Source organism: Leopardus geoffroyi, chromosome B1 (genome assembly GCF_018350155.1).
Source record: "Leopardus geoffroyi isolate Oge1 chromosome B1, O.geoffroyi_Oge1_pat1.0, whole genome shotgun sequence".
Classification (NCBI taxonomy): domain Eukaryota; kingdom Metazoa; phylum Chordata; class Mammalia; order Carnivora; family Felidae; genus Leopardus; species Leopardus geoffroyi.
The window spans coordinates 100,573,634-100,861,991 of NC_059327.1; the positions used below are offsets into that span (position 1 = coordinate 100,573,634).

The following is a 288,358-nucleotide window of genomic DNA, read 5'->3' on the forward strand; positions in this document are numbered from 1 at the left end:
TGAGCTGTCAGCACAGAGCCCGATGCGGGGCTGGAACTCACGGACCGCGAGATCATGACCTGAGCCGAAGTCGGCCGCCGAACCAACTGAGCCACCCAGGCGCCCCAATTGTCAATTTTTTTATAAGCAACAATAAAGACAACAATTTATTTGACCGTTAAATGTGTTCCAGCTACATATAGTATTGATATCATGGGTAGAAAATATCTGTACAAAAGTAAGCCAGACAGCAAGATATGGAGTGTATTTAAAACTCCATAATATGAAATGTTATGGGAATACTTTTCTTGGACATTGATTTTTATATAAATATTTTCAAACGTTTATGTCAAGTATATTTCTATTATCTACATTACTTGAAAGAAGTCCTATATTAACCTCTGCAAATTTTTGAAAAAGATTAAAAAGTTCCTAAGTGACTATGAAAATTAACATAACTTCTGCTGTCTCCAATTTTAACAGCCAGATTCACAAACCTCATCTGATTTTTAACAACGGATTTCCTAGGTTTCAAAAGAAATAGTCCTTATTGTAGCAAAGGTTTCCAATAAGCCGGTCTTTAGAGGTCTGGTTTGATAATTACCCCAGGCTCCATAAGTGCGATATTTCCGGGGCGCCCGGGTGGTTCAGCCAGTGGGGCGTAGGACACTTGGTTTCAGCTCAGGTCATGTTATCTCCGTTTGTGGAATCAAGCCCCGAGTGGGGCTCCTCACTGACAGAGTGGGGCCTGCTTGGGATTCTCCCTCTCCCTCTGTCTCTGCCCTTCCTCCCCTCAAAGTAATAAATTCAAAAAAAAAAAAAAAAAAAGAAAAGAAAAAGAAACGCAATATTTCCAAGACACATCAAATAGCACACCGCTATCCTCTGCACAGCCTGGCCTCCTGTATTCTCCATGTGAGTGTTTCCAACCCTGTTGTATCTTTTGCTTCTCCTCCATTCATAGAAGGACACAAATGGAAACGTTTTGATGTATGTTAATTGATGTTTGTCCAAGCATTATGAAGTAATAATCCACAGGAGCCACAGAAGCTTTTACAAGGCAAAGTCAAGGGAACAAAGTTTTGAGTGGATTATTGCAAGTCCTCACCCAGGCAGAGCTGAGTTGTAGCTTTTCATCCTTCTACAATGATACTATAAATAAAGCAAAGAAATTTTTGTTCTCATCTAATCCCCTCTATTATGTGGTCTTGTATGCCGTCTCACGCAATTGGTGCAGTCTACACTGCAGGCTTGCATTGAGTCGGGGGTGGGTGACGTGGCTGTCTCCAGGCCTCACAACGTAACCCGATGGGACCTTGAAGGCCTGGCATCTCTCTGGTAGACAAATCTCTGAAGTATAAGAAAAGAACTCATAAATCCAAAGGGAAAAAAAAGGGTTTGGAAAGTTGAAGTTAAAAATGCATTCTCAGGAAAAACAGAAACAACTAAATTTAAGCTGTTGCTCAGTGCAGCACTCCGGGTTTTGCTTCCATTTAACAAAAATAAAAATAAAAAGCGCTCATGTATATAACATGGTATCCTATGCTTCTCCTTCAAACTGTACAAAGAACAGGCTTCAGCTGTCAATAGATAAGGAATGAACAGACTTTAATCATCAGCACGACTGGTGTCAATTGTATAATCATTTTAGCTGCAGCGATCAGTGCTTTTGCTGAGAAAACGCATAAACTGGCTCCCTACCATGTGGTCCTTTGTTTACACACAAGGCCTCAAGGCATTAACAACTTTGTGTCTTCACTTAGTTTCTTGGAATTACATAAATATACATATGATGTGGGGAAAATATATTAAACAATACCTCCAGGCTATGCTCATTTCAACTGCCTTCAATCATTACTATTTTGTCCTTTGAAAAGATCAGAGTGTGAGTGCACGCGTGTGTGACTGTGTTTTTGTTTTTTTTGTGTTTTTTTTTAATATATGAGATTTATTGTCAAATTGGTTTCCATACAACACCCAGTGCTCATGCCAACAGGTGCCCTCCTCAATACCCATCACCCACCCTCCCCTCCCTCCCAGCCCCCATCAGCCCTCAGGGTGTGTTGTATACAGGCCTTCTACCTGGCAGGAAGCCCACCTCATCATTTATTCGGTCATGATACAAAGCTAACAAATCATGCTTGGTTTAAGATAGACAATAAGGAATCAACATATTAATAAATGGCAAATAAAAGTTGATATGGGAAGTATTTAGCCCGTTCCCATGCCACCACCCTGGAAGAATGGGAGATATTTTATAAAGGTGGTTTAGAAATTGCTCACACCAGGGGTACCTGGGTGGCTCAGTAGGTTAAGCTTCCACTTTGACTTGGGTAATGATCTCATGTGTTTCACGAGTTTGAGCCCCCACATCGGGCTGAAGCAGAGCCCACCCTCTTTGTCCCCCCTCTCTCTCTGCCCCTCCCCTGATTGCTCTTTCTCTCTATTGCTTGCTCAAAAATAAATAAACATTAAAAAAAAAAAAAGAAATTACTCACACCATGCCATAGAGGATTAGGGTTTATGACAATAAAGTTAGCACTAGGCACACTGGAAATATAAAATAACTGTTAAATTAATAAATAGACATCAGAGAGACACAACGGGGTGTGTGTGTGTGTGTCTGTGTGTGTGTGTGTGTTCTCACTCACCTGAGTCTAAAAGAGCTAGGATGGAAGACGTTTTAAAAAGATTATTCCAGTGTAAGAATAGATAGGAAGAATCAATGTTTAAATTTCTGTCTACAGACTGTAGCTCTCCTAATTTTAAAAACAATCTGGAAAAAGAGATTTTGCTTTATCACTGATCGGCAAAGGGATTGGTTGTCCTAGGGTCAGATGTGCATCCCGTGACTGGGAAGTTGGGAGAGGTCATGGGGTCATGTGGCTTTCCCAGGACTGTGGTATGACAAGCTTTCCCAAAAAAGATATGAGAAGGGCAGGCAGTGAAATGGATTTACAAAAACATTATCAAGATCAAGTTTGAAAAAAAAAATGGCAGAAATGTTTGCTCATAAGTTTGGAAAGAAAATGACCAACCTTTGCAGGAAATGTACAAAGCTTCTTAGTAGGAGCAGCTTAATACCCAGACAGACATTTGATGATTTGGATTATCCCAACAGTTCAAACACACACAAAGTGGACTGTATTTATATGTCACCTAGAGAGGCCCTCACTTAGAAAAAGTCTTTAGTTAATAAGCACTCATCTTCACCGAACCAGTACTGCATGAATGAGAGTCATACTGATTCTAAAACTATGCAGTAAAATTGGTAGAAAAACTCATCCTGCCTGACAAATGTTGCCAAAACCAATACCGGTTTATTTGGCAAAGGCTGAGGATTTTTCTAATGTCAAAAGGGAATCAAATTTTCTCTTAAAATCAGAAGCTGCCTTGGCTGCTGAGCCTGCCCACCTTCAACTCCCAATTTTATTCCCGAGCAGGAGTTAAAGAAGGATCTGGGAGAGGTGAAGGTATTAGTACAAAGACTGAACCTGGAAAAAGGGGGTCCCTACTGTCTACAGACTTAAACCCAAACTCTTCAGCATGGCATATAAAGCTAGTAAATAATCACTTCCTTCCCTTCTTCTGCATATATTCTGGTCTTTAAATCTATCAGAAATCCATTTTTCCTCCAATGTACCATGTACATTCACAACTCCATGCATTTTTTTAATATAATCCACTCTGCCTGGTTTGCCCTTTGCTTCTTTTTCCAACCAATGAATTCCTGCTCATCTCCCAAAGCCTCAGATCAAGTATGTCCTTTCTCTATCTCTTCCTTTTTCCCCGGGTACTTTTAACATTCTTTTAGCATTGCACTTTCCATGTTGTACCTGTTATCCATTTGTGTGCATCTGTCCTCTGAGACACTGAACACCCAAAGATCAGGATGTTTTCTTACTTATCCTTATGTTACTAGCATGGTGCCCACCATATTAGTAGGAGCTCAATGGATGTTGGTATGATGAGGAGAAGATAGGATAAAATATAGAGAATTGGGAAAATATTCATAATAAAAATTTACATGGAGAGAGGATTTTAGGCAATTTTAAATGTTTGTCAAATCCCTCCACCTCCCAACAGAACATGTCTACGTTTCTCAACAGATAAAGGAAAGTATCTGTTTTAAAACATAATAGTGTGGGTGTGGTTAAAAATTTGTGAAGGGGGGAAAAAAGCAAAAGCATCATAACACTATAAGAGAGGACACTCCCTCATACCTGTAAGAGTGTTGACCAAAGAAAGGAGTCCTGAAGATAGGCGGTGCCACTGAATGAAGGAAGTCAAAGTTAAACATCATTTTAAAAAGATGAGTGTCAAGATGACGATAGGCGTGACAGCAGAAATAGCCTCATAAGACTTCCAAGAGACAGAGAAAGTAAGAGCAACAGCAACAGACAGTGGCAAGGAGACTGAAGCAAAACAGATCCAGTATTGCAGTGTGATTTGCATGGCCATCACCTTACAGGGTTTGAGTTAAAAACACGGAGTCTAAAGGCACCTGAGTGACTCAGTCAGTTAAGTGTCAGACTCATGATTTTGGCTCAGGTCATGAGATCAAGCCTCGTGTCAGACTCCACACTCAGCATGGATTTGGATTCTCTCTCTCCACCCCTCCCCTTCTCTCTCTCTCTCTCTCTCTCTCTCTCTCTCTCAAAATAAATAAACATTTTTTTTAATGTGGATGGGGCACCTGGGTGGCTCAGTAGGTTGAGCATGCAACTTTTGACTTCAGCCCAGGTCATGATCTCACAGTGAGTGAGGTCGAGCACCACATAGGGCTCTGCACTGACACTGCAAAGGCTGCTTGGTAGTCTCTCTCTCTCTCTGCCCCTACGTCACCCATGCGCTCTCTCTCTCTCTCTCTCTCTCTCTCTCAAAATAAATAAATAAACTTAAAAAAATAAAAAATAAGGGGAATCTGTGTGGCTCAGTCAGTTAAGCCTCCGACTTCGGCTAGGTCATAATCTCAAGGTTCATGGGTACACGTCCCACATTGGACTCTGTGCTGACAGCTCAGAGCCTGGAACCTGTTTTGGATTTTGTGTCTCCCTCTCTCTCTGCCCCTTTCCCTCTCATGCTCTGTCTCTCTCTCTCTCTCAAAAATAAATAAACATTAAAAAAATAAAAATAAGTAAAAATAAAAATACGGAGTCTAAAGTCTGACTTGAGTTCTATCATTTGTTAAATGTGTGAACTTAGGAAAATTACTTAGATTTTTAAAGTGAGGGTAACTGATAGTATTATCTCATTAACCCTCATCCCATTGCTGTGAGGATAAATGAGGATGTATATGTCAGGACTTAGAACAGTGCCCATCAAAAGTTATTCGGATCATCTTCCTTTAGGAAGACTTGTCCCACCAAAGTATAGATTGCACATGTTATAACACCATAGTCTTAGGAATATAAGACAAAGATGCACATCCATAGAGTAACCTCTGCTTTAAACAAACCAACCAGGGATTTGATACCCAGTGAATCCCTTAAAACATGCACTGATTTTCTTTTGTATGGAGGACTTAGAAAAAGTAAGTTAAGTCACAGGGGCACTTTGATGCCCAAGTTATGAAGCAAAAAAAGTCAAGTTCTTCAGTAGACCTGGATAGGAAATATTAGCAGGCAATGGTGTTCTAATAGCTTTACCATTCTTCCATCAGTACACAAAATCAACGGTCAGGTATAGAGGGAAAATTTGGGCTTTGAAACAAAGTAGACCTGGATTTAAACACCGGGTCTACCAGTTACTGTGTTTAATAATGGACTTTGAGGGATGCCTGGGTGGCTTAGTGGGTTAAGCGACTAGCTCAGGTCATGATCTCACAGTCTTGGGGTCAAGCCCCTCATCAGGCTCTTCACTACCTGTGCAGAGCCTGCTTGGGATTCTCTCTCTCCCCTCTCTCTGCCCCTCCCTTTATCTCTCTCTCTCTCTCTCTCTCTCTCTCTCTCTCTCTCATTCTCTCTCAAAATAAATAAACTTTAAAAAAATAATGGACTTCAGTTCAGTAGGCTTATAGCCTGAACTGTCTATAAGATATTATTCTTGGAAGAGTAACCTTTGATTCACCTGGTTCCACAATAAGCACTCAAAAATCTGCTGGGGTTATTTAGTAACAGTGATTTCCAGATTATCACATAGATTTTTTAGAAAGAAAGAAAGAAAGAAAGAAAGAAAGAAAGAAAGAAAGAGGAAGGAAGGAAGGAAGGAAGGAAGGAAGGAAGGAAGGAAGGAAGGAAGGAAGGGAGAGAAAAGAAACTCATCTGGCAGAATCATCACACTGTGTAGCATGTATTGCCTGCACCTGTACCTCCATCTGGGTGTGCACTGTGTTACCTCCTGCTTTGTGTAAATTGGTACCATAAGCTTCTACATCCTTTGTGATTAAAGGAACTTCATATCCTTTCACTTACGTCTTTAGTGTTTCTCCATCAATCATTTCAATACAGTGTGATTGCACTATTGTGACAACCACATATTATCTATATGACCCTAGACAAATTACTTAAACTTCAGAGTCCCAGTCTTTCATCTGCACTACCTGGCATGTAATAGCAGCTTGACAAATAATAGCAATGATTATACAATGATTTTTTTACGATCTCTCAACTTTAACATCTTTTATCTTTGTTTGCACTCTTTCTTACTTCACATATTTAATCAGTCACAGAGTTGCATCAATTTATCCTTCAAGATATGTATTCTATGAGCCTTCTTTTCCACTTCCACAGGTTTATAAAACACTATATACTACATTCGTCACTTTCTTGGAAATTTACAATGCATATGAATATATTAAAGATTAATACTTCCTAAAGGAAAAAACTTCATTTAGCTCAATATTCGCCAAATGAAATTGCCTCTGGAAATATTTTTTTTTAATCTCCAATGATACATCTCCTCAAAGCTTTCAAAATTTATGTTCCTGGGACACAATTTGGGGGAAAAAAACAAAAAACAAAACAAAACAGTTGTACTTATTGAAGCCAAAAGTACCTAAGCTGTAACCCAGTGTCCTTTACCTTGACCCTCTAATCTGACCAAACTATCCTTTAGAGCACCATCTTATCTACTTTCCTCCATAAAATCTCTACCAAACTTATTTTTTCTGAATAGACTCTACATATCCTACAGCCTTTGCAACTCATTCTACAAAACCCTCAGCCCCTCCCCACCCAATCCTGGAAAGCCAACACTCCTCTCCCCACCCATTCAAATCCTGCCCAGTCCCTGAGGGTCTGCTAAACCTGACTTCCCTCAAACACTAGAGTCTGAAGGATCTTCTCCTTCTATGCTTGTAGAACATTTGACTCTTGAGTAATTAATCCTTTGTTATTTACAACATGAGCAATTTGACATAGTCTATCTCTTCACCCAAATTATTAACTCCTTGATCACATCTTCATCTTTTGTATACCTTACAGTATCTGACACTATACCTAATACACAATATTAACTTAAAAATTATCTGCTCATCTGCTTTAAGGAAATTGTCTTCTCTCTTATAATGCAAACAGGTGTGTAAGAGCATTTGCTACTGCGTGAAATAACATATTTTTAGCACTCGGTGGTAGCTATAGTAAGACAACAGAAGATTCGAAAGCTGGGTTGGAAAGCTTTGAGAAGATATTGAATTATTCTGAAGGTTTAGGTTCTTTCATTATCAACTAAGAGCAACTAATGATGCTTCATTATCAATAATAAGCTATGAAAAATTTTGACTGAAAGAAAAGATTCAGGATAAATGAAGGTGGTTTTTTATTTAACTTTTCAACGATAAATAATAATACCAAATATTGATGGTAGTGAGAGTAGTAACAATATATTCCTAAATGATTTTATTTCCTAAAATTCGATTAATTTTTATCTTGATTTAGGTTATAAAATGAAGTACTATACTTAAAATTTATACTTTCATTTATACTGTAAATTTTAAAACTCTGCCTCTGTAGAATAGAAATACTACTATCAGTGTCATTCTTGCTTTTCTCCCGAAACATGGCAAAATTCCAGAATTTTAGATCTAGCCAGGAATTCCAACCAATGATTTTAATGTAAGCTATTTGGTCACCAAGACAAACGCAGATCTGTGGCTCCATGATCTATGGAGTGGCTTCTCACTCCACTATGTGTGGAAAATCAATATAAACCTAGGAAAAGTCAAGATAGCATATTGTCTTTATGTAGTTGCATGTTAAATACGGAGCAGTTATAAAAGTAGATATTATGGGGGCGCCTGAGTGGCTCAGTCGGTTGAGCGTCTGACTTCGGCCAAGGTCATGATCCCACACTTCGTGGGTGTGAGCCTCGCGTCAGGCTCTGTGCTGACCGGCTCAGAGCCTGGTGCCTGCTTTCAATGCTGTGTCTCCCTCTCTCTCTGCCCCTCCCTCACTCTGTCTCTCGATCTCCCAAAAATAAATAAACGTTTAAAATTTTTTTTTAAAAAAAGTAGATATTATGTGTGTGGGAAAGTATGATGAGTCGACAATGGAAATGAAGGTTGTTACCATTCAGAGATTTGGGAGAAAAGTCAAAGATAAAAAAAGGTGAAGTAGCAGTTAACTATAAATTAATGGTTAATATATTTGTAGGAAAAGTTAAATAGTTGCAGTTTTTGTGGGATTAAGAATTTGTTTTTGTTTTAATTCTCACCGTTAGCTTATAAGCAGGAAATTTCTGCTGGTTTTTTTTTTAGCTAAATTTGCCCTTCTAAATGTGTTGCCTCACCATATAACTAGTTTAAATGTTTCACTACAGATTGGTACACAAAGTTGAAAAAGCAAAATCAGTTCAGTAGTACACTAACAAAGAAAGACTGAACAACAAATAAAGGTTGAATATTACCTTACCTTACCCTATATGTGGTACTTGGATATAATCTACACAATACATTACTTAAAATAACTTTCCTCTCATATGTTTGGGAGTGATTCATTTATATAATCAACTTTTACTGAATATATTCTTTATGAGAGCTATTGTTTTGGGGTTACATGGTCTTAGTAAGTATGGTAGAGAACCTCAATTTAGCGGCAACTGTGGCCAACAGAAAAAGTTGGTTAAAGCAGGGAATCATAAAAAATGATGCATACATACCTTAAATATTTTGTTCTAACTCAAAACATATCATATAAATGTATATTCATTTGCCAATCTTTTCATGTTGGGCCAATTTCTTTTTTCTTTTTTCTTTTTTTTTTTTTTTACTTTAAATCCATCCTTTTTCTTTCCTGCGTGAACCACACTCAAAATGCATCATCCAAGATTTCCATTTGTGCTTTTTAAAGTGAAAACTTAAAAATATTTGAGAAGCAGTATAAGTATATATCTTCCCTAGATGTTTACAACATCTTCCAATATTTTACAGTTGTCTTGGTTACAACTAGTTTGGCAGCAATTTTTTAGTATCTGTCTTCATTGTATCTTTCAAAGCAAAACTTTTTTCTTTGTTTTACATTCATATCCCATTAATTTCTTTAATCTCTAATTAAATTACAAATGAAAATATAACTGAGAAAGGTTGATCTTCAAAGACACTATCAAAGCTGGCATTAGACATGTAGAATGTCATTATAAAGCAGAAACAAGATCCTTTCACGTGTCTGCAAAGCTTTTATGTAGGGAGCAACCCTATCTCGCATTTCATCTTTCTTCCTTCCATAACTATAAAATTTCCAGAACACTGGTATTTAGTAAATAACTATTGACCTAATAAAGACACACAAGTATTAGTTACTGCACATGCATGAAACTAATGTGTCTACAGCTGATCCTTTTAGCAGGCAACATGGTATACTAAAAAGAGCACAGATATTGTAGTTGAATGTGGATGCCAATGTGTATGACTTCTGGCTAGTTATTTAACCTAAGTCTTAATCTCTCACCTCTATAGAGCTAATAATACCAACTTAAGGGAGTTATTATGAAAATTAATGTACTGAGAAGGTGGGTTTTCCAAGAAGCTGACCCTGAGATGGAGTTAGAATGTAGAACATTTATTAGAATGCTCTTAGATCAGCACCTATGGGAGGGTAGGAAAAACAGCAGGATTGGGCACAGGGAAAATTGAGCTTTGATGTGGGCCTGATGACAGCTTTAGCTGACCCTATAGAGAGCTTTAGAGTTGAAACAGGACATCAGAATTTCTCCAGTTAAGGCCAAAATGGCTAGATTTTTATACCTGCCCCTTGATCAGTCATTGAGTGTGGGTCTCCCTGGAAGGGTGTGTCTGTGAGCAAGGTGGCTCTGTGCAGCCAAACTTGAAGGGACTGACAGCAGGAGGCTGCCTGTGGACAGCTTTCCCACAGGCTGGGCAACAGACTTTCATCTGCAGAGGATCTAAGCACCCAAGTCCATATTCATCCCAGTGGGCTTGCCAAATGGTAACAGAAAAACCAAAGGTAGTTCTCTTTCTTTCACTTCTCTCTAGTCATCAATCCCCCCCTAAATCTAGACAAAGTACCTATTCTTCTGAGCCTTCTCCCAAGTCACATTCCATGCCTCTGTGCCCTCCACTCTCAGAGAAATTTATCTACTTCTCAGTTTTTTAGCATTGGAAGCATCCCCTCCCTGAACATTTACTACTTTCCCTATCTCAGTTAAAAACATGCACTTTCTCCCTCTCCACTGAACACCTTACTGAAAGCACTTATATATTTTCTCAGATGTAATGTCAATTGTTTTACAAACATATTTACAAACATATTTATATTTTTGCTCCTCTGAATGATCTTCATTTCTCTATTTGTATTGCCCAAGGGGATCTTAAAGGGCAATATTTTCTCTAATACGGGGTAACATTTAAAAATCTTAGCATATGCATCAAGAGGCTGGTACTACTACTCCAGCCCTCATCAAACATCTGGTACACACTCCTTGAAGACCTAAGAGAAGTCCATACCTGAGCCAACAACTTCCAACCAGAATTCACACTGCAATCAATTTCAGAAAAAGGAATATAAATTGAGCTCTTCTGAACTACACATTTTTCTAATAACTGAATATCTGAGTTTTTGAGTTCAGAATGTATCAGGGATTTTAAGAGTCCTGCAGAAGTTAAGGTTGCATAGTCCTAAGGTGCTTGGGATCTACTGCAGTTTCAGACATGGGTCAGCTGGTCACCTCATCAATGACAACCCTGTACAATAGTCCTCTCCTGTTCTATCCATGGGGCTTTCTCCTCTTATGGCCTTACACTAAGTCTGTAATCCCCCTTACATTTTAGTTTTGGGGGTTGAAAAGGAGGGATGAAATGAAGACCATGGAAGCCTTCAGAATAATCAGAGGATAAGAATATTTCAGAAAACTTTCCCCATTCCCCTACAATTGAGATTATGACACCCTTATTTATGTGGGAAAATAAAAATTAAAACCGGTTCAAAGTAATCAACTACCATACTATTTCTGAAAATAGTCCAGCATATGGCCGAACAAGAGGTGGTTTGGGGCCTTTCCACAGGTAGTAATGACATGACATTATCCTCCTTTGAATGGCTACTTTGGTTGTAAGGGAGGAGAGTTCTATTTGCTTTTGAGTTACTTATAGTCAGTGGGCTGCTTTAGGACTATGTTTGCTTCTAATGAGGCACGAGACGGCTTTTATTGTGAAAGAAAGATCTAGAATTTTCAATAATGCAGTTAAACATTAATTTTTAATCCTGGTTGCCTTTGTGTGTGTGAACATTCCCCATCCTGTCCTGGGAAGAGGAATGGGGGGAAGAAGGGAAGAGGAGGGTAGGAAGGAGAAGGAAAGTGTCAGGGAGGAGAAACAGGGGAGAGGAAGAGAAAGGTAGGAGGAGAGAAAGAAGGTATTGGCAAAGGGAGGAGTAAGGAAGTAGGAGGAAGAGAAGAGGGAAAATGGTCTCAGAGAAAATCACAAGTAGAATGGAAACGCCATACATGGCCAAAGCCTTGGAATTGGCTACATGTGCCCACACCTGTGTTTGTCTACACATGAAATCTTCTGGATTCCGTATATAATAGAGAACTAGAAGAGGGTGGAGAGAATGAATATGTAATGGGCTCTCCTGGGTTCTCATTATGTGCCATGTGCTGGACTTGGCACTTTATTCTCAGCCCACAAAACAATCCGATGAAATAGGCATTGTTGTTATCTCCAATTTACAAGCAAGGAAACCAGGGCTCAGATAAGTAACTTGCCAAGGTCATCGAGATCGCAAATGGCAGAGATAAGATAAAAATCCAGTTCTTTTTGACTCAAAAATCTTTGCTCATAATGAAGAATGACTAATGCTAATTATATAGATTTTATAATTTCTCTTGTCAGTTCATTCTAGTTTATATTCTTAGTCATGAAATAGAACATGTGGCAGTAAAGATTAGACACATGTAGCTGTATTGAGTCAAATTCCTAACACAATGACAGTTGCACCCAGGATAGTCTTGTTGTAGAATACCCCTTCTCTTAGATATTGGCTATGTTATGGTTGGTTATGTCTGAGGCTATTAGGGGTTTTCCTATCTTTTTGTGTCTAGTCACAACTCTTCACATGGTGGGAAAAGATTTCTCTCTTGTGGACAAAAACCAGAGCTCAGTCTCTCTGTACCTGTCACGCAGTATTTCCGTCAGAGGCTGGAGTGAGAGAAGCAGAGCAGACCCTGCCTTAGGGCTCTGCTCTAAGGCCCTCGAAATTTCCTTCACCAAAATGTGTATCCGACTCACCTGATAGTTAAAATCTGAAGTTCCATAATTAGCATCTTGAGCCAAGCGAGAAACAAATTGTTTGTAAGAGAACACAATAAAATTATGAATTCCAATTTACATGGTTCCAAAACTTCCTAACCTCTCAGTGTGTACCAGTGATGTGGATGCTAAAAGGACATCCCTAAACTTGGTAATACTGTCAATCACTAGGAACCCCATTTACTAATGTTCTTCCTCTAGAAACTATGTTTTTACACATTTTAAATATTGTCTAAAATTTCCTCCCTATATAACTCATATCTTAAACTTTTTACCTATTCTTGGTATTGAGTTCTTTACCATATTTTTGGAGGAGTTTGGAATGTCACGCAGAAGAAAACTAGAGTAAAGAAACCCAAATGTTTAGCTGGCATAATCAAGGTTTGAGGTAAAAACCTTAATCAGTATTTCTACAAGACTTTGTCATTACATCCTTATAAGCTACTCCTATATTTAATTTGTGTGATTGGTAAATAGTCTTTACTAATGAATGACAGAAAAACTGTGAAATAATTCATTGTGAAATAACTGTGAAAACTGTGAAATAATAACATTCTAAAGATGTTTATATTGTGTTCAAAACACCTAATAACATTTTTATTTTTTATTTTGAAGATAAAAGACATATTATTTTTTGGCTGGGTTTTTAAAAAATATTTTATTTTATTTTATTTATTTTATTTTGGAATAATTCTAGACTTCCAGGAAAGTAGCAAAGAGACTACAGAAAATTCCTTTATAGCCTTCACCCAGTTTCCCTTTATGTTAGTATTGACAGAACCGTGTTATATTTGTCAAAACTAAGAAACAAGACACTGGTACAGTGCTATTAATTAAACTACAGACTATTTGAATCACCAGTTTTTCCACTAATGCCCTTTTAGTATTCCAAGATCTCCAGGATACCATCTACAATTTAGTACAATTTTTATTAAAGCAGAATCTGGTTCTTTTCAACCCATGAAATACATGGTGGACAGATAATTGGTTTAACTGGCACCAGATTATTAGCCTGCCAGGATGTGTGTGATTCTTGGTCTTGTCCTCACGAGGAAAAACCTATAGGAAAAAAATTGAAAGAGGAGCTTCAGACATTTCACAAAGACAGAGAGAGCACATAAGCAGTGCTAACCCCACTTTTATGTGGGAAAGTAGAACTCACAGCACTTAGCCTCCAGTTATACTCTCAGGTGGGACCCAGGCTTCTAGCACCAACATCGTGACCAGCTTCACACAGAATTGTCATCCAGCTGCCTTCCTGTTCGATCTATTCTGATTTTCCCTGCTGGATTGTGAATTGTCTAATAACTCATTATCTTCTATGAATATTTGAGTTGTTTCCAGTTTTGATCTATTATAAATAGCACTGGTATGAACTCTTACACATGTCTTTTAGTGAGTACATATTTCCATTTAATATATACCTGTGAGTGGAATTGCTGGTTCATAAGTTAATGCTGGTATATAAATTATTTATATATGAAAATAAGTTTCATATATAAAACTTCAAGAGATCTGACAAAATATTTTTTCAAAGGATTATACCAACTCACATTCTCACTAATAATACATGAGAGTTCCACCTGTTCCGTATTTAACCAATATTTGACATTGTCTTTTAATTTTAGTCATTCTAATGGACATGTAGTAGCACAGCACTGTGGTTTATAATATAAATTCCTTAAAGAACAACGATGTTGAGTACACTTATATGATCTATTAGTTATATAGATACTCGCTTTTATTAATTATCTGTTCAAGTCTTTTGCATGTTGGACGGATCCATTGAACTTTCCATTTAAATTTTTAGCAGATCTCTACACATTCTGGAATAAGGTCCTTTGTCAGAAAGATGCATGGCAAAGATTTTCTCCTAGTCTGTAGCTTGTCTTCATTTTCGTAATAGTGTTTTTGAAAGAATGGGTTGTAATTTTCGTGGGATCTAATTAACTAATTTTTTCCTTTAAATCTGGCTTAATAGATTTACCTAGCCTAAAGTCAAAAAGATATTATCCTGCTTTATTCTAAAGCATTATTGTCTTATTGTCTTTATTGTCTTTTATTGGCACAAAAACAGACACATAGATCAATGACAGAATAGAAAACCCAGAAATGGACCCACAACTATACAGTCAACTAATCTTCAACAAAGCAGGAAAATTATATCCAGCAGAAAAAAGTCTCTTCAACAGATGATGTTGGGGAAACTGTACAGCAACATGCAGAAGAATGAAATTGGACTTCATTATACCATACACAGAAATAAATTCAAAATGGATGAAAGATCTGAGTGTGATACAGGAAACCATCAAAATCCTACAGGAGAACATAGGCAGTAACCTCTTTGACCTCAACCGCAACTTCTTACTAGACATGTCGCCAGAGGCAAGGGAAACAAAAACAAAAATAAACCATTGGGGCTTCATCGAGATAAAAAAGCTTCTGTACAGCAAAGGAAACAATCAACACAAGTAAAAGGCAGCCGACAGAATGGGAAAAGATATTAACAAATGAGATATCTGATAAAGGGTTAGCACCTAAAATCTATAAAGAACTTATTAAGCTCAATACCTAAAAATAATAATAATAATAATCCAGTTAAGAAATGGGCAGAGGACACGAATAGACATTTTTCAAAAGAAGACATCCAGATGGATAACAGACACAGGAAAAGATACTCAACATCACTCATCATTAGGGAAATACAAATTAAAATCATGATGAGCTACCACCTCACACCTGTCAGAATGGCTAAAATTAACAAAACGAGAAACAGGTGTTGGTGAGGATGTGGAGAAAGGAGAACCCTCTTGGACTGTTGGTAGGAATGCAAACTGGTGCAGTCACTCTGGAAAAACATGGGGGTTCCTCAAAAAGTTAAAAATAGAACTGCCCTACAATCTAGCAATTGCACTACTAAGTATTTACCCAAAGGATATAAAAATACAGATTTTAAGAGGTACATGCACTCCAATGTTTATAGCAGCATTATCAACAATAGCCAGACTATGGAAAGAGCCCAAATGTCCAACAACTGATGGATGAATAAAGAAGATGTGGTATATTTATACACTAGAATATTACTTAGCCATCAAAAAGAATGAAATCTTGTCATTTGCAATGATGTGGATGGAGCTCGAGTGTATTACACTAAGCGAAATAAGTCATTAAGAGAAAGACAAATACCATGTAATTTCACTTATATGTGGAATTTAAGAAACACAACAGATAGACATATGGGATGGAGACATAGACATATGTGAGACATATGAAGAAAAAAGAGAGAGGGAAACAAACCATAAGAGACTCTTAAAGGGGCGCCTGGATGGCTCAGTTGGTTAAGCATCTGACTTCAGCTCAGGTCACGATCTCAAGGTCTGTGAGTTCGAGCCCTGTGTTGGGCTCTGTGCTGACAGCTCAGAGCCTGGAGCCTGCTTCAGATTCTGTGTCTCCCTCTCTCACTGCCCCTCCCCCGCTCACGCTCTCTCTCCCTCTCAAAAATAGACATTTAAAGAGACTCTTAAAGACAGAGAACAAACTGAGATTTGATGAAGGGAGGTGGGTGGGAGATGGGCTAGATGGGCAATAGGTATTATGAAGGGCATTTATGTTGAGCACTGGGTGTTGTAGTTAAATGATGAATCACTAAATTCTACTCCTGAAACCAATACTACACTGTATGTTAACTAACTAGAACTTAAATAAAAATTTGAAAAGGAAAAAATAAGTAAATAAAACTTTCCTGTCTTATCTTTCATTCTTAGATCTACAATCCATCTGAGTCCATCCTTGTGAAGTAGGGCTTAAATTTTCCTCCCCCTTTTAAAAATACAGTATCAAATCGATCAATATCATTTGTTGAAAAGACCATTCTTTTGCCCATTGAACTCCAGTGTTCTTTGTAATAAATCATGTGATCATATACATGGGAGTCTGTTCTGAGTGCTTACTCTTGTCCTGTCCTATGTGTCAATCCTTGAGCCAATACTATATTCTTTTAATTATTCTAGCTTTATAACAAACCTTGACACCTAATAATATAAGTCCTTCATTTTTGTTCTTTTTTTAAAATATGATTTTGGCTATTCTTGGATATTGGTATTTCTATTTAAATTTTAGAGTTAGCTTGCCAATTTATACTATCCTCCACCACCGTCACCATTCTGGGATTTTAATTAGGATTAAACTCTATCAAGACGCCACTGCAGGAAAAAAATGATATTTATAATATTGGATTTCCCAATCCACTAATATAGCATATCACTTCTTATATCTTGTTCTGTTTCTGCTTAAGATATAATTTAAATATAATAAATTTCATACTTAATTGATGGTTCTATGAGTTTTGACAAATGTAGATAGTCATGGTAGCAGCAGTTTACATAACACATGGAATATTTTCATCATCCAAAACCTCCCTTTGTTGCACCTTTTTGGTAAATGCCTCTCCCTTGTGATCTGAAAACCACTGATTGTTGTTCTGTCTCTGGTTTTGCCTATTCAGAAATGTCATATAAATGGTATCATACAGTATATAGCCTTTTCAGTCTGGCTTCTTTCCCTTAAAATAATACATCTGAGATTCATCCATGTTGATATATTTTCTCCCTTTTACTTTTGGGTAGTATTCCACTGCCTGGATATACCACAGTTTATCCTTTAGCTAGTTAAAAGACATTGGGCTATTTCCAGGTTTTTGGCATTTATACATAATGCTACCATAAACATTCCAGTAAAAATTTTTCTGTGAAAATAGTTTTTGTTTCACTTAAAATACCTAAAAGTATAATTACAGGGTTATGTGTCAAGTGTGCATTTAACCTCATAAGAAACTGACAAACTGGTTTCCGAAGTGGTCATAGCACTAAGTTTATTTATTTATTTATTTTTTCAACGTTTATTTATTTTGGGGACAGAGAGAGACAGAGCATGAACGGGGGAGGGGCAGAGAGAGAGGGAGACACAGAATCGGAAACAGGCTCCAGGCTCCGAGCCATCAGCCCAGAGCCTGACGCAGAGCTCGAACTCCCGGACCGCGAGATCGTGACCTGGCTGAAGTCGGACGCTTAACCGACTGCGCCACCCAGGTGCCCCTAAGTTTATTTTGAGAGAGAGCGAGCACATACAAACAGGGGAGGGGCAGAGAGAGAGCGGGAGAGAGAGAGAGAGTCCCAAGCAAGCGCCACACTGTCAACACAGAGCCTGATGAAGGGCTTGAACTCACGAACCGTGAGATCATGACCTATAACAAAATCGAGAGTCAGACACTTAACCGACTGAGCCATCCAGTCGTCCCCATTTTTGCATTCTTACCAGCAATATATAAGTATGATTGTGGTTTTGTGGTTTCATACCCTAACACTTGATATTGTCTTTTGCATTTTTCTCATGACTAATGTTATTAAGTACCTTTTAATGTGCTTACTTGCCATCTATATCTTCTTTGGTGTTTAAGTATCTTTTCTGTTTAAGTATTTTACCTATTTTGGAAGATGTGAGCAGATATTTCTCCAAAGAAGACATACAGAGGGTCTACAGACACATGAAAAGGTGCTCAACTCATCATCAGATAAATGCAAATCAAAACTTCAATAAGATGTTACCTCACACCTGTCAGAATGGCTAAAATTAAAAACACAAGAAACAACAGGTATTGATGAGGATATGGAGGAAAAAGAATCCTCGTATGCTGTTAGTGGGAATGCAAACTCTGCAGCCACTGTGGAAAACAGTTTGGAGGTTCCTCAAAAAATTAAAAATGGAACCACCCTCTGATCCAGTAGTTGCACTAGTGGGTATTTGCCCAAAGAATATGAGAACACTAATTTGAAAAGATATATGCACCCTTATGTCCATTGCATCATTATTTACAATAGCCAAATTATGGAAGCAGTCTAAGTGTCCACTGAGAGATGAATGGATAAAGAAGATGTGGTATACACACATGCACACACACACACACACACACAGGAATATTATTCAGCCATAAAAAAGAATGAAATATTGCCATTTGCAACAGTATGGATGGATTTAGATTAATGCTAAATGAAATGAATTCAGAAAAGTAAATACCGTATGATTTCACCCACATGTAAAATTTAAGAACCAAAACAAATGAACAAAGGGGAAAAAAAGACAAACCAGAAAACAGACTCTTAACTATAGAGAACAGATGGTACCAGAGGAAAGGTGTATGGGAAGATGGGTGAAATAGGTGAAATGGATTAAGAATACACTTACCATGTTGAACACTGAGTAATACACATAATTGTTGAATCACTACAATGTACACCTGAAACTAATGTAACACTGTATGTTAACTACACTGAAATTAAAATAAAATATGAAGAAATAAATAAATATTTTGCCCTCTTTATTTAGTTGGATTGTTTATTTCCTTATTATTGAGTTAGAGAATTCTTTATGTACGAATTCTTTGTATCTTCTGGATAAAAGTTCTTTATCAGATATGCATTTTTTTTTCAACGTTTATTTATTTTTGGGACAGAGAGAGACAGAGCATGAACGGGGGAGGGGCAGAGAGAGAGGGAGACACAGAATCGGAAACAGGCTCCAGGCTCTGAGCCATCAGCCCAGAGCCCGACGCGGGGCTCGAACTCATGGACCGCGAGATCGTGACCTGGCTGAAGTCGGACGCTTAACCGACTGCGCCACCCAGGCGCCCTCAGATATGCATTTTGTAAATATTTTTCTCATTATTTATTTTCATTATTTTAAAAGCTTTTTTTGAAGATCAGAAGTATTTAATTTTAATGAAGCTGATTATCAATATTTTTTCAAGTATTATGCTTTTGATGTTGCATCTAAGAAATCTTTGTGTAACTCAAGGTCACAAAGATTTTCTTCTACCTTCTTCAACATTTTTATAGTTTTTTATTTCACTTTATGTTCTATGATCCATTTTTATTTAATTTTTTATGTGGTACAAAGCATGGATCAAGATTAATTTCTACATATGAAAGCACAATTGTTCCAGCACATACAGATATACATATACCTATTTATTTACCTACTATATCCACTTGCTCTACATGGAACTGCTTTTACACCTTTGTCAACTCAATTGATTACTTACATGTGTGTCTGTTCGTGGACCCTCTATTCTGTCCCACTGATCTACACATCTACACTTTCACCAATCTTTGGTCTGTTTTTTAAAAAATCTTTCACTAGATATGTAAATTACTACCCCATTTTTGTGGTGGTCCTGAGCATGGACTAGGTGAGAACAGAAACAATTTTCTAAAGAATGTATTCTCTGAGCCTTAGCTCTCCATTACTATCAAACAATGTCCCTCCAACATATAGGCTCTTTCTTTGGGATCTTTTTTCACTTTTTTTATTCAGGTCCTTCCTATTGTTTTGCTCCAGAAAAGGCATTAGGATAAAGTTATCCATTTGAAGAGGAAAATAAAAAAGAAATTCCCTTAAGCAAGCTAACCATGGGTCCAAGAGATGCTCTACCATTTTTCTGTATGTCCGGTGACCCTCAACCACTGCCAGATACATAGACACACAGACACATACACATACATTGTTGGTTGATCACAAATTCCACTCCCCACCTTTATTCTGGTATTCTTCTTTCAAGTTTCTTTTCTATAAAATCCTTCTCATATTAAAAATTCCCTATGTCCAAGGCACCTGGGTGGCTCAGTCAATTGAGCATCCAACTTCGCGAAGTTCAGGTCATAATCTCACAGTTCATGAGTTCGAGCCCAGCATCGGGTTCTGTGCTGACAGCTTTGAGCCTGAAGTCCGCTTCAGATTCTGTCTCCCTCTCTCTCTGCCCCTCCCCCGCATATGCTCTGTCTCTCTCTCAAAAATAAATAAACATTAAAAAAATATTTTAAAAAATTCCTTATGTCCTATCTTTATTCCCTAGCTCCATTCTTAGTTCACCTATCTTTTCTATTAATATACATAAAAGGAATAAAAGACACTGAAATTAAATATATAAGCATACATTAATTTTTCAGATTTGTTGTTAAGTGACATTGATGGAGAATAAAATATAATACAAAGTAGATGTCATAATACTTTAGAAACAAAAAATAAAACTAAAAACTCTTCTAAGAAAGATGCACCTCTCTAAAAAACGAGAATCAAAGGTACAAGGGCAGTGAGAAGCACAGAGTTGAACTGAAGACCAAATGTCATCACAGGTGTAAAGGGACCACTTGGCTTCTCATTTTAAAATCACACGATAATGAAAGGATCCCACAGTGTGATCCCACTGAGGTTCCTGGAAAGGCCACTCCCTAAGATAGCCCCAAGGGAGGTAACAGACAGGAATTTGGGTGGAATCTTGAGTAAGAACAGAGGAAGGAATGTTTTATGGTTATTCACAAATATGTAAATTAAACCATCAAAATCCATGCATGTCTGAGAACTTCTGGGACACCTTAGAACTCTTGTTTTTCCTGCAGTCCCTGACTGAGTCAGCATGGCAATATATCATGCAGCTGCCTATCCAAATTGCCTTGTCTATTGTAATAAGTGGTTGGCATTAAAGAAACTATGGACCAGGAATGCTGGTACACGCTTACCCAGTGCCCTGTTCAAGTTGGCCTGTTAAAGAAGAAATAAGAACACCATTGTGTGCATTTTGAGTTGTCTTCCTTGCCTTTGTGGCTCTCTGGAAACCTCCAATGGGCCAAGGGGCGGGGGGGAATACCAATGTTGTTACTTTCCTCTTCACATCACCATAATAGTATCCACCTTGTTTTGTATCGGAGAAAATAAAGTTTAAGAAAATATAACATCATGAATGATATTAATCACCATGAACGCAGGAGCATTTCTCTTCTTTGATTCCTACCCATACCTAAACATTGTCTATGCAGGCAGTATAAATTGATTACTCATTTAATATTCTAATAAAAATGGTTATATTTTCTTGTTACAAATAGAAAAATAGGCAGAATGGTTTAGTAAAGGAGATACCTTTATTCTGAGGGATCCTATCCTAGGATGATGGGGTACACAGGTAATAAAAAATACACCTTAGAGTTGAAAAAAATAGGACAAGTCAAATCCTACTTGAAAACCATCTGGTTCGATATATCTTTAAAAATAATTTTAATGACTAAGCAGATGGCCCTAGGAAACAACTTTGCCAACATGATTACAGATAATTTTATTAAATTCTCAATAACAGATATCTAGCAGGCCTACTTAAGTGAAACATTCTACCATTAATCATCTCAGTTGTAACTGCATTTGTCTTCAGCATTAGAAGAGTTTTTAAAGGCTGGCCAAAGTCACTGTTAAGACTAAGTAAACCACCAGAATGTCTAAACCAACATGACTTAATCAAATTTAAAAAGACAAAATGAAAGGACAAAGTACAATGTGGAAGGGAAAGACTTAAGTCTATAAGCAAAATAGAAATGGGAAAAATGTTCACGGAAACTGTAGCACCAGGTTTGTACAGCCAATGCTGTTGATGAGAATCTTCAGGCCAGTGGCCCCACACTGACACCTCTGTCTCACTCTTTACAGTTGGAACTTGAGAGAAAAGAAAGATAATGCTCTCTTCACATTCTCTCTACCCCACAAATAAGGAAGATTTCATTCACAGTCACAATACTCCATGACATCCCAGCAAAATCTTGTTTCAAGAAATTAGAATTAATAAAGAACTGGGGCGCCTGGGTGGCTCAGTCAGTTGAGCGTCTGACTTCGGCCAGGTAATGATCTCACAGTTTGTGAGTTCAAGCCCCACGTCGGGCTCTGTGCTGAGAGCTCGGAGCCTGAAGCCTGCTTCGGATTCTGTGTCTCCTCTCTGCCCCTCCCCCACTCATGTTCTGTCTCTCAAAAATAAATAAATGTAAAAAAAAATTTTTTTTAAATAAAGAACTGAATAGGTTAATGAAAAAATATATAGAATATGCTTTGTAAATATAAAGGACTATAGACATATGGGGTATAACAAGTGACCATTATTATAATCGGTTTATAGGGGAAAGGCTATTTAGAAAGTCATTAATGAGTTAAGATTGTAATTAAGCATATAGTTTATCTTCAATAAATGGTAAGTGTTACTATTGAATCATTATTATTAAAACACAGTTACCAGGGATCATGGACCACATTCACCAAACATTAGATAAAGTTTGTGATATATCTGATGTAATAAAATGGTAGAAATTCAAATAGTGATCAGGGCCCTGATTTCCTAATTCTTATTTCATTATATTACTTGGTCTTTAATCCTAAGAAAGTTGGGTACTAATGTAATTTTGATTAAACATAATAAGTTATGATAAATAAGCACATCTCACCTACAATTTTGCCACTGCCCTTTCAAAATTTCTCATTCTCACAATTTACTGTTTAAAAAATCAACTTATTTGAAATGAAAGAACATGGTTCAGTTGGAACAGTTCAATGCCCATTAAGTGCACCAGATCCATTGATGCAGAAAATCCCAGCCATTCAATGGTCAACTTTTATTTTAATGCTTTTCTTCTAAAAGTTTCTAGGAAACTGCATCCTTTTCAAGAATTCAAGTCACCCTGGTACCAATGAAGTAAAACTGGTATAAATGTACAAAGTCTAAGAACTGATCTCTGTTTTTCAAAAGAGGGTGCTGCATCCCAGATTTGTAAAGAAAACTGGTCTGGACACTGTGAGATTTCTGGAATTCCCAATTTTCCAGCAGGTGTAAACACTGAAATAAATCTTTTCTTGGCTGCCAAACCAGGAGGAATCCACCTGAAAAGAAAGGGGAAGAATGTCTTATCAGAGTGTGTTTTTTTTATTACATTGTTTCTTAAAAAAGAAGATGATACAGTTAGTTCATGATCAATGAAATATGCATTTTGAGTTGGTCATTAGTGATGTCATCTCAGTCTCCATCAGGCCAATCAGCACAGACTCCTATTGTCTCCTGGACTGTCCATTGCCTCTTGCAGATCAATTATTCTCTGAAATGCCACATACCCCAAAATTACCTTTCTTCATTGTTTCCAGTTCTGTGAAATAATAGGAAAAATGTTTATATCCCTAGTTACTGGCACAGAGCTCCTAAAATTTTTATAATTTCCTAAGTGACAAGAGCACTAAGAGCATTTTGTTGTTGTCGTTAGTCTATTTGTCTTGGGCCCTGGTTCCTGACCCAGAGCTCCTAAATCTCTTGTAATTTGCTGGGTGATGGCCATGTCTTTTGTGCTAATGAGGCGACTCTTGGTGGGCTCCTGGATATCTTCAAGTCAGGGACTAGTCATCAGAAAGACCAAGCCATTATTATTAGAAACCTAGAAATTTCATCCACTTCCCATCCTCCAGGAGAGGGTAAGGGACTAGAGATTAATTTGCAGATTGATCATGCTTATATGATGAAGCCTTTATAAAAATCCCCAAAGTACTGGGTTCAGAGAGCTTCCAGGTTGCTGAACACATGGAGGACTGGGATGGTGGTTTGCCTGTTGAGGATACAAAACCTCCTCATCCTTTCTCTGTGCCTTGCCCTAAGCATCTCTTCCATCTGGATGTTCATCTGTGTCCTTTATCATAACCTTTTATAATAAACCAGTAAGTGTGTTTCCCTGAGTTCTGTGAGTCATTCTCACAAATTATCAAACGCAAAGAGAAAAAATCAGGGAACCGTGACTTATAGCTGGTCAATCAGAAGTACAAGTGATAACTTGGGACTTGGGATTAGCACCTGAAAGGGGGGGGGGGGTAGTCAGTCTTATGGGACCAGCTCTGAACCTGTGGGATCTGACACCATCTCCGGGTAAATGATGTCAGAATTGAGCTGAATTGTAGGACTCTCAGCTGGTCTAAGAGAATTGCTGGTGTCAGGGGGAAACACACATTTGGTAACTGGAAGTGTCAGAAGTCAGATGTGGTAGTAGCGTGACAGTAAAGGAAACACACAAGATTGTTTTTCCTATAGAAGTCCCCAAACTCTTATTCTTATCTCAGGCTTCCCTTAGTAACCCAACTCCCAGTTAGGAGTAGACCAGCTAATGAAACTAATTTAAACTAAGATCTAACATATGAAAGGGACGGTTTGTTAATACAAATAGCTCTCTAACCAGTAGGGCCTACAGAATTATGGGAGTCTGAAGGCTATCCCATACTCTGAGACCTTTCCATATACCCTCTAGCCCTCTATACCCTCTATCAACACCAGTTCCTTCTCTTGATCAACAACAAATACTTAAAAGGAGGTAAACTAAGATTCAGAATGCAGTCAATCCCACAGATCAGAAATAAGCTTGCTGATATTGCCATTAGACCTGACAGCTAGGCCACTTCAGCATCATGCCCTATTTCATGTTACCCAGGTGTGGTCCACAAACCGGCAATATCACCATCTCCCGGGAGCTTGTTAAACGTGTAGATTATCTGGGCTCCCTCCACCTTGGATACACTAAATCTCCAAGGATTTGCAGACACAGTAAAGTTTGGGAAGCTGCTATAATCTAGAGAGCTGAACATCACCAGCAAGTATTTAACAGGTGATCCATGGTTGCACTGTGTAAGCTGATCCCCTACTCTTTTTATTAGCAGGAATCATGGGGATATCTGCAGAGCACCTTAGTTCCTATCTGGTCCATATGAAGTAATGGGAGAAGAATGTCCTGGCAGTAGAAATAGCCAAGGCTGGAAGCAAGCTTTGCTCTGTTACCCTCATCTGTTCTCAGCTGCTTTCAGACTTCAAAAATGAACTTTCTGGTTTCAACATTCACACCATGTTATAGTCATTATGGCAGAATGATATCTGGACTCCACATAGGCACTGTATTGACACCTTGGCTATGTGTTACGTTACAAAACCAAAACCAAAGCTAAGGGACATTCAACATAACTGCTCCAAGTGACAAAAATACCTGGACAAAATTCTTTGATGAGCCTTTCTATTGCAAAGATAAATAGAATATTGTTGCCTATAGCAACTGTCACATAATTTTGTCATGTTCATTTTATATTTTGGGAGAGAAGTGAGGATGAGAGCTCACTCGTAAAATGAATGTATTGGCAATGCATCTGAGCCAGCCACATCACCTAGAATGAAAAAAACTGTCAAGTGGTCCCCAAATAAGGAATAAAACTAAATCTCATGTTTGACTCATGTGACTGCAAAAATGTATTTCTTTCATTTCTAAGAACTAGGCAAGCCATGAAAGCTGGTGACATGCCAACAGTCAGGGCTCTAGCCTCTAGACCCACATTTGGGGACAAGGAAAAATACTTTCTCTGATTTAACACAGCTAAGCCTAGTGGAAGAATTGCATGTGTTCTCCCTAAAACTCTCCAAGCTAGCCTAATGTGAATATAGAATAGCATGTACTATGTATTTCTGCATAATTTTTCAATGAGTAGGAAAGAGCCCATAATGGAGAACGTGCAAGGGAGATCAAAAAATTATTTAAAAAGTATAACAAAACACATTCTATCCCAGAAGAAATGGTAACCTGATCAAAACCACATCCTAGTAAAATATTTTGCCAGCATCTTCTGTGTATCAAGTACCTTTTTTCCCTTTGGGTTTTCTCATTAGAAATGAAAATATTAGATGTGGGATTTTTCCCCCAAGAATTTCCTCATTGGCCTTTTCTCACTAGTTTTGGTGTCCTTGTGAAATGAAGAGAAAACAACAGTGGTGAAGATATAAGTATGTATATCAACCACAAGAGCATACACTAAGCCATGCCTATGTCCCTAAGACTTGCAATAATATCAGGAAAGGCGCATTCAAAAAAAAATCAGGCACCAGAGTCCATGAAAACTTAGTCTGTATAATGTTTCGTTCTCATGAAAACTTGTCTTTCTAACTTCCCTAACTTTAGCTCTGCTGTAATTACTTCTTCCACAGCTCTTAAACTACTATACAGACCTTGATGTGATTGTATGTGTAAGGACATTCACTGGACAAGGATCGTGTCTTAAATTCTTCCTACTGCCACAGTTCAGTGTTTGGTATAATGCACACAGAAGCAATCAATGAGTACTTGTTTTTTAAAAATAAATGAAACTCATGATTTTTGAAGCAAAAAAGGAAAGTTAAATGGCTCTTTGGTGGAAGCAGAGGGTTAAGTATGGTGAAGCAATAAAAATACTGCTGTCCAATGAACAGCATGCTCAGTCCATACAATTTGAATATATGCATGTCCGTGAGACATACTGAGAGGAAATCCTTGGCCCAAGCTTTCAAAGCCCTGACCCCTACTGACAGCCATTGCGAGGGGGTGGCCTCAGCCCTTACTCTTGTTGGCTTTCACTTACTCATAAGAGATGCTAAAAGTCAGGCCTGGATTGCTAATCCTTTCCTCGGGCCCCCCAGAACCACAGGACAAGCTTCCTCTCATATCCATTATATTCATTTGTCAACAACCCTGAAAATTTTGGATAAAGACAGTGGGAGTAAGGAAAAGATGAGATAGAAAGAGAGACAGATGGGGGCGCCTGGGTGGCGCAGTCAGTTAAGCGTCCGACTTCAGCCAGGTCACGATCTCGTGGTCCGTGAGTTCGAGCCCCGCGTCGGGCTCTGGGCTGATGACTCAGAGCCTGGAGCCTGTTTCCGATTCTGTGTCTCCCTCTCTCTCTGCCCCTCCCCCGTTCATGCTCTGTCTCTCTCTGTCCCAAAAATAAATAAACGTTGAAAAAAAAATAAAAAAAATTAAAAAAAGAAAGAGAGACAGAGACATAGAGACAGAGAGATAGAGAGAGAGTAGGGACTGCACCCCATCTGCCAACACACATACAACATAGCCCAGATCTACCAATTTGGTTAAAAGATCTACCTGAAGCTACACTGTCCTCATTAATGCCATCAAGAAATGTCAGCCTTAGGTACCCTTTATCTTCATGACTCTTTCCTTCACTATGTCTTGTTACTATTTTGTTTTACCTGCCAATTGTGCATGATCTACTTAGCTGTCTCATGAAAATGCTATGTAACAATACCACAGAAGACATTAAACTTAATAGAAAGTCCTCTAATATTTTGGTCTTTCATTTTCAATATTAAGCTTTCTTATTCAATCACGAAAGAAGCAGTGGGTAAGGTAACAATGTTTAATTTAATGACTTCTTTGAATTTTGAAAATGATTTAAAATTATCTCCTGCTTATACTGGGAGAAAAATTTAAATAAAGTTCTCAAGTAACTTCATTTGGCAGTGAATTTTCAAAATAAGTGATGATCATAGAGCCATGACCAATTTTAGGTAGATATGTGTGTTGTTCCCAGAAGGTTGACTACCTCTGGCATTGCTAAGTCAGGAGGGGACAGCCCATGAGTTCTCCCTTTGGCAATGAGCACCCATATGTAGTCAGAAGTACATATATGGAAAACATAAAAACATCCTCTGTTTTGCCAAAAGCCTGTCTCAGTGTCTCCTCTGTGTGGGCTCCACCATGTCTTCCAGAGCCTAGAAGCCCCACATCCATGTCTTCTAGAGCCCCACATCTTTTGATGTCTCAGGAATGAAAATTTCTTGCTCTTGATGCTTATTGTCTAGACTTCATCATTTTGCATGCTAACCCATGACATCCAGGACTACCTTACTGTATGAAATCAAAATCCTTCCCTTAGTCTGTCTGAAACTAAAGCAAACCAGGCCCCTCCTGCCAATTCATATTCTTTGTCCTGTTCACTTTCATTATTCCTGATCTTCTGCTGCCCCAGAGTGACAATTTGGCATGAGTTTGCATCCTTTACAAGTCCCTATATATGCACTCCATTATTAATGAAAATATGGCATCACTGCTAAAATTTCTCCAAAGAGGAATTTGTGGTGAAAAGCCTTAGAAGGCAGGAAAGAAAAGGGCATGGCCTTTCACTACATTAGGAACATCCACGTGACCAGAGAGAGGTTGAAATTAGCCATGCAACAGGCTTAGGGGTAGTGAATTCTCCACTTTATGCTCAGCTCCATCTCTGTGACCACCAACGACCAGTGTGATTCCTTGAGAGACTAACCCCCGTCAGCAGTTGAGCTTGGCACAGAGCCCATTTTCTGCTCCACTTGCAAATACCTTCTTAAACCACCTTATATGAACAGTTCAGTTCTCAGGCTACTCTAGCACAGCTGTGGCCAGCTGCACTCAGCCTCCAGCCCAGTCATGGATTATGTACCAGATGATTCTTGTCCACTGAAAATACTAGAAACAACAAGGAATACATCATACTGCTGAGAAACTGGATCCACCAAGAGAGACCAAAGGAAAGCTATGACATCTGAGGAACAGGCAAACACTTCTGCAAGTATTTGCTGAAACAGGTATATTATGAGGAAATTAATCCCTGGATTCCCAGACGCACATTTATTTTCTGGTTGCTTTGTTTTTAATTTTGTTTCTTTCTGGTGGGAGGAAGTTTAGGAGAAAGAGAAACTCTCTCATACTTTACCCAATACGTTTTCTTTTCTTCTCTGTCAGACTGTAAAAACAACTTTGGATACTCTACTGGAATGTTGTCACAGTGCTGAATTTGGAAGCCGATATAACTATGGCCGGAAAGGACAAAGAACGGAGGCTCCACGTGGTGTAATGAGTAACACCTTTTAAAACCCAGAAAACTGACCAACATTTGAGAACTTGGTCCAACCAAATATTTCTATATATAACAGTAGGCAATTAAAATTTGAATTGCTGTGGGCGCCTGGGTGGCGCAGTCGGTTAAGCGCCGACTTCAGCCAGGTCACGATCTCGCGGTCCGTGAGTTCGAGCCCCGCGTCGGGCTCTGGGCTGATGGCTCAGAGCCTGGAGCCTGTTTCTGATTCTGTGTCTCCCTCTCTCTCTGCCCCTCCCCCGTTCATGCTCTGTCTCTCTCTGTCCCAAAAATAAATATAAATGTTGAAAAAAAAAATTAAAAAAAAAAATTTTTAATTTGAATTGCTGCTATTAGGTAGATAATTTAAACTCCACACAGTAGCTGGATGTTTTCAAGGTAAAGGCAACTTAAAAGCATTATTATTTGAGCATTATTAACCTCTTCAAAATGCTTCTTGGCAGAGGTTCCCAATGGCCTTCACTGAGTTTCTGTTGTTCTTTCCCTCCTGCTGCTCTGTGTCTTCCCACACTCAGTGAGTGGAACATTTGGATCATTTTTAAAGTGGGTGAGGGAAGAGACTGAGAAAAAGAAATAATTGAAGAACAGTGTTACTCTCTAGTAGGAATAAATATTTGACTTGAAAAGTGCCTAACAATAAATCTCAGCTACACGGACAGACACACAACTGCAACACTGCTATTGTGTTCACATATAAGACCTTTGAAAAATACTCTCAGTATTCAAGCATGAAAAGTTAAATATGCCTTGATTTGATTCACTCTTTCCCAGTGTGCCCAAGTCTAATAAAGTTCTCCTTTTCAAAGAGCTAAGTGAATTCCTACCTCTTGTCTCTCCACTTGCTAATTATTTAAAGAGATGGTTTCATGCCATGGTTGAAAATGTATGAAGTTTTTATTACTGAGGGTCAATATTCAGTCCATGGCAAAACAGTTTACTTCATGATACTTCTTAAAATTCTTTTCCCACTGACAAATTTGGCCCTTTCACAGAGGCAGGATCAGTGAGCTTCTGGAGGGAGAAAGCCTCAGGTTTGCCAAGAGACTCCCCTACTAGGCTGATGACACCTATTAAAACTCCAGAAAGGAAAATCCTCCGGAGGTCAGGCAGCAGGATTTGCAGTCCCAGGTCCCAACTGTTTCTCAATTTAAAGTGAGTCAGGCAATGGCGCAAGAACATTCCAGGTGCCTGAAGGAGCCTGAATTGTTTTGCAACTTTAAAGGCATCCTTATGAAGCGAACAGGTCATGCAGAGATGATGCTACTGTTTCTGTGAAATTTTAGTGGGACCCAGAGCAAACTGCAAACCCATTTCGCATTCATCTTTTTTTAAAACCAGCTTCTGCCCACCATATATCTCAGGGCATTAAAAGGTGTTTTTCCATCTCAGAAACAAGTTGGAAAGAACAGATTTCACTGAAGGCATGCTCATTCTGGATTTAAAATCATTGACATGTGGGACTTGGGGCAGAGAACAGAGTGAGAGTCATCTGTGGCAGAAACTGCCATAGTTGTCCCTCACTATCTTTTTTACTTATATTTTATTTTATTTTATTTTATTTTATTTTATTTTATTTTGCTTCCTATGGTCATAGAATTCCTAAGCTAGTTAGGTATTTGACCACCTGAAATAAAGACTTTTTTCCCAGTCTCTTTTCATTTAGGTATAGCCATTTTCTAAATTCTGGCCCGAGGGGTATAAATAGAAGTGATATGTGTGAGCAAATTATGGTAAATAATCTTAAAGGGAGAGGATAGATATATCTTCTTCCTTCTTCTTCCTGCTACTTGAAAAGGAACATGATGGCTGGAGCTGAAGCAGCCTTCTTGGATCATAGGGTGACCTTAAAAAAAGATGTCATATGTGGCAAAACACCAAGCGAAGAGGCACTAGATCCCTGAGGGCTTTGTGGAGAACAACCTTGTTAATGGCAGTGAATTTTTTTTTCTCCAGACATACAACAGAGACATAAACAATCTCATTTTGAATTTTAGTGTTACTTTAAACCAACTCTTTTCCCAATATATAATCTGACACATTTTTATAATGCCCTAGCTCAAAATGCTTCCAGATGCAGTTTGTGTTTATTTTTGTTTGTTTTTTAATGCATCCATAGCTTTAAAAAGGAAAAAGGAAAGGAAAGGAAAGGAAAGGAAAGGTAAGAGGAGAGGAGAGGAGAGGAGAGGAGAGGGAGGGGAGGGGAGGAGAGAGGGGAAGAGAGGGAAGGGAAGGGAAGGGAAGGGAAGGGAAGGGAAGAGAGGGAAAGGGGAGAGAAGGGAAGGAAAGGGAGGAGAGAGGAGAGGAAAGGGAGGGGAGGGGAGGGAAGAGGGAGGGGAGAGAAGGGGAGAGAAGAGAAGAGAAGAGAAGAGAAGAGAAGAGAAGAGAAGAGAAGAGGAGGAGAGGAGAGGAGAGGGGAGGGGAAGGGAGGGGAGGGGAGGGGAAGGGAAGGGAAGGGAAGGAAAGAGAAGAGAAGTGAAGAGACGAGAAGAGAAGAGAAAGAAGAGAAGAGAAAAAAAGAAAAGAAAAAGGCTGCCATTGTAAGAGTTTCCTGTATATTTATTTCCAAGCAGAAGATAAATAGAGAGTATTTTCCTCTCCCTTATTTGACCATCTACTCTCATACCATATCCTATTTCACTTTTCTCACCCAGTCTGGAGATTTTAAGCCATCTACAGGATGAATTCTTCAGCAGACAGTTATAACATGTACAAAAATGAAGTGTTTATAGAGCTTTAGAGATCTTTGAAAACATTTTTATGAAAACAGCCATTTTAGTAATACAAGGCCTTTGATCAATCTTCTGGGATCAAATTCTCAGTCTCTGAATTTAGTAGGAACTTATTGAATTTAAAAAAAACATCTAAATAGTAATCCGTATTCTCCAAATGTGTTCATTCATGTAAGAAGCTACTGCTGTGGAAAGTTATTTATGGTCAAATAAAGCTCTTTATTTATGCGCATCCTACTGCACACACGCACGTGCACACACACACACACACACACACACACAAGAACATGAGCTTTATGAAGTCAGGAATAATTTACTCAATAACTATTTCCAAATCAGGACAAAAATATTTTTTTTAATCAGTGCAAAGCTTCCTGGGTTATTTTTATTCATTTACATATCTCTCCCAACTTCCTTCTAAATCTGGGTTGATGGCAGGAAGGAAAAGGAGAAAGATTCTTTGGACAAGCATTGGGATAATTAGAGAGGTCCACTTATGAGATCTACATTCTCCATTCAAAGGAACTCCACCAGATATGAAATAGTCTTTTACCTACTAGAATCACACACCTGGTTTTATTATCCCACCAAAACTTCTGCATTGATCTTGTCACAGACTTGCTTTAAACCTTCCACATTTGACAACTGGTTTACCATGGCACCATTGTTTAATGGTAAAACAGCTGAAAAGAGACTTTGGGTTTTGAAGTCAGGGAGATGTGGGGTCAGAGTTCTTTTATCACTTAGCTGAAAAGTGAATTCCCCCTCGAATTCCCCCTCTCTTCTTTTCCCGTTCAACGGGGATGCAAAAGTAACTCATTAAACTATTGCAAGGATTAAATAAAACACTAGGACACTGTGTAGCACACACACCAACGTAGCAATGATGATGGTAGTTGTGGTTATGAGTCCTTGTGGCAGCTATCACAGGGCTTCTCTGCGATATGCCTGGCTGATGCCACTAGTTGGATGAATGAATAGGCACATATCAGGTCTTCCTCCTTCATCTGAAACGGAAAGACTTGGACCAGGTAATTTTCTAGGAACTGTCTAACTCTAATATGTGATTAGTATGCTACTATGACTCTATGTTAAAATAATTGAGAAAATATTAAACACATATTTCTTTTTTCTTAATCTGAATTTAAGGGAATAGCATATTTGTATTGGATATTTCTCACTGTGACTCACTTGTTGGATAACTTTTGTCAAGTCTAAATATATTAAACTTCATACTCGACATTTATCAAATAATTGGGAATCCTATGATTCACATAGCCAACAGGGGTATTGAGAAAACAATTTAACAAATGCAGATGGAATTCATGCAAAAAACATTGAGCTTATTGTCAAAACTATATTATTCCCTGAAATAGTTTTATAAATTTAACCTGTAATATAATTCTCTTGTGAAAATTATTTTTGACCTAAGATTGTTCACTGTCTATCTCACACAATTGAATCCAGGGGGCTGTATGAAGTAAGTGTGAGATAATAGAAAATATATATGCTCATCTTTGTCCCCATTCATGGCACAGAGCTACTAAAACCCTTGTAATTTCCTAAATGGCAAGGAGCATATTTTGTTCTAATATTTGATCTTTAACCCTTGTTCCTGGTCCTGAAACCCAAGTAATTTCCTGGGAGACAGAAATATCTGTGGCTCTAATGAGGCATCTCTGGGTGGGCTCCTGGTTACAGGAAAGACCAAGCCATGATAAGAAGTTTAGAACTTTCAGCCCCACCCCGCATTCTCTTGAGAAGGGAGAAGAACTGAAAATGGAGTTAATTACGTGATGAAGGCTCTATAAAACCCAGAAGTACCAGGTTCAGAGAGCTTCCAGGTTGGCAGACACATCCACACCAAGAAAGTGTCACATCCCCACTCCACAGGGACAGAAGCTCTCTGCACTTGGGTCCCTTCCAGACTCCACCCTATGTACCTCTTCGTCTGGCTATTCATTTATACCTGTTGTCATATCCTTTAATAGACTGGTAAATGTAAGTCTTTCCCTGAGTTCTGTAAGCTACTCTAGCAAATTAATCAAGCCCACCGAGGGGATCACTGGAACCTTTGATTTATAGCTGGTTGGTCAGAAGCACAGGTGATAACCTAGGCTTGTAACTAACATCTGAAAGTGAGGGGGTAGGGGCAGCCTTGTGGGACTGAGCCCCTGACCTATGAAATCTCACACTATCTCCACATAGATAGTGTTAGAATTGTGTTAAATTGTAGGACACCCAGGTGGAGTCACAGAAAACTGCTCATTGGTGTGGGGGAAAAAATTTTCCCATTCGGTGACCAGAAGGATCAGAAGTGAAGTTTTCTGTATGAGTAATAAAGGAAACACATAGGGAAGAGAATAACAATGGGGAAGAACTGGGTTGGGTTTTTTTTTATTTCAATAAATATATAACCTGAGATTCTAAAAGCATTATGTTCTTGAGCAAAGCATAGAATACGCTAAAGACTTTTACATTAAAGACATGAGATTATGTCTTCAGAGCTACTAAAACCCTTGTAATTTCCTAAATGACAAGGAGCATATTTTGTTCTAGTAGAACAAAAGCATAGACAGTAAACAGGAAACATTTTGGTTAAACTATGACATATAGAAACTTAAGTGATTTTTCTATCACCTGTGTCAGAAAACAAATTACACTGTATATGGTTCCAACTTGCCACCACTAAAACCACCTAAAATAGCATGGCTTGCTTCTTAACTATAAAAGTCATGAGTCAAACCCAAATCCCTGGGGTGCCTGTTGTCCCTGAAATACATGAAGGCTGAATGCTCAGAGTAAGGGCAAAAAAAAATTAGTTCTGAAACTTTTGGACAAATAAGGAAAATCATTCTGAACAGAGACTAAATTGGATTGGAACATATGTTTGGTTTATGCAGCCAAAGTACATAATCAAGTATAACAAAACAAAACGCTTGATACCAAACTTGCCAGGGAAACTTGTTTTGTCATTCTGAAATCTGCTCCACTTTAAGCAAATCTTCCTAAACCGAAACAAATATCTAATCAAACACTATGTTATTCACTGCACTGATTGTAAAGAATCAGTCCACTATTAAGAGAAAATCTTGATGAATTAAACTTAGTTTTGTATCTTACTAAAGTACATATCTACAATATCCTATAAGATGTATTTGTCAAATTAGTGGAAATCAATCAGTGAGTCAATCTTTTTACATACTCAACAGTGAGGCAGCCATATTGAAAGACATAAAAACACAAGGCTTCTGTCCTCATGACTGCTGCCTAATTAATTGAGCAGTTATTAATATTTGCAAAACCCAAGTCAAAAAACTTAGGAAGAATGCAATAATTGAATACCATTGACTGTCAATTTCAGGTCTCAAGTTCAATTGATTCAAATAATATATTATTATAAAATAATAATTTATATGCTTACAAATACTCCCAGATTAATTGTCACCACTCAAAATTTCTCTCTACATGTAGAACAATTTTTTTCTGTTCCTAGAACCACTTCTTCCAGGAAGTGGCTTCCATTTACAATTTAAAGCTGAATCTTTATCTTCAGCTCACTTTTTTAGTCCCCATCTTGGTCCAACTCTTGTGCTTCCCACTTTCCCAAACTTCTAGCCCATTTTTAATCCTTCCTCCTCTCTCCACCAAAGGTCAGACACTTGTATCAAGGCCACATTTCTAACATTAGCAGTAGACACCAACATTACAAAGTTTCTATGCAAATAGGTTCTATAAAATCTATGCAAATTTATATACACTTCTTTTTTTTCTAATTTTTTTGAATGTTTATTTATTTTTGAGAGAGACACGCACACAGAGTGCTAGTTGGGGAAGGACAGAGAGAGACAGAGACACAGAATCCTAAGCAGGCTCCAGGCTCTGAGCTGCCAGCACAGAGCCTGATGTGGGACGGGAACACACAAGTTCTGAAGTTGGATACTCAACCAACTGAGCCATCCAGGTGCCCCTACATATATTTGTTTTAAATATAAATGTATAAACCTTTCAAAATGCTAGACTTTTAAGAAAGTTACATATTTTACACTTAGAGAAGAAAAACAACAAGGTGTATGGTTTCCTCGTCTTAGCTGGAAAACACGCTAAAGGAACTTATAGGTACTTCTTTCAAAAAATACCTTTTCAGAATTTGTCTACAGGAAAGCACATGAAATAGAAGATCTTCACTCTTTTGGCCCAACCTGCCTCTCCAGACTTCCTTTTTCAGCAATCCTACACCCTTTCCCCACTCTCCCAACCCCAATCCCAAAATCTGCCTGAGGACTAACTATATATGTTCTAAAGCCAAGCTTAGGTATCACCTTTTCCCTATAAGAGTCAACTGATTCTCCCAAGTGGAGTAAGCCCCATTTTATGCCCTCACTGATATCTGTCCAGACTTTTATCATGCCACGTATCATAGCAGAATATATATAGTTTGGCAGTCCAGACCTCTTCAGAATTGCTCTTCCAATCTCTACCCATGTAGCTGTTTCAAGAGGAGCCAAATTCTTACATGACCCTCTCCCAACAGCCACACTTGACCGATCTAGAATTGGACTCCTGGTCTAGGCCAAGATGATTGGAGAACATCTCAAGAAATTTTTAAATGGAAGCTTTGAAAGTTAATGAATCCCTCTCCTTTGCAGAAATCATAGACTTGGTAGCTAAGAGTTTCAATAGTGAATTCACCACTACAGAGAATAAACCTGATCTGTAATGAGGGATGATGAAGGTGTTACTCTAAAGAAACCACAGAGGTGAAGGAGACAAACTCACTCTTAGGATAAATTATTGCTGCCAGTTGTCCTCAAGGCTTGGCTGCATCCCTATCTTTTCATGCTTTGCTATTAACTTCACTGGATTCTGAATAAATTTCCCATTTTTCTTAAACTAGTTTAAGTTGGGTCTCTGTCACATTCAACCCAAACAGTTTAGCTATACATTTGCCTTTCTTTTTTTTTTTTTTTTTTTTTTCATATGCCTGTTTCCCTTCAACAGATTGCAAACTTCTGGAAGGCATGCAACATGTGTTATTCATCCCAGTGCTAAGCATGACTCATGGTACAGAGTAGCCACCAAATGAATAAGTGAAAGAATGAATGAGTTATATGAGTATACCCTGAATTAATGAATCTAGTAGCTAATTACTCTATTCAAAAGCAACCTATATTTTTACTCTGGGCACAATTTTTGTATTGTCTCTGTTTTAGGTTCTAAGGTAATTAATTTAAGCACATAATCTAAAAAGGAAGATGGAGTAGAAAATATACAAAGATAAACACATAAACATAATTAGCCATGGAAATAACTACTTATCTTGTTTACTACTGGTTAAATAACAATTTATATTAGGTACAAGAAAAAAAATCAACATCCTTTCTAAGCTTACCACAATTTTAAACTTAGGAACCATCATCATATGAAGCATATATTAAGTAAAAATTTCTCTCTCTTTTTTCCTGTTCTGACTTTAATATCTATGTCAATACATTTTCACAGAGCTCTTTATAGTCACAATAATTATAATACCAATGAAAACTTTAAAATATAATTCAAATGCCTTTGTAAAGACATTTCAAGAAATCATTCCTTTCAAAAGTAACAGAATGTTTCCTACACAAAGAAAAATTTTTAACAGAATAAAACGGAGTTTGAATGAAGATAGTATGGTTGGCTTATATTCTTTACACACACACACACACACACACACACACACATAATTGGTGGTAGGAGTGGCCTGGGTCTCACAATGCTGCAAGATGACTAATAATATATAAACCACACAAACCACCCACAATGAGCTGTTCATCCATTCAGTTTAATGTGAGAGAAAAATAAAGAGGGTTTTAGGCCTCCAAACTTCACACGGACATATAGTGCTCTGAGATTTTCACTTTGCTTCTGCTTTTGTCGTACATTCCTGAATTCTAGACTCAGCCAACGCCAGATGGATTTTTCAAGTTTACTGAGGTCTAAACTCGAAGCCCACAGGAAATACTGTGAGCAGCTCTGGGGTTTGAGATGCCGAAAGAGCTCTCAGGGGCTTACAAACAACCACTTTGTGTCAAATCAGCTTGATTTAGTTGGCAGGAGACTCACCACGCAGCTGTAGGGAGGTACACGGACAGTCCCTTAGCTACTGTAGCCATTGGCCAACTATTCTCTCTCAGAAAGGATTAATCAAATTCACCAATGTTTACTCTTCAAGGCCTTATTTCAAAACTATTAATGTTAACTTTCTGAGACCTCGAAGAAGAGATTTTATAGCAACTTCTGCAACCTGCTTGAACCATCACAGTGTCAGGAAATTTTGATTTCTAGATTAAATCCCTCATGTTTCAACCAAAGTCCTTTTTCACTTTCTCTTTCCAGGGGAGATAAAGTACAAATAGTCAACCTCTTCTGAGTAACAGCACTCCTTATGCTTGAGATAGTTCTCCCACTTAATATCTTCAAAGGCTTACTTTCTGATCAAATAACCATCTGGTGATTCTCCTCAAAACCATTTTCAAATTCTTATTCATAAATTGTGAAGTCTTAATCGGGATGTAATAGTCAACAGAAGCACTTCATAATATCCTTAACCAAGGTTATGTGAGTCACAATTTAGCTGTGAAAACTCTGAAGAGTCTTTTGTCCTCAATGTATATATGTATCTCCTGACACTACGCATTCACAATTCCTATTAGAGCACAAAGATGTGTCCAGAAAAAAGCCATACATGCTCACCATTTCCTCTCCCTCCCTTACATCTCAACCCAGGATAATCTGGCCTTGCTCACAAAATTAAAATTGTTCTTCCCAAGATCTTAGTTCACAAATCTAATGAAAATTTTTTGGTTCATATCTTAGACTTCTTGGCAGTATTTGACTACATGCTTCCTTCTGCCATGGTAACATCACTTTTTGTTCTACTTCTTAATGAGCACCTAAGTTTCCTTCAGGGTGCCTCTTGTCTTTCTTTTAAATTTCAATTATCCTCATGGTTCTGGTCCAGGCACCCCATCTTCTTTTCACCATACCTGCTCTCTCTGAGCCAGCTCTCTTTATTCCCACAACTTCAGCAATGCTTACATACCAGTGGGTGTTAGCTCAATGTCTTCAGCTTAGCTCTCCTTCATAAGTTTCAGTTCCTTCTACACAATGTCTGCTAGAAACTCACACACAAATACTTCAAACTCACCGTGTTCAAACTTCCACTTCTCATAAGCCTGTAAGTCGTCCTCTACTATCTATGAAGTGAATGGCACAGATTCTCAAGCTAGAAATCTAATTGTCAATCTTGCCTCTTTTGAATTCATTCATTATTCACTCAACAACCCTTTCTTCTTTTGCATCTCTTCTATTTCAGTACTGAACAACACATTTGGGATATAATAGTGAGCAATCAAATAACTCTACCCTTGTAGAGTTACAGATTATTGGCAGAACAGAGGTTAAATAAACTACCATATAAATGGATTAGTGCTACAGACTATTATAAATTTGATGAAGTATAAGTATAGTATGCCATAAGAGGGCAAACACAAGCATCTACTGTAGGCTTTGAGGATGTCTCTTCAACTAAGTCCAAGGATGAGCAGTATAAGTCCTCCTGGTTCTGCCCATCTCCTTCATCTTCTCTATGACACATGGGTATTCATTTATATCATCACAATTCCTTCTGGGCTAAGCAATAACATAAATATTTCTTTCTCACCAATCACAACACCCATTCCCCTAATATGTAAATCTGATCCCTGTCAGCCCCACACTAAATGTCCCTGAGTATCTTCCCTTCACCATGAGGTTATAATCAAAACTCACTCAATATGGCATATAAGGACCTTCATGATCTGACCAGGGTTTTCCTCATCTGTGGAAAGCTTTGTGTTTGCAAAATCCCTCAAGTGGCTTGTCTTTCTACTCTCTCTAATCCCCTCATCTGATTTTTTTCCATCCATTTTTTAGTACTCATTTTGTGCTCATTCTAAGATTAATTTCAGTCCAGGTCATCTAATTACCCAACTCTAGAGAGCAATATTCACACAGGCTACATGAGGTGCCATCGGCAGAGAATTCAGGGTGAATAGTGCACACCCAGAACTGTGTAGGGATTCATCCCTGTCCCCAGTCATGGTGTAGACTCTCTACAGTAGTGCTTCCATGTGGCCTGAATACACATCTACAGTGCTTACATCACTAGTGTTCCTGCTTATTTTCTGTGACCTGCCTAGATGAATTCCCTATAGGCAGGACCATGTATTTATCTACATGTGGAAGCATATAGCAACACTCCTGGTACCTAGTATGTGTTTAAAGACCATTTTTGGAAATTGGAAGCAAAATTAAATACTATAAAATAAAAAGGAAAGAAAATTAAACAATGGACAAGGATTTTGCTATTCTTATACAAGTTTGTACAAGAGATTGTACCTTGGATTGGTGGGCATTTTTCATGAGTGCCTTAGGGTGTTTTCCTCTTTTCATTCTTTTGCCACAAAGAAACTATTTTGTTAATAATCTGTTTCCAATGCTACATGGTCTTGCCTCTCTAGAGCTAATTGGGAGAAAGAATCACAACTAAACAACGTTAAGAATGAAAGTGGACAACATTACTACATAGAAACGAAAGTAAAGAGAATACTAAAAAACAAGCCTATAATTTAGACAAAATAAGCAACTTCACAGAAAATTATACTTTATCAAGACTGTCTTATATCTATTTATTTTTTTAAATATGAAATTTATTGTCAAATTGGTTTCCATACAACGCCCAGTGTTCATTCCAACAGGTGCCCTCCTCAATACTCATCACCCACCCTCCTCTCCCTCCCAGCCCCCATCAACCCTCAGTTTGTTCTCAGTTTTTAAGAGTCTCTTAAGACTGTCTTATATTTAAAAAGAAGTCTGAATAGTCCCGTATCATTAAATAAATTGAGCAAAAACTTAAAAAAGTAAATAAAAATTTACCATAAAGGAAAAATAGAACAACTGGGATCAAATTGTTTTATAATTAGGTTCTACTAAAACATTCAAGAAACAGGGGCGCCTGGGTGGCGCAGTCGGTTAAGCGTCCGACTTCAGCCAGGTCACGATCTCGCGGTCCGTGAGTTTGAGCCCTGCGTCGGGCTCTGGGCTGATGGCTCAGAGCCTGGAGCCTGTTTCCGATTCTGTGTCTCCCTCTCTCTCTGCGCCTCCCCCGTTCATGCTCTGTCTCTCTCTGTCCCAAAAACAAATAAACGTTGAAAAAAAAAATTTTTTTTTAAAAACATTCAAGAAACAGATAATGCCAGGACACCCTGGGTGGCTCAGTCAGTTAAGCGGCCGACTTTGGCTCAGGTCATGATCTCTCGGTTCGTGAGTTAGAGCCCTGCATCAAGCTCTGTACTGACAGTTCAGAGCCTGGAACCTCCTTTGGATTCTGTGTCTCCCTCTCTCTCTGCCTCTCCCCTGCTTGCTTGAGTGCTGTTTCTCCCTCTCTTTCTCTCAAAAATGAATAAACACTTTTAAAAAAGAAACAGAAAATGCTAGTATTATACAAACATTTTCAGAAAATATAAAAAAAACAGAAGTATTCAACTCATTTTATGACAGTTACACTCTTGATTCCAAAACTAAAGAAAGACATAAAGAAGGAACAGTATAGGCTAATCTGATGTCTGAATATTGATGCAAAATGCTGAAACAACTATTAGCAAGCTAAATTCAGTAATTAATGAAAATGATGTGTTATACCAAATTGGTTTACCCCAGAAGTGCTGGAATGATTTGTCATTAGAAATTCTATCATTAAAACTCATTACTTTAATAGATTCAAGGGGGGGGGGGGGGTGGAAAGTGTGACAATCACAATAGATACAGGAAAAGCATTCAATAAAATGCAAATTTGATTCATAATAGAAACTAAGAATGGAAGGATAGGGGCGCCTGGGTGGCGCAGTCGGTTAAGCGTCCGACTTCAGCCAGGTCACGATCTCGTGGTCCGTGAGTTCGAGCCCCGCGTCAGGCTCTGGGCTGATGGCCCAGAGCCTGGAGCCTGTTTCCGATTCTGTGTCTCCCTCTCTCTCTGCCCCTCCCCCGTTCATGCTCTGTCTCTCTCTGTCCCAAAAATAAATAAACGTTGAAAAAAAAATTAAAAAAAAAAGAATGGAAGGATATTCCTTAAAAAGATGGTGATTACTAGACAGACAGATAGAAAAAGAAAAGAAAATTTCAGCAAAAATTATTATTGAATAATGAAGCATTAGAAGTATTCCCATTCAAATCAGGAACAAGTAAAAAGGAAAAAAAAAGGAAAGGTTATTTCCTAAAAGAGGAATAACTGAGCCATAGGGAATGAATATTTTTAATTTTAATAGATACTACTGGGGTGTCTGGGTGGCTCAGCTGGTTAAGTGTCCAACTCTTGGTTTTGGCTCAGGTCATGATTTCACAGTTAGTGAGTTCAAGCCCTGCATTGGGCTCTGATCTGGTAGTGCAGAGCCTGCTTGGGATTCTCTCTATGTCTCTGCCCCTCCCCTGTTCGTGCTTTCTCTCTCAAAAATAAATTTTAAAAAAATAGTACTAAGTAACCCTCCCAAAGGTCTTGCTATTATAACCCCCACTATTAATATATACATTCCCATGCCCCACACTTCTATCAGCATTGAGTGTTATTGCTGATAAAAAAGAAAACCTTCATTTCAGCTTTGTAAAGTGCCTATCCATCTCCTTTGTAGAGCTTTACTTATACCGTAAGTTATTTTAGCATTCTATTATCACCAAATTAGTGTGTGCTGGAGGCATGGGGGGCGCAGGATAACTGAGAGAAGTTGCTAGTAGTCTTAACTGAGCCAAATTCTTTTAGTCAAAAAGGGAAAGTATCTTGGTAAAAACTTGACCAAAGGAGAAAACAAGTCTGTGCAGTATGACAATGTTATCTGTGTCAGAAATTGAACCAGAAAATCCTTATCTCTGACTGACGCCCTATTCCAGCCACCAAACACTTTCACAGACTTCACTGTAGGAAACACAGTGGGATGGTTCTGCTGTTCCCAACCACAGAATTCTCACAACCACAAGGGAAGCCCTCTAAGATCTCGACCTGAGATGCTGCCCTCCAGCAATGGGCCTCAGGTGAATGTGGTAGTACACCTTCTAATGTCTCAAGTCTAGAATTTACTCACTAACATATATAGTCTGCATGCTGCCAGAATCTATGAGAACCCAATGATAAGAAAATCAGAGTCAAATTCTCTTAGGTTGTTGTTCTGAGTCTTTCTCCCAGCAAAGACCCCTTTTCTGGATGGATAATGTTCCACTGAAACCCATTCTGTAACCACAGATTCAGCATGAAAGTTCCATAGCCTAAACCTTTTGCTCAAATCACCAGAAAGAGGAGGGGCTAAAAAACATTTCAGAGTTGTATGAATTTTGAAACCTTTCCCAGCATCTAGGCTGCTCTTTTTTGTTGCTCTCTTTCAGGGATAACCTCAGTCCTCCCTCATAGAGCATACCAGGGTTAAGTTTTAAGAACGGAAGTGAAGAGGTCTTTAGATTCAGATAGTCCTGGATTAAAAACCAGCTCCTCCACACAGAGGCAGAGGCTGTAGGACCATGGGCAAGTTCCTCTAAGTCTCCATTTCCTCATCTGTTGAAGATAATAATAAAGCTCTTCATTAAGTGGAGTGTAAGAATTCAAGGACATAAATGCACTTAAATCATACCCGCCTCTTAGTAAGTGCTCAATAAATGGTAGCTGTTATCACTATTATTTCTCTCAAAGAACTTTCCCTTTTAGGTTCCCCAGTCATCCTGTTTTTCAGTAGTTCTCTCACTTCCTCAGAAAGCTTCCAAATTCAGCCTTTGATTACCTAAGAATCAGTCTCATCTCCTAAGTGCAATTCATAGTTATGTCCATACTGCGCCCTCTAGTGGCATCTCAGGGACCATCTGACATTTTAGAGGTGCTTGCTCATGGCCTCTGGGGTGACACTAGGACTGTGGGTCTATCTTATGATGTCAGGTACATACTCTCCAGTCCCAACTTCACCTACCCCACAGCTTGGCTGTGGTGATGCTCACAGGTCACTGATACATCCTGAGGTGTGAATGGGGCTCACACTCCTTAAGGCAGGACAGAAATCACCAGTCACTTCTGCCAGGCATCTTTCAAGTTCCGGTAACCCGGAGACTCAGCTACACCACACATTCATCTTCATATGCCCACCTTGGACTACTGGGTACATAGATGTAAATTTTATTTTGAGCTAGCCCTCAGTATTTCATAATTCTACAACAGATAACAGATGATTAATAAAAGCCTATTAAAAAATAATGTTTTAATGTTTATTCATTTTTGAGAGGGAGTGTGAGTGGGGAAGAATCTGAAGCAGGCTCCAGGCTCTGAACTGTCAGCACAGAGCCTGAAGATGGGCTCAAACCCATGAGCTGTGAGATCGCGACTTGCGCCAAAGTCAGATGCTTAACCGACTAAGCCATCCAGGCGCCCCAGGGAGAGTAGTATTTAAAATAAAATACTGGGCTCCTGTAGATGTCCTGATGTAATTTTTACTATGTTGTAAATGGTAAAGAGAGAGCGAGAGCGAGAGAGGGAGAGAGAGAGAGACTAACCCAAATCTTTCTACTAAGAAAATTCTCCTTTATAGACAAAATTTTAAAAGAGAAGTAGTATATATTATAAAAGATAGATTTTAGTTTTATGGTCAGGCACACTGGACCAGTCAGCTGCTCCCTGAAATTCAGATGGTGCTCACATCTGAGCTGAAGAACCACTCTAAACTCCTCTTGCTCTGGGTCACACTTTCTAAACCCAAGCCACATCTCCTAACCTAAGATTCTAAACCATACCTTCCACTAGGAAATAGAAGAAATGTAGCAGCTCTCCTGAAGGGCCTTCTTCATCCATTCACACAGGTGAAAACATGGACAGTTAATCATGCTTTGAGAAGGTCCTAGGATGAGATGCTTATTGAGAAGTGATTCAAACAGGCTAAGAGGCTAACCCTGAAATATGCCCTTGAGTAGAGCTGATTCTACACTGCAAGCCACAATAGTTACCCAGTTTATGTGTCTCTGGATCCTCCATTATCAAATTATTTATTCTTGGCTTGTTATGGGAGCAGTGGCAGAGGACCATTGGCTGGGTACTAAAAGTGTGGTTTTCAACTCCCATCCCCAAAGGAATCTGCATCAGTGAAACTTTCCTTGGCTTTTCCAATTTATAGGAAGTGGGATATGCCTCCTTTTTGAAGTATAGTCCCTAATAATCCCATTCTCAGAGGGGGGGACCCTCAAGCAACCTCAAATACTCTAATAGAGCCCTGCAGCATCCAAGGCCACTAATATTTGCCAGGCCACTCACACTGCCTCATCAGCTCTCCTCAACAGGAGGTTTTATAGCATAGACACTCTTGACCTACTTAAAGAACTCTAAGCTCCTGTAGCAAAAATACATGCATAAATATGTACCAGATGCACAGATCAAATTTAAGAGGAATAGATTATGGACATGGAACTGTCAACATGACCCTCACAATCACATTTTTTTCATCCTCCCATGTGGTGTCCACCTGCAGTGCATTGTCAGTGGGTTAGGTTGAAACTCAGTAGGTTCCCACTTTTGAAACTGGCTTTATGCCTGTGGATTTTTTTTTTAGCTTTGCTTTCAGCAGTGTGCCTGACCATAAAACTAAAATCTATCTTTTATAATATATACTACTTCTCTTTTAAAATTTTGTCTATAAAGGAGAATTTTCTTAGTAGAAAGATTTGGGTTAGTCTCTCTCTCTCTCCCTCTCTCGCTCTCGCTCTCTCTTTACCATTTACAACATAGTAAAAATTACATCAGGACATCTACAGGAGCCCAGTATTTTATTTTAAATACTACTCTCCCTGGGGCGCCTGGATGGCTTAGTCGGTTAAGCATCTGACTTTGGCGCAAGTCGCGATCTCACAGCTCATGGGTTTGAGCCCATCTTCAGGCTCTGTGCTGACAGCTCAGAGCCTGGAGCCTGCTTCAGGTTCTTCCCCACTCACACTCTCTCTCAAAAATGAATAAACATTAAAAAATTATTTTTTAAAAGTAAATACTTCTCTCCCTGATAAAAATGCTTCCTATAAAATTCATACTAAACTTTTCTGAATAGAGCCTCAAAAACATTTTTAATACAGATAAAACAGAACAAAGTAGAGGTATTGAGCTAAGCAGTAAGAGCCTGGGTCAATTCCCAGGTTCACCTTGGGCAAGTGAATAAATGCTCCTTATACTAATCAAGCAGCCTGCCTCTTCACCATCCCAAAAAGCTGAGAAGCAGGTTCAGTGCTTCTCAAAGACAAATTCTGTTCTTGCATTTACTCATATAAAGAGTTTCATAAAACAGAATCTGGATTCTCTGAAGTTCTTAAAACCAGACAATCTCCTGCTGCAGTTGACTGGAAATGGTATTATTCCCAAAGAAAGTCAACCATGTGATAAGAATATTGGAATCTTCTACCCCTTCAGCTTTAGAGCTAACATTCACAAAACAGTATACCAAGATATGCGCGAGGCTCTTTTTTAAAAAAAAATTTTTTTTTCAACTTTTATTTATTTTTTTGGGACAGAGAGAGACAGAGCATGAACGGGGGGAGGGGCAGAGAGAGAGGGAGACACAGAATCAGAAACAGGCTCCAGGCTCTGAGCCATCAGCCCAGAGCCTGACGCGGGGCTCGAACTCACGGACCGCGAGATCGTGACCTGGCTGAAGTCGGACGCTTAACCGACTGCGCCACCCAGGCGCCCCAAAGGCTCTTTTTAACTACATTGCTATTAGTGACTGAGAACCTGAATCTTATGTTATGTAACCAAGAATGAAAGCAGAAACAAAATGGCCACTCTGAACTCATCAAACAAATGGAAAAATTCCTTTGTTAATAATAATCAGTCACTAGAGCTCCTCTATTCTGCCTAAATAATGTAATATCTATCCTCTTCCCTCTATTCCCAAGTGGTGCAGCCTTAGTTCAAGCCCTCAATACTTCTTGTCTGGATAATTACAATGGCCTCGTACTTATCCTTCCTGCCATCAGACTGGACCCCTGCAATCCATCCCTCCTACAATGATCTTTATGTAGCATAAATATAAAAATGTCTCTCTTGGAACTGAAATACTTCAGTCGCTCCCAGAACCTTGTAGATAAACTTGAAACACCTTATCACCGTATCTAAGGGACTTTATGAACCACGTGGTCATTGCTGCTTCAGCCTCTTGGGTGCCTATGCATGGAACTTAGGACATATTGGGGAATGAAGAAATTAGGTTAAAAATAGAAAGCAGACTCAATTATGCATAATTAACAAGGTCTGAAAATCTGAAGCACAGCATATCCTTATAATTAACAATACTGTAGTGTACACTTAAAATTTTATTGAGAAAATAGACCTCATGTTACGTGTTCCTACCACAACAAAATATATTTAAAAAGCAATAATAATGAAGAGCAGAAGGACAATAAATCTGAGAGACAGTCTACTTTTCCCGCCCAAGGCCACGGTTGTTTCCTTTAACTAAAGCGCTCTCCTTCCTCTCTGCCCTTCCCTTCACCTGGTTAACTTCAAGACTCATTACATATATAAAGGTCTCTGATAACAATTTCCCAGACTCTTAGCTGAGTTGGACCACCTCATGTGCTCCCTTAACACACTCTTTCTCTTTATTTCAATACCTCTTTCCTCATTGTATTTGTCAATGTGACCTCCCACTACCCTTGGAGAGCAACATAGCATTACTACACGTCAGCCATAACTTCACCTCTGAGCCATGTGTGATATTAGAGAATTAGAATCAATAATACTTGCAGAATATTTTTTTTAATTCTACAAACATATTACTACCTTTTTACATGCAAGTTGACATGAGACAATGTGAACAAAACTGATACTAAAATCAATCATTATAAAACCAAGACTGCTTGAATAAATTGTGAGTACTATATACTACAAGTAAACCCTTCTGTTCTCTGCATGAGACGATATGATCGCAGACCTTTCCAAAGATTCCCACTGTGTCCTAAAGTTGATAATTTTAGAGACTGAGACAATTAATTTTTTTAGGAGTTCTAAATCCTGAAATTACCAAGACAGCTTTACAAATCAGTCCTTTTCCTGATGGATGTAGAAATCTCAGCTGGGTTAACTACCCAAATTCTTCCAAAAAAAAAAAGTAAAGAATCACCTCTTCTTATCCCAATTTGCAACTTTTTAAAACTAACTCCACAATTTTACAAACATTTGGTTTTATTTTGTCAACATCATCATACTGTACCTTTTAAATAGGTAGAGATTTTTTACTGATTTAGAGATAAGAGTACAGCTGAAAAAGACTTAGAAACTTGTTCAACATTATCAAACTTGTTCGACATTATCTGGCCACTTTGAGACAAGAAAAAAAAACAAAGTTAGGCAAAAAGAAAACAAAGATTATTTATTTCTTAATACCAATTAGAAAAATAAGAATCTTTCCTATAGTTGAACTTGAGTGTTTATAATCTTGCATTCTTCTGAACTTCACATCCCACCCTCTTTTACTCTGAACTTGGACTGTACTCAATGAACTAACATTCCACAATTAGACTGGGAACCTATGATGTTTTCCAACTAGTGAATCAGCCAGTGTACAAAACACTCTGACTGTAAGAAATGAAATAAAAGCTAATACAAAAGCAAACAGGATATTGGAAATATCAAGGAATGTACAGCAAGCAAAGAAAAAATAACATATAACCTGAGACAGAATTATCTAGAGTCGAGTACCTATCAATAATTTTTATAAGATATATAAATATATAAGATTTACAAGATTAAATGCAAATGAGCATCTTAATAGATTTATTTTCTGCTTCTAGTTTCTAGTGTTTTATAAAAGTGCTTGAAATTCAAGGTCAAAATTGACTCACGTGTGTATACTCAAGTGTAAAGTGGAGCATATTTTTAAAATAAAAACAATATACTTTCTTGCTTTGAGAGTGTGGCATAAAAAAAAAGCTGATGTAGGGCTTAATATATTTTTGACTGATAATAGTAACATAATTTAAACTTAAAAAAAGAAATATTTTGTCTTTAAAAAATACTTCATTTTCTTCATTTATTTTTTAAATTGAGATAAAATTTACATGGAATGAAATGCACATATTTTGACTGTACAATTCAAAGAACGTATAGAAATATTACACCAAATAGACCACCCAAATCAAGATATTAGATATTTCCCTAAGCCCAGGAAATGTTCTCATACTCTCTTCCGATCAGTCTATATCCCATAGATGTAGATCCCAAATCCTACTCTGATTTGATCACCATAGGTTAGACTTGCCTGGTCAGGAACTTCATATCAGTGGAATCTAAACATAAATAAATCTATATGCTGTATGTATCCATAGTTTATTATTTTATATTACTGAATGATACTCCATTGTGTGACTATGCCACAATTTGTATATTATAAAGAAAGCTGCTATAAAGATTCTTGTTGACATACTTTGTGAACAAAATATTTTCATTTCTCTTGCACACACGTAACCAATACCTTTTTGCTATGTCTTAGGCAGATGTTTAACTTTTGGTTATGTTTATGTATGTTTAAATTCATAAGAAATTGCAAGGCAGTTTTACAAAGTTATTGTACAATTTTACACACCTACCAGTAGTATGGAAGAGTTCCAGTCACATCCTTGCAAATAAGTTGGTTTTGTTTTAAATTTTATTCTACAGAAAGTAAAATGCCATGTCATTTTGTAATTTCATTATGATTTTATTTGGATTTTCCTACTGATTATTGATGTTGAGCACCATTTTGGACATACATATATCTTTTACAAAGTTTCTCTTCAAGTCTTGTAGCCATTTTTAATGGAACTGTCTATTTACTATTACTATTTACTATATTATTTTTGTGATGATTTCATAAATACTGGTTGTAAATCCTTTGTAAGATATATGTAAATCCTTTGTAAGATAGAGCTTGCTTGGGATTCTCTCTCTTTCTCCCTCTCTCTCTGCCTTTTTTCCAGTTGCTCTCTCTCTCTCTCAAAATAAATAAATAAACTCAAATAAATAAATAAATAAATAAATAGCAACCTTGACAAATTTCCTTTTTACTTCTGGTAGTGATTTTGTAGATGTCTTCGAATTTCCTGTGTAAATGACTGGTTACCTGCAAATAAGCATAGTTGTATTTCTTCCTTTGCCATCAGTTTGCCATTTTTTTCTTGCATTTTTGCAATCTAGACTTCTAGAGAAATATTAAATAGAATTCTTTGCCCTATTCTCACTCTAAGGAAAGAAGCATTCCAAGTGAGCATATGATGTTAAGTAAGATACTGCCTATAGGCTTTTTATAGATGTTCATTATCAAATTGTGGAATTTCCCTTCTATTGCTAGTTCTTAAAAGATTTTATCATAAACGGAGGTTGAACTTTTACAAATCCTTTTGCTATATTTATTGAGGTGGTCATTTTTTTCTCCTTTGTTTTGTCCATTTAGTGACTTACATTGATTTTTTTTTCAAATGTTAAACCAAACTTCTATTACTAGGATAAACCCCAACTGATCATGATGCCTTAAACTTTTTATCTATTGCTGGAATTAATTTGCTAATATTTTATAGAGAATATTTTTATTTATGGTCAAGAGATATATTGGCCTGTAGTTTTGTTGTTAGTCTTTTTCTATTTTCTTTATCAGGCTAATATTGGCCTCATAAAATGAGTTGGAGAATCTTTCTCTTTTCTGAAAGTTTTCATAAATTGGTACTATGTTTTTTTTTCTTACATGTTTGAGTGAATTTATCAGTGAAGAAGTTTTGATCTTATTTTTATTGGTAAGAAGATTTTAAATGAATATTTCAATTCCTACAATAAATATAGGGCTACTCAGCTTTTCCATTTCTCTTTCTAAAATCAGTTTTGAAATTTGTAATTTTCAAGAAATTTGTCATTTCATCTTACTTAAATTATTTAAAATACCCCTTTATTCTTCTTTCAATGTCCAAAGAATCTGCAGTTATATACCCTTTTTAATTTTTTTTACTCGTAATTTAAGTGTTCTTTCTTTTTTTTCTTTCTGTCTTAATCAGTCTTGCTAGGGGGTTGTGTTAGTTCCCATTACTGCCGTAACAAATTGCCACAAATGCAATGGCTTAAGCAACAGAAAGTTATCCTCTAATGTCTGGAAACCATGATATTTGAGTCCTACAAGGCTAAAATCAGTGTGTCAGTGGGATAGCTGTTTCTGGAAGCTCCAGAGGGGTATCCATTCTTTGCCTCTTCCAGTTTCTGCCAGGTACTGGCATTCTTCAGTTTATGGTCACATCACTACAGTTCCTGCTTTGCTGTCACGTTCTCCTCTTCTGTAGTCAAACGCCTTCTGCTTCCTTCTTATAAAGGCACTTGTGATTACATTCAGAATCCATCCAGATAATCCAGGATAGTCTCCCCCCATCCCAAAACCCTTAATTTAAGCACATCTGCCAAATTTCTCTGCTATTATTGTGTTCTATATTTTTACTAGTCCCTAGGCTTATCCTCATTGTTTCCTTTCTTCTAAGTACTTTGGCTTTAATTTGATCTTTTTTTGAGCTTAAAGTGGAAACATGGATCATTGATTTTAACCTTTTTTCCCTTTCTAATGTAAGCATAAGAACTATCACATTCCCTCTATACAATATTTATCTCTATCCCCAAATATTTTGACATATATTCATTAGCTGAACACACTCTCTAGTTTACCTTGTGACTTCTTCTATAACCCTTGAGTTATTTAGAAGTGTTTTGTTTATTTTTAAGTGTTGAGTATTCAGAAATTTTTCTGGTATATTATTGTTATTGATTGTAGTTTAATTCTACTGTGGTGAGAGAACTGTCAAGGACTGTAGAAAGCCTGAGAATTCACCCCACTTGAAAGCAAACAAGTTAACCTACCACAAATTTATGGATGTTAGTAAAACACCAAGACTCCTAAGTCAGGGAAGAAGGACTTCATTAGTCACAACAATAACAGTAGCCAGAGTTCAGAGTTCATTACAGTAGTTACCTGAGCCTTTATTCCCATAGAGTAATATAAAGAGAGTGAGGTGATACCTACACATGCAGCAGGTTGTGACATGGGAGAGAAACCCCAAACTTAGGGAATTTGAATCTTTTACAAATAGCAGGAAACCTACCTGATCCTTATCCCATAAGTCATAAGACCCATCCATTTATTTTTCAGCACTTTTTCCTGTGTTCTTCAAAATGAATTGTTTCGAGGGGCGCCTGGGTGGCGCAGTTGGTTAAGCGTCCGACTTCAGCCAGGTCACGATCTCGCCGTCCGTGGGTTCGAGCCCCGCGTCGGGCTCTGGGCTGATGGCTCAGAGCCTGGAGCCTGTTTCCGATTCTGTGTCTCCCTCTCTCTCTGCCCCTCCCCCCGTTCATGCTCTGTCTCTCTCTGTCCCAAAAATAAATAAATGTTGAAAAAAAAAATTTAAAAAAAATGAATTGTTTCGATTGATCTGTGTCCAACCCATTGGCGCAACCCTTTTTTCTCCCGTCTTCAATCTACTGTTCAGTCCAATCACTAAACATTCCTTTTCAGTTATTATATTTCTCCATTTGATTCTTTTTTATAGGTTCCATTTCTCTGCTGAGACTTTCCATTTGTTCCCTCATTATGAACATAATTTCCATTAGATCCTTAAACATATATGGCTGCTTCAAAGTCTTTGTCTACTAATTTCAAAATTTATGTTAACTCAATCCATTTGTATTAGCTGCCTTTTCCCATGACTAAAGGTCATATTTTCTTGTTTGTTCACATGTATAAAAAATATTTATTGCATATGATACATTGTGAATGATACATTCAAGAGACACTGGATTCTATTATATTCCTCTAAAGAGTATTGATTTTTGTTCTAGCTTGCAGTTAAATTACTGGTTGACCAACTTAAATTTGAGGAGGCTTCTTTTATGGAACTTCCATAAATGTGGAGACTTTGTTGGGGCATGTCTTTTTAAAGTTAGCCCTTTGTACCAAGACAAATTGGTTAAAGAACTTAGTCTTTGCTGCTAAAGTGTGGCCCTTTATGGGTTTTAATCAAAAGCCCAAGGTATTTACCAATCCTTTCTAAATAAGCAGGGCTCAAACCCCAAACTCTGTCTCCCCTCTGGTGGGCATCTTTTGAAATAATCTGTTCAGACTTACAGCCTTTCAACTGTTGCTTTCTACTAGACTTCTTGAAGTCCACGCACATTAAGATCAAGGATCAGACAAGGATTTGATGAGACACTTTATACATAGAGTTTAGTGCTCCCACCTTTACAAGATTTACCCCCTAAATTTCCAGTTACTTTTATAGTCCCAAGTTCTATCCTCCTTATACTTCAAACCAATAAGACTGCAGCTTTGTGCTAGTGCTAGTTGCCCAGACAATAGTCTGTAGTCTGGGTGGTGTACTTAGGAAAAACAATAAAAGACACAAAAATGTGTATCTTACCCAGAGAATTGTCTGCTTTCAGTGGATAAATTCCCTTCAGTCCCTGCTTTCTCTCCAGTATTTGAAAATAATAAGAGGGGTTTTTTTTCTTCTATATTTTTTTTGCAGAATTTACTATTATTATCTGTGGGAGAGTAAATCTGATACAAGCTACTCTACCATCACTGGATTGAAACTCAATTCCACTAGTATTTACAACACCAAAAGTAAAGAATTTGTATCATAAATAAATCAAAATAAAAGGTGATCCAAGGAAGAAAAAATTTTCCCATCTGCCCTCTATAAAATAGGTGAAGCAACCAACACAATATAATCAACATTGCAAGAGATGAGATTAATATTATAACTAGAGCTATAATACGTATTTTATTAGAAATCTTCCAGAGAACAAGAAAAAGGGGAAGATAAAATCATTGACACTGGGGCTAGCTAAATCTCATTTGCAGATCAAGAACATTATTTAATCCTGCTTTAGCTTGGTGCTGAGAATCTTTTCTTATAGGCACAATAAAGCCAATATTCTGTTTTGTATGTGTGCATGTGTGTGTATATTCTCATACATACGTGCAAACAGAATACATAGTCAATTCTGGTGATGGAAGGAACTTTAACCATCTTCAATTTGGCTGACAATCCTAAGTGAAAAAAAAAAGTTTTTTACATATCACTGTCAACCAAATGGAAGCAGAAAACTAAAATGTATTTGAAAACTAATACTGCAGCTACTAAAACCAATAGTAAAGTCAGGGAAAAGGAAAACAAAAAAACAAAAACTGGTAAATGGAGATTTCCAAAGCTAGAAGTATTTCATTCTGAAGAGTAGTCTATCATCTGAAGTTTTTGTTTTGATGACGATCATATATGAATCCATAGTAAAATATGCAAACATTCTAAACTCTTTGGACCTCCCTTCCATCACAATTGCTACTTCCCAAAAAGGATCACTGGTGTCCATACACCCAAGATATTCCCTGAGGCAGTAACATCTATCACAATGACAATTGTCTAGAGCTGTACTTTTCAGAATATAACATGTATAAGAATGACCACAGATCTGGGGTGCCTGGGTGGCAGAGTCGGTTAAGCATCTGACTTTGGCTCAGGTCATGATCTCACGGTTCATGGGTTTGAGCCCCACGTCAGACTCTGTGCTGACAGCTCAGAGCCTGGAGCCTGCTTCAGATTCTGTGTCTCCCTCTCTCTCTGCCCTTCCCCTGTTCATGTTCTGTCTCTCTCTGTCTTAAAAATAAATAAACATTAAAAAAAAAATTTAAGAATGACTACAGATCTTTCTAGAATGCAGGTATTTATTCTGTAAGTTTGCAATGGGGCTCCAGATTTTGTGTTTCTAACAAGCTCTCAGATGGTAATACTAGTCCACAATCTACACGCATAGCAGCAACACTAACAGTCAATCACTCATGGTCAGGCTAACACCATGCCCCGCTTCCAAAGAATTTCATTTCTCTAAACAGGGGAGATCATAGGAAGAGAGGTACCTAAAGTACAAATTTTAAGGAAGCACTCAGTCTCAGGTGTTGACCCTGCACTTGCACAACTCTGAGAGTGAATACCTCCTTAAATTGTGCACCCTAGGCACCTCTGTCTGGCCCATCTCTAGTCCTGACCCTGGGTGACAGTTAAGACAAGAATCATAATGAATTAGGGTATTGAGATTTCAAAAAGAAAAAAATACCAAACAGGAGAAGGAAGATTACTGGAAATGTGACATGACTTTCACCTATTCAGAATTATAATGGTTATAATTCTTTCTTAACCCCTGCAGTTCCTGGGACCACATGAAAGGAAAGAGGAGTTAGTCTGGTCACTCAGAATAGTAAGAACATCATAGTGGAGTTTTGCAAAAAGTGCCCAGTATTTCTTTTCTTTTCCTCTTTTTTTTTTTTTAGTAGCACATATTTATAATTAAGCCATTAAATATTTCACATAGATTGAAGAATTTTTTCATTGTTATTCTGAATGAAAATTTGCTAGTTTTGTAAGTAATTGAAATCAAGCAATTTAATCAAAATCAACAAATTCAAGAAAAGACAATAAGAAAGAACCTTGTTTAATTCTCTTGAGGTTATGCGTTTTGCTATTTAAAAATTATATTTATATTATTTATATTTATAACAGTATAGTATGGGAAAGAGTCATATGTAATATTAAGTGAAAAATACGTATGATATAAAAATTGTATCTGCAATATGATTACAACTATTTTTGGAAATTTTAGCATAGAAAAAATAACATTTAAATTTTAACCAATGGTTTCCTCTGAGCAGCAGACTACAGTTAATTCATTTTTCTTCTTTCATGTCCCCTTTTTAATAACCATGTGTGTCTTTTTTTAGTGAAATCCTTATGTATTATCAAGATGAATCACATCCAGGTTTTATTCAAAATGAGATTTGATCAACAGAGAATCTAACAACTCATTTGTCAGTCATCAAGAATGTTACAAAGTCAGTTCTTATGTTAAATTTATAGAGTTAAGCATCAACTAGAACAGTCACTATTCTAGAAAAAAACTCTTATCAACAATGGAAAATTTTAGACAAAGTTAAAGTGGAAACTTGTCACCGTCAGAGTTCATGAAAGTCAAGGAAAAGAAACATAAGACATATGCAGGTGACTAGACTTCAAAAAAGCAGATGTTTTAAAGTTTCTTAAAAATTAAAACTTAAAAATATACATGATTCTACAACATCACATTCTGAAATATGAAGGCAAATCAAGTGGATTAGGAATGGTCAAAATAATTCTGGTAACTAGAAGCAGAGTCCAAGCCATGATGAGATTAAACACTGGGTAGGATGCAAGATATAACTCAATCTTAAAGACTGTCAAAGTAAAATTTTCAAAAAGCAAAAAAAAAAAAAAAAAAAAAAACCCAGGATTCTCATATAGTTATAGAATAAATAGGTGTCAATGTCTTATTCAATGCATTAGTGAGGGGACCAGTAAGAAGAAAAGCTGGTTGAAAGAGCATGTGAAGAATTAGATGCTCACAAACATTTTGTAAAAGAACTTTAGACCTGTCGAATGACTAAAATCAAAAATATAAGAAACAATAAATGTTGACAAGGATGTAGAGAAAAAGGCACATTTGTGCACTATTGGTGGGAATAGAAACTGGTGCAGCCACTGTAAAAAATAGTGTAGAGGCTCCTCAAAAAATTAAAAATAGAATTACCATATGATCCAATAATGCCACTACTGGATATTTATCTAAAGAATATGAAAACACTAATTTGAAAAGATATATGCACCCTTATATTCATTGCAGCATTATTTATAATAGCCAAATTATAGAAGCAACTTAAGTGTCCATTGATAGATGAATGGATAAAGAAGATATATAGATAATGAAATCTTGCCCCTTGCAACATGAATGGACCTAGAGAATATCATAATGCTAACTGAAATAAGTTAGAGAGAGACAAATACCATATTCGTTCACTCATTTGTGGAATTTAAGAAACAAAACATATTAGCAAAGAAAAAAAAAGACAAACTAGAAAATAAACTCTTAACTATAGAGAACAAACCGATGGTTACCAGATGGGAGGTGGGTAGGAAGATGGGTGAAATAGGGGAAGGGGATTAAGAGTATACTTATCATGATGAGCACTGAGTAATGTATAGAATTGCTGAATCACTATATTGTACACCTGAAAGTAGAATAACACTGTATGTTAACTATACTGGAAAGGAAGGAAGGAAGGAAGGAAGGAAGGAAGGAAGGAAGGAAGGAAAGGGGGGATGGAGGGAAGGAAAGTAGGAAGGAAGGATTTAGAATAGGATTGCTAGTTAGGTAAAAAAAAAAAAAAAAAACTGGTTAATGTCTAGAGGGCAATAAGACCATAGTCTTCGGGTTATGATTTCTATTACAGACACCTCCATCTTATGATGGTTCAATTTTATGATTTTTTGACTCTATAATGGTATGAAAATAATATGCATTCAGAAGAAATTGTACTTCATTCAGATTTTGAATTTTGATCTTTTCCTAGCCACATGAGATACCAAAAACTCTGTCATGATGCTGGGCAGTGGCAGGGAGCCACGGCTCCCAGTCAGCCATGCCACCATGAAAGTAAACAACTGATAGACTTACAACCTTTCTGTACCCATACCACCATTCTGGTTTTTACTTTCAGTGTAGTATTTGATAATTACATGAGCTATTGAACACTTTCTTAGAGCTTTGTGTTAGATGATTTTAGCCAATTGTAGGCTAATGCCAGTGTTCTGAGCATGTTTAAGGTAGGCTAGGTAGGCTAAGCTATGATGTTTGGTAGGTTAGGTGTATTAAATGCATTTTTAACCTACTCTATTTTAAACTTATGATGGGTTTATCTGGATGGAATCCTGTCATAAATTGAGAAAGATCTATACACAGAAATATACAAATTAATACTTACTTTAACAGTGTCTGAGCTTTAACCAAATAATAATAAAATTGACACAAGTGTATTGTTCTAGAGAATTAAATCATCCTTTGGTGAACAGCTAAACAATGCCATTGATGGATGTTGCCCTCTTTTGCCTTATTTCTATGTTTTGGATAATTTTCTTAGAGGGGGTAAGAAAAGTTTCCCAAAGAAGGTAATGTTTAAACTGTGATTAGATGACAAATAGTAATTTGTTATACAAAAGAGCATGCTGGAAGCATTCCAAGCTGAGGGAAATGCATTTTCAAAGTCACAAAAGGAAAAGAAAAGGGACTCATAAGTAAGGACACACATAAGGATGCAAAAACTTGCAAAATAGTGCTAGGAAGGCTAATTAAAGTCTTATCTACCTGCAAGCTGTTTTGTCCCTTCTGGTTTTCTCTAGACTGCGGTCAGTGTGATCTTTCCAATGAGCTCACTGTGAGTCTGATCATTTTACCCATCAGCTTATAAAACTCCAATATGTCCCCTTTATTTACTGAAGAAGATCCAACTTCCATAAGCTGGTTTCTAAGTCCTTTATTTGGACCCTTCTTAACCATCTCTGCTACCTCCCCCCTTGGATCCAGTGATACAGCCTTGCTAAATCATTTAGTTCCCTGCCACTGTATCTCATTCCTCTCTTTTCTTCTGTACTATCTTTCTCACATTGTCTGTCTATGTCAGAAATTCTCAGCCTAGGTTGCACGTTAAAATAATTTGAAAACTGAAGAAATACCGATGCCCAGGTTACAACTCCATATCAATTAGAATCAGAATTCCTGGGGACAGATTTCTATCATTGATTTTTGTTAAGTTGCCCAGATAATCTTAATGTGCAGCATAGGTTAAAAGTTAATGATATCAACGGGCAAAGTAGAAAAGGTACCAGGTTCTAAGAAATTCTTATCCCTCAAAGCTCTTCTCAAACATTGTATCCTCCATGAAGTGGTTCCTAACTCCCTGCTCCCACCTCTGTGCAGTTATCCCACTTTCGATACCCCCAAAGCCCTTGTAACATATCTCTTTGCAGTTTGCAATGATTTATATGTACATATACTTCAGTGACAAGGAATTAAAAACTCCATTATGTCAGAGACCATATGTATTAATTTTTTAATTTCCACCGACTAGTACCATTTCTTACATATGGAAAGAATTATGTTAATGAAGAATAAATGAATATATAAGTGATAAACAAAAGAAGGAGGCGTAAGCCTGTTTTTAACTTTTCATTGAAGAAAAAACATATAGGAGAAAAAGTTCACGTATCATATATGTACAGCTTTCCGCATTCTCACAAATTAAACACAACCATACAAGTGTCTTCAAATCATTACCAACATCACAAAATCTCCCCCACCCCCCTGCTTCCTTTCCAGTGCTTACTCCAATGCCCATTCATCCCCAAAGCACCACTATCCTGACTCCTAACACCACAGATTGGTTTTACCTGTTTTCCTACTTTACAAAAGGAACCATCAAGTATGATTCTTCTATGTATTCTTTTACATTCAGCATGTGACACTCATCTTTATTGCTGAATATCATGTAGACCATTCATCATTATTGCTATATAGTAACACATTATTTGAGTAACAATAAAAGATACTTATTCCTTGTTGGTGGACATTAATTGTTGTTTTTTTTTAAGTCTATTTATTTAGTTTGAGAGTGTGTGTGTTTGTGTGTGCCACAGGAGGAGAGGCAGAGAGAAGGAAAGAGAGAGAATCCCAAGCAGGCTTCATTCTGTCAGCACAAGGCTCAATGTGGGGCTCAATCTCATGAACCATGAGATGATGACCTGGCTGAAATCAAGAGTCAGATGCTTAACCACACCACCCAGTAGCTCCAGACATTGATTATTTTCTAACTGTTGCCTATGTGAATAGACTACAATGCTATTCTAGCACATATCTTTTGGTGATCATATGAATGCATATTTTCAGGGTATACACCTAGGATTAGAATGACCAGATCATGGGATACACATGTGCTCACCTTTAATAGATACTGTTAAGCAGTTTGTACCAAATTTATTCTTCAAATTGCAGTATATGAGAGATCCAATCCCCTCATCAACACTTGACATTTTCCATAATTTTTCATTTAGCCATCTTGATGGTATCTCTTGTGAGTTGTTTACATTATATTGTTTTATTTTTATTTTTTTATTTTATTTAAATCCAAGTTAGTTAACATATAGTGTAATAATGGTTTCAGTAGTAAACTTTAGTGATTCATCACTTATATATAACACCCAGTGCTCACTCCAACAAGTGCGCATCACCCATTTAGCCCATCTCCCCTACCCAACACCCCTCCAGCAACCTTCAGTTTGTTCTCTACATTTAAGAGTCTTTTATGGTTTCCTTCCCTTTATCTTATTTTCCCTTCCCTTCCACTATGTTCATCTGTTTTGTTTCTTGAATTCCACATTGAATGAAATCATACAGTATTTGTCTTTCTCTAACTGACATTTCATTAGCATAATACATTCTAGTTCCATCCACATTATTGCAAATGGCAAGATTTCATTCTTTTTGATCACCAAGTAATATTCCAGTGTGTGTGTGTGTGTGTGTGTGTGTGTGTGTGTGTGTGTATCTCACATCTTCTTTATCCATTCATCAGTCAATGGACATTGGGCTTTTTCCATAATTTGGCTATTATTGTTAATAGTGCTGCTATGAATATTGGGGTGCATGTGCAAATCAGCATTTTTGCATCCTTTGGATAAATACCTAGTAGTGCATTTCCTGGGTTGTAGGATAGCTCTATTTTTAATTTCTTGAGGAACCTCCATACTGTTTTCCAGAGTGGCTGCACCAGTTTGCATTCCCACCAACAGTGCAAAAGGGTTCCACTTTCTCTGCATCCTTGCCAACATCTGTTGTTTCCTGAGTTGTTACTTTTAGCCATTCTGACAGGAATGAGGTGGTATATCAATGTGGTTTTGATTTGTATTTCCCTGATGATGAGTGATGTTGAGCATCTTTTCATCTGTCTGTTAGCCTTCTGTACATCTTCTTTGGAAAAGTGTCTGTTCATGTCTTCTACCCATTTCTTCACTGGATTTTTTGTTTTGGGGTGTTGAGCTTGGGAAGTTCTTTATAGATTTTGGATACTAACCATTTATCTGATATATCATTTGCAAATATCTTCTCCCATTCTGTCAGTTGCCTTTTAGTTCCGTGGATTGTTTCCTTCACTGTGCAGAAGTTTTTTGTTTTGTTTTGTTTTGTTTTGTTTTGTTTTGTTTTTTTATCTTGATAATGTCCTAATAGTTCATTTTTTCTTGTTTCCTTTGCCTCTGGAGATGTGTCTAGTAAAAATTTGTGTGGCCACGGTCAAAGAGATAGTTGCCTATTTTCTACAATCGAGCACTTTTCTTTTGCTTACTACATGTTTATATATTCTCTTTTGTAAAGTTTTTGCCCACTCTGTCATTGGGTTGTTATAGTTTTCTTGCTAATTTGTGTTATTTCTTTATATATTAAAATATAAGTCCTTTGTTAGATACATGTACTACACATGGTTTTTCAGTGTCTAATCATGTCTTTGGATAAACAGTTCTCACTTTTATTATACTATTGCATCACCATTTTCTTCCATGTTATGGTATTTGATTGCTGTTTCAACTGGTTTACCTACTCCAAAGTCAGAAAGATATTCAGCTATATTTTTCTCTAAATATTTTATTTTATCTTTTACATTTAGACCTGCAGTCTACCTAGAATGTATACATATATATATATATATATATATATATATATATATATGGTGTGTGATGCATTTTTTTCATGTGGATATCCAATTAATGCAGCACCTATTATCAAAGAAAACACTACATTCCAGTGTTACCTTTGTCATAGATCATTTGGCTATATAAATGTGTAGGTCTGTTCTGGACTCTATCCATTCCAATCGTCAGTCTGTCTATTCTTATACTAATATCATACTATCTCAATTACTTATTATGTCTTTATAATAAACCTTACATCAGACAATATAAATGTTTTAGCTTTATTCCATTGAAGTTTACCCTAGCCATTCTTAGGTTTTTGTCTTTTCATGTGAATTTTATAATTAGCTTATGAGATTTAACCTCGCAAAAAGAATCTACTAGCATTTTTTTGATAGTACGTTGACTTTATAGATTAATTTGGGAAGAATTAAAGTATTAACAGTATTGAATCTTCTAACCTATGAACATGTCATTTATTTAGACCTTTTTGTTCCCAATATTTTTAAGTTTTTGATGTAGAGATATTACATATATTTTATCATACGTGTTCCCAGCAATAAGTTTGACCATTCAGGCAAAAAGCTGTCTACCAGGAAAGCTTATTAAAGACCTAGTGTCCACTATATCAAAATCCCAGATTCCCAGATGGAAAGCAGATATTCAGACTAAACCACATTATTTGCACAGTTTAGGCATAGTGAATAATTCTTATTATGGTCATTGGAACCCTCCTGAAATCCAAGTTCCCTGGCAATAGCTAAAGACCAAACTTGTTAAATCTTTTCTGCACATATCTTTTAGAATTTTATTTATTGTTTGGTTTTGGCTGGTATATAGGAATATAGTTGATTTTTACATATTGGCATTATATCCAATGACCTTGTTAAATTCACTTATAATAAAGTATGTGTAAATTCTTCCATATTTTCTAATTACAGAATCATATATCTATTGACTTTCTTCTTAATAGAAATATTGAACTCCTTCCCCCAGGATAGACAATTAATATGGTGATTTCATTGAGTTATAATTTTCTATTATTACATAAATACAGTGTGAAATATAACACAAAAAAGAGCCAAATCTTACTTCTTTTAAACTTACAAAAATGGAGGGGTGCCTAGGTGGCTCAGTTGGTTAAGTGTCTGCCTTCGGCTCAGGTCATGATCTCACGGTCCGTGAGTTCGGGGCTCGCATCACGCTCTGTGCTGACAGCTTGGAGCCTGGAGCCTGCTTCAGATTCTGTGTCTCCCTCTCTCTGACCCTCCCCCATTCATGCTCTGTCTCTCTCTGTCTCAAAAATAAACATTAAATTTTTTTTTTAATTTACAAAAATGGCGAAGAAAGAGAGGTATAGACATTCACAAGTTTCAGAAAAACAAGCAGGCCTGTTACAATATAGGATAATAGTATAAGAATATAGTATAATATAATGGTGTAGTACAGTACAGTATGATATATATTATAATACAGGTATACACACCCATCTAGTATTCCCAAACAGAAACATTTGGGGGGACAATCCTATAGGTAGGGGTGTATGGTTTTCGAATTTGGTTTGCAATTAGTGATAAAATTATCTCATCCCAGAACAGGTTGAGAAACTCTGCTCTAGGCAAGAGTGGAATGATGAGCTATTTTTCCTATATCCTCTTATTAGTCTCCTCTTATATAATCACTTTATCCTTTCTGTGTAGCTTTTTCTTTACAAAAAGTGTTGGCTTAATATATATTAATTCTGATTCCTTTATGCAAGTGTCATAAGTGTATGTAGCTTAAGCAAAAAGGAAATCTTATTATAAGGAAAATGGTGTCCCACAAAACCTATGAATAAAATTGAAGCTGTGGTTCAGGAAGCCCTCATACCTCTCTGGCCAGCTTCTTAATCTGTCTCTGTAATTTGCTTTCTTCCCTCTCGCACTCCACAAAATGTTCTCTCTAGCTCTCTGATGCACATAGCTAAAAACCTGGCCCCCAAAACTTGAGTTGTAGTATTTTACATCTTAAGTCATCAAAGGGATATTCACTTCCTTGGTCTCCCAAATCAGAAAAGATTACAAACAATATATATCTTTATGTAGCACAGACTTTATCTTATAGGTAGCCGTGATGATGATGATAATGATGATGATGATGGTGATGATAATGAGGATGATAACCGAAGTGGTTAGAATACGAGGCTACAGCCCATAGTTATTCATGAATCTCAAAGGCCAAATTCAATTGCTTGCACTCTGATCATAAGTATAGGACCAGGTCCCACCTCTTCATCATCCTAATCATTGATGGAAAAAGAAGATCTTTCACGTGATCAAGGTGAGCTCCATTGGTTTAAGAGCTAAGCCTGGTTGATCCTAGACATGGTAGATGTCCAGATCTACACCTTGGTGCATGCTAGGTACTGAAGTATCCCCACAACTACCACCAAATTCATATGTTAAAGCCCTAACTTCCAATGTGACTGTTTTTGAAATAAGGTCATAGGGTGTGGCCCAAATCTGATAGGATTAGTGGTTTCGAAGAAAAGGAGGAGAGAGAGAGATCTCTCTTTCTCACTTTCTCTCCATGTACACATGCCAGGGAAAGTCCATATGAGGACATAATGAGAAAGCAGCCATCCATGATCCAGGAGAAGAGCTCTCACCAAAAACCAATTTGACTGGAATCTTGAACTTAAACTTCTCCAGAACTGTAAAAAATTTAATTTCTGTTGTGTAAGTCACTTGGTATGTGGTAATGTTATAGCCTGAACTGACTAACACAGTGGACATAGACAAAGACCAACAAACCTTCCTTGCAAATCTGTCCAACCATATAGTCTAACCCTGTTCCGGTTTCTATTCATTGCCTCTTCCTAGTCTGAGTCTGCTGATTTCATAGTGACCCTATAAGAAGGGCTTACTGTGGCTTAGCCTCCCTCCTCTTAGCCCACTCCTTGTGACCACAGACATTGAACCACTCTGAAAACCCATTCTTTTCATAAACTTTTGTTAGTCATCACCAAATTGCTTTGTCTCCTGAGTCCTCCCATTTGGGGAATCATTAAATTCCTGAGGCCTCTACCTTTTCTCCAGTTTATCATTCCAAGTCTCCAGGCCTACATCTGCATATCTGTCCACATCTGCTAGACTTCAAACCCCTGCCTCTGCAAGACCAACATGATCTGTGCATGTAAACAGTATGCCTCACAATAACCAGTCATGAAGGGCGGATGGAGCACCAGCTCTTCTGTTGAGGTCAAAAGGATCAGGACAGGAAGAAAGAGGTCAGTTTCCAGACAAGTCAACCATTACAGAGCCTGGAAAATTTATGAAGTCTGGTCTGCCACTAGCTTACTGTAGTTTATTTTTTCCCCTTTTCTGCCTACCTAAGACCCTTAAACTCCTCACTTTTCACATATCTGGAGGCTAATCCCATGTAAGAAACACTTAGAAAAACAAGTGTGACAGCTCTGCTTGAGGCCCAGAAAGAAGGCTCTTTCTAAAAGGGGCCCTTTGGTTGTTTTCCCAGGTAAGATGTTTAAGACTTGATCCCTGTTGCCTGAATTCCTTTCTCACCACACCCAAGGTCATTTTAATGAAAATTCCAAAGTCCAAGCCAAGAGGATAGAATTGCTCTTAATCCTTCAGCAGTGCCGTCATTTGATCCCTAGACCCACTGGGGTGATTATTGTGTGTCTGCAGAGTACAGCTAAGCAGACAGAAGAAGGAAGTGGCCACTACTGCACGAGGCCAGTTTCCAACCTGTATTTCTGTGTTGGTGTGCTATTGTTACTCCTCTAGTTCCAATGCCTTATAGCCCTCCCACCAGCCTTTCTCCCTATCGCCTCAAGATAATGCTGTCATAACTGTTCTTCACCTTTTGGAGAAGTTCACAAATTCACTGATATTTTTAAAATAGTATTCATTTTATTAAGAAAGTTGAATCAAAATGTAATTTATTTCCCGGTTTTCTCATACTCAGAGGAGGATAAGCTTTGTGTGAAATTATACTTCTTGACATCCTTAGGTCTATGACTTAGCCTTTCATTAGAATGTTGAAAAATCATGTTGTATAAGGAAATGGAAAATGAAAGAAACAACTCAGATGCTTTTTTTTATTTTTTTAATTTGTTTTCATTTTCTTTCTCACTTCCTGAGTGATGGGGGAATGAAAGGGCTGACGACCAAATGTCTGGGATGTTCTGGGACCTCTCTGTCCCCTGAGCCAGATATGCATACATTCTCCAGTGCTGCAAGGACTAATCATCAATCTCAGTAGTTCCTAACTAATGACCAGACTGAGTGGCAGCCCCCAACTTCCTGTCATGCTGAACTTTGGAAGCCACTGATCATTGGCCTGGCCAACCTGCCGCCAGCCCCTAGCAAACCAGCCTAAGTCATCTGTTTCGGTATTTTTTTTGTCTCTGTGATTAAGGGGGTAGATCCTTCCCTACAACTGGCTGAACAGAAGGGAGCCAGAGGAGCTCTGCTTCAGAGTGTAAAATGGACTCCTTTCTTTCCAGGCCTTAGAGGCAAACATGTCCAGGGAGTATCCTTCTCACAGAAGGAAATTTCCTTCTACTAAAAACTCAGGCTAAAATGGTTAGAAGCTTTAAGAGAGTATTGGACACTGAAAAGCTAAGTGAAGGTAAATTTGAAGATTGATCATATAAGTAATGTCTTAAACTTTCTCATTTTTTCCCACCACATACAAAAGTGCTTCAGGAAGATAAAAGTGAAGCTAATTAGAATGACCTAATCTCTTCCTCCTTCCCCCAGCCCTCAGAATTTTCTTCCCCCAAGTATTGTTCAGGGAGGCAAGGGGAGGTTAGGCAGTAAGTGGCTATAACAGCCCTAACAGCCTAGGAGAATGCTGAGCCCCTACTATTCCTCATGACTCATCTACCAAGAGTCCTCTGGAGTTTTGACTTTCAAAAGGCACAGTTAGGGGTGCCTGGGTGGCGCAGTCGGTTAAGCGTCCGACTTCAGCCAGGTCACGATCTCGCGGTCCGTGAGTTCGAGCCCCGCGTCTGGCTCTGGGTTGATGGCTCAGAGCCTGGAGCCTGTTTCCGATTCTGTGTCTCCCTCTCTCTCTGACCCTCCCCTGTTCATGCTCTGTCTCTCTCTGTCCCAAAAATAAAATAAAAACATTGAAAAAAAAAATTTAACAAAAGGCACAGTTAAACATAACAGGAGTTTACTTCAAGCTGCTATGGATGGTGTGTTTGAACTTCTTGATTTACTAAGAGATATCCCTGACTTCCTTAAGGGAAAATGAGAATTTTTTTTATTCCATTCTAATTCTTTCAGGAAAAAAATAATAAAACAAAAACAGTTTCATTTAGAAGGCCTATCAAGAACACAAAAGATGACTATTCCAGAAGTCACTCTATAAACTTCATTACCTGTCCCCTTGCCTCAATCTGTGCCTGTGTATGCACAAGGGACAGTGAGGTCACATGAATTATACTCCTGTCACAGCTTTTCACAAAAGTCAAAATAATCCTCTCCATATAATTGTTGACATCATAAATAACCTCTTAAATAAACCAATAAAATGTGTTAACATTCCTTGACAGTTTTCAAATCCTACATTAACTTATCTGGCCCTCCAAACACCCTCTGAGATAGAATTTTACTTTCCTCCTTTTACCAGAGAGGGAACTGATGTTCAAGAGGGCAAGAAAGATTAGAAAATGGGGTAGCAACCAGAACCAGAGCTTCTGATTCTGAAATCACTGTCAGATTCTGGTCATAGATCCGTGTCCACTCACAAGCCATTTGGCCCTGGGTACATTGGACAATGATCTAGGTTAAGATTCCTTTACTGCAAAAAAGGGGGGAGAAGGAGAAAGAGATCAAGGAAGATTGGCCCACTTGATGTTTACAATTTCTTTGTGTCCACAGTTCAATAAATCTAAGAAACCTTCTCAGGATACTTCACTGGCCGTGGCCTCATCTCAAGTTTTTCTAGAACAACCAGTAATGACTGTTCACTTTTTTTGTGTAAGCAAGAAGTCAACTGAAGTCAGCATAACCTTTGAGATTTCCATCAAGTTGGCAGATTCACACCAAGCGGGCAGGCTGTTACCCTTTCCAAGATCTCTGCAGGTCTGTGGGGTTTATACCTCATGGTCTACATCAATTTTCTCATCCCCACTCAATCTAGAATACACTGTGACCTCTAGCAGCTGTTATTTCCATTTTTTCCAATGGAGATTCAGATGTAAGCCACTGACCCCTCTCTGCAATTCCTCTCCCTACAGACACCACTCACAGAAGGATAGTCACTGGAGGACCTATCTATCCAGCAGAGTTCAACAAAGGAGGTGGCATCACAGCACTTCACATTAATATCCATGGTGACATAAGTACTTCTTAGAAGTACTCTGCTACTTTACCCCACATAGCATTCTGAAGAGACCAGCCATCTTGCTGCTCAGAACTTCTCAGACCACCACAGGCAGGGGAGGGGAATGAGGGGCTGGCCTTTTCATTCAAAGGGCCCAGCAAGAAGTTTTCTAAGCAAAAAGCCATCGCCTCCAGTCAGCAAGTGCTCCCCTCCTATTGGAGCAGATGCAGCTGTAATCAGTTGTGTTTTTACATAGCAGTTTTCCCCTTCGCCACACTGATGTCAACTAGTGTGGTAGAGCAGAGAGAACATTTGGGCTGCAGTCCAGTTCTGCTTTTGCACCTGGATCTTAGTTTCCCTGTCTGAAGAAGAAGGGGCTCAGAAGAGAATGGATTATTATTTTTTCTAAATGTTTTCTTTATTTTTTTTTCAACGTTTATTTATTTTCGGGACAGAGAGAGACAGAGCATGAACGGGGGAGGGTCAGAGAGAGAGGGAGACACAGAATCTGAAGCAGGCTCCAGGCTCTGAGCCATCAGCCCAGAGCCTGACGCGGGGCTCGAACTCACGGACCGCGAGATCGTGACCTGGCTGAAGTCGGACGCTTAACCGACTGCGCCACCCAGGCGCCCCAAAATGTTTTCTTTATTTTTGAGAGAGAGAGAGAGAGCGCGCGAGCACAAGGGGGGAGGGGCAGAGAGAAAGAAGGGGACAGAGGATCCAAAGCAGGCTCCTCTCCGTGCTGACAGCAGCAAGCCCGATGTGGGGCTCAAACCCACAAACCGAACAGTGAAATCATGACCCAGTCGAAGTCAGACGCTCAACTGACTGAGCCACCCAGGAGCCCCCAGAAAAGAATGGATTCTTAACTTTGTTTATAAAGACTTCTTATTATTCCCCACCAAACTTGAGACCACTGGAGAAGGATGCAATGCTGGCCACGGGCTGCAGGTGACAGCACAGCTACTGAGAGAGCAAGAACAGGAGAGCACAGTTGCTCAGCAAAAGGAAGCCAGGAATGGCAGTGCGCCTGACTGGAGTCAGAGAGCCCTGCCCTACTCTTAACTCTACAGCCCTCGCAGAAGTGTTGATTTTAGTCAAGTTGCCTACTCTGTTTAGATCTCATTTTATTCATGTGTATAAAAATCTCTAATTTCTGTCCCATCTATCTCACAGGGTTAAATGTGACTGAAATGAGGTGATGTGTGTGAAATCAAATAAAACGTTACGTAAAATGTATAACATTTACTATCAGCTGGCAGGCACTCCCACTTCACTGGCCAGCAACATCAAGGAGCCATTCAGTGTAAACAGTTCATCCAGTGTAGATTTTGTTGCACGGGTCACAGATCCTGCTGACCAGCATTGCTTTGTGTCAGTTTTCTAAAACATGAACATCTAAGAAAAGGCAGGTGATCCTGTATAATGGCTGTGGGTAAAATTTGATTGCAACTGTCTTTTGTGTTGAAATATTGGCACCGGGAGGCTGTGTCAGCATCATACTTCATATATATTTTTTGTGAAACACATATGAGGGGGTGGAGAAGGAACATAGTATTCCCCCCCCCTATATTTTATTTTCAAAGAACACAGAATTTATAGCATTATTATTATTATTATTATGGTATTGGTACCAATTTTTTTTATCATGCTTGTCATTATTATTGTGATAAACAGTTTATTTGCCTTTCTGGCCATTAGCCTAGATACTCTAAAGCCTCATCCTCTGAGATCAAAAGAAGACTTATGAGATATTAAAAATTGTTGTAATTAATTATATTAATTTGGGCTGCCAGTTGCATCATTCCGAAGTTGTATAAATTAAGCCCACAAATATCATAGCTTTGGAAAATAAAGAAATAGAAATTAGATTTTGAACACAGGGATTTCAGAGAAAAGAATAATGGGATTAAGGCTCAAACCTACAGCCAAATTAGGAAATAAGCACTCTCCGCCTAACAATTTACTTTCTGGAGGTCCAAAGGAACATAAATATTTTGAATTATATACATCCTGTTACATTTTAGCAATTTTTTTTGCTTTTCTTTTTAAATATAGACTATGTGGAATTTTTACTGGAATTATAAAATTTCTACATGCTTATTTCTATAAAAGATAGATAAAGAGAATAAAATCTATCCCTGAGAGGTAATCACAGTACAACTACATGGAGTGAAGAAAAGGCTCTTGAACACTCAGAGCAAGCAACACTCAAAACTGCCTTTGAGGAAAATGGCTTCAGCCAGGATTCTGTGCTTCCTTGTTCCCTTTGGGTTACTCTGGATTTGAGAGCCTGCCCTGTGGAAGGGGTGTTGAGTCTGACACTGCGCTCACCCAGAGGGTGGAAACAAGACCCACTGCAGTGACTGAAAGCACAGATACAGGAAGTGTGACCCTTCCTGGGATCTGTGCTGCGCAAAGCGCCCTCTCACGCTGCGCGGCACCAAACGCACCCAGGCAGACGCTCATTTTCTGAAACCCAAATGCAGAGTGAGCATGAATGTTGCACATCACTCCACTTGGATAAGTGCTGCCCCGGCAACTCTGAGCACTGTTCATGAAGCCTGCTCTGCATTCCAGAAAACCCAAAAATTAGAGCCCTGATAAGATAACCAGGTAATTAATGAGGCAATTGCCCCTTCCTGCTACATGCAGTATTTATTTTTTAATATAAATTTCTCATCATCTTAAGCAATAGCACACTTTCTTCCTGTAATCCTTAATAACTTGGCCAAATGAAGCAGTACAAACATATGATTCACATTTTTGTGTGTTTAATTTTTTTTTTTTTTTTTCAGTTTTTAGATTACACAAAACGATCTGGTAAATATATTCAGCCTTTTGGGGTTTTGGTTTTTCTTTGCTTTGTTTTGCTCCCCTCTCCCCACCTTTTTTTAAAGAACGGATTTTATCTTCTAGTTTTCTAATCAGCTTTTTTTTTTCAGGTTATAGTAAGTGAACATTTTTCATGTTATCGAATATTAATTTACTATCGTGAATGTATAAACAATCTTACTGCAGGATTATTTTTTCTTTTTTTTTTTTTTTTATTTATTTTTTTTTTTCAACGTTTATTTATTTTTGGGACAGAGAGAGACAGAGCATGAATGGGGGAGGGGCAGAGAGAGAGGGAGACACAGAATCGGAAACAGGCTCCAGGCTCTGAGCTGTCAGCCCAGAGCCTGACGCGGGGCTCGAACTCCCGGACCGCGAGATCGTGACCTGGCTGAAGCCGGACGCTCAACCGACTGCGCCACCCAGGCGCCCCTGCAGGATTATTTTTCAATAAAATTGCATGTGGAGGTCAATATATAAAAAATAAATAAGAGGTACCCGGGTGGCTCAGTTGGTTAAGCATCCGACTTCAGCCAGGTCATGATCTCATGCTTTGTGAGTTCCAGCCCCACATCAGGCTCTGGCTGACAGTGTGGAGCAGGCTTCAGATCCTCTGTCTCCCTTGCTGTCTGCCCCTCCCTCCCCCCCCCCCCCCACTCTCTCTCTTTCTCTCTCTCTCTTTCAAATAAATAAACATTAAAAAAATCTCTTAAAAAATAGATAAAACCTGGGGTGCCTGGGTGGCTCAGTGGTTAAGCATCCAACTTCGGGTCAGGTCATGATCTCCTAAGTTTGAGCCCTGCATCAGGCTCTGTGCTGACAGCTGGGAGCCTGGAGCCTGCTTCAGATTCTGTGTCTCCCTCTCTCTCTGCCCCTCCCCTGCTCATGCTGTGTCTCTCTCTGTCTCTCAAAAATAAATAAACATTAAAAAATGTTTTAAAAAGATAACAGTTAAGCTATATTAATATATCATTATAGGGGTGGCCTATAACCTACCCATGGGTCCCACCCCTTCCTCTTAACTCATAAATTGCCCAAGGGAGACAATAGAACATAAGTCCAAAAAGAGCCACTTCTGCTGCATCATTTCTTGTGAACATATGGCATTATATATTGCTTACTATTCTATCAAAATACGTTCTTATACATTTTTTAGCCTCGTTGGGTAATTATTTAGATGGCCAGAAGGGAAATCGTTAAGCTGAGAATTTCATATTAGGCAAAATCATTAATGACCAACTAGCAATGGGCAGGCACAATGTACAAACACTTATTCTTACAATTTGAGATTCTGAACCTTGTCAGAGAGTTCATGTATGCCAAATTGTTATGTAATCATTGAAATAACAAAGTTTGGAAGCACTGAGAAGATAAATAAAGCAATTTGAGATTATTTTGTTTTTGTCTGATCAGGGCAATCCATCTTTGAATTACCTATATGGCCACTCAAAGCATAATTTCCCAATGAAACTGTTTCTCAGCATATTATCTCCAATGGCACCCTGGCCTTCATCCTGATCACTGTTCCATTCGAAAATAATGAGCATCCTAAAGGACCATGGTTTCCCTACAGAACATCTTAGTTAAAAAGTCTATGCAATTGATTATAACCAAGTTCCACCAGCACTCCAAATTGTATAGACAGTGCCATGTTCTGAAAGAGAATTTTCTGAAAGACTATCATTTCAGCAGGCTAAGAATTCAGAAGATTTCTGCCATAGTAGATATCAGGGATTCACGCAAGTAGGTGGAAAAGAACATGAAATGTTTGTGCTCTAATAGACATTTGACTTGTGGTGGGAAGAATTTTCTAGGCTTCAAATCCAGTGCGACCAAACTTGCTGCCCACCTTTTATGGGCAGAAGCTCTATCATTTGTTTTCCAGGAAAAACCATGTGTGTGCATATGCATGTAGTGCTAAACAATAAATCTCTTATTCTTTCATAACCTTTCTGCCCCTTTTACGAAAAAGAATGATGTCAGGCCTCTGTTGATATGTACCTCAATTTCTAATCAAACAAAATATATGTATCTAGCACATTCATATCTATATCAGACCGTAAAAGTGTTATCTATCATCCATGCATTTGATTAAGAATACAACAGCAACAGAAGTATTCAGCGAACTCTCTGTGAAACAAGAAAATCCATGGCAGACCACGGATGTGCTATGAGAAAGTGAAAGAGGGATTAAGAAATCAAGAGAGAAAATTAGGCAATGGGAATGAGAGGAGAAAAAAGAAATGAAAGTAGGTAAAAGTATGGAAATCAAGAAAGAAGTAAAAATGTTCTTCAGAAGACTTGAGTAGAAGTTTCAAGCATGGACACTAAGGTTGATTATGGAAAAGCTGCTTTACCTTTGTCCCGATTTCTTCGTCCATAAAATGTATCTCACATTTAACCCTATTCCCAGGCGTAAATGAGGAAATGCAGGTACAGCACTTAGCAAGGTAGTCAATGAAGCAAATGTTCAATACATGTTAGCTATTAGCATGAGTTAGTGTAACTGGCAGTGTGGTAATAACATTTATAGAACTTATCTTACTATTTTAACATTATTTCATCTTTCATCTTCTAAAAATCAATTACTCAAAGTGCCAAACCTTGTGATTCTTCCTTTTAAAAAAAATGTTTAAGGCTGGTCATAAGGTTTATGTTTCATATTGGTCATAAGGAAAATATTTTAATATAAGGAATACTAGAAAAGATTAGTAACAGTCAAACCAGTTCATAAAGTATAATAGTTAGTGATCTGTAACCAAAATCTTTAAATCAAATTGTTCTTGTATAAATAAAGCTGAGATCAGTTTCTTATTTTTTTAATCCCCTGTCCAAACATGGTTTGAATGTCCCAGAATTCTAGGAAAATTCTAAATCTTTCCACAAAGTTTATACTCCTCCCCAACTCTTCTTCTTCTCCTTCCTACTTTTAGTATCCTAAAAATCATTCACAAAATCTCATTGTACACAAGTGTTTATCTTAAAAGGGAACAACTTAATCATTCTTTCAGAGAAGTTACCATCTTTAAATTGAAATTTACGTCTATATTTTAACCTGATATTTTTAGTAACAGTGAGCTCTGAGGACAGAAGCTATATTTATTACTTTTATATCCATCACAATAACCATTTCAAACCTGTCCATGGAGCAGAAAATCAATTAATATGAATTAATGAATAATGTGTTTACCAAAGAGAAGAGGACGAGAAGCAGAGGTTAATTTCAAAGGTCAACCAATTTCAGATTCCTAATGAGAATTCAGTCTTTTGGGCTTCACCTTTTACACTATGATTAAAATGCCAAGTACAAGCTGAACAGTCTGTTAACCATCTGAAAAGAAAATATATTACCATGATTGTACAGGGAAACTGGAAGCGATTTTCTCTTGGGTTGGAGGTTTAAGCAAACAGGAAGCCCTGTTTAGGATTTGTCTTCATCATCTTTCATCACAAGTCAGCCTGACTTCCTGATAAAGAAATGTGCTTTCAGATACTTAACCAAACTGGACAGAAATGCCAACCCAACGATCCAACTTCAAATTCAAACTTGCAACTTCTGAACACCCCATCTCCATCAGATCACAAGTCTCTAAGTAAAGTTTTGCCTCTTAATTTCTATGAGAAGTGGGCAGAAAATGAGTCTTTGTTGGTATCTAACCTCATAATTAAAGGATTTCATTTTTTTTCTGCCACAGAACATCAGGAGGGTATGAGAAACAAACCACGTAATAGGGAAGAATAATAATCACAGACCCCTTAAAGTGTTTTCTTCATAACATTAATAGGGCAGTTCCTATAGCTGCTTAAAAAACTATTACTTAGGAAATGAAACTTTAAACACTTTCTATCTAAATCTTATAGTAATTTCCAGATGGAAAATGCATAATACCTCACAATTTGTCTCTAATACATACACCTAAAATATACTTGTCGAAGCTATTAATTTCTCTTCAAACTTCAAGTTTCATGAAACTTTTTAGGTTAAACTACCATTGCTAAAACAACAAACACATCAGTTTTCAGTGAAAACTTAAAGATTTTTAATTCAAATAAATAGTTTTCTACAAAAAGCTCAACATGAATTGATAATTCTACATGAAGAAGCTAATGCCAAAAATTTGAGTCTGAAGTTCCAGGGGATACAAACTATAAAATGACTAGTATTTTGTCTAATATGAAGTAAAGAAAAATGCAAAATTAGAACTCTTGTTACTCTAAAAATTATATTGAATTATCAATTCACACAGTAGATTTTTATCCATTGGGACTAAATATATCTATTGTTTCACTTGATGAAAAATATTTTAAAATAGATTGTAAAATATATTCTCAGTAATATTTCCAAAAATTATTTATTCCAAAATTCCATTCTCACAGTATTTTTGAAAACTTTAAATTAATATGAGAAAGGGAGAGGTAATTGTAAGGCAGAGACAAAAACCAAGAGCAGATTCATCAAATATGATTTCTACTGGACTTATACCAATAAACATCTGTGATTTAAATATATCTTCAATTAAATTCTAGAAATCACTGATTAATGTTGAAGCCCAGAAGAAGACAATGTAGACAACTACCACATCACAAACATTCCAGATGTTTCTTGAGCCCAGTTTGCTCCGCAGTCACCAGCCTACAACAACCACCATTCAATCTTTTTTACTGCCTTTCAGAATCGCATATTTAATATTCATGTCTAAAAAACAAAAGAGGCAAAGTAGAAAGAGGAAAATAAACTTGAACAAAGACATATAGCTTGTTTTCTGTCCAAGAAAATAAAATGTGCATTTGTTGAGAAACACATGAATGAATTTCCTTAGAATGATGCAACCCCTCCAAAAAACTCACAGGAGTCATCACCATGGGTGGTAGGATGCTGAATTTCCCATCGGAAGCAGACTCAGGTAATTACTTGTTTGTTTTGTACTAAGAGCATTCTGTTATGTGCCTACGGGTTTCTTCTATGAGGAAGTCTGCTGCATGGCTCATTTTATTTCAGGCATTACATACGCATTTGCCTCCCGTGTTTAGAAAGTCCATCATCTTAATAAGTTATGTAGAACAAATGACTAAACAGTAAATACATGCTGTTGGCAAACAAGCTATATTACAACATAAGAAAAAAGTACACAAATAATGTAAAGATATGAATCCAAGTTAGAAAGCATAGTCACTTCTGGAGTAAGACCACAAATCGGAGAAGGGTTAGATTATCCGGCTGGTTAAGTTGTCTGGAAGGAATTTCAATGCTGAGGCCACTATTAGACAAGCCCCATGAAAGGAAGTAAGAATTACTTCATCACTGTCTCCATCTCCACAGATCCCAGTGAGGTCAGTTTAAGAGTTCTGTAAATGATCCCAACTTATATACACTGCATCACACACCATGCTCCATGCTGGGGGTACAGAATTGAATACTATCTCGTCCTTGCTGTCAAAGAATTTAGTTCAGCAGAAAAAAGCATACCCATAAACAGATCACTCCAAATTAAGAAAAGACATCATGACAAAGCTAGTCACAGCATACAGTGGCATCCTAGGGAAAGAAGGGCATTTGGTCCAGTATAAAGAAGTGAAAGGCTGTCCTGGAAGGCTTCCCAGCAGAGACAGTCCCTGACCTGAGCTTTGAAAGATGGGTGGGGTCTTGTATTCAGCAAGGTGAAGATGGGCAGAGGAACATTCCAAATTACAACAGGTGTGAGCAAAGACACATATGTTCAAAGCAGAGTGGGATGTACCAGCAATTGCAAGCCATTTAGTATTACCATGGTATAAATTTTTAATTATACCAGGGTATACATTTTAAAAGCTAAGGCTGAAGAGGCTACAAGGACCCAGGCCTTGGAAAACACATCCACCGTGTTGAGGAGCTTAGATATTATCCAGTGAGTACTGGGAAGTACCTGAAAAGCAAAACTTCTCCAATCCCTTTGCTGTCCTTCTCTTGTCACCAGCACACAAGATAGTCATGAGCCCATCACTTCAGAAACCAGTCGGGAACTGGAGGGGTGAGGAAAAGTATCAGCCTGCTCTTTCCCTTCCTGCTGCTATCCCTGAATAACTGTTAACTCTGCTCCTTTGTCAACCTCATTGGATTGCATATAGGATATCTGCAATACAGAATAGAAGGCTAATGAGTATCACCTAGAAGCAATATTAGAAGAAATATCCATTCTAATACAGGGCAGGGGGAAATATATCAATAGCTAGAAACCAGAGGAAGAAGACTATGCAGGAATAAAGGAGCAGACATGTGTAGTATACATACATGTGGTATACATAAAATTCACAAATATGAGGTAATGAATATCCAGGAACACATAGAAGAACATAGAAATCATTGTTAAGAGGGATCATTGTAAGAGTAGGTCCATTCACATGTAAAATGTTGTTTGGATGCTTTAAAAAGTGAGTTCTATGCATACTGTAGGAGGTATAATAATACTGAGTTCTATTCCAAAAATTTCTCATGGGAACCAATTCCATTATTTTTTAAAATTTTTTTAAATGTTTATTTATTTCTGGGGGGGAGGGGCAGAGAGAGAGGGAGCACAGGTTCTGAAGCAAGCTCTAGCCTCCTTTGTCAGCACAAAGTCCGATGTGGGGTTCAAATTCACAAACCGCAAGATCATGACCTGAGCCAAAGTTCAACGCTTAATTGACTAAGCCACCCAGATGCCCCCCCCCACAATCCCATTATTTTATAAGCTCTGCTGTATATCCACATATATAAAATAAATTAACCAAAAGAGGGAAAACAAATATATTGGGGAAAATTGAGTGAAAGAGTTGATCTGAGAAGAAGAAAAACATAAGAAGAAAGAAACTAAACAAAGGAGAAGAAATACGAACTCCTGCTGTAATAATCAACAACCTAGTGAATGCTTACAATGTTCTACTCTAAGTACCATGCTAAGGGCCTTAACTCTATCTCATTCAATCCTCCAACAGCCCTACTATTATTTTTCCCATTTTACAAGTAAGAAAACTGAGGCTTAGTGAGGTTGAATAGCAGAGCTGCTAAACTGAAGCCACGCAGGTAATAAATGGAACAACAGGAGCTGGAATCCAGGGGGTCAGAACCAGTCCCTCTGAGTGAGAAAATGTTGCTCTACTAAAGAGAACAAATCTGGGTTGAAAGCATGCATTAAATGAAGCAGTCCAACCCCCCCCAAAAAAAAAGAGCCCCAAAAGGCTTCCCTGAACACAAATGCCATGACAAAAGGAAAAAAAATCATTTTAATTCTCTTAGAAGGTGTATGTTAAAAACATTGACATCTGCTATTTTCCACCATGTTCCAAAGGGCAGTACCATCAACTATGAAGCATAAGTAACTTGTTACTAATAACAAAGCATCTTGGTTTGTAAATGAAAATTCTATAGGGAAAAAGTAATTTTGCACATCTAGAAGGAAGCTATAATCAACATAGATTACTTTATGTGCATACGTATATCCTCCCATCAAAAAAAAAAATAATAACTGACATGCACATAGGGCTGGGCTACAAAGGAAAAGAATTTTCCTAAAGTTATGACGGAGCAAGTGGAAAAATCACTTTAGAAAAGGCCTCTTGTCAGTAAAAAAATTTCAACCTCGCTGTATCTTTTAATTAGTTAAATAAAGAGAGCAACCAATTGCTCCGACCGGAAGTTTAGTCAACACTTTTTATTCAGAGCTAATAACCTCTACAGCTTCATGGTTCTGAATGTTTATTCATATTTGGGCAGTTAATCTGGGCTATTGGTCTCATTTCTCTATAAAAGGACACTGTTCTGAATATTGTTACATTACACAAACTACAGTTTAATTTTGTTACTTTTTAAATTTTTTTTAAAGCTTATTTATTTATTTTGAGAGAGAGAGAGAGAGATAGCGTGAGGGGGGAATAGCAGAGACAAGGGGAGAGAGAGAATCCCAAGCAGGCTCCACACCATCAGCACAGAGCCCCATGCGAGGCTCGAACTCATGAAACCATGAGATCATGACCTGAGCCAAAACCAAGAGTTGGACACTTAATGGACTAAGCCACCGAGGTGCCCCAACAAACTACACTTTAACTAAACCATAGAATAATGTTGGCTTTAAAATGACCAGCCTTGGGGCGCCTGGGTGGCTCAGTTGGTTGAGTGTCCGACTTCGGCTCAGGTCATGATCTCACAGTTCGTGGGTTCGAGCCCCGCATCAGGCTCTGTGCTGACTGTTTGCTCAGAGCCTGGAGCCTGGAGCCTGCTTCAGATTCTGTGTCTCCTACTCTCTCTGCCCCTCCCCCGTTCACGCTTTGTCTCACTCTGTTTCTCAAAAATAAATAAATGTAAAAAAAAAGAAAAAATTTAAATGACCAGCCTAGGAGACGCTTGGGTGGCTCAGTCGGTTAAGCATCTGACTCTTGATTTCAGCTCAGGTCATGATCTCACTGGTTGGTGAGTTCATGCCCTGCCTTGGGTCTGCAGTGATAGTACAGAACCTGCTTAGGATTCTCTCCCCCTCTCTCTGTCGCTCCCAGTTAGTTCTCCCTCTCCCTCTCTCAAAATAAATAAATAAACTTAAAAAAAATAAAAATAAAAAGACCAGTCTATAAGTCATCGTTTTTATACTTCCAATGTCTATACTAATCCAATTAATGAATAATGCCTTTGTTATCATTATTAGTGCTTATTGGTAGCTGATAGTATCATTAAATAATTAATGCACACTTACACTCCAAACATCTTAAAATTCATTCATTCAGCACATCTTTATCAAATGTTTATTTGAACTGAAAGGATGTTTTAGTGATAAATAAAGCACTGAGCTGGAAATCAAGAACCTTACAATGTAGTCAACACCTCTTTTTATCTACTAACTCCTATAATTAAAATGTAAATATTTAAATAAACCAGCAAGCTAATCTTTCAGAATATCTCTAAGCAAAGTTTGTGTCCTAAGGGACAACCTCTCTTCTGTTTTCGGTATATCTTAACCATATTAAGAAACCCAGCCCACATAATAAGATTTCTATTTCTAAGACAGTAGTGAATGCTTGATATTTTTACTTTATATTTCTAAATTCAGCTAAGTTCTAAGTGTTCCTGTGGAGGAAAGAAAACCTACAACAGAAATCACTTGCTTTTTTTAATTTAAAATGTTACATCCTCAAGTCATACTTTCCACAATGAAAACATGTCTACTTGTTGACATGTTCTACTCTAGCTGAAATGACATAATCATTTCAACCCCCTGAATTTAAAATTGAAATGCCTTTTCTTTCTTTCAGAAAAAAAAAAAAAAGAACCACCCTATGATTAAAACTTCCCACAGTTGCTTTTAAAGTGCTTGAACTTAAAAAAAGAAAAAGAAAAAGAAAGAAAGAAAAAGAAAGAAAGAAAAGAAAGTTGTCCTCTATTTTTATCAGAAATTACTCTCCCCACACAGACACTGTGGCTAGCTCAATGAGTGGTTGGCAAGTTAAGTTATTTACAACAGTAGACTTCCCCTCCCTCAATTCCCCCACTCTTTCCAGGAGCACCAGTGGACAGCTGCCTTTGAGGATTTCCTGTCTTGTTCCCCTGCCCCCTTCAAGAACTCATTTCTTTCCCCTTTCCAGCTGTGGCTTCCCTCAAACTGCTGAACTGCACAGAATGTCCTCTTAACCCCACATTAGTTGTCATAAGAAATTGAGTCTACACATGATATAATGTCCAAACAATATCACCTACTCAAATCTTCTCAAAGAAGAGTATCTCCAAATTGCTTTTGAGGTCATTATTTGTCCATCTCTGCAGCCTTTATTAGGCCATTGCCATTATTAAGTTATATATTCACTCAATACTTACTGAACATCTATATTATGCAAGTCACTTTGCTAGGCCTTGCAGGAAAAAATTTAATGCAAGGACACCATGACTGTCCTCTGGGAACTCATGGTCTAGAGGAGGTCAATGTAAGCCTCATAGATCTACTACAGAAACACTACTGAAGTACTAGAACAGAGGCTAGGGCTTCGGAGTGGGGGATGGCAGAGGAAATGGGAGGGTCAGGAAGAGAGTAGGAGGGTAGGAGTTGTTGACACTGCCAAAGAAAGATTTCAGCGATATTTTGAGATCCAGCTAACTGAAAAATCAAAAAGCACAAAAAAATACTGAAATAAAGTTAATAGAGACCACAATTCCAAACAACTATAATACAAATTGGCATTCTTTTTTGGAATAAGTATCAGTCTAACAATATCTGTGTTTATAGTTCTGGGGGAGATCCCTGAGAAAGGCAATAAAAATTCATATGAATCAAGTTTTAAATCATCATCATTGAAAGACATCAAGTATGTTCTCCAGGGACCTAGATGAGCCTGGAGTTTCTCTCTAGCTTATTTATAGTCTAATTGCAACAATCTACACTAATTGGTGCCACTCTCCTTTCAGACAAAGCTCCTTTGGTGGTCTGGATGGCTCAGGTTTAATGAAGCCAGAATGAGGCCTTCACCATATTCTTACAAAGCTCTGCCACTTTCAACAAACATTTGCTGAGCACCCACTACAGGCAAGTATCCGGGCTAAATAAATAAATAAATATGAACAAAATACAGTCCTTATCTTTAAGGAGCTCACAGTGGGGAAAGCCCACCTGTAAACAGTTATCTGAAACCAAACGGGAGAGGCATTGAAAGAGTAAGTAAGGAAAGGAACTTTGGACAAACACAGGAGGAGCCTTTAAATGGAGGAGGGAGAAAAAGGAATATTCCAGAGAGAGCTCACAAGAAGGTGATCTCTGAGGAGCAACAGCAAGTATGCTTGCCTTTTGCTTACAGAGCAGTAACCAAATTTCTAGGAATGAAGTCAAGAACCAAAGTTTAAAGGGGGAAGGGTCAAATTAAAAGAGTTAAATATGCTCTATGAAGGGATTTATACTTTATCCTCTAGGCATTAGGAAGAATTTTAAGTTACTGAAGAGTTTTAAATAAAAATAATTTTAAACAAAACAAAATATATAACAAATGCATAATTTGTTATCTATAATCTAATATTATACTGATATATTGTTATAATTAATATATTAATTACATATGTATGTAATTACTCAGGCAAATTGGTACAAGATAAATGGGAGAAATAAAGCTAAAAGCAGGAAGATGAATTAAGAAACTACTCTAATAGTTCAAATAAGAGATGAGGAGGATTTGAACTTAGTGAAAATTGAAAATGAGAGAAAGAGACAGAAAAATGCTTCAAATGTATAATTGATAAATCTTGATTTTCAGTTACACATGTGAGGCTGAGAAACTAAAAATCTTGGAAGATCTGCAGGTTTCTGACTTGGAGAAGGGTTAGGTACAGAATTACCAGTAAAATATATCAAGCATAATAAAAGTAGAACTGTCTGTGGTGGAAACTTGTTAACTATGAGGTACTCATGGATGATTTAAAAGGATAACTCCAGGGGCGCCTGGGTGGCGCAGTCGGTTAAGCGTCCGACTTCAGCCAGGTCACGATCTTGCAGTCTGTGAGTTCGAGCCCCGCGTCGGGCTCTGGGCTGATGGCTCAGAGCCTGGAGCCTGTTTCCGATTCTGTGTCTCCCTCTCTCTCTGCCCCTCCCCCGTTCATGCTCTGTCTCTCTCTGTCCCAAAAAAAAATAAATAAACGTTGAAAAAAAAAATTAAAAGGATAACTCCAGAAGATACTGGAAAAATTTGTGACAACACCCTTCTCCCTATACAAAGGTACATGGAGGAAGTGGAGAAAGAAATGCAGATTGATTCTTGGACTAAAAATAAACGTAGTTGGAAAATTAAAAGGTATTTGGAGATTAAACAACACACTTTTAAACAACTTTAAACAACACATGAGTCAAAAAAGAAATCTCAGGAGAAATTGAAAAATACAACTTAGCAAAATTGTGGGATGCAGTGAAAACAGTGCTTGGAGGGAAAGTGAGGAAAAGTAAAAAAATCTAAAAATCAATAAACCAAATTTCAACTTCAGGAAACTAGGAAAAGAAAATAAAATTTAATCCAGAGTAGAAGAAAAGAAGTAATAACAATTAGAACAGAAATCAATGAAATTGAAAACAGGAAATAGAGAAAATCAATGAGACCAAAAGTTGGTTCTTTGAAACGATCAGTAAAATTGATAAGCCTTTAGTCAATATAACCAAGAAAAAAAGAGAGAAAACCAAAACTACTGATAACAAAAATGAAAAAGGGGACATCACTACAGATCTCATGGATATTAAAAGAATAATAAAGGAATATTATGAACAACTCTATACCCAGAAATTTGAAAACCTATATAAAATTGACCAAACTTAAAAAACACAATCTGCCAAAACTCACATAAGAAATACGCCATCAAAATATGTCTATATCTATTAAAGAAATTGAATCAATAATGAATAACTTTCAAAAGAGAAGTACCTAGCCCAGATGGTTTCACTGGTGAATTCTACCAAATAGTTAAAGAAGAAATTTTACCAATTGTCTATAATCCCTTCTAGAAAGTAGAAGCAAAGGGATAATTTCCTAAGTCATTCTATGAGAATAGTACTGCCCTAATACCAAAAACAAAGACATTACAAACACCACACACCATATGTCTTATGAACATAGATACAAAAATCCTCCAACAAAATCTAGCAAGTTGAATCCAAGACTGTAGAAAAAGAATTATATACTATGATTAAGTGGAATTCATCCCAGGCATCCAAGGCTGATTCAACATTCAAAAATCAATTAAGGCAATCTATCACATCAGCAGGCAAAAAAATGAAAGAAATCACATAATAATATCAATAGAAGCAGAAAAAGCATTTGACAAAATCCAACACCCATTCATGATAAAAACTCTTAGTGAACTAGGAACAGAAGGGAATATCCTCAACTTGATATAAAGAACATCTACAAAAAATCTCCAGCTAACACAATTTTCAATGGTGAGAAGCTAAAAGCTTTCCCACTATGATCGTGAACAAGGCAAAGATATCCCCTCTTGCCACTCCTTTTCATCATCATACCAGAAGTGTAACTAATGCAATAAGACAAGAAGAGGCTTAAAGGTATACTGATTAGGAAACAAGGAGCAAACTGTCTTTGTTCTCAGATGACATGACTTGTTTATGTAGAAAGTCTAAAAGAACTGACAAAACAAAAACAAAGCAAAAATAATAACAAAAACAAAAACAAAAAAAGAAAAAAAAAACAAAGAATACCTGAAACTATTAAACCATGATAGCAAGGTTGCAGAATACAAAGTTAATGTAGTAAAGTCAATTGTTTTCTTATATACTAGCATAAACAATTAAAAAATTTAAAAAAATTTAAAAAAATACCATTTACCCAAAGGAAATAAAATACTATACTTAGTTATAAACCTAACAAAAGATGTACAAGATCTAAACACTTAAAGGTTAGAAAGTATTGTCCTATTTATGGCTTTCTGCTAAGTTGAGAACTTTTTAGTTTTAAGAATCATGTAGTAGAACATCTTCAGGGTTTTAGTCCATGTAATGAAGCAATTCATTCATGTGAATTAATATAGATTGAGTACTCAAGGTATACAAACCATTGTGCTGGAAACTGAGGATAAGAAGACCAATAAGGGACAGTTCTGATCATATTTAATTAGGGTATTGAAGAGGGAAAAGGAGAGTGAGGAAAAGTCAAAGACGAGAAAAGTTTACAGTGGGATTTGGGCTTATATACCCCTGGTTTGGCCTTCTTTATATTTTATATTTCTTCTGGGGGTGAAGTATAAGAAAATCACCTAAGCCAGTTTACAATTAAAGGTTTCCTATATGAGGAAATCCAACCAGGGATCTGTAAGACAGGAAAAGTGCTTATCTTCCCATTAGAAGCACACTCCAAAGGATTAGGCACATACTTCAAAGAGTGTTTACCCTCCTGTCTCTTGGATGCCGTGGTCTAGTAGCCAGTACTAACACCCCATTAGCACCTCATTAGCCTAGGCTCAAGAATGCTGGAAAAGAGTCCTGGACCTAGGAAGCATCCCTACACTGAAACTAAGAGATTCCTCCATTTTTCTTACCTCTTTTGTAAATGCTCCAATAGTCATCCACCCCCCAAAATAATACATATCTGAGTTCTAGAGTTGGTGTCAGCTAGACATGTATAACAAGGTAGGGCAAATTTTATTTTTAAAAATTTTTTTAATGTTTTTTTATTTTTGAGACAGAGAGAGACAGAGCATGAATGGGGGAGGGTCAGAGAGAGGGAGACACAGAATCTGAAACAGGCTCCAGGCTCTGAGTTGTCAGCAGAGAGCCCGACGCGGGGCTCGAACTCACGGACCGTGAGATCATGACCTGAGCCGAAGTTGGACGCCTAACCGACTGAGCCACCCAGGCGCCCCGAGGTAGGGCAAATTTTAATATGAGGTATCACATATTCACATCTTCCTTTAAAAATACACCAAAAATAAGCATCATGTCCAGGGGTACTTCGGCAAACATGTGTCTCCAAAATCCTTAACTAATAATGAAATTTGCCCTCAACTCCAGATTTTTACAATAATTTCTTGATCTTTTCTGTTTTCTGTATACTACAATTCCTGCTGCCTGTAGACCATTAAACCCAACAATTCACAGCACGACATCTGGGATGTTGCGGACACTGAAATTCCCATACAGCAGTTCAAAACATTCTTTCCCCACAAAAAGCAAAATCATCTCCCTGAAGATTCTATTATTAGCACATGGAATCTGCTTCCACAGCATCCCGTAAGAGAACTGGACCCCCTCTATAAATTTTCCCAGATGCATTTCACATAGTGCCCATCAGACTGAAGAGCCAAACACTCCAACCTAACATAAACTGTACAGTTGCCAGGTAACTGAGATTTTCAGAAACTTTGTGTTATTTGAATGTTAAAGAAAGATCAAGAATTCTATTCTTAAGGGGTAAAAAGAGTGCCACCTCTTGGTGCGTTGTTCAAAAGTATAGTATAGCACTTACTCTCTATAAGTAGCTAAAAAGAAAACTGGAAATATATGATGAAAATGAAACGACTATTATCCCTTTAAATTAATGGACATTACTGATAACAGTGGGTCAGTGCACTTCAAATCTCATCATCCGATTGAAAGGTTAAGATTTCCATAGAGTATTGAGCTGTGATTCTACTTGAGAATTCCAACTAACAAAGAGTGAGAGAAAAAAAATCTTCTTTGATATGCTATCTTTTAAAACACATTCATCAAATAAATATGCTGTCTGCAATTCTAGGCCAGTTGTGTAATCTAAGAGTAGTAGCTGGGGCAATTTACTGAGTATGTAAATTCTATTTTGTGGCTAAGAATCTGATGAGTGATTTAATGAAAATAATACAAATATAATAAAGAAAGGAATAAAAATACAAAAGAGAGACACAATGAAAACTGATAGTTTGTCCCAGCCCTAATGTCAATTACTACATCAACAGTTTCTTCACCGAATGCTCCATTTGAAATAAGTCACGAGAAAGTAATATATGCATAGAGAACGTATAGTCAATAATATTGTAATAACTTTGTATGGTGACAGATGGTAATGAGACTTATCATGGGGATCATTTTGTATGATATAAAATATCAAATCACTATGATGCACAGTTGAAACTAATAGGATAGCTGGTCAATTATACCTCAATAAAAAATGCTCCATTCATAAATCTATGCATTTTTACTCAAATGGACACATATACATTGTTCTGCACCTTCTTTTTTTATTTAAATAGTATATTTCAAGATATTTCCATATCCAAATTGGGATAGATCTACATTTTCTTTTTTATTGCTACATATTATTTCATTATCATTTAACTTTGCTTTGGGTAAATTCTAGTTCAGTAAGCTAGGTATGAAATTTCCATTTTTTCAGAATCTGGCTTTAATGCTGTGGTAGTTTTGTAAAAATAAAGTGGAAGGTTTTTTCTATTCAGTTTCAGAGAAGTGTATAAGGAGCTTTGAAAGATTCACATTTAAAATACCATGAGCTTTGACATTTTTCAAAGGGACAACACTTTAATATCTTTCAACACCATTTGAGTTTTCCCTGTTATGTGGTATCAATTTTAGTCACATGTACTTTCCTAGAAAATCATCCATGTATACAGGTTTTTAAATATTTGTGAAAAAAACTTAAACATATCTTATAATTTCCTCTGTATCTGGTTATTTTTCCTTTGTTTTCTAATTTTGTGTTGTTTGCGTCATCTCCTTTTTCTCTTTAATTATGTTAGTTAGTGATTTATCTGTGTTACTGGGAGATTGATTTATGTATTAGCACTATTGTTTTTCTATATTCTAATATATTAATTTTTGGCATTACTTTTATTAAAACCTTATTTCCTCTTTCTTAAAAACCTTTTTAAAATTAGTTTTGCTGTTTTTTTTTTCTAACTTACTCTGTTACAAGATCATTTCATTCGTCCTTAAGGCCATGACTCTTCTCTTGAGCATGGCTTCAGCTTTAGAGTCTAGGTTTTTGTAATAGTGTTTTATTGTTATTTTCTACATGCTCTATAACTTCAGTGCTGAATTTTCTCTTTAACCTAAAAATTGTTTGAGAATTTGTTCTTCTTGTTACTTTTAATTCTAGATGATTGGGATTTTGTATTTTATTTCTATAATAAATTAGTTTCAGTGTATGACCTGCTACTACATTATGTCCTCTTTTTCTAGTTTGTCCAATTTAGTAAATTCTGAGGTTTTCTTCGTGCCCACACGTAAGTTTGTCTGTTTGTTTTTAATATTCCAAGAGCATTAGAAGTGAGACCATGTTCTCTGATTTCAAGTCAAGGAATTTATATATACATATATATCTTTATGTATATATAGTTTAGGTTTCATCACCATGTACCTTTATAAAGAAAGACACATGAGTATCCTGTTCCTCCATTCTTTCATGTCTATGATGATCTGTGTCCTGTATACTCAAACAGCTCAGCTGGGCCCAAACTTCTCAGATTGTCTGGCAACACTTCCCTTACTTCACGACTTTCCCTTCTTTATTTTTCTTAAATGTTTATTTTGGGAGAGAAAGCACGTGTGTGCATGTGTGCCCACACAAGTGGGGCAGGAGCAGAGAGAGAGAGAGAAGGAAAGAGAGAATCCTAAGCAGGCTCCACACTGTCAAGCCGAGTCTGATGCAGGGCTCTGTCTCACAAACCATGAGGTCATGACCAGAACTGAAATCAAGAGTCAGACACAACGGACTGAACCACCCAGGTGCCTCAACTTTCACTTCTTTGATTTGTTGTTTCCCTTCTGTGGTGACTCATTTCACAAAAGTAATATTGTCTTTAATCTATTTGATAATGTGGAGAACTGTATGTTTGAAATTTTTTTCTAATTGTTATTCTGATGTGAGTTAGTCATCTGTCTTATACAATAAAAATAATAATAATAACTTGATCACTTTCTACATGCTACTTTCTTTTGTCTTCAATACCTGTATATAGATCCCACGCTCATTCTTTTCAGAAAATGATATCTCTGAATGGGGATAGTTCTTTCAGGACCAGTCAAGACTGGTGTGGGAGGAGCCTGGGAAAAAAACTGGGACTGTGAGTATCTTGAATTCAAATATATTGTCTCAAAGTACCTTCTCACTGATTCTACGGCATAAATATGTCTCCTGCATTCAAGTTGCTAAACCTCTATTTTTCTGTCCCCATGCCCAGAACAGAGTGAGGACACTATCTTGCTGCGGCATTGCAAACATCTATGGGTATTGATAACTCCTTAACAGACTATCTTAAAAAATAACGTACGCATTTTTACATGCACATACACTTTTACATTTCCTCATTTTACATACACATAATAAGTGTACTGTAAGTTTTACTGATATAAAGAATGCACAGCATACAATTTAAAAAATAATCACAGAAAGATCCTTGTAAAGTCTCTCTATAGCCAGTTGATTTTCCCAGAATGCTTTTACTGAGTTTTACCAAATTCACACACAACCTGTGGTCATGACTGACAAGGAAATGTGATTCTGACACAACCGTTGGATGATACTTTGTTAGTTAATAAGTAAGACGAAAGCGAAACAGCAAAGACACACATCTGCGAACTTCACTCTCTCATTGGTGACTAGAGCAGCTTACTCACTGAACCAGATAATAGATTCAAACACTAACAGGATATTTCCTCCACATTTTGTGCTGCAGACATGACACTGGTCATTTTAATCAGCATGATTAACATTTTCTCTATCACTTTAAGTCCAAATAATAAACAAACAACAAACCAAGTGCTGATCTTCTGGCATTTACAGATTTTCATGGAATAATACTCCCACCATGGCTAATCTCAAACTACTGAAGTGACATCACTAATCACAGGGTTGGGAGGAAATGCACGGAAGGGCACTTTCATATAACATTTTCACCAATTAGGTGCAATCGATGTAAATTCCTCAAGAACATAGGTAAAAATAAAATATGGTAATTAAGGAGTGATGAGTTTTGAGTACCTATTACCTTTGTTTTTAACATTATTGTAAGTTTATAATTTAATTTTTAATGATTGTATTTAACAATCAACTTGCAAAATTTCAAACATTTATGAATCGGCTCTAAAGAGCTGGCTCAATATACCACGTAAGTCCTCAGCTGCCTGTGAGTCCCTAACAAATCTGTTTGCCTTCTAACATCTTCCCTCTTCCTAGTGGTCAGCCTGCTTATGATCAAAAGGGATATCTGCGTAATTCTGACTCTGCTTCTCTTCGGCCACGTAAACCTGAATTCGGTGACCTTCCTACAGCCAATCCAAACCCCCAGACCCTGTCATTCCAGAAAGTGATCCTCAGTTAGCCTTTCAGGACAGGACACCCAATGAGCGCTCTACTCATTACCAGGGATCAGAGATGTATATGCCAGCAGACTAAGGCTATCTCAGGTTGGTCCTAATTTCATTATTTTTGGCACCTACACTTTGTTGTCATGGCTTGCATGTGCCTGGTTTCATTGAAGACGGCCTTTCTTATTTGCTTTTACATCATTGTTATTTTTTTATTATTTCAAGGAATAAACTGGGATGCAAACACATTTCCTCTGCCATCTTTAGCCAAAAATCTGCACTCGGTCTTTAAATTTAAACATGTTCACTTGAGAGTCAAGTTCCCCTTTATCATGCCCTTGAGATACATAATCTAAAAGAGGTACCATAAGAAAATTAAGTATGTCAGTACCAAAACAAATGTACCTCACAAAAGAAAGTGCTGAGTGTATAGAGAATGATTACAACAGCGAAAAAAACATCTATATGTTAGGACACTTGCCGATCGTATACAAATGTTTAAAGAACCAGATCTTTCTAATCCCAGCTGAAATGCATTACATACGTTGTTTAATGATAAGAAAGGAGGAACTATCTACATGTGTTTCCCATATAAATGGAAGAGACAATTTTTGAGCAGGGAAAACAAGGACACTGACTCACAATCAAGTCATTCCAAAGTGGTGGAGTCTGTGGTATTTATTCTCTGTGTGTGGAACATTTACAATTAAAAAAATAAAAAATAAAAAAGATAGCCCACATCATTCCCACAAAGTCTATTTGCTGAAAGGAAACATGTCATTGGACCGAAGAGCACCAGAAGAAAAACAGAGGTATGTGATTAACATTCTCAGTGTTTCTTTCTTTTTAAAATACCGATTTGTCTCAGAACATTTTGAGATATATCCTAATATTTAACATGGAAATATTTGAACAAATGCCTATTTGGGTGTATATTTGTTCTTCAAAATATGCTTCCAAGTGAGAAAAAAAAAACAAAAAAACTATGACCTAGAGCAAGATAGAAAAATTTGTTTCTGGGAAGGACGTGAAAGGATCCATGAGACAGTAACAAGGCATTCAGTGTGAAGTTAGTTATCAGGCCAAAAGTCGTCTATCTTCCCATAGGAAGGTGTAGGAGGGGAGCCCTGGCAAATCTTATCTTCGAAGGGAGATAGATGGTCCCTAGAGTAACAATGACTCCATCAAGTTTTCACTGAAGAGTTTCCAGATAAATAACATCTTTCCACAAATACTTTGCTCTCGAAAGGCAGCCCCCAGACATGGGAAGCAGAAGGAATGGCTAAGGGCTGCGGAATTTTCTGCACATGAACAGTAAAGAATGTCAGTCTTTGTAATTGAGAAATGAGATCACTTTGAAAAAAATAAATGTCTAGAACCGGGGCTATTGCACAAGTAAGGCACGTTTTTGGAGCCTCAGAAAAATGCATTCTCAAGATTAATCTTTACATCTGTTTCCAGAGGCTTCATTCAAAAGTTGACACTTTGGTACAAAGAACAGCCTAGCGCCAACTGTGACAAGCAAGCAGCCCTGCCAGCAATGTCTTGGTGACTCATAAATCTGTGGGAGATAGGGCATCTATAACGCAGCCACCTTCACTAAACCCCTGCAACCTCTCCTTGCCCCCGAAATTGGGAGGCTTGGAGTAAAAAGAGAAAATAAAAGCAATATAGAGTGTGAGAAGAAAGTAGCCTAATATATAAAATGAAAGACAAAGGCAGACTGGATTATGCCAGCGAGCCATCTGCACAGCTGAAGGCTTCTTCCAGCAAAAAAGGCTCCACTGTTCCTGAATCAATTGCTTCCTATTCACAGGCTCGCTGTATAGGGCTAAATTCAAAATGGCTCTCGGGAAATTCTTGCCAATCCTGTGGTCTGATTTTAGGCTCTATTTTTCTCTTTCTTTTTAAGACCCGAGGATGTAAGTATGTATCAGTGCTGTAACCTTGCCAGCGTTCACTGGAATGAGTCAAAGGGACCTGGCATTAAATCACAGGGATTTGAGCTGCTAATAAATACAGCAGGCCCCATCCATTGTTGATTAATTCTGACTGAAATCTAAACACCAAACAACAAACACTCTTCTGAACTGCACTGGTACCCATTAGTTTGATGTGTTTATTAGACAGGGCTGTGTTCTTTCAAGTTTATTAACAACAGATTAAAAAAACTGCAAACAAATCTAGGTTTCTTTTTATGATTTAAAAGTGCGGGTACCATTTGCTAATGTTTTTAGGGTTTCACAGCAAATCCAAACAAAGCTAAAACATACGATCATGTCAAATTAAGATCTTGGTACAAAGTATGAATAGTTATTGTCAATGTGCAGCTTCCGTTGTTCAACAAATAATCAAAATTTCTACTTAGGTTTATAACTTTAAGAATTGTCGTGTTTTTAAATCTGTCTTTAAATAGAGATTTAAGCAATATGATAGGACAAGATATAAAAATCTTTACAAGTGAAACAATTTATTGCATACTTTTAAAGATTATAGAGGATATTTCGTGGTATTTGATTATAATTCTCGTACAGCAGAGTTCCTATAGGTTAATTCTGAATTGTACTAACACATGGTCATGAATATGCTGTATATTATTTATTAACAGTGAAAAAATTTACAAGCAAATATAGTGTGTAAAGATAATCAATGGTGTCTCAGTATCAAGAATTCAAGAGATCAAAGACCACAAGTACAAATTTTCAGACTTTTAATATTAACTCTGACTATTAATGCCTGGGTAGATCCTTGAAAATGTCCAAGGTATATACTGTTAACAACATGGTAGGAGACACTAAAGTCCCAGAGACTCTCCAGAAGACCCAATTACTGCTACTCCAAGTTCATCAGTGGAAACAAAGACATAGAGACACATAAGCCATATTTATAGGACAGAAAAATTTCCATAAAGGATATTTACCTTAATTTAAGCTGTCTAAAGACCATAGATTTTACTCACAAAGTACACACACACACACACACACACACACACACAGAAAGAGAAAGATGAGACAGAATGGGAGAGAAAGATATATATATATAGTATATATATATTATATATATACCCTATTAATAGTTTCTGCAAACCATGTAATTTAAAGATATGTAAAGATAACTCTTTATGTGTGAAGGGAAATGATTTTCAACTTTTGGCTAAACGGAAAACTCGGTAAATCCAGAGCCTTGGGAGAGTCACCATATCCTAAGGTCATGTGAGGCAACATCTTGATTTGAAAAGCTTTCCATAAGTGCATCTGCTATTGCATGCACAAAATATTCCAACCCAAATATGTCATTGCAATATCTGGATTTTCCCCCGAGCTTCCCAGACCACCAGAGCTCAGCTCAGCAACTCCAAAATTAAATCATTACCTCCTTTAATCCTAAATCATGTCCTTTTAATTTTTACAGCATGTAAACTACTAAGCTTTTATTCTCTACTTTTTTTCATGAATACATAAAACCCGCGATAGTGAAGATCAGAAGACAACTACAACAGATTATAAAATTGATTTGTCTATTCAACCCAAAGGTTACTGTTATTGTGGTGGTATTGGTGGTGATTAGGATTATGTGAGTCAAGAGTAATGTTTGATTGTATGACATGTATAAACAAATCCTTTTTACCAAAAGGAAGCATTGTAAACATTTCAAAGACCATATGGTATGAAAAATACTGCATTGTGTCTAAAATGGTAAAGATCCAGGCACCTCATTAAAAAAAAGAACTATGTTTCATCTAGTATATACCCCCATGATTGCTTGATAATTAACTGAGTGGAGAGAAGAAAAGATGAGGGAAGAGGTATAGGGAAGAGGGGACAGGAGGGGTGAAGCAGGGAAAGGAATGAAGGGGAAGCATCTATTGAAGCATATCATAACATAAATCAAATAACATTTTCAATAAATGATAGATAATCATGAAAAGAGAATAAAAAGATAAAAGACACTGATTACCAACAAATAATGACTAAATATTCTGCCTCTATCAATTAGAAAGTTATCACTTTATAAAACTAAACCTTGTATCGTCAGTTTTTTGAGAAATACATTGATACAATTAGCGTCTTGTTATCTTCCAACATAAAGGCGGAAAATGGTGAATTTTATGAAAAATTCGTGGTTTTTTTAAATTCAATTTGAACCAAAATTCCTCTATCCAAAAAGTAAGTGGTATTTTGGGTTGGCATCCTAGACCCTCAATAATGTACCCTTACACAAAATTTCCAGACTTATTTCCTATGGTTTTGCATCCATGTGCTTGTGTTCCTGTCCTTTGTTTTATGTAAAATGATCTCCCTTCTCTATTCATCTGTCAACAGTAGACCCATTCTCCAAAGTCTACCTCAAAGGCAGCAGAGCAAATGAAAAGAGTGTAAGTTTTGAGACAGATAACCTGATCCAGAAAGAAATCCAGATAAAGAGTGAACAATAATTCCTTAAACTAGAATATCCTAAAATTGTTAGCTTATGTACAGCTTCCTCCTAAAATTGCACCATGAGCAGAATTATTGTCCATCTCTGTTGTCTTGCTTGAAAATGAATCTTCTGGATCCATTATTTCTTGGGTTCCTACCATATTCTGAGTACTGTGCTCCCAACCGTGTTGTTAAAGTGTTGTTAACTGCCACCCTTTCCTGATCTTCACATTTGCTCTAAACCACCACTTCAAACTTCTGCTTTGATACTTAATACATTCTGTCTTTTTTGGTGTTTGGGTTTTTTGTTTGTTTGTTTGTTATTTTTCATGTCCCATTTTATTAAAAAGCCCTCCAAAACAAGGTATTTTTTCTTTAGAGTTCCCAAATGTCCAATACCTAGCACATAGCAAATGCTTGGTGGCCACTAGTTAAATTAAGACACAAAGCTGACTTTTAGAGAACGAGATTCAAAATGCAAAATCCACTGGCAGCTCTCTAAAGCCTGAATCACAAAATTTGTGAAAGAATTTCCAAAAGCAGTGAGGGCGCAGCAAAAGAAAACTGAGAAGAACCTGCCATGGGTGCAGAAAAAGCCAGCCAAGTAGTCATCTCAGAGGCAAGGAGCACACTGAAGTGCAAAACCTAAATCCCATTTTTGCAAGATTTGGAAGCGGGTGTTCTGTTTGGTCTCAGGAATTTCCTCGTGCCCACTTTCAAAAAGCAAAGGAGAAGGAGACCAATGAGAAGCTATACAAACAGGCCATCTTTGCAGAGAGCGAGGCAGGAAGAAGGAAAACTGCACCGGAAAGGGACAAACATCCACATACACAAAGGCCCACCCCAGACAGCTGCCCATCTCCATAAGCAAAGTAAAGGCTAACCAAAGTTATGCAAAAGCCCGAGTTTTAATACAAATTCCACTTAGCCTGAAACCAGCCCTGATCACTGCCTTATGCAAGCCTCCCACAGAGAGCTGGCCCCAGAACAACTCACCACATCCAAAGGCAGGTTACCAAAAAAGAACATTCACAACATCAACTCAAAGACACTTGACAGTGGGGCACCCTGTCAGCTTTGGCTCAGGTCATGATCTCACCGTTTGTGGGTTCGAGCCCCACATCACGCTCTGTGCTGACAGTTCAGAGCCTGGAGCCTGCTTCAGATTCTGTGTCTCCCTCTTTCTCTGCTCCTCCCCTGCTGGTGCTCTGTCTCTCTCTCTCTCTCTCTCTCTCTCAAAAATAAATAAGAACATTAAAAAAAGATACTTGACAGAAAAGGAGTACTGGAGCAGGAAATACAAATTACAAACACAGACTCTTTTCCAGAACAATTTTGTCACTGAGGAGATGAATAGCACGACTAGACATTTTCACCATTAATTTGAAAACCTAAAGAAGGATAACAGCTTCTTTTATGCCAGAGCACAAAGCTGTAGATACAAAATGCAAGAACTCAAGGAACAGTGAAACTACTGGAAGAAATGAAACATGAACTTACAGCTCAAGGAAGGAATAGAGGGAAAAATGAGATTATCACAGACACAAAGGTGAAATTAGAATGTGTGCAAAGGTAAACGGATACTGCTGTACAGTAAAGGACATAGAGAATAAAAACCAGAAATCAACCCCCCAAATAACGGAAATGAAGAGCTGAAAAGGATTAGAAAAGAAAATGATATATAGGGAAGGTAGCAAAAAGAAATTTTCATATTCCAAGGAAGAAAACTAAAATAATGGAAACACACATACTCTTAAATATAATCAAGTAATCTTCTTGAAATAAAAGAGAATTTGAAGCTATACGCTAAGGAGTACAATGTGTCCCAAGAAAAATTGGCCCATAACATCAACAAATAGATAGCAACTAACAAAATTTAATGAAAAACAAAAATAGTCATTGGGAATTCAGGCAAAAATACCAATACTTTTTGCCAGAAAAAGTCAATCTGGCATACTTTGCAAAAGCAAGATATGATTAAACAATAGTGAAACCCATTTATAGTAGAAGATAGTGTAGATATAAGCATACCACATCTAGAAGACAGAGTAGCTACATACGGAAAATCATCAAGGAAAGAAAGTGAGCCTATGATTTTTCATTCAAGCTACCAATCAAGTATAAAGACAACAGACAATTCCACACACGCAAAAAATCAAGAAATATTCCTCAACAACATCTAGCCCCCTTTTCATTGGAGGAGACCCTGGACACAGTGGTTCAGGGCAGATTGTTTCAGGTATAGAAATGAATAAGGAGCCATGACTTTGGATTATGGTGAGGTATGGTGAACCAGTCACTGTTTACCAGACCTAAGATACATGCAGTTATATAAACCAAATTGGACTTGAGTATTTTGTTCATCTATTCCAATACTGTAGGGCCCAGTATCAACTAACCACTGCCAAAGATCCCCGCAGATCAAACCATCCCATTAACTATTCCAACCTTGCTGCCACATTTGGTAACTACACTGTCTGATGGCCTCTATCACTCTGATGCCCACATGCATTCCTTCTTTCAATAGCATCATCTCACACCTTCCTTCCTGGACAGCAACCACGACAAACCTGTTGCTGCCACTTGCTCCCATGATGGGCTCTCACCACACTCTTTGCCAATTGCTTGGTAGAGAGAGTATACTCTCCCTTTGAGGATATATAGTTAAGAAGTGAGGGGCGCCTGGGTGGCGCAGTCGGTTAAGCGTCCGACTTCAGCCAGGTCACGATCTCGCAGTCCGGGAGTTCGAGCCCCGCGCCGGGCTCTGGGCTGATGGCTCAGAGCCTGGAGCCTGCTTCCGATTCTGTTTCTCCCTCTCTCTCTGCCCCTCCCCCGTTCATGCTCTGTCTCTCTCTGTCCCAAAAATAAATAAACGTTGAAAAAAAAAATTTTTTTTTAAAAAAAGAAGTGAGTGAGTGGGTCATATATGATAAATCCACTCCTAAATCTTTGGATTCCTTCATCAATTTTTACCAAGGAATTTCTGGCATCCTGATTTCATTTAGTTTAAAAGGACACTCAGGTTTCAAGCCAACTAACGGAGACAGAACCAGCCCTCAAATTCTCAAGCTTGTGTTGTATTCAGAATTTCTAGGCAGTGAACCCCTATCAGTGAAGTAGCCCTGAAAACTATGTGCTTTCCTTTCTGCTCTAGCATCATTGTATTCTGTCACATAACTTTTCTCCAGATATCCTCAGATGTATATTACCTAAATCTTAGACAGACTTTGTTATGTAAATATCACTCTCTGGTCACATCTGTACTTATCTCCCTAAGGCATATCAGGATTTGCAGGTATAAAGAGACCAAGGGGTGATAGAAGTAACGTACATGGGGAACGGACAACCCTTTTTTTGAGCTGCCTTGAGTGAGGTACTACCAGCCTTTCCAGACAGCTAAGGAGGAAGGTCACTGCTATTTAGGGCAGCACAGACTGATTTTGGTGGTTCACTGTATTAAGATTGATCCAAATCTACACAAAAGGCAATATTTCAAGTCTCAGACTCACTTTTTCCCTATCAATATTTTATGTTCTTATATAAGAGATCTGGCAAGAATATGGATTCATTTCATACTGGAATCCACAGGCTCAGACTCCTTTTCTCAGCTATGTTAGCCTTTCAACTACAAGATCAGAGATTTATTTAGAACAGTCAAAGATCCCTGGACCCAGGTTCTTGAGCCAAGAATTTAGAACCTTCAGCTTGCCACTGTTTTCCTCAACATTCTCCAGCATAGCCAGAAGCAGGTACCCTACCTCATCTTGAATTTTTAATTAGTACTCTAATGGTCTAACATAACAATAAATACTTGGTCTGACAAAACACACATTTAATAGAACACCTGGTTCAAGGATATCACAATGATATTTTACGTACTTTTTGTTTGTTTGTTTTTTGTTTTGTTTTGTTGTGGGTTTTTTGTTTTTTGGGTTTTTTTGTTTGTTTGTTTGTTTTTTGTTTTTGCTACTACATGCCATGAACTAATAGTATTTCATTTTCCAATGGTACCCAGATAGTAACTGCATTCATATCCAACCAGATCAGGTAACAAATACCAATTTCCTGCCAGTAAAGGCCAATTTCCATAACCCCACTCCTAGTGTTAAATATTGTATCTATGGAGGTTCAACCCAAGAAACAAAAAATGTTCTAGCTATTATAAACAATGAGATATTTAATTCAAGAAATAATCTGCTTTCAAAATCACTGGAATGCCTAGAACATCAAGAGTTAGGAGTCTGCCTCTGGAAACATAGAATCTAAAAACATATCACCATGGCTATACTCTAGAAACCAGAGAGCCTCAGCAACTGCCTCTCAATAACTCATGAAATTGGTGAGCAAACACTAAGACACTGAGTGCATCTGTACAACCACTACAACATCAACCTTTAAGTTGTACAGGTCAAGTAGGGGCTCAGTAGACTGCCTATTTATTTCAATCTCACAAACCAGTAGACCCAGGAAAACTGATTCCAGCAACTTAAAGTTCCTCCTGGCATTCATGTTTCCATAACCTTGATTGCCATTAGAGTAGCAAAATGACTTCTGCCTCACTTCCTCTCTTCCAAACATCACAAAAGTGCATCTAGTTGGCAAAATCTGGTTGGCATCCAGAATCCTACTGAGCAAAATTCCAGAGACAGAGCAGACTCCCTGGAGATCACATGTCAAAGGTGTGCTAAAACATAGACCCTGGGTCATGGTAAGCCACAGGACATCCTGAGGATTTCTCACCCTGTATGATGGAGAGGCCAAATGCAAACCCCACTGCCTTCTGCAGTCTCTGCCACCTTACCACCACCCACACCACCACTACCACCACCAGCATTTACCTAATTCACACCCACTTCTGACCACCACTTGGCCTTTTAATTTCTTACTTCAGCCTCTTATAGGGAGAGGCATATCTAGCACACTATTCAATCACTCACTCCATTAGTTCAGTCCAAATTATGCCAATATAATGGTGATCAAAGATGTAACCAAAGCCAGCCACAACCGACAAATTTTGGCATAAACCTAACTAAGGTCTGGTTTAGGATCCTGAAAATATGAAGCCATTATTGGATACTGGAAGAAGCTGTAATAGATGCTGTGTCTGTGAGCTAATGGCACATTTATCTCAGACATAAAAATAAGAGGTCATTAGTGATGTTAACATAGCATGAATTCTCACACTTGAGTAAGTAGGTTCTAAGCTCCAAGCTATATATCTAAAGATCTGTATACCGCCACAGGACTTTAGAAAAAGACAGGATTATAACCATCATATTAAACATATGTTACCCAAATAAACCTAGGGTACCTTATAACATCTCAATATAGTATCATTTTGGTGAAAACAGTCCAGCAACCAAAATTTTAAAATGCTCTATTTATTTATTCAGCCTCTTAAAGAAATAGCAAAAGGAAAACTGTATTCTTTTTATGTAGAAATTGTCCAAAAAGAAATGATCTGCCCCCTTACTGCCTTCATCAATATTTCATACATACTTGGCAATCATTCCTAATTGCTTACTATCAACAACCATCAAAAAGAGGCACTGAAACTTTTTCCTGCCCCTCTCCTATTTATTAAAAGATGCCTGGTTTTATTAGTTTTTCTCCCTATTTTTCCCAAAATTCAGAGATCTTAGGACCATATTTAGCCAACAAAACTTATTCCCCAACGGCAAATGTTCTGAATGATTATGCATGAAAAACTGGGGGACCTTGCTGCATTTGTGTATATTCATAAAATAGGCCTATGTTATCCCCAGTGATTGAATAGAAAACCAAAATTTGAATTATTGATTTTTGCGTATCTTACATACTAACCAATGGATGTGAGTTCCTGCTTCTTAGAAAAACTGAATTGCCAAAAAAGGAAAACTGACTAGAGACGATCTTTGGATTTAAACGAAATCAACAGTTAAGCTGCTGTATTGCTGCCTATAGGCAAATCACAACAGCACAGAAAGAGCCATAGCTCCTTGATTTGGTCCGAGACAAAAGGAAAAATATCCAGTGACACAATTTGTAGTCAGTTCAAGAGTTTCATCTAAGAATGATGTGTAACTGTCCACATAGGTTATTTCTTCACTAGTAACAAAGAGAAAGAGCAAGAGAAAGTAAACATTTGTTAGTGATGGCCCTTAGCAAAATGGTTTTCTTAAAGGTAAATTCAATCCCTGAGTCTATTTCTTTTTTTTTTTTTTCCATGACCCTGAGATCAAGAATCAGATGCTCTGCTGACTGAGCCAGCCAGGTGCCCCTCTGTGTCTATTCAGAAGAGTCTGTAGACTGGCATATCAATCTCAATGAACTCCTGAGAAACCAGATATTTAGTCAAACAAGAAATGGCAAATATAACACAATCCATTCCAGAAACCACAAAAAAGGCAGAAAAGTGACCGGATTCTGGTCCATGTAAGAAAGGAATTTATTAATGTAGAAGAGAGAGACTTGAATCTAATCCTCAAGAGAAAATTACACATAGCAAAACGTACACCTCTAATACATGTTACTAACAAAAGTACAAGTTAAAGAGAAAACTTTAAAATATTTCTGAATATTTTACTTTGTGTATAAATAAGTACTAATTTCTTGGTGGAAAGAATAATGGTTGGGATATAATTGGGGCTCTGACTGGCTTCCAGACCCAAAATTAAGTAGTTGTGTCCTAAAGGTTCTATCTTTTAACTCAATCAGCTAGTCAGTAATGCAGTTATCCATTTATTGGACGTCTAACATGTTCAGAGTAAACTATTCAAATGTTCGAAATAACAAAAAACTATGTAGAGAACAAAACAAAAGCTGCCCCTCCCTGATGGAGCCTAGACCCAGTTTCAGGGGAAGAGGCACTCATTAAATGAAAAGTATCACGAATAAATATATGATCATTAAGAAATAGCCAAGAAGGAGAAAACGGAAGCAGGAGGGAAGTGATGCTTAATTTGAAATTTGATATGAGGAGTTTGCTCAGCAAAGGGTAAGTAAGAAGAAAGGACATTGCAGGCATCAGGAATTGCATGTGCAAAGGCCTTGAGCCTGAAAAGAAGTGTGTTAGGAACCGAATGAAAACCTATGCTATTAAGCAAAGGTTTGTCATGTAAGCAAAGAGGGTGACTCCGGGTAGGGTTGGAGAGGGTGAGCTGGGGTCAGACCATGCAGGTTTGTTCTAAGTAGTTAAGAGGATATTCAAAGAATGTGGATTAACAATTGAAAGTTTTTAATGATGGGAAAAGTTGGTATGATTGAAAGGTACTTTCTGTAATTCTCCTCAAACTGGAAACCCAAACTCCTGACTCTGACCTAGGTAGCACAGCATAATTAGAAAATATTGTGACACAAAAAAACTGTCCTACCATTAATTGCAGTGGAAGTAAAAATAGTCACTTGTTTCCGCCTATAGCTGGTATGCTGTCTTAGAGAAATATGTTTATCCAGTAGGGGAAGGAGACTGTGCTATTAAGAAACCATCTGGTAGCTATATTCCCCATTAGAAAATCAGAACATGAGAAATGCAAACATCATAATAGAAACAAAACAAAAAACAAAAAGAGCAATGGACATAAAGAGGGTTTTCATGTAAGGGAAAACTCAAATAGTTCATAAACTTATGAAAAAGTATTCAATCTCATTAATAATCAGAGAAAAGAAAATTACAGTGAAACAAGAGGCTTTTGTGTCTCTTATATTAGCCTGTTAGATTGGCCGAAACATTTCAAATGCTGGTATATGTATGGTGGGACTGACACTCCCATGTTCTGATGGTCTGGGCTACAAATTAATAAAACGTTCCTGCAAAGCAAACTGACAACGTGTGTCATGATCTCTACAATATTCATTAATATACTTCTAAAAGTCTATCCAAGAAAAAGAGTGAAGAGATAGGATTTTTTTTTTAATTTTAAGGTTTAATGTAGTATTATTTATTTTAGTGAAAATGAAGAAACTAAAACTGCAAATGTTTGACTAGCACGGAATAGTCAACAAGACACTAAATAATGTAACATGTAGCCCAAAAAAATCACACAGTAATATGTCTGAGTGTCAAAATTGAGAAAGAAATGTTTTAAAGACTAATGTGTGACGTTAATTAACTGGAATTTAAATAAAAACTTGAAGAGGCACCTGAGTGGCTCAGTTGGGTAAGCCTCCAACTCTTGATTTCAGTTCAGGTCATGATCCCATGGTCATAGGATCGAGCCCCGCATTGGGCTCTGCACTGGGCATGGAGTCTGCTTGGTGTTCTCAATCCCTCTCTCTCTCTCTCTCTCTCTCTCTGTCTGTCTCTGTCTCTCTTTCTCTCTCTCTCTCTGCCCCTCCCCAACTTGTGCTAAATAAATAAATTAAATTAAATAAATATAAAAACTTGAAGAGAAAAAGGCTAACATGTGAGGTATACAGCAATAAGCACAAAAGCTTTACTAAGATACTCAAAATAAGGGATCAGAATATGGAGATGGGACCATTTCTGACAATATGGAAGGGCTAAGAAGACAAATATTCAAATTCTTAGTGATCAAAGGGGCATGGATTCTAGTGAATCTCCCTCTTGGTGACTGGATTGTTGAAGGAGTTTATCTTAAGAAGTAAGGTGGTCAGAAGTAAACAGGGTATCATAGGAACTAAAGTTAACTTGCACACAATTCCAATTTCTAAAACTGAATTGAGATGATACTGGAATGCTAGTGGTTACAGATGCCTAGAAGAAGAAACTGTAAGTACTTTTAGGAGAAAGATAACATCATCCTAGAAAAGTTTAAAGCAAACAAAAAAATAAAACACAATACCTTCAAATAACAATTGGAATGAAAACTAAAGTCTCAACAGAAACAATGGAATAGATTCAAAATTATGACAAAAAAAGACCACCAGCCCAGAATTCTACACTCATAGAAAATATCCTTTCAGAAAGATGATGAGAAAAAAAAGAGCAAAAAGGAGAGAATTTCGTATATTTCTTCTACAAGTTTTAAATGTTGAGATATTTTATCTATCTGGAAGTGATTTTTATGAATAGTGTGAGGTAATATTCCAATTCCATAATTTTCACTTTGATAACCAATCATGTCAGCCGAATTACAAAAACTATAACCTCTTCCTACTAAGGAAAGGTCATCACGAATCAAGTATCCATGTATAGATGGGTCTACTTATGAGCTCTTTTGTATTGTTCCACTGATCTGCTTGTTTTTATGGTGATAACAAACTAATTTTTCTACTACAGTACACTTGGTATGTAGTAAAGCAAATCACCATACATTATTCTTTATCAAAAATATCTGGGCTTTTATGGACCCTAGCACTTGTACACAAATATTAAAATCAGGCTCAGGTCATGATCTCACAGTGCATGAGTTTGAGCCCCGCATTGGGCTCTGTGCTGTCAGCTCAGAACCTGGAACCTACTTTGGATTCTGTTTCCCTTTCTCTCTGCCCCTCCCCTGCTTGTGCTCTGTCTCTTTCTCTTTCAAAAATAAATAAACATTTAAAAATAAATAAATAAGTCAATCAAATAAAATAAAATCAGCTTGTCAGATTTCAAAAAAAAAAAAAAAGAAAGAAACCTATTGGAAGTTTGATGCTTCCAATCCTTGAGCATAACTGTCTCATGTTATTGAGATATTTTGTATTTCAATTTATTTTTTTCATAAAGATCTCACATAAAGTTTTTAAGATTCATTGCTAGGTACTTGATACTTTCACACTCCTGTAAATGACATTTTAAAATTCCACTTGTTAAATGCTTGTTGTTCATTTATAGAAAAACAATTTTGAGATGCTTTCTTATAAAACTGACAATTAAAATTTTTTATGTTTATTTATTTTTGAGATACAGACAGCCCGAGTGGGAGAGGGGCAGAGAAAGAGGGAGACACAGAATCCGAAACAGGCTCCAGGCTCTGAGCCTTCAGCACAGAACCCGAAGTGGGGCTTGAATTCACATACTTTGAGATCATGACCTGAGTGGAAGGTAGACGCTTAACCGACTGAGCCACCCAGACGCCCCTGAAACTGACAATTTAGCTGTTGGATTCTTGGTAATTGACTAGGTATACAATTAGATCATCTTCAAATAATAGCAGTTTTCTTTCCTCCTTCCTATCTTTATAAAATTTATTTCTTTTTTCTTGCCTTAATAAACTAAGGTTACCAGTACAATGTTAAAACATTCTCATTTTATTCCTAAAGTATTGAAGATGGTTTCAATATTTCACCATTTACCATTATATTTAGTACAGTCTTTTTTCAGACACCCTTTCTCAGGAATATGCCTTCAATTCCCAATTTGCTAAGAGGTTTTTTTGGCCATAATTGGATGTTGAATTTTATCAAATGCATTTTCATTCTCATTGAAATGATTATATGATTTTTTTTCTTCAATCTGTTAGACACTAATTGATTTTCTAATGCTAAACCAAATTTATACTCATGGAAAAATCCCAACTTGGTCATGAAGTTTTTTCTAATACATCATTGGAGTTTGCTTACTAATGTTTGGCTTAATAATTTAGTATGTAGGACACTGTGTCACTCAGTCAGTTAAGTGTCCAACTTTGGCTCAGGTCTTAAGCTCATGGTTTATGAGTTTGAGCCCTGCATTGTGCTCTCTGCTGTCAGCACAAGAGCCCACTTCAGATCCTCTGTCTGTCTCTCTCTCTCTCTGTCCCTCCCCTGCTAGCTCACTGTCTCCCTCTCTTTCTCTCTCTTTCTTAAAAATAAATAAAAATTTAAAAAAAATTTTTAATCTAGTATATATTTCATGAATGAGTCTGATCAGTCATTTTTATTCTTTATTCTTTGTTAAGTTTTTGTTGCCAGGGTTATGCTACAGTCATAAAACAAGTAACTGATTTCCTACTTTTTATATGCCTTGGAATAATTTGCACAATATTGGAATTACTAGTGCTCCGTTTGCCAGAATTCTTCAATTTAAAAAGATCCTTGTGAGGGGGCACCTGGGTGGCTCAGTCAGTTAAGTGGCTGACTTCAGCTCAGGTCATGATCTTGTAATTCATGAGTTGGCGCCCCTCGTCGGGCTCTGTGCTGACAGCTCAGAGCCTGGAGCCTGCTTCAGATTCTGTATCTCCCTCTCTCAGTCTGTCCCTCTCCTGCTCACACATTCTCTCTTTCTCTCTCTCTCTCTCTCAAGAATAAATAAACATTAATTTTTTTTTTAATAAAAAGGTCCTTGTGATTCCTTTGTAGGAAGATTTTTTAGATATTTGTTTGATATCTTTAATGATATCTTTTGATACCTTTAGTGGTTATGATATTATTCCAGTTTTCTATCTCGACTCAGTTTTTAGTGCATTTAGCCACTTTATCTAAGTTTTCAAAATTTTTGGCATAAAATTCTTGAGAATAGCTTTTTATTATTGTTATTTATATCAGAAACTCATTGCCCTTTTTATACTTATTATTGGATATTTGTGCCTTCTCTCCTTTTTGCCTTAATTAACCCAACCAGATATTTGACAATTTAGTCTCTGGAAAAAAAAGAGACATTTACTTTATTAATGTTCCCTATTGAATTTTATTTACTGTTCCATGTATATTTTTGTGGTATTACTTCCTGTCTCCTGTTTTCTTTGGGGCTATTTTGCTATTATTTCTCTAACTTCTTGAGATGGAACTGTATTCATTAATTTTATCCCTTCTTTTATAATAAAAGCATTTAAGACTATAAACATCTTACTAAGTAGCAAGAATGTCACAATATTTTATATGTTGTATTTTTACAATGTTTAGTCCTTGATAATTTCTAAAATCCATCATGACTTTTTATTTGACTCATAAAGTATTCAGAAGTATCTTTTCTTTATTTTTAAAAATATGGAGTTTTCTTGTTACATTTTTGCTATCAGTTTCTAACAATTGTTTCGTTGTCAGAGAATGTGATCTGGACAGCATCCAGCTTTAAAACTTATTGAAACTTGTTTTATAGCCTGATGTGTGGCAGTTTTTATAAATGTTCTGTTTTTATTTAACTGTATTGTAAAGAGACTCTTATCAGCTTTCTTTAAAAATGTTTTTATTTTATCTTCACTTTTGAATGATAGTTTTTACTGGATACAGAATTCTAGGTTGACAGTTATTTTCTCAGAAGATGTAATTTCCCCTAGCTAGTGTATATTCAGGCTACATATTTGCACAAGAGTTGACTGTGGTTACAAATTCTCAGAGATTATTTTTTTCCCCTACCCAACATCAGTGTTTGAGACCAATTTTCCTGGGATTCTCATTTAAAAATGGAGGAAAAAAGGAAGCTTGTTTTCATCCTTATTCAGATGGTGCAGCCCTTAGCATCTCAACTTTATGGACACCCCTCCTTGCAGGCACTTGGGTAGGCCCTGGGCTTTGACCTCTATCCTCTGAACTCAGGTTCAGTAAGTATCATCAAGGTGAAAGCTATCTTTACTGCTGTGCTTACCTCTGAGTTCCTGCTTTCACTCAGTACCACTCAGAATACCCTCTTATGGTGTTAGCATATGAATGCATTCCAGAACATTTTAATCCAGCCTTTTAAGTTGTTTTCAGAGGAAGGGTTTGTTCTGGTCCCTAGAATATCATGTTAGAGAAACCAAAATTTCCAATCGGCTTTAGTGCCCCACTATTAATATGAACAACCAAAGATCATCAGACTTTTGAGGAAAATCTCTATCATGAAAGATGCAGACACATACAAATGGGGTGGGGGAGTGGAGGAAGAAGCTTGGAAAAACAGTAACCATACAAGTAGCAAAAGAAAACTGCAAAACCATTGATACCTTCAGAAACACAAGAAAAGATGTTTTATCTATGAAACAAAAACAGTTTAAACAGAGATGCCAATAGAACCCAAAAGAACTCTGGTAATTTTTTAAAATCTATTAGTAGAAATGAAAAGCAATAGATGTGTTAGGGTATAAAGTTGAGAAAATATCCCAGAAAAATAAATTTAAAAAAAATTTTTTTAACGTTTACTTGTTTTTGAGACAGAGACAGAGCGTGAACAGGGGAGGGTCAGAGAGAGGGACACAGAGACACAGAGACACAGAATCCAAAACAGGCTACAGGCTCTGAGCTGTCAGCACAAAGCCCGACGCGGGGCTTGAACTCACGGACCGCGAAATTATGACCTGAGCCGAAGTCGGCCGCTTAACCGACTGAGCCACCCAGGCGCCCCCAGAAAAATAAATTTTTAAATAAATATAAGAGACAGAGAGACTCTGAGAGAATAAGGGAAAAAATAAGAAAATCAAAGAAGCAGTCCAAGAGAACCACTGTCCAACTAATAGTAGTTTTAGAAATAAAGAACAAAGAAAATGTGCCAAAAATAAAAGGCGCGATTTTTCAGATTAAAATACTCTTCTGCATGCCCAACAAACATACAGACATATTGTCGTAAATCTTTAGCATACTAAGGACAACAATTCAGAGCAATGAGGGGAAAGGAACATGTCAAAAATAAAGAATCAGGAGTTATAATAGCATCAGAATTCTCTATTATAAACATTAGAAGCAAAAAAGGAAATGGAACAAGGACATACAATTTCTGAAAGATGATTATTTTCAAACTAGAGTTCTATGCCAAACTCCCAAGAAAGAATAAGGATAAAATAAAATTATTTTAAGATACACAGATGGCTAACAGTACGTGAAAGATACAATATCACTAATCATCAAGGAAATGCAGATTAAAACCACAATGAGATATTACCTCACACTTGTTACAGCGGCTATTATTAAAAAGACAAAAAATAACAAGTGTTGGCAAAAATGTAGAGAAAAAGGAACACTTATGAATGTATACTTGTTCAGCCACTATGGAAAACAGTATGGACATTCCTCAAAGAATTAAAAATAGAACTACCATATGACTCAGCAATTCTACTTGTGGATATTTATCCAAAGAAAATAAAAACACTAACTTGAAAAGTTACATGCACCCCCATGTTCACTGCACCGTTATTTACCACAGTCAAGCTATGAAAACAACCCAAGTGTGGCCTGATGGATGAATGGACAAACAAAATGTGGTATACACACTACAATATTATACAGCCATAAAAAAAAAAAAAAAAGAATGAAATCTTGCCATTGGCAACAACATGGATGGACCTTGAAGGCATTGTGCTAGATCAAGTAAGTCAGACAGGGAAAGACAAATACCTTATGATCTCACTTACATGTGAATCTAAAAAAAAAAAAAAAATGTGTATAGATACAGAGAACAGAGTTGTGGTTACCAGAAGCAGGGATTTGGGGATGGGTAAAATGTGTGAAGAGGGAGTCAAAAAGTACAGACTTCCAGTTATAAAATACATATGTCATGAGGATGTAATGTACACCATTGCAACTATAGTTAATAATACTATACTGCATATTTGAAAGTTGCTAAGAAAGCAAATCTTGAATGTTTTCATCACAAGAAAAAAATTCTTGTTAACTATGTATGGTGACAGATGTTAACTAGACTTATTGACTCACTTCTCAATATATACAATTATCAAATCATTATGTTGTACATCTGAGATTAATGTGTGAAAAAAATTTTTTTCAAACATACAAGGTCTCAACAGATGTACATTTCATGCACCCTTTGTGAAACAAGTACCAGAAATTGTGGTAACCAAAAAAAGAGAGCAAACTAAGAAAGAGGGAGATGTGGTTCCAGGAAACAAGAGGTCTAACATCCTAAACAATCAAAGAGAATTCACTTTTATAATGATGAGTGATCAAAAGAAAAGTGCAGTGTCACAGGCCCAGAGAGATTCTCCAATAAGACAAATTCTACCGAGTATTTTATATGTTACAAGGTACTGAAAGGAGAATTTTAAAAATGACCTAGAGTTTGCAATTGATAAGACTACAGAATACCAATCAAATACACAACCAGGAAACCAAGACAATTATTAACGCCAAGGAAAATAATACGTTATGCAAGAAGGAAAGAGTAATCATTTTAAAAAAACTGCATGGCTTAGTTGGAAATAGTATTTATCTGATCATAAAAACATAAACTTCCAATACTTATGTAAGCAAAAATTTTATATCCTCAAAATGTAGGATCTCAGGGGTGTGTGCATGGGATAGGGGTCTGTGAGAGCTAAAGTCTCCTTCCTCTCAGAGGGAAGTAATAATCAATGCCAAAACCAGAAATATTAACAACCAGCAGTAGGAACCTAGCATTTGAAGACGTTGGAATTAGTACAAAGGATAGGCTCACTTTGTTGAAAACAATAGCCTCTGAGAAGGGGAAAAAAAAAACCAGAGAAGAGTGGAGGGGGTTGATGGTTTCCAGTGACAAAATTCACAGAAAAAAATGGATTCTTTAAACATATATATTATACTTTTGATTAAAAAAAAAACTAAGAAGATTCAGCCACGACTTTATTTGGGTCTATAGTGTGGGTACCTGAACACCATATAATTTAATATTTTTATTTTCCTCCCATTTTCCCGATGAAAACCAATCTAAGGTAATACCTATGTCAGGATACCTGTATGACGAGGAGCTCAGTTTATGCCAGAAAAAGGGAGCAAAGTAAGAAGTGTTGCCACATTTCTCTTGTCTTGAGTAGCCACCTCGTGATATGCTGCCATATGGCTTATGGCGATGCATTATTGGGTAGCTACACCTGACACCACAGTGGTTATGAGAAATATATATGGTTTTCCTTTCATAGTGATATAGCAGAATCTTGCCAACGAAAGGCACTTTTCACCCACTTTGAGCATCATTATCTCTTTCTCACAGTTTCTGCCTTTATAAGAAACTTCCCTTCCACCTCGAGAGGATTTTCCTGTGCTACTTCTATTATCCTGAAAATGTTTTTCTCACCCACTCCCTCATGCTGATATGACTACCACACAGCACTAATGAAGCTTGATGCATAGGTTGGGGTGGGGAGGGTGACAGTGCTCTCTGGTTTTTGCTTTACACAAATCATTTCATATGTTTCATATTTAAGTAGGTTGGACTCAATCACTCATTCAATCTTCCTAAAGCTCTGCTATGTTCTGGTGCCAGAGCCCATAATTACCATAAAACAGGTTGATTTCAGGCCGAATTGCACTGGAAAATGACATTTTGCATTTTTATTGGCACTTTGAAAAGAACATATTCTTCTCCAGTTATTGTACTTTTAACACTAAAGTACTGAGAAATAGTCTTTCCATATGTATTATAAGAAAAAATATTTAAAATTTAAGATTGATTCCCTTCCCTTATAATTTTTATTAGCATTTTAAGCAAGTTCAGTGCCCATCAGACCTAGGTCTAGTTATTTTTATTGATGCCATATAGACAATCCATAATCAAAACCACCAGCAGAACTGCTATGTCTCCTCCGCTTCTGCTAGAAAATTGGCAGAAAATTCTCATTTAAAACTTGCAAGAAAAACCCAGAGGAAGCTTGCAGAAATTCTTTATGCTATATTTCCCAGCAACAGAATATTTTCCTGCCTTTGAAAACTCAATTAAATTTTACTTCACCAAAAGTGTGAAAACCAGGTGGCACCTAAGATTCTCATTCCCATCCCCACTCTGCTTGATTCTTATAAAAATAACACTGTGATATTTTGCAACAAATAGTATAAATCCCTTTTGACCACACTAGCAAAATGTTATGTCAATGACCATGAATATGGAATATTGAGTTTCCCTCCAGGCATGAAAGGAAGAAACTTGACTAGAGCATAAATCTCCCCGTTCTGTGTACCTCACCAAGAAAATAGATATTCCGCTGCCCAGTGTGGTACTATCATCACCTTTGTGTTCTCAACTCTCTTGGGTGTTCTGTTCCTATAAAGGATGCTTAAGGAAGCTCACGCCACATTTTGGAAGAAAATCCCTCAAGTGACCATTGAAGCCCCTCGCTGCCCCTAAACTTCACCCAACCTCTGAGCACATCGGAGATTGACCTTGCCCTTCTCCAAAGAGACCCAGTTACTACTGTTTCTTTTGTGGGCTTAGAGAGGAAAGCAGTTGGATTTCATTTTTCCTTTACTCATGTTCAATTAGTTCAATCAGCTTTAACGAGGCTGATCTTTTAAGAGACCTGAGCGGAAGAGAAGCAAATTATGAAGGCTTCCAGCAGTAGCACCAGCTTTCATAAATCTGAGAATTATCTCCGTTTTGCTTGGTTCTGCCAGGGCCAAAGTTCCCTCCACACTTTAGTTTATTACCATGTTGGATTGGTAGAGATAGAACCACAAAGCAAGTGAAAATACTAAGCAGAGATCAGAATTCTTTCAGCAGGTTAGTTAGAGAAACTATGTTTTAGGAGTCTTCAGGGTTTCTCAGGAAAGCCTAGAGAAGTCAAATGACCGTTCAAATTCACTAGAGGGTTAACGGCAGTGCCAGGTATAGAAGGCAGTTCTCACACCACCCTATACCATGTCAACAGTAAGCTACAATCCCTAGGTGCTAAACTTCACAAGTCAAAGTAGACATCCTGTTGTAATTAGATATAGGTCTGGATTCACATGAAAGGATTGAATTAGAGACACACAAATGAGGGAGGGTTGCAGCCACTGACTTTCCCTAGAGTGAAAATGTGACTAAGGGACATTTAATACGAAAAAAAGTAGACTTACTTAAAATTTGTGGTTTTGGCCATTTGCTAATAAAGATGAAGGCCCGAGACACATGGTGATTTGAAATTTTGCTAAAAATGGAAGATTAAGTGGTCTGTGAGCCTGGCCTGAAGCCTCACATGCACACCTCAGAAGAGCATTTGTTCTAGGTTTCTCCTCTGCACAAAGTAATTCCCATAAAATGATTTTTTAAAAATTTCTTTATAAAGAAAAATGGCCTGGAGGAGAAAGTCAACTAGATGTGTGAATGAGGAAATAACATAAAAGCAAAGATATCTATGAAAATGATGTCTCTTAGAGGAAATATTAAGTAAAATACATACTGTTGAAAACAATCATTTAGTCAATTAAGCAACAAAAAATACTCTTTGAGTTCCTAATACACGCCTGAGCTACGTCCTAGGGGGACAGTTGTGAATACCTTTGACACACTTCATGTCCTCAGTGGGTTACAAGTAATGAATTTCAAACAAGATATCTGCTATAAAAGAGGAGTTTGAGGTACCTGAGGAACATATCACCAAGGAGCCTGACATTGTCCTACAGAGAATACCTACTCGAATGGGTGGCATTGAAGCTAACACCTGTATTTTATGTGGAAGTACGAGCCAGTCATTAACTTGTTTTAGCAAATGCCTCAGTCCGTCCAAAAATTATTTTTTATGAAGAAAATGATATCTTATAGCAGTTATTGCAAATTTGAGGATTCTAAAAGTTCTAGAACTATTTATCACTTGACAATGTTAATGATAGGAGGATCACTGAGGGCTGATGACTGAGGCTCCTGTCAGGAAGTAAGAAGAGGAATATGATCCAGAGACACAGAGAAATGTGGCTAAGGGAGAAAAGAGGAAGTGAACAGTGGTACAAAATGCTTTGAGAGGTTTAAGAAGAACAAGGAAAGGGGAAAGATGAGTTTATTAGGAATATTCAAGAAAGTGGTTTGAATGGAATGGAGGTGGTGTGACAGGAAGAAGGAGCAGGGCTCATGTGGACTAGAAATGGAGGGAGCAAATAAATATCTTTGCTCTTTCAAAAGTATCACACATGGTCACCCTTCCTCACTTCAAGGACTTCCTGGAATCCTATTCCTTTCAAAAAATTGTTTTTAACAGGAAGAAGAGCATAAGAATACTCTTGTTTGCTTTTCCTCAAAAGTCACCACAAACTGTCACTAAATGTCAGCATAATTCTAAACACTTAATGTCTTATTTATTCAACATTTATTTCACACAGTCGGATGCTTTGAGATGGGCAGCAAACCAGAGAAAATATTTGTGATCCTGAAGTATTGATGATTAAATCAATAAAATCACTACCAGCCAAGACTATTCGAGGAAAATTTACTTATACAGAGCCTTCAAAGAGTGCCACCTTCAAAGCTGAGTTTGCCCTGCCTGTCACCATGTGGCAAAGTGGCCCCAGTGTTTTCCACACTCAGTCTGCTCTGCCATTCACAGCTCTTGGATGGGTCACCCTCTGCTCAAAATCATTTCAGGTTTCCTTTACCTATATTAAAAAGTGAGCATGCCTTAGCTTGTCCTAACGTGTCCTCCACAATACAGTCCCAGCTTAGCCAACTTTCCAAAATTACCTTCTGAAAACCTTCCAGTCTGTCCAGCTGACCTACTCCCTATTTCCTGTGCCATTCCCTCCTAGATGAGAGCCAATCTCCTCCTTCATCTGTACCTATTGCTTCTGGATGTCTCTGCTTAATGCCCCTCATCTGACTCTAATTGAGGGAATATAAACTATTTATTAAGGTGTCTGGTGAGGAATACGTTTTCTTTCGTTTTTCTCCCTTCAGGGGGCATTTATTAATGAACTTTGAGTGATGATCTAGTTTCCACTGTATCCTGTATTTGCCTTGCATGATTACTTTTTGTCTGCTTATTCTTTTTCAGAAGGCTTTTTTTTTTTTTTCATTTTAGTTCAAAGTTCCTAGAAGCAGAAAGTCTGCTTACTGACACTGTAAAGCCAGCACCTTAGTCATCCCATAAAGACCTCTGGATGATGATGATGATAGTTCATTTTCCTTAAATGAGTTAGTATATATAATGCATGCGATTAAGTGAATTATGAATTTATTATCTATGATAGGATTAGCAGACACATAAGCCAAAGGGTTACCCTTATGCTGTCCATATAATTATGATTCCACAAGAAAATACACTTTTTGTTTATTTTTTTAGGTTTATTTATTTATTTTGAGAGAGACAGAGACGGTGCGAGGCAGGGAGGGGCAGAGAGAGCGGGAGAGGGAGAATCCCAAGCAGGCTCTGTGCTGCCAGTGCAAAGCCCAACCTGGAGCTCAATCTCGTAAGATCATGACCTGAGATGAAATCAAGAGTTGGATGCCCAACCAACTGAACCACCCAGGTGCCCCAACTTTCTCTTTATTTTTAAAAACCAATGCCATCTCTCAGTAATTTTCCTGATTCATCTCACTATGGCTTCAAATGGTATCTTAAGCTTTTAAAGTTAATATTTTTTAAATCCAATATCAAATACGAGTCAATGGTATGCAATATAGTACCTCTCCCTCAGTTCAGGGAAATCGTATTTTCCACACAATAAAATATGCCCCTGTCCCTTAAGAAATACATAGAAAATCTCTACTTTTTAGTTCTCCAATAAGTTCATTTTCTGCAACATCTATAACATCATGGTCTTACTTCTCTGTTTAACTGGCTACATAATAATGACATAAATATTCCTAACCCACATTTATTATAGAGAAGCACCATCTTTCACACTAGAAATAAGTGCTAGTAAAGTTGTGCAAAATTCAGTGGTTGCTTCCAAAACTTTTTGTCAACATTTTTCAACTGCTCTGTTTCAAGACCATAAAGTTTTGAACCAAAGACGTTTGGAAAGAAACTGAAACCATGTGAATCAAAGAAGATGAGAACAAGAATAATGAAAGTTGACTGATGTGAAACCCACAAATCTCTCCCAGTTTTAACCAAAAAACCATATAAGATGACTGTGTTTTCCTCTCCTCCAGCTCCTCCCTCCCCTGCCCCCCACTACCTCTGCCAGTACCCTATGTGGTTGTTACTAGACTGAAAAGTCTTACCTTTTCCTACCTCTTGAGAAAATAAGGAAACATTAACCACCTGGCCTGATAATTACCACACCCAAAGGATAATATCCTTTGCAGACATCATTCAATTTTTATTTAATTCTACAACTCCCACTAGGCAGATTACTTTTTCTTGAACATTAGTAAACTCTGCCCATATCTATACACCACCACAAACCAGTTAATAAAAGAATAAATAAAAATAAAAATCCAAACACTTAATCAATTACTTTGTCCATGTAGTGGCACACATCTGGTCTTTGGCTTCATTTTCTCTTCATTGTCTTTTCTCTTCATTTCAATTCTTTTTTTTTTTTTAATTGAACTGACCCCAAATTGGGTGTTTTGTAGACACAGATTAAGATAATAAAAAGTATACTCTTTAAGGTCACATAGATAATTGGTGGAATTCAGCAAACAGAACAACAGCAAGTTTAAGGGTGATGGAGGCTACTCGACACACAGCACTATATCACAAAAAAGAAATTAATATGAGTCAAGAATCATATCCTCAAAAATGTAAATGGGGAAATAGAGAACACAAAACCATTATAAATCTCAACCCCATTATCTCTTATCTGTTCAACCTTGGACTGCTCATAGACATTCATGTAAGCCTTACCTGTAAAAGTGATGAAATGGGATTTAGTCAACTCTTAACTTTAGCTCAAAAACAGGGTCAAAAATAGGATGCAAAATATAAGAGGGTGCCAAAAAATGCAATAATAAAGATAAGTAATAGTTCAGTATAATATTTTTAAAAATGAACAAACTATACCCCGCAGAGTAGCTGCCTGATTTTTTTTTTTTTTTTTTTTATTGAGAGAGAAAGAGAGCAAGCAGGGAAGGGGCAGAGAGACAAGGAGAGAGAGAATCCCAAGCAGGCTCCATGCTGCCAGTCCAGGGCCTGATGAAGGGCTCAAACTCACAAACCATGAGGTCATGTCCTGAGCCAAAACCAAGAGTCAGACGCTTAACCAACTGAGGCACCCAGGCGCCCCTAGCTGCCTGATTTTTAAATAAAGTTTTGTTGGAGGGCCAGGACTAGGGTGAGGCAAGTGAGGCAGAGTTGTTCAAGGGCAGGATCAGATCTGCCTTTACTTAAAATTTTCATACAGTGTTTATCATGTAGGGTTTTTTTTTTGCATTAATCTTGATTATTTTAACTATTGCTTTAAAATAGCATTTATCATCATTACTGAGGTTTTTGAAACCCCCTTAAATTTTGTCCCTGAGATGAGTGCCTCACTCAGCTTACCTGAAACCCAACCCTTCAAGACTCTAAGAAGAACTAAAAATAAAACATTAGGAAAATATGTAATGGACACATAATAAGCTATTGCAATTATTAGCCACCAAGCGGTTTTAATATCTAATAGATATTACATTTTATTTTAAACATACAAATTTCACAAGCAACCTAATACTATAAAAAAACCAAGAAAGACATCTCCATAGGCAGGCTGGTAATAGACGGAAAAAAAATTATTAAGAAAGACTGACAAATCAGCAGCTAGTTCTTGGTTTTCTTGCCCTCTTGGTATGACTGCACTGTGCTTAGTCTGGCCATTCCTTTTCGTAGCCAAGCCTTTGAGTGTTAGGCAGTGCAGCCTGGGGCACCTCAGTTTCCACCTACTGCTTAGTACTCTAACAGTAGCCTGCTCAGAAAGGTGAAACTAGTTTCAAGTACATGTTAAGGTGAATTTCTAGCCTCTCTTAGAAGGCAAGTCCTTTCTTGACACCTTAGAAATGGCTGATTCCCTGGTTTTGCTTCTGTCCAGAGCTGGCTCTCCTTGCCCTGCAGAGGCACTGTGTCACAGGCCATTGCTGTGCAGCTGGTCCACACAGAAGTCAGTAAGCATGAGCACTGAGGCCTAGTATAGGGAGGTTCAGCAGGTGGGAGAAATGTGCGGGTTGGAGGGGATTTGAGATTTAGAACTTTTGAGAACACTCTCTCAGCCCCCCTGTCTGTAAGCAAGGCCCAATTGAAAGCTCTATCATAGGTATAACTCCCCTGATGTACAGTTCAAGGTTATAGAGAGTAGTTCAAATTAGTATTTATTTATTGCAACTCATCATTTTGACAACTGATAAATACAGGAGAAGAACTAAACAATTTTTCAACCTTTTCTGTAAGGTCTGAACCTCATGTAGCAACACACTTGATCTTATTCTCTTTACAAAAATATTCCAACAAATTTTTAAAAATAATAGAATAATCGTGTTATCTTTCAGCAGCCTTTAATGAATTAATGAGTCTATAGTTATACTACCCTATAGGGTAGTCACTAGTCACACGTGGCTATTCACATTTAAATTTAAAGTAATTAGAATTTTAAAAATTAAAAATGTAGTTTCTCAAGCACCCTACCACATTTAAGAGCCACACATGACTAATGACTACTGTATGAAGATACAGAATAGATATAAAACAATAAGTACAGTTAGAGAACATACATAGTACTAATATAGAACATGGCCATCACCATAGAAATTTCTATTGGAAAGTGCTGCTGTAGAAAGTCTCCTCCATACAGTGAACTTTGATTGCTGCCAGACATTGTGTGATAGAAGTACACAACAGCACCTCGCCAAAAAAATAAATCAAACCTGAATAAAATTAAGCCTCTGGATCTAACTACCAATTTACAGGAAATACAGGGGACAGAGGAATGTGTTACACAACACCATGGGGATCCAGTCAGCAAATTCCAGATTGTGGAACACTATTCAGAACAAATGTTGCTGTTTTGTTACCCCCCCCCCAAAATGATGGAAGAATCTTAAATCTCATAAATTCCATGAGATTTAAGGAACATATGAAATAATTATAATCAATAGCCCTTATAAAATGCCTGTTTCAAATTGTGAAATAAATAATTACAATTTTAAAACAATTGTGGAAATTTGAACACTGACTGGATATTTGCTGGTAGAACTATCACTAATTTTGGATAGGCATAAAAATGGTATTATGGGGATATCTGAAGCATCTATACCTTTTAGGTACTTACTGAAATATTTACAGATGAAGTGGTTGCTTGTACTGTACTTTAAATGATCTGGATGTGGGACCTCAGAGAAGTAATAAATGAAATAAGCTTGGCTCTGACTTGTTTGCCGAAACCCGATAATGGGCACATGGGAGCTCATTGCATTTCTCTCTCTCTTTTTGTGTATGTTTGAACTTTCCTATAATAAAAAGTTTTTAAAAATTTTATTGTGCCAGCCAATGATAATCCTGTCATATAAATCTGTTAATTGCAGATGAACTAGCAACACTATTTAACCATCCCTCATCTGTGATAAAACAATTTATACTCTAGATCTTAGTAAAGCTCATTGCAACACAAACCTCCATGGCAGGATGCTTAAACTTTATATTAAGTATGACAGTTGTTTTGTTTTCCCAAATAACAAATGAAAATATTCATCTTAACTAAAACACTTCTTAGTTAAAAGAAAAAAAAAAAAGTCAGAAATCACTCTTAACATGACACCAGTAGGGGGAGATAGATGCTGGTTTTCCTCTGGGAAAATTTTTTCAAGAAATAATCTATGTTTAATCTGAGAATCTGGATAATTTGGGGGGTAGGGAGATGGGGAGGACATTCTCCTACTGGGTTTTCAGTATAAAGCATGTCTCCATCCTCAATTCTTTAGCTTTCATTTCCAGGGGAGGAATCCTTCCCTCTGCATCATGACAATCTATTTTCCAATCTAAATATATGTTCAAATTATAGCAATAATACTGTCCAAGTTGTCCAGCTGCTCCTGTCTTACATCTCCATAATGGACTTCCTAGATATTATCCAAGTATTTCTTTAAAAGTACTTCTTTTGCTCTTCCATGTATAATGCTAAGTTAACATTTGTGTTAAGCTAGCACTATTTCGAGTAATATTCATTTATACAACTGGTTCTTGAATGTCTCCTATGTTCAGTGCTGCAGTTATCATGAAGAATAAGAATTAGTCCTGCCCTTAAGTAGCTTAATGTTTAGTAGAAGAGCACAGCATACCTTTGGATAAGATAGGGGATGTGCCTGTAGTATGGGAGCCTGTGGAAGGGCCAATAACCCATCTTGGAAAAAGACTTCCCAAATGGGATATTGGAATATACAACTATGTCTTTCATTTACTCATCAATTTGTTTAGTTCCTTAACATGTTTTTATTTTATCCATTCAACCAATACATTTTGAGCACCTCTTATGAACAAGATACAGTGTCCTCTTGATTCAAATCACCATAAAGTTGGGGTGCCTGTGTGGCTCAGTCAATTAAGCGTCTGGCTTCAGCTCAGGTCATAATCTCACGGTTCATGGGCCAGAGCCCCACGTTGGGAGCTGTGCTGACAGCTCAGAGCCTGAAGCCTATTTTGGATTCTCTGTCTCCCTCTCTCTCTGCCCTTCCCCCCCGCTCATGCTCTCTCTCTTTCTCTCTCTCTCTCTCTCAAAAATAAATAAACATTTAAAAAATTACCATAAATTCTTCTTGCTTAGGATATACCATCTTTGACAAAGTGTGCCTGCCTGTAACAATAAATGGTTCCAAGCAATTTTTCTTCACTTTATGAAGTTCACATTTTCAATATAAATTCCTCTTTCCACTGGAAAACCCCAGCAATTCAAATATTACTTCTGGGTATTTTTTACACTAGTTTTTAAAAAGCATTTTATGTTATATCCTTAAATGAAATTAAACAGATTCTCTTTCTTTAATGATTATGCAATTTCTTATACTCTTTAACCAATTTACTTAAAATAGTCTTATTGTCAAGACCATAACTCCATAGAAAAGACTTCTCTATTATGGTTCTCCCTCTACACTAAACTTCAGTTAATTAACATGATCATCTCATGGCCAGTAAGGATCAGGTTTCTTTTCCAGGAATTAGACCCTTTGAGTGATAGCCGTTTACTACTTTCTGATACCCTTAAGTATTACCCCTTCTCTACAGTCCATCACAGGCAGATAACCAAACATGGACATAACCTTTCTATTTCGTGAGGAAATCTGAGTTGCAAAATAGTCCCTAATTGGCAATGGTCTTGAGTATTCAGAAAGTTCCACAAGAGGCTCTCTCGCACTACTTATATTTTATGTCCCCAAAAGGCTCCTCTTTGTAGCTTTCCATCTGGTCTCACCTCCCTTCTTCTCTAGATTCAAGCTGGCATTTCACTCTGAGATCCCAGAGGGAGTAGTATGGGATCTTTACCCATTTGGCCCTTCCATTTCACTTCAGGTCTGAGCAGCTCAGGATCACCACCTCAGCCAGCATGTCCCTGAGTTTTCCTTTCAATGGGGTCTCTGATTAGTCTCTTGTGTGTTTCTGGGCATTAAGCCCCACACCCAGCTTTCCCTTCTCCAAAGTGCTTTCTGAATTCTGTTTCTATTCTTCATGCTCTTCTTCCTGATTTTTGTTGGTAATCTGCCCTTGCTCTTGAGTTCCTTAAGCCTTCTATTAGGAATTCTCTCCATCAAGTTCTTTCAAGTTTCTTCCTCAAAATTTCACTGACATGCCCTCTTATTTCTGTCCTCTAAGCTCTTGAATCTGCTGGTCTAGTATGCAGGTTGCCTGCTCCCAATACATGGTTCTCTTAGTCAGGCTTCCAGGTACTCCTTCTCTTGCATAATTTCCAGCAGTCACCAAACAACTCTTTAAGGGAGGTGGTTTTTCTCTTACAAAAACCATGCCTCTCTGAACTTTGCCCTCTCCTTCAACTCTGGCCATTCACCGTACCCAGTATGTCTATGGGATCTAGCACACACAGTCCTTTCAAGGGTACAATTGCTTTTACTACAATAAAAAAGACTGTTCAGATACAAATGATATCCAGAAGAGTGAGGTTACAAGTATATAGTTCCATGTTCTTTGGCTGGCAGAGGTTTGCAGCCTTAATCTTGGCTAAGCCCTCTCTGTGTTTACACCATTTCTTGTCACAGGCAACCCTCCTAGCCCTGATTCTGGGAGTCAGTATTTTCACTGGCTTCTTCTATTTTCACTTCCTGCTACAGGTCATACCTCCCTGAAATTGTTGGGTCCTCTTCTACCTTGACCTTAAGGTCACTGCTCACCTTTGGTCTTAATTGTCCTCTGATCAGATGCCCTCAGCACTTCAGGAGTATCCCACATTTACTGGTTCATTGCTAGTTCCTTGTGACCTTCTCTCCTCTTCTTTTCAGTAGAGACACATTCGCTTTCCATCAGATCATACTAGAGCTCCTCCTTCTCTTCTCTCTCCCTCCCTCTCTCTCAAATTTGTATTTTCTCAAAAAGCTTCAGGCTTCTTCACAACTGAGCCAATATCTCTTGGGTGAAAAATCATCAGGGTCAAACCAGGCACATTAGCATAGTGAATTTTCAACCAACTGCCACCCCTGAATTCAGATCAGGGATCTGACTATACTAATATTCTTTCGACCTTAATTACATGTGTTCTTTAAAGCTTCTATTTCCATTTTATTGTATCTAATTCATAAATCACAGTGTGTTGAAAGGAAGTATACTTTGATTCTTTTTTTTTTTTTTTTTTTTGAGAATCTCTTTGCTGTACTTTCATTCTTGTGAACTGGGTACCTTATGTAAACATAGTGTAGTCATGCATCTTCACTTGGAATAAATAACAAACAGACCAATTCTGGAACTCTGAAGTGAGAGTGGAGTGAGAGTCTCAGTCTGCTGTCTAACCTGGGTTGCACATTAGAGCTATCCATAGAACATTCCATATGAAAAAGCTCTACCTCTGCCTGTCCTTCTCTCCAGGGCCTCAGATTCAGAAACTCCTTAGGGAACTCAGAACCACTAATCTAAATGATTCTTGAGATAGTGATATCAATAGCCACAATGAAGGTAAGGAGCCTGGAATTTCATCTCTGTGAACAAATGTAAGTGATAAGATTGGCCTTCTGTGATTTTGCTTTGCCTTCATGTTGCCTCTCTTCAAAGAACTGCCCTTCGCATGTTTTTCCCCACTCCTGTGGACTCCCATCCTGATGTTCTAATTTGCTGGGCATGTAAATAAACAATATAATACCCTTTGCCAAAGGAAAAAAATGTGTCATCAGGCTCAATTTTCACACTGTGGCTTGTCATGCTAATTTATCTCCTGGAATGTATGAGGATTTCTTTCAACATCCAGAATGGCCCTTTGACTTATTGAACATCTAACAGTCTCCTGAAGGTGGGGATGGCTGAACCAGGATTGAAAAAAATATTTGGAGGAAAGGGTCTCCAGAAAGAATGAAAGCAAAGAAAATTACCAAGGACCTCACTTGCTCATGCACATTTACTAAACAACCACTGTTGTCCACAGAATGTCAGTCACGGTTAGTCCTTGACAGTTTCTACAGTCCACCTTAGTAGCCCTTCATTCATTTTAGGAGACCGAGTCTATGATAGTAAAAGAAAAAGAGAGGAAGGGCTAGTTTCTTTATGCTTTTATCAGGCCCAATATTTCATTAGTCTACACCTTTTCACCCCCATTTTTTTTTTCAATTTCTTTCTTTGTTGTTAATTCAGTAAGTAAAAGAGAGAGAACTGCTTTCTTTTCTAAGAAACAGCAAGGGACCTTCAGTAATTGTCCCTGTAACACATGCCAAGTGAATTTTTTCTATTTCTGGGGTGGCTATTAGATCGCTGGGGGTTCTGACATTGCTGATGGTTTCTAGATGACAGATTTCCCAAAAGTGGGACCAGTTACTCCATAAAATACTTGAGGAAGTAGGGGGTAGACAGCATAGAGCAGCAAACCTGGTTTAATTGTAGCCTCATCTAACCATCTATGTGTCCAGAGGAATGTCCTTTATGCCTGAGACTCAATTTACCCCTCTATAAAATGGAGATAGAGATCTACATAAAGGGTGATGAGGATTATAAACAAAGTCCATTAAGCGTCTCACATAATTCCTCTCTCATGGTAGATGTCCAATGTCATTATTATTCTTTACAACTCTTAAATGTCAGCAAGAGTCTTTGAGATTCCCATATGACCAGGACCATATGCCATTAAGTTTTGGGAATAAGAGAGTTTTGTCAGTAAATATATCATGGGCTCATAGATAAACACTTCAAATAATCCATCACACAATGACACCACTCCCTATCATGCTGCTACAGAGCCCTTATCAAACAAGAGGATATGTCATGTGAAAGACACCAGATACATTGAACCATATTACATGACCACTCTGTTTTGTTTTTACCACTGAACTATGTAAGACTGAATGTTTTGTTTTGTTTTGTTTTATTATTACTTACAGCTGTTCCAGGAAAAGAAATGAAGGAAGCTTCTTCCTTTGAATGCTGAAGCTTTAACTTGCACCTAATTTTGAACAGAAAGCAAGGAAAAAATACCAGTTTTCTTTTCAAACTCAATTTTTATACACCCCAATTGGTTGAGTAGTCTCTTGCCATCATTACACATAGATAATGGACTGACAGCTAAAAGAGAAGAAATCTCCATAATAGCAAACCTGCCTGGATGCAAAATAAGGGAATATCCAGTGACATTCATCCATTCATTTCCAAGTAAATAATCCCACAGAAATTAGGAAGAAAAAAGTTAATGTACATTATTTTACTTCACAGCATTGTTCCAGATATAGTCTTTGGTTTTATTCTCATTACAAGTCATGTTCTTAACATGTTATACTGCATTTCAGTGAAAGTATTCATTTGCCATGGTTCCAAATATTAATGTTGACCATAAAACTGATGATTCCATTCACTTCTAGCTGTTGAAATTACTGTTCCTCAAGGTCTTTTCTGCTTCTAAAATTCTCAAATTCTTTAAGGCCTTAGAGATGACTCTTGATATAATTTATTTGTATTGCATACCATGTTAGACCTTCAGAGACTACCTTCTCCCTGTTCTGAGAGAAACTCATTTGGATGAAGGCCTGTGTCTTCGAAAGTGGATCGCCTGCTGGTAATGATCAGAAAAGCAACAGCCATGCAAAGAGCACCTATGGGCCAGGCATAGCATTTTATATGTGTATAGCAGTTTATTTAATCCTCCAAACACCCTGTAAACTAGGTTTTCATTTCCACATGTTGTAAGAGAGGCTTCAAAAGATTAAAGTGGTGCAGGTAACAATTTGGTAAAAATCTGGAACTAGTAAAATCCACATCTCCCTGCCTCCAAAACTTGTGTTCTTTCCTTTATGCAGTACTACCTAGAATAAAAAGTGAAATGAGTAAATAAATTAGTCACCTGACAGTTTTAGAACCTAAGAAGCTGAGAAATGCAAAGTCTACCTGCAGTGGATCAGGAGCAAAGCCTGGGGGTTGGATACCGTCAGTCCTGAACATTCAAGAATCGGCCATGTTTCAACTGACCTTCACAACATTTGGCTTTACTTCAAATGACTTGCCAAAATTTAAAACTATACAAAATTCACATAAAATCAGGACTGGGAACTTCGACTAGCAAACCAGAATATCTGGTCACACCAGGCTTTCACATTCCCACATGACAACTAGGAGGACAGCTAAGCGGCAGACGCCCCTTTGGACAGGACACTCTTCCCATACACCACTGCCTACCCTCCACTGACATAGCTGGTGTGCCTGAGCCCTAGGACCTTTGAATTTGTGACCTTTTCCTTTTCTCTACGGCATCCTACCTAGAAAAAGTAGAAGGTAAAATGCTCTCAACTTCATAAACAAAAGGTGTGTCAAAGCTATAAGAAAGGATGTAACATGTGCCTTTTCCTCAATGGTTTCCTCTTGGGAGTGACCCAAAGATTATGAGGGTTTGGAGAACAGCCTAGGGCCTTCAATTAAAATAGTTTTGTCTTTGGTTACTACCGGAATAAACCTGTAAGCAGACAGCTGTTTCATGCCAGCTGAAATTCTAGTCTTGGGTGGGATGGCAGAGGTTTACGACTTCAGATGAGAAACAGGCAGGAACAGATTATATTCTCATGCCAAGTTTCTTTCTTTATTGCCATGGAAGCAAGAAGAGAAATGCAGAAAGGAGAAAGCTTAGCTAGACCCAATGTTTCACTCAGACTTTCTGCTAAGCATCAGGAGCTACTCAAGATTTTGCAAACATTTTACGGGAAAATCATGGCTATAGAAAACCCCTAAAATTAAAACAGAACTGGAAAAGAATAAAGACCATGCATTTGTTTTTAAACTCAGAAGTGGAACCCCCCGGGATTTTGTATTCTATAACAAGACTGGAAACATTATTAACGTTAATAAATAAACATCTGGATCGACTTGCAGTCTAAATTTAAGTGTCCTAAATATTTTGGCTCCGTTATAACTATATGCATTTTCCAAAATTCTCCAATGTTTCTTCTGTCCTTAGCCTACAGTTCAATTTCTTCTGAGTCTTTTAATTCAAGTCTTGTTTGCCATGAAAATAGACCTTGTTATATAAATGCTTAAGCACCAAATGTCCATAAAAGATATGGAATTGTTCTTGATTTCATCCCTCATATTGCATAATCTGGGTCCTTTACATACTCATATCCTTTTAATAGGAACCATATAATCATACCATTTGCTTCTCTTCCGTTCATATAATGCTTTGTACTATATACAATCGTGAGAGTGCCAAAATTTACCAACAAAAATTTTGTTGAGCTAAAGTTAAAACTTAAGGCCATTACATTAATTCCTTCTTTTAATGTAAAATTTATCCAATGTCAGTCCAGGTTTGGTAGCATTAGGGAGAAAACATACAATATGGTAGCATAAACCAGATTAAGCCCTAATCACGGCCAAGTTTCATTTAGCTCCTCAAGTGTACTCCAGAAGTAAGAGTAAACGTGAAAGTAAAGGTCAGCAAAACACACCTTCACCAAGAAAAGTGCAATAAAACCAGTTCAAAATTAAATGAGCCAGCTACAGAGCATTCTACTCATAAACACAATGCTTAGACTAAATCCGTTCCTCACCACCTCCATTTGAGAATGTTAGTCTCAGGTCCCTGGGCTGCTGTTGCTGCCTTGAGTCTTTCTCTAGTTGCAAGCCAAGGGGTTGCTATGCAAAGTCCCAATGCATGGAACCAGAGTTAATCATTCACAGGCCCTTTTGCCTGAAATAAGATGCTTTTCATTTCCCTTGGCTTATGTGAATAATGAAAAAAGAAAACAAACAAAGGAGATAACTGCACTATGTTAAAAGATAATCCCTTAGCATAACTATTGTCTAGAAGGCTGAGCACCATAGGCAGGCAAAAATCCAGTCTGCATTCAGCGACTACGTTGACATTTATTTACAAGAGATTATGCCATGACAGAGCTTCAAGAGCATTTAGAAATGCTCCCATTTCCCAAGGCCTCCACTATATTTATATGCAGGATCCCATATTATTTTTCCTGGTGTTATGGCAACAAAGATTTCAATGTTTACAGAGCTATCAAGTTCTGACAGGCCAAGCTGGGGACTTTGCATCACTGGCTCACATGAAAATGGAGCGAGGGACTTGGGGAGCAGAGCAGGAGCGCAGCTGTCTGAACAACTAATACCTGAGCAGAAGAGAGGTAGGAAGCAGGCAGTGGTGCTAATCAACTTGCAGAGCCACTCTCCCCCGCAAGAGAATTTGCCTTCATGAACCTGTGGTTTAAGGAACATATTACAAAGGATGCTGAACCTAGTAAGTCCCATTAAACCCGAAAGAAAAGCAAATCCCAAATTCCTACTACAATTTTGTACTCCACGTGGATTTTTAAAACTCTGTTGAATACGAGATGTTAGAGCCCATTATTAGACCTCTGGGGTAGTGGAAGGGGAAACGAAAATGCAGTGGGTGAAGAAAGAGCAGAGCAAGTACTCTCTCTGTGCCCACTTTTTGTTTTTAACTACACAATAGAGAGCAGCCCAGCTTACCTTCACACCTAATTCAATCTTTGCCCATAGCTTAGTAGTTTCCAGTATACTCCAACTCTGCGGCTGATTACGGTATGAAGCTGGCTGTGACAATGTCCTAGAAACACTTGTATCTCACAAACAAGATTATCTTAAGAATTCACCACCTCTTTCCTGAAAATAACACCTCTTTCCTGTAAATGTGGCTTCATGGAAGGGGGTTCTCTGCACTGAAGGTGCCCAGATTTTGCCCAGCCTCCTCCATACCCCATGTGACTGAGACACAGAGCTACAAACAAGACACAGAGTCAAAAAAAAAAAAAAAACAAGTCCTTCAAAACATACTCTTTGGATACCTTGGTTATGGTTAAAGCAGGAAATAAAAGCCATCAGCTTAACCTCAGATAGAATAAACCACCAGTTTTCAGCCCTGTATGTGGGCCAGGGAAACGATCAAGTCAGAGTAAAATGGAACAAGAAATGCTAGGCCAAGTCTCTCTCTTTCTCTAGTTCTTGTCTTTGTGTATGTGTGTTCATAAGATTATTGGTACTTACTTGGTTAAAAAAGTGTTGGATGGGCTTTACAAGCATGTGTTTAAATTTTTTTTTTATTTGAGGCTTTGTTCTGTTTAAAATTTAAATAGCAAGAAATATGCATGTGTCCCAATGCTTAAGATGAACATTCCGACAAATAATAAACTGTGACTTACCATGTAACATAAGACATGTGAAAAAAAAAGTTTTGTTTACATGGCATGGACTTTCCACTTATATAAAATAAATGTTAAAGTATTGGGGAGAAAGCTATTAATAATAATTGCAATAAATGTCTCTATGTCTTTCTGGATAAACTAGAGCTGTATAAGAAAATAGAAATGAGTACCTATGACATTGTGGTCTTTCCTTCTGGAAGTTAATAGTATTGACAGGCCTGTTTCCCAAAACTAGTTGGAAAGACTAGTTGGAAAGACTAGCTGGAAAGACTAGCTGGAAAACTTAGTTGGAAACCTGTGAGAGTAGAACAGAGCTTTGTGCTCTATCACCACATCAGGCCCATCCTCTCATTAGCAACTGTGACCACGGTTTGCAATATCTGTTGCTATCCACGACTTTGCCTTTCTTTCTTCAAAAACTGACTTTGCTCACAGTTTGCCAGCTCCCTTGGGATCCTGGCACACAGACAAGTTTATCCATGGCCGGTCTTCCCAACAGTCGGAGATTAAAGGATATTGTTTGAGGCTATGCTTTAGCGTGTCCTTTTATTTCTTCTGGTCAACTCACTTCAGCTTACCACCCAGCAGCTGCAAAGGCAGCTGACATTAACATCTTCATCATCCTCAAGAAAAGAATTTATTACAAACACAATTAATGGCCCAGATATCTTTCCTAAGTACTCATTCAAGAAAATTATGTAAGCTTGAGTCTTAGCATGAACTCTGTAAATGTGTTATTCATTCATTTAACACATATTTTTTAGCTCCTAACTTATGTACGGCACTGTACAATATACTAGGGATGCAGCAATATGTAGGGTAAGCATGGTCTTGCCCCTGATTGAACTTAAATTGTACTGGTGAATCAACCAGTAATACAATTGCTAGTGTCAAATATGGAAAAAGGAAAGTAAGAGAATATTATGATAGCCAATACAGAATATTTTCAGATATTGGATGCTTAAGAACTTCTTCCTTGAGGGGCGCCTGAGCGGCTCAGTCGGTGAAGTGTCTGACTTCGGCTCAGGTCATGATCTCACGGTTTATGAGTTTGAGCCCCAAGTTCGAGCCCTGCGTCGGGCTTTGTGCTCTCGGTTCAGAGCCTGGAGCTTGCTTCGGATTCTGCGTCTCCCTCTGTCTCTGCCCCTCCCCCGCTCACACTCTATCTCTCAAACAATGAATAAACGTTAAAAAAATTTTTTTTTAATAAAAAAAAAAAGAACTTCTTCCCTGAATGACATTTAGGATTGGACTTCTTGGATAAGAAAATTGTTCTGGAACTAAACAAACTAGAAGCATTCCATTGATGGTAAACCTGATGCCGTTTAGGCTTCTTAGTGACTACTTGTAAAGTCAAATAAAATAAAATATTTCTGGCACATTTGATATCTTATATATCTTCCACATCTTCTGGAAGATAAATAGAATGATTAGGGAGGAGGCTTATGTCTTAGTCCAAACCTTGATACTACAGTGTTAACTAATTCCATCTGTTGACTTCTTGTGGCTATTTCGGCTTCCACAACAAAACCAGTACCTTCCTTTACTGAAGGAAGATACAGAAAAGAGTTTTTAACCTGTAAGATTAATAAGGGATTTCTCTTAGTATCCATCCTGAATTCATATGCAAAATAAACTGTGTATGATTCATATATACAATTTACTAGTGAGAACATCTAACACTTTCATCAGATTTTTAAAGGGCTCTGTGATTCAAAAAAGGATATAGCCACTCAGACAGAAATGGTCTAATGTGGTTTATTGCTCTAGAATCTTTCAAAGAGCTGACTTGTACTCAGGCCTTCAACTGATTTGATGAGGCTCACCTACATTATGGAAGGCAGTCTGTTTTACTCAAAATTCACCAATTTAAATTTTAATCTCATCCAAAAACACCCTCACAGAAACATCCCAGAATAACATTTGACCAAATATCTGGACACCTTGGCCTAGAAAAATTGACACATAAAATTAACCATCACAAAGTATATGCTGCATCCTGAAGGACAGTGGCCCAGACTCAGAGGATACCACTTCCAAGCTGATGCCTAAACTATGCCTCCAAAAGAATATTACAAAGCTTTATCAGCCCACAGCTCCTAGATGATGGAATGTGTGTTATGATAGGACCCCCTGGTCATTTATCCACTGCTACATCTCCTTTGCAGTAAGGTCGGTCCCTTGGTTCAAAGAAATATTTGGCCAGATCTCATGTAGATAAATCAGATATTCTGTGAGATGCTGGATAGCAGGGAACCTGAGGAACTCCAGGCAGGAAAAAAAATCCATACCTGGAAATATATGTAAATCCTAGTCATGACAAATCATTGCCCTCTTCATGCCAGAAAGTGTCCAATGTAAATAACTTGCCACTAAGTGGTTTGTTGATCTCTTTGAGGGATAGTAGTACATTAGGGGTCACCATCATATTACAGCAAGGGTCTCTGCACATTCAGCAACAATAACTAGAAGAACATATGCCTTTTGTCTCTGCAACCATGTCTACCCGGTTCACGGGTATATTTTGGTAGCCAAAGACAACATACTAGGGTAGACAAAAACAAAGGATGGCTGCATCTACTGGATGAGTCATCCTGTTCACCTGATCTGCCACTGGCTGGCATCTGGTGGGCATTAACAACCAATAGAAAAATTCCCATACTTTTTGCCCACTTCTACATGTCTATCCAACTGCCTCTAAGCCATCCTCCTGTCTTCAATCTTCCAATCTTGCTGCTTTCAGATCCATGACTAAACAGATAAACAATCTCCACCACCCCAGAGTTTGTATATGCCTTTACATTGGACCACTTTTCTCTCCACACAAAGTGGATAACCAGCTACACTGCCCAAAGCCTTGCCTTGTGGAAGAATTTCTTTCTACCATTGTTTTTCTGGGCCACCCATGAATGATCTTTAATGAAACAACCTGCTAAGCAGACCTATCTAAACCAAACTTGGTATTCTCTTCTCCTCCATCAGCTAGTCATAAAGCTATAGGTATAAACGGAGGAAGAAGAACTAATGCCATAGGGAGTGGTGACATGGGGATTTGAACTACATATTTGTCAAAATTATATATGCCCTCAGGACCTGCTGGTACCTGATTTTGCATATACCACTTCCACTGTATAACGGATTGCTGTTGGGCCTACCCAAACTTATCACCTAGTGGGTCTGAAAACATTCAACTCATGTTGGGCAGTTTTGGTCATGTAATCATTCGATGTTCCATGTTCATATGACCAGTATCTGTCAGGACCAGTAGTAGATCAGGAGCTGTTTTGAAAATGATGTATATGGGGCGCCTGGGTGGCGCAGTTGGTTAAGCGTCCGACTTCAGCCAGGTCACGATCTCGCGGTCTGTGAGTTCGAGCCCCGCGTCAGGCTCTGGGCTGATGGCTCAGAGCCTGGAGCCGGTTTCGATTCTGTGTCTCCTTCTCTCTCTGCCCCTCCCCCGTTCATGCTCTGTCTCTCTCTGTCCCAAAAATAAATAAACGTTGAAAAAAAAAAAAAAAAGAAAATGATATATAGTACTCAGGTGTAAACGGCTGCTCCAGAAACTTGGGTTCTACACTATGATTCTGCTATTAGATCTTGCCAGAGACTCCATGTAGTATATTCCTACCGATTCCTCTAGAACTATGGGATCTACTTGGTCAAAAGACCCAAGAAGCAGGGCTGCTTGTACTATACCATAGACCTACTATATAGCCCTTGCTTTTTCTGTACCCCACTCAAAATTGGAAGTCTTCCACGTTATCCAATAAATGGATCAGAGCAGTATTTCTAAGTGCAGTATATGCTGCTACTAAAATACAAAGAGGTTTAACAAATGTTGTGCTTATTTTTTAAGTGGTAAGAACTCAAAGGTGCCAAAACATGTTCTTTAATTTAGAGGGTCTGTTAGGGTTCTCTAGAGAAATGGAGCCAGTAGGATATATATAGTTATTTAAAGTACACTTATAAAAAAGTATACTTATTGCAGAAAGGATACTTATTATGAAGAATTGGCTCACATGATTATGGAGGCTGGGAAGTCCTGTGTTCCACTGCCTACAAGATGGAAATCCAGGAGAGCTGGTGGTATAATTCACTCTTAGTCTGAAGGCCTGAGAACCAGGAGAGCTGGTGGTGCAAATCCCAGTCCAAGGGCCAGAGAGAAGGTCAGATGGCCCAGCTCAAATAAATGAGGCAGGGGAAAAAAGAGAAAACTTTCTCATACCTTTTGTCCTATTCAGGCCCTCAAAGGATTAGAGGATACCAACCTACAGTGGGGAGGGCAATCTACTTTAGTGAGTCCATTGATTCTAATGCTAATCTCATCTGGAAACATTCTCACAAAGACACTCAGAGATAATGTTTAATCTGGGCACCTCATGGTCAATCAAGTTAACACATAAAATTAATCATCACAAGTCTATCCCTCGTCAACTTGGCACCCATACATCTCCTTAAACCATACTTAATCTCCAAATAAGGACAATAACAAGGTTATAAACTGTCCTACATGCAAAGAAAAACACACTAACCTTTTCTCTAGAAGAGGAAGTAATTCTTTGAGTGATGTTTCCTCTTCCCTTGATGTCTTTTAACTTAAATACCATGATGTAAAATTAATAATACTTAAATGCAATAATATAAAATCAATAATCTTATATTACATAGTAAGTAAATAAGAGCAGAAAGAAAACAAAGGTTGTAGCTGATATTTGTAACTACCTTCTTCCATTACCCATTCTGTATTTCCTTTGCGTTCAGCAAGCACCTCAGCTGGTCATGGTTCTTTACCTGGTGGGGTAAGTAAACCAAACCTTCATTCCTGAAGGGAATTGGACTATTAGTAGTCCTGCATGGATTAAGCTGTTGTAGTTTTTCATTAACCTTAATCACAAGGCATGATACTACTAAGAGATGCTCTTAGGGATCTCCTGTACCCCAGACATACTCTTCCTTATCTCTATTATGGAGTAGCAGTCCAATTTCCCCCTTCATAATCAGGATCATTCATAGTAACTCCCTTCCTTTCCTGTTAATTCAAAGGCATCAAAAACCCAAAGTACCTGGGCAGCAGTCTGACAATTCAGTGGAATCATTGTTGTGTTTCCTAGTAGAAGCATCCATCCCTCTGGAACTAAGAACTCTGAGCCAGCAGAGCATAACAGGAAGCAAAAATTTTGCTATTGGGTCACAAGGTGTAATAGTAAGTGGTACTACTCCTATTTCCATCCCTTGATTCCTGGACCCAGGAATTCTGGCTTTTAGAGAAACAGCATCATATATTGGGCACCTGTTCAGAGCATATAGAGACTTCTGGAGAACCTTGCCCCAGCCCTGAAAGGTATTACCACATAGCTGGTGTTCTAACATAGCCTTCAAAAGGCCATTTCACCACTCTATCAAACCAACTGCTATAGGAGGATGGGGTACATAGTAAGACAGTGAATTCCATGAATGTGGGCCCATTGCTGCATTTCTTTTGCTGTGAAGTCCTAGCATTGCCCAAGACTAGTGGAGCCCTAAGAGCTTTACTGATATGGTAGGATCCTAACTTTTTATAGAGTTTCTCTCAATGTCCAGAGGACATGCATCTTACCAGGGCATCCGAAGTGCTTGCCATTTCCTGTTCACGTGTGATTAGCATGCTATCACCAAAACAGTGGACCAAAGTGATGTTTTACAGAATGCCCAGATGATCAAGATTCCTCCAAACTATATTGTGACAGACAGCAGGAGATTTAACTTAGGCCTAGGGAAAGTTTATGAATGTATATTGCTATTCATCCTGGTGAACTGCTTCTGATCTTCATTAATAATAAATATTGAAAAGAACACTTCTGCCAACTCAATAGCCACGTACCACAAATGAGAAGTAGTGTTAATCTGTTCTCATAAAGATACTATGTGCAGCACAACAGCTGCATTAGGGCCACCACTTGGTTAAGCTTCTGGTAGTCCACTGTCACCTGTCAGGATTCATCTGATTTCTGCAGGAAGTAGAATGATGTATCAAATGGGGATAAAATGGGGTCAATCTTCTATTTGGTTTTGAGTCTTTGAGGATGGTGGTAATCTCCACTCCATCCTGTGTGGCAGCATCCACACAGAGGCTAGGGGACAGAATTATTTTTGATTTACCACCTTGGCCTGGGTGACTTCCACTTGGTCTTTCCTACTACAATAGCTTTTACTCCATAGGTTACGGAACAAATGTGAGTATTCTGCCAGATGCTAAATATGTGCACCCTGATTATTCAGTCAGGAAATTGGAAAATGACTACCAGATGGGTCCAGAGGCCAGTTGGACCCAATTTGAGATGGTCCTGGGCCAGAGCTTCATTTTTCATCCAATCTCCATTCTCCCTCATTCTAACAGAGGAGCCATGAGAGTGCTTTGGGCTCCCAAATAACAGTGTCACCTCAGGTCTTCTATCAGTCCTTTAAAATCTGAGTGTTCCCCAGAATCTGAGGCAAAAATTCATGAGCAAATGATCTGTTAAGAAAGTGTCCTCAGCAGAACTGCAAAGGAACTGGAAGGAGTTGAAGAGAGAAGAGGAAGAAGTGGGGGAAGTGTATAATTTCAGGCAAAACCCTAGCTTTGGAGTAATCTAGCAGATGAGCTTTCAAGTGTAAAATTAAAACTAAGAGTGAATTCTTCAGATTGGAGGCAAGTTGTTCAGATTGGAGAGTTTCTTTTTTTTCCTGAAATTCTTGAGACCCAACTGGATTCGTGTTGTTACACGAATGTTCCTAGGGCAGCCTATTAAAAAACCTGAAGCCTGAGGAGTGCAATCTGATGTAATTCTGGAAGATCTCTGAAGAAGAAGGAACTCATAGCTTTTCTTTAGTTTTAGTCTCTATAGTGAGAAAAAAGTTTATTTTTATAGTGTATTTGAACAAATAGAATTGACTTCTGTTTTAATGTTTCATATATATCTATATCTATATCTATGAAGCTGATTTAATTTGTGATTGTGTATTGTAGCATCTGACATTTTAGGCTGTCACCATTGTTTTCCAGTTGGACATTAATAATCTAATTTTCAGCACATCAGTGTCCAAGAGAAAGGTCTCCTATAGTGTGGAGACATGATGCTCACTCTGACAATCTTCTATGGGAATCTATATGTCCACATAAGTTGAATAGCTAAGCATCAAATATCATCGAAGCAAAGATCCCATCTATAAAATTAGTCCTGAGAGAAAAAAGAGAGAAAGTGTGTGATGAGGAAAAGAAAAGGAAAAATGTGTAAGACATAAAGGGCAGGGGTGGGGAGTGGCAAATGTGATAGAACAGAGGAATTACGTGAATTGATAGGAAATTAGTGAACAATAACTATTGGCAAAGTAGTTAATATAAGATATATAGTTCTAGCTTACTACTCATAATTTCTAATCTCAAAATAAGTCTGCCAGGGTCGATGAATGGATAGGTGGTAGATGAATGTAGAGATACTCAGCTATTGGAGGTATAACCATTGATTGATAGCTGTTGAAATGAATTATTAAAGAAGAACATATTCCAAATTTCTAAAAAGTTATGCACTACAGTTCCCAGATGGAGGCTTTATTTTTCCATGTGTCTTTGTCATTTTCCTTCTATGTTTTACCACCTGGCGCCCTTTTGTTCCCCAGCCTGGCCCCATAAGAATGCAAGTTGCTTGGCAACTGATCCATCCACTCAAGTGTCTCAAGGAAATAACCCCAGCTCCTAGGATGGTGCATGATCCAAGTTATTATAGTAAGCTCTAGTGTTTACACCTAAGCCTGGAGAGATAATCCTTGTTCACAGTATTTCCATTGCAGTCTATGAAAATCCATGTACAGCCAAAAAAGGTAAACGGGAGCTATATAACCTGTTCTTTATTTCAAGAACCATTAATTTGACAGTATATGAACAGGTGCTGGTGCTACTTAGTTTAATGCTGAAATATTCTAGGCTCAAATATAACCAGGAAAATGTGCAAATCTAAGCAATGAAGATGACAATTATTAGATATTTCCAGTACTCTAAATGAAAGAAGTCTTATAATCCAAATAATATGATTGAAATGAGATGTATTTTTTTTTTTTTTTGGCTTGAAATCTTCAGCCTTTCTAACCTAAAGCTTACAAACACATGCATATATATACACATGCTTTCCAGCTGTAGTGCCACCTTTCACACTTTGAGAGGGAGCAGTAAAGCACTCAGAGGAAAGTGGTATATAATCATTTGCTTCAAAGGTTTTAGGACTCATAGAGCCAGAGACAGAGATAATCTCTTCAGGAGTAACAGGAGCAGACAATTTCGGAAAGGGTCTATTGGTTTACACGGACATATTTGTTAGCCAAAAATGTATAAATCCACCGAGCAAGACACAAGAGGGTGGCTTGGAATCCTTCTGTCCCATTACAAATGGAATTATTTTTAGTAACCTGGAAGCAAAGCTCCTACATATAGCATGAAAGCTAGGTTCACCTCATTACAACTACCCTTGACAACTAAAACAATGTTTGTAAACTTTTTTTTTCCCTTAAGAGGTATGTTACTATGTGCAGGAACTCTACATAACATAATTATTCCCTTTCCCAAAAATTTAACCACTTAGATGCTCATATATGGAGCTTTCTTACAGCAAAATATATACATCTTTATTATTTATTGGCATTTTTAGAAAAGCATGAGGGATTGAGTGAGTAAAACTCACCTCTACAAAAGCTTTTCCAAAATTAATCAATGTACAAAAGTGTGGAGCCATTTGGAGGCAGTCTCCAGAAAAAAAATGTGATGCAGCTGTATTTGGGGAGGAGTAATTGTTTTATTTTTTATTTTGTTTTTCAGTATGATGCAATAATAAGACCTTCTTTACATTCTGTAATAAGATGCATGATCCCTATCCACCCAGAATCTAACAACAGAATGAGGACATTTTACTCTAAATTAAAAATATCAACATAGCACAGTGACTATAATTAGTAATACTGTAGTACATACTTGAAAGTTGCCAAAAGAGTAAATCCTGAAAGTCTTCATCACAAGAAAAAAAATAGAGTATCAAAAATGTGTAAACCTGGGGCACTTGGCTAGCTTAGTCGGAAGACCAGGCAACTCTTAATCTTGGGGCTGTGAGTTCGAACTACCCTGGGGGTCGAGTTTACTCAAAAAAAATGTCTAAATGTAAATTTTTTTAAAAAATCAGATTCTTTTTCTTTTTTTCAACTAATAAGCTGGTATAGATTTTGAAGTATCATGCTTGGTATTGCTGAAGAACCATAAAGATTAGCACACCCATGTACTATTTTTGTTAAATATTGAGAGAGAGAGAGAGAGAGAACACATACACATATGCATGACAGAGAAGGAGCAGGAGAGGGGCAAAGAGTTGGAAGCTTAACTGACTGAGCCACCGAAGTGTCCCATGTACTACTAACAGAAATGTGATTTGTTGTAAATGTTTTGGAGGAAGTTGGTCAATATACATCAAATTGTTTCCAATATGCCCAGCACAGTTTAATCTAGAAATTCTATTTGTAGGAAACTACACTTAGCAAAATTGGGTAGTATTAAGAAATAGCTGCAAAGATGTCCTACAAAGTAGTTTGCAATAATAAAAAGAAACAACCTATGGGGCACCTGGCTGTAGAGTAGAGCATGTGACTTTTGATCTCAGGGTCTTTAGTCCAAGCTCCACATTGGGCATAGAGCTTACTTAAAACAAAGAAACAAACAAAAAGGAAGAAACTTATACGTTCAATAATAGATTTATTCAGGCATTCATTTGATATTTATTTGCACACATACCATTCTTACAGGGATATAGCTTACATTCAAGTGGAGGAAACAAACAAATAAAAACTACCTAATTTATGGGTCACCTGGATGGCTCAGTTAGTTGAGCATCCGACTCTTGATTTCAGTTCAGGTCATGACCCCAGAGTCATGGGTTCAAGCCCCACATCAGGCTCCATGCTGAGTGTGGAGTCTGCTTGAGGCTCTCTCTCTCTCTCTGTCCCTCTCTCTCTCTGTCCCCCTCTACCTCTTTCCCTCACCACATGCTCTCTCAAATAAATAAATAAATAAATAAATAAATAAATCTACATAATTTATAAAGAAAACAGGAGCAGTTGATACAATTGATATGAAATGTAGGAGTGGATTCAAGCATGAATCAAATAATCTTGGCCTGAGCAACTGAGTGAGTAGCACTAGTGAGTGTCTAAGTTAGAAAATATCACTTCATCTCACCCAATGCTGTGTCCCTAGGAGAAGGTAATGAAAAACCCAGACAAGTTTAAGGGGGCCTAAAGAAAGAGGAAATAGTGCCTAACACTCCAGGAGAGCCAGAAGGAAAAAGTTTAATAAGGAACCCTGCCAGCACAGAGCAGTAACCACAGAGAAAGGCAGCGGGGCCTGTCTAGTGTGTGTGTGTGTGGTGGGGGGGGGGGGGGAGGGATGGGGTTAGAAGTGTCTCCAACAGCATGCTAAAGTCCAAGTGCCACCAGAGATAAGTACCTAAGGAGGAGTGGGGGACCCAAAGGAATCTGGTGGTGTATAAAAGAAGGATGCATAGTAACTTATGAGGGCCTGATGACTGGGTACCATGGCAGGACACTCATGAACAAAACTGGAAAGGAGCACAGTAGACGTCAGCAGGGGCCAACAAGGAAGAGCATAGACTGGAAGTCTGCTCCCCACTAGAGTCACAGCCTAACTCCCCAGAATATAATACAAGAATAAAGACAGAGAAGAAGAAACCAGAATTGTGTTTACTTCTGTAATGCATGAATATTACTGACTTGACAGTTTATCAGCATAAACTGGACCTACATGCAGAATAAAAGCCCTAAGAGTCTAGGTGGAGCTATAGAAAATTAATATTACTCCTTTTCCTTCTTCCTTTCCTTCCTTCTTTCCTTTCTTTTTCTTTTTTTCTTTTTTTCTTTTTTACATGCCTGAGTTTGGGGCTGATAAATCCATAGCCAAGATACAGAATCCAAATATCCTCTAGGTGCTCGAGCTTGTGGATCCCAAAAGGGACCTATTGAACAATTAGCCCCTAAGATAATAATAGAGTAAGTGCTTAGCTAGATATGAGCAGGGAACAGGTGCTTTCCCATGGACAAAAAGGGCAGAAACCAAGTTTTAAATAGCTAGGAAAGACCCCCAGGGGATACACATGCATCCCTCCCTATAACCACTGTCCTAGAGTAACCTGTAGCTTCATTATAACACGTTTACACTGTGGTTTTGAGCCGCCCCCACTGTGGAGGAAGGCTGCCATGACAGTTCCAACAAGGACAACATAGAGCCCAAAATTCCACCTACTTAGATGACTGGGAGCAACTTCAGTCAACTTCAGTCAGAGACTGCCTTAGTCATGACCCATAACCTACACAAACATAAAAACAAAAGACACCCTTGAACCCTGGTGCAGTTGTCACCCCTGGGCCTGCCCACTCTTCCATCCTGAGAGTGTACTCTCACTTTGGCCACTATAATAGCAGCCAGACGCTTGCTTGCTTGCTTGCTTAAGAGTCTGGCTCTGAATTCTTTCTTGGCCAAGCTCAAGAACTGAAATGAGGGAATAAGACACATCACTAACAATAAAAGTTAACAAATATTGACGAGGATGTGGAGAAAGGAGAACACTTGTGCACTATTGCTGGGAATGTAAACTAATAAAACCTCTATAGAAAACATGAAGGCTCCTCAAGAAATTAAAAATAGAACTATCACATGATTCAGCAATCCCACTTCTGAGTATATATACAAAGGAAAGGAAATAAATACAAAGGAAATTATCTCAAAGAAATATCTGTACTCCCGGGTTTATTGTACCATTATTTACAATAGCCAAGGTATGGAAACAACCTAAATGTCCATAAAGATATGAATTGGACCAAGAAAATGTAATATAAATTTACACACACACACACTGGAATATTATTCAGTCTTTAAAAAGAAGGAAACAACATGGATGAAACTGAAGGGCATTATAAGTGAAATAAGGCAGGCAGAAAAAGACAAATACTGCATGGTATCATTTATTATGTAGAATCTTAAAGAAACAAAACAAAACAAAACAAAACACCTCATAGAAACAGAGAATAGAAAACTTGTTGCCAAAGCCGCGCCTGGGTGGCTCAGTCGGTTGAACAACCAACACTTGATTTCAGCTCTGGTCATGATCCCAGGGTCATGGGCTTGAGCCTGCTTAAGATTCTCTCTCTCTCTCTCTCTCTCTCTCTCTCTGCCCCTCTCCCAGCTTGTGCATGCATGTGCTCTCTCTTTCTCTCTCTCTCAAAAAAAAAAAAAAGTTCTAAGGGTCTAATATAGAACATGGTGACTTTAATTGATAATTTTGTGTAGTATAATCGAAATTTGCTAAGATAGTAGAACTTAAATATTTTCACAAAAACAAAAATAGTAGAGGGAGATAAATATGTGAGGTGATAGATATGTTAATTAACTCAGTGGGAGGTAAATCTTTTCACAAAGTGTAAGTATATCAGATCATCACAGTGTACACTTTAAATATCTTACAACTTTATTTGTCATCTACACCCCAATAAAGCTGATGGGGAAGCAAAATAATAAATAAATAACACACTAACTCTTCTGGATCAATAGTTGTATTTCCAAGTGGGAAAATTTGAACCCACACCTATCTGAGTCTTTGGACTTTCCTAAGAACGTGGCACTATGGCATTGGTGGCTCACAGCCCTGAGCATTGGCTGCTGCCCTCATCATAGTGTCCCACTGACTCCTTGCCCTTGACCCATCAAATCTACTCTCAATAGGGCAGTGTCAGTGCTCAACTGTACATGTGTTATTAATGAGGCAATGTTTTGATAGGAGGAAGTCTTCATGGTTCAACATGTGAAAAAAAAAATAGATTGATCCATAGTAAGAAAGTGTCAATATCCTCAACACTAACTAAAAAGGTACTTGTGCTTCTGAAGGATTTTCCTTACTTCTTTACATATAGAATGTCCATGGTGAAAAGGATAGTCTTTAGGCTATTATAGGTTAATAGAAATTTCCCCTAAAGACACCCAAATGTCTGTGTTGGCTCTGGCTCAATCCCAACCTAGTATGAGGCAAGACCTTACCCCAAGGTCAGATGTGTCTCCACTTATACAATAGAAGAGTGGGATTTTGATTTTTCAATAAATCCCTAATAAAGTTAATGACTATTAACAAATCCCCCAGAGCCAGAAACATCTGCAAAGATGAACACTAGAATGACCCACATCTGTCTCAACAGTTAGGCTTACTGGTACTTCACAATAGATCTTTTTTCTTTAGAAGTTTTTGGACAGGAAAGGTAAATGGGGCCTGCTGGAACACCATCTTGAAATTAACTTTATAGCAATAAAAGCCCTGAAAGTTATTCCAATAGCAGGGTAAAGACTAAACACAATTACAAGTTTGAAAGCCACAGACCCTAATTCCTTCACCCAACAATCAAAGACTTGGCTCTCATAACCTTCTGAAAGAAAACAGGAAAAATTCTCAAAATTTTAGTTTCATTTCTGAGTTGATTACTCTAAAGTCTCATCACCAAAAATAGAAAAAGGATGAACACGAGAATAGTATACAAGAGTTGCCCATCATCTGATAACCCTGATTGCATTTTCACTCACCACATATTTCCAATTAACAATTTTGTGCCAGATGATGCCTTAAAGGAAATATTTTATATACAATCACTAAACTCTTTTTCAACATAGTATGAGATGTTCAACCACTGTAAGCTTATTTGGAGTGGGGGGGGTGTACACATTTTCTTAGACTGATATGAGTTCTATATACAGGGTACCAATTGGACTGAACATTAAAAATAAATACATAAGTTTCCATGTGCTTATTTCTGAGCTCCTGAAAAAAATAGAAAATAAGATGTGAAGCTATGATACAGCTATCAGGAATCCAAAAAGTACTTTGTGCATATGTAGCACAATTCTTGTAAGTATTCAGTCATATACTCTGGTCGATGTTATAAGATTCTGTAAACACTCAGCACAACCATCTGAGAGTTATGTGCTGTTGTGTGGTCTTACTTCATCACAGCTGTAATAAGTTGCATGTAGGTATTTTTGTTTGTTTGTTAATTTGTTCTTCTCTACCTCAGTTCTAACTCTTCATTTAAAGCCAAATAAGGACATCAAATTAAAACATTAACTGAAGAGACAGATCAGACAGGAAATTCCAAAGTTAAGTTTCTTGTTGTAATTTTAACTTTCCCATGATACACATTTTCTGTACTAGTTACATCTTGCATGTGTAGCTTTGTATGAAGAGCCAGATTCTGACCTCAGTCACACTCATTTTATTTTTACTGAAAATGTAAGAGGGAGCAATGAAGAATCAAAGTAGGGCCAGAGGTCAGTAGGCTGGAAAGCAAATGCTGAAGGCAAGGGTTATGGGATGCACGCAAATATGGAGAATACAAGGCTCACATGGAGTTCTGTTAGTGAATGCGCAATTGCATTTCAGAATTTCTTAATATGCAAGTTTTCATGTACTTCTTTTCAAATATCCATGAAACAACAATTTGAATCACATTAATTTTTTATTTTTTTTTTTTATTTACATAGAACTGGAGCGTTTGGTTTTCTTTGATTTCACCTCTTGCTTATAAATCTTCCGACCAGTCATTAACTGCTTGTAAAGCCCTGGCACCTCATATATTGTCACTTAATTATGTTATGCTACAGTGGGCTTCCTAGGAGGCAAAAATTCTACACAAAAACACTTATAAAGAAAGCCAGGGCAGACAGCCTGACTAAGCCAGTAAGAATAAAAATTGTTGCTGACAAGGGAACAGAATTGACAACTAAAGCTTTCTGAACCAAAGGGGAAAATGAATAGCCAAGACATTTGAATTGTTGAAGGAAAGGATGTTTCAGATCTAGGCAAGGGGGAGGAACACAGCATAAAACTGGAAATAGAAGATTAACCACTAAGCCTGCTCAGAATGAATCATAAAGAGAGAAAAGGGATTATTAGCCCAAAGAATCTAGGCAGGAAAGGCCCAGAGCAAAGCCTCCTGGTGCATCCTGCCTTCAAGTCTAAGATGTTGAAAACTGTACCCTGTTGGAAGAAGGGCCTCACTGGTGTGAGCCTGCCCAAGACATGAAGGAATAAAAAAGAACTACAGAAAAACATATTCAAATTGCAGGGCACTATTAAATTTTTAAAAATTGCGATCATTTCCATGATAATACTCAATGCTGGTGAAGATGTGGTAAAACTAGTACCCAAATATTACTGGGGGCAGCATCATTTGATATAGTCCCTTAGAAAAGTAAGTAAATAATATGTATCAAGAGCCATAAAACTGCTACTAGCTTTAATATAGAATTTTCTTTTTAGGTCATTTATCCTAAAGAACTAACTTAGGATACAGAAATATAGAAATTAAATACAGACAATACAGAAAAAATCTCTATCCACAGAAATATTCAGCATAGTACTATATAGAAAGTAAAAACAAAACAATGTCCAAGAATAAAAGACAATTTAAATATAATATTGTCTATATACTCAATGAATAAAAATCATATTTTTATTTATATTTATTTATATTATATTTATAGTTATATATATCAAATATATATATCAAATATATATATATATATATATATATATATATATAATGGAACTGGAATCTGTTCAAGCTTTTAGATAAAACATCCTATATAGGAAATTATCAGGTTGAAAAGAACATGTTAAACTGTTCATAAGTAAGCAATACAGAATTATGGACAATTGACCTAGTTTCTTCAGTAATTCAGTGACTTGGGACCAAGCAGGGGAGATGTTAACCTTCTGGAGCCTGCTATCTAAAGAAGTTTCTGCAATGATGGAAATGTTCTGTATCTCCACTGCCCAACATGGTCATCATTAGACATGTGGAACTGTTGAGCACTTGGAAATGTGGCTAGTGTCACTTATGATCTGAATTTCTTAGTCTCACTTAATTTTAATTAACTTAAAGTTTTAAAGTCTCTTGTGGCTAGTGGCTACCATATTGGATGGCACAGTTTTAGATTTAAAAGATTGCAGAGACACCAAATCACATGCAATGTGTGGATCTTGTTGGATCCTGAAACAAACAAACCAATTTAGGATGACCCGAGTCTTTGGGGGAAATCTGAATATGTTATGAGTTAGACGTTAATTTTGTTCATTGTGATAAAGGTACTGTGGTCATATGAAAAATTACTTATTTTAGAGACCCATACGGAAATGTCTAGGGGTGAAATAGCAAATGTCACAATGTAGGATTTGCTTAAAATGCTCCCAGCAAAGAAAGAAAACAGAGACAAAACAAGTGTGACAACATGTGGATTATTGCTTAATCTGGGTAAGGGGTATGTAAGGTTCATTAGATTTTCCTCTTTTGTGTGTGTATGCATGTGTGTGTGTGTGCTCCGCTTGAAAGACTTTCATAATAACAATTTCTAAATTCATAATTACATCAAAAATACTTACAAATAATATTAAGGGAAAAGGCAGAATACAAACTTGCCCCTTCAGCATTATGACACCCATTTAACTAGTAATGAGCTAGAGTATTAATACTGAGTTACAAGCAATCTATAAGATGTTCACATTTGCAAATGATTTTACTTACATTTCAGTGACAGGACAGAATACAGTCACTGTGCTAGGAAATGCTTACAGGAATATTTCGAGCATGTTTAAATAAACATCCATTAAGTATGGCAGCAAAACAAGTAGTTTGAGAATCCCTGTTACTAACACCTCTCTATACCCATACATGTCCATATATCAAAGAGATTGGATGGAAGCACACCATATTTTATTCCATAATGTTTTTTCCACAATGGTGGTTTTGTTCATGTGGCTGAACTAAATAAAGAATAGAAAATGTTTTCTAATTTGGTTCTGTTATTTTTAAATTGAGATTAAAATCACATTTAAAATAAACTTTTTAGGGGCGCTTGGGTGGCTCTAAGTCAGATGCTCAACTGACTCTTGGTTTTGGCTCAGTTCATGATCTCCTAGTTCATGGGTTTGAGCCTCAAGTCAGGCTGTATGCTGACAGTGCAGAGCCTGCCTGGGATTCTCTCTCTCTCTCTCTCTCTCTCTCTCTCTGTCCCTCCCCCGCTGTTCTCTCTTTCAAAATAAATAAACTTAGAAAAAAAGAATTATTCTTAATAGATCCCAACAATTGTTATTGCCAAGACAAAAATCTATTTCTCCACATACTACTGCCTTTTAAGTGTTTTCAGATGCATGTGAACAGAATAAATAAGCATATTTGCAAATGTGAGGAAAAATTTTAATGTAATATGTAAAAAGGGATGGTAATTTATATTACCTAAGAAGTTGAATAAATTTCTCTTTCCTTCTTATTTCACTGGCAATGGTTAATACTATTTAAAAATTAACTAATGCTAATAGTTAATATTGAATATTTGTCACTTATGTAACATATAATATACTGAATATAATAAGACACTGTTTTAAGCAGTCTCCTTATAGGAACTCACAATAACCTTTTGTGGTATGGGATATTTTGAAGCTGATGAAATTAATACACAGAGAAGTTAAGTAATTTGTCTAAGACCACACAGCCAGTAAGTAGTAGAGCCAAGATTTAAGAATTCTGCTCCAGAGTCCATCCTTCTAAGCACTATGCCATGCTGGCTAGCTTAGGTAATAAACTCTATTGCCTTTGTTCATTGACAAGTGAGAATCAAATATCTTTGTCTCTCTCTGCAAAATGCACCCTTCCTCCTGCAGCCCAAGGAGCAAAGGACCTTCCAGCACCTCATGAAAAGAAAAAGTAAATTGAGTCAAAGAAAGGGACATTAGCTTGCTATTATCTAACTTTCATCTGAACCAAATTCCCACTCAGCCCTTGGTAACTAAACTTCCCCTTCATGGGCAATGAATCGTCCTCATGTCCTCAACCTCAATGAGCCTACGTTGTCATTGGTGGCAGGTGAGTTCACGTGGTACAACAGGTAGCATCTTCCTGGAAATGCTAATTTGTTTGTTTGTTCAGAAGCAAAATACCAACTTTGCGCCAGGTAAAATTTTACCCATTTCAGAAGCAAAATACCAATTTTACACCAGGTCATGCAATGGATGGTTTTTATATGTTGTGCCTTAATTCAGCCTCACCGAAAAGTAAGAGTTTTCTTTCTGTTAATTTTCCCAATAACTAAAGGCTAGTCTTTTAAAAAGCTGTTCTTTTTTTTAGGTACACCTTTCTAGTCAATAACAAAGAGGACACTGCCTGTTAGACAAAGTATGTGGAATAGAATATAATCTTATCTCACTGTTAAGGTCATTTTATAACAGCATGTACAGATTGCAGCACATTATCACTCCTTAGGTTATAGAGACAGAAGGGTTTTCAGTCCTACACTGCATGCTTTTGGGAGCTGTGCCTTAGGACAGTTTTCTGGTGTCTTTGATGGAGGTTATCAGTTGTCATATCAGTTGCTATTCTTACTGTCCTTTCTCTAGCGATTATTCATCTCCTTCCAATTTCCAGCTTCAAACTTGCTGTGGTTTTGGAAACCATGTGACCATCTATGCTGCAATGAATCTATGATACAGAAATCTATGAATGCGTGAATTTACGAATGTATATATACATATCCCTTTCCACAAAGGATTTGTGACAGCTTTTTTAAATTATGCAGTTTAAAAGATAATGATTTTTCAGAGAATTTGAACAAGAGGAAAATAAGGATAGGTAAATAATAAAGCCAAGAGTAAGTAACACATACAGGCTATATTCCCTGTAGCCTTCTATAATTGCTGGCATCAGGAAACAAATAGAGCTCCCCTGGAAGTCATAGCAAAGATGAAAAGGTGATCAATGAATTTCCAGTTCCCAATGCTCAGAAAGTGAAAACAAGCCAGATATTCAGAAAAATTACTACCACTCCCAACATGAATTTTTTTGGTTTTCATAAAAGGATGTTCATGAAAAAGATGATAAAAGAATAGATAGCATCTTCAATGGCATCCTGACAATGGGTAGTGTCGTACATTTTAAATATTGTTTCTTTAAAAATCCTTTAATATAAGCCAAAAGCAAATATCCAGGTAAAATAAATATGTAAAGTAAGAGTGAAAACAATTGGGCTGAGGAACTATAAGACTCTCAGGAAGCCACATCACAAACTTTAATATATGAACTTCGAGATGACGATTTTCCTTGACCAAAGTTTCCCAGCACATACTTCCTAATTGATGGCCATGTTCCAGATATGTAGGTTTATAAACATTTACACATATTTTATGGGGAAATCTATTTCTTTTAGGGACTATCTCTTTAGAAACCACTATCTACTGCTGCCTTTTAGATTTAGTTCATTCTCAATTCCAGGTTCGTTGCTATAGTTATTTTATGAGAAGTGCCAAAGAAGTCTTAATCATTTGCGCACTCTTTATAATCTTCAGTTCCAAACCTTCAATACAAAGATGAGACTGCCAGATTTTTAAAGGAAATTTCTAAATCTGTAAATTAGCGAAGTGAATTGAATAAAGACATACTCTAATTCACACACTAACTTGGAGATATTCTTTCATTATGAGCCCTCCTCTGAAGTGAATTTAATCAAAGTTTATTCAGTGAATTTCAAAGCAAATCCACCAGCTCACTTTACCTTCCATTTAGGTCCCTAACAACGGGATTTGAGGACCGTTCTTCACTTTAATTCTTTAGTTGTGCAATGCCTACTGTATGTAGAGAATGTTTGCAAGTTTGGATTCTCTGAACAACACAATGAATTCCCTCTACCATACCGCAATACAATCGCTCAGCTATCAAGTAAAGCTTTTTTATCCTGCTGAGTTCAAAGTTCAAAATTTATTTCTTAGCTTAATGCAATGCTAGTGCAAGTGTGTTTAATATATTCATTCTAAATGCCATCAGAGGACGGTGGTGTCAACATTTTGGCTTTGTTTGGACAGCTTTTGTGCAAGTGCAAACACTGAGTGTATGAAATCTAATGAGATTAGGCGCTTACTGCAAAATTAAAGGCAGGCGACCAGACTTCAAAGACATTACCGCAGTGCAAATCCCTTACTATATTTCTTGGGCCATTTCAACAAACTCAAGTTTGAGAATCACCTTTACCAAAAGATTTTCTTCATAGCAACCCTTTATTAGAAGACTTGATATTAAATACCTCCTAAAGATTACATGTTTTTAGGTTTTTTTTTAATCATCATTAAAGAGCACTATAATTAAGGAGGATGAAATTGAATCAAGACAAGTAAGAATTAACCAAAAGCTCTTTCAGATCCAGAATTAAAGATGAATCCTTTAAAAGTTGTGGATTTCGAGTGTGGTTTTGTTTTGTTTTTGCAAAAATAAAGAAAACAACAAAAGAAATCTGACCTCATCACAACATGATAATGAATCTTCTGACTTTTTTCACATAATTAACATAACAAGGGTTTACTATGTCCCAGGCACTGTTCTGATTTGTACGTATTACATTAATTCCAACCACAACCTTATGAGACAGCTAATACTATTAGTCCCAATTTACAGATTAGAAAACCAAAGCTTACTGAAATTAAACTGTAGTTTATTAAACTCAAGTAATAGACCCAGGGGAGAGTCTAGATATATGCTGACCAAATGAGCGAGAAAGAATCTTGTTTCTAATTACAAGTATTTTTAACTTCAAACAAGAGATACAAAGGACTCTCCAAAGAAAGGGCAATAAACAAGCCCATAACACCTAAGAATCCCTGCTCCTGGGCATAAATCAGATTATAGAAAGGGGCATGCAAACTTCAGTATAGTACTCCAGGGATAACACAATCAGGAAGAAGAAAAAATCAGAGAACAGCTATAAGCCTTCCCACTTGCAAGGGAGATGGGGGAGAAATGGAGGAATGGATGAAAGAGGATCTACTAACTTGGGAATTGTGCCTCTGAAGGTTTTGAGATATTCAGGTAGAGAGGCTTCTGATAACAGTATTCTGATAACATTGGACATGTGTCTGTTAAGTAGAAGATGCAGATATGGATACATGCATCATCTAGACATGGCTGATAATCTGAAGCCACGTCAGAGGTTACATTTCCAAGAGTAGAAAAGTAGAGGTTTTCCAGGGAGACTCATAGTTAGAAGAAGTCAGCCACATGTAAGAATAAATAAGAAACTCTACCATGACTAATGTTAAGCCAGAAAGAATTGATATTTTTGGAGTCAAAATCAGAAGCAAAACCTTTGGGTACAGACAAAAGATGACCATAGTATAAATGATTTCTGTTGAATGGAAGATTGTAGGGACAGGGGATATTGTAGGATGGATGGCAAAAAATATGGCTATAAAATGTATACACACATTCCATGAGCTTACTCTTGAAAGAGAAAGAGAAAGGTGTTTTTTTTTTTTTTCTTTCTTAATGAGATGACATCATAATCAAAAAGGAGTGGAGACCCCTTGGTACTTTCCTGAAAACAAAAGAGACCCAGGTATTTTTACCAGCAAGAAAAAGAAATAGATAACAGTGCAGCAGATAGTATCCAACAGCAAAGGGTGAGAAACCAAGATCTGTTTACTTGAAACAGGATAACCCTCACCAGATGAGAAACCACAGTCACAGATGGGTGGAAATACTGGCAGATGACCGAAGGTTCCGCCTTCAGAGAAGGACTATTTGTGTTTTTTGTAACTTCGTGGTACAGAAACTTTAAGGAAAAATTCTGATAGAAGTTCTCATTAAGAAAAATCTGCCCTTATCCTCAGGCAATCTTGTTCTCAGAAATATTATAAACGCTAATGTCCACTAGGAAATCTTGCTCCTGTGGCATGTAAACAACTGCAGACTGTTCAGATGGAGGGCAGGGGGAGTAGTTGAGAATCTCAACAGTCTTCCTGAATGTAGTGAGATCAGCCTTTGTTAGGAGAAGACCAAGAGTTTCAAAAACCATTGGAAGTTGTAAAAATTCAGTGAGGTTGCTTCAGGAGAAACTCATAAAGGACAAACAGTAAACGATGTGCCAGTACCCAGAAAGACAGACACTGAGCAAGATAATATATCATATCACCGAAGTTTATTTCTACCATTTCTTATCCCCACCTCATGTTACTTACTTTCTGTCTCACACACACACACACACACACACACACACACACACACCTTGAAAGGGCAGGGATTATTTCTTATTCATACTTCTAATCCTCAAAAGATCTGGCATGGTGTTTTGCATATGGTAGATAATAAACATATTAGATGAATGGGATCAATTTATAATAGGTTACTACCTTTGATAGTCAGAATTTTCAACCTAACAGTTTAAAGATATTCTTAATGATTTATGAAAATGAGAATAATAATAATAACTAACATGTATAGAGTACTTACTATAGGCTATATTTTTACACAGATTATTTTATTTAATCTCCATAATAATCCTAAAAGGTAGAGTATTCCCATTTTACAGATGAGAGAAATGAGCCTTCTAGAGGTACATGGTAGCAGAAGGATTTAAGCTTGATACTTTCTCAAAACCATTATGTATACAAAATGCCTGGCCAGGGGTGCCTGAGTGGCTTAGTTGGTTAAGCATCCAACTTCAGCTCTGGTCATGATCTCACGGTTTGAGAGTTCCAGCCCCAAATCAGGCTCTCTGCTGTCAGCACAGAGCCAGCTTTAGATCCTCTGGCTCCCTCTCTCTCTCTGCCCTTCCCCCACCCATGGTTTTTCTCTCTCTCTCAAAATAAATAAACACTTTTTTAAAAGAAATTAAAATGCCTAGCCAAATGCCAGGCTTCCGTGAAACTGCACACAGAAATAGACACTACAGTACAGCATGGGTCTCAATACAACAGCTAGTCTGCACCTGGCATACTTAACAACCATGTGGCCACCAGGCACTCCAGCTTTTTATTTCTTTATCTGCGTAGTAAGAAACTCGACAAGATGTAGAGTACCTTCCAGGTCTGAATTTTGACAACTTTAGACTTATTCTTAATAATGGAATTAAAGGCGGTTAGAATTCTTGCATCATTTTAGTTGGCCAGTGTCCGAAAGGACTGATAATCACAGCATTTGTAAAACTGAAAGCAGTTTGTAAAAGACTGAGGCTTTGGAAAGTTAGTTGCTGGTCTTGGAATTTGCTTTCAATCTCCGGCAACTATTTATGGTACCAACAGACAATAAAGCAAAAATTCTAAAACATTTTTTTTTTTTCTCATTTGTCTTAACTAGCAACGTACAATGGATGTAGCCAGATAAGATACAATATAATGTCACTCTTAGCATAGTCTCAGGAGTGAGACAGTCACAAATGAAATAAAACAGGGTATTCTCATAGCAAGTGTGAGCACCCTCCTCCCAAACAACCATATGGATTCAGTGATGCAACTTTACAGTATCTCTTATGAGAAAGCATACATTTTTAAAGCATGAGGGACTCAAATGACAATGGTATTTTAAAACATAACACCAAGGATGCCTGAGTAGTTCAGTTGGTTAAACATCCAACTTTTGTTTCAGTTCAGATCATGATCTCATGGTTTGTGAGTTTGAGCCCCACATCAGGTTCTCCGCTGACAGCAAGGAGCCTGCTTGGGATTCTCTCTCTCTCTGTCTCTCTCTGCCCCTCCCCTGCTCTCTCTCTCTCTCTATTTCTCTCTCTCAAAATAAATAAATAAACTTTAAAAAAATAAATAAATAAAAATGAAAACACAACATCAAACACCCACTAAACTACATCCTCTCAGCCACTAGAAGGCAGAGGCACCATACACTGTCCCCTATATATAAAATAATCTTGTTTATACCTGAACAGGAAAACATATTTATCGCTCCCAGGCTAGTTGGAATATTAAATATTTCATTATTTCACAGCTTTCTCTTACAGCTTCTCAAATGATGTTCAAATACCTCACAAGATAGAAACAGTAGCTAGGTTACATAAGTGAGGAAGCAATGGCCCTTCAGCCAGGAGACCGGAATGATACATTCAAGTGCTCGGGCCCTGTCCAGGTACACTTAGTTATAGAATCTAAGGTCACTGGAAAAGGACCATTGTATTTTCAGTGGAAAAGAAATTGATGTGGATTCTGTTTAGTTTGTCCAAGGAAAAAGTGTCTTCCTCAAAAGCAGAAGGGCCCCCCAAATTTCTTTTCTCCTAATGAGCATGAAGAATTGTAATTGTACCGTAGTTCTGGTGTTTCTTTATAGCGACTCCCTCTACATAGATTATACCTACAGTGTGTTAAGGTAGGTTGTCATCAACTACGAAACTGTTATCCTTGTTTCTCTCCTTTTGGCCTCCCAAATAACTTAGTCTGGCCCAAACCTCCAGGATTACAACAATTTCTCTTTCAGGAATTCCAAAGCCTTTTTAAAACTATAGATTACTTTCCCCCCTCATTAATAGAGGAAATCCTGTCCTTTTGTCAAAGCCACAGAAAGTATTTGCTGAACTATCATAAAACACAAGAAAATATGGCATGATTTATCTTCAGAAATTACTTAGTACTTTGTGGTTCAACACATAGGGGATTATTTGCAGAAGAGAATAAGAACAAGAGGTATATTTTCTCAAGTTAACAGATGGGAGGCAGGGAGGGTGCACACTGCTCGTGTGTGTGTGTGTGTGTGTGTGTGTGTGTGTGTGTGTGTTTAATTTGAAGGAAGTCTCCCTTTCACAGGAAAACCACCCGCAGTAGTAAAGATGATGGCTCTGACCCACCATGTTGGCAGTTGGGTGCAGATTCTTGGGAAACCAGTCTCTGTGGTTCACCTCACTGCCTGATAATGACAGGCCCCTGCCTTACCCTCAACCCTGAGAAAGAAAAAAATCAACACTAAAAATAAGAAGAAAAGGGGAATGATGTCCTTGCCAATGCTAGTAGCCAGGAGGCCTAGAAAGAGGCCACTGGATACCCTGCTATTTATTGCCCATTTCCACCCATAGGAAGCTGGGCTGAGAGCCTGCCAAAGGGAAAGAAAAAATAAAAATGTTCTCCGTCCTTCCTGTTTACATTAATAGAACAGAGTCACGTACATCATTCCAGCCCTATTATTTTCCCCTTCTACACAGAGCAGTTTTTTTTTAGGTCAAAGTTTTTAAGAGAAAGAATTTTAAATTATATCCTCAAGTTTTATAGCCCTACCTTTCATATGTCTTATGCTTTCTTTTATTACTCAACTGAATTTATAGAAATAAAAGACCATTTTAATCATCTTATCTAAAGGGCCTTGTTTTCTTATTTTAATGGCCATAAGTTAAACAATCAGAAGTTCCTCTAGTCTGATATTCCAGAGTAAACCAGCTATTTATTGAGACTGAGTTTACACATTAAAAAAAAAAAAAAAAAGCCACCACTTCTTCCCACAGGGAAAATAAGGTTAAATTCCTAGGATAAGAAACCATAATAAATTTAACTTTACTGCAGAAACCAGTGGTTTGAGGAAAGCTCAAACCCAACCCAAACCCCCATCTCCTAAATCATTACATCTTAAAAACAAAGAAAGTAAACACTGTTATTGATACACAATTATTTGTGTACTTCTCTGAGAAGGAATTTTAACATATATAAGGTTTTCCCTAAAATCGAAAGAACCTGACTTATAGACTATAAAGCCTGCAAAGGGATGGGGTGCTGTCATAAGGGGCTTTTTTTTAAACTTTTTGCATACACATTCTAACTAGCTCCCCACGCCGTTTCCCGCCCCCCCCACCCCTCCCCCAACCCCCCCAGTCTCGAGACTCAGCATCACAGCCTTCTCTCAGTTGCTGCAAAACCTCCAGATCCCTGCTTCCTGGAGGCTCTCACAAATCTATTCCCTCCTGGTAGCCCTGATAGGCTTTTCCTCCTCCCTCACCCACTGCCTTTGCTTCTCCCACCCCATCATGTTTTTCTCATTTTGGTGTAAATGTCACTTCCTCGGGAAATTCTTCTCCGAACTCCCAGTCCACATTCAATCCCATCCTCTTGCTGCTCTCACCTCCACCATTATTTCCTCTCATGTCCTTATGTTTCATAGCCCTAAAGGCATTTGTGATAAATTAGTTCTCTGTGTAATCATATATTTAATGGCTATGTAATTTTTGTGTAATGCCTGCCTTCTGCACTTAATAAGCTCCAACACAGCAGGGGCCGTATCTTTCTTCGCTGCTGCTTGAGCATAATGTAAATACTCAATGAACTGTTCCAAATGAGTGACTACAGGCTGGCACAAAATAGTCATTATCATTCTATCCATATCATTTTCTATTTTCTGGGAACCCTAGAGAACAAGACTAGGAATATTTCATTAGAAATCATCCTATCTGAAGCAATAGTGTCAAAAAGGGAAAACAGTCCACGAATCTCTGACCTATGAAAATAGAATAGCAAATAAAATAAACCTTGCCTAACAGAGGGCCACTGACTGGCATGGGGGATAAAGATAGAAAGGCAACCAAGTTGGGGGTGCAAGGGCCAGATTTAAATTGAGGCTTTAATATATTATAAACAATCAAAACTATTTGTGTAATAAAGTGACATGATGAAGTTGTGGGATCACTTCAGAGGTGAAATGAAATATTGATTCAAAGGCTAGAAGCTGAAGGAGGTAACCAATCCAAAAACTAAAATAGTCTACTTTTGATGCAAATAAGATCTCAATTATTATGGCAGGAGTAGAAACAGGAAAGGCTAGATCATGAGATCAACAAAGAAGGTTTGAGAAAACTGGGTGTGGGAGGAGGGTTTAGAATGCCTAGAGACATCAAGCCTGGGTGGAATGGAGTGGGATGCATCATAAAGAGGTCTTCCTTCTGTTCCTAACAGTTTGGGTGACCTTGAACAAACCACTTAACCTCTTCAGCCTCATCTTCTTCATCTACAAAATGGAAAAGACTGGACCAGATGATTAGCAACATTTAGCATTCTCTGAATTTAGCTATTCATGGAAACCAGGGAGTCAGCAAGGGTCATGGGTTGGGGAAACAAAAGAATTGTGTTTCCTGTTGGATATGTTGAGCTGGAGATAAAGTGAGACAACCAGAGAAAGATCTCTGGCAGGCACTGGAAATACAGGACAGCGGAGCCTCTAAGAAAGGCAGGCTGGAGGGGCACCTGGGTGGCTCAGTCGGTTGAGCGTCTGACTTCGGCTCAGGTCATGATCTCACAGTTTGTGGGTTCAAGCCCCGCATTGGGCTCTGTGCTGACTGCTTGCTCAGAGCCTGGAGCCTGCTTCAGATTCTGTGTCTCCTTCTCTCTCTGCCCCTCCCCTGCTCACGCTTTGTCTCACTCTGTTTCTCAAAAATAAATTAAAAATGTAAAAAAAAATATTTTTTTAAATAAAAAAAGAAAAGCAGGCTGGAGATGCAGATTTCAGAGTCGGAGAACCTCAAGGTTTAGTTGAAGCAATGGGAGTCAACAAAATAGCAGAGGAGGGAGACTATGAAGAGACAAGAAGGAGTGGCCAGCTCAAATACTCTCTAGTCTAGGGAACCTCAACCTCAGGTCACTTGTGGCCATAAATCTCCCCTGAGGATAAAGGGATTCATTTCTGTTCCAGGACAGAGCTTCTGATCCCATTGTGCATTTTGCACCTTCTTTCATTCAGACTGGTAGTAAATTGTAACTGGTAAGCAAGGTGGGAATAGAAGGTGCTAAGAACTTGCATTCCTTATTTGTTCCCGTGGCAAGTGGAGCATCCCTGAAGGCATGCTGCAAATGCAAAAAGACACTGTGGCCTCTAGTGGTCTCCACCAAAAAGCCATTTAGCCATTATGCCCTCCCTCCCCTGACACTCCCCTTCCTGGGCCACTGCAGAATTACCCAGAGGCAAAGCTGACTCAGTAGGACCACAGAGTACACAGCAGTTGTGTAATGCTTCAATGGAAGTCCTGGGAAGAGAATCCGGGTTCTCTTCCTTTCAATCCAATTCTCTTTTCCAGCAATCATCCCACCTATTAAAAGCATATGTGCTACACCTTTAAAGTTCCCTTTGCCCTTAACTGAATAGTGTTCCATTGTCCGCTGTCATCCTACCAGAGAGGGAGCTTTGTGCAGTTGGACAAAACTTGCACCCTTGAGCAGCTGAGAGCTCAGTTTCCTCCAGTGATCTGCAGGCAGGGGAGCACTGCCAAGGGCATGATTGTATATCGGCTCTCCTTGAATTGCATATAGGAATATTGTTGCTATGTGGCCTGAGCCAAACAATCCGAGTCACCTGACATCCTCCATCCAACATTTAGGAGTCATCAAACTTAATTTCCCCTTTGTGCAATAAAACACCAAGAGGAAGCTTTAATAGATTGTATTATGTAACGGTTCTATAAAAATAGCAGGCCAGCGCTGGAGCACTTCCTTCCTGGGGCCCAGTAACCTATGCTGAAAGGATACACACTGGTTGCCCAGGCAACCATGAGAGATGACACTAGGGAAAAAAACAGCAACAAAAGGACCATTTTTTGGCTCAGTCAAATGAGGTCTGGCTTCAAGCTTGTGATACAGTGAATACAGACAGCCCAGCAAAAGAGAGAGGAACCAGTTAGCAATTCTACTCAGGCACCAGTGGCCCTGCAAAGCTGCCCCTGCTTTTGGGTTTTTTTTCCCCCTTTTGTTTTTCTAAAGCGGGGGGAAAAAGGCTTTTCCCTCTTAATTTCATTTTTTATTTAAAAAAGCAAAATCTTTGCTGGGAGTTGAACTGTGGCAATCGGTAAACAATGTTTATTCTATTTTTTCTTTCTCTTCCCAGGAGCTCAAAAAATAATTTCAGTTACAAGCAGTTATCTTTTTGTTTTCTCCTAGTATGTTCGGGATCTGATTACACAGGAAGCAACTGGTATAATGGCAATAACCTTTATAAACAACCTCTAAATAAAAAAATAAATCAGGGGCACTCAAGAAATAATACATTTTAAAAGTGAATAATAACATTTCTGGGATCCCTCCTCACAGCAGACATCAAAGGACTTTGTTTTAATAGACTATAATCTCCTCTCTCCTGCTGCACTGAATGAGAACCCCTACATTTTATTATCATCATTACCATCATCATTATTATTGCCTCACAAAAATAGACTGCCATTTTAATTTCAGAAAACTGGTTTCCCCAATATACTGAGAATAGTGACAGAAGGTTCGTAAGTTCCTGACTTGCACCTAAATGTTTTCCTTCTTAGAAGAGGAAATGGGCCCTCAAGGATTTACAAACATGGTTTGAAACCTCCGGAAAATAAAACCAAGGATGAATCAAATGGGATTAAGTTCAGATCGCTAATATAGAGCAACATCAATAGTTCTTTCAAAGTGATTCTTGAAATCAGTGCTCATAAATATGTAATGCACTTTTCATCCAAAAGACTTGTTTAAATCCTCATATAGTAAATGATTTATTTCAAGATTAGGTCTTCTGCACAAAGCAGGCACCCTCTGATCAAGTGGGAATAAAATCTGTGAAAGCAAGTGGTAAAGCATTATGTAAATGTAAACTGTTGTGATTATGATCATCCTGTGAACTGGTATGTTTGAAGAAAGAAAGCCAAAAAAAAAAAAAATTATGTGTTCTTCAGAAAAATGTCATATCTGTCCCGTCTCTTCTGGCTCTGTTCCTACCTCTTACTTCCCTGCATCAGTTAATTCAAATCCTCACAGCATCTTTTAATCATGTGTCTGCTTGGCAATTATCTAATATTAAAACTGTCTTCACAGACTAAAGGGAAATGGAGATTTAGAAATTCTTCACTTATTTTTTATTAATGTATGTTGCCAAACTCAGGATTCTTGTCTCTGAAGAGTACCATTTAAGGCAAAATTCCAGTCTTTCCCCATAAAGTTGGTCAAATCATCTCTATATCCCACATCTGGGTCTCCTGCAGATGGATTTAGAGATAGATTAATCTTTAAACATCTGATGCTGTTGAAACACAAAAAATCCTTTATTATCAACGTTACAAACTTCAGGCTTAAGTCTTTTAAGACCTAGTACCCTGTATCTTTGGAGAAAACATATGCAGAATGCATGTGCCTTAAAGTTGCTCAGCCTTATTTGCCTTTTGTGCTAAGGGTTTTGAAATCAACAGGATTAAGTTGCAGATAGTTGGGTGTTATCCAGATCTTTATTTTGACTCTAAAAAAGGATTGAAGAAGGCTTTGATGAAATGGACATAGTATTAGCATTCAATAGGAGCTCAACTCCAGGGGAGAAGTCTGTCTTCAAGGAAATAGAACAGTGTATCTTGCTTGGGTTTCAGGTCTGTGATTTCAATTTACCGATGCTTAAGCACATGTCACAAAATAAAGCACACAGGAGTCACAAAGTTTGGTATTTGTCATTAAAGCTATAAATCCTTTTCAGTTATTAAAGAAATACTAAATAAAAATTAAGCTACAATAAATATTTCCCAAGCTTCAAGTTCTCAATTTAGCATCTCCTCTGATTACTTCCTGTGTGGACTATGCCAGCATGAATAATGATGTTAATCATATGGCCATTCTGTTTAGAGGTCACAAAATATATAGTATTGCTACGTATATTTCCACAGGAAGAAAAGTATAATAAAGGATGAGATGATATACCAGTATTCACTGAAGCTTGCTATATGCAAGGCTGTTCTGCCCTGAAGGAACTCACAGTCTCGACTGGGGTTTAACACATACACTTATCCAAAGATAACCACCACTACTAGGGACTCAGTAAGCACTAAAGAAGTACCACAAGTAACAAATGCCAAGGGAGCTTTTCAGATAACAGAGATCTCCGTGGGCTAAACAGCCTAAGGAATGCTTCACAGAGGAGCAAGAACTCAGACTATCCTCAGGAAACAGATAGAATTTAAGCAAATAGAAGAGAGACTGAGAGGAGAAAGCAAAACCAAAGGGGTCCAGATGCTAACACCCACAGCATATTCAGAGCACTATGGGTAAACCAAGTAAAGTTTACAGGTGAAAATAGTGGGCTTGAAGGAGAGAAAGGCTGGAAGAGAGAAAGCAATAAATGGTATTGCATGGATTTATAGGAAAGAAATTATAAATCATTCAACACGTAATATTGAGCTACAAGGAAACCTAAGCAACATTTTCAAGTGATTTGGGGCAAGACTCAACCTCTGCTTGCCTCAGTTTCCTTGTCTATAAAATGGAGATAGTAATACAATAACAATAATACCAACTTACAATGCACTAAATGAATATAAGTGGTCATGTCATCCAGGGCCCTCAGTTTGCATTTTAATTTCATTTAATATACCATTTCTTTGTGGATTTACTCAGTCTCATGTTGTGACGTCCATTCGGTGAGACTAGATACCCCCAAACCAGCCATGGCCATGTCCTTTTTAAAAGGTCAACTGAAGAGTTGAAGCCAGTAAATTCTCCTCACCGGTCAGGAGGAGGGAAGAGGCCCTGAGAGGGTAGGGCTATCTCCAAATTGAGTCAGTCCCTCAAAGAGATCGCACAGTTTACCCACTGACATTTTCATCCAAGGGTGGCCAAGAGGAGAAAAGGATCATGAAGTCAGATCAGAGGGCATGCCTGCTGGAACCTTCTTCTCCCCGTGGCCAGACAGCATTCTGACTTACTGTTTGAGGCTCCTCATCAAATGCATCAAAGGTAGTGAGTGCCTGAAAATGGACTTCAGTTTCGTAGGCTCCTGGAACAGCTCTGACGGCAGCAGAAGTGACTCATTCTCCAACTTTGGCATTCTGTCAAGAGCCCCACAATAGAGAAGAGTTCCCTTGCCCATTTCTTTCAGAGCATCTTGATTTTTAGTAATGCCTCTCTCATCCCTGTTGCACATCAAGCCATAGACTCATGGAACTGCTTACTTGTGACCCACTTCATTTTGTTTACTTAAAGATTGTTTTTGTGACTTTTAGAAAGCCATGCTTGCATCTGGGATTTGTAATTCCAAGTCAGAGAAAGACAGTTGTTATGTATTGTTTACAATTTGTTTAATAAAAAGGAATTTCTTTGAAAACATCAGGCCAAGCTTATGATGTAAATTGACTGTCTGTAAATTTACAGTGTAGTGACAGAAACTATAACACAGTATGTTAATTGATCAGTGTTGTAAGAAACATTCACTACAGCAATGAAAGAGTATATGGTGTTTTGTTTAAAAGACATTAATTCAAGATGAGAAATAAGATGTTTTTCATTTGGGTAATTTTCCCTTTTATGGTGTTTTCTTTTTTATCCATTTATATTTACTAACTTTACTATCACAAATATGAATGTCTTACATGATAAGAAATGAAAAATTACATACTATAACTTCAGACTATCCAGCAGGTGATTTTCAACTGAAAATGTCATCTCTCAACACCAAAGATGTTTTCTAGCCCTTCCTGCAGATCTAGACAAGTTGATTTCAGGTATGTTCCTGAGGCTGAGCAAGCCCAAGTTCTGATATGATATACTCACCTCTTTCTGATCCAGGTAACATATTGTTCCTTCAGACTAATCAGAAATTAATTCCAGCCTTTGACTATGGTCCTTTGGAAAGAAAAGAAAAGGTGAAGCTTTAAAGGAGCATTTTTCTTAATGCCACCAAGTTCACAGTTTACATTCCATACAGGCTCAAGTAAAAAGATAGCAGGTCCTTTCGAGACCTCACCTTGGTTTTGTGTTACGTAAATTCTACTTAAGTCTTTCCTTAGTACAAAGCAAATCGTGGGACTTGAAACCTATGTTGGTCCCTAGCATCAGGGGAAAAGCCACTTGGAGTAGTATTCTAATCACCTATTCGGTCAAACATTACTGAGGGTCTATCCTGATCACTGTGGGACAGAGACAGCAGAGAACACACCCTCAGTCTGGCTCTAACGAGCCTAGGCTGTAGAAGAACAGATAAAACTTCAACTGTACCATAAGAAAATTGTCCAATAACACAAGAAAGTTATGACTGTCATTAGTGCCATCCCCTAATGTTTCTGGGCTACCATCTTCTGAGCATTTGGTGAGATTATTCTTCCCTGTCCCTTTGAAGTTAGCCGTGGCCATGTGATTTGCTCTGGTGAATGAAATGTGAGGGGAAGTGATGAGCATCGCTTCCAACAAAAGCTTTGAGAATCAACACGCAACTCACTACATCCCCTTCCCCCTGCCACAGTGACCTGTATTATTCCAGTCAGTGAAGGTTCTGGGAACCTTGAATATGAACAGTGTAAAACAGAGTTCTGCCAGGCTGAGAAGGACATGTAGGGTGAGAAAGAAATACAATGTTGTGGTTCTAAGGCAGTAAGATTTGGGGTTGACTTTTCCTGAAACATAACCTAACTCATCCTAATTAATACACAGTAAATTCTCACTCATTATATTCTATAATAGTTACTCTTATTACCTCCATTTTACAACTTAAGGCATTGAATCATAAGAAAAGAAGTTCATCCATGATAAGTCGAATGAGGAAATGAGGAAACACCTATATTTAAGGAAACTGAGTCTTAAATATAAAGAGACCTAAGGTCACATAGACAGTAAGTAAAGGGATCAGTATTCAAACCTGTTCTCTTTTCATAATACCCTGCAGTAAGTGGTTGTGGCCAAACCCTTGGTTTAACAAGGGGTGGCCGAAGTGGGAAAGAGCTAATAGGGGCAGCTTTCAGAGAAGAACTAGGATGTGCTATGGGCTTAGAATGGTCAAGTTTGTTAAGAATGACCGGGCAAGAAAAACATTATGCGCAGGTGGAGGTGGAGGAAGACCATTTGGCAACACTGGATCCAGGTCCACATAGAGGAGTAGAGGTAGGGGATTCGGAAAAGGCAGACTGGGGACAGTTTATATATATCCTTGAATGTCACCCTTAGGAGTTTTATCTGCAGGTAACTGGGAGATATTAGATGACTTAACAAAAATGGTGGTTCAGTATATTAATTTAGTCACATCTCTCAGTGTAGACCAGAGTCAACAGGGACAAGTTAACCATTCAAGTGATACGTTTTAAGGACCTGAATAGTATTTTAACCTTTGCAATAGACAGGAAAAGATCAGTGTAATGCATCACCTGAAGGAATAATCCTAGGACTAGATTAGCTTAGCTGATGGGTAGAAGACAGGCAGACGGTAACGGGTATGCAAATATCTGTATTAGGCAGAATGCTGCTTTATAACTGTGCCCATGGGGAATTTGTGCAAAATATGATACTATAGATTTGGAAAATATTATCTATTTTATTAGCAGCCAAGACCCAGGAATTCTAGAAAAATTGACTACTGGTATAGTCAGAAGGGCATGGGTTTTCATAAAAGATTAGTTTGCACTTACTACCTGACTGACCTTGGGAAATTTGGTTTAACCTTTAAAAGTTTCAGTGACTTCATCTTTAAAATAGAGCTAGTGGTGTGCCTGAGTGGCTCAGTTGGTTGAGCATCCAACTCTTGATTTCGGCTCAGGCTGTGATCTCTTGGGTTCGTGAGATCGAGCCCTGCGTCAGGCTCCGTGCTGATAGTGCAGTCTGTTTGGGATTCTCTCTCTGCCTCTATTTCTCCCTCTCTCTCTGCCTCTCCCCCACTTTCACATGTAGGTGTGTAAGTGTGAGATCTCTCTCTCAAAATAAATAAATAAACACTTAAAAAATTAAAAAAATACTAAAAAAATAGAGCTAGTAATAACACCTCAAGGGATCAAATATGCTAGTGTATATAAGAACCTTGCAAGGTATCTAGTTCATAGCAGGTACCCAATAAATATCAGTTTCTTCCATTAGCATTCCAAACCAGATGGAGGCACATATCATTATGCAATGTTGTTTAATATTCCCTGAGAACCCACAATGTGCATTTATAAATCTTGAATTGGCTAAAATACTTTGGAAATAGCTCTACTCATTTTTTGCAATATATTTTTTCTAAAATTGCTTACCACTCACCTACTGTCACTACCAGTACTTTAAAATTAAAAATTTTAGACAACACAGTAAAGTTGCTCCTTGGCAATGGAAAGAGCTGAATTAAGAACCATGAAAGGTCATTAAGCCTTTCCTCAGTTTAGAAGACATCTCATAACAAATGTTAACCATGACAAGCAGAATGAGGATCAAAGAGAAGAAGCTAGATGTACCACAGCTCCCTTCAGCTACTCATCCAAGATAATAACAATACTCACTTGTGGAAAATAGATATCCTTGTTGCATTTATGATAACCTGTTACTGCTACCTCCTTACTCAACTTGAATACACATAAAGTGGCGGAGAAGCATTTAAAAGCATGTATATCAAAAATGGCTCACATTCTGATCCAACAGCCATATAATCAACAAAGTCTCTTTCCAAAGAAGTATTATTTGGGGAAAACATTCTTTTTAATAGGAGAAACATATCCATCCTGGCAGATACTGAAGCTCATGTTCTAAAGACTGAGTACAGGTTTATATATACCAAATACTAAGCAGATACGCACTGTAAATACGTTGTGTTCCTGTGTGTTTTATTATTTCTCACAATGACCTCAATAAATAGCCATACATGTTTTAGACACTCATTTTAGTCCCTCAAAATAAACTTATTTTGAAATTCTTTGGCATTGTAGGAAGGAATTTCAGAGAGTATGATGATGCTGGAGCTGTATGTTGCTTTGTTGTATCAAGTATAACTTTCTTTTTTTAAAGAACCAATGAGAGAGAGAGAGACAGCAAAAATGGGGGAGTTGGAGAGAGGAAGAATCTCAAGCAGGATTTGCACTGTCAGTGCACAGCCTGACTTGGGGCTCAAACTCAGGAATTGTAGGATCATGACCTGAGCTGAAATCCAGCATCAGATGCTGAACTGACTGAGCCACCTAGGTGCCCGTCAGTATAACTTTATTTCTTTTTTAAGTTTCTTTATTTTTGAGAGAGAGACACAGAGCGAGACAGAGACACAGAGCGAGTGGGGGAGAGGTAGAGAGAGAGGGAGATACAGAATCCGAAGCAGCCTCCAGGCTCTGAGCTGTCAGCACAGAGCCCGATGCAGGGCTCAAACCCATGAACCATGAGATCATGGCCTGAGCTGAAGTCAGATCCTTAACCAACTGAGCCACCCAGGCGCCCCAAGTATAACTTTCTTAGAGACTTGAGAAGTTCTCAGTTTCCAGGGCAATGGCATAAAGTAGCTCCAAAAGTATTACAAGTTTAATTCATTTTTGAACCATCAATTGACATCAGGTAAATAATTTGGTAAATAAATATTATTTTATTAACATAAATTCCCAAGCCAGATAAATCAAATAAATTCCTCAAATAAAGTCCCATGCCAGAAGTGAAAAAAGGCAACCAATGGTTATGGTGCATTTACTTAAGAGATTCATTGTGTGCATTTTACATAGTAGAATTGAGCTATAATCTCATCTTTCCTAAGCAAAACAAACTTTCCTTCACTAGGCCTTGACATGATCCAGAATGGAGAATCAGGTCACCATATCTTCTGAATACCAAAATTTCACAGCCTAACCACTCTTGTTCACTGTGGCCCAAAGCACAGTCAGAAATATGAGGTACATTCTATCAGTGTTTTATTCAGACATTAGTCTCTTTACCACCTAAAAGAATTGAACAGTCCTAACCTGGAATTCAAATGACAGGAAAAACAAAATAGTTCTGAATAGCCAAGCAATTTATCCAATATCCTTATTAAAAAAAAAAAAAAAAAAAAAGGATATCTAGTAACTGAAGGAAAAGCATGTTCTTTAAATTGTAAGATTCTTTTGAATAAATCAGTTGCAGTTTAATGAGGTTTCCCTGTAATTCTTTTTCACTGAGCTTATTATTATAAAAGAACATCTACAAAACTCTGACTTCCAAGAATGCAACTGTTCTCATCTCTGTCATGTTAGTTGTTTGTTATCACAAGCTTAACATGTGTTTCATTAAAGGTAACTACAATAAAATTGATTATTCTATAATAAGTAAGAAAAGGAATAGGGAAATCCAAATCCTAGGAGAAAAAAAGATTCTATCCAACTAATAGCATTATTATTAATAAAGCATGCAAGAAGGAAACCAGAAAATATCTTGTTAATTAGAATTGCTTCCAAGTAAGAATTTTCCAAAGGATATCATCGGCTTCAGTCATGACTGCTTCTTAAATTATATATGTTTACAAGCACTGTGGTATTTTTTAAAGTTTACCAATAACCTAAAAAGCTCTGGGCACATATACAAAAAAATAATTTTTAAAATGCCACAACTAAATTAGATTCTGTGGTAAAAAGAAAATCTAAACCTTAAACTACCCCATAAAAGAGAAGGAAAGAAAATAACACAGCTGGATAGTCACAGAATGCCAAACCAAAACTATATACTTTTGTCCCGTATCCTGAATGCCAAAGAATTTGGGATAAAAACAACCACAAGTAACCATCGTGCCACCTTCTACCTTACACACTATTGGCATACAAACCCGATGCACAGTGTTCCAGCAATAATCATATGTATGAGCCCAGTCAACCACTTTTTCAAACATAGGAATGACCTATAGATTCTATCCCATTTTTTCTGATGACAGAGTCAAGGTCTAGGTCTGAAACCACACCCTAGCCACTTCCTATCCTCAAACACACTGGCCAGCAAAACCTTTGGGAGATGGGCCAAATGGCTATGGAAACCCTGCAACTTCAATTTCCTCCACTTCTGGTCCATTCGTTTACCAGAACTGTAACCAAGAAGCAAAATGCACTGGTTTCAATTCCAGCTTTTTTCATTTTCTTTTTTTTTTTTCCCCTTTCCCTCTCTTTACCCTCTGGTAGAGATGCTAATGAACAGTAAAATCTCCAAGGGGCAGGGAGCCAGATAATAACCGTAAGCCATGCTGGATGATCTCCCTTAGATAATCAAAGATAACTGTAGCTCCTGGATGAAACCAAAAATATAAACCACATAGGATTCTATAAGAACAGCTGAGCTACAGTCACAGCAGGATGTGAAACACTTTTTGGAGATCAGGTAACAGTACTGGATATCAAAGGCAATGACATGAATGCATTCTAAATGCCTAGAGTCCTTTTATTTATGTGGCTTTAAATGCCTACACTCTTTTTAAATATCAGATCATAAAGCATGGTGTGGCACATTTCATCAAAGTACCATGGTGCAGAGGATACAGGAAACTAGAGGGCTAGAGAAGTACAACAAAAAAATTTGGTAGTGGACAACTTTCTATATCTACTCTTCCAAAGTATGTGAAGAAAATGGCCACTTGATTTGTTCTCGATTTCTATCATAATAAAAACAATAATGTAAATAAAGCTCTAACAGAGCCCCGAGCTTAGTTAGATGGTCAATAAATGATATCAACTGGATTTATTCATCCACAACTCTGACTGAGAACCTACTATCTACCAGGCAATCAATTGGATACAGGGATCAAAGAGACTAAAAAAACTATTTCTTGCCTTCAAGGATCTCTTTAGCCCCATGATGATAAAGATATTCCATAGCAAAATCATACCAGAAACATACTAAGAGTATGAAAATGGCCAAACTCCAAGATTGTGTGAAATTCAATACAGAAATGCTTCTGAACAGGACAAAGGAGGCACCATCATAACACCATCTTACATTTGCACATCTTAGCATACACAAGTCATGTTTTTTTAATGTTTATTTATTTATTTATTTTGAGAGAGAGAGAGAGCGCACAATCAGGGGAAGGGGCAGAGAGAGAGAGAGAGAGAGGAAGACAGAGAATCCCAAGCAAGCTCCACCTCACGACCATGGGATCATGACTTGAGCCAAAATCAAGAGTCAGCCATTTGACCAAGTGAGCCACCCAGGTGCCTCCAAAAACCATGTTTTTGTTGATTAACACACCCGATGGTTGACTATAAATATTTCCTTGTCATGATACTATACTACTTCAGAACCAGAGGGTACCTAGAAACATTAACTCCTCATTTTAAAAATGAGGCCCAGAGAAGGTAAGTGGCACAGCCAATCTCAAATGCCTATTAATACATCAAGTGCAAAGTAAGGAGAATGACAAAGAGGGAGACAGGAAGGGAAATAAATATTACTTGCTGAGGGCTATTTTGCCAGACATTGTTAGTCTCTAGACATCTAATGTTTACAACAAAATACAGCAAGGTAGGTATTATTATCTCTATTTTACAGATGAGGAAATTGAGGCTTATATAGGTTAAGTGACTTGCCCAAAGCCACATGGCCAATAAAGAGGAAAGTGTGTTTATTCAATGCCTCACAGTGCTATCACAGTCCCCTTTACTGAGGCTGCTCTTTTTACAACCAACTGCCTCTCTGGAATAGAAGTTGGCTCACTGTCCTTGGTAAGCTCTTAATTGCTGCTGACTTTGAGTCTTGAGGACTGGTATGATGTGTAAAGGAAAACACATTCACTAAAAGGTTAGCGATCTTTCCTAATGTAGGAAAGCTGATATTGCTCAAAATACCCCCTTAGGATATTCTTCACAGGGTTTTCTGCATAGGTCTAATTTTTATTTTCACAACAAACCTCAATATTCACCATGTGCTAGTATTTAGCTTCAAACCCTCAAAATAATCAATCTCTATCATATTATTGTCCTTCGGTTGCCAGAAATCTCTTCAGAGGCCTTCTTAGAATTGTTAGTAATCCTTCAAAATGCCGACTAGCATAGTTCTCAAACTGTTCTGTAACATCATCTCTAGCCCTGTCTTCCACGAATACCTCCAGGAGGATTCCAGTCAATACTTGACTGAAAGTCTTCGCTCCTCATGTGAGATTAGCTACAGATGAGTGGCTGTAATAGATGCAAGACCTCACTGTAAATGCAGAAAGGAAATAGCCACATACTCTATTCCCTCAACACAGAGCCTGTTTACAGGAATTATTGATTAAAACCATTAAAACAACTCCTGTATCACTGAGTACCTTCCTTTCAATGATTACAGTCACCAGTAAAAGTTGTGGTTAAAATATATCTTATACATTGACATTTGAAAACACTTTCAGCAGAGCAGGAAATGTTGAATTGTTTCGAGAGGAGTTTTTAGAAATGGCAGTAAAAAAAACTAAATAAAAATAAAAAAAAATAGCACAGAGAGATTTCTTACCTTAACTGCCATAAATGAGACTGCATCACAAAAATGTTTTTTAATTTACCAAATTGTAGAAGAAATGGAGAAATTAGAACTCAATTATCCAGATTCTTAAACAACCAGTCCTGCAGTCACCAGTTAATTGTTTAAGCCTCCAATTCCTTTTGTCTGTGTGTTGGGTTAGAAGGGAGAAGGAAAAGAGAAAGGGAACACATAGAAAACAGATGTGGAAATAAATATTTATCAACACAGAATCTTGGCAAATCTTGATCTTTATATTGCCCTCCCACTGTATTTTCCATGTTTCCTAGTTTCCCCGATCCCCAAAGAATTAATAACTAGAAAAGAAGATAAAAACCTTTAATAGGTTTTCCACAGAGTTAGGGAAGCTTCTTTGGAGAATTCTGATGCCTCCCCTTTAATCTAATATTAATAAATGTTTTTGACCCACGGAATTTCTGCCAGAGAATGGGAGAAATAAAAGGTTCATTTAGCTGGTTTGTCCTGTCCTTGGACTTCCAGGCAGAATAAACAGCACCTTGTGACAAAGGCGGACCACAGGCTGGCCGAGCTCCAGGCAGACACTGGGGGATGCAGTCTGTTTATCAGACAGCACATTGTCTTAACCAGGATGTGGTCGGCCTTTGTAACAAGAAGTATGCAAATGAGTTTCCCAGAGACCCAACACCCTGCCCCCGCTCCACTGGTTCCTTCAGTAGACACAAGCTAATGGTGGCTGTCCTGAGAACAGAGCAGAGATCTGCAGAAAGACAAGGGCAAAAGGAAGCATCCAGAATTAACCAGATTAGCACAACAGAACTCTTCAAGGAACACACCGCAAAGAAGACAACTCCAAACCACACTGTTTCAAGAGGGAAAAAACAAAAACACACATTTTAAAATAGGATAGCATGTTTCTTAATGTTCAAGAACTAAAAGAATTTTTAATCTGGCTCATTTATTCACAGTACAAGCAAATGCAATGAGGCTTTAAAATGCTTCATTTTGTCAAAAGAATATTGCATTATCAGACTCTTCAGCAAAATGCGGCCAAGAGCATCTCTATCAACTTCAGTTGCCTCATATAAAAAATGGTGCTTATACTAGTACCTGCAATATTTGATCACTGGGAGGATTAAACGAGGTAATGAATAGAAAGTAATTTAGCACAATGCCCAGCACATAGTCTAGGCTTAGAAAATGTTAGCAGGTTTTACATTATGCACATTACTGAGTGGTGTATCATAAAAGCACAAAAAAAAGAAAGAGAGAGAGAGAGAAAAGCACCTAAGGAGAAAAGTAAGTGTGGTAAAGACAATTATGGAGAAGGAAGAACGTACACCACTTGCTAGTTTAAAGAGTTTAATGAATTACTAGTTTGTATAGACTTTGGAGTCAGGCAGTCCTGACCCTATGTAACCTTGGGAAAATTCCATCATCCCAAGTCTCAGTTATTTACCTGTTCAATGAGTACATTTACTTCACAGGGTTATGAGAAGTAAATGAGACCACACATTAAAGTGCCTAGCACAGTGCCAGGCAAATAGAAGCTACTCAATAGTGGCAATTATTTGCTTGTTTTATTTACACAACCCTATAGCTGGGTTCAAATTCACACTTTGTAGCTGTGGGATGTTAAGCAAACTGCTTAACTTTTCTGGGCCTCAATTTTCTTATCAGTAAACCAGAGATAATACCTTCCTCACCAGGTTTGCTGTGAAGATTAAATAAACTGCAACACCCTTAGATTAGCTCCTGGCACTAAAAGTAAACTAGCCATTACTGGTGGTAATCGTAGTCTAATTTATTACTTGATGGGTGCAGTTAATCTCATTTTACTGCTGAATTCAGCGAGGCATGGGATGGCTACTTGGCACACACGTGATCAAACTGCCATTTCTGGCCATTAGGATTCCACTGGGTATCTTGGCAAACTTTCATATAATCATAAGCACTGACATTAATTATGCCTCATTATTTCAAAATGATTTCATCAAAGCAGGAAAATAATGGTTTTCTCTTGATGGTTGGGTTCACCTCCTTCTAGTCCCCTCACATCACCTTTCATCTGTGAAACAATCTCTTTCTTAGCCAGGATAAAGGAATAGAAAACCAATACCAGAATCATTTCAGAAAAAGAATCCAGCCTTACAGATTTCAGTTTCTCAGTATGTTTCATATCGACCTTGTCTCATCTGGCTACTCCACATTTCTACAAGAACGACTCCAGATAACCTACATAAGCAAAGGTGGATGGCCCACCAAACACAGTCATTCCACTTATGTGCAGAGCGATACGTTCCAAAACTCCCAGTGGATGCCTGCAACAACATGTAATACCAAATCCTAGATGTACTATGTTTTTTCCTATACATACATACCTATGACAAAGTTTAATTTGTAAATTAGGCATAGCAAGATAGTAATAATAACTCATGACAAAATAGGACAACTATAACACTATACTGTAATAAAAGTATATGAATGTGGTCTCCATCTCTCTCAAAATATCTTATTGTACTGTACTCACCCTTCTTATGATGATGTGAGATGACGAAATGCCTACGTGATGAGATGAAGTGAGGTGAACAATGGAGGTGTTGTGATGCAGTGTGAGGTTACCACTGACCTTTTTTTTGTTTTCAGATTTTATTTTTAAGTAATCTCTGTACCCAGCGTGGGGCTCGGACTCACAACCAAGGGATCAAGAGTTGCACACTCCATCAACTGAGCCAGCCAGATGCCCCCTGAATTTCTGATAATAGGTCAGAAAAAGGATCATCTGCTTCTGACCTGGTTGACTGTGGGTAACTGAAACCACAGAAAGAAAACCCCGGATAAGGTTTTGTTAATGAATGTACTATGAATATTAGTATATATATATAGTATATACACTAATTAAGACATTTCAGGTTTTCCTGATATATTTTAATACAAAAACATTTTTACAATATAAATAAGATGTCTCATCTATATGCTTTCCTAGCTGCCCCCTATTTCTGTAATATAAAACTTCACATGGTTTGTTGTGATTTCTTTTATTCTCTGAAGTTCCTGACTATTGAGAATTTGAGAGGAATGTCCCTGCCGTATTTGAATCTGTACTTCCTGTGACTAGCACATAGCAGTGTAGTGCCAGAAGCCACCTTGCCTGGGTTCAAATCCCAGCTTTACCATTTAATAGCCACGTGACCCTGAACAAGTCACGGAAATTCTCTATGTCTCAGTCCTTACAACTATAAATGAAGGTAATAATAGTATCAACCTCTGGAGATTGTAATGAAGATTAAAGATTTACTGATACGTGGAAAGGGCTTAGAACAGGACCAGACTGAAGAATCACAGTAGATGCTATATTCTTTCACTATTACTATTATCATTATTAGCGATAACTGACAGACATGCTCTTACTCGTGTACAGCTCACATATTACCGCTCAAGACAGATAAACAAATATATCAGTGAGAGTAATCAGGTAGTAATGTGTGCTGTGTTGAATACAAAAAAGGGGAATGTGATAAAATGCCATTGGAAAACTACTTAGATTGGACGGTCAGGAAAGGCCTCTATAAAGATGTGACAATTCAAAGTAACAACAGGAAGAAGCCAGATTTAAGGAGCCATGGAGAATGAGCATTCCACAGACAGAGAAGACTAGCCCCAAAGCCATAAGCAGGAAGGAGCTTGTCTAGTTCCAGAGCAGAAAGAATGTCAGTGTGGTTTGGCCAGAGCGTAGTCAGCAAGGAAGAAAGGAGTAGATGATGTTATAGAGGTTAGCTAGAGAATATAGCCCATGTGGAATTGAGGAAAGATTTTGAATTCTATTTCAAGTGTGGCACGATGCCTTCGTCCAGTCTTGCAAACTTAAGATCTCATTCATATTTTTAAATAATCACTCTGGCTGCTGTGTGGATTGGAATCAGGGAGATAAATTTGGAGGCTCTTGCATTAATGCAGACCAAAACAGAACAACAAAAATAAGGGAGCTTATATTAGGATGGTAGTGGTGGAGACAAAGAGTAGATGGAGTTGAAGATAAAATTAACAGGATGTGCTGATGGACCAGCAACATAAGTCACGGAGGTAAATATACTTATTAAAGGAACAAGATGTTCGGATTACATCATACTTTTCTAAAACTGTGCTTTAGGTTTATTTATAACTTAAAGCACACACATTTAAAGAAAGGTGGGGGGCACTTGGGTGGCTCGGTAGGTTGAGCATCCGACTTGGGCTCAGGTCATGATTTCACAGTTTGTGAGTTCAAGCCCCATGTCAGGCTCTGTGCTGAGAGCACAGGGCCTGCTTCAAATCCTCTGTCTCCCTCTCTCTCTGCCTCTTCCTTGCTTGCACTCTCTCTCTCTCAAAAACAAACATTTTTTTAAAAAATTTTTAATTAAAAAAAAATAAAGCACAAAGCAATTCAGATAAGTCAAAAGTTCTAAAAATGGACATAAAAAAGGATAAAGCTATAAAAACATTCTACTAAGTATTGAGGAAAGCTGAAAATATCAGGGCTAGTGGCCCTCCTCCCCCAGCATGACCTGCGGAAGCTGAAAGACCCTATAGGGAAAATCCTTCTTACTGCTTAGTGCCTTACCAACGTCATGTGGAAAAAATAGGCAATATGGATTAACAGAGGAAGAGGGCTGGGTCCCTGAACCTGGGGTAGTGGTGGTGGGCTCCTCAAAGTCTATGTATAGAAAATAGGAACCCAGAACATCTCATGTGCCTTAGGGCCCAGAAAAGCTAGACAGGCTGTGGCAGCAACAAAGACCCAGTGCCAGAAAAAGCAGAGGCCACAGAATATGAATATCACTCAACCCAATGCCCACTCACCCAAGAGCTCAGATAGGATCATTCCTGCCTCAACAGACCCTTGCAACAGAGACTAACAAAGACACAGAATGGCAACAAATCCTGTCATGTTATGTTATGTAAAATACCTCATATTCCAAGATGCCATCTCAAGATGAAAAAAGAGGAAAGGGGCATTGAAAAACTGTGAGCATTTACCCAAAAGAGCATAAGTAATCCTAAGGAAACTGGAATATCATTATTTGGGAAGTTCCAGTTTTATTCCTTACTAGAAGGGTAAAGGCTTATGAAGAAAATAAGCTCAGATATGAAAAATAAAAAAAGCCATAACCTGAATAGACATCTTCCCAAAGAAGACATACAGATGGTCAACAAATACACAAAAAGGTACTCAACATCACTTATCATCAGGGAAATGAAAATCAAAACCACCAGGAGATATCACCTCACACCACTCAGAATGGCTAGTATCACAAAGTCAAGAAATAACAGGTGTTGGTGAGGATTTGGAGAAATGGGAAACCACGCACTGTTGGTAGGAATGCAAACTGATACACCCACTTTGGAAAACACTATGGAGGTTCCTCAAAAAATTAAAAATAGAACACTATATGATCCAGTAGTTCCACTATGGCACATTTACTCAAAGAAAATGAAAACACTAATTCAAAAGGATATTGTCAGCCCTATGTTTGTGGCAGCATTATTTACAACAGCCAAGATATGGAAGCAATACAAGTGTCCAGTGATAGATAAGAAGATAAAGAAGATGAGTCATTATATATGTGTGTGTGTGTGTGTGTGTGTGTGTGTGTGCGCGCGCATGCGCACCGGAATATTATTTAGCCATAAAAAAGAATGAGAGCTTGCCATTTGTGATAACATGGGTGGACCTAGAGGGTATTATGCTAGGTGAAGTAAGTCAGACAGAGAAAGACAAATACCACATGATTTCACTTACATGTGGAAACTGAAAAACAAAACAAATAGACAAACAGATTCATAAATACAGAGAACTAATGGTTCCCAGAGGGGAAGTGGGTGGGGGAATGGGCAAGTAAAGGGGATTAAGAGGTACAAACTTCCAGTTAGATAACAATTAACTCACAGAGATGATAAATACAACATAGGAAATATAGCCAATAATATTACAATACTGTGGTATGGTGACACATGGTGACTACATTTATCGTGGTGAGCATTGAGTAATCTATAGAATTGTTGGATGAATATGTTGTACAACTGAAGCTAATATAACATTGTATGTCAGTTATACTTCAACAATAAAAAATAAAAACTAATAAAATTAAAAAGCTACAATTTTCTGTGTTCATCTAATTTATAATTATTACATTTGTAAAACTATCATAAAATGATGATCACAGTATTAACATTAAAATTAATTTGCAAAATTAAATTCAAGAAAAAGTGTTAAACAAAGGAAACTTTGTGACAAACAGTACATTCCACAATATGATTATAATAGTCTTGATGTGCAAAATAGTTATATTAAAATTCATAACACATATACTATAAGAAATGCAAAGAAAAGTAGACTAAAACATAAGACTTAATATCATCACAATATTAGTCCACAATAAATCAATTGAACAAAAAATAATTCAGAATGTTGCATTCAATTACACAATTGGTAAACATGAACATGATAGATATGTAGAACTTGCTCTCCTAATAAAAATAATGCACATGCTTTACAAGAATTCATGGAATATTTATAAAATTCTGAACATTAATCAAACAAAAAGAAACTAGATATCACACAGAACATATTATCTGACTGTGACCTCCAGTGATATTAAACTATAAATAAAGAGAAAGAAGAGGAGAGAAGGAAGAAAATCAATCTCATGAAAATTAAGAAATTTACTTGTAATCAACACTTGCACCAAAGAGAAAATCAAAACTAAAATTTCAAAATATCTGCAAAATAATAATGAAATACATTATATATTTTAAAAATATGTGGCAAGCTAAACTCTTAGAGTTAAATACAAAATCATAAACACATTATTAAATAAGAAAGAATGAGAATAAATTGAGCATTCAAGTCAATACTTAGAAAAAGAACAACAAAATAAAATTAAAGGAGCATAAAAAGAAAGAAAAATATTACACATTAGAAAAATAAAATTAGTTAATGATATTAGAATACCAAAATAAACTAAATAAGATTATTAGTGATAAAAAAAATTCAAAAAATGACTCTTTGAAATAATTAATGAAATAACAAAGCATTAGCTGCCTTAACCTAGAAAAAAGAGTTAACAAATTTACAAACAAGGAGAAATAGCCACAAATACAGAGGAATTCAAAGCAATTATAAGAGACAATTGAGATGACTATATTTTAACAACACTTTTTGGAGTTGGTCTGAAACACTTCATACATATTGCATTTTTTTAATTTTTTTTAACGTTTTTTATTTATTTTTGAGACAGAGAGAGACAGAGCATGAAGGGGGGAGGGGCAGAGAGAGAAGGAGACACAGAATCAGAAGCAGGCTCCAGGCCCTGAGCCATCAGCCCAGAGCCCGACGCGGGGCTCGAACTCACGGACAGTGAGATCGTGACCTGAGCTGAAGTCGGACGCTTAACCGACTGCGCCACCCAGGCGCCCCTATTGCATTTTTTTTTAATTCAAGTTAGTTAACATACAGTATAATATTGATTTCAGGAGTAGAACCCAGTGATTCATCACTTACATATAACACCCAGTGCTCATCCCAGAAGGTGCCCTCCTTAATGCCCATCACCAATCTAACCCATCCCCCACCCAACACCCCTTCAGCAACCCTGAGTTTGTTCTCTGAATTAAGAATCTCTTACAATTTGTCTCCCTCTCTGTTTTTATCTTATTTTTCCTTCTCTTCCCCTATGTTTATCTGTTGTTTCTTAAATTCCATATATGAATGAAATCATATGATATTTATCTTTCTCTGACTTATTTCACTTACATTCTAGTTCCATCCATGTTGTTGCAAATGGCAAGATTTCATTCTTTTTGATCACAAAGTAGTATTCCCTTATACATATATACCACATATGTATACATGGAAACTTGGGCTCTTTCCATAATTTCATTATTGTTGATAGTGCTGCTATAAACTTTGGGGTGTATGTGCCCCTTTGAATCAGCGTTTTTGTATCCTTTGGGTAAATACCTAGTAGTGGAATTGCTGGGCCATAGAGTAATTCTTTTTTTTTTTTTTTTTTTTTTTTTTTTTGAGGAACCTCCATACTGTTCTCTACAGCAGCTGCACCAATTTGCATTCCCACCAACAGTGCAAGAGGGTTCCCCGTTCTCCACATCCCTGCCAACATCTATTGTTTCCTGTGTTGTTAATTTTACACATTCTGACAGGTGTGGGGTAGTTTTTTATTTCTATTTCCCTGATGATGAGTGATGTTGAACATCTTTTCATGCATCTGTTAGCTATCTGGATGCCTTCTTTGGAAAAGTGTCCATTCATGTCTTCTGCCCATTTCTTCATTGGATTATTTGTTTTTTGGATGTTGAGTTTGATAAGTTATTTATAGGTTTTGGATACTAACCTTTTATCCAATATGTCATTTGCAACTATCTTCTTCCATCCCATTGGTTGCCTTTTAGTTTTGTTGACTATTTCCTTCACTGTGCAGAAACCTTTTATCTTGATAAGGTCCCAGCATTTTTGTTTTTATTTCCAACTTGCCTCTGGAGACATGAAGTTGCTACAGCCAAGGTCAAAGAGGTTGCTGCCTGTTTTCTCCCCTAGGATTTGGATGGTTTCCTGTCTCACATTTAGGTCTTTCATCCATTTTGAATTTATTTTTGTATATGGCATAAGAAAGTGGTCCAGTTTCACTCTTCTGCATGTTGCTGTCCAGTTTTCCCAGCACCATTTGTTAAAGAGACTGTCTTTTTTTCCATTGGATACTCTTCTTGCTTTGTGAAAGATTAGTTGGCCATACATTTGAGTCCATTTCTGGGTTCTCTTTTCTATTCCATTGATCTATGTGTCTATTTTTGTACCAATACCATACTGTCCTGATGATTACAGTTTTGTAATACAGCTTGAAGTCTGGAATTGTGATGCCTTGGCTTTGGTTTTCTTTTTCAACATTAGTTTGCCTATTTGGGGTCTTTTCTGGTCCCATACAAATTTTAGGATTGTTTTTTCTAGCTCTGTGAAGAATGCTGGTGTTATTTTGATAGGGTTTGCATTGCATGTGTAGATTGCTTTGGGTAGTATAGACATTTTAATAATATTTACTCTTCTAATCCATGAGCATGAAATGGTTTTCCATTTCTTTGTGTCTTCCTCAATTTCTTTCACAAACTTTCTATAGTTTTCAATGTACAGATCATTTACCTCTTTGGTAAGGTTTATTCCTAGGTATCTTATGGGTTTGGCACAATTATAAATGAGATCAATTCCTTGATTTCTCTCTCTGCTGCTTCAATCTTGGTGTATAGAAATGCAACCAATTTCTGTACATTGATTTTATATCCTACAACTTTCCTGAATTCACATATCAGCTCTAGTAGTTTTGGTGGAGTGTTTAGGGTTTGCTATGTAGAATATCATGTCATCTGCAAAGAGTAAAAGTTTGACCTCTTTGCCAATTTGTATGAACTTTATTTCTTTTTGTTGTCTGATTGCTGAGGATAGGACTTCCAGTACTATGTTGAGCAACAGTAGTGAGAGTGGACATCCCTGTCTTATTCCTGACCTCAGGGGAAAAGCTGTCAGGTTTTCCCCATTGAGGATGATATTAGCTGTGGGCCTTTCATATATGGCCTTTATGATGTTGAGATATGTTCCTTCTATTCCTACTTTCTTGAGGGTTTTTATCAAGAAAGGATGCTATATTTTGCAAATGTGTTTTCTGCATCTATTGAAAGGGTTATTTGGTTCTTATCCATCCTTTTATTAATGTAGTATATCATGTTGTTTGATTTGAAAATATTGAACCAGCCCTGCAGCCCAGGAATAAATCCCATTTGATCATGGTGAATAATTTTTTTTAATGTACTATTGAATCGATTTACTAGTATCTTGTTGAGAATTTTTCCATCCATGTTCACCAGGGATATTGGCCTGTAATTCTCCTTTTTAGTGGGGTCTGTGCCTGGTTTGGGAATCAAGGTAAAGCTGGCTTCATACAATGAGTTTGGAAGCTTTCCTTCCATTTCTATTTTTGGAACAGTTTGAGAAGAATAGGTATTAACTCTTCTTTAAATGTCTAGTAGAATTCCTCTGGGAAGCCATCCGGCCTAGGATTTTTGTTTGTTAGGAGATTTTTGATAACTGATTCAATTTATTTCCTGGTTATAGGCCTGCTCAAATTTTCTATTTCTTCCTGTTTGAGTTTTGGTACTGTGTGAGTTTCTCAGAATTTGTCCATTTTTCCAGATTGCTCAGTTTGTTGGCATATAATTTTTCATAGTATTCTCTTATAATTATTTGTATTTCTGTGGTGCTGCTTGTGATCTCTCCTCTTTCATCTGTGATTTTATCTATTTGGGACCTCTCTCTTTTCTTTTTGATAAGTCTGGCTAGAGATTAATCAATTTTGTTTATTCTTTCAAATAACCACCTTTCAGTTTCATTGATCTGTTCTACTAGCTTTTTTTGTTTCTGTATCATTTATTTCTCCTCTAACCTTTATTATTTCCCTTCTTCTGCTGGCTTTTGGTTTTATTTGCTGCTCCTTTTCTTGCTCCTTTAGGTGTAAGATTAGGTTGTGTATTTGGGAACTTTCTTGTTTCTTGAGATAGGCCTGAATTGCAATGTACATTCCTCTTAGGACTGCCTTTGCTGCATCCCAAAGGGTTTGGACTATCATGTTTTCATTTTCATTTGCTTCCATGTATATTTTTATTACTTCTTTAATTTCCTGGTTAACCTATTCATTCTTTAGTAGGATGTTCTTTAACCTCCATGTATTTTAGGGCTTTCTAAATTTTTTCTTATGGTTGATTTCAAGTTTCATAGTGTTGTGATCTGAAAATACGCATGGTTTGATCTCAATCTTGCTGATCTCTGACCCAGTATGTGATCTATTCTGGAGAATGTTCCATGTGCACTTGAGAAGAATGTGTATTCTACTGCTTTAGGATGAAAAAATTAGAATATATCTGTTAAGTCCATCTTGTCCAGGGTGCCATTCAAAGCCATTGTTTCCGTGTTGATTTTCTGCTTAGATGATCTGTCCGTTGTTGTAAGTAGGGCATTAAAATCTCCTACTATTATCAATGAGTTTGTGATTAGTTTATTTCTGTATTTGGGTGTCTCCAAATTGGGGGCATAAGTATTTATAATTGTTAGATCTTCTTAATGGGTAGAACCCTTAATTATGATATAATGCCCTTATTCATCTCTTGTTATAGTCTTTGTCTTAAAATCTAGTTTCTCTGATATCACTATGGCTACTCTGGCTTTCTTTTGACCTCCATTAGCATTATAGATGGTTCCACCCCCTCAATTTCAACCTGCAGGTGTCTTTAGATCTAAAACGAGTCTGTTGTAGGCAGCATATAAATGGGTCTTGTTTTTTAACCATTCTGATGCCCCTATGTCTTTTTTTATTGGAGAATTTAGTCCATTTACATTCAGAGTAATTATTGAAATATATAAATTTATTGCCACTGTGTTACCTGTAGAGTTGGTGTTTCTGGTGATGTTCTCTGGAATTTTACAGTCTTTGTTGTTTTGGTCTTTTTTTTTTTCTCCCCTCAGAGTCCCCCTTAAAATTTCTTGCAGGGCTGGTTTAGTGGTCACAAACTCCTTTACTGTTTGTTTGTCTGGGAAAGTCTTTACTTATCCTTCTATTCTGAATGGCAGCCTTGCTGGATAAAGTATTCTTGGCTGCATATTTTTCTCATTTAGCACATTGAATATTTCCTGCTACTCTATTCTGGCAGCCAAGTTTCAGTGGATAGGTCTGCTTCTAACCTTATGTGTCTACTCTTATAGATTAAGGACATTTTGTCCCTAGCTGCTTTTTTTTTAATATTTATTTATTTTTGAGAGAGAGAGAGAGACAGAGACAGAGACAGAATCTGAAGCAGAATCCAGGCTCTGAGCTGTCAGCACAAAGCCTGATGTGGGGCTCAAACCCATGAACTCTGAGATCATGACCTGAGCTGAAATCAAACACTTAATTGACTGAGCCAAACAGACACCTCTCCCTAGCTCCTTTTATTTTTTTTTTAATTTTTTTTAATGTTTATTTATTTTTGAGGGAGAGAGAGACAGAGTGCAAGCAGGGGAGGAGAGAGAGAGGGAGACACAGAATCTGAAGCAGGCTTCAGGCTCCAAATTGTCAGCACAGAGCCCGATGTGGGGCTCGAACTCACGAACTGTGAGATCATGACCTGAGCTGAAGTCAAATGCTTAACTGACTGAGCCACCCAGGTGCCCCTCCCTAGCTGCTTTTAGAATTCTCTCTTTATCTTTGTATTTTGAAAGTTTCACTATGATACGTCATGGTGTTGATCTGTTTTTGTTGATTTTGAGGGGAGTTCTCTGTGCCTCTTGGACTTGAATGCCTGTTTCCTTCCCCAGATTAGGGAAGTTCTCTAATTTGTTCAAATAAACCTTCTGCTCCTTTTTCCCGTACTTCTTCTGAGACTCCTATGAAAGAGATATTGTGTCATTTCATGGAACCACATAGTTCTCTAAGTCTCCCCTTGTGCTATAGTAATTTTCTTTCCCTCTTTTTTCCAGATTCATTGTTTTCCATAATTTTATCTTACCTATTCTTTCCTCTGCTTCTTTAATCCTCATTGTCACTGTGTCCAGTTTGTTTTGCATCACAGTTATAGCATTTTTTGTTTCATCTTGACTAGTTGTTAGGTCTTTGATCTCTGCACTAAGAGTTTCTCCGGTGTCTTCTATGTTTTTTCAAGCCCAGCTAATAGTCTTATGACTGTTGTTCTAAATTCATGTTCAGATATGTTGCTTATATCTGTTTAGAGCAAGTCCCTAGCTGTGATTTCTTCTTGACCCTTCTTTTGAGGGGAACTCCTCTGTCTTGTCATTTTGGCTACATTTCTGTCTTTTATGTGTTTTAAAAGCTTGTTATGTTTCCTGCACCTGAGAGTACTGCTATATTAAAAAGGGGTCATACACTGTCCAGAGCCTGGCACTTCAGGAAATGTTTCTGGTGTATGCCCTGCACACTCTGCTGTTGCATTTTTTTTAATTTTTTTAACCTTTATTTATTTTTGAGACAGAGAGAGACAGAGCATGAATGGGGAAGGGGCAGAGAGAGAGGGAGACACAGAATCGGAAGCAGGCTCCAGGCTCTGAGCCATCAGCCCAGAGCCCGACACGGGGCTCAAACTCGCGGACCGTGAGATCGTGACCTGAGCTGAAGTCGGACGCTTAACCGACTGAGCCACCCAGGCACCCCTCTGCTGTTGCATTTTGGCTGTTCTTTCCCACTGGTCAGTCCTCTGCAGCGCTCCTCTTTGCTTGGAGTAGTGGAGTATTTGGACCTTTACCTAGGTGTGCTTTGATTTGTTGATGTAACCCTGGAAAAAAGGGGGTAGGGGAGGAGCCTGATCCAAGAAAGAGAGAGAAAGAGAGAAAAGGAAAGGGACAAAAAAAAGAGAGAGAATCAAAAACTATAAAGCTGATTCCAAGGAAAAAGAAAGGGGAAAAAAAGAAAAAGAAGAAAGGAAAAAAGAAGAAAAAAGAAAAGAATAAAAAACCTGATCCAAAAAAGGAGAAAAGGAAATGAAAAAATAAACAAGAAACTATGAGCCTGATTCTGAAAGGAAGGAAGGAAGGAAGAGAGAGAGAGAGAGAGAGAGATAAAGGGAGGAAGAAAGAAAAGAAAGAAAAAGAAAGAAAGAGAGAGAAAGAGAGAGAGGAAGGAAGGAAGGAAGGAAGGAAGGAAGGAAGGAAGAGAGAGATAAAGGAAGGAAGAAAGAAAAGAAAGAGAAAGAAAGAGGAAGAGAGAGAGAGAAAGAGAGGAAGGAAGGAAGAGAAGAAGAAAAAAGAACTGTAGGTGCCAATTTGAAGCCCTGGACTTTCAGTGCACTTGGTGCATGAGGGGTGTTGGCTATGCTAGTCTGGAGGAGAGGTCCACTGTTTTGGCTCAAAGTAAATAAGCAATTGCCAGGCATGGGGGGGGGGGGCGGTCAGGGTTTGCTGTGAGTCCCATCTCCAGTGGGGGCAGCTGTGTTGCTCTCTGAAGTTCCACCCATGTTGGTGTTGGGAGGGCGGGGGAAATGGCACCACCCCAATCTCTCATCCCCGAGCCAGGGATCTTGCACTCCCAGGTGTTCAGGCAGCCCTCACAGAATAGCGAGGTTAGTCAGCTCTCCCTGTGCCACAACTCCTGCATTTTTTCTTTGGGGCACAGTTGTGATTCAAAACCCAAAGTCTTAAAGGACCCTGCACTGCACAGATTTGCTCCCCTCCTCCTGAGCAAAGCATCTCCACAATGTGTGAAGTCCTCTGTCCCTGAAAAACAGTCCCACATGTGCACGGTGCACAGAATCTATGGTGTAGCACTACTAAAAGCAGCAAAGTTTATATTCCCTCTGGATGCACCTCTGTCCTCTGCCGATGAAAGGCCTTTGACTGGAAACTGCAAGGTCTTTTGTCCTTGGGGAGGCAATAAGCCTTCTTCCAAAAGTACTCTAGGAAGGGGACTCTTTTCTCCCAGTGCAGCCCAGAGATTGCTACACCATACTATGCACTCTGGAGCCAGGACCCCCTTCCCAGGAGTGCATACCACAGCTCTACTCCAGAGAAATTCATGCACTACCAAAACCTCAGAGTTTGAGCTCCAAAGCCATTTGCAAAAAAAAAAGAACTGGGACATTCAGTACTTTTCGCTCCCCAGTCCATGGTCCAGAGTTTCTCCTCTTGTGCTAATTCAATGCCGCACTTTCTCAAATGCAGAAAGGGTTCCCTTCCTTCTGCAGCACCACCATTTGTCTCTCCCCCAATTCACCTCCATGCCCCTTGCACCTGCCAAGCTGTCTCCCTCCACACCTGGAGATCCTTCTGCCACTCTGCAGATCAATTTCCTGGGTGTTCCAAGAGATCTGACCTCAGTACAGCTGCGTTTGAGGGACAAGGAAAGCCCAGGGTCCCCCTACTTCTCTGCTACCTTAACATTTCTTTACAGTGTCCATATTATCAATGTCAAAAAAATGTTATAGCAAAGCAAAAGAATTTAACATTCTTAAATCAAGAAAACCTTCAAGGGGCACCTGGGTGGCTCAGTCAGTTGAGCGTACGACTTCAGCTCGGGTCATGATCTCATGGTTGACTAGTTCGAGCCCCGTGTGGGGCTCCGGGCTGACAGCTGAGAGCCTGGAGCCTGCTTCAGATTCTGTGTCTCCCTCTCTCTCTGCCCCTCCCCCGCTCGTGCTCTGCCTCTGTCTCAAAAATAAACATTAAAAAAAATTTTTTTTAAAGAAAACCTTCAAGATTGTTTAAATAAAACTTCTGTGGATTTTTGGTTTCTGCTGTTGTCAGTGACTTTTTTTTTCCCCTCAGAGCTTCTCTTGCTGACTGCGCTGATTACTTCATGGTCATAACAATCACTGGGCTACATTTCTTAAGTGATTTTATCCTAAATATAGAATTCTCTAATAGGAGCTAAATCTTAGCATCAGCAGGAAATGACATGCTAAGTATATTCTCATGCCTCTAACCATCCCCAAAACTACCGGTCAAATAAATTCTACCAATTTATTCTAATTAAGGCTAAAAAGTGTCGTGTGTGCTTTAAATGTCAGTCAATTTTGAGGTAATTATACCTGAAGGCAGGAATCCATCAGGGTCCCTTTTTTTAGAATTAAATTCAGATGGGAAGTAAAGGAGTCAGGGGATATTTGCAGATAATTAGTTCCATTCCTATCTTTCTTGGCTGTTTATTGACAGTAAAAAGATAGGCGCATTTTTTGAAAGATACAGAAGGATGCTTTTGCTTTTCTCATCCCCATTCCATTTTTTCAACTCGGTCAATCTTATCGTGAATTTCTAAGAAACTGACATTTCAATCCGAGGAAAGAAAATGCAACCTAAAAATAAAAATGAATCCTTACATTTGTAGGATGCTTCATAGTTCCCAAAATGCTTTACCATCTGATTTCATTCTCATACTCGTTCTTAATGTAACATCAGCTTCATCACAGATAGAGAAATGGAATATTAGAGATTGAAGGGGATCAGAATATGCCACCCCAAAATATGTCACTTTAGCAAAAGGGTTATTTTGAGCTGAAGGCAATTAGGAAACAGCAAACACAGGAGAAACTCCCTACTGTCCTCCTTTCTTCCTAAAAGCAAGGTATAAGTTTGCCTTTGTGAAGCACAGGCCTCCTTCCTTTCTCCAATACCAGGAAGAGAATGACTCTGAATCACCAGAGATGGCTTTTATCACTAGAGATGGCACCCTTGAGTCTGTATAACCGATATTACTAAATAACCTTCATCTTGTATTAGTTTCTCCCATATATTTACCTTCCCATAATTCATGACCTCTAGGAACCCAAATCCCTTCTTTTGTCTCACCACTTCTTCACATTTTACTGCCCTTTGTTTAATGGCATATAAGTTCTCAAACCTAACTACTTCTTTGGGTTTTCATTTCTTTTCTGTGAAGTTCTCATGAGCATGCAGAGTAAGTCTTTTCTACTATTAAACTGTCAGTTTAATGCACAGGCCATACTCACTAAACTTAAGAGGATACAGGAAAAAAATGTTTTCCTGCCTTGCAAGATCAAAAACCTTGCTATAAGACTATACCTTAACCAGAACTAAGCAAATTTACTACATGCACAATTACTTTCTCCTCACCTATAGCAGACATCACTAATTCATCAAGGCATTCTTTCTTCCGCAGGCCAAACATTCCCAGAATCCTTCTCAACACAGTTTCCATGAAACAACTTTGCTATGCCTGTGCTACAACTTGCTGATAATGTCCATAGTATATTGACAGTTTTCTCTCTTTGCTCCAGGGAGAATCCTCCCTGACAACAGAAGTCTTTCTGAAGCTCTTTCTTTGAGAATCTTTATCCACATCACTTTGTTCTGAAGAATTTTCTGAAAAATTTTTTAAATGCTTCCTAAAATTCTGGTGATACCTCCTACAGTCTCTCACCAAGAATCTGTAATAAACTCTTTTCCACAGGACTGGCATGAAGCAAATTCCTGAGATCCTTCTCTTTGAAAAAGTACCCTTTTCTCTTGGCTGACCATTCTTGGTGTTAGCCAGAGTACGTTCTCCTGACTTCTGGGGAAAGCTAATGTGGTCCAACAAAGATTCTACTTAGATAGATTCACCAGTAAACCAATCTCAATATCCACCTCTCAGCTGTCACACCAATCTCCTTGGTACAGAAAAATATAACAACTGAGAAAAAAAAATGAATCAGAACTAGAAACTGCTGACATGGTCTCTTACTGCAAAAATTGTTTATCTTTAAATGAACTACATCAAAAGGTCAAATAAAGTTCATATAACTTTTCTAATCATTTTTTATATGTTCTGATTGGCCATCAGAGTACAGCTTTTATCCAATGAGTCCAAATAAAGTTGGCCATTCACATTGCTGAAGTTTCTTCAGAATCAAGATTACATATGCAAAACAAAATTTAAGAAAATGAGGCAGTTGATTATTATTTTTTACTGATCAGCATGTTCCAAAGAGCACACATTGAGTTTGCTGCAAGTTCCAGAAAAGGATTGTATTTTCAGTGTTACTGAAATACAGGGAAAAAATGATGGAGTAAAAGGGAGAGCAAATCACTACTCTTTTCTTCTTTTTAAAAGTATCTATCTAGGGTGCCTGGATGGCTTAGTCAGTTAAACGTCTGACTTTGGCTTGGGTTGTGATCTGGTGATTCTGGGGTTCGAGCCCTGCATTGGGCTCTGTGCTGACAGCCAGAGCCTGGAGCCTGCTTCAGATTCTGTGTCTCTCCTTCTCTTTCTGCTCCCCCCAACCCCCCCACCCCCACTTACACTCTGTCTCTGCCTCAAAAAACAAACAAACAAAAAAATAGTAAAAAAAATGTTTAAGTACCTATCTAGGGCTTCATTCACTTAAGACCCTATCTCTGTTAGTCAAAGATACAAGCAAATTTGTAATCAATTACTGGCTGATAATATGTCTTTGCCATATAAAATACATGTATTTTAATAGGTCATCAGCCAAAGCAGCAAATTTTTCAAACACTAAGGAAAAAATGTAATATTGCAAAACAGTTTCAGCACCTCTAGAATCTTATCCTGTGTGTGGGTCTGTCTATCCTAAAATTAGAGACTTGCTAGAAGTTAAAATGTAGATCAATAATCAAATTCATGAAACATATTTGTTCAGCTTTCTACCATGAAGGATAATTGAAGCCAAAAACAAAGATAAAAATAAGCAGTCATAATAAGACTACAAGTCCACCCATGTTTTCAATTTTCTAAAACAATGAGATTTTTATTTGGGTGGCTCAGTTGGTTAAGCATCTGACTCCTGATTTCAGCTCAGGTCATGATCTCGAGTTTGGTGAGTTCAAGCCCCACATCGGGCTCTGGGCTGACAAGCTCAGATCATGAAGCCTGCTGCACATTCTGTGTTTCCGGTTCTCTCTGCCCCTCCCCCACTTAGGCTTTGTCTCTCCCATGTCTCTCTCTCTCAAAAATAAACATTTAAAAACTTAAAAAAAAAGAAAAGAAAAAGAAAGTAGAAACAGCAAAAATAGGTCTGATAAAATTAATATTACTTTACCTTAGGTTGGGTCAATCCTGTGATGCTAAAGAAAAAAATAATAATAATACAAAATAGAATAAATAAAATAAAATAAAAATTCAAAAACATGCCCTTCTTTTCAGAAGCATTTAGTCATTTAAACATACATAAATCATTAGTAAAGTCATGGTTTAGCTTAGAATGTGTTTGTCACCTGATATCATAGGATTTCTAAAAGATTCTATAGGACCAACTAAATGTCCCTAAAAGGAGGCTGAATATTCAGAAGTGCTCAGGAGTTTGATTTTAAAAATTTTTTTTCATTATTTTTTAATGTATATTTTTGAGAAAGAGAGAGTGTCAGAGCATGAGCTGAGGAGGGGCAAAGAGAGCGGGAGACAGAGAATCCAAAGCAGGCTCCAGGCTCTGAGCTGTCAGCACAGAGCCCGATGCGGGGCTCAAACTCATGAACCATGAGATCATGACCTGAGCTGAAATCAAGAGTCAGAGGCTTAACAAACTGAGCCACTCAGGCGTCCCAATAGGAGATTGATTTTAATTTCAGGATTTTAAAACTTATTCTTATTTATTTATTTACCTATTTGGTCATAGAGTAGTACAAAAAGGTACATAGTAACTAAAAAGAAGTCAATCACTGTAGATGTTTAAAATTTTTAGGTACAACTGAAGAGTACACTTATAGAATCCAAAGAGCATGTATCTTGACCTTCATTTCTATGTATTATTAGTTTCTTCTTTTAAAAACTGGTCTTTTTTGATGTGGCAGTTGACCCTGAGTTGTGAGCCTCCAGTGTTTAAGCTTCCTTCTCTTCTTCACCTAAGGGTTAACTTAACTTTAACCCTAACTCTACCATAAATTGCTTACCAGAGGTGCAATAAGTGTTTGTTATTCATGTTGGTAATGATGTAGATGATCACAATAATCTAGACCAGGATTCAAAAAACCATAGTCCCAAATCCAGCCCACTGCCTGTTTTTGTAAAAAAAAAAAAAAAAATTATTAGGGGCACCTGGGTGGCTCAGTCGGTTAAGCATCCAACTATCGATCTATTGATCTTGGCTCAGGTCATGATCTCATGGTTCATGAGATCAAGCTCTGTGTTGGGCTCTATGCTTGGGATTCTCTCTCTCTCTTTCTCTCTCTCTGTCTTTCCTCTTCCCCTCCCCCACTCACACTTGCTCACACACTCTCTCTCTCTCTCTCTCAAAATAAATAAACTTAAAAAAAAAATTATTGCAACACAGAACACCGATCCATTCACATACTGTTCATGGCTGCTTTCATGCTACAAGAGCAGAGTTGAATAGTTGGGACAGTAATCGTATGGCCTACAAGGCACAGCATATTTGCCCTCTGGTTCTTTATAGAAAAAGTTCAACAACTCTTGATCTAAAAGATCCCTTAGGGGGCGCGTGGGTGGCGCAGTCGGTTAAGCGTCCGACTTCAGCCAGGTCACGATCTCGCGGTCCGTGAGTTCGAGCCCCGCGTCAGGCTCTGGGCTGATGGCTCAGAGCCTGGAGCCTGTTTCCAATTCTGTGTCTCCCTCTCTCTCTGCCCCTCCCCCGTTCATGCTCTGTCTCTCTCTGTCCCAAAAATAAATAAACGTTGAAAAAAAAAATTTTTTTTTTAAATAAATAAAAAATAAAAAAAAATTAAAAAAAAAAAATCCCTTAGGAGTCATTATATAAGTGATCATTGTTTCTGACAGCTTTCATGTTTAAGAGGTCACAACATAAAAATCGTCTTCAGAATGTGGTGTTTTCTTATAATCTGTAAGTCTCAGCTTCAGCCTCCCCCTTGTGTCTGAGGCCTTGATGATCTTTTTCTTATCTGCTTCCTCTCCATATCTGTGATGATTCCCAAAATAACAAGGACATATGCCACCATAGAATTTTCTTCCTTAGTAACCACAATATAAAGAATATTCAGGAAAAGACAATGGTGAAAAGATTCTAATAATGCATTAGAAGTAAACGTTGGGGATCATAAGCAAGGTTTTATTCTCATTTTAGATGAGATACTTGACATAACCCATTAAGCATCCCTCTGTGACATGCCTAAAGGCCGTTTCTTTAAAAACTGAACTAATAAAATAAAAGAAGAAATATGATATATGGTACCACCTATGATAAAAATTTTTTTTAAAAAGCTTGCACCTCTGTCTTAACTAACATGTCTGGTCCAAATGAATGATAGTAGAATTAGAATAACACAAAATGACCAAAAATGGATTGCTTAGAATTTCAAAGTCAAATGCTAGACAAGGTAAAGGACAATGTACATTGGCTCACAAGAAATCTTATCCCTAATGCATAGCATTTTCCACATGATATTCTGGAGTTGAAAAAAAAAAAACAAAATATTGATTTATGAGGTTAATAAATTCAATCCTCTGAACTTATCAGATGAAATGGAGAGCCAAACCATACAACAAGCTAGAGACAGACACTAAAATTCAGATCTTCTGACTCTAGTCAAAAATTCTCTTGGATTAATTTATCTTCGCCTCTTGGGTAGGTCAATAGGTAAGTGACTTGGTGAAGAAACTCAGAGGAAGCTTTGTTACATGTATTTCCTTTGTGGTGATGTAAGTTAAACCTGGGCCCCCAAGCAAAACTTTTAGAAAAAGTACCATCCCTCTTGATTAACTGCAGAAGAGCTGAAGAGTAAACAGCTGTGCACTGAGAAGTCCTCCCCCATCCACACCCCCCAACTGGGGCTGACCTCACTAAGATGCAGGAACCGCTCCACCGGTAGTTCTGACCATCTGCCTTTGGAGAAACGTTGAGTTATTTTTTTTGGTTACTGCCACTGCCCCTCCTGTTCCCTAGAGTGCACAGTAAAGACCAGATGCCTTCTGTATAATGACTGTGGTCAGCTATAAATATAAGGAAAATGAACATGCACTATCTTGATGTCAAGCTAATTTTAGCTTAACAGTTTCATTTTAAGTGTGCCCAACCTAGACTGGGCACATCATAGCTCAGTCTGAGGAGTTTTAAAAATGGAAGTTACAAAACCACAGCGCGGAACCAAAATTGTTCAGATGGTAGTAACAGTGATTGAGATGCTCTTGGTGATGTTGCCAAGAGGAGGCCTTTCAATGCACAATGGTGAGTTCTTAAACCACATGGATAAATAGATTCGGTCATTGCTAAGAGGTGAACAATAGACCCTATGTTGTGGCTTTGGCTTTGTTGTAATGAATGTAAATAGTTTCTCACCATTCAGATGCGGACAATGCTTTATGTGTTATAGAACACATGCTGTGGGCAGGTGTGAAAAAGGTTTCTTACCAAGTTTTACATACTGTCTTCTCAATATTTTACCTTCGCTTTTAACGGCAGCAGAGTGTCTTTGACTACTGTTTTCAATCCACAGAACAGCTACAGAATATGTCTGAAGATTCCAGCCTGTTATTTTTCTTCAAATCTGGGTTTCAATCTTGGTTAATGTTTGCCCAGAAATATGTAATTGCGGACTTCCTCCTCATAAACTCTTCCAGAGTGTCGGCTGCCAGGCTTGCATACTATTATTATCTCTTTGCCTTGGGGCTACCATAGGGTGTGCCCTCAGAGTCACAGGATAGATAACCTGCTCTCTGCCAGGAAGCCTGTATGGTTTGCAGCTGTAGCTAAGAAAAAACACAGCGTGTATGTTTCCAACAATGTTTGTTTTTCTTCTCCTTTAATTAAAATGAAAATTAAACAAATTTTAACTGGGGCTTTATTAAAAATTCACACTTGCCTTTTTCTTATATTTTTTAGATAACTCCTCATTTACTCTGTTTACATTAGTCCTTATGATTTGGATGTACCTGCTTGCTCTCACTCACCCAGGTTACCTTACTGGGCAATTTTTCTTTGTCCATCAAATGTCACTTCCCCTGGTAGGACCTCCCTGCTTACACACCTACCCCCACCCCAACATAAGCACACACAGGCACAATTAGAGTTTATTGAAATCTTCTGGATGCTACTCTAGCACTTTGTTACATTCTGCTTACAAAATATCATGGTCTAGCTTCACTTTTATTTAGCTGTGCCCCTTCAATTTACTTCTTCAGCCAGACTGATGCTCTTACTGATCTCTGTATTCTGTTATCTCAGTCCTGGGATGAACTAAGTTTTTTTTTAATTTTTGTATTAAGATATAATTTACTACGTAAATGTCTTCCTTTTTAGTGTACAGTTCCATGAGTTTTGACAAATGCATAGGCACATAGCCACCACCATATTCAAGGTATAGAACGGTTCCATTGCCCCCAATACTCCCTACCCTCCACTCCCCATGTAGTTAACCTGCCCCCCCCCCCTCCTCAGGCCCTGGAAACCACCATTTTCTGTTCCCGTATATAGGTTCTGCATGTCATATAAATGAAACCACACACTTTGTAGCCTTTAGAGTATGGCTTCTTTCACTTAGCATAATACACTTAGGTTTCTTCCATGTTATTACTGTGGCAGTTCATTCCTTTTTATTGCTGAGTAGTACTGCATTTATGAATATACCAGTTTGTCTACCTGTCTGCCACTTAAGGGACATTGGTTTTTTTCTGACTTGGGGCAATTGTGAATGAAGTGGCTATAGATATTCACATTCAGGTTTCTGTGTGAACACACATTTTTATTTTATTCAGATAAATAACTAGAAATGGGATTGCTGGGTCATTCAGTAAGTGTCTGTGTAACTTTATAAGAAACTACTCGATTGCCAAAGTGGCCATTTCACTTCACATTCCCACCAGCTATGAATTCCAGTTTCTCCACATCCTCACCAACACTTGATATTGTCAGTTTTTTCTTATTTTAACCATTCTAATAAGTATGTAGTGGCATCTCAATGTGGTTTTAATTTGCATTTCCCTAGAGACTACTAATGTTGATCATCTTTTTTTTCTTTTTTTTTCATGTTTTATTTATCCTTGAAAGAGAGAGACAGCATGGGGCAGAGAGAGATGGAGACACAGAATCCAAAGCAGGCTCCAGGCTCTGAGCTGTCAGCACAGAGCCCAATGCGGGGCTCGATCTCACAAGCTGTGAGATATTACCTGAGCCACAATCAGGCATTCAACCGACTGAGCTACCCAGGTGCCTTGAGCATCTTTTAATGTGTTTCTTTGCCATCTGTACATCTTTGGTGGAAGGTCTATTCAAATATTTAGTTCATGTTTCAAGGGCTGTTTGGAGTTTTGAGAGTTATTTTTACATGAGTCTTTTCTCAAATATGTGAATTGCAAATAGTTTCCCCTACTCTGTTTAATAAATACTCTTAATATTGAATTGAGCAGCACCTGCCTGGCTCAGTTGGTAAAGCATCTGACTCTTGATTTTGGCTCAGATCATGACCTCATAGCTCGGGAGATCAACCTTAGCATAGGGCTCTGGATTGACATCACAGAGCCTGCTTGGGATTCTCTGTCTCCTTCTCTCTTTGTCCCTCCCCCCCGCATTCATGCTCACTCGCTCGCTCTCTCTCTCTTTCTCTCTCTCAAAAATAGTAAAGAAACATTTAAGAAAATATATCCTTAATATTGAATTGAAAAATTTCAATGAATTGAAATCCCAAATACAAAAAAGGGTAACAGTTCTTTCAAAAAGAACTTATGAAATTTAAATCTACAAATGATATGGCTATATATATATATCTTTACCTCTTCAGAGGAGTCAACAAGATACTTAGAATAATGTCATGAAAAAGTTGGTAGTAGTAAATCTAAATTTCTACTTGGGAACTATTTAAGTCAGCACACAGGGAGATGTGATATAAGGGATATGCACATCCCCCAAATAACAACAACGACAACAACAACAACAACAACAAATATATAAATATATATATATATACATTATATATATATATACATTATATATATATATATATATATATATATATATACATATAATTGAAGTACTGTTTTCTTTGAAAGAAAACCATAATGGAAAATATACATGCAGTTTTGTTGAGCAATCAGATATTATTCTTTCAAATAATTTCTATCATAGATATCAATAATTATTATAATAGATATATTTCTCTACTAAAATAAGTCTGATGGATAAACTACTCAGGACTGAAAACCTGCTCCTCACTCCCACTGCAATCAGTCTGTTAACAAGCATGTTGGAGGATTATGCAGTCAACTTTTTGTGTGTAGACATGTATAAGAGATACTTTACTATGAGGGCTATGAACCTGACATTCCTAAGAGGATCTTCAGTTCTATAATCAAGTGTTCCATCGTTAATCCCTACTTGAAGGGAAGGTTTTACAGGAAGAAGGGGAAGTTTTATTGCTGTTTCTACAAATGAGGTATTCTTACACTGAGTGATCAAAAGACCCACATATGCCATAAAATGCTGCATTTTTCAGGCATATTTATTTTTAACCAATCATTAAGCACAGATTGTTTGCAAATATTATGGACATCACAGAAGAACTACTAGATATGGGAATGGAATTCCTTCTAGTTAAGGAGGCCAGAAAATATCACAGAATATGAGCAACAACAGTATCGATTATTAGGTAAAGACCAAAGACAGAACAAGGGGAGTAGGTTGTTGAAAGGAAAGGAAGCTAGCAACAAAGACTCATTTCTACCTTACAGACTAGCTGTTTCTCCTTGAACTATTGAAAAGTGCCACCAAATATCATTCCAGTTACAACAGTTCCTTGGCACAATGAGGTTCTGGTCTCATGATATGAAGTCAATGTTTTAATGTTATGTTTTCACAACTTGTTCTGGCTGTGAGTAATACAGAGATTCAGGAGAGGAATAAACCCACACTAGAAGAGTCAGAGAAAATTTCACAGAGGAAGTGGGACATAAACTGAACCCTGAAGCATGGATAGATTTTGCTTAACAGAAGAGAGAGGAAAACAGTGTGAAAGAACCGAAAGAACCAGAAGGACAGTTGTGGAAATTTGTCATTCTTTGGTCTCCAGCATCCGATGCCCCTGTCCATCATGGAAGCCCAAAGTGCCAGCTGTTTGCTCTCCATCCTTCCTGACCAAGTACATGGCTCAGGCTCTGCAAGTTGGAATCACCTGTGCCAGTCTGGGACTCGCCATCTGGTGCTGTGCCGGGGAGCAGCAGGGAGCGGACAGCATGCATGTGTGTGGGTAGGTGAATCTTTGTCCCAGAAGCAGCCAAAGCAGAAGCTCAAGTAGCAGGACCCGTGTGAGGGGGGGCAGTAGTGTGGCCAGAAGCACAGAAGGGTCATCACTGGTTCTATCTCACAGTGTGACTTGGGGCACTGTTCCTGGTTACATGTCCCCAAAGCCATGTCTCTCTTGAAATTCTATGAGTCATCTAGTATCTTTTTAGTAAGTTCCTTTTATACTTAAATCAGCTAAAATCAGTTTTTGAGTAGTAATGGGCATTACATTGTAAGAACTTCTTTATCAATCCCCATCTCCCTACATAAAGCATCAATCAGTATTCTGTCCTCATTTTCTTTTTTTTTTTCTTCAGCAGACAGCATAGCGCAGGAGTCAAGGGCATGGCTCTGGAGTCTGATGGCCCTGTTCTCACACCCCAACTCCATGTGAAAGCAAAACTAAGGGGAAATCCAGGGCCCTGAGCAATCTGTATGACCATACCATACACTTTCATACCTTTCTGGTTATTTCCAATAAATAGGTGCTTGTTGAATATGCATTTAAGGATCCAAGATCTTTCCCATACATAAGTCTCTTTGGAACCAATGTAGATTTTCTGCCTGTGAGTTACAGCATTATAAGATAATAAAGAACAAACTCAGTGATCTTTGGTGTCACCCATGCTTCTAAGCTCATTAAAACATGGCCTGGGTTTAGCACCCATTAACACATTGCATTTCTTCTAATGGTATTTAACTTCTTGTTTGCTATTTAACTTTTCACCAGTTGCCTCACAAATAAACGTGTCTCCTGGAGGACAAAGACTGTCTGTATCCTTGTATCCTACAATATTCCCAACACAGAGCTGGGCATGTAGAAGTTACACAATACATATTTCTTGAATGAAATAAAGCCTGTGGAAGTGCCTCAGTCACCGTGAATAAACTGAGTTGCATTCAACATGCTGAAAAAAGTATTTATTCGTATACTTGGGCCACTTAAGCCTAAATATGCAACAAGCAGTAGAGGACTTGTTCCATGCACTGTGGCAGCCACATAATGGGATGTTTTGCAGAAAGTGGTAATGATACATTAAGTTTAAAAGACAGAATATAACAATATGTGTGTATACACATGAGCACTGCACCAAATTTCCACCTCCTGGCTAGAGGACACAGGGAGATGAAAGCCTAAGGTAAAATGATTTGATGGGATTTTTTCATTATTCCAACTTTCTTTTCAGGTCTGAAAAACAAGCCAATACCTTCAAAATAAGGACCTTGTGTATATTTCCTTCAATTCTATAACCATACTTGATCCAAAACATAAAAATTAAGAGGAAAATGCATTTCTGAGGAATCTTTCTGTAAGATATGGGCAAGTATAATGCATTGGATACTGTTTGTGCCCTAGCCATCTCCTGTCTCCCTAATCCTTACCAGGCTTCCAACTGCCAGCACCTGCATTATCTTTGCCTAAGAGCTTTCTGTCACCACATGAGCCCACTTTGTCCACATGTTTGGCTTCCCAGAAATACTGGGAATTACCCCCAAAAGCAGCCTTTTGCCGGTGACTGTGTAGATATCACAGCTCCCCCATCACTCAGGTGGAATAACGTTGAAATATATGCTCTAAATCATTTTCCAGAGGCCCCTGGCAATTAAGGTCTGGTTGTTCAGAATGGTCACTGGCTCAGTACTGCACCCCATATGTCCCCTTCCTTCTACTTCACTTCCTTACACTCCTGCAGGAGTCGTTTAGGATTACCTTCCAAATAAATGATACTTGAATCCTGGTGGGTGGTTGTGTGTAGGCTTTGCAAACAGGCAGGCCTGGGTCTCACTCCTGTCACTGGTGCTCACCAGCTGTGCAACTTTGCACAAATTCCTTGAAGTCTCCAATCCTCAGTTTCTTCATATATATACAGAAATGATAACATCTATGTTGCAGTGTTATTCTAGGAATGAAATTCACATGCAACAATGTATATATGTCATTAGCATGTGGTTCAAAAAGTGATGCTCTCCTTTGTGTTTTAGTGGGACTGACAATAACAGAAACAGTGGCAATAATAGTGTACAGCAATGTTTAAGCCAGAGTTCCTTCTACTTTAATGTGTATTGAAATCTTCCCAGGATCTTGCTAAATGCAGGTTCTGATTCAGAATCTGGGGTAGAGGCTGAGATTCTGCTTTTCTAACAAACTCCCAAGTAATACCAATGTCGCTGGTCCTCAGACCACACCACACGACGAGTAGCAAGAATTTAGGATATCATCTTGTAGGGGGCAGAGAATGAGGAAGAGAAATCATCTGTATAATGATTCACTCCAGGACTGGTCTTCACTATATCACTACAGACACACACACACACACACATACACACACACACACGCTTTCAGGTATTTTCAGAAAAACAGAGGAATTTCCTTTTGCACCTGATATCATACATATAACCAAAAAAAACACTTAATTCTTAAAGAATTCTTTGGGCAAGTAGCCTTTTTCTCAATTCTTTCCACTCCTGGCACCAAATTCTCTCACTTATCCGTTTCTCCACAACAAACTACCTCAAAGCTTAGTGACTCACAACAACCATTTCACCATTTGTCACAATTTTGTGGGTCTCTAGCTTGGGCAGGGCTCAGCTGAGTGATTCTTCTGTTTCATGTGGTATCAACATAGGTAATTTGCTGGTATTCAACTAGGGCTGGGCTCATCTGAAAGGTCCACCACGGCTTCACTTCCATGTCTGGCACATTGGCAGGGACGGCTGAAGGATGAAGTCAGTAAAAATTGTCAACTGGAACACTGACAAGAGACCTCTCCAGGATGATGGGCACAGAGTGGCCACCTCTCACTTGGCAATTCAGAGTTCGAGAGCAAGTGTCACAGTGAACAAAGCATACCATCTGATCTTATATCAGCTAGCCTGGGAAGTCACATAGCATCATTTCTGATATACTCTGTTTTTCTAAGTACGTCCAGATTCAAAGGCACAGTACAAGCCCCCATCCCTCAATGAATTTGCAGCTATGATTTTAAATTGTCACAATTTCCCCTCTGGCCACAAATGCTAACATGCCTCCTGCATGAAAAATGCACTCACTCCCTCCCAAGCCCCTCTGTGACAGCTTCAGGCTCTGGCCAAGGCTCAGGCTAAAAGTATAGAATCTCATCATCAAAAGATGGTCCTCATCAGGTGTTTCCTAAGGTGACTCATTGATAAACGTTAAGTCTAGTTTCTGTGAGCTCAGCTGAAAGTCAAGAATTAATCTGTAAATTAAACAGGGAATGATATTTTGAGTAAAAAGATGGTAGAGACTAGAAAGAAGCATTTCAAGGAATGCTTTCAATTTATTTCAAATAACATATCAAATATTACAAACAATAAAACTCAAGGAGCTAAGGTCTCCCCCGAGCCTTGCCATAAATGAGGCACTTAGAAAAGCACAGTGAATCTCAAGCCACTAGGGGACCATTTAATGTTCCATTTAAGGCACATTCCTAAGCATCCTTCTTATTCCCAGGAACGTGCTCATCAGCTAACATTTATTCAGCACTTAAAGGTTCTGACCTGCTGTTGGAAGTGTTATAGGGGTTCGTTCAAATATGTTTAATCCAAACACGCCTACATTCTCTCTTTCACTCAGTGCCAACGACAACGAGCAAGTGATTCATGAGGCAATTCTCATATTGCCCTTAGAAGCTTAAATAGAAAACACAGAGGTCTGGGGGCTTTTTAACATTCCCTTGATGAAAATGATGAAAAGGCCACATTAGCAAACAAATTCATTAAGTTGCAAATTAATGGGTCACAGAGTACAGCTGAGGCAAGAGAAAAAATGGCAGGAAATGGACATGAGCCCTGGAAACATGGCTCCAGGGTCTGCTTTCTGCCACCTTTCTACTCTGAACAAGGTACTTACCCTATTTATTGCTCAGTTTCTACAAAAAGCCTCTAGGAGGTAACTTTCAGTACTATTATAAAGACACAATAAGGTTAAAAAAAACGAATATATGTTAAAAGCTCTGAATTGCTGAAGAAAGTGTCAGTAGACTCTGACTTCAATGAGTATTTGTTGAACAAATGCTATTCCTTATCTAACCTTGGACTTACTGTCAGGCCTCTGTTACTTCTATTAACAGGTCCGTGATCTGATCCATTAGTGACGTATATCACATTGTCATACAAGTGCTTTGAGCGTAATGTGACAGAATTAAGGCAATCTGTCTCAGTGTGCTTCCTGTCATCACCTCCACCCGATTCAAACCTCATCACCTCTCCTCCAGAGCACTGGCCTCCTTAGGAGTTTCTCCAACATGTGTTTCATCAGATTAAAATTGATCCACATTGCCAAAAAATTAATGAAATTAAGTACCATTTCCTTATTCTGGCACTCAAACCTTCCAGATATGTCCCCAAAACACTGTTCCAGCATTATTGCTCAGAAAATCCCTACCTATGACCTATACCCTAATGAAACTAATCATCTTGTTTTTCCTAGGACACGTTCTGCATCATTTTCTTCTTGCCTGAGCTATCTTCTCCACTCGAAAACCTCTGCACCAATCCAATCGTTCTTTAAGGCCACTTTCAAACTTGCAAAAAATAAAAGGAAGCCGTGTCAATAAAGATAACACATTGCACAGAAAGTCACAGGAACTGATGTGGTGTGCCAGGCAAGACCACAATGTCTAGGTATCTACAGAACTGGAAAGATAATGTCAGCCTCTATTAGAGCAAAAGTTTGCATTGTTACTGGCATAAGAATTTTGGAAAAGCTCCTCACCCCTGGAACTTTACTATACTGAATAAGTAGACAGTACCCAAAAATCTGTCAACTATGACGATAGCTGGCTGTCTTTTATGTACAGTTCTCATCACATAAGCTCAACCCAAACGGTGCCAAAACAATCCATCATTTTGTTTTATTTGGTATTTTAATGCAAAACAGGTCTCCCAAAAATCTATCCAAAAGTTGTATTTTCCAGACCTTTAACAAAGAAACTGCTTAGTTGTTCTGTTTTGTTTTTATTTCTTCTGAAACCTTGGTAAAGCAATTGCAAGCCCATATTATCTTGTATATTTTACCTTCACAGGGGCTTTAAAAAAAACTTAAAACCCCTTAGCTTTATAAAGTTTGGGCAAAGAGTCCACAGGCCAGAAAAAGTAGAGTTAAATCAGATATTAAACCATCTACTACTCACAACGAAGTTGCCATATACTGCCCCAGACAGATTTATTTCAAAAAGCTTTCATTGGCTCCAACCATGTAAAAGCATGCAAGCACTGAGTGGTGAAGTCAATGCATAAAGTACTACAAGGCCATAAAAATAACCCTCAAACAGAGGCTACATGAGGAAGGGCCATCCTCTGAGGTTAACTAACCAAATTCCACACAAGATGGTTGGAATTAGTGATCCACGGCTGAGCCATTCAACTGCTGAGAAGGCAAAGGGAGTCCCAGTAAGGACTACTACAATTTTTATGTCCATAAAACTTGCCAACAATGACAATATAACAACCACAGCCTTTCTCAGAAAAATAAATAACCTTTTTTTTTCCCCTCTCATGGTAGCTATTACATACAAAATATTGACAGACACTACTTCATAAGAGGATTTCCCAAAAGCAAACCATCCTACGATGTGATATGGAAATAATCTGCCACCAACATGAAGGGGTCTCACTCTCATAATTAGGGAAGAGGGCACCTAAAAGGAAATAAAGTACCCAGTACATACTGAGTTCCTATTATGTACTATGCCTTACAAAGAGGAATGGAAGCCAAGGCAGAGAAGTCAACCACTATTCAGCACCCGGTACCAGGCACTCAGACGAAAGTGCTTTCACACCTACCTCACTCAGAGTTAAGTATTATTATTCACATTTCTACAGATTAACAAACTGAAGTCAGAGCAATTAAGCAATTCTCCCAGGTCACAGAGACACGAATTGTAGTCAAAAGTGTCACAGTTTGAACCCAGGCCTCATGCCTCCTTCAGTGTACCTTGCTTCTTAAAAGCACAACTCGTACTCTCAAGGAATGTACCATCTGGTAAATTTGGAAGCTTTGACAATAATAACATGCAAGGTGTACTGTAATGAAATGGCTTGATGGCAAAGTGCCATAAACAGAGGAACAGTACCTTAAATATAAAAGAAGGAGAAGAAGATAAAAACAAGTAGTATTTCAATCACACTGTCCATTAAAGAGACTGGCCCTCTAGGGGCGCCTCGGTGGCTCAGTCAGTTGAGTGTCCGACCTCGGCTCAGGTCATGATCTCGCCCAGAAAGTAGCAAAGCTGGAAGAATATATACTTTTAAAACAATCCGTTGAAACTTACTCAAACCATATTTACCATATTTGCGTTTTAAGTCACATCCTCAAAGGGGACTGCACTGGCCAGCTAATGCAAGCATCTAATCCATCGAAAAGTTAGATTTTTGTATAGTAAAGTCATAAATTGGCCTATTAAAAAGTAATGTCTAATCTCTTAAAAATTATAAAAATAAGACTCATATGCTCCTGCCCCATCATCTCTGGATGAAACAATAAAATCAAATATCCCAATCTGTTCAATGGTGGCCCCCGACCAAGGCTCAGAACTGTAAGTGCCACCACCAAAGGGCCAGCCTTCACCTTCATGCCTCCCTCAGCATTTTCAAGGTACTCTGTGGAATCTAATTCTCCTCCTGGTTATAGGAACACACATTTATGCACAAAAGGACAAGATCACTTTCCAATTAATATCCTAAGAAATTTGAGGAATGGATATGCTTTGCACAACACTCTCAATGAAGGAATAAGTTCGAGCTCTTAGGGTTGTGATTTTTTAAAGCTTATTTATTTATTTTTTTTAGTAATTTCTCCAGCCAACATGGAGACCGAACTCACAATGCTGAGATCAAGAGTGCATGTCCTCCAACTGAGCAAGCCAGGCACCCTGGGTTGGGGTTTACATCCGTATATTCTAATTTTCTTTTCCAGTCCAGTACATTTCCTCATCTGCTTGTAACAGCTTTATGCAACTGCATTTCCTCTTAGTTTCACACCCATAAGAGCTTGGATCCATTAATGCTAAGGATGGTTGCTGAACATATCTTTAAATTACAGAGGTTGAACCATATGATATGGCCATTAGTGAGCCATTTTTTACGTATTAAAATAACAATTTCACATATATAAACTAATAGAATGAAAAATCCCAAGTTTTTGGTGTGCTAACATGTCTCTAAGCTGAACATCTGCTTCCTCTGGGGGCCTTCAGTGTTTCTCTACAAGATGCCTCTAGGTTCCTTTCCACACCATGGACGGCAAACGTCAATCCCCCAACTGCCTTGGGAAGCTTTGTTTTGGCAAAACTGTAAGGCAGAAAAATCCAGGCTTCTTTCAGGGGATAATGCCAAAACCATAGGAAATAATAAGAAAAAAAAAATAGGACCTTTTAACTTGTGGAGGTACTAAAAGCGAGTTCCAAAGTGTAAACAGTTTAAGACACTCTAATACCTGCTCCTCTGCCTCAGCAAAGGAGTTTCTTCCATCTCTGCTGAAGAAAATCTCTGGGAAGACATTATAGGTGATTTAGCTTCCAAACTAGTTTGGTCCTGTACGATCTGCACCAAATTGTATTTATGGACTTCCATAAAGTGAAAGCTTCAAAGACGCTTCACCTAGGTCCCCAGGCTGGGCTGGCACTGGGGCCAATGAAAGCAATGCCTGATCCCTTAATTCGCAGGGCTGCGCAGCTCCCCGGTCCCCCCTTTCTGCCGCCTCTCCCTGCCTCGTTGGGAAGTGTAAATGGAAGGATTTGGTTTTATCCCCCAGGAGGCACAGTACAAAAACACAGTATGAAAATAAAGTACACAGGATAATATGCTTACTCTCTAGGGGTGTAAATGTTTACCATACACGTCTGCTACAGATCCTGCTTTTCCTCTTCGGGCTAGCGTCCAATGGTGCTGATTAAGGTCACCTAGGCCTTCTTTCTCCATAGCACAGAAATAACTCATCTTGACAAGGATATGGATGTGGGGATGCATGTATATGTAGACAGACATGTTCATAGGAATGTGTGCACATAATCCTTTTTCTCTAGGCCACACCCATTCTGGCCAAGATTATGAAGGTTTAGTTACTGTTCATAGAAGAGATAACAGCAAAGGGGGTAAGAGGTCTGGCTTTCTGCAAATAAAGGACTGATCATCAGCGACCACTAACATCACAAAAAGAGAGACCATAGTTACTAGTCATATCTTTTGAATTATTCTTGCTAAAAAATCTGATAACCTAGACTGAATTAGACCAATCTCTAAATCTAACTACCAGTTCACAGAAAATGGAAAGGGACAAAGGAACAAAAAGTAGAGTGCACAGATCCAGATGTAGGTAAGTGAGTAGATTTGATGGTGGCAGTATATGGAAGTTCCTTTTAGCCTCTGGGCAAACTAAATACCCAGCGCTTGGACCCATCTACAATATCCCTGCCACGTGGGCATTCCTTTACTATCTCTAGAAGTATTTCACACTTGGGCAGATTTAAAACCATCCCTGTATTTCTTCTTTTTTATTGAGCAAAAGCCTGCCTCTTTTTGTGCCGGGCGTGTCACAGAAAACATGGCTGGTCTGGCAAGTATGCTTCCCAGAATTCCCTTCCCCCTAGGATTCAGGTTAGAGTTGCCAGAAGAGAACCTTGGGCAAGATTTCAGAGGCAGAGTGAAGTCTCCAGTCAGACGTGGTGGCAGAAAGACACACAGGAGCCTGGAAGATCCTGGTTGTCCTCACTCTCCTCTACTCTACATTTAGCTCTTCTTCCCAGATGTGAGCCCCAATGACCAAAAGTGTCTCACTACTCAGTCACAGACCCTCTGTAGCTATCCAGAGGCAACAGCTTCCCAAAGACAGTCCACTGGCTCCCCCTTCACAGTCCCGCTGTAGTAGCTCTATGGGCTTGTCTTCTCAGATCTCCCTGCAAGCTCTGACTTGCCCACCTAGGTCAGTGCTTCACTCATTTCTTAAAGGAATGACTCCTTCTCTGATCCTCCAACTCCCCTTTCTGGACCTTTCTTTCCCCTGATCCTCCCACAATTGTGTCAACTTTAATTTCTATAATAAATACCTCAGCCCACACTCAAACTGGCACTGCTTCCCTGTGGAACACTGTATGATACACCTTTCTCATCTACTGGACCAGGTTCTGCATCCCAGAGCCTTTCACAATTGATAGGTCTAATCCTGCTAAGGAAAGCCCGCCCAAGACTGGAGGGTTGCCATGATTTTTCACTGTGGACCTCATTCCTTCCGGCTACCACACCTGGCACTTCAGTGTTCCTGCTGGGATACAGTTTCAACCCCTCACATTGGGTCACTCTCCTAAGACTGTGTGAAGCATTTAATCAGTGTCTATTGTTTAACTGGAGCTCATTTATTCCAGCTTCTTGAGTCATTATACTTAGTGCTTTATTCGACACATGCAGTCCTATTTGTAGAATGTAGAAATAGTCACATTTGACCAATATACTGTCATATATTTATCTAACCCACTGATCCACAGGTAGGGGCCAAGGACAAATTTCTTCTGATACAGACTTCTCTTAAGGAGTCTCTTTTGGATATGACTGCCATGTCCAAGTTTTCATATGACCCCAGGTAAATCAATACCTAATCCAGGAGACTTGGTCAAAGTAGATAGTACAATGTTTAAATAAATAGAGGTATGCCACCAGTAGATTTAAATCTATGAGAATAGTGCATCACTGAAAATAGGGACAGACAGTAGGGCACATGTTCTCACATTGTACGCAAGATATCCAAGATGATACATTTTATTTTGGAAAGACAGCCAAGCAGAAAATAGATATTTGCAAAGAAGTGATATATGAATACACAAGGGTAAATTTACTCTTTAAAAGACAATAGACAAATAGGTAGAGATAAAACAAGGGGAAGCCAAGAATAGTACATTAGTAAAGTCAGTGTCATATGAGCATATGATCTCCTAAAAGTTAGTAGCTGCTTCTAGGACATTACCATTTACGTGTGAAAAGTTAAGATAGGAGAACTATCCCAATTTAGATCTCCATTACCAGGAACCACCTGGATAGTTAAACCACATGACTGTGATGATTCTCCTACTATTACTTCCCTAAGCCCACTACTGAACAGAAAGTTTCTCTTACCTTTTATAGTAAAACCTTGGTTTGTGAGCATAATTCATTTTGGAAACATGCTTATAATCCAAAGCACTTGTATATCAAAGCAAATTTCCCCCATAAGAAATCATGGAAACTCAGATGATTCATTCCACAACCCAAAAATATTCACATAAAAGTGATTACAATACTGTAATATAATACAAAATAATAAAGAAAATACAAAATATAAAGAAAAAAACAAATTAACCTGCACTTACCTTTAGAAACCTTTGTAGCTGGTGTGAAGGAGACAAGACAGAAGAGGGTTATTGTGTAGGACAACTTTCACTATCACTGTCAGAATCATTATCTGTAGACTCAACCTTTTTCTGCATGGGGACCATTGTATATGCTCGCATGGATGTTGTCTACAGTAGAGTATTAATAAACTCTTGTCATATATTGTATTTAATGCAACTGGCAATAAGGCAGCAGAAGGAAGGGTCTATATTTGCAGGCAGGCTGACCTAAAATGAAGCAAAGCGTTCCTAAGCTTACTCTTGTATGGAAAAGCAAAGGACTGTCCATAGGTGCTTTGAAGTGACAAAAAATACACTAGTGCCAGTTGTGGGCACCTTCCAACTTGCTGAAAAACCACTGATTTCTACCAAACACAGCAGCCTGAGACTGAGCATCTGAGCATGGAAGAAGATCACCCACAATCTTGCAGCAAGACAGAAAGAGAAGAACCATTGGCTCAGTTATGATCATGTGACATTCAGCATTACATACTAGTCGTATTGCAAGACATCACTCGTTTATCAAGTTTAAACTTATTAGAAATGTTTGCTCGTCTTGTGAAACATTCACAAACCAAGTTATTCGCAATCCAAGGTTTTACTGTATATACTATGATAAATAGGAGAGTAACCCAAATTATAGAATACATTTCATCTAATTTTTCCCCTCTGGTTGAATAAGACTTCCCCCCCCCCCACCCACGCCAACATAAATGTCTTTAGATTTTGACCAACATATGGACAGACCTTTAAGTGAGATAGGAAACAATTCAAATGTCCCTCACTTGGGAACTGGTTGAATAAACAATGCAGCTTTCAAGGGGATGAGAAATAGCCACATATTCTGCTAAGGAGTAACTGCTGAGATAAGGGGTATAAAATTGTTTTTAAAAAAAAGTAGAGGAAAATGCATATATTAAACAAACATATATCTAAGAAAGTGGGGGTGGGGGAGATACCAAGACCTACATATACTTGCTTCTATAAAAAAATAGAAAGATAATGGGGTGCGTGGGTGGCTCGGTTGGTTAAACATCTGACTCTTGGTTTCAGCTCAGGTCAGTATCCCAGGGTCATGGAATTGAGCCCTGCACTGGGCTCCACACTCAGTGTGGAGCCTGATTGAGGTTCTCTCTCTCTCACTCTCTGCCCCTCTCCCGTGCTCATGCGTTCTCCCTCTCTCTAAAAACAAAAAACAAAAAAACAAAACAAAATAAATAACAACAACAAACAATTCCTTTTTAAAAAGTAGAAAGATAAGCAATGAAGTTTTTAAAAAAATTACTTATGGAGGAGGGGAAGACAGCAATGGAGGCCAGACTTCTCTGAATACACATTGTTTTACATGACCTCCAAACAAAATTAAATACAATTTAAGATACCTACACTACAACTCTAAAGCAAAATGAAACAAGTACATTTAAATATGTAGGAAGTTGGTAGATTGTACAGAGAAGAATTTACTTCAAGTGATTAACAAACAAGTTTGACTATACATCCTAGTATCATATACTCTAAAGATGAAAAGGTGAAAAATAAATTTAAACTGTTTGATAATCATATTTTAATAATACTTTATATTGTTATTCTGAAATACTATTATTATAAATTTATTTAGAAAGACAAAAACAAGTATCAGTAAAAATTCATTATTTAGTTTCTCTTTTAAAAGAAAGAAAATAAGGAGTGTCTGGGTGGCTTGGTTGGTTAAGCATCTGACTCTTGATTTTGGCTCAGGTCATGATCTCATGGCTCATGGGTTTGAGCCCCACATCAGGCTCTGTGCTGACAGTGCAAAGAATATCTTGTCGTACCAGAAAATAAGAAAGCTGTTTATAACAATTGAAGAACTCATCAGCCCAACGTGAAGAGGCTCCCGTTGGCCAAAATGGGACAATTTGAGCATTGATAAGAAAATGCATCAAATAAATAACAAATATGTTTAAGCATCCATAAGTTCATTATGATACTTTAAACAAATTAAGTGACGAAGTTTGGCTGATGTTAAGAAACCAAGTCATTGAAACTAGTAAAAAAAAAAAAAAAGAAGAAGGGCAGAGGTGGTTGTAAATATAGCATCTATCTGGCCTTCCTTATGCAAACTATACATCAGGATAATCAAATCGTTGGTATAGGGAAAGAATTCTGGCAAATAAATTAAGAAGAAATTATAGAATTAGAATATCACAGAATATCACAGATCTAGACAATGTTGTTCAAAGCTGTCAATGTCACCAAAAAAAAAAAAGAAAAAAGAAGACAACAGGTACTATGCCCATCTTAAGAAAAAGAGTGTGTTTTTTAGGCCTTTTTTTTTTTTTAGCAAAACTTAAATATTTATGGATGATATAATGGGACATCTATGCTTTCTTGAAAATAATCTAGAAAGGGGGCTGGGAGACCACTAAGCAGAGATACAGATAGAACAATATTGGCCATAAATTAATGATTGTTGTAGCTGGGAGAAGTAAATCGAGGTTCCCTGCACTATTCTCTCTACTTTTATGAGTGTTTGATATTTTCAATAATAAAATTTTGTTAATTGATGAGATTTTGAAACCAAACTGCCTGTGTTTGAATCCCAATTCAACTACTTAATAGCAACGTAATCTTGGGCAAACTATAGCAAGTTGTGTAATCTCTCCACAACTTGGCTTCCCCATCTGTAAAATAGGAGTGATACAAACAGTCACCATCTCAATGGCTTCTGGGAGAATTCAATGAGATAACATATGTAAAGTGCCTAGAATAATTCCTAATATATAGTAAACGCTTAAATGCTAGCTATTATAATTTTTAGGGTCCACCAGATTTGACGAAGACCTGGCTTAGATCTGAGTCTTTAAACCCTTAAGATTGGCTTATGAGAAATTGTTTTTCTTTCTTCTTAGTGAGGACCACAACATAAATCCAACAATCTCCTTACCCCCCCCCCCACCACCACCCACAGCAGCTAAATCAATGACAAAAATTGACCAATCTTTCAGTTTTCACCATTATGATACTCAATCTGGTGCTCCCAAAGGAAAGGCTTCAATGCCACATCCTTATCTCAACTCCCCAAGGGACTCCTCTCTCTCTCTCTCCCAACATCACCTCCAGGGCCAGCCCAGAAGTCATCACTGAGACGGCTAGTGGTAGTGTAGTTCAGCAGAAAACACAGTGGAGTAGAGTCAAAAGCCATGGATCTTCATCAGCCTCTGCCCCTGAATAGCTGTCCAACCTTGGAATCTGGGTAACAAAATGTTGCCAGCATCTTTGGAATTCTTGTCTTAAAATACCCTTTGAAGGCTCTTAGAGAGGTCTTTTGAGTATCTCTTGTTAACAGCAAATCTTCAGCTTTTGGGGGTAAAATCATAATCATACACAGTGAAGTAGATAATAAAGCTGTCTTTGGTGTAAAAACAGACATAACTATTAATAAAGGAGATTAAATTTCTTTTAGGAAGTATATACTGACTTTTAAAAACATTCCTTCCCCGAAGTGGCAGGGAGAGAATTTTCAGGTTAAATGTAAATAGCTTCTTCACAACATGTCTGCCTTAGAAAATCTTCCCTGAGGTATGTTTGCTAATTTGTCTTTAAACCAACTTAGGGTGCGCCTGGGTGGCTCAGTCGGTTGAGCGGCCGACTATGGCTCAGGCCATGATCTCGCAGTCTGTGAGTTCAAGCCCTGTGTCTGGCTCTGTGCTGACAGCTCAGAGCCTGGAGCCTGTTTCAGATTCTGTGTCTCCCTCTCTCTGACCCTCCCCCGTTCATGCTCTGTCTCTCTCTGTCTCAAAAATAAATAAACATTAAAAAAATTTTTTTTTAAAAACCAACTTATTTCTTTCAAATCTCATCTTCAGAGGAATCATAGGAATAACGTCTACAAAGTACTTGAGTATGTGAATATTGTCTTTTGTGCAGATATAGCCATATAGGTAAATTTACAAGTCAAAAATCATTAAATTCATATTTCAATTAAACAGTTTAAAGAAATTCAATACGAATAGGAACCAGATCAGCTGTGTCTGAGCCTCTGTAAAATGGCACTAATGACAGTATTGTAAGGATTAAATGAGTAAATGTATTTTAAGTATTTGGACAAACTAGTTCATAATAAAAGCCATTAAAGTGTTAGCTACTAACGTCCTTATTAATGTTTCAGGTTCCAGTTTTCAAAAATTAAATGTCTCTCGTTTAGTTTCATTCTTCATTCATCCTGCTTATGGCAAACGCAGATTCCTGTCACTGATTGCACACACATGTCTGAGTATATGAAAGGCTCTTAAAGTTGTTTTCTATGTTTGGGTAGGAATTTTGATCTAGATAGGCAAGCTTATATGTAAATAAATTACACATATCAATCAGCAAAAATTGTCTGCATGCCAATAATAGCCAAGTCAATGAATTAGGAACTGTGGAAATACAAGAAAGGAAAAGGCACAAGCCTCATCCACAAGGAGTTTCCCATTTGAATAAAGGAGAAAAATTAAAATATGAGGTTGGATGATTGTTTAAGGAAGTACACTATGAGCACTACATGACCAGAGTGGTGAAAGTAATGACATGATATATTCTGTGGAAGAACAAGGCGGAGAAGTCCCTGAGAACCAAAATAATTCAAAATTCTTTCAGGGAAGATGGACTTGAGCCACGGTTTAAGGGCTGAGTAAGATTCAAAAAAGGGAAAAGTGGGGAGAAGCATGAACAAGAGAAGGACACATTTTAAGTGGGCATTGGAAGTGATGAGAGCAGAGAGACAAATGTAAAGAAATAGCGGAAGAGAAAGTTAGCAAAGAGATGGAGACTTTGAAGATCAGACTTAAGAATTTCAACCATACCTCATAAGTAGTACAAAGGTAATAGGCTTTCCAAACAAAGCTTTCATATGACTAAGGCAGTATTTTAAGAAAATTTCTAGATTTAGGGTCCATAGAGCCTGCTATGGTTGAATTATTTGCAGATATGGGCATTTGTGATTCCCTTCTCTCCTGTTTTCAAGAATTTTGTGGTCCATTTGCCTGTGTTTATAACACCTTTGGTTCACATAATCCCTCAGATTTGAGTTCACCTTTCCAAAACAGGAGAAAATTGAGGTAGCAGGCATGTAATTTGCCAAAAACTAAATCCATCTTGTACTCAGACCACGTGGCCAAGTACTCTTTCCAAACAGGGTACCGACAACTCCCTGGGCTCTGAAACCTCCAGAAGAGAGACCCATCCAACCAAATACTGTCCCTCTTCCTTTTGTAGAGAGTTATAGAAATAAAGAAATATTGCTTTTTTCTTTTCCCCTTATAGTAAAAAAGTTTTTGCTGCTTATATAAATAATGCATGCTTATTATCAAAAATGCAAATATATCCAGGGCACCTGGGTGGCTCAGTTGGTTGGGCGTCCAACTTCAGCTCAGGTCATGATCTCAGGGTTCATGAGTTCAAGCCCTGTGTCAGGCTCTGTGCTGACCACTTGGAGCCTGGAGCCTGCTTCGGATTCTGTGTCTTCCTCTCTCTTTTCCTCCCCCCCACACACTCTCTCTCTCTCTCTCTCTCAAAAATAAATAAAGCTTAAAAAAATTTTTAATAAAAAAATGCAAATATATCCAAGTATAAAGGAAGAAATTACCTGGAGTCTTTGAGACAACCACCATTAATATTTAGAGACTCACTTTTTAAGCATCTCATCACATATACATTCATACATACATCCATTGCATATATTCTGTAATTTTAATCATGGTATTGGCAATGCATTGGTAATATGAATATATTATTACTTAGACATTTTGTTTTCTTTCAACTTTCCCTTCTCCTCTTTTCCATCCCTTAATCCTGCTCTTCCCAAACCCAGCTTTATATACCTAGTATATACATATTCTGTGCTTTTACACTCTTACAAGCATATGAAACATACATGTATACCTATATATATATATATATATATATATATGATTTTATCATTATTGTTAGACTTATAAAAACAGTATCCATTACATATACTTCTTTGCATCATATTTTGCCCACTACACAGTACATCATGGAACTTCCTCCAAGTTAAATGACATTTAATTCATTTTCTTTAATATGTCATGAAATAAGAGCAATTCATATTTATTGAGCTCTTACTATGTACCAGGCACTGTTGCCATATAAATTACCTGTATTACTTAATTCTCACAAAAACCTTATGAGATTGGTATTGCTGTTGTCCTCATTTTATGCATAAGAAAACTGAGTCATAGAAACGTAACACCCTTCCCAAGGCTGATCATCACACATTTCAGATGAACATAGGGATTAAAGCCCAGGCAGCCTGATGCTAAAGCCATGCCATTAACTTCTACATGATATGGCTTAGCCAGGCATGTTGGGGCTCCCAACCAGTCCCTCACTAATGGGCATTCTCTTGATGTCAGTTTTTTGCCACTACAATAATACTTCAATAAATATCGTTCAATATACGTTGTGATCTATGGGTATTTTATTCCTTTAATTCAACAGATTTTAATGAGGGCCTACTCTATGCCAGGGAATATTCCATTTGCTAGAGTTCCAGGAGTGAGGGAAACAGACACAGTCTTTGTTTTCATATAGTTCATATTGCAACTGGAGAAGAGAATGAATGAATGAATGAATGAATGAATAACAACAAAAATAGGAAATAATGACATGAACTCATAAACAAAGAATTAAAAGAGAGTGATACAATAGAGAGCCACTTGATGATGATATTTTTTATATGATACAGATCTTCATGTGTGAGATTGCTGGGTCAAAGGATATGTTGTCATTTTTTTTAACTTTGATTATTTATTGCTCCTTTGCTTCCCAAAAAGTATATTTACAATAATTCTCATTTCCACCAATAACAGTATACATTTAAAAAATAAACTTTTTTGGGGGCGCCTGGGTGGCGCAGTCGGTTAAGCGTCCGACTTCAGCCAGGTCACGATCTCGCGGTCCGTGAGTTCGAGCCCCGCGTCGGGCTCTGGGCTGATGGCTCAGAGCCTGGAGCCTGTTTCCGATTCTGTGTCTCCCTCTCCCTCTGCCCCTCCCCCGTTCATGCTCTGTCTCTCTCTGTCCCCAAAATAAATAAACTTTAAAAAAAAAAATAAAATAGGGGCGCCTGGGTGGCGCAGTCGGTTAAGCGTCCGACTTCAGCCAGGTCACGATCTCGCGGTCCGTGAGTTCGAGCCCCGCGTCGGGCTCTGGGCTGATGGCTCAGAGCCTGGAGCCTATTTCCGATTCTGTGTCTCCCTATCTCTCTGCCCCTCCCCCGTTCATGCTCTGTCTCTCTCTGTCCCAAAAATAAATAAACGTTGAAAAAAAAAATTAAAAAAAATAAATAAATAAAATAAAATAAAATAAAATAAAATAAACTTTTTTTGTCTTCCTTTTTAACTAGAAGTACTTTAAAAGATTTTTCCTTCTCTGCTATTTCAAATTATATATATGTACATCAGCTATAAGGTAAACATCAAAGATTACTTCATATCACCTTGTGTATTTTTTAAAACATATATATGGCTATTCCTATGAAATCCAGAATGTGCATCTCACAGACTCTCTCAAAGGACACATGTGCATGTTGGTGAGGTGGGGGTAGATAGTATCTTGTCTCATGTTCTTAAGACAGACAGTAGGAGAGTTAATGCTTTAGGAAATACTTGAACACAACTGAGTTTTTAAATTTTTTTTTAATGTTTTTATTTTTGAAAGAGAGAGAGACAGAGCGTGAGCAGAGAAGTGACAGAATCTGAAGCAGGCTCCAGGCTCTGAGCTGGCATCACAGAGCCCCACGCGGGGCTCGAACCCATGAACCGCAAGATCATGACCTGAACTGAAGTCTTATACTTAACCAACTGAGGCATCCAGGTGCCCCGAACACAGCTGAGTTTTTAAAGATAGCAAGAAGGCAAGTTTAATAGGTTGAAAAGAGATCTCTATAAAGAAAAATCTTGATAAACATTAAAAAGCCATCCACCCTTGAGGGGCTGAGGTATTTTTGGAGTAGCAATCAAAAGAATACCACTGAATCTACCATCCATAGCATATGGAGCTAGACTTTCTCCCCACATCCCAGTTCCTCATTTATAGGCCTGCCTGGTTATCACAAGTTCTCCGTGGACTGTCATTGTGTGGAGGATGCATCCATATGCAACAGGTATTTCATGGGAGAAAATGCAACTGAGTAACTTCCAACCACCCTAAGATACAGAAAGGAGGAGAACCTGTCTTACTGGCTCTCACCAGTCCCAGGACCCCTTCCACCATGCGGAGGGAAAGTGAGCGGGCACTCCGATACAGGCTCTCTGCAAAATGCTCCGCCAAATCAGAGCGATACCTAAATCTAACCTCTCACTTAAAAAGCCTGCACGCTTTATGTGTGCAGGAAAGCAGGGTTTTATTTTAACCGTGTTTCACAAGCAAAAGCAATGGAAAGAATTCCATGTCTAATCTTTTTTTTTTCCTTCCCTTGAAATTTGATCATACTCCTAACTTTAGTCATACTGCCTGGTTTCCTTTCCTTAATGGAGTGAAATTTATGTCTGTGATTAGAGAATTGGCTTGGGAAAACCATTTGAGTTTTAAAAGTTGTATGTTTTAACAATAACAGATATGGGAACCCTGGAAGAAAACCAGTGTGTTTTGGATGTTAATTCAGACATCATAATGACTTGCTATTTCAATCCACAGTTAGTAGGTAATGGTGGTATGAGACGTATTTGAGGGGGGAAAAAGTTGACTTGAAGGTTTTCACAAGGATAGCATAGTGATAAATTTAAAATTATCGCCTAGATGTATAGCTTTTTGGCTAAGATGTCTAGGATTGTTTTGAAAATAAAGAATAAGGTGACATGCATTGAAAGAGTAGCTTTTCTGGGAGTGCATTCACCACAGGCATGACCTTGTGCTCTAGCATTCACTGACACAGAAGAAAAGGAATCAGATGCTCCTTGCTTTATACAATAGATATGTTCTTTAATTGAACCATATTTTTCAGTGTATCAGGGAAATTCACTGAGACCTTGAGGAGAAGAGGAGGAAGACTATGAAATCCCCTTCACCCAACCACAAACAGGCCAATTCCTCCTTGTGGGAGGCTGGGGATGGGGATCCCAGGAGTTCAGTCCTCACAGCTGCACAGATCTGGATGGAAGTCGCTCTACCTTCTTGCTGTGACACTTAGAGCAAGTTAATCTTCCTGAGTGTCATCTGCAAATGGGGTATGATCAGTACCGCACTTCAGAGGGTGTTGTGTGAATTAAATGAGATAATGTACATAAAACAGTGAAGACTTTTATTACATTTTTAGTTCCTTCCTCCTCCGCACCCACTTGTTATGCTGGCTTTGGAATAATTGAATTGGAAGAAAGGAGTCCAAAAGAAAAGAGGAGGCGGGTATGGGGGTGGAAAGGAAGAAGATGCTTGGGAGTGGTCTGTACTTAACTGGCAGAACAACCTCAATTAAAGAACCAAAGAAACACCACCCATACCTGACGCATAACCTGTAGCCAACCCTCTCTTACAGAGAGGAATTCTTTTGCAATATGAATAATTGCCTCCGAATGCTTTTTAATTTCTACGTTTTTCTAATCAAGGCTTACCCATTTACCTATGTAGCTGCTCCATGGCTTAGCGATGCTATGAATATATTGTTTGTGTCATTCATCTCAATACCGTTCATTTAAATGTTATGGGCCTATGTCAGCACTTGTCCCCAAACAAGTAATAAAAAATCACTTTAACAGCGTGATAATCTAGAAAATATTTTCCAGGATATCTTAAGCATAGCAAAAATGAAAAACCAAATCCATGACCCCAAAAAGGTTTTAACATACAAATTCTCTAATTCTTTTTTTTTTTTTTTAACTTTAGAGAGAGAAATAAAGAGCACACAAGAGCAGTGGAGAGAGGTTGAGGGAGAGAGAGAGAGAGAGAGAGAATAAACAAGCAGGCTGCATGCTCAGCGCAGAGCTTGATGAAGGGCTCAATCCCACAACCCTTGGGATCATAAGTTGGATACTCAACCCACTGAGCAACTGAGGCACCCCTCAAATTCTCAAATATCACTATAGCATATAACATCCATCATGACATGTAGGAAAGCACATTTGAGAAGTCTAAGTAACTCTTTTGGCTTCTTAATAAGTTAATGAAGTTAAAAATATAGGACTACAAATTCTGTGAAAATACTTCCTGGCTAACAACTTTCATTTCCTGGGGTGCCTGGGTGGCTCAGTCGGCTAAGCATCCAACTCTTGATTTCAGCTCAGGTTTTGATCTCATGGTTTGTGAGTTGAGCCCAGCATCAGGCTCTGCACTGACAGTGTGGAGCCTGTTTGGGATTCTCTCTCTCTCCCTCTCTCTGCCCCTCCCCCACTCTCTCTCTTTCTCTCTCTCTCAAATAAACTTAAAAAAAAAAAAAGAACTTTCATTTCCTTAAAACTTTACTTATCATTTCCATCAAACTATGACTTCCTCTACAGGTCCACTTTCTCACAAGGAACAAAATGTTGAGCAGTTGACAAGCGTCATGGACTGTATCAACTGAGATCTGTGAAGAACAACAGAATCACACTGAGGTAGGTGGGCAGTTCATTCACTGCATAAGGAGCTTGCTCCCACACACAAGACAAAATTTCAGAGCCCTGGGACTGACGGAGACACAAATTATACATAACACGGGCTTTTAAGGACACCTCGTGAATAGATGAAACTGGCAATGTTATCTCCATAAATGCCAAAGGCCTAACATTATAGATATAGGAGGGATGATGCAGCTTATCATATGCCCCAATCATTAGCACACGCAGGAACTGAGAGGAAGCAATAATACAGCTTGAAATCACCTTTAAAGCTCGTGTCTTCTGCAGGTGTCTGTCTTCTTTTAAACAGAGATGTGTAATCGTCAGATACGTGTTAGGAAATCCATGACCTTCCTTAAGAGAGCTGTTGGATGATGACAAAGCTGTCTTTACTTCATTCAAGAATAAATTACTCAATCTCATGACACCATGGTGTGAGAAGTCGCTTGGCAAGAAGGTTTAAGTTCATCTCTTTCTTTGCTCTCCATCTCCCTGAGACTTACCTTCAGAGCTAGCTGGTGCCTGGTTTTATACACAATTTGCCACAAGGTTCGGGTTTTTTTTTTAATGATAACTAAAGACTGCTGAAATATATTCAAATAAGATTTCATACAAGCATGGCTTTCTGCTAGCTAGTTTCTTAAACGAATACAGAAAAAAAAATCCATTGTAGTAAATTCTCTGCTCCCCACTTCCACCAACATCCACTCCATCACCACTGCCAGCCCTAAATTGCTTTATTGCAGTGGAATTATGTTATAATGTTAAATTGCTATAATTCAAGTTTCCAGGCTAGAGGAAAAGCAGCACATGTAGTCAGTCTTTCTGAGGCGAATTAGCAAATGAAAAGAAGTGCATTGTAGGAGAACTAAGGAAGTAGGGGAAGGAACTTTGTGGGGGAAAGAAGGAAGTAACTCCCTTTTGTGTATTCTGGGTTCTTGTCCAGTTTTGTTTTGTGGCTTTCATGATGTCAGAGGCAGTGACAGGATGCTTTAAAGGTGATTGCCACTTGATGCTAGGGCTAAAAAAATCTCGAAGAGCTTGACCCTGGCCCCCACTATGTCTCTCCCCTCTGTTCCATTGCCTTCCAGGCTCAGCTGAGTCCTGTCAAGCAAAGAGTGGCTGCTACAGGCAGGCACTAGAGCAAACATTTTTGGAAGACAGTTCCTCTTGTAGAAAATAAGTTGTAATAAAATCAATCAAGCACCATTCCTAGGAGCTTCTACCTGACATAGAAGTTACATTGTTCTACCAGATACTTCTTTGAAAGGAGATTCCACTGTTACCCACGCCTTCGCTGAACAAGGATTCATTCAGAATTATGTGCCAAGTCTTCTGACCAACCCAGGGGGAAGACACAAAGATGAACCAACAAGAAGATGGGCTCTGCCCTCCCCGTTCTGGGAAAGGGGTGGTGGAACGAATGAGAGGATGTAAAACCTAACTTCTCTCTGTAGCCCTTTCTCCCCTTTAATCAAGGCCACATGTTTAACACCAGAGAACCAAGTGTGGTGAGGAGAGAAGGATTATAAAAATGTTCACTTTCATCTCACAGATATGAGAAGACAAGAACATATTGCCATTACTCGACAACTTTACAGCTCCAAATAATGCTGGCATGCAGTAAATCAACGGAGGGTTCACTGGCTGCACCTCACATTTGCTCTGGGGTCAGGGGAGCTTGTGCCATTCCAGCCCGGTGCCAGGCTGCCCATGGCCATGGATGAGACAAGGACAAAGGACAGGGGAAGACAGGAGGCAGGGAAGGCCCATCTGATCTCAGAGCGAACAGGAGCCCTCCACCGCCCCCCCCCCCCCACCAAGTCCCTCTGCAACCTTCCCTCCCTTCTTAAGAAATGACAGAAATCAGGAAATATTACTTCGGCTTGCAGGCTTCTGTCCTGGCCTATCAAACCCACAGAGAAGTCCCAGCAAATTACTGGAAACTGCACTTTGAACTTAGCCTCTGGCAAAGAGCCCAGTCAAACAGAAATGTAAAAGTTCCTTTCCTCAGAGGGGCCCCTGCACCAGGGTGTCCCTATAGACACTCTAGAGCTGATTGCAACAGGTTGGAATGAGGCCCTGAGCCAGGAAAACAAGCCCTGACCAGTATGATTTCCTACTGCCTGTGTTGTTTCTTAAAAAGGTTTTTTTTGGCTTGTTCTCCCTCGTTTTGTTGGACTGGGTTACAGGCTCAGGTCCCATCGAGGAAAAGACTGGCACCATTTTCACAAAATGTTTAATCCTTGTTTAGTTCAAAAACTGCTCCATCAGCCCCACCAGTAAGTGCAGTAATGTTGGGGGGCGGCAGGGGAAGGGGACTGGTCAGGCCAGTTGCTAAGCAAATTCTCTGAACTCCCAGGGAATCAAGACATAATTAGCTTGTAAAGCCTGCAGATATTTCTACCTCCGACAAGGGAGACGATATTTCTCTGCCCACCAGATTTAACTACGCCGTCTTAAAATAAACCAACCACAGGGACTGTCATAGCATGAACAGCCTCTGCAGTGCCTGGTCCCAGGGTGTTTCTCCTTCGTAAGAGGAAACAATCAAAACATTGGCCTCTTTCTAGCTCTGTTCTATTTCTCTCTAAGAAAACTCAATTTGCACAAGCAAATAAACTGACTCATTATAAAACCGAGAGGTCAACAAGAGACAGATAAAACTGAAGGTTAGACAGCTGGAGAAACAAACCCCGATTCCGATTCCAGCTGTAGTGGGGAGCTCCATGGAGGAAGTGGCAACCCCCCTGGGATCTATCAGCAACCTGTGCGGCGGAGGGGGCACGCTCAAAGTCCACTTTCTGTGGGTCAAGCATTCCTTTCGCAAGCACTAAAATGGATTCGAATCACCGCCCAATCTGGCCAGCAGTGACCTAATTCTTCTAACGTGCAATTATTCTAACTGCCTTCCCATAATGGGATTTTTTTCCTATGACGTTTGTATTGTTTCATATGCAGAGTGTGAACAGTGCAGTGATCTGCTCTTCAGATAATTTTATACAGAAAATTCCCCAAATGAGATTTTTAAACCCTGTGTTCTTTCTAAAGATCTTGCGCGGGTTTGTGGAACTGCATGTTCCATCTCTAAACCCACAGCTTCCCCCTTCCCTGCCTTCCTGACCTCTGACTGACCCAGTTCTGCAATAATCAACAGTCAATGAGCACCATAAAAAAAAAAAAATTCCACCAAAAAAAAAAATGTTATTGGATAAAAGTCTCATTTTAGGACACTCCTAGCTAGCCCTATCATATTCTCGGGAGGTTCCCACAGCTTTTCCACTTTGATTGCTAATGCTGAATTCTTGCACATAACCTACCATTTATTTCCCCCTCTCCTACCTCCCAGTGGTCCTAGTAGAAGTAACGCAAGAAAGAACAACAAATCCAGACTTTATTGAAAGTCTACAAAGATAGTGTGTACAAGGTGAATCATTCTCTCATCCGTGATTTCAATATGCATTTATTATGATTCTAACAAAACAAGTCCTACCATATATATCCCTCCCAGGCTGTGTGGCCTCACCTAGCAAATAACCTAGGAGAAAAATACCTAACTCCTGGGGATGTTGTGCCAATAGATGGCAAGTGTGAATGGTCACACCCAGCACAGAGAAGAGTCCCTATGAATAGATGGAAATAGAAGATTCAAGGCTAAATAAATGGTCAGAGCTAGAGTGGAGCCTCCGGTGCTCTGCAGGAGAGCAAAGCCCACCAGTGTATGAACTCCCCAAGAGAAAGGGCCAAAGACATGAAGCAGAGTCAGGAACTGAGCATGGTGGATATTGGGAATTTGAGTATCTTGAACTCCAGTGTGCAAGAGAATCCCCAGGAGTGCCTGGCCAACAAGCAGCCCCCTCAGCCACCCTCACCCTACCCCTGGAGGTTCTGATCCAGGAGATCTGGTCAGGCCCCAGGTGCTTCTAAACCTGGATATCCACAAACCACTCTTTCAAAAACACCAACTTAGAGAATGAGAGGAAGAAGAATCAAAAAGAGTAAAACAGAGAGGTGTGCAAGGCATCAAGAGATGGCCTAAAAATGGAAGAACCAAGATGGTGTAGCAGTATTATAGAATGTAAACAGAAAAGAGTTTGCTACAGGGCTGGAGAGGGGGCGGGGCAGGACACTGACAACTCTGGCAAGGCCTTGACTTCCTCCTAAACGACAGGTAGGTTCAATAGAGGGCAGAAGTAAAAGATTAGTTTCATTTATTCTGCTAAAGTACTCAAATGCCATTCAAAAAATACAAAAAACAAGCAAGCATTCTTAAATTTATATTATGCCAATATGATGTTCAAGTGAAGATTCTGAAACTAAGGTTAATACAATTTGTCAGAAAAGCAGCTTCACTCAAGCAATACAGGTAGTTGGCTGCCTGAAGTCATTCGCCTAAATGACTAAAACCACTCTACGTATACTGATGACAACAGGCTGTTCAATGTAATCATCCACCTCTTCAATTCCTTAGTTACATGTTACATTACTAACCTGAAGCATGAACCTATGTGCTAAGAAAGCTGGAAGAATTGAGGTTGCAAAGAAGGTCTCCGCTTCCATCAAGAAATCCAAGGAACCAATGAACTTCAGTTGTGAGAGCCATGTGGGTGATGACTAGCAGCAAATGAGGGGAAACTTCAGAACACCTTCCCACCAAACAAAGTACCAGTGCCAAAAAGCCTTCCCCAGCCCATCTCCGTTCTGGACCATGATCACTCTTTGGACTATAATAGAAAAAGAACACTGTGTTCAATGTGCTATAAAGAAGGCAATACTGAGACCCACAGAATATAAAACAAAGGGACGAAAAATAAGAGAGAAAAGATGTTTAGGAGATCTGACATGTGACTAATAGGATTTCCACAAAGAAAAAACAGGATAATTTCATGGAAGAAGTGATCAAAGAAATAATATGAGAAAATTCCTCATACCTGAAGGACACAAGTGAGGGCTCATTAAGGGAACAGCACACTGACTAATAAAAGATTTACAGCAAAGCACGTCAATGTCAAAGTGAAAAGATACTAAAAGCATCTGGAAAAAGAAAAACGTCACAAATAAAGGACTGGTAGTCAGAACTGCTATCCTCAACAGCAATATCCTCAGCCAGAAGACAGTAGAACAATGCCTTCAAAATTCTGAAGCAAAGGGATATCCAATCTAGGTTTATGTAACAGGCATTCTGGTAACTAACACTGCACACTCCATGCATGCTGGGTGAAGACTACCCTCTCTTCTCTCACTGAGCGTGTCTTTTTTAAGGCCCCCACTTGGAACTATCTCACCCAGGTTGCCTTTCAAGGAGTTGTTTTTATCCAGGTAAGATGCACATAATGCCTTTTGCTCAGGGGATTTAAGTTCTGCTAACTGAGCTCACAACCCCTTGCCTTAACCTGTAATCTCTCGATCACCTTTTCTATTAAAGTTGGGTTTTTTTTATATTAAGTATAATTTATTATCAAATTGGTTTCCATACAACACCCAGTGCACATCCCAACAGGTGCCTTCTTCAATGCCCATCACCCACTTTCCCCTCTCCCCCACCCCCCATCAACCCTCAGTTTGTTCTCAGTATTTAAGAGTCTCTTACGGTTTGCCTCCCTCCCTCTCTGTAGTTTTTCCCCCTTACCCCTCCCCCATGGTCTTCTGTTAAGTTTCTCAGGATCCACGTATGAGTGAAAACTCTATTAAACTCCTTGACTATTCCCACTCCCCATCCAACTTGGGTCCTCACCTCCACATTTTCATTGTCAGTTTTTCTCCTGGACTCCAGAGGTGGGATATGGCTCCTTATGTATATCCCTCCTGAATACAGGGGTGGCACCACTTAGTCTGTGCCCCCCCACCAACAATGAGCCTAAGACGGGGAAGGTCAAGTGAGGCCAGGTGAAGCCAGGCGGAAGCTGAGAGCAAAATGGAAATAAGGAAATCTGCTACTAAGAAATGCCTCTGGACTAAAATGGAAGGATTTTGTGTTTTGTCCAAATCTGAGCTCACTAGGGTTGAAGAACACATAGGGATTCTGAGCAGAGCCTTTTTAAGAAATGTGCATTTCCCTGGAACAACATCCCTGTCATAACTCTCAGGATCCTTAAGCCCAACAGTGGGAGAGAATCTCTATGGATCTTCGGTTCAGCAGAGAAGTAACTCCATTGCCTTACTCCATCACGATTTACAGAATGTCCTTAAGTAAGAACTTATGAAGCCCAAAAGTGCATCTGAAACATTAGGCCATCCTAGATATTAGGAATTTAAAAAGTAGGTAATATTTACTTGGAAACACACAGGGCCAACCCCCCCTACCTCACCCAAATTCCAGTCCTGGTGTACCACCACCAGCACAAACTCAACATGTCCAAAATCTAATTCATGACCTCCTTTCCTAAAATTCCTCCTCCTCCAACTTCCTTATTTTGGGTACTGGCATCCCCAGCATCCCTTTCACATGGTTCCAAACCTGGGCATCTCCTTTGCATCCTCCCACTCGCTCCCTCCCAGCTGACAAAATCACTGTAGGTCTTCTGCATTAGCTCCCCCTGCTTTCCCTACCAGTCTTCCTAGTTCAGCCCTCATTCCCTCGACCTGGTCCCAATTCTCCCATCTACTGCTGCCACATAAATGAATCCAGGGCACAATTCGTATCATTTGCTATAGCAGAGAGTACACACAAGCTGCCTCCCAATATCTATTTTCTCTTCTCTCTTAGTAACAGAAGCCTGACGTTTAGCTAGTCACACTGCTGCCCAAAATAAATGGTACATTTCTCAGCCTCCCTTGAAATGAGGCGTGGCAATGAGACCAAGTTCTGACCAATGAGATGTAAAAAAATGGGTTATGAGGGACTGCTGAGAAGGCTGATTATAGCAAGCGAGCTGACTCAGCAGGGATGCACACCCCATGCACCATTGGCTCTTCTTCCTTCTAGCCTGCAAGGCAAGCATGGTGGGTGGAGTCCAGCAGCCAGCTCAGACCCTGAATGGACGATGAGGATGAAAGCCTGCTTTGCTAGAACTGAAGAGCAGAAAACTAGCAGGGACCTGGATCCCTAAAGACTGCATGGAGCTCACACACCTGCCCTAGACTGCCAATCTCCAGAGGCTTTTATATAAGGAAGCACAGTGGCTTTCTCACATAGTGGCTTGAGCCACTCTTTTTTAGGTCTCTGTTACTCACAGTTGCATGCAAATCATAACTGACAAAATTTTGCTCTCAAAAACCACTGGTGGCTCCTGACTTTCAACTAAGCAGTGCCCAGCCTCCTTGGCCCAGCACCCATGGCAATCCCAAATCTGGACTGAAACTTCACTTCCAGCCTTGTCTTCCACTCCTTTCCTTTACGCAATTTATAATCCAGCCAAAGGACACAACTGTGATTCCCAAGGAGCACAGCCATCACCAAATGCCTTTAAGAGAATTGTAGAACATTACAGCTAACAACCTCAGTGGGCCTCTGGAACAGTGAGTTTATAACAATTGTTATCAGTGAATCTCTCTTTCCATTTCTTAAATAAATATCTTACACAAAACTCCAATGCAGAAAAGACAAAAGCAGAGATGCTCTGATTTGAAAAACACTGGCCTGGTCCAAATTTTTATTTTGTGTTCCTTAAAGTTGAGGAAACTGAGACCCTATGGGTGGGAATTAGTATGCATTGGCCCAAGGCTGGTTAGTAGCAGGTCCAGAATTAGAACCTAGGTTTCCCTACACCTACTCACTCTTTCCATTACTTTTACCAATAAATGATGCAAATAGAAGTGCTCAATAAAAGCAAAAGTAAGAAAAGCAAATTTTCAGATACCTCTATTTCTGGTTTAGAGAAGAGAGAATTATGCTAAATAAGGATTTTTAAGCCTTTTCAATCCCCATCACCTAGGGGATACAACATTAAAAACAAACAAACAAACAAACAGTAGACCCAGGGTTAATTCCCATCAATCTGGAATTTTCCAAACACTGAAATGTTTCCCATTCAGACCTATGCCCAAGGGAGCTGCTGTAATCAGCCCAGCATCCAGATATGTGGGATTATATACCAGGTCAAAGGATGTATCTCCCGCCCCCCGCACTCTGATCCTCATAAAATCCTATTGGCTAGCGTTTCAAATTATTAAAAAATACGAAGATGCTGGCTTATGTGGGAAACCACCTTCTGTTTGGCCCTTTAGTCATCATGAGTGGTAAACTGAGTTGAAGATGCTATCCCATCAGACCCACCTTTGGAGAACTGGTGAAACCCTGACTCTACCTGACTATGTAAAGCAGAGAGGGAACAAACCATCAAATGTTCAAGGAAAGGACTTAGGAGACCATCCAGTCCACTTCACTGAGGGGAAGTTCTGCTTTGAATGTTTTGTACATTTCACTGCTTTGAAGGAGGATCCTTCTCTACGTGGGCAATAAAATCACAGAAGACAGGACAAGGTGTATGCACAAGGTTAATGCTGCCTAAGGAGAAATTAACTGGGTTGACTGCTGAGTACAGACAAAGAGGAAGAAGGCTTATGTCCGGTCCCAAAGGGCAGCGGTGGCTAAAATTTCCTCAAGGGTGACCCAAGGCGGTTTCCCTGCTCATCAGAGAGAGGGTGAGAACGGTCCTGGGGCCAGAGTGGAGAAGCTGAGGCCAAAAGCAACTGACCACTCACCTTCACAGGATGCTAAACACATTTGGGCCTGCTGATGCAGCTCATCCCCTGGTGACCACCACACATGCACACACAGGCTGCCTGCCACACACTGTGCCACCTGGGGCCAGTGATCTCCCTAAAATGTGTCCAAAACAGAGATGATAATATAGTGCCTACTGGATGGGGTGTTATGCGTAATAAAGGAAAGTGCCACAGAGAGCCTGGCACGTGGGAGTACTCAATAATATCAGCTATGATCACGTTTTATGCTCTTGTATCTCAACTCGTCAGCTAAATCATAAATACCTTAAAAGCTGAGACCATGCCCTTACTTCTCCACAAGGCATAGAATCTACAGTACATGCTTCCAGTGTTGGTTGATTGATTAATGGGCACTGGAAGAGGAGACCCAGCTCATTAGATTATTACATGCGACAGCATGTTGCTTCCAGTTCTCAAAGAAACTCCCTACAAGCCCTTTATTTGGGGAGGAACCAGCAAATCCCCGAGCTTTTAAAGAATATCAAAGTGTCCCCTATTTTCTCCCATTTTACAGATCAAAGAAGAGAGCTGTCAAGGGCAGGTGAGGGACGGCAGAGCCGCCAGAGCTGGGGAAACGACGGAGGGACGCACTTCGCAGCCAAGGCCTGCAGCTTGGGACTCCTGCCTGGGCGGCTCTGCGCTCCCCACGTGAAGCCTCCGCGTTCAGACTTGTGCCGAAGCTCCCATAAAACCAGCTCCGCCTTTTCCTCCCCGAGATTGAGCTGCCTTTGTCTTGCAGATCAGTTCACGCCAGGAAAACCCCACCACCAGCCTTGGCTTTTCATTTGTAATGATCAAAGTGAAAGCTGTCTGATGCAGAAGCAAACACCCTTTTAGTAAATACGTGTTTTTAAAATCCAGATTCAAAACAGTCCTCTGGGCTCACCTGTCCCCTAGTTTTCGGAGTAAGGTATGCATTTCCCTTGGCGGGCAGAAAAGGTCACGTGGCCGCGCCTTCCCAGCATCAGGCCCCCGCCTCTCCCGTCTGGGGAATCAGGTTACCTGGAATGTCGGGCCACTTCTCCAGTCTGGGTGGAGGCCGGAAGAGCAGGGTGCAGGGAGTGAAGGACTGTGGGGAGACAGGGTGGAGAAACCAGAAACCTGGGTGGAGGGAAACAGGGTTCCTTTTTTAGGGCCCCCGCGCTGCAGGCACATAGGTTTGGGGGAAGAAAACTGCCAGTTACTTTTGTGTGTCTTAAAACAAAGAGGCATGGGGGGACGGGGCGGGGCGGGAGAGGAATGCTTTTTTTTCTTTTTTTCTTTTTCTTTTGCCTGAAAATATATGTGAAATGCATACCTGAAGTTGTACTGGGTGGGGACTGAAGTCCTTGGCAACCATGCAATAGGACAAATCAGAAGTGTCCTTGTATAAGCAATGGCTACTGTGAATGGCTATACAATAGGCGTATTATGGAATGCACACCTGGCTCCTGCAAAGCCTGGGAGTGAAAAAAATTGCTTTTATAGAGCCATGGAGTGAGCAACAGGATGAGGGTCTTCCGCTGTGTAAGAACAAGATTGTGCGCAATATGCAATTTCAAGTATTGTGTGAGGTCTTCAAGGAGCCCCACCGAGGCACAAGGGCACCTATGCCAACCACGTGGGCTCCCGAATAGCCACACCATTTTCCTTAAGACAAAGGAGGAACAATTTCATTTTGCTCTACAACATTTGGGGAACTCAGAGTCTAACAGGCAAGTTCCTTCCTAGTTCTCTTCTGAGTTTACAGTCGGCAACGTGGAAGAGGAGGGAAGAGTTTACCTTTAGAAAGGCAGACACCTCTAGGGGGGAAATGGGGCACCTTCAAAATTAAAACTTAACTGGAAAAGGAAGAGAAATCAGATAATATCCTTTCTGCCGTCCCCTAATACCTTGAGGAGTTCAAAGGTTTTCCAAGCCTGCGGCACTTGGCAATTATAATTACACAGTAAAATACCTAAGGTTAATGAATAACCTCTAAAGGAAGTTACTTCACATAATGACAGCAATTTCTCTGAACTAAATGTTAATAATAAGGCCTGTAATACTATGAGAAGGAAATGGTGGCAATTGGCAAATGGAACTCTGTTGCCTGGTAACAAGACCTGAGGTATGAACATTCTCTTTACCTCACGGGAAAGGGGTGGGTGGGAAGATTGCAGCTCCAGCCTGCGCCATTTGAAAGGCAGGCAGCTTTATGAAGCCACCGGCTGTCCCGCAGTACATGAAGTGGAAGCATGTGTGGCAGATCACTCTGTTAGCAGAGAGAAGTTTGAGGGAGAATAATTCCCTAAGAATTACTTAGCAGCGCGGTAAAGGAAATGGGGTGTAATCTATAAAGAGACTGAGGGCAACCTAGTTCACATGACCTGGTACGAATCACTGCGGCACAAATAGAACATTTCAGCAAAATCCACCCAAGGGCTAAATCTTCTCCCAGCCTCTCTTACTTCTGTTTGTTCCAGCACAGACATACACTTTGATCCTCTTGTTTGTGTTTTTCTGTTTTAGAGCAACCGTGGCACTGGAGAGATGAATTAGGAAAAGAAATGCAATTAAGGCAGTCTAGGAGTGCAGTGTTTCTTGTGGAGAAAACTGGACGCATTTAAACTGCAGGCATCTCTTTAGTTGGGTAATTATTGGCAGTCTGAATTGAAAGATCCTAGAGACAACTTCTTCCAACTGGTCATTAATCAACAGGAAATAGCCTACCACAAGGTCATTATTACCTTAGACCATTATAGGAGCACATTCGATGAGACGCTGAGATAAGACTGAGAATTTAAATCCCTGTTTGTTTTATGGCCGTGGTTCTAAAATCTGCCTGAATATCTGCATCACACGGACAGCTTTTTAAAAATACAGATTCCTGGGGCCCCACTCCTGGATGTTGATACAGAAGCTCTAGAATAGATTCCTGGGAATCTGTAATAAATGCTGTGGTGTTCTGATCATCAGCCAAGTGTGGGAACCGCTGCTGTAAGTTATGTTAGGAGTAGTTTGTTGTTGTTGTTGTTGTTGTTGTTGTTGTTGTTAAACAAAAGGTAGAAAGTGAGAGTGAATACTGATTTTGCACTTGGAGTCTAATACAGTTCAATCATTTCCCCATGAGAAATGGTAAACATTTTTAAATGTTTGAGGTAAACATTTTTAAAAAGAAAACTATACTCATTCTAAGGGCATTGTTTTATCATGCTTTATTTTTTTAATATTACAAGTTTTATGACTGAATGTAATGCCAAAACCAATTGACTGTCTGACTATACCATCATTTAATTTGAGGGTACTTACTATAAATTTAGCATCTTCCTAAGAAGGCAAAGAAAATCATCTGCCCTAGGAATCTTAAAAGGCTCAGTCAATGCAAAACCACAAAACAGACAGTCTGTCTCCTAGTCCTGGTTATTTTTCATAGAGTTCCTTGTCAAGAGTTGGCCAATGCTTTCTAGAAGCCCTCAGTACACTTCCTTTTCCCAATTTTCCCTTTACCACATGCTCTCTCTGACATCTCCTCTTTTTGGCTCTCTAATTTCTTTAAAAGTAATAATAATCTTGGGGCGCCTGGGTGACTCAGTTGGTTAAGTGTCCAACTCTTAATTTCAGTTCAGGTCATGATCTCACAATTTGTGAGTTCAAGCCCCCATTCAGGCTCGACACTGACATTGTGGAGCCTGCCTGAATTCTTTGTCTCCCTCTCTCTCTGCCCCTCCCTCCCTGTCTCTCTCAAAATAAATAAACATTTTAAAAATATTTAAAATAATAATAATAGTCCTATATTATTTAGTTATGGGTCTTCATGAGCTAATGTTGTAATAGCCAAATCACACAAAAAGACCTTTACAAGAAATGGTGGCATGAGGGGAGGGACTTAATTCAATGGAATGACTCTTGAATAGTAAGAACATGGTTTGGGCAGATTCAGCATCTGGCCCTGAAAAATGACAGTATCTTACACATGGATTGAGTCCCAAATCATTAAGATCTCTGCATTTACTCTGCAAAATGCAAGGAATTACATACTAATAAGACCTTCTAACTATGTTCAAAGAAATGAAAAGCTATTCACTAAATAATCAAGAGAAACATCATCAAGATAATTAAAAATAAACACCATCAGAATGTATGAATAGCCCGAACCACAAAAAATGGTCCCCTACAAAGGGTAGAACTGACAACCTGACAAAAGCTATTTGTATTTCCCCCAAATTCACAAATGTGAATTTCACGAACGTGAGGCTTCAGAAGCTAGAAGCAGGTTCACCTTAACCCCAATCCTAATTTATTATAGAAGTTTCTCAAAAAGAGATCATTACTTTATCCCTGCATCTTTACACTGGGTCTGGCAGGAATCTCTGGAAACTTCTACTGTGGTGCTGATGACTCTCTTGACATTTAGAACACCACCTCTCATCCCCACTCCTGTGCCCAAGGACGCACCCTGAAACATCACATGGGCATGCTGATTCAACAGCCTCTTGAAGTGAGGTTGCCGCACACAGCCAAAAGCTGTGAGAGGTATTTGACCTTCACATCTCACAGTGTGAATAATGTCAGCCTTACTAATGTGATGTCTACCAAAAGGAAGCTACTGCTTCCCAGTAATACTGCTGCACACCCCCCCCCCAAACACTCCCTATGTGCTCTGAGCACCTGTGCATGACTCCAGTGATGCCTCTGCCATGAGACTCTTGCCTTGCCTGTCTCCTGTTTTGAAATACAGGCTGCTTGGGGGGAAGAAGTGGATTCTGCTTCACTTTGGAAGGTGGAACAGTACTGCAGGTACTGTAGCAGGGCAGAAACCTAACCTCTACCCTCATAGGGTCTCTGGCTGGGCCTGAGAATTAAACTCACATAAGACAGACTGACAGGAGAAAAGCAGATTTGTTTAATGTAAGTTTTAAAAGACACAGGAGCCTTCATAAGGAAATGAAAATGCAAAGAAGTAGCAAAACCTAAGTGCATATATATTAGGTTGAACAAAGAGAGGCAATTGCAGAAAAGTAACTGAAACATACGGGAGACCAAAGGAAGATAAGAGTTATTTTAACAAGGTCTGCTTGTACAGATGTCTCTCAGCCTTTACTCCCCATCTCCAGTGATAAGAATGTTCCTTTCCTCCTGCTAGAGGGAGGGCATCTTTCCCAGGGGAGTTTTATCTCCTGCTTTCAGGAAGAAAAGGGGAGATCAGAGGGCCCGTCTTGCACCTGCTATCTTTTAGTGCCTTTAGCTCAAAATATTATTTATTTATTTTTGAAAGACAGAGAGCAAGCAGGTGAGGGGCAGAGAGAGAAGGACACACAGAAGCCAAGGCAGCTTTCGGCTCTGAGCTGTTTTTTAGCCCAGAGACCGAGGTGGGGTTTGAACTCATGAACTGCAAGATTATGACCTGAGCCAAAGTTAGACACCTAACCAACTGAGCCACCCAGGCACTCCTTGTTTAGCTCAAAATAATCTGTATGTCCAAATAGCATATTTTGGGGAGGCATATTCTGCCATCCTTCAAGTATATTAAAAAGTTAGATGTTTATGACTAATGAGTGCCCAAAGATCCGTGCTGCTAATAGTTGCTTTCTCTGTGTTAGCCATTGTCTTCCCCTGTTTTTTTCTCTTTGAAAAGAAGACAAAATGTTTAGTGATGCACTTAGTCACTAAAACCTCAGTATGAATTATTACTGTTGGTGATTCTTGTCCAGATTAGAAGCACTATTGGACTTGAAAATATGGGTAAAGGAGAGGGACTAAAAGTCAGAGTAAAGAATAATAACTATGAAGAGACACCTTTTACTGATACCTCACTCTGTCCACAGGTTGAACCCGAATAGTGTTTTTTTCCTTCTCACCCAAAGGATAGATGGTGATGTAGTGCTTGATGATTTAGTTGAAAGGAGTTTGTCCCATGAGCTATACTAGGACACTGAAGGTATAGTTATGCATCCTAATGGAGGGCCTAAACTGGATAGTGATTATTTCCTTAGTGAATTATTTGTCCTGTGCTAAAGTGCACTCTTCAAAATAAACCCATGACAGAACGGGCACTAACTTGTAATAGATTCACACAGACAGTGAGAGAGGCAGGGGCAAGGTCCAGGGGTTTGATCACAGAATCTGAAATCAGAAGGATCCTTGTTAAATTTCCATTTCAGTTATTTACCACTTGGATGACCTCGAGTGGGTTACCTAAGCCCCAGATTTCTCATTTGTAAAATGGTAATAGCAATACCCTTACCTTCTTGTAGGATTGTTGAGAATTAGAGATTACATAAAGCATCGGGCATACTGGCACATAACAACAGTAGGTATGATATGTTTATCATGTGCTTAACAAAATTCATGAAATGGAACAGACTGTTCTAACATACTTTGGAATCCCCCTGGCTCAGACTCCATAACCCATGGTTAATACTCCTGAAACACACAACCTACTTGAGACTCTCCATTCTTAACACTCTTAACAAAGGAGTATTAGGTTTTGCTAAAGGTTGAGTCTTTATAACACCAGATGAATAACAGATTCAAATATTTTCCAGTTAATTTGATCAATAAACATGGTTAGACCACATAATTCAAATTATTTCTTGGTCTGCCTGACTGAATATGGTCAAAACTATAAATCTCCTTCTGTGGTGAGCATCAGGGGCATAGTTTTAAGAAATGTTATTCTTTAAATCATGGACCTTGAGGAACTGGGATTTTTGAAACCCTATCAGGGATTATACAAACAAAGTGAAACAGCTTTAAGCTGAGTAGGTTAAAGCAGCCCAGCTTTGGTACAAGAGCCAATTCATATCATTCCCCAATTCTGTTAGAGCTAATAAAACGTTTTCTCCCTTCCTTTAGAACAAACCCTCTGACTCAGAAAAGTATAAATCCCGATCAAGCAATCCTCAAGTAAACCATGTTCCAATATTCCATCTCCCTTGCTAAACAAGATAAATTCAGCATTTTTTTAAAACCTCAGAATTGATAGTCTTGTTATCTGAACAATAGTCCTTAAAGCTTCTGTGAAGAAGCCCTGATCTGAATGTCCACTGTTTGTTAACTTAATGCCATTATTACTCAAGAATTGGGGGTTTTTTCTCCAGAGACCATGTTCCTGAAATATTCTTTTTTTTTTTAAGTTTATTTATTTATCCCGAGAGAAAGGGAGAGAGGGAGAAAGCAGGGGAGGGGAGAGACAGAGGGAGACAGAGATTCCCAAGCAGGCTCCTTGCTCTAGAGCCCTACTCAGAGCTGGAACTCATGAGCTGCAAGATCATGACCTGACCTGAAACCAAGAGTCAGATGCTTACCCAACTGAGTCACCCAGACACCCCTTTCTAAAATATTCTTATTCCTATGGAGTATTCCTCCTGTCCTGTGTGCTCTAAAATATACCCATATGGTCACTGCTTAGAATAAACTCGGAACAATGAGGTGATATCAAAGGATACAAATTGAGTAATATCCAGGGACCTGGGCTTACTGAACTTAACCTAGATGGACACAGGATTTTAATGATCCTGTTTAAGTCCCACTTCTGGTTCACCTTCACATCTACTTCCTAAGGAGTAATAGTTCTGTCAATTTTCATGGCCTCAGGGTGGGGGGTGGGTAGGGAAGGGGTGAAGGAAAACTGTTTGTTCCTCAATTCCAGGTCCACCTCTTGATTCTTGATAGAAACCATCTTCCTTCCAGCCACCCAAATCACAATTCTGTGGATTCCGTGGATTCTACTCAGTTCCACTCCTTTATCTATTATTCTCACGACAGAGCTCCACATCAGACTGCCCATTCTTCATGGCTTCCTCGTGCCATCTTTAAGCCCACCATGTTCTGTCAGGCTCCAAGTCCCCACCTAACTCTGTTCCCCATCCACCTTCCCATCATAACTTCCCTCTAAAGCCTTACCTAAGGTTTTAATCTTACCTTTTTTCTAACTTTTGGGAATCATCTCTTTTAAGCCCTATACTTCTCCCAAGTACCAACATCAGTATAAACGTTTCTACAACCAATCACATTTCATTACTCATCAAGGATGGGGTAACGATTTCCTCATGTTTTTATGAATTGCCAATGGGTATCAGTAGTTTCAGGTAGTATCCCAGATACAGGAAAAAAATGTATATATATGTGTATATATACACATATATATCAAAACCTAATCCATTTGCAGTGTGTGAATTATCTAATTTGACCATTCGTTTGCTAAAATTAGTATAAAATTTCCAGATTCCTACTTAGAACATGCAGACAGAACTGGTATCAAGATAGACTAAATAAAACAATTTTTATCTCTTTGAAAATAATATATGGAGGGGCGCCTGGGTGGCTCAGTCGGTTAAGCGGCCGACTTCGGCTCAGGTCATGATCTCGCGGTCCGTGGGTTCGAGCCCTGCGTCAGGCTCTGTGCTGACAGCTAGGAGCCTGGAGCCTGCTTTGAATTCTGTGTCTCCCTCTCTCTCTCTGCCCCTCCCCCGCTTGTGCTCTGTCTCTCTCTGTCTCTCAAAAATGAATAAATGTAAAAAAAAAATTTTTAAACAAAGAGACCCACGTTCTTATATACCATTTTAACAAAGGGTGATGAAGAGACCAGACAAAAAGGTAAGGTTTGGCATGTCTCAAGTTACCTGAGGTGATAAGAATTATCCAAGAGATTCAGAAGAGAAAACTAACTTTACAAAGGGAAACTTCCTTTACAAAAGAGACATGTATACTTTCTGCTTTTAGGCAGAAAGGGGGAGGGCAGGAGTTCTTTCTGTGTTTGCTCTTTCTTAATTGCCTTTAGCTCAAAATAATCCTTATACCACATGGCATTTTTGGGGTGGCATATTCTGATCCCCTTCATATGCAAAGGTGAATAGCCTGCTGACCTTACCCTCCAAGAATTTATGCAAAAAGGAGTCATTAAATTCTCCTAGATTTTATTCTAGGAGAAAGAATGAGGGGGAGGGGTCACCCATAATGCACTATATTTCAGTTATGAGGCATTCACTGTGGTTTAATCAGAATAATATCCAAATTTAGTTTATACAGAAATGCCTCATTATCCCATCCTGAAAAATATGTTGCATAGTAAGCTTAAATCCTTTTACAAAAATTGGTTAGCTAATTTTTGGATGACAGGAACTATAAATCCATTATTTTTAATGGGAAGAATAATAAGGTGTTCCCAGTGTGTCTGAAAATCCCAACCAATATCCCCAAATACCACTGAAACACTCTTCGGTGTCTATAAAACAATGCATCAAGGATTCCTGCATAGTAAAACACACTTAAAACACCAATTACTTAATTATTTAATGAACTCATTGGTGGGCATATTTGTATGCAGCACTTGATATTGTACAGAATCAGATACGAATAATGTTTTTCCTTCTGCACTGCCCTAAACCCGCACTCTAGCCTAAATAAGCAATGAAGTGATATGTTAAAGATACATGAAAGTTCAAAAAAGACCCAGCAAAATAAAATAAACAAGACGATTATTTTTGAATGGCTACTGCTTGAAGAATTGCCTGAGGGAGGTTTGGTGGCTAGAGGCAGAAGTCAGTCTGTGGTCACTGTTGCTTTTTGGAGGTGAGAGCAGGTAAGAACTGCATGCCTAATCATGTGAAGATCTTCTTCTAAGGCACCCCTCTTTCTAGACTTCTCAGACCCCCCCCCCAATTTCCTCCTAGGCCTTTCACTACCTAAAAGACACTGTACTTAACAATATGGGGAAGTTGGGAGCAATACTGTGTACTATATTTCATCAACGTACAAACCTGATTCACTGAGAGAACAGATGAAAGGAGTCTTTCTCAGACCCCAGGACAACTTCAAGTTTTGCTGGCTCATATGTGGAATGCTTACAGCAAGTTGTAATTTAGGTAATGAACTTCTTAATGCAGGAAGTTCTTAATTCAGGAAATAGGAGTTGGTGAAATTGAAACCAATTTATGAAATAACAGGAAAAGCTAAGTACTTAGAAGCTAGAACACTCAATTTTTAAGAAGGCTTGGAATAAAATAGCATGGGAGCTATAATTCTTCAGTTTTTACTATGTAGCATCACTCTAATACTTTGTTTTAATCCCCTGAAGTTGTTTAGAACAAACGCAACAGATTTCTGGAGCAACCAACTTAACCTCTATTTTTAAACTTTTGCTCAAGATTTAACTATAAACATAAACATTTAATTGCATAAAGTGGTAACAGTTTACATAATGGACAAGGCTTATATTTGCCTGCAAAGCACCATATTTTGCAGTCCTCTTGGACCAGCCTCCCCTCACTCGCTATGAAGAAAAACTGTTCGGGGCGCCTGGGTGGCGCAGTCGGTTGGGCGTCCGACTTCAGCCAGGTCACGATCTCGCAGTCCGTGAGTTTGAGCCCCGCGTCGGGCTCTGGGCTGATGGCTCAGAGCCTGGAGCCTGTTTCCGATTCTGTGTCTCCCTCTCTCTCTGCCCCTCCCCCGTTCATGCTCTGTCTCTCTCTGTCCCAAAAATAAATAAACGTTGAAAAAAAAAATTTAAAAAAAAAAAAGAAAAACTGTTCTCCCTCCTAATTTAGATGGTTCTATAAATCTCACACGTCTGGCTATCGCGCTGACCACAGGGAGGTCCGTGACTAAAGCCCAGGCAATTGGAGTAATTGGCTGGTTCTATAGCAATTGGTCCAGAAGTGAGCAACTACCCAAAGGTGAGCCTTTCTAGGCCTTTCTTTTCCAAAGGTTCCACAAACTGAAGGTGGGCGAAAGAGCTCCCTCTTCTTTGCCATTGCTAAGCCTTCCCCGGGGACTGTCCTATAACTCCAGAGCTCCTGTGGCTATGTCCATTCAAGAAGCCATCTGATGTGACAGAGAGTAAGCAGCAACAAAAGAAGCCAAGACTTACAGCAGAGAAATGGGAAGACGGTCCTGATACTTCCAGTTCTGGATCCAGGTGACTCTGAAGCCAACCCTGTATCAAGAGCCACCAAGTTCCCCTTTTTGGATAAGTATTTTTTGAGTGACTTAAGTAACTCATCCCAGAGGCATGAGATTTATAGATCCATCCAAATTGGGAGGAGGAACAGGTTTTCACCAGTTTCTGTCACTCCAGCCAAATGTATCAATTAGGCAAACTGTAGTATATTCATAACCTCAAAACTGTGTGGTCATTACCATGATCTTACCAAAGATCATTTGGTGGTTAGATGGCTTTCTTTTTTTTTTTAATTTTTTAATTTTTTTTTAATGTTTATTTATTTTTGACAGAGACAGAGACAGAATGCGAGTGGGTTAGGGGCAGAGAGAGAGGGAGACACAGAAGCAGAAGCAGGCTCCAGGCTCTGAGCTGTCAGTACAGAGCCTGACGCGGGGGATCGAACTCACGAGCTATGAGATCATGACCTGAGCCGAAGTCGGACGCTCAACAGACTGAGCCACCCAGGCGACCCCAGATGGCTTTCAATAAAAATTAATGAATGGATAGCACACAAAGATGATCTGATATACTAAGTTTAAAAAAAAAAAACTAGTTATAATATAATATTCATAGTGTCAACTAATTTTGTTAAAAATAGATGGATAGAGAAAACATTTAATGATGGCTTTTTTTCTGAGTGTTGGGATGTATGATTTTTTTTATTTTCCATATTTTATAATTTTTACTTTTATCAGAAAATGATACCAAAAACCAATCTTTTGTCCAATCTTTTTACAAGTCTATGTACAAATTAAAACTTAATCACCCACCAATACACTTTGAATTTTACCATCCCCTTTTATTTCAAAACAGGTCTCCTTGACACATCACCCGTTTTCTTTTTCAAGCATTGGGACTTTAAGAGATGACATTTATAAGGATAAATAATCAGCACCTTCTGCCCGCAGTTTATGGCTTTTTGGCTAGTGTAGCAATGCACAAAAGAAACATTTTGATCTAAATGAAGTCACTCAGTAACTTTCTAATTATTTTTCTCCATAGTAACACATATAAAATATGAAAAATATGTTTATTCAAGTTTTTTTCTTCTTTTTCATAACTACTTCAAAGAGCCTTAAGTGTGTTTTATACCTCCTTAAAAATTTCACCCTGTAGATGGGGTTCATTTTAACACTGAAGTCTGGGGCTTTGCACCAATAACCTGACTCTATTACTGCATTCCTGATGAAAAGCACTAATAGCTTAAAATGTTTCTGTCTTGATTTTTTTTTTTTTTTCTCATGAAAATGACTCTGAAAGCTTTGGAAGGTATTATAAAATAATGTCATATGAAAAGTCAGTCCTTTATTAGACTTCAGACCACAGAAGAATCCCATAGAGTTTTTTTTCTAATATAATTTAGCCCCTACATTCAAGAACTTTAGAGCTGGAGCATGGTTTAGTAGGTAGATTTAGAGGCTTCTGTGCTTCCATAATCCTCCTTTCATCAAAACAATGGTTATAATTAATATTTATGATTTTACCTTTCACCTCGCAGGACTTCACAAATTGTTACCACAGGACTCATGACACTCACTAAGTAATGGTGAGTGGACCACTACTTGGTCCAGCAAAGAAATTTATAGTCACCTTAACTTTACTCCTTAATAATATGGCTACAAAAGGGGTTTGGGTGGTGACTTGACCAATTCAACTCCCCATCACCCAGAGAATGACTCAGGAATGTAAAATCAGTCAGCCCACACTGATTCATTAGGTACCATTGGGAGGTCATACAAGGTAGGCAAGTTACAGCCCTAGAGCCTCTGGCCTCAATTTTATCTACTCCCTCTCTCCTACCACCTCCCCACTCCCTATCCCTGAGTGAATGATTTTTACATTGTTAAAAGATTATTTTTTAAAAAAGAAAGAAAAATGGGGTGCCTGGGTGGCTCAGTTGGTTGAACATCTGACTTTGGCTCAGGTCATGATCTCATGGCTCATGGGTTCGGGCCCCATATTGGGCTCTGTGCTGACAGCTCAGAGCCTGGAGCCTGCTTTGGATTCTGTGTCTCCCTCTCTCTGTGCCCCTCCCCTGCTCACTCTCTGTCTCCCTCTCTCTCAAAAATAAATAAAGATTAAAAAAAATAAAAAAGAAAGAAAGAAAGAAAGAAAAAGAAAGAATATGCAACAGAGATTGTATGTAGCCTGCAAAACCCAAAGTATTTATTATACTCTGTGGAAGCACACTTCAGGTATCACTGAACTTTTTTTAGAGTCAGCACATTGCTCTGGACTGAGGAGAAATAAACCCACCAAAGACCAAGTTCATATACCAATATGCATATATGAACACTAAATACACACAGGATATTCATCAACAACTGGGATCATCAAGTTCTCCTCTTGGACTAGAGCACCACTAAATAGCACTGAAACAGAAAAATAAAACACGAACAGAAACCCACCTGTTGGTTCACATTTAGGGACACCCACAGGCAAGATTGAGTCTATTCAAGTCATCAGTGAACCAAGTAGAAAGCCAACAATGTATCAGCATGCCTATCCAGCTGTACGCTTTTTGTCTGCCCTCTAGCTAGTTTTATCAGCTATTTATCTGATAGTTACTCATAAGCCCTGCCTATCCTTACAACAGTGAAGACAACATTAGGTTCCTAATATATCTGCAACAAGGGTTGTTTTTGTGTAAGGCATTGTGCTAAGTGTTCTATGTGTATGTCTTTTAAGCCTCCAACAAGACAGGCGCTGCTATCTTCATTTTACAAAGACTTTTAGTGGCACATCCCACATAATGGAAACCATCTGAAATAAGTTTAGTGAGTCTCATGGGAACAGTCTCTGATTCACGTCAGTCTTCCTGCCGAATTCATTGGACATAGATCCCTTGTGACAGATTTTTCCACCAAGAATCTGGAATCCTCAGAAAACTGAATCTGATAAAATTTAGAAATTGTTCTTCATTATCCCTAACTTTGGAAGGGACAGTTTAAAAAACTACTTAACCACAAAAATGCACCTCATGTGGTGAAGACGCTGTTTGCATCATGATTTAAAGGTCATCCTCCTCTAACCCATCAGTGGAGACCAGAGTGGCTGACTAAAGGTGAATAGAAGTCAGAAGAAACTAAATTAAACACAGTACCACAACCAAACTATTGAGGCTGCTTATATACTTTGACAAGGGACCTAAGACCAGTAGTTTATGGATGAGAATGAATACCCACTGAGTCTCCCAGTTTCTGTTGTTTCTCCTATACAGAAACACGACAACATTCATATACGTTTGTCAGGCATTTGAACAGCACTCAGCATTTTGAAAGGGTGGTCTGCTTCTTACTCTGACACATTCAGTCAGTCTTTTTATTTCTCCTGGCATGCAGTTTGCTGCCCAAATATGACATCCACTATGGTGTTTGGCTTGTTTTAGCTCCTACTGGATAGCTTTTCAGTTCTGATAGAGAATTCATACAGAGATAAGAACCTCCTCAGTGAAATGGGACCATATATATATATACATATATATGTATATATATATATATACATATATATACATATATGTATATGTATATGTATATGTATATGTATATGTATATATACATATATATGTATATACATATATATACATATATACATGTGTATATACATATATATACATGTATATATACATCTATATACATTTATACACATGTATATATACATGTATATATACATCTATATACATTTATATACATGTATATATACATGTATATATACACATATATGCATATATGTATATATACGTGTATATATACATATATAATTTATTATTTTTTATTTATCTATTAATATAATTTATTGTCAAATTGGCTAACATACAGTGTGTAAAGTGTGCTCTTGGTTTTTGCGGTAGATTCCCGTGGTTCATTGCTTACATACAACACCCAGTGCTCATCCCAACAAGTGCCCTCCTCAACGCCCATCACCCATTTTAGACTTGGGACATTATAGAGTTAGCTCCCAAATTCCTGCTTACTCCATAGTCTAGCTGTCCAAGGAAACTAAGAGTAATAGCATGAATTCTTGATTTGTAGAATTAAAGCTACATGACTCAAGAAAAAACAAATTTTAAAAGGAGAAGAGATTCTCCCCCTCCCTTTTTTCTGGACATGAAGCTGGTTCAAAGAAAAATTCTAAAACAGGCAAAGCTTGCTTTGACAGCCACACATCATTCTTTCCACAACCCTGTCCCACTTCCTGAATACTGGAGTAAGCCTCCTCACCCCATCACTGCTGTAAAACTGCTCTCCTAGTGTTGCATCCTCTCTCCCTCTAGCCCAAAGCTCCTTAAAAAATAAGAACCAAGTCTTATCAGCCTCAGCATCTCTAAAAACCTACCACACTTATTAGCACATAATACAATGTATTTCCATTTCTGCTCTCTGCAATCAAACCTGCCATTCCTTTAATGCCACTATTCACCTAGCTATCATGGAAGGTGAAGAGGTTAAATTTATTAAGTCCATTGTGTACTAGAAATGGAGTTAACACTATAAATTCACTATCTTATTTGATCCTCTTTTATCTTTACATTTGCCTTTACATATTTTTAACATACACAGAAGTAAAGATAATAGCATAACGAACCCACCATACCTAATCCTCAACCTCTTCCAACCACCAACTTCTATCCAGTAACTTCTATCCAGTATCTCTATCTCTTACTCTTCCCCACTCTCCTTCACAGCACCTTTTTTAAGACAAAATCATAGTTATTACATCATCTCACCAATATTTAATTATCTCCCTCATTTTTTTACATTAAGCATATAAGTTAAGTGTGGAACTGGTTCCTTCATTCCAACTGTTATGAATTTCTAAATATAAATAGTACCTTCAGTTTTACTTCATTCATGCAGGATTAAGATATAAAATAAATACAATCAGGGGCGCCTGGGTGGCGCAGTCGGTTAAGCGTCCGACTTCAGCCAGGTCACGATCTCGCGGTCCGTGAGTTCGAGCCCCGCGTCGGGCTCTGGGCTGATGGCTCAGAGCCTGGAGCCTGTTTCCGATTCTGTGTCTCCCTCTCTCTCTGCCCCTCCCCCGTTCATGCTCTGTCTCTCTCTGTCCCAAAAAATAAATAAACGTTGAAAAAAAAAATTTAAAAAAAATAAATAAATAAAATAAATACAATCAATTTACATGTAATCATCTAACATATGAGGGGATAAAGATTTTGCTTGTATGTAACTACTTAAATCTGAGATATTTCACATTACTTTCCTATTCCCACCTACCTTTACACAAGTTTTAAGGCTCTTACAAATTTGTGTATTTTCAAGAGATGGAAAGAAACAAATATAATAAAATGGATTATACGGTTTTATATACAAAGTTGTGATTTTATATTTGATGCTGCTTTTTAAATTTTTTTTTAATGTTTATTTTTGAGACAGAGAGAGACACAGCATGAACAGGGGAGGGTCAGAGAGAGAGGGAGACACAGAATCTGAAACAGGCTCCGGGCTCTGAGCTGTCAGCAGAGAGCCCGACGCAGGGCTCCAACTCATGGACCATGAGATCATGACCGCAGCAGAAGTCAGACGTTTAACCGACTGAGCCACCCAGGCGCCCCTATTTGATGCTATTTTTCAATCTTTCATTCTGATCATTTTGTGAAGAATCTGTCCATTGACTTATTAAGTTACATGATAAATACTCTATTCAACCCAAAGAGACAAAAATAAAGTGGCACAGAGCAATAGTTTTTCCAACATGAGAGATTTGAAAATACTTTTACATGTTTAATCAGAAGAAATTTAAGCCTAAATTAAATGCTTTTTATCTACATTTTTATATTAATTATTTAAATTTTTTAATGTTTATTTATTTTTGAGAGAGAGTGAGAGAGACAGAGAGACAGAGAGAGAGAGAGAGACAGCATGAGTGGGGGAGGAATAGAGAGAGAGAGAGAAGCAGGCTCCAGGCTCCAAGCTGTCAGCACAGAGCCCGACACAGGGCTTGAACTCACAGTGAGATTATGACCTTGAGCAGAAGTCAGACACTTAACCGACTGAGCTACTCAGATGCCCCATTTTTATATCATTTTTATATGTCATTTTTATATCTAAATTTTCTTAAACTTTAAAAGTTATTTTTAAAAGCCAACAGCTGAATATTATCAACATGCTATATTTCAAATCATAAATACCTCCTAACCACTTGCATTCACTCCCTAATTTCTTAGGAAAGGTTTTATCATCCTGGTTTTGCAAAAGATGAAAGATTCTCAGATGGGTAAATCAGTCATCATCATATAACCGTTAGGTGGTGGAAACAGATTTGGACCCAATTTGAATCAGGTAAAAATTCCATTTTTCTAGATAGTGATGACTCCCCAACTTTCCACAAGATAACTGCTTTCTTAAAATATGATATTTTCTCATCTAGATAAATCTCTAACTTGGTGGATCTACTTTCTCTCCCAGGTCAGTTCCTTTAACCCCACCCCCTTCTGAACCCATCAATTTTCCAGAAACTCCAAGTTTTTCGCTGAGAACAGCAACTGTGGCAGGAGGAAAGAGTCCAGGCAATTGCAGCAGTGGCCATCCATTATGAGTGTTTCCTGTACCTACACAATTCCATAGGTAGGAAGGAAAATAACCTTCATTGAACAGTTATAACTAAAGAAGATTCAATATAATAGTCAAACAGTCAAACCTATAATTTAAGCAAATTATCAAAGTTGAAAGCACTGGAGGAGAAAACCTAATCACAAAAGAATGAAGTCTTTTTTTTTTTTTTTTTTTAAGTTTATTTATTTTGAGAGACCAAGAGCAAACAGGGGAGGGGCAGAGAGAGAGAGAGAAAGAGAGAGAATCCCAAGCAGGCTCCAAACTGTCAATGGGATTTCCTGAGCCAAAATCAAGAGTCAGATGCTTAACCTACTGAGCTACCCAGGTACCCCAAGAACTAAGTCTTTTAAAGATTAGATTTATTTATGCATCTAATCTGAAGTCTATTAATTCAAAGTATTTGCTTCATGATTATGTCATGGACTGGCTTGAAGGCCAAAAATTGGTAACAACCCAAATCTATCAACAGTAGAATGGATTAAAATTTATAGCATGTTTATAATTTGGAATATTACACAATTACCCACAATAAAATGGATGAATCTTATATAATGTTGAGCAAAAACAAGTCAGAAGAATGAGTCATTATGATTTTCTTGATATAAAACTAAAAGCAGACAAAACTAAACAATGGTAGAACAAGAGAGGAAAGAAAAGAAATGATCACCACAGAGTTATAATGGTTACTCTTCTGGATTAGAACTCCATAAAGATACATGGGAAGGGAGAGGGTGATTTTCAGGTATTGATAATGTTCTGTTTCTTCAGTTGGATGGTAGTTACACAGAAATTCAGTTTTTAACCATTTATTAACCCATGCATATGTATTTTTCTCTTTTCTGAAGGTACTTTATATTTCATGATGTAAAATGCTTAATTTTCTAAATTTCAGGACAGTTCTCCTGTGATGTGATTATATAGAGGAAATAAAAGAAGGAAGTTACTAAAAACACTCCCAAGGCAAAGATTAAGAATACTGCCTCTGTTCTCTCCTTCAGATTCTAAGTTGCACAGGGACCTCTGGTTGCAATTCTTAACCTATGGTGGATGTTAAATAAATATTTGATGATGTTGAGGGCTTAAGTAATAACTTATGTAAACATCAGGAGCTGTTGCACAGAACATATTCTCATGGCACAATTTAAATTGACCAGAGGAATCTCACTGTGGTGTGTCTGAGGCTAACTATAGAATATAAGAAAGTCTCGTTAATTTGTCAGGTTGACAGAGTTTGGGAGCTTGTCTGGTTGTGGCAAAACCAGTGTTTGCAACATAAGCATTCTTATATGAGATCAGTAGATCTGTAAATTAGCACAACATATAAGAAGGGCACTTTGGCAATATTCAGCAAAAGCCTTCAAAATAATACCTTTCTACTCAGCAATTGCACTTCTAAGAATTAATCTTAAAGAAGTAGTCGTGGAGTTTGTATGCAAATATCAAGCTGTAAGGGTATTTGGGATGGCTTTGCTTGGAAAAGCAACAAAATGAGAAGGAAATTAAATGTCTAATGATATGGGAGTTATTAAACAGATTGCAGTCCCTGCCTCCCTTCAGGAGAATTGTATGCAGCCATTAAAACTGATATTGTAGAGCACTAGTTTAAAATATGAACATAGGGGCGCCTGGGTGGCTTGGTCGGTTAAGCGTCCGACTTCGGCTCAGGTCATGATCTCATGGTCTGTGGGTTCGAGCCCCGCGTCAGGCTCTCTGCTGACAGCTCAGAGCCTGGAGCCTGTTTCAGATTCTGTGTCTCCCTCTCTCTGACCCTCCCCCGTTCATGCTCTGTCTCTCTCTGTCTCAAAAATAAATAAACGTTGAAAAAATTAATAAAATATGAACATATATCTATAATATACTGCTAGATTTTAAATCCAGGTACAAAGCCCTTGTATAACATAGATAAGTAGATAGAACCAAACCACGCCCAAATTTAGCAGCTTAAAACAACTAGCTCGTTCTCTCTCTTTTCCATGAGTTGCCTGAGATGACTGGCTAAAACAAGCAGTTCTTGTGTTAATCTCAGTTTGGAGACTACCGTAAGGTAACCACCTCATCCCACTCCGCCCCGGACTTAGTCAGTTTTAGCACCAAAAGTCCTATATCTGGGAAACTCTCCTCAGTCCTAGGCAAACTGGGGCAGTTAGTCTCAGACTAGCTGCCATAAATGTACACCCAAAATGACAACAATGACTCTAGGTGGTGGGATTATGGGTGAAATGTATTGTCTTTTATGTCACTTTTCTACATTTTCTACATTATGTCATATCTTTTTAAAAAATGTTTATGTATTTATTTTTGAGAGAGAGAGAGAGAGAGAGAGAGAGAGAGGGGCAGAGAGAGAGGGAGACAGAGAATCCTAAACAGGCTCCATGCTGTCAGCACAGAGCCCTGTGCGGGGCTCAAACCCACAAACGGTGAGATTGCGACCTGAGCTGAAATCAAGTCAGATGCTTAACTGACTGAGCCACCCAGGCAGGCCAATATTATATCATACCTATGCATGCTTCCAAAACAGAAAAAAGTTGTAACTAAAACTTCACTATCTTTAATTTCAATCAAGTGTAACGATTTGGTTCAGCAGCAGGCTGACACTTTTGCACCACGTATAAAGAAATTGAATGGTATATATAAAATTGTCTGGAAGATGTTTAAGGCCTTACAGTCTGGGTCAGTAGTTCCCAATCTTGTTTCCTGTTCCACCCAACTACAGGTGTGCCACCCCCCATTAGTAACCACTGTCCACCAGGCAGTGACTCTAAACCAGGTGTGCAAGATGGAGGACTCTTGGGTTAAAAAAGTAAGTCTGGGCGCCTGGGTGGCTCAGTCGGTTAAGCATCCGACTTCGGCTCAGGTCATGATCTCACAGTTCGTGAGTTCAAGCCCCGCATCAGGCTCTGTGCTGACAGCTCGGAGCCTGGAGGCTGCTTCGGGTTCTGTGTCTCCTCCTCTCTCTGCCCCTCCCCTGCTCATGCTCTGTCTCTCTCTGTCTCTCAATAATAAATAAACGTTAAGGGGCGCCTGGGTGGCGCAGTCGGTTAAGCGTCCGACTTCAGCCAGGTCACGATCTCGCGGTCCGTGAGTTCGAGCCCCGCGTCGGGCTCTGGGCTGATGGCTCAGAGCCTGGAGCCTGTTTCCGATTCTGTGTCTCCCTCTCTCTCTGCCCCTCCCCCGTTCATGCTCTGTCTCTCTCTGTCCCAAAAATAAATAAATGTTGAAAAAATAAATATATGAATAAATAAATAAATAAATAAATAAACGTTAAAAAAAATTTTTTAAAAAGAAAAAAAAAAAGTAAGTCTGATGTGTTTTGGCTCATGTCTGTTAAGAATGATCAAAACAGGGGCCCCTGGGTGGCTCAGTTAGTTAAGCATCCGACTTCAGCTCAGGTCATGATCTCACAGTTCATGAGTTCAAACCCCGCATCAGGTCCGTGCTGACAGCTCAGAGACTGGAGCCTGCTTCAGATTCTGTGTCTCCCTCTCTTTCTGACCCTCCCCCACTCACACCCTGTCTCTCTGTCTCAAAAAAATACATAAACACTAAAAAAAAAATGTTTAAAGAATGATTAAAACAGTTTTTTTACAGTCAGGTTTATCATTTAACATATATTTTTAAATATCTTTCTAAAAATGTTTACTATTTACTATTAAAGTTATTCTTCTTAGTTTAAATTTATGAAATTTTACTCTATTTAATATACTAGCACATTCACTCTAAGACTTCATGTCCTACAAAACAAGTCAATTAAAGAATAATAGAATGTTTTAGGTACATGGGCTGACTGTGGTAGGGACTTCAGATCTTTTATACAGTCTAGCATACTTGTTATATACATTCTTCTTTCACTAGCTTGAAATTATCCCATTTTCCCTATTCATTAGTTGAGCAACCACAGGCTAGACTTATTTCCTTTCTATAATGAGTGTTCTTATAAGTTTAATCAGTCCAACTCGTTGGTGACACAGTCAGGTGCAGAAATTAAGACAATAAACCCAGCTAACATAATCCTTTCTTAGCAAACAAACTTCAGCCTTGTTTTTCTCCTCCCCCCTGAATTGTATGCATACACATAGCCAGGCATGATTTTGTTTTCTAGGAACTTGACTTTCTGCATAAAAAATTTCTGCCATAAGACATTCCCTAATGCTTTAAGAGAAATGGCATAAAAAGTGAACAATAAACTGTAATGGAGAGGAGGGGATAAGTGGGCATAATATTCTGGTTCTACCTGTGAACTAATCATTTTACAGTATGTAAATGATTTGATGTTAAAGCTGTGGTCTGTTTAGAATTGGACATCTCTCTTTCTATGCCACCAACCCCACATAAGTTACTTTAGGCCACTCATTTAAAAACCTAACAGCAATATTATTTCTTACTGACAAGTTTGTGTAACTTACCCAGATGGAAAAGACACCATTATAAAATGGGATATTCTCTTCCCCAAGATTCATGAGAGAATTTCATTCTTGATGCACACTGTTAGCTTCACTGGGGTAGTATCCTTATTGCCTGGGCAAAAGAAGGTGAAATTAGAAAAAAAAAGTATTGCTCTAAGGAGCAAATAGAGGAACTATATCTCCTTCCATGTGGGCTTTGGCAGGACAGTCTGGATTGGCTCAGGCTTGGGCCCTCAGCCTCCTAAGGTCTCTGGGATTCAAATACTCTGCAGTCTGCTTAGGCTGTAACTAGGTCCAAGCAAGGGGACACCAAAACTTTCAAAAGCAAGGAGCACTCTCTCTTTGTTTGGCAAAACCCTTCTGATTAACTATCAGTGGATTAGCCTCATCCTTTTTCAGGTGGTGGGTTGACACAATGGAGGGCTGGGGGGGGGGGGGGGTTGAGCCCTCAAAGACTGAGCCATTTTATAAAGCTTATCTTATAGGACTTAAACTTTGTGTAATGCCTGGGAATCACACGTAAGTCAGAAAAGTCAGACTGTGAAGAGTGACACAGTGGGGAGACAACCAGGAACAAAGAAGAATGAATAAAATATTGGTTTCCTTTATAAGAGACATTCAAAATAAGTTGTTTTTTTTTTTGTTTTTTGTTTTTTTTTTTCAACGTGTTTTATTTTTATTTTTGGGACAGAGAGAGACAGAGCATGAACGGGGGAGGGGCAGAGAGAGAGGGAGACACAGAATCAGAAACAGGCTCCAGGCTCCGAGCCATCAGCCCAGAGCCCGACGCGGGGCTCGAACGCACGGACCGCGAGATCGTGACCTGGCTGAAGTCGGATGCTTAACCGACTGCGCCACCCAGGCGCCCCAAGTTGGGTTTTTTTGATTAAGCTTTGAGATCTTAAGATATTTCAAGACACAAATATGCTTGTTTTATAAGCTTATACTGGGGCACCTGGGTGGCTCAGTGGGTGAAGTGTCCAACTTCAGCTCAGGTCATGATCTCACGGTTCTTGAGTTCAAGCCCTGCATCGGGCTCTCTGCTGTCAGCACAGAGCTGGCTTCCATCCTCTGTCTCCCTCTCTTTTTGCTCCTACCCCGCTCTCTCTCTTTCAAAAACAAATAAACATTATAAGCTCCTATAACCTTGGAGTTGAAAAATATTGTATAGGCTGACAGACAACATTCATCATTGGCTCTAGCAAACAACTCCAAATAATGTGCAATATTGAACAGTTGGTAAATAATGGAAGTGGAGAAAATACCCTAATTTATAGAAAATGTCTTTCTTGCTATGTATATACCAAATGTCTGCATATGCCCTTCTTGATGACTAAATAAATAGAAAATTGTTATATAAATAAATAGGAAATGTATGAAGTGTTTTCAGTTTTATGTCTATTTTCAAAACAAATCCGTTGTTATGTGAGAACTTCTTCCTTGATCAGGTTTGCTAAGCATGCCATACTTGGATAAATAACAAGATTTATGAAAATCATTTAGACTTTTACTTACCACATGCTTTTAATCAATCTGAGTATTCTGTTATGTAAATTACCCTAACAGAAGCTTAAACTATTTGATAATTTTTCAATTATTCTTCCCACCGTGGATAATGTTAGCATTTGATCTTTAATTCTGATATAGATTTGTTATTCAACTGAATATAGTCTTTGACTATGCTAAGCCTTGTATGAATTCTGAAAATTATGAAAATCAAATTTTTGTTAGGTAAATGAGCAATCATTTATTTCAACAAATGTGACTTTAAACACATGAAACAATTATAGATGTTTTGTAGTTAGTACCCATTGATCGGACAACAGTTATTAGTCATTTCAGCAGAGAGCCCATCTGAATCTATGGGCTGAAAGTTTTCATTGCCATTTATGCTGTGTGGCTGTGATTCACTAATTCTAAAACACCAGCAACCCCCCATCCCCCACAGTGGTAATACTGCTTTGCCAATCAACGTTCAGAAGCCACGTATGTACATTGAGAAGAACATGCTTCTACAGTGCTGACAATTGGCTAACTCTTCTTTTGACAATCTACAAAAGATTCTTATTAATTTTTATTGCTTTAATTTGGAATAAATACAGGAGAAACCCACATGAGACCCATGCCCGGCCTTTCCAGGGACTCAGTTGTATTGCAGATCAAACCACATCCCCCAAGTACACAGTGGTGTAAAGTGAGCTCTCTCATTGTGACACTAAAAGCCAATAATATGGGTGTTTTCTCATCTCTGAACAACGGGTTACAATAGAATTTCACTATCTCAGCACGAATTGCTTTAACACTACAAGTCCTGGTTAAGCACAGGCTTAGAGCTAAAACTGATTTTCCTGACCATTAGCTCTTTGGGCTTACCTTTTTAGCTGTGAACCAGGAGATCCTAGATGCCTGCAAAAGAACAACACACTTTTTTCTAATATCCATATAGGACACAAAGTCTATTAGCACCAGCCACCTCGGATTTCTGCCACAGCCAGATCTTGCCTCTGTCAATCCATCACCTGTCCTCCAATGTAACCTACACAATAACAGCCAGGTTTGATCAGCTTAATTCTGCTAAGCCAAGGAAAAGCCCAAATAGAATTTGCTTTACCATAGTGGTGACTTGGCTTTCTAAATGTGACCTTCTAGAAATGATGCTTCAGCTTCTGGTGTCTTATGTGGAATACTGACACAAAACGTGGGCTCATGAGCTAAAGAGTAGGGAGAGAAGCACAGTGACAGGTCAGTGAGGGGATAAGGAAGATATGAATCACGCGGAGGTTTATAATAATCCTCAGTTATAACTCCTACCCTGGTGTTATACTTCATACCACCATAGCCAAAGATAGATATCTTTGGGGGGGGGGGGGGAAGGTAACAACTAAATAATAAATCATTTAAATAAACATACTAGCCCTTGTCAGTGAGGGTATAAGGAAGACGTGAATTAATCAGAGATTTATAATAATCCTCAGTTACAACTCCTACCCTGGTGTTATATCACCATGGCCAGAGATAGATATCTGTGGGGGGGAAAGGTAACAACTAAATAATGAGTCATTTAAATAAACATACTAGCCCTTGTTTATGGATTCAAATGCTATCCTCCTTGGAGGGGGTATCTGGAGAAGTTATTTCACTACTGCTACTCTTGGCAAAACATCGTGCATCTCCTCCTTTAGAATGGCCTTCAAAGTTTGGCCAAAATAATATTATCCAACCAGACAACCCTTGCTCACTGAATACTCTTAGCTCTTTTTAAAAACAAAATCCACTAACATAAGATAGAAATGTATTCTCATTTAGGATATTCATTCCTTCACTCAATTATTCGTTCATTAATTTATTTAATCAGCAACTATTTACTCTGAGCACCTACCAGTCACCACACATTGTACTGGGCACACAGACATGAGAAACTCCTCCCATAAGAGGCTCACAGTGCAGTAGGAAGACAGACATGTATACATCTAATTAAAATACAAGAAGATACATGCCATATTCAAAATATAAAATGAATGTTATTTATGGCAACACAAAAAAGGGAGCAATAATTCAGCTTGGGTGGTTAGTGAATGTTCACTGAGATGATAAATCTGAATGTAATCTTGACAGCATTAATTTGTAAGAGTCAATAGGAAGAGAAGAATGATATAAAACAATTCTAGGTCAAAGTAATAATATAAGCAATTAAACTATAAAAATGCACCGAGGTAGAGGGCCAAGAAAATTTCATGGGGGAAGCTTAGCCTTTTCAACATATGGTTTAGAACAACTGAAAATTCACATGCAAAATAAGATTTGGACCCCTAACTTAACACCGCACACAAAAAGTAACTCAAAGTGGATCATATACCTAAATGAAAGATGTAAAATCATAAAACTCCTAGAAGAAAACTCAGAAGTAAATCTTTGTGACCTTGGATTAAGCAATGATTTGTTACATATGACCCCAAAAGCATAAGCTATCAAAGAGAAGATTGGCAAGTCAGACTAAATCAAAATTTAAAACATTTGTGGGGTGCCTAGGTGTCTCAGTCTGTTAAGTGTTTGACTCTTGATTTCAGCTCAGGTCATTATCCCATGGTCGTGAGATCGGTCATGAGATTGTGCCCCATATTGGGCTCCACGCTGACAGATGGGAGCCGGTTTAAGATTTTCTCTCTCCCTCTCCCTTTGCCCCTCCTCTAAAAGCAAAACAAAACAAAAAGAAAACTAAATGAAAAACATTTGTGCTTTTCTTGACACCATCAAGAAAGTGAACCCTCAGACAAGGGAGAAAATATTTGCAAATCATATATCTGATAAAGGACTTGTACCCAGAATTTATAAAAAACATTACAACTCAACAACTCAAAAATTTAAAAACAAACGACCCAATTTAAAAACAGGCAAAGGATTTGAATAGCATTTCTCTAAAGAAGATAAGTGAATGGCTAATTAGCATGCGAAAGGATACTCATCATTACTTATTAGGAAAATGCAAATCAAAACCACACTGAGTTAAGACTTCACATTAAGATGGCTATTGTCAAAAAAAAAAAAAAAAAACCCACACACAAACAATAACAAGTATTGGTGAAGATGTGAAAAAAATTAGAACCCTCATATATTACTAGTGGGAATATAAAATGGTGCAGCTGCTTTTGAAAACAGTTTGGCGGTGTGCCTGGGTGGCTCAGTCGGTTGAGCGTCCGACTTCAGCTCAGGTCATGATCTCAGTCAGTGAGTTGGAGCCCTGCATCAGGCTCTGTGCTGACAGCTCAGAGCCTGCATCCTGGTTCAGATTCTGCTTCCCTCTCTCTCTGCCCCTCCTCTCTCTCTCTCTCTCTCTCTCTGTCTCTCTCTCTCTCTTACAATAATGGATAAACATTAAAAAAATATTTTTTTTCAAAAAATGAAAACAGTTTGGCAATTCCTCAAAATGTTACACATAGAGTTACCATATGACAGCGCAATTCCACTAGTAGGTATTTAATCAAGAGAAATGAAAACATGTATCCACACAAGGATTTTCACACTAATGTTCATAGCAGCATTATATATAACAGCCAAAATGTGGAAATAATCTGAATGTTCTTCAAATGATGAATGGGTACATAAAATTGGCATCTCCATACAGTGGAACATTCTTTGGTTTTAGAAAGGAATGAAGTACTGATGCATGATACATGCTACATCAAATACATTATTCAGAGTTAAGGAAGCCAGACACATACATACAAAACCACATATTGTATAATATCTTTTATTTTACACATTCATAATAGGCAAGTTTGTAGAGAGACAAAGTAGATTAGTGGCTGCCTGAGGCTAGGAGGTTGGATGGGGAGAGGGTAGATGGGAAGTGACTGTTAGTGGATACAAAGTTTCTTTTTGGGGTGATGGAAGTGTTCTAAACTTGCATTATGGTGATGGTTTCACAGCAGTACATATACTATAAATCACTAAATTCTACATGTTCAACAGGTGAACTTAACGATACCTAATTAAAGATCAATAAAGCTTTTAAAAAATACAAAGGAATAACCATATAACTAATCATACAAACTAGGATACTTTTTTTAATGTTTATTTTTTTTAATTTTTTTTAACGTTTATTTATTTTTGAGACACAGAGAGACAGAGCATGAACGGGGAAGGGTCAGAGAGAGGGAGACACAGAATCTGAAACAGGCTCCAGGCTCTGACCTGTCAGCACAGAGCCCGACACGGGGCTCAAACTCACGGACTGTGAGATCATAACCTGAGCCAAAGTTGGCCGCTTAACTGACTGAGCCACCCAGGCGCCCCTTTAATGTTTATTTTTGAAAGGGAGAGAGAGAGAAGAGGAAGCATGAGTGGGGGAGGGACAGAGAGAGACAGATCCGAAGAAGGCTCCAGGCTCTGAGCTGTCAGCACAGAGCCCAATGACGCCAGGCTGGAATTCTGTGAAATCATGACCTGAGTCAAAGTCAGAGGCTTAACCAACTGAGCCACCCAGGCACGTCCCACCCCCACCCCCCACCTTTTTTTTTTTAATGTTTATCAACTAGGACACTTTTGAAAGTGCTAAATATGTTAAAACAGATAGGACCTGAGGATAGCAGGTGTTAACCTAGACTGTTCAGGCAAATGGGGATGTAGGCGCTGTCTAGCTTTTAATAACTGCCTGAAAATAGAATGTATGAAGGCGATAAAGAGAAGGAAAGGCTAGAAAAGTAATGCAAGACCAGATTGTGGAAAACTTTGAATGCATGTAAGGGGTATCAACAGGGAAAAAAGGTAATTCTAACAGCAGAATGGACAATTCACTGAGGGAATATAAAAACTGGGCATACAACGAGTAAGTGTTTCCACAGCCAAGATTAAGAGATAGTAAGCAAGGGTGTCTGGGAAGCTCATTTGCCTAAATAAGAAAGTTTAGATTCTATTCCCAGAAAAAAAAAAAAAAATAGACATAGGAAGTTAAAATAAGCAAGGTAAAAAATAAAACAACTGTGATTTTAATCCCAAAATACAAACAAGGGGATGGGACAGACATGATGCAGTGAACATGATGCCCAGACTCCTTTAAGGTCAGTTGAGCTTCAGATTCTTGATTTCAGCCCAGGTCATGATCTCACAGGTTCGGTTTGACCCCCTGCTTGGGATTCTCTCCCTGTCTCTCTCTGCCCCACCCCCATTTGCACACACAAGCACTCACGCACATACCTGCGAGTGCTCTTTCTCTCTCTGTCTCAAAGTAAATCTTTTAAAAAGAGAGAGAGATGGTAAACTGCTCAATTAGGACACAGACTGTAGAGATAACAATAAATTGACAGATTTAGGAAATATTTTGGGTTGGAAAATCTACAGGCCTTTCTTCTTAAAGGAGAGTTCCAAAAACAAAAAACAAAAAAGACTCTTTGGTAATAGCAGCATCCCTGAATTAAGTATAGCGCTTCCCAAAGTCATCACTGGGGAAGAACACGCTGTGTTCTCTTCTGTCTCCTACAGACCCTGCATATATTGCTGGACCAGACCTGCGCAGCCCAGGGCATACCTCCTACACGTACTCACTGCTTTAGAAAGTTATTTTGTGTTTAAAATCTGACCTGCACTATTCGTATTTCTGCATAGGATGCTGTATTTGCCTGTCAGAGAAATGGGGGGAAAGCAGGTAAACAGTGGTCCAAGTGGGTAAGCTGGGGCTGCTTGTTTTGTTTTTGTTTTTGATTGACAGTGGCTTGTAACTCAGTTGTCTCAAGAAATTTAAAAAATTCACTGCATGGAAGTATATATGGAAGTAGAGGTAGCCTTCCATTGCTATGATGCTAGATAATTTTAAAAATATATATATATATTTTTGGTAAAATTAACCAGGTTTAAAAATTAAATGATTTCATGATAATGTAAGCTAAGTTTTGTCATCACTAGAGTATCAATAACTTTACCTTAAATAAATTGTAGCTAGGGTCTCATGCATGCAGCTTGTACAAACTCAAGGCATGCCTTAAATCAAATCACCAGAGCACTTATTAATTGAAAACCAGAGGATATGAGAAAAAAATTATTAACTACTCCCATGGTAGATAGCGATCAGGGGCTAGAGAACTGGAAAGAAATGGACTCAGAAGAAAAACCAATGAACCAAATCATCTCCCTGCTTCTAACCTCAGGGCTATGGAATGAAATCTTTGCCCCAGGGGCTCATAAACCCATTTGCCTAAATAAGAAAGTTTAGATTCTATTCCCAGAAAAAAAAAAAAAAAAAATAGACATAGGAAGTTAAAATAAGCAAGGTAAAAAATAAAACAACTGTGATTTTAATCCCAAAATACAAACAAGGGGATGGGATAGTGATGCAGTGAACATGATGCCCAGACTCCTTTAAGGTCATGGCCCTCTCTTATAACTGGAATTTCAGATAGTATACAGCATCTTGCATTAGATAAACAATAGAAGATTAATCATGTAAAATGCTCAAATGGTTTGTGTAAAATTTATGGATGTTTAGAAGGTCCTACAAAACAAATTTTCAGACAAACCGAGTTAAAGATGTATTTCACCCTTACCAGTGGAAAGTATAAGAAGAGTCTGTGGAGATGGGATGGTGGCCAGCTGTTTTTCATCTCCACCAAGAAAATAGGCTGAATTTGTTTTTAAATACTAGGATTTGACCAAAAAAAAAAAAAAAAAAAAGAAAAAGAAAAAGAAAAGAAAGAACTTTCTATCCATAATATGCCATCTAACACTGCAATGGTATATGAAAGACATTGCCTCTCCCCATTAGAAATTCTGAAAAGACAAATATGTTAGCTTGCTGGGTGGGTCATCTCAGGAGGGAAGTCCATATGAAACATGTCTGCGTTTCTCATAAGGAACTAGAGTGGTTCACTTAATGGCTATCACTTGATGCCAGTTTTTGATGTGGTTTTCTATTATCTGGTTATCCTTAAACTAGCAAACAACCAGCTTCATGTTGAGAAAACAACAATTAGAAAGAGTTCTGCTTTTCCAACTTAATTTTTCAGATAATTACTCCAATTAAAACCCTAACCGGATTTTTCTATTAAAATCAGTAAAACAGGGGGTGCCTGGGTGGCACAGTCGGTTAAGCATCTTACTCTTGATCTCAGCTCAGGTCATGATCTCATGGTTTGTGAGTTCGAGCCCCGCATCGGGCTCTGCACTGATAGTGCTGAGCCTGCTTGAGATTCTGTCTCTCTCTCTCTCTCTGCCCCTTCCCCTAGTTGTGTTCCCTTTCTCTCTCTCTCTCTCAAAAAAAAATAAACTTTAAAAAAGTAAAAACAAAATCAAAAAAACATTTGAGACCAAAATATATTTAGGAAAATAAAATTAGGCACAGCCTAAAGAACACTTTAGGAAAAAAAAAAAGTGGCTATGGGCGACTAGACTGATATGTTATTGATACAGGAATAGATATAAATCAAGACGATAAAAGAAAAACTGGAATTATACCCAACATAAGAATGTACTATATGGCAAAGTTATCTCCTCACACAAGGGAGAATGGAAGGATTTTTTAAAATAGTGTTGGAATAAATAGATAGCAAGTAGTAAGGAGAAAGTCATTTAGATCCATACCTTACCCCACATAAAATAATCTTTTGGTGAATTTATACATTCATTCAACAAACATGGAGAGCCAACTCTATACTGGATATCCAAAAATGAAAGACCCAGTTCCTATCTTTAAGGCCCTCACAGCATAATGGGGGGACAGGCAACCAAACAGAAAATTATAAAATACCATGATAGGTAGAGGGAGTTCAAATTGCCCATTCCATTGAAGCTGAATGGATAAATAGAGATTAGCCAGGCAATAGTAAAGCAGCGTTTAAGAAGATAGAGGAGTCCAAAATTCCAGAGTCCTCCAGTGAGTGGAGCACAAAGTGTGTGCCTTGAGTAGAGGAGGGAAGGGTAGATAACAGGAGCAGGAAGAAAGGAGTGAGCACAGCAGGAAACTGAAATCAAGGAGAGAGTCAGCAGACAGATCACCAAAGGTCTTTAATCCTATCTTCAAACCTATGGGGCTACGTACAAGGATTTTAAGATAAGAAAGTGGCATGATCAGATATTACAGTTTAGAGAGTTCACTTCACAGCAATGTGGCAGAAATTTTCAGCACAGCACAAGCTATTTGCCATGAGATGTGTTGGAAAGTGATGGTAGTTTTTCCAGGAGGAAAGAAGGAGAGCCTGAATTAAAGCAGGACAGTAGGGAAGGAGATGGAGAAGGCAGGAGTTATCTAGGGAGTAAACTTGATAAGCCTGAATTACCACATCTCTAGCATTTTGATCTGAGCTGGATGGAGTTACAATTCATCAGACAAGAGAATTCAGGTGGGAGGTAGTTTGGGGAGTGAAAAAGTGATAAATGCAATTTGGGGCATGCTGAATTTGAAAAGCTTGTGGGATAGACAGCCAAGGGGAGAGGTCCACTTACAAAACATGTTTTTGTGCATTTGAGAGTCATCAATAATGCAAGTGGTAGTGATTTAGACATTATATTCATTTAAGTTTAAATATATAATGGAAACCTACTATGTTCTGAGTTTTGTTCTAGGCTCTGGGGATATAGCAAAACCAAAACAGACAGGACCTTTGTTCCCACAGGTCCCACATTCTACTGGTGTGAGTGGGACAAGGGTGGGAAGACATACAATAATCAATTATATGTTAGTTGTGATAATATCTGTGAAGAAAAATAAATTCAGAGACTAGAGAGTAACTGAGTACAGGTATAGGACTAGGACAGGTAGGACTGGGACAGGTAAGGCAAGTGAAGTACTTAGGGGACCAAATTTAAAGAGGCACATATTCTCAGGTATTGACCCTGAACTTGCCTTCTTAAATTTTGTGTCCTGCATGCTTCGCTTGCTTCACCCTAGTCCCAGCCATAACTGGATATCTGCTATTTTCTATGGAAAACTGTACAAAGCTTTATTTGAACGGTGACATTTGACTACGGAACTGAAAAAAGAAACAAGCCATGTATCCCCATATCCGGGGAAATAACATTCTAAGCAGCAAAAACAGTATGTGCAAAGGTCCTGAGGCAAAGAAGTACAGTATGTTCAAGAAAGATCTCCCCAGCTATCTCACCATGGGAGAATGTACAGAAGAGATGAGGACCAAAGACAGAAGCTCTAAGAGAGCCCAATAAGGGATAAGGAAAGGGGCAAAGAGCCTGTAAAGAAGACTAGGAGGAGGCCAGTGAGATAAGAGAAAAAAGAGAAACATTTTACTGTTGGCAGTTAGGAATTTGTCCTGCCTTTGAGAAAAACAATTTCTGACTTGGGGAATTCTCCTAAACTAAGTCCACACCTGAATAGAAATTATGGCACACACTTCTAAATAATCCCCTTTCTGGTATTGAAGGTCACCATAATTATTTTCATTTTAGACAAACCTAAACAATGCCAAACTAACAACAACAGTTCAGTTTAAATAACTTCAACCCAGACATGATAACCTTATAGGAAGAGATTCATAATGAAAGGATCTGAATTCATGTCCCAACTGGCCAAAATCCTCTCCCATAAACAGGGTCAGTTGCTACAGTGGCCTTTCCCTATGGGAATACATAGTCTTATTCTCTGATCTTTCATGGAGGGTCAGGTTGGCCCCTTATAACACATGGGCTTCAGGAGCATCCTGAGAATGTTTTACCCAATAGAATCCGGGTGTCCCAATCTTAACCCCCTGGGCTAGATGAATGGCCATCATTTATTAACTATGAGTGAGCATGAAGCTGCAGGCTCAACTGAAACCAAAACTCTTTGCTAGATGGGGTAGTTTTCTTTTACTGCATTCCAGTGCTTTAGGGAATTTGTGGCTGCACAGTCACATCACCAAAATTCACTTATGAACCAAAAGCAAATGACAAATATGAGTGAGTGTGTGGGGTTTCATGGTTTAATCAGAATCAGAAAGGGAGACCATCACTGTAATAAGGTCCAACAAAAAGGCTCATTATATAAAATCAAAAGAAAGCCAAGAACTTTAATATACTCAAGCTCACACCTGTCCATGGGATATTAATAATAATAATAATAATAATAATAATAATATATTCCCTTTTCATTTGGAAGCAAAACTTGTAAAATTTTGGAACTCCAAGCATAGCTCTTTCCTTTAACTTGAATATCTGAACAAACTTGTTTACTCAACAATGCTTAAGTGTGTAAAAATACTGATCCTCCCACCACCTGCATTTTTAATTAATTTCTAACAAGATAAATCTAAGGTGGTTTCAAGTTATCTGCAAAGAATATGAATTATGGCTAATACCTGATTATGGCTCTTTCCTGCTCAAAAGTGGCTGACTGAAAGGGAAATGTAGCAGGAATTCATAGTTAAGCAACAGTTCATAGACTCGGGCTGTGATGGACAAATGTACTTGGATAAGAAACAAAATCCTTGCACTTGGCCACTTGGAAAGCCTCTCAGTGATGGCCTAGATAGTAATTAAATCACAGATCCAGGTGTTATATGCACGTTGTGTATGTTTTTAGAGAGAGCATGTCGGGACAACTTGAGAGCAGGAGTCTACAGCCACATGGCAGGTAAGAGTGCCTTTTAAGAAAAACAGAAACGGGGGCTCCTGGGTGGCTCAGTCTGTTGAGCGTCTGACTTCGGCTCAGGTCATGATCTCACGGTCCGTGAGTTTGAGCCCCACGTCGGGCTCTGTGCTGACAGCTCAGAGCCTGGAGCCTGTCTCAGATTCTGTGTCTCCTTCTCTCTCTGACCCTCCCCCGTTCATGCTCTGTCTCTCTCTGTCTCAAAAATAAATAAACGTTAAAACAATTAAAAAAAAAAAAAAAGAAAAAGAAAAACAAATGGACTGTGAGCATTTCACACAAATGTTTGCATTAGAATTAAAGACCAAACAGACCTCTGTCTCTTCACATAAATGTATTAACATGCCCAAGACTTAAACACCTCAAGACTAAAATACTTCAACAATCTATTTTCTTTTTTTTAATTTTTTTTTAACGTTTTATTTTATTTTTGAGACAGAGAGAGACAGAGTATGAACAGGGGAGGGGCAGAGAGAGAGGGAGACACAGAATCTGAAATGGACTCCAGGCTCTGAGCTGTCAGCAGAGAGCCCAACGTGGGGCTCGAACTCACGGACCATGAGATCATGACCTGAGCCGAAGTCGGACGCTTAACTGACTGAGCCACCCAGGCGCCCCTCAACAATCTATTTTCTAATGTGTCACCTTTATCCTACCTTCAAAACCGCAAGACAAAAATCTGCTTCCTGTGTAATCTTGTTAAATAATGGGAAATTACTTTTTTTTACCATGCAGTTTTCCTTTCTGATTTTTCCTTTAACTGATTTGTATTGCTATGGCTAGAGGAGTCCAGCAGGACTACGACTGCCATGTTTTATACGAAAGCTGGGACAATAAACATAGGTCATGTGTGTGGATGGTTGGTTGACCTCATTTCAGACTGAGGTGGGTGTGTTCAGAAGTTCCCAAGGGCACCCCTAGCCCCACTGACTATGGAGTCCCTGATACTGTCAGAATAATCAGAAAACTCCATCTTGTGAGATGTCAACACGCTCAAAGGCTCTATGGGCAGAGTCTTCCACTTTTCTAAAATATTGCAAATGTGTGTGTGTACATTTCCACAGCCTGATGTTGAACATACTCTAAATTACAGCTGTGGAAGGAGAAACACGTGTGCGGCCTCGTGGAGCTGCACTGGTATCCTTCCAGCTCTGTGAACCCAAGGGGGCCATCCTTCACTGTGCTTGATGGCCCAAGAGGTCACCGCAAAGCATCAGGAGACCCTGAAGACAGTAAATTCTCCTTCTATCCTTAGGGAAATCACGTTGTATGTGAAGCATCCTGACCTCTCTGAATTTGATGTTTGATGTAAAAAAGGAAATGGAGGGGGGCCCTGAAAAAGAGATCTTCCAAAACTTTTGAACAGATTTCCTTCGGATGCTCTCTAAGCTCAGAAGACACCGGAGGGGTACAAGGGGTCCCTACTGTAACGATGGTATACCATACATAGCAGCCTCACTTCCAGCACTTACATTAAAAAGGTAGATAAAATAATACAATACAATACAATACAATAAAACAAAATAAAATAAAAAATAGGGAGGCGCTTAGGCAGGGTTGACCAGACCTATTAGCATCTCTGGGTCTCTCGCTGACAATGCAACAAGGGGGAATAGCAACAGTTAAAAGAGCGGACTACCTTAAGTAAATGAAAAAGCGCATTTCCATATTTTTAAACAAAGGGGTTCTGCACCATCTGTCCCTGTCTGGGTACCCCCTGCTCCACACTGAGCGGATTTGCGAGGGATTCAAGTGCACCTTATAGATTAAATAGTCACTCGGCTGCTTAAGCCCAGTTGCCCAGACAATGGCCGCGCAGAGCACCCCTTCCTCCTTCCTTCCTGTCGAGTGTTCTGCCTGACTACACAAACTAAATGCGCGCGGCTCCCCCGTTGCAAGAAGTGGACTTGACCGGAGCTAAAACCAACAAAGGCAGATTCTGGTGGGAGCTGCGGAAGCGCCGGGCACTGAGTCAACAAGCGGGTCTCATTGAAATGCAAATAGCGCGGCCGCGGCCCCGGCGCGCCACCTCCCGCCCCTTAACTTCTCAACCCCCGCGCCGCGCCGGCCTGAATGGGCCCATTGACGCGCGCCGGCGGTCCCCACCGCGCCCGCGTCCGCGCCCGGCTGCCGCGGGGACGCCTGCAGACGCGGAGCCAGCCCGGCCGCCCGGGCGCTCGGGCCTTGCGGGCTCTGGGTGGCGTTTGGATTTGTGTAAATCATCACTTCCTCGTCATCATCACCACCGCTCTCCCTCCGGCGCTAAGAAGGCGTACACCGCCTCAAACGCAGGTCTCCCTGAATCCTGGCCCGGGAACAGGAAAATTCACTCCGCTGCTGAGTTTTTAAAAAAAACAAACAAAAAGAAGTTCCAAAGTTCCACGGTGGCGGTTAGCTTTTTTTCCCCCCGAAGTATTTACTCACTTAGCCTTAAGTATTTACTCACTTAAATCCTGTTCTCTTTTCTCCAGAAAGAACTAGACTTAAATATTTTTTCAGATGCTGAATACTTTTAGCTTACAAGGAAGTTCTCGCTGATGCTCTGTACATGGTTAAGTAAAAACAAATCCCATTTGGCGTTTGGTTACTGCCCGCCTTCTTTCCCCACTCCCCTACCCTTTGTTTTACTTTGGCTAGATAATATTATCAGCGTATTTATTTTGCGCTTTCCCTAAGGTTTGAAGTTAATTTACAGAACTTAAAAGGGGGAGTAAAGGTAAGTTTTTCCTGTACAGAAATACAAGGCTAATTCAATTTTTTTTCTTTTTTTTTAGTAAACTATGAGTTACTACCCGTAATTTAAAAATAAAGCTAAGCGGTAAAGCTCACCTGAAAACATAAGTTGACTTTCTACAGGATACATATTTGACTGCTGAATCACACTCTAAGGAAGTGAGGATTGATATACCTATAACAAATATAATGAAGTAAATATTTATTTTTAAATCTCTTAATTTTGTAAATTTGCCAGAGTATCATTATATTTGAACATGTAATAGATGTGTAGTTCACTTAAATACACAAATTATTTGGCTAAAAAGCAACTAAGGGAAGATTTACATTCTACCATTTTTTAAATTATTTGGTAAAGCAAAGTAGAGTTTCATTTAAAAAGAAAAAGAAATTTTATAGTTGACATAGTTTAAAGTTAGAATGTTTTGGGGCGCCTGGGTGGCTCAGGTCATGATCTCTCAGTCTGTGAGTTCGAGCCCCGCGTCGGGCTCTGTGCTGATAGCTCAGAGCCTGGAACCTGCTTCAGATTCTGTGTCCCCCTCTCTCTCTGACCCTCCCCCACTCATGCTCTGTCTCTCTGTGTCTCAGAAATATATAAACATTAAAAAAAAATTTAAAAAAAGAAGTTAGAATGTTTTATGATTTCTAAGGAACAGGTCTCTCCTGCCCTTTTTCGTGTCTTTTCTGTTTTTTGTCTGTTTGGGGTAGTGCCTCCTTACTGGTAACACTTACCCAACACACACCCAAACACACACCAAACAAACATACTTTTTGGCCTATGATAAGGAGTCAATATTGTTGGATTGGATAAGTTGGCCGAAGTAAATTTAAATTGGGTTGAGATGGATCTACAAGACAAGACATTCAGAATTACACTAATCACTATCTAACTTCACTTAGATAAAGTTATACCACAAACTAAGTGAATTTCTCATTTGATAACCAATGTGATGGTTTGTTTTTTGTTCCCAGAAATATTCATGTGGATGATAGAAGATGAATCATTTGTCAGAAATGTAATAGAAAGAATTCTGCCTTGCAGTAAGAAGTTAGACTGTTTTAAGGTTCCTTTTAATTTCCATATCCTTCCTTATTTTTAGGATTCGAATTATTTAGATGTAGCAGATATGAACTTGTCCCCAAATTAATTACTATCTTATCTGTTTTGAATGTTATCATCTCCCCACATCACTTATCATTCATTCATGATCATCACATTACTTTGAATTGTGCTCATTTGAACCTGAAAAAATTAAATCTTGTTTTCAGAAAAGTATAACCACCTGAATTGTTTCCAGTCTTTGCCCAAAGCTAAGTTCCTGTTGCTGTTTTTTATTTAAAAATCTAAGAACAGAGGATTTAGACATGAATGAAAATTAAGAGAAACTGCAATTCATTTTTTCTAGTTCCTGTTCTGTGTTATTCTTGGCTCTACCATTGTCATACCTTAGAAGACTGAGAGGGGAAAATGCCATTAGTTCTTTGTTTTGTAAATATTGACTTCTTTTCCTTCCTTGCTGTAATGTTTAACACATCTGCTTTCTATTTTTATATTATAATTCTAGTACCTTGTGGATAGCTCCACTCTTCCTGTAAAATTCCTTATTTTTAAGAAGAAATGACCCACAGCTAATTCAGCCTCCTTGACTCCTACCTGACCTGTCTATGCTATCTGCTGAGTTTAATCAAATGGAGGAAAGGGTCAGAGGTTTGACAGCTCCTTTAACAAGTGTGAAAGATAACTAAGTTGAGTACCTCAGCATTTATATAAACTCCCTGTAGCTTGACTTCCTGTATAATAGAAGCCAAAAGCAGAACTACCCACTTCCCAGACTCCCTTGCAGCTTAGGGGTCCTAATAAGATCTAGCTTCTGCCAACCAACCATAATCACTCAAAAGTCAAAGATGGAAGTGAACAACGTGAGCAGTGGACACATAGAGGAAGATTAGATCTCCTGGGAAGCAGAAACATGCAATTCTGCCAGAGCAGCTGTGGTCAAATTTCTAGAGTCCAGTTCCTATCACTATAGGTTCTAAATGACAAAGTAATACCAGGAATGTTTTCTTCAAAACACTTCTATGTTGGACTTACATATTTCTCAAGCTGCTCTGTTCCTTGCTGTGTAGCAATCACTCAAGCCTGGTTCTCTGGCCCTCCTAAAGACTCTTTAAACTACATAGTATCTGCTTAAACTGATTAGAGTGAATGCTAATGGATAAATTAATTGATTACAGAGGTGGTTTTTCATTCAGGTAAGGAAAATAGGAATCTGAGATTGGTTGTCTATCTTGGTTGGATTTGAAGGCAGTGAGGATCTTTTTTTTTTTTTTTTTATTTTTTTTTCAACGTTTTTATTTATTTTTTTTTGGGACAGAGAGAGACAGAGCATGAACGGGGGAGGGGCAGAGAGAGAGGGAGACACAGAATCGGAAACAGGCTCCAGGCTCTGAGCCATCAGCCCAGAGCCCAACGCGGGGCTCGAACTCACGGACCGCGAGATCGTGACCTGGCTGAAGTCGGATGCTTAACCGACTGCGCCACCCAGGCGCCCTGAAGGCAGTGAGGATCTTATGGTGAGCAGGGGATGGGCACAGTGGTTAAAGTTGCCTAAACATTTTACATGCAGTCACCAGAAGCACTGGAATGCTCATTGAAGGCTAGGTCTTAGAAGCCCAAGTGTCTGCTATTAGATAACAGAATGGAGGAACATAAGAAGTATAAAGTCTGTGTGTGGACTAACTAGTTCTAATCATACTGGAGTTCTTAAGGAAAGAAAAGGATAACATTTAGATTTTAAGTTCTTGGTTGAAGCCATGATTGGAGACCGAGGAGTTAATGTAATTCTCCCAAACATTTTTATTTCTTGTCAGCTACATTTTTTTTTTGTCTGACAGAGCCAGAAATGAGATGTAGAGTGTGATCCTATAAGTCTCTGAATTATGACATAGGTCAATTTAAATTCACATTAGGTCTCATGTGAAAATTTGGACGGCTTGGTGCTCTGCCTATAGTTATCCACCCATAACTAATGGGGATACTTGGGAGGATTTAACTATAATGTGTGTCTGAACTGCCAAGCCCCACTGAGCTACCCCCAGAAACATCAGTCCTTCCTCTTGTATATCTTGAGATTGTAACTCTTTTTTGAGTCTCTCATAATCTCACTTCAGGTAAATAACTTGCAGTAGATGCCAGTTCTCCTTATCTTCCTCCCTTATCACCACTCATTGCTTCCAGACTATAACTACAGCCATATTTAGCATTTGCTAGTTTATGAAGTTAAACTAAAAAGGGAAAGACAAACACAATTGCAACATTTTTCTTAGATCATCAAGAACCTGCATGATATACATGGGAGCAGATTCTAAGGTTTCTAGACTAGAGAAGGAGGTAAATAATTCCAGATCAGGCTGAATTAATCAATATGGCTGCCCTTATTAATGACTTTAGCTTAAACAACTGGCAGTCCTGTTTATTCACTTGCTTTTTCTAAAACATGGACTCAGAGACTCATGGGTATTCTATGTGAAATGAGATTGAGATGCCAGATATTTCTGGAAACAATGTACAGGAAAGAACCTAAAGACTAAAGAAAATAGGTAGATTGAGACAAATTTTCATGCTCAATATGCTTGCCCACTCTCTAACTACTAAAAGGGCACAGAGAACACTTCTTGAACCTTGACATTAAGCAATGCACTGGTAAGGGACAAGTGCCAACATTTTTTTAAGTGTAGTTAGTGGTGGCTATCCTCTGTAGGTCATAAGTGAAGGTGAAAAAAAACCTTATTGAAAATGGCTTTCTTATTCACTCATTTATTTATTATATTTTTTTAGAGAGAGAGAGTGAGCAAGGGAGGAGCAGAGAGAGAGGGAGAGAGAGAATCCTAAGCAGACTCTGCACTGCCAGCATGGAGCTTGACACAGAGCTCAAACTCACGAACCACGAGATCATGACCTGAACCAAAACCAAGAGTCTGACACTTAACCAACTGAGCCACCCAGGTATCCCATTGGCTTTCTTATTTAAATGAGGATAACTAAATCCTGGAATGGCAGAAGCCAAGTAGCAACTGCCAGAGGTGAGGTAAATATTCTCAAAATAGACATCAGAATCAAATTAATCATCAGAATCGTTTGAACAGGAAGAATCTTTAAGGGTAGCTAGTTGATCACAGGGCTTTTAAGATCAAAATAGATTGTCCACTTGTTTCCACATAGTTGTAATAGCTATTCCAGGCAATCAGAAGAATCCCCTACACTGGATTCTGACCTATGTATCTGGGGGCTATCATGGAAAGGAAGGGATAAATGAAAGCTCTGGAACCTTTCCCTCACCTTCCAAAATGTAAACCAAAATGAATACTGTCATCACATGGGGGATCATAGAGTAACATCATTAAAGAATGAAGTTTAAGGGATAGTTATTCTTGTGATAACCTCCTATAAGTCATTTGCTTGACCTGTGTGAAAAAAAAAAAAAAATAGGTTTTTGAGAATAATAGTAGACTCACTACTAAGCTTTCTCAGTTGGTGACTCCATAGCAGGTCTGCTTCAGTTGTGATCTTACTATTGGAACAAATCAACACAACACTTGACCTGGAATGTGCCTACTAATCTTGAAAATGCCTCCTATCCTGCCTTTATGTCTACAGAAAGTTTGCTTTCACCTGCAAGGTTTAGCATTATACATTTACCAACTTCCTTTAAGGCTATGTCAACCTCGTGGTCCCATGACATAATTTAGTCTGCTACAAACTTGATCATCAACATCCCAAAGGGCATCCCTCTGGCCCTCTATGTTGATGATAATGTGCTAATAGGATTAGTGAATTGGAAGGAACAGGTACTCTAGATGTCTTGGAAAGTTGTGGACCTGACATAGGATAGGAGCTAATACTCAGGTAAATTCAGAATCTATTCTCCACGCAGTTTGTGGGGTTTCAGTGGTCCAAAAATGTCAGTATCTTAATTCCAAAGTGAAAAGCAATTTGCTAAACATTGTATCCTCTCCCACAGTGTTTGGTAGCTTCTCTAGATTCAAGTGTTTCATTTTAACCCATTGACAAAATAACCCCTAAGGCTTTGAGTGAGAGTCCAGGAGAGAAAATTTGGCAGCTCTTCCAGGCTAAATGGCAATGAATTCTGCTATTATCTCTTATGACCCTGTGGATCAAAACATTATATGGAGCCTGCAGCAATAGGATAATTACAACAAAAACTCCAAGAATTTTGGAGCAAATTCTCTTCAGCAAATAGCGACTTTCCTTTTGAGTCCAGCAGATGTTTCCAACTCCCACAGTATTACTCCTGCCTCTCATCTATACTTCCACCATCATATACTTAAGACCTCATTGGCAATTCCCTGTAACTAGTTAACTGAGAGTGAAATATTCAAGCCTTTTTAGAGAAAGTTCTCTAAGATATGCTGGCTCCAGCTATAAGTGTTCGTTGCAATCTCACCCAATACTGACTTAAGAGGACAAGGGATGGAAAATGCTTACAACTGGGCGCAACTTTGGGAAATACATCTTAATGTCTACTTTGACTCCTAGGAGAGATAACTGGAGGTAGAAATCTCTTTAAATGGTAGACATTCGGTAATAGTTCAGTTGGATGTCTAGGTCTCGGAAAAAAACTAGCTTGAAGGTTTGGCAGCATGGGGATTTGGGAAAGAGTCATATTGATGGGCCATTCAGAATATACACCAAGAGAATGGAGATAATTGTGTTCAATGTCAATATTCAGTAGTAGATTCCTCTGCAAAGAAAGTGTTCAATAATCAGTCAAGTTACCTATTTAGTATATATCGGTTTGGTCCCTTTCACTCAGGCATGATTAGTTGGCTAATGAAATAAGAGACTGTAGATACGGGATTATGTATGGATGAAACATAGATTTTCCTCTACCAAGGTTAAACTATCCTCTACTGTTACTAAATTGCCAATCTCCAAGCAACAGAAACCAATTCTGAGCCCCCAGTTGGGCAACCTTAGCATGAAGGAACTAGGTAGCCACCTGGCTCCCTTTCACTATGTCACTATCCCCACAGATGTTTATTTTAGATATGGATTTAGCCAGTCTGCCTCTTTGTACATTAATTTACATGTGCTAAATGAATGCTTTATTTACCAACATGTATCCCACATACATCATTGCTTCTGACTAAGGAGGTACATTTACTGGGAAAAAAAATAACAATAAATAAGGCAATGGTCACATGCCCATAGGATTCACTGGTTTCACCATCTACTCTATCCCCCAATAGTTGACCTGACAAAAATAATTGTGGAATAGCTTATTAAAGACTTAGCTACTGTACTGGCTGGAAGATACTTTGTGCACATGGGGAACTGCCCTAGAGGAACTACTTATGGTACTATTTCTTCAGTAGCCAGGACACGTGGTTCCAGGAAAAAAGGGATGGAAAATGAGGTTGTCTCTGTTTATTTACAGCTAATGTTTCATTTGCAAAATGTTTTTATTTTCAGTCTCCTTGACTTTATCTTTGTTGGATTAAAAATTGTATTAGCCAAAGATAGAACGTTTTGTTTTCTAGGGCTATATAACAATATCTCATCAAACTGGAAGGTGAGACTCCCACCTGGTCATTTGGAGCTTCTAAACCTTTGAATTAACAGACAAAATTTGATTACCATGTTGGCTAGAGTGATTTTCCCAGAATCCAAAGGAGGAAAAAAAAATAGACTACACAATGGGCATAGAGAGGGAGTACATCTGAACCCAGGATATCCTCTATGGTTCTTTTTAGTTATGTTGTAAAAGTTAATGGAAGATGTTCAACATCCTTAGTTATTAGGAAAATACAAATCAAAACTATAATGTGTCACTTAACACCTACTATGATGGCTATAATAAAAAAGGGGGGGATAACAAGTATTGGCAAGGATGTAGAGAAACTGTAACATTCATGCATTGGTGGTAGGAATGTAAAATTGTGCAGCCAATTGTGGAAAATAGCTTCAAAATTCCTTAAAAGGTTGAACACAGAAGTACCATATGATCAAGCAATTCCACTCTTAGGTAGATACCCAAGAGAACTGAAAGCAGGGACTCAGATACTTGTATGACAATATTCATAGCAGTATAGCTCAATAGCCAAAAGGTGAAAACAAACTAAATGTCCATCAACATATGAATGAATAAATAAAATGAGTACATACATACAATGAAATATTATTCAGCCATAAAAAGGAATGAAAATCTGATACTTGCTACAATATAGATGAACTTTGAAAACATTATGCTAAGTGAAATAAGCTAGACATCCTAGCTTTTGCCCGCCATTTTGAGGAGAGGGTGAGAGTGCATTTGTAAGAGGAATCATGGCCAGGAGCATGTTGTTTTTGCTATTATTGTTTGGATGTTTATGTGTGTGAAGATAAAGGGATTTTGAAGAGTATACGGAGAGACTGTGGTTAGATATTGTAAGTTGTCTCACCAACTTATGCCCATTCAAACCCCCCTGTAGCCTAATTTCCTACACTGTAGAGGCTGGAAAGCTAAGTACTAAATTTCCAAAGAATCCCTTTAACTACCATTCCTTCACGCAGTTACACCAACCTGAGATTTGGATGCAGAAGTGAGCAGTATGTGGTAGCCATACACACAGAGATCTGATCTTCTTGCAAGAACAGTGGCAGATCCGGTTGTTCTGGGCAGCTGCTAACATCTATATCTGTTTCAGGTTTCTCCCAGGAAGCATACTCTGAAATGGAGGTTAGCATGCAGAGAGTATATTAGGGAGTGCTCTCAGGATCGAGATGTGTGGAGGAAGAGAAGGAAGCAGGATCGGGCAGAGGGCAAAGTAGGGTTGGCACTCAATGTCATCTAAGGCCTCAGCTGACCCTATAGGGAGGTTTTCACTGGGACGGTCCTTCAGAATTGTCCTGAGTTGAGGCAAGAGGGGGCGGGGGGGAAGGGGAGGCATCTTCACTCAGGGCAAGGGCTCTCTTCAGTCAAGGGCAATTCCCAGTCTGGGCTGGCTGGGGGAGAGCACATCTGGCAACACTTAAAGCAAGTGGAGGAATAAGTCCTTCAGGACTGAAGGGAGATCTGGGTGGAACATCATAACATCCAATAGAGTGTACCCCTTACATTGCTTATATGCACAGACTTCAGATAAGTTCTGGGAACAACTCCTCCACGACTGTGATGGCCTCTTTCCCTGGTGCTCAGTTATAAGAGGAACGTTAGAGGGACAAACTAAAGTGCCATCACGGCAACTGGTCTCACTGCATGGCTCTTCTTTCTACAACTTATTCCAGATCTCTCCAACCTTTAGCTCATTCTTCTGGTTTAAATAAACTATTTGGTTGGATGACTAAGACCCTCATCCCTGAGAGGTATGATTCCCTAGTCACAATACCCTTTTCAGGGGTGATAGATATTGGGCAAATAGAAACTGGACAAAGAGTACCAAGAGATGCACAAGTGGATCACCTGGATGCCAAACACATTCTCCCCTGTCTCCACTGTATAACAGCAGCTGTCTCTTTTCCTGAAGACCATGGTCATTTACCCCTGCCAGGTTGGTGACTCTTCTTTTAATCTCCAAAATACCTGGGTGGCAGCCATAACTTAATGTTCAACAGGACTTTTGCTGTTCCCCCAAAGAAGCATCCCCCCTTTAGAAACCAGGACCTCTAAACAGTGAGACTAGAGTTACGGGGATGAGGGGCATAAATTTCAAAAGTGGGGGTCACTTACAGTGATGATAACACAGTAACTCTCACTTCCAACCCTTGTTTCCTGACCCATGCATTTTTTACCTACTGGGGACATAGCACCATATAATGGCTGTTGATTAGAGTCCATTCTACACCCTAGAAAATGGTGCCCCATTCTCACAGGTGTCATCTATGAGATGATGCCTCAGCTATGCCTTCAACAGATATTTCTTAGCTCAATCAGGCCAGCAGCTTCAGGGCAGTGTGTAGATAGGACTAGAAGATTTTGTGGTCACATGGTCACACAATGGAAGTAGCTAATTAGTCCCACTAAGTGGGACCCAAGCTTTTAGGCCCGTACATGTCTTCCATCCACTCCACTATGGTACTACTTTTTTCATGGGCCTAATGTGCCAGCACTGAAGTAGCTCATGTCCAAGGCTGGCTAACATCAACTGACTGAATCAATTCTGACTGCTTGGTTGTTGTCTCCCTCCATAGTGGATGCTCTCATGCATACAAAGATCTTCACACTCAATCCTTCTAAAATTTATTCATATGCCTTTACTGCAGACCTGTTAGTCCCCAATCTTCCAATTTTTCTCCTTTCAAACTTCTGACCAAGCTGTTTTCCACTATCTTGGAGTCCATGTATATTCTTATTTGGGCCACTTCTATTTCCACATAGAATGGATGTCTAGGTACGTCACCCAAAGCTCTGCTCATTAGGAGAATTTCCTTTCACCACTTGTTTTAAGGCTACTCTGTCATCAGTGATGTGCTGGTAAATGTTTTACAACCAACTTTCCAGAGACAAAAAGAACCCTGACTTATAATATTTACTGCTTTCTTCAGGGGAAATACTCCCACCATGGCCATTCCAAGCTCCCAATGTGATGTCTCTGAATGCAGAGTTTGGAAGAGATATGTACATTTGGCATATCTAGTATGAGCCACCTCTGGTGTAACACTGACTATATCATAACTACAGTCCATTTTCAGCTTGTACCAAGCTGATATTTCAGCTTGAAATACCAAGCCTACCCAGTGTAAACTGAGCTTGAGTTCTAGCCTTATTCAGCTGTCATATGGATCCCCCCGTGTTCATAGGCACTTAGGTGTGAGCTGAGAAAGGGATACTAGTGCAACAGTGGTAAATGCCACAGGCTAGGTACTCTTACAGCTTACTTGTGGCCATCAGCTCTGTGTGTGCCTGATCCTGGACATACCACTTCCATCCAACAATAAATTGCTGCTGGTCCTGCCTGACTCATAAGTCTTTTTTTTTTTTTTTTTTTAAGTTTATTTATTTATTTTGATAGAGAAAGAGCACGGAAGGGGCAGAAAGAGCGAGAGAGAGAATCTCCAGCAAGCTTCACACTATGAGCACAGAGCCCAACATGGGCTCAAACTCACAAACTGTGAGATCATGACCTGAGCCAAAACCAAGGGTCAGATGCTTAACCGACTGAGCCACCCAGGCACCCCCCTGACTCAGAAGTCTTACAGAACCTGGCTCTGGCTGTACGATTCTGGCCTTAATGACTACTTGATGACCCATGGTCAGGTGTTTCATATCTACCAGTGCATGGTAGCCTGTCAGCAGCTGTTTTTCTAAACCTACATGACCCTCTGCTGCAGATAACATGGCCTGGTAGTTTATACTGTGAACTGTGGGAATTTACATTGTGATTCTTCTATTGGGATTGCTGTCAACTCCTCACAGCATATTTTCCCACCACAGATTCCTCCAATATTATAGTATTTGCTGGACCATATGGTCCAAATGCAGCCTGGACCTCCTACAAAAGTTTTTCTACTCTAGATCCCACTCAAAGCTGGAAGTATTTTGGATCACCTGATAGATAGACAGAAGCAGCACTTCCAGATGTGGAATATGATGCCCTCAAATCCAATCAAGTTCCTAGTATTGTGCTTTCTTCTTTGGGATTGGAGATGTGAGACACAAGAGTTTGTCCTTTGCTTTGAAGTTGGCACAACTATGAAGCTGTTTCAGCCTGTCTCAGACCAGTGGACTCATAAAAATTTTACTAAGGCCAGCCTCTGAATCATTGCAGTATTTATTTTCCATCTCTTAGAGGGAAATTTTCTTAGCAAGGTTCTTATCAACATACTTGCCACTTATTGATCATAACTTCATCAACTCATTAATAGAGTGAAATAGTATGATGTTCTGGAGGATGTCTAGTTTGCTCAAGCCTCTCTGAGTTGTATTACTAAAGAGGGTGAGAAAGTAACATAGCCTTGGGGCAACACTATACTACTATCCATTTGAAGTGTGAACTATTTCTGATTCTTCTCTTTGATAAGGAAGGAAGGGAACACATCTACCAAATCAATGGCCACATACCAAGTATTTGAGGCGGTGTTCATTTGCTTTAGCAACCATACCATATCAGACACAGCAGCTGTCATTTAAGCTACTATGTGGTTTTGTGATCATCCACGGTTAGCCTCCAGTATCCATCTAGTTATTGTGAAAAGCAGACTGGTGAAATGAATGGAGATATAATGAGGACCACTCCCTTGCATTCTTTAGGTTTTAAGGGTGGACCTAATTCCTTCCATTTTTCCTGGGATGGTAAATTGTGGCTAAGGGGGAGGAGGTGGTAGTTTCAGAGGCTTCCACTTGTCCTTCCCTACTATAATAGCTTTTATCCCATAGACCGAGGAATCAATAAGGAGATTTTACCCACTACCAAGTATGTCCATTCAAATTAAACATTTGGGGACCAGTAAAATAACCATTAGTTGGTCCATGGACCCACTGAACCCACTGGGAGTCAGATTTTGAGCTACCATCCCATATATTACCTGACCTCTAAAACCTCCCACCCTCAGAGGTGAACCATAATGACACTTCAAATCCCTGAATATCAAGATCAACTTGGATCCTGTATAAACAGCCCTTGGAAGGCTTAGATGTTCTCTTTTCTCAATGTATGGATTTCCAAGTAAGTGTGGGCTAATGGGGAAGAACTGGAAGGAATCATTATATGTAGTCTTGACATCTTGCTGCACAATCCTTCCTCCTGGGGACCTGTCTTTTCCTATAGTTGTTGGGTTAGGTCAAAAATAAACTCAGGTATGGAAATTGGCAAAAGGACTGTGATTTTTATTGAAATGTTTCCCCTTAGCCTCATGATGATTCATCTTTAACTTCTTTTGTGTAAATGAAGCATATACTTATAGGCTTATCTATATTAAGATATTATCTATATTACCCCTATGAATGCCTTGTATTAACCATCTTCATTGCTCTTTGTAGGTGAAGGCCCCTGGCTACCACCCTGACCTTGTCACTCTCTGCCATACTTTTGCAATCACCTTGCTTTCGATTTGTTCAGCATCACCATCTGGACTCTATTACTTTAGATCTTGTCATCCTCATCGATCTAAAAGTAATCTATTATTAAGCCTTCCCTCCGGAAGACAGACATCATTAAGTTTCTTAGTAATGTTAGTGACCCCTCAGTCTCCTCACCAGGGTAATACCTAATTGCTTTGGTAAATGTAACATCCTCCAGGCTCTCCTAGGAGACATATTTGGGATGATCAGTTTTACGCATCAACTTGACTAGGCTTCAGTCCCCATTTATTCAAACACTAATCTTAGGTGTTGCTGTGAATATTGGATAGAAGAAGGGAACCACAGGCCGGAACAAGGTTGGGAGGCTACTACTTTGGAATTAAATAGTATCATTATGTTTGGAGGTTTAGGAAGAAGAGTCAAGCTACACTGTGATTGACCAATCGTAGTACCGCAATGGGCCATCCGGACACATTACTGTCCTTGGGCAGGCAGTATGAACGAGACCCTCTGCCTCCAGGTAGAAGCAGAATAGATGTGGAGGTTCGGTTGTAGGAGAAAAAAAAAAAGAATAATAAAATTAGCTGGAAAAGTCTGAGTGGGCTAAAGAATCCACAAACTGGCAGATACCTTTTTATCTCAATCTAGACTCAAGATCTATCCTGGATATCAGTAACCATTGGCTAGAAATTGGGGTTTCACACATAGCTAGAAATTAAGAATTATATAATACCAACATAGTCTCAGATCCCCAAACCATAAAGTTAACACACAAGTTGACCATATGTCTCTATATCCCTGGAAACAATGGCAGGCAAATATAAACTCTATGGAGAAATACACCCTCAACTCAAGATGCACAAAATTCACATAGATAAAGCCTTACTAAAAATGATCCTACATAATTAATAATTATAAGATATATGAGGAATCTACCACATTTGGGAGTCAATAAACACAACGAAAATTAAGCAGCAAAATTAAAATAGTCAGAAATTCTAAATAAGATACTATTAAATAAATATGAAATAAATATACTTAAATAAATATAAAATAAAATAAATAAATATAAAAAAATAAACAAATAAAAATATTAAAAGACCAAGACTGTACGGAAAACTATTCAGAATTCAACACAGAGAGAGAAAGAGATTTAAAAATAAGGAAGAGGGGCGCCTGGGTGGCGCAGTCGGTTAAGCGTCCGACTTCAGCCAGGTCACGATCTCGCGGTCCGTGAGTTCGAGCCCCGCGTCAGGCTCTGGGCTGGTGGCTCAGAGCCTGGAGCCTGTTTCCAATTCTGTGTCTCCCTCTCTCTCTGCCCCTCCCCTGTTCATGCTCTGTCTCTCTCTATCCCAAAAATAAATAAACGTTGAAAAAAAAATTAAAAAAAAAATAAAAATAAGGAAGAGAGTTTAAAACACATAGAATATGCAATGAGAAAACCCATCACAGGATTTTCAGAAATATAGAAGAGAATGAGGGAGCAATAAAATTTGAAGACCTAGTAGCTAAAGTTTTTCCAGAATGGATGAATGATATGAATTCTTACATTCAGAAAGCATCATGAGTGCTGAAGAGTACATAAATGTAAATATACATCTAGAGAAAGGGGAGATCATAAAAGCAAGGAAAGTTTAAAAATAGCAGAATAATAGATTTATACCAGACTTCTTAACAGAAGACATGAGCTGACAATTGAATATACTTTCAACATTGAGAGAAAATAGCAGATAATTCAAGATTCTATTTTCAAGTAAATTTTTATTCAATAGTAAGGATGAAACAGACCTTTCTACATAAAGAATCAAAGTCTTCACTATTATCAGACTGTCATTGAGAAACTTCTAAAATATGTACTTCAGGAAAAAGAGATTGAACTCAGAATGAAGAAACAAGATGTAAAAGACAGTTTTATGCTAAGAAATGGTAAACATGGGCAAATCTTAAAAATAGTTTGCAGTATAGGAGGGGTGCCTGGATGGTTCTGTAGGTCAAGTGGCCAACTTTGACTCAGGTCCTCATCTAACGATTTGTGAGATCAAGTCCCATGTCAGGCTCTGTGCTGACAGCTCAGAGCCTGGGGCCTCCTTTGGATTCTGTGTGTCTCTCTCTCTCTGTCCCTCCCCCACTCATTCTCTGTCTCTGTCTCTGTCTCTCTCTCTCTCAAAAATAAATAAAACATTTAAAAATCAAAAAAATAGGGGCGCCTGGGTGGCGCAGTCGGTTAAGCGTCGGACTTCAGCCAGGTCACGATCTCGCGGTCCGTGAGTTCAAGCCCCGCGACAGGCTGTGGGCTGATGGCTCAGAGCCTGGAGCCTGTTTCCGATTCTGTGTCTCCCTCTCTCTGCCCCTCCCCCGTTCATGCTCTGTCTCTCTCTGTCCCAAAAATAAATAAACGTTGAAAAAAAAAATTAAAAATTAAAAAAATAAAAATACTTTGCAGTATAGGAGTAAAAATCAAGATGAGACTAAAATGCTACAAGACAATAACTTTAAGGGTAAATATAGATTTGTCAAGGATTTTATACACACATACACACACACACACACATATATATGCATACACACATACACATACAGGTATAAATATATATATATATCTATAGATAGATAGATAGATATAAATATATAGATATAGATATAGATGATATAGATATAGATATAGATATAGATATAGATATAGATATAGATATAAAAGGTAACTTCCAAACCAGAATTGGTAGCGAACTGGGGGAAAAAATTAGTCAACTAAAACAGGCAGAAAAGGAAATGGGGAGAGGAAAGGAAGAAAGGGAGTGAAATGCATAGTAAGTAAAAGCCACCAAATAATATGTAGAAATTAAAGCAAATTATGCCAACAATCACACTGAATGTAAGTAGATTAACTCGCCTGTTAAAAGACTGAGATTTTCAGATTAGATAGACAGACTAAATCCAATTATCTCCTGATTCTGACAAACATACATGTAATTTAAAGATACAAACATTTAAATTAATGTCATGGAAAATATATACCGAGTAAATATTTATCCAAAGAAGGTTGTTGTAGTTAGATTAATATCAAACAAAATCAACCTTAAGACAAAAGGAATTTTTAGAGATAGATACTACATAATAATCAAATGAACAATTTGCCTAGAAAATATGATAATTTTAAACTTGTATGTACTTAATAAAATAGCTATAAAATGTATAAAGCAAAAATTTACAGTATTACAAAGAAAATTTGACAAAACCATGCCATAATCATACCTCTGTGAAACTGGTAGATCAAACATATGCAAGCCAATGAGGATGGGAACAGGAATTAAGGGCTGGAGAGATCTTTTTAAGGTGAAATATTCTAACACCACTGTAGTGATGTTTACATAATTTTGTAAATGTATTAAGAATCATTATATTGTGCAATTTTAAATGGGTGAATTTTATGGTATATAAATTACACCTCACTAAAGCTGTTATAAATAAATCTAGAGGGTTATAGAAAATTTTATGAGCCTATCTAGTATACTGCATCTGCAAATTAAGATACAAAAATTCTACTCGAGAGGCACCTGGCTGACTCAGTTGGTTGAGAATCTAACTCTTGGTTTTAACTCAGGTCATGATCTCAGGGTCCAGGGATTGAGCCCCACTTCAGGCTCCAAGCTCAATGTGGAGCCTGCTGAAGATTCTCTGTTTCTCCCTCTGCCCCTCTCCCCTGCTTAAGCATGCTCTCTCAAAAGAAAAAAATTCTACTCAAGCACAAATGGAATATTTAGAAAATTTCTCTTCCATGCATACACAAAGTAAATCTCAGCTGGTAAGAAAGAATTAACATCTGGTAGATCATATTTCTTGAACATAATTAATTAAAATTAGAAGATTAGGGGCACCTGGGTGGCTCAGTTGGTTAAGTTTCCAACTCTTGATTTTGGCTCAGGTCTCACAGTTTGCCAGTTGGAGCCCTGCATCAGGCTCCGTGCTGGCAGCGCGGAGCCTGCTTTGGATTCTCTCTTTCTCTCTCTCTCTCTCTCTCTCTCTCTCTCTCTCTCTCCCCCTTCCCTGCTCGCTCTCACTCTCTCTTTCAGAATAAATAAATAAGCATTGTTTTAAAAATTAAATGATCAAGTAAGTGATTTTTATTTTTTTTTAATTTTTTTTTTAACGTTTATTTATTTTTGAGACAGAGAGAGACAGAGCATGAACGGGGGAGGGTCAGAGAGAGAGAGGGAGACACAGAATCTAAAACAGGCTCCAGGCTCTGAGCGGTCAGCACAGAGCCTGGCGCAGGGCTCGAACTCACGGACCGCGAGATCGTGACCTGAGCCGAAGTCAGACGCTAAACTGACTGAGCCACCCAGGCACCCCAATAAGTGATTTTTAAAATTCATGTCTGAAATACTTTTAAGTCATGAACTTAAGAAATCACAGTACAAATTAGAAAATATTGGGGCACCTGGGTGGCTCAGTCAGTTAAGCATTGGGCTTTGGCTCAGGTCATGATCTCATAGTTCGTGAGGTCAAGCCTTGTGTCAGGCTCTGTGCTAACAGCTCAGATTCTGTATGTCCCTCTCTCTCTGCCCCTCCCCCACTCATGCCCTGTCTCTCTGTCTCTCAAAAATAAATAAATGTTTAAAAAAATTAGAAAATACTTTGAACTGAAAAAAAAAAAGCACTTTCACTGATGTCAAAGCATGTAGAATAAGCTAAAGTAGGTATTTAATAGGACATCTAAGTCTGAACTGTTGATACTAGGAATACGTGAAAAGGGGACATTACACATATGATGGGTTTTTTAATCTTAAGAGAAAAATATGAATAACTAAAATATGAACTAACTAAATAACTTAGACACGAGTTACATGGTCTTAACTTCAAAGAGATAGAAATGTGGAGGAGAACACATGAATGAATATTCAGAGGTTCATAAATGTTTCTGCCACATCTAGAAAGCAAAAAATAAATTTTTGTGGTTTGCAGATGATATGACCAAGTGTAGAAAACTTAAGTAAATTTATAAACTATTAAACTGATATAGAGGGGTGCCTGGGTGGCTTGTTCAGTTAAGCATCAGATTCTTGATTTCAGTTCAGATCATGATCTCAGGGTGGTGAAATCCAGCCCAGAATTGGATTCCGAGTTGAATGTAGAACTTTCTTACGATTCTCTCTCCCTCTTTCTCTGCCCCTCCCCTGCTCTTTCTTTCTCTCTCAAATAAATAAATAAATATAATGATATAGAATATACTACTAGAACTAATGTGTTGGCAAAGTTACCTGCAACAACACACAAAAACCAATTTCACTGACATACACCAATAACAGATTGAAATGTAATTTTTAACAAAATTAAAGACATTTTTTAAAGTTTTATTTTATTTATTTAGAGAGGGGGTGGGAGGGGCAGAGAGAGAGGGAAAAAAAGAGAATCCCAAGCAGACTCCATGCTGTCAGTGCAGAGCCCAATGTGGGCTTGAAGTCATGAACCATGAGATCATGATCTGAGCCAAAACAAGAGTCAGACACTTAACTGACTGAGCCACTCAGATGCTCCTAAAGATACTTTGTAACAAATGCCACAAAGGGTGACCAAGATCTACATAAGAAAATTTTAAAACTTCATTGAAAGACATGAAATAAGACCTGATTTAAAAATATATCTAGGGATTCTTTGTCTCCCTCTCTCTCTGCCCCTCCCCTGCTCACACACTCTCTCAAAAATAAAGTTAAATAAATATATATATATAATAAATATAAAATTATACATATAAAATATTCATAGATGGGAGTACTCAACATCAGAAATGTATTCATTTTCCCCAGATTAATCTCCAAACTCCGTGCAATTCAAATTCAAAATTTCAATAGATTCCTCTTTCTTTCTTTCTTTTTCTTTCTTTCTTTCTTCCTTCCTTCCTTCCTTCTTTCTTTTTTTCTTGATGTACATATGTTTAACTTTTTAAGCTGGTCCTAAAATTCATATAGAAGAGGAGGGGAGCCTGGGTGGCTCAGTCAGTTAAGCATCTGACTTCAGCACAGGTCATGATCTCAAGGTTTGTGGGTTTAAGCCCTGCGTCAGGCTTTGTACTGACAGCTCAGAGCCTAGAGCCTCCTTCAGATTGTATGTCTCCCTCTCTCTCTGCCTCTCCTCCACTTGCACTCTGTCTCTCTCTCAAAAATAAATGAACATCAAAAGAAAAAATTAAAAATTAAATAAATAAAATAAAATTCATATAAAAGAGAAAAAATCAAATAGAAACAATTTTTGAGTCAAAGAATGAGAAATATTAAGATTATATCTGGCTGCAAAGTTACCAAAAACATATATATCTACAATAACTTAACTTAATTATCATTTGTATCACATAACAAATGATCACATACCTATAGAGAGAAAAAATGAAAATACACTAACCAAAGAATTTGAATCTGGATCTCTCCCGCCAGTTATTTCTTAATCTATTATTTATTAATTTAAATTAATAAAGTGACATTGTGATTACACATCCGTCTGCACAAGCTTGATATATGAATCAGCTCCTATAAAAGGACTCATTTTCCACACAGTGATAAAGTCAAGTTTCTGATCCTACAAGTTCAGATCATTATAAACTCATGAAAGTAAATGCCATGCTGTAAGGCCATTTGATAGACAATCATCTGACTTCTTCAGGTAGCAGCTCTTCTACATTGCCACCCTCAAAGTCTTCCATTAGACACTAACTCCTTTTGTACCAATTTCATGTTTATTCACTATCCTTCTGGTTTCAAATACAGCTTCTCATATCAATCTTTATAAAGTAAGATTATTTCTCCATCTTGCATGACACTCTCCAATCAAAATTGCCTACAATGGGCTAGAGACTGCTCTAAACTGGAAGGAGGGATAGGTCTTTACACACATTACGGGAAAAAAATCTGCTACATAACTAAGTGATCATTGCCATTCCAGGGCATAATGTAGATTTCACAATAGCGTATGGCATTGTGCTTTGCTTAGAGTGGCACCCAATAAATATTTTGACTAATTGGTTGTCACAGCAAATAAAACCAACATAACAATCCATAATTTTTGGATATTAAAATTCCCCAGAAATGTTTCCTTACCATATAACTCCCATCATATGCCTAGTGGAGACAAATTAAGTCGAGCCAAATGAATAGGTTAAATGGTTCAACATGGATAAATGGGATATGCAGCATGGATACAAAGGCCTACTCAGGTAACAAAGCTCTTGAATCTAAGCTGATCTTTTTAGAAGAATTATCAGCATATCTTAACATGACACTGAGAAGTAATTAAATGCACTTTGGTCTGAAGTGAGGAGAAGGATGTGGGAGGGGGAATAAGTTCTTGTTTTCTTTCACAGTCAAAAAATCAAAGAAGACTATGGTTTAATGCTCCAGGACATTACCTTGGAAGGGGGGGTGGGGGGGGGTGTTTTTGTGGCTCTCCCAGAATATCTTTCTCTGCGTGTTGCTGCCAGACTTTCTTCCTTAAAGACACTACATAAATCACTACTGGAGAAATAATTTACAGCCACAGAAGAGGAAAGGGGTGGGGTGCGGGGAAGAACACTCTTTTGTAGATTACAATGAGAAGTCCTGAATTTTCAGCAGACTCTATGAAGACGGAAGCAGGAGGCAGCTGGATAGGAATATGAAACATATTGTGCCCAAACACACTTCCCATCTTCATGCTGTGGGCCGGGATCCATCTGTTTATCATTGGATGTAACACAGGCTGGAGCGAAATGTGCCATTAATAGTTTTGGGAAGTTGGGAAGCAGAAGAGGAAATGGTAATCCACACAAAGGTCCTCAGAATTGGCTGCCTTCTAACTAGCCACATCTAACGACGTGTTTACAGACAGCAGCAAAATTTGCAACCTGGTCTTCCCAATCAATCCCAGGTACAACACTGTTTCTTACCAGGGAGAATCAAACACAGGCAGAAGAGATGATTTGGGACATGTTTCTAATGGAGAGATAGCCAAAAAAGATGAGGAACTTAACCAGCAGCAGATTCTTCTTCCAGCTATCTCAATTTTGATGAAATACAAAAGAAGAGATTTATAGTCTTGTTTACATTTGTGAACAACAGGTAAGAAGAAGACATTGGCCTAATTCATTATAGGATCTGCTTTTCAGGAGGATGTGGGCTTTCAACATTATCCCCAAAAGGTTCTTGAGCAAACCTACATTTATGCTATTTATAAGTTCCACCGCATGGATCATTCTCCATGAGAATGTCTACCTCATGAGAGGTAACAGATGGATGAAATGTTTAGTTACTCCACTAACATATCAATTACTGCCTTCAATATAGATGTTTAATCTGAACAATTCAAACTAAAACATTTATTCTCCTGAATTTGTGATGGGCTTTCATTTTTCACTTGCATCATTTTTGAAAAATATCATGGTGCTCAGGGAAAAATGCTCTGAGAAGGAAACTTTTAAGTGGGGATCAGAAGGATGCCCCATGCAATGAACTCTGGTCTAATATATTAATTGGCATGTTTTATCTTCTGATAGTTTCTGCTACCTTTGACCCTGCCTGTCTTACACAGTTAACCTGGAGGAATCCACTCCCTCAAAGGAGGATTGTTTTATCAAAACTCTGAGAACCAGAGCTGTCAAGGCTTAGATGCCAACTATTCAACAAAAGAATCAGAGGAATATAGGACCAATCCCTACCATGTAGGTTTGTCTACGTCAGTATGTGAATCACACGAAAAACTAAAACATTTCATCCATCTGATTCACCTGGAACCACCTGACTCTGTATGGAATTCTGAACTGTGGCCCACATTTGTCCAACTTTTACTGGGTGCCTATTCTACTGCACAAGAATTGTAAGGAATCAAATTATAAGTAGGCTACCTTACCTGTCCTCCAAGAGCTTAAAACCTCACAGCAGAGGTAAGAAATACATCCAGATAAGTCTAATACAAGGCACCATGTGAAAGTGCCACCAGAGAGGTGCCACTCAGTCTAACATGCCACTCCCCAAAACGACCTGTGCCTTTCATATCATCAAAAGCTATCATTATTTTTGGGGATTTACTTGTATGTTAATGGTCTGCCTGACTAGAATAAGCAGGTATTAGTCTGTCTCTATACAACAGTTTTCCTAGCACACAGCAATAGCCTGGCTATTCAAAGCATATTTTGTTGAATGAATGAAGGAAGGAAAGAAGGAAGGAACTCATGCCAATGTCTATTTTTTGTTTGGTGATTATATCAAATTTTATTTTTCAAGAATTTAGAAAAGTAGGCCTTGTGTGCTAGATTGGCTACTGCCAGGGTGGCACCACCATCAACCCCTTCTAAGCCTGAGAACCACACTGGAATCCTCTTGCAGAGTTATAGGAGAGGCCTTGGAATAGATGTGGGAAGTGAAGCTAATTCTCTGTTTCTCTGGGGGCATTTGCACACATAGGCACAGACCAGTTTTTGAGATCCACCCAATAGGCTGATAAAGCTAGTGAGAGTTTCTCAGAGCTTCTCAAGAAGAGTGGCAGCTTGCAGACAAGCTTTTGAAAACTACTCCACCTGTTATCAGTGTCACCTCCTCTGATCTTTGGGGCAGCCTCTCTGACCTTCAGGGGCAGCACTGGTGAACCTCTCCTCCCCCACCTCACAGCTCTTCCAAAAGTTGTACAAGTTCATAATTATCAATTAAACTCTTTATATCTAAAACACAAAGAATGGCTTCTATTTGCTTGACCAAAACTTGACTTGTCCATTCAGGAGTTTACTCTGCCCTCTCACATATGTCCACACTCACATGAATAGTGTCTATCTCTGGATCATTCCATCTCAATAATTTCAGATTAACTTTCCTTTTGCACAAAAAGAACCAGTCCACATAGAGAAAAAGACTACTGTCACATAAGACAAATGATTTTCAGTCAATTATTCTTTAAGATATCAACCTAGTTCTCCTCGTAAATATTCAATACTTCTGAATAATCATTTTAATTTCATGATGATAGTTTTGTTGAGTCTCTCCACTAACTTAGAATGAATCCATACCTCTCAGCAGGTATGTGTTCTTTCCATTTATGGGTGGAAAAGCTGACACATGTAAGAGCCAATAGTAGTTCTGATATATCACGTTTCTTACTTTGGAATAACATTAAAAATGTAGTATCATTTTAAATAGAAAGTTTCAAAAATAATAGTAATTTTTTATAGCCAGCATCATCAATGTCATAAGAGGCCACATCTTGAAACTTAACTTTAAACTTAAGAATACAAGCCACACATATTCGATTGATTAATTTTAACTCTCAGGAACATTTCATTGTATTTTCCTAAAGATTTTTATTCAAATTTTCCACTTCCAGCATTTCCAGGCACAGGTTGGTCCCAACACCTGCCAAATCTGCTAAGATCGCTCGCAGATAATGTCAAGGGTGCAGCGATAGAAACAATTAAAAAAAAATTTTTCCCCAAGTTGAGGGCTGAGTGGCCTTTCCCTCCATGGACTTATGGGACAGGCTTCTCCAGAAGGAGTGTGGAGAATACCAGGATGTTACAAACACAGAGCAGTGCATGCTGAGAGCCTGGAGTTCACATTGGCCTCTTCCATTTGGGAGCTGCTGTACTGAGCACAGACAGCTCATGTCTGCCTCTCTCCTTGTCTCGGCTGGACTGGCGTCTTACTGTTCTTGGCTTCCCAGCACATGGTTCAGAGCTCCCCACTGAGCATCCTTGTGACAGTCAAATCTCCAACACTACTATATCACACATGTGTGCATTTTTTTTTTCTTCTATCTTCATTATCCTAAAGCAAAGCCTGCCCCAGCACCAATAGGTACTATAGGAAAGGAAAAAGGATATAACATTTAATGAGAGACACAGATTGATGTTCCTGAGTGTACTATACTTTAAAGAGCATCAAAGAGGTGCACCAAGTGACCAGATTCTGAATGTGAAGACCCTGGGTGATATGAGTCTCAGAATCCTCTTTTGCAGTAATTAATGCCAATTCCTGTGGTAGCAGTCACTATTCACTGAAATAACATGCATGAAGCACTAAGTTCAGTGACTGGCACATGGTAACCATGACCACAATAGTAGAAACAAGCACTGATGGAGCAAAAATGCTTTTAGGATGAAAAGCCTTCCTATGCCACTTGCTAGCTGCCCTTCACCAAACCCTTCACCTCTTGAGCCTGATGGCCTCACCTGCCAGATGAATCTAATACACAGGTGCTCTTAACTCATGGGCTGCCTTGAAAGGCAAACAGGAATACCTACATGAAGGTGAACTGTACATTGTAAAACTTTAAGCCAAAGAGAGCCTGTGTAAGTCATTTCCTTACCCACCAAGCTTGCTTTGGTGAACTGGAAATCTTAAGAGGTCACAGAAGAAGTACTAGGAAGCACGGGGTAGAATACTGATGATCAGAGAAATTGTGCTCATTCATAACACCTTAAACCAACTCGTATTGAAAACCTCTAAATAAAAATACATCAAAGCATAACCGATCAGCATTTCTGTCAAAAAAAAAAAAATGGGCAGGAAACAAAAGCTATACCAAATATAAGAAGTTCCACATGCTTTATTGAACTCCTTTACTGGAGGCAGGAAGTGTGTGAATGCAAATTCTCCAGATTCCTGAGCAGCAGTGTCCCCAGCTAGGCACACATCACAATATGTCCCAAAACTCCATTAGCTAAACTCCTACCTTGCAATTCTAGAGCCACACACATTTTACACACACACATCCAATTTAAGAACACATTGTAGAAATTGTTCAATCATAAGCTATCACTTTTTTTTAAGAGTTAAATAGAATTCCAAGAGGAAGAAGGAATGTCATTATGAAATCTGTGTGTATGGGAGGGCCAGAGAAGGACCGAGGGCAAACAGTAAGCTATGCTATCAGGAGGAATTTAAACAGGTAGTCAGGTTTCTGAGTATGGAAAGGAAAGAAGTTTCAATTGGACTACGTTCAACAGGACATGAGCCCGGAAGGACTGCTTTAGTCTTATGATATAAAAAGAAGTTATATAAGTTGAACAAATGCTCCTCTCTTTCAGGAATGTCTTACACAAGTCGCACAAACTGTCAGAAGCCTTGGGGAAATAGCTGGTGGCAAAAATGTTTGTCCAGTGCTCAGCTGATAGGCATGCATTGCAAAACTCTCCCTGGTATTTATTAGCCTTACCCTGCCCCCCCGCACACACACAAAACCACACAGCAGCGACTCCACATGAAAGTGGAGTCCTCACTACCCTTTCGCCCTTCTGAATTTCTGCCAGCAGATCAGCTCTGGTTCAGGGAGGACTGCCTCTGAGAGCGTCTTCCTCGTTCCTCCCTGCGCCATACCTGTTCTGGACATAAACGGAGGCCTCCATCTCCCCAACTGTTTATCTAATAAAAGACACATTGTTCACAGCCACACTAGAAAAAGCATCATAGATTGTACCTCGGGCATGTCTCCTCATCAGCAGAAAGATGGCTTCAACGACCTAATTTTTCCTACCCCTAATTCTATGATCTTTTAGAATGTTTCAAAGGGAAAAAAATTCCAGTTGGGTAGAAGGAATGAGAGAAAAAAAGAGCAAAAATCTTTTCAAGTAACTTGACCTTATATATTTGGTATCCCCACCCTGAGAACTGGATCTTCATTTACTGAAAATTGTTTATGCTTCCTTCAAGTGAAATTCCAAATTTCCCTTTCCAGCGTGTATTAGGGTGAAAAGGCAAACATATTTGAATTTTTCATGTTATAAAAGTCAAGAAAGTACCACTTTTCCCTCCCAAACGTTTTCCAGGATCTATTTGCACAAGTGCTACTTAAAGATTGGGTTAAGTAGATTAATGGAGCAGACATCTCCACAATGGGATAGTACAGGAGGGCTTATTAACCTAATTCTTAACTCCTCCTTCAAAGAGGCTACTCTTTCTGTCTTGTGTGCCTTACAGAAATGGACCACCTAAAGAGAATAACAACAACGATAATAAACCACCCAAACTGAGTCCTCACTATGTGCCAGGTGCCACACAAAGCACCCCGCATATATGAAGTTGCTTAATGCTCACAGCAACCCACAGAAGCCAGTGCTGTAGCTTGTCCTGTGCTTCCTTCCTGTGCACGTCCCACAGCTGGTGGGTGACACACAGTTCTTCCCCCTGCACTGTTCTCTCCTCGGCTGGCATCTGTGGCCATTGTTCACAGGGTCTTCCGCCACCACTTCTTGGCGTCACAGGATGCGGTCCCTCTGCTCCTTAAGTAAGGGCTCCACAACCACAAGGTTTCTGTGCTTTTCTATTTTTATAAATCAACACAGATGTGCCTTTGGGAATTGTTTTTCGGGGAATTTGTACCTCCTTTCTTTTCCTGGGCTGTTCTCATATTTTTGAGACTTTTGAACTAGTGGCTAACTGTGCTCCAGGGCAATACTTCATAAAGGTAGGGAGTGTGTGTGTGTGTGTGTGTGTGTGTGTGTGTGTGTTCTCCAAATGAAGCTACAACAGAGGCTGCTATAATATAAAACCATGGGCTTTGGAATCAAGCAAACCTGGGTTACAGCCCCAGCTTTATCCCTGGTTCCTCTGTGCCCTTCGAAAGATTACTTAATTTCCATAAGATTCAGTTTTCTTTTGGTAAAATGGGAATAATTATAATATCTACCTCAAATAGATGTTGTAAAAAATAAATATAATTTTGTATAATATAGTTATCATCACTTCAGAAATACTAGCTGCCGTTAGTGCTATTTTTTTTCAAACTTTCACTGTGTCATTATTGTCATTCATTTAATAATATTGTGTTATATGACCTAGCCATTCCTACTTAAGTGTATTCCCCTGTAAAACTTGCATTTATTTGTACAAGGAGACCTTTAAAAGAATGTCTTTGAAGCATTACCTATACTAGTTGCTAGGGGATGAATTGTGTCCCCTCAAATTCATATATTGAAGTCCTAACCCCCAGTACCTCAGAAGGTGACTATATTTAGATATAGGGTCTTTAAAGAGGTAATTAAGTTAAAATGAAGTCATTAGAATCATAATCCTGTATGACTAGTGTCCTTATAAGAAAAAGATATTAGGAAACAGACATACAGGGAAGACACAGGAAGAAGACAGCCATCTATAAGCCAATGAGAAGCCTCAGAAGAAGCCAGCTTTACCAACACCTTCATCTTGGACTTCTAGCCTGTATAATTGTGAGAAAATAAATTTCTGTTGTCTAAGACACCCAGTCTGTAGTACTTTGGTTGACAGCCTTAACAAACTAATGCAATTGTCATTTTTATTAGTAATCTGGTGTGCATTAATTGGATTAATCATGATCCTGGGTTCATGACACATTATCATCATTGGGCTGTGAATGTTCAGTTAATATTTATTTATTTATTTATTTATTTATTTATTTACTTACTTACTTACTTATTTATTTTTAGTCATGTAATAAACATTTGCTGAACCCATCTCCCAAAACAAAAATAAGACTAGAAATAACTCACCTTTAACATCTAAACACACATTCCACCAACCCTTTCCTTGTCTCCTAAATGTCCATTAATTTGAAAGTAAATAAATTACAATATGTTCATATAGTGGGATACTACACATCAGTAAAAGTGAATGAATTAAGGCTATAATTATTAACATGCATAAATCTCAAACACATATTAAAGCTGGGAAAGAAGGAAGGTGGGGATACGACTGGAGTGGATACAGAAAGAGTTTCAATTGTATTTGTAATGCTTTATTTTTTTTTCTTAATGTTTATTTATTTATTTTGAGAGACAGACAGAGAGAGAAAGCACACAGGCATGCAATTGTACGCAGTGGAGAAGGGTAGAGAGAGAGGGAGAGAGAGAATACCAAGCAATTAATGGTGGGGCTCGATCTCACAAACCAAAAGATCATGCATGGCCTGAGCCGAAATCAAGAGTCAGCCACCTAACCAACTGAGCCACCCAGGCACCCCGGTAATGCTTTATTTCTTAAGCAGAATGCTAGATGCAAATAAATATTGTATTATCTATGTTTTCTTATATGCCTAACTATTTCATAAAAACATGTTTTACAAAATAATTTTAAAGTGTCATCCTCAGTTATTAGAGATAGGAAAGCAAGAGGTGCTATGGCCTGGGAGGGATCCCATCCTTCACTGTCATCCCCACCACCATGCCCCCCTTCCGAAAAATTAGGAGGATTCTATAGCTCTGTGATACCCCTGACCTTGAACTTCACCAACACTTTCCACATGTATCCACAGCCAAGCCATGCTAGCAGTCATATTTCAAATCCTAGGTTTGTCAGTAGTTTACCATTTGCCATGGAGGGTGACTGTAGGTAACTATGTGAACCTCAGGATTCTGCATAACCACCATGACGGACATATGGTAAAGTAAATAAAGTGGAAACTCTCACTGCTATAAGAGTTTTAACTCATTGTAAACCAAGTCAACAAAAAATATATTCTGCCTAATTGAAAGCTTTTAATGATGATATACTAAAAATGCTAATTTCAGCATTTCAAATCAAGTCAAAAGAACTAACTGAGCTTTTATTCTTTCAAAAAACTGCATTGTGTAGCAGCAAGAGCTCAGACAGACCTGAGGTTGAATCCAGTTTGACATAGATACACTGTTTGACTTTGACAAATTATCTAACCTTTGTAACTCTTGATGTCCTTTTCTTAATATAGGAACAATGATCACTACTCAGCAGGGGTTTTGTAGAAATGTACAAGGCAATACATGTAAAGCACCTTGCACAGTGCTGCCACATGGCATGTTTCCAACATATATAAATCCATCCCTTCCGCCCTCTGACAGTTAAATCATACAAGATAAACAAGAATTTTTTAAAAAAACATTGTTGTTACTACAACTATTTCTGGGATCTTCTTAAGGTCTTCAATGTCACACCAAAGGCAGAAAATAAATGTGAAGGAATAAGAAGGGAAAGGAGTTCATGACAAATATAGGATTTTCGTTTTGCTGCACGTTCCTAATTTTTCTTCAGGTTTAAGCTACCAGTGAATTTACAGGATTGAAGCAGATTCAAGGAAGAAAGGCACAGTTAAAAAATGGCATAATGCTAATGAGAAAAAGATTACAAATAAGATATTTAATCTGATAAAGGAGATGGCTAATGTGGTTTTATTAGTATCTTTACATTTTCCTTTAAGGAGGAGAATGTTGAAAATGTTTACAACTTTGAAAACCAGAACAAGACATAGATTTAAATTAAATCAGGGAGATTTCAGTTAAAATTTTTCAGATTTCCGGGGAGCCTTGTTTGGCTCAGTCATGACCTGACTTCGGCTCAGGTCATTATCTCACGGTTCGTGGGTTTGAGCCCCGTGTTAGGCTCTATGCTGACAGCTCAGAGCCTGGAGCCCATTTCAGATTCTGTGTCTCCCTCTCTCTCTGCCCCTCCCCTGCTCACGCTCTGTCTCTGCCTCTCTCAAAAATAAAAAATAAGCATTAAAAAAACATTAAAATAAACATTAAAAACAATGAGCTGAAGTCAGGCACTCAACCGACCAAGTCACCCAGACACCCTTAAAAAAAATTTAAAAAAATTTTTTTTCAAATTTCCAGAGTTAAAAAAAAAAACACTAGGAATAGTTGTGGAATTTCTATCCCTGGAGATCCTCAAACAGATTATTGGTTGGCCTAGATATTTTGGAGTTCTCTTTCCTAAGCAAGCGAACAAACCCTTTTTTTAATTCTATGATTAAAAAAAAATAGATAAATAGATATGCATGGTACACTTATGATGATCTGTATATGACATAATATTCTAAAATGCCACTTTGAATTTTTATCAAAATTCTAATTCTAAATATCTAATTTTTAGATTGTTCTTGTGTTTTTACTCAATATTGTATCAAAAGCATTTTCCCATATTATTTAATATTCTGTGATAATATAATATTCCTTAATTGCTTGTTTCAGATTTTTCTTTACTGTAAAGAAATATGTGATGAAAATCCTTGATCATAAACAATTTTGAAACCCTTTTTGTCTACTGCCTGCCAGAAAATATGTACCAAGTTACACTCCACCAGGGCTACCTTTTCACTTCACCCTTAGTTGCTCCCTGATTAGCATTTAAAATTTTTTTTTTAATGTTTATTTGTCTTTGAGAGAGAGAGGCCAAGCATGAGCAGGGGAGGGGCAGAGAGAGAGGG

At 38.4% G+C, this 288,358-nt stretch overlaps 1 long non-coding RNA gene across 1 annotated transcript; it reads right to left on the minus strand.

The window, feature by feature from the left end:
• Window positions 1–23,138: 23,138 nt before the first annotated feature.
• Window positions 23,139–167,557, minus strand: LOC123592792. The gene is made up of 4 exons (XR_006709939.1): window positions 167,183–167,557; window positions 159,581–159,652; window positions 158,737–158,859; window positions 23,139–23,422 (listed from the first exon to the last, which is right to left on the minus strand). It is a non-coding gene; the product is annotated as an uncharacterized LOC123592792 (long non-coding RNA).
• Between the last annotated feature and the right edge of the window lie 120,801 nt (window positions 167,558–288,358).